The 288,358-nt window shown below is 41.3% G+C and overlaps 11 protein-coding genes and 2 long non-coding RNA genes across 17 annotated transcripts; 7 read left to right on the top strand and 6 right to left on the bottom strand.

Annotated features, from left to right (window-relative positions):
* Positions 1–1,002: 1,002 nt before the first annotated feature.
* LOC138964606 (cyclic GMP-AMP synthase-like) lies at positions 1,003–20,421 on the top strand. 2 transcript variants are annotated; one of them, XR_011455154.1, is made up of 6 exons: positions 1,003–1,264; positions 10,284–11,706; positions 12,627–12,773; positions 13,108–13,442; positions 15,181–19,808; positions 19,850–20,421. XR_011455154.1 is itself a non-coding variant. In XM_070336607.1 (5 exons), the coding sequence occupies exons 2-5, from the start codon at positions 11,473–11,475 to the stop codon at positions 15,671–15,673; spliced, it is 1,209 nt and encodes a 402-aa protein (XP_070192708.1). In that variant the 5' UTR covers positions 1,003–1,264; positions 10,284–11,472; the 3' UTR covers positions 15,674–20,421. The 2 variants fall into 2 exon arrangements, 1 of the variants encoding a protein (XP_070192708.1); XM_070336607.1 differs by having other exon boundaries at positions 15,181–20,421.
* Positions 20,422–21,014: 593 nt separating this feature from the next.
* Positions 21,015–28,254, bottom strand: LOC138964608 (mesencephalic astrocyte-derived neurotrophic factor homolog). Its single transcript, XM_070336610.1, has 4 exons — positions 27,939–28,254; positions 25,768–25,892; positions 24,791–24,932; positions 21,015–22,576 (listed from the first exon to the last, which is right to left on the bottom strand). Exons 1-4 carry the CDS (start codon positions 28,036–28,038, stop codon positions 22,377–22,379), a joined length of 567 nt encoding a protein of 188 aa, XP_070192711.1. The 5' UTR covers positions 28,039–28,254; the 3' UTR covers positions 21,015–22,376.
* Positions 28,255–28,329: 75 nt separating this feature from the next.
* LOC138964605 (heat shock 70 kDa protein 14-like) lies at positions 28,330–49,011 on the top strand. The gene is made up of 14 exons (XM_070336605.1): positions 28,330–28,426; positions 29,781–29,861; positions 31,181–31,312; positions 32,796–32,901; positions 34,116–34,206; positions 34,729–34,833; positions 35,381–35,542; positions 38,832–38,987; positions 39,442–39,544; positions 39,792–39,920; positions 40,424–40,516; positions 41,086–41,235; positions 47,381–47,439; positions 48,391–49,011. Exons 1-14 carry the CDS (start codon positions 28,370–28,372, stop codon positions 48,482–48,484), a joined length of 1,518 nt encoding a protein of 505 aa, XP_070192706.1. The 5' UTR covers positions 28,330–28,369; the 3' UTR covers positions 48,485–49,011.
* Positions 49,012–49,429: 418 nt separating this feature from the next.
* Positions 49,430–51,935, bottom strand: LOC138964607 (uncharacterized). 2 transcript variants are annotated; one of them, XM_070336608.1, is made up of 4 exons: positions 51,770–51,935; positions 51,249–51,457; positions 50,616–50,850; positions 49,430–50,315 (listed from the first exon to the last, which is right to left on the bottom strand). In XM_070336608.1, the coding sequence occupies exons 1-4, from the start codon at positions 51,849–51,851 to the stop codon at positions 50,188–50,190; spliced, it is 654 nt and encodes a 217-aa protein (XP_070192709.1). In that variant the 5' UTR covers positions 51,852–51,935; the 3' UTR covers positions 49,430–50,187. The 2 variants fall into 2 exon arrangements, with proteins under 2 accessions (XP_070192709.1, XP_070192710.1); XM_070336609.1 differs by having other exon boundaries at positions 51,779–51,935.
* Positions 51,936–54,948: 3,013 nt separating this feature from the next.
* Positions 54,949–76,131, top strand: LOC138964604 (histone-lysine N-methyltransferase Su(var)3-9-like). Its single transcript, XM_070336604.1, has 7 exons — positions 54,949–55,449; positions 63,772–63,851; positions 64,912–65,790; positions 67,946–68,098; positions 68,830–68,959; positions 69,815–69,922; positions 70,575–76,131. The coding sequence occupies exons 1-7, from the start codon at positions 55,269–55,271 to the stop codon at positions 71,267–71,269; spliced, it is 2,226 nt and encodes a 741-aa protein (XP_070192705.1). The 5' UTR covers positions 54,949–55,268; the 3' UTR covers positions 71,270–76,131.
* Positions 76,132–77,606: 1,475 nt separating this feature from the next.
* On the top strand, positions 77,607–135,248 carry LOC138964601 (uncharacterized). Of its 2 annotated transcripts, none has more exons than XM_070336602.1 (14): positions 77,607–77,784; positions 91,542–91,730; positions 103,845–104,017; positions 107,372–107,473; positions 108,993–109,094; positions 109,541–109,693; positions 110,427–110,633; positions 110,933–111,080; positions 112,559–112,739; positions 113,691–113,997; positions 125,007–125,294; positions 128,265–128,473; positions 130,020–130,165; positions 132,514–135,248. In XM_070336602.1, the coding sequence occupies exons 1-14, from the start codon at positions 77,694–77,696 to the stop codon at positions 132,639–132,641; spliced, it is 2,424 nt and encodes an 807-aa protein (XP_070192703.1). In that variant the 5' UTR covers positions 77,607–77,693; the 3' UTR covers positions 132,642–135,248. The 2 variants fall into 2 exon arrangements, with proteins under 2 accessions (XP_070192703.1, XP_070192702.1); XM_070336601.1 differs by lacking the exon at positions 77,607–77,784 and adding an exon at positions 85,854–86,887.
* Positions 134,104–182,887, bottom strand: LOC138964603 (HMG box-containing protein 1-like). Its single transcript, XM_070336603.1, has 13 exons — positions 182,731–182,887; positions 163,815–164,071; positions 162,094–162,218; positions 161,382–161,709; positions 160,056–160,157; positions 157,788–157,912; positions 155,370–155,472; positions 147,441–147,589; positions 142,924–143,053; positions 141,822–141,879; positions 141,022–141,173; positions 140,163–140,336; positions 134,104–139,700 (listed from the first exon to the last, which is right to left on the bottom strand). Exons 1-12 carry the CDS (start codon positions 182,755–182,757, stop codon positions 140,192–140,194), a joined length of 1,701 nt encoding a protein of 566 aa, XP_070192704.1. The 5' UTR covers positions 182,758–182,887; the 3' UTR covers positions 134,104–139,700; positions 140,163–140,191.
* Positions 182,888–192,519: 9,632 nt separating this feature from the next.
* LOC138964600 (putative helicase mov-10-B.1) lies at positions 192,520–226,596 on the bottom strand. Of its 2 annotated transcripts, XM_070336599.1 has the most exons (19): positions 226,497–226,596; positions 222,305–222,410; positions 218,477–218,780; positions 216,895–217,148; positions 216,485–216,743; positions 215,799–215,942; positions 213,423–213,585; positions 212,549–212,703; positions 210,287–210,478; positions 209,623–209,770; positions 208,614–208,775; positions 205,982–206,088; positions 204,714–204,925; positions 203,243–203,421; positions 202,429–202,677; positions 201,134–201,310; positions 200,479–200,567; positions 199,709–199,830; positions 192,520–198,606 (listed from the first exon to the last, which is right to left on the bottom strand). In XM_070336599.1, exons 2-19 carry the CDS (start codon positions 222,330–222,332, stop codon positions 198,530–198,532), a joined length of 3,021 nt encoding a protein of 1,006 aa, XP_070192700.1. In that variant the 5' UTR covers positions 222,333–222,410; positions 226,497–226,596; the 3' UTR covers positions 192,520–198,529. The 2 variants fall into 2 exon arrangements, with proteins under 2 accessions (XP_070192700.1, XP_070192701.1); XM_070336600.1 differs by lacking the exon at positions 222,305–222,410 and having other exon boundaries at positions 226,497–226,589.
* Positions 226,597–228,378: 1,782 nt separating this feature from the next.
* On the bottom strand, positions 228,379–231,480 carry LOC138964599 (uncharacterized). Its single transcript, XM_070336598.1, has 2 exons — positions 230,735–231,480; positions 228,379–230,073 (listed from the first exon to the last, which is right to left on the bottom strand). The coding sequence occupies exons 1-2, from the start codon at positions 231,311–231,313 to the stop codon at positions 229,012–229,014; spliced, it is 1,641 nt and encodes a 546-aa protein (XP_070192699.1). The 5' UTR covers positions 231,314–231,480; the 3' UTR covers positions 228,379–229,011.
* A 14,484-nt stretch (positions 231,481–245,964) lies between these two features.
* On the top strand, positions 245,965–270,421 carry LOC138964591 (very low-density lipoprotein receptor-like). The gene is made up of 7 exons (XM_070336590.1): positions 245,965–246,213; positions 251,318–251,431; positions 253,411–253,527; positions 267,746–267,862; positions 268,667–268,783; positions 269,490–269,606; positions 270,150–270,421. The coding sequence occupies exons 1-7, from the start codon at positions 246,108–246,110 to the stop codon at positions 270,293–270,295; spliced, it is 834 nt and encodes a 277-aa protein (XP_070192691.1). The 5' UTR covers positions 245,965–246,107; the 3' UTR covers positions 270,296–270,421.
* LOC138964597 (uncharacterized) lies at positions 259,498–260,408 on the top strand. Its single transcript, XR_011455151.1, has 2 exons — positions 259,498–260,034; positions 260,165–260,408. It is a non-coding gene; the product is annotated as an uncharacterized lncRNA (long non-coding RNA).
* A 5,366-nt stretch (positions 270,422–275,787) lies between the features above and the next one.
* LOC138964595 (very low-density lipoprotein receptor-like) lies at positions 275,788–282,933 on the top strand. The gene is made up of 4 exons (XM_070336597.1): positions 275,788–275,998; positions 280,017–280,142; positions 280,829–280,945; positions 281,424–282,933. Exons 1-4 carry the CDS (start codon positions 275,896–275,898, stop codon positions 281,555–281,557), a joined length of 480 nt encoding a protein of 159 aa, XP_070192698.1. The 5' UTR covers positions 275,788–275,895; the 3' UTR covers positions 281,558–282,933.
* A 2,555-nt stretch (positions 282,934–285,488) lies between these two features.
* LOC138964596 (uncharacterized) lies at positions 285,489–286,524 on the bottom strand. Its single transcript, XR_011455150.1, has 2 exons — positions 286,472–286,524; positions 285,489–285,900 (listed from the first exon to the last, which is right to left on the bottom strand). It is a non-coding gene; the product is annotated as an uncharacterized lncRNA (long non-coding RNA).
* Positions 286,525–288,358: the final 1,834 nt, after the last annotated feature.

The raw sequence follows: 288,358 nt of genomic DNA, 5'->3' as shown, positions 1-288,358 counted from the left end.
TTTCATTCTGAAAAATAAAAATATAAAAATTATGATTAAAACTAAATTTCCGAAATCGATTTAAAAACAATTTCATCTTATTCCTTGTCCGTTCCTGATTCCAAAAACATATAGATATGATATGTTTGGATTAAAAACACATTCAGAGAGTTAAAAAGAATAGAGATACAGAAAAGCGTGCTATCCTCCTCAGCGCAACCGCTACCGCGCTTTTCTGGATTGTTAATTTCACTGCCTATGCCACGAGCGGAGGACAGACGATGCTACGAGTGTACGGTCTTGCGGAAAAAATGCAATGCATTCAGTTTCATTCTGTGAGTTCGACTGAGCTCTAAATATAGGTCCCTGGCTTGACTAAATGTTGTATTTTCGCCTTACGCGACTTGTTTCACAATGTAGGCTTCAGTTTGTGATTTCCAATGCGACTCGCTGTAAGCTTATCTACAATAGCACGTTATTATATACCTCTGAATCTAAACGCACCAAACGGCTGTGATTCACACGAACTCTAGCGATGGCTTTTGACTGTTCGGAGGAACTGGCGATAGGCATTACCGTCGGCTGCTACGAGAACAACGACCTTGCGTGACCCTGCTTCCGGGCTTTTCTTTTTTCAAACTTTCAAAACTTCGAATTGTACCGATCTTGTCTTGATAAAAAAAGAATTCTTTTATGATTTAATAATGTTTGTGTAACAGGCTGTCAATTTATTATTTAGATTTTAAAAGTTAGGTCTAGCGCCAAAACAGACAATCCGCAACATTAATTCTTTGAAAATTGCTCGCTCTTTACGTAGGGCACCCAGGATGTTCAAAAGCGGTGAGTGTGTAAATGAAAGGGTGTTTGTACTGTGTGTAAAAGCCTGACAGTATCTGTGATGGTTTACGGGAGGCGTACTGTGCCTTTAACAGCATATGTTCGCGGCTCGGGCTTAGCATTGAAAGGACTTCGCTTCGAACGTGACTTGTGGTGGACTATCACTGTGAATTGCAGAAGCGTTAAATTCTTGGCAGGGGGTAGGTGCCTCTGCTGGTGGGTTATGGTAAAGCGGTGTTGACTTTGTGTATTGATCAAATAATCTGCCCGGTGATTGTGTTGCTGAGTGTTTCGAGTCTGTGATTTTCTGTACAAGGCGCGAAGAAATAGGAGACTGGCATGGCTTTGTTTTGTTTTCGTGGGAGATGTTTCTTATGCTGACCAATTGTGGTTGTTTGAGACTTTGGATACTTCAGGTGTGTGCGTAGAGATATTTTCTCATGTGACGGTAAGACGATCTGTTTTTTACAAGTGGTTAGGGCAACAGGTGGTCTCTCTCTCTCTCTCTCTCTCTCTCTCTCTCTCTCTCTCTCTCTCTCTCTCTCTCTCTCTCTCTCCCCCTGTCTCTCTCTCTCTCCCTGTTTCTCTCCCCCTGTCTCTCTTTCTTTCTTTCTTTCTCTCTCTCTCTCTCTCTCTCTCTCTCTCTCTCTCTCTCTCTCCCTCTCTCTCTTTCTTTCTTTATTTCTCTCTTTTCCCCCCTCTCTCTCTCTCTCTATGTTTCTCTCTCTCTCTTTTGCACACACGCACATACACACGCACACGCACACACACACACTCACGCACACACACACACACACACACACACACACACACACACACACACACACACACATGTACGCACGCTTGGAAGCTTTTCTCTTTTTCAAAGTCCTTGATAAAAAAAAAACTCAGGAAAAGGTTGGTTTTTTTCCTATAAAGGGATATTGCATGATTTATGGGTTAGAATTGGCTTTTTTTGGGGGGGAAGGGGGGGGGATAAAACATATAGTTTTGGGGAAACATTCAACTTTAAGAACAATAAATAAGTATGCTTTTTCCCTTCTAAACAGGTCCCGCCATGCAACAACATATAATGAACAAATTTTGTTACTGGGCACATTCACGGGCAAAAGTAAATAGTGCGGAGTGATCTCGACATTGTATTTGTCTACATAATTATCTATCTGTCTGCCCCGCGTTGTGATCGGGTCTGTCTGACGCTGGGATTCCAGGCATTCCTCGGTCTACATGTGGTTGGTACCCAGTAAGGCAATTACCGCAGTGAAATCATTAACATTCACTATCGAGATTGATGATCTAGTTGTTTTTTGTGGGTTTTGTTTTTGCCAAGTCTTTCGCGAGACTTTTTAGGTTTATTGAAAGTTGCTACCGCTCTTTTCTTCTTCTTTCTCTTGTTTTCTCCCTTGCGGTGATATAACGATTCGCTCACTCAGACTTGAAGAGTTAATTTGCTTTTTGAGGGAAAGTGTCAGCACAATCAACGTATCGAATCCACTGCTTTGTGTGCATGGGATTTTTGTAAAACTGTGTTTGCTCGCTTAGGCTATACCTCTGTGTCTGCCGCCCGTGTTTGTCTGCCGTGTTTTGCCTGCCTGTCCTTTCATTGTGTCTTTATGTTCGGGTGTCAGAGTCTGTGTGCTTTTGTGTATGTGCATGCCTGTCTGTTTCTCTGCATGCCTGTCTGTCTGGCAGTCTCGATCTCTGCCTGTATGCTCGTCTGTCTGGCAGTCTCGATCTCTGCCTGTATGCTCGTCTGTCTGGCAGTCTCGATCTCTGCCTGTATGCTCGTCTGTCTGGCAGTCTCGATCTCTGCCTGTATGCTCGTCTGTCTGGCAGTCTCGATCTCTGCCTGTATGCTCGTCTGTCTGGCAGTCTCGATCTCTGCCTGTATGCTCGTCTGTCTGGCAGTCTCGATCTCTGCCTGTATGCTCGTCTGTCTGGCAGTCTCGATCTCTGCCTGTAGGGCCTATGCTCGTCTGTCTGGCAGTCTCGATCTCTGCCTGTATGCTCGTCAATCACATAACTCCAAAAATAAAAGCTGTAATGCAGACCATCAAAATATTTGTTCTTGATAATTCACTTGCAAGTACTCTTCATTCTGAGTGCCATAAATGTAACAACAATCCTAAGTCCACTTCAATGCGCCCATGTCCTATTTATTGTGCACGTGGGTGGTCTGGTTTAGTGTCTAGGACTATCTGGTTTGAGAGGGAAGAATGGAGGGGGGAGGAAGGAAGGAAGGACGGAGGACGGAAGGAAGGAAGGAAGGAAGGACGGAGGATGGAAGGAATCTTCTTCTTCTTTATTTGGTGTTTAACGTCGTTTTTAACCACGAAGGGTTATATCGCGACGGGGAAAGGGGGAAGATGGGATAGAGCCACTTGTCAATTGTTTCTTGTTCACAAAAGCACTAATCAAAAATTTGCTCCAGGGGCTTGCAACGTAGTACAATGTATTACCTTACTGGGAGAATGCAAGTTTCCAGTACAAAGGACTTAACATTTCTTACATACTGCTTGACTAAAATCTTTACAAAAATTGACTATATTCTATAGGCTACAAGAAACACTTAACAAGGGTAAAAGGAGAAACAGATTCCGTTAATCGCCTCTTACGACATGCTGGGGAGCATCGGGTAAATTCTTCCCCCTAACCCGCAGGGGGAGATGGAAGGAAGGAAGGAAGGACGGAAGGAAGGAGGGAAGGAAGAAATTAACAAACAAAAAAGAAGAAAGAAGAACAATGAGAAAGAAGAGACACCAAACCAAAACGAACGAAGCCGACAAAAAGCTGTCATTAGAGAAAAAGAAATAGAAAGCAGGGATATATACAAATAAAAAAAAAGTGAACATGAGATGGAAAACGTAGGCCTACAATACATATAAGTATCAAAGAAAATACGCAAAAAGGGCGCACAAATTACGACAGAAATCTGAAGATCAGAAAGTTCTTAATGGCGCAGAAAACCAAGATAAGCAGTCGAGAGCAACACACAAACACAAACAACCCGTTTTCAAGGAGAGAGAAAATAAAAAACATTACCATGACCTTTCCCCCTCTTGCCACAATACATTCCCCAAAGGTTTCTGCCCTCAGCCTACATTATACATTTCCCACAGATAGAGACTTGTCTACCGTGTCTCAAAGCCGTGGTGAAGAGACTGAAAAAAGATCCGAATGTGTTTCACAATGCAAATAGGTTTGAATAGTTAAAGGCGCATACCTTCTTGTGTAAGCGAATATGTAATGTACACCACCACAGATTTGTCCAGGCTAAGAATAAGAATATGCTTTCACTTGGACCCACACCAAAAATATACAGCCTAAATGCTGGGATTTGATTAAAAAAAAGTATTTATCCTACATACGTGAGTGACTGAGACCACTCATGAGATAACAATATCGTTCAAACCACAAGTGTGTATATCATGTAAATGAGGTCATGTCAAACTAGTTTGGCAGGAACCTGCTTTTCGACTGCTTATGATGCCAAAGTCACCGAGACAAACGTCATTATGCAAAACCCTTTTACGCTATGCTGTTTCTCCTGGTAGAAGTTTTAGAACTTTCACGTCACGCTACACTTTCTAGAGTGACGTGTCTTTGCTTTGACGTCACAGATTGCACGAGGCTTTGGAATAGATGAGGTTGCAAACGAAGCGTCTTCAATTTGGACGCCTCCACTGCGGGACGTTTTCAGTAAAATACACGTAAGTACAGTATGTAGGATAAACAGAATACTCCATGGCAGTCAATTCACATGTATCCCAAGAATTCGATAAGAAGTCTGGGACAGTGGGGGTGTTTTTCGGACATGGTCAGAGACAGAGTGTTACCTATGTCATTTTATCTGGGGAAGCGGATTTCTCTTCTGGTGTGTGCCAGAAGATTAATTGCGATCTGAATGTACCAGTGCGGTAAATTCATGTCTTTTGATTAGAAGAATGGGACAGTAGGGGGTATTCTTTGCACGTGCATGGTCATTTTATCAAGGGAAGCGGCTTTTTTACATTTAGTCAAGTTTTGACTAAATGTTTTAACATAGAGGGGGAATCGAGACGAGGGTCGTGGTGTATGTGTGTGTGTGTGTGTGTGTGTGTGTGTGTGTGTGTGTGTGTGTGTGTGTGTGTGTGTGTGTGTGTGTGTGTGTAGAGCGATTCAGAGTAAACTACTGGACCGATCTTTATGAAATTTTACATGAGAGTTCCTGGGTATGATATCCCCAGACGTTTTTCATTTTTGGGATAAACGTCTTTGATGACGTCATATCCGGCTTTTTGCAAAAATTGAGGCGGCACTGTCAAACCCTCATTTTTCAATAAAATTGATTGAAATTTTGGCCAAGCAATCTTCGACGAAGGCCGGACTTTGGTATTGCATTTCAGCTTGGAGGCTTAATTAAAATTATTTTTTTTATAAAACAATCCAAAATTACGTTCATCTTATTCTTCATCATTTTCTGATTCCAAAAACATATAAATATGTTATATTCGGATTAAAAACAAGCTCTGAAAATTAAAAATATAAAAATTACGATTAAAATCAAATTTCCGAAATCGATTTAAAAACAATTTCATCTTATTCCTGATTCCCAAAACATATGGATATGATATGTTTGGATTAAAAACACGATCAGAAAGTTAAAGCGAAGAGAGGTACAGAAAAGCGTGCTATGCAGCACAGCGCAACAACTACCGCGCTAAACAGGCTCGTCAATTTCACTGCCTTTTGTACGAGCGGCGGACTTCGGTCATTGTGAAAAAATGCTGTGCGTTCAGTTTCATTCTGTGAGTTCCACAGCTCGACTAAATGTAGTAATTTCGCCTTACGCGACTTGTCTTCTGTTGTGTGCAAGACGATTAATTGCTATTGGAATGTGTTCGCGCTGTCAATTCACATGTCGCGATCTTTTAATTAGAAGAATGGGACAGTAGGGGGTATTCTGTGCGCGTGGTCACCGTGTCTTCAAGTGTATCTTTGCGATTGTGTGTCAGACGATTATTTACGATGTAGGATCAGGGAGGTATGTGACAGATATATGTATACACCGTCCAGACAGCTTCGCTCCTCTGCTGATTCCCCAATTTTTCGCATCCCCCAAGTTAGAACTAAAACTTTTGGTCACAGGTCCTTCTCCTATGCTGCCCCTAAACAATGGAACTCCCTCCCCCATAACATTTGCCTCATGGACTCAACCCCCGCCGTTAAAACCGCTTCAAGAACCCACCTGTTAAAACTCTTTGTGGAATTGTAGACAACTCTCTACCTTTCCTGTTCAAAGATATGGCTGTACATGATGTGTGTTGTGTCACAGTGACACAGTGTGTGTGTGAGTGTGTGTGTGTGTGTGTATGTGTGTGTGTGTGTGTGTGTGTGTGTGTGTGTGTGTGTACGTATGGTGTGTGTGTCTGTCTGTCTGAGTGTCTGTCTGTCTTGTCTGTCTGTGTCTCGCTCTGTCTCCCTCTCTCTGTCTCTCTCGCGGTCTCTCAGTCTCTCTCTCGGTCTCTCTCTCTGTCTCTCTCTCTGTCTCTCTCTCTCTGTCTCTCTCTCTCTGTCTCTCTCTCTCTCTCTCTCTCTCTCTCTCTCTCTCTCTCTCTCTCTCTCTCTCTCTCTCTCTCTCTCTCTCTCTCTCTCTCTGGTTGTTTTTCTTCTCTTCTTTTAGAACTCTCTTTCTCTCTGCTTGTCTGCCTGTCTGTCCGGCCTACCGTCTGTCTATCCATTTATCTGTCTGTCTGTTTCTGAGTCTCTCTTTGTATCTGTATAATTGTGTCCATGTGCGTTTGCATGTGTCTAAAACTACAACGGCAAGAACAACAGTTTATCGCTTCTTCTTGTCTCTTTTTTGCACGTGTTTTGAAAGTAGCCTACGTCGCACCTGCAAAGACAAACAAGTCGCGTAAGGCGAAAATACAACATTTAGTCAAGTAGCTGTCGAACTCACAGAATGAAACGGAACGCAATGCAACGCAGCAAGACCGAATACTCGTAGCATCGTCAGTCCACCGCTCATGGCAAAGGCAGTGAAATTGACAAGAAGAGCGGGGTAGTAGTTGCGCTAAGAAGGATAGCACGCTTTTCTGTACCTCTCTTTGTTTTAACTTTCTGAGCGTGTTTTTAATCCAAACATATCATATCTATATGTTTTTGGAATCAGGAACCAACAAGGAATAAGATGAAAGTGTTTTTAAATTGATTTCGACAATTTAATTTTGAAAATAATTTTTATATATTTAATTTTCAGAGCTTGTTTTTAATCCAAATATAACATATTTATATGTTTTTGGAATCAGCAAATGATGGAGAATAAGATGAACGTAAATTTGGATCGTTTTATAAAAGAAATATTTTTTTTACAATTTTCAGATTTTTAATGACCAAAGTCATTAATTAATTTTTAAGCCACCACGCTGAAATGCAATACCGAAGTCCGGGCTTCGTCGAACAATACTTGACCAAAATTTCAACCAATTTGGTTGAAAAATGAGGGCGTGACAGTGCCGCCTCAACTTTCACGAAAAGCCGGATATGACGTCATCAAAGACATTTATCAAAAAAATGAAAAAAACGTATGGGGATATCATACCCAGGAACTTTCATGTCAAATTTCATAAAGATCGGTCCAGTAGTTTGGTCTGAATCGCTCTACACGCACGCACACACACACACACACACACACACACACATACACACACACATACACCACGACCCTCGTCTCGATTCCCCCCTCGATGTTAAAACATTTAGTCATAACTTGACTAAATGTAAAAAGAATACCTCACAAGCAATGAAAACTAAATCGAAGAGTCCTGCTGAATTCGCGAGCGTCATTGGATAGTCGATAGAAGGAAAGCTTCCGACGTTGAAGATATCTTCCGATCTTCACGCAGATTTTGTTTTCCCCGCTCCCGACAAAACACAACCCTGGTCGTCACAAAACACCCCAGCATGCAAATCACCTCATCAAAATGCGACCACCCACGTGCTATGCATAGTAATGAGCATATACATGTCAGCAATCATTGTATGTATACAATGCAACGCTTTTTTCACTCTCTGTAGTCGCGTAGAAGATTGAATGGTCTGAAAATGCATATATATAGGTACACAGTCACTATCAACACTGATCGCTGGTGTGTTTTTTTTGTCTGTACGGGATTTAGTTCGTCAGTTGGTCTGTAGTGTCAGCATTTCGGCGTTCTAATAAATGTCAAAAGTGTTTTCTTTATTTTCTTCGTACGTTTAGCAATGTCTGGTTGAAGAAGAAATTGAGCGTCTGTATACACACACGAACATACACGCGCCGCGTGCGCACGTATGCATGCACACACACACACACATATATACACACAGACACTCACACACACACACACACACATACTCACACCCACACACACACACACACAGACACACACACACACACTGGGACACACCACACGCACGCGCGCACACAAATATACACACACGTGCGCAAACACTCTCTCTCTCTCTCTCTCTCTCTCTCTCTCTCTCTCTCTCTCTCTCTCTCTCTCTCTCTCTCTCTCTCTCTCTCTCTCTCTCTCTCTCTAACCACAGAAATCAAAATCAAAGAATGCATACAGAAGCAAAACTCATTCTTCTCCACTCACAGCATTATCACACAATTCCGTACAACACTTATTTTTCAGCAAGCTCAAAAAGAAAACAATCTCTATGCCTCTAAATCAGGGCTAATTTAGCTGTCGATGAAAACTGGTTGAACAAGTCAGTTGGGCCATTTCTGTGGTAACCTGTGTTTCCTGAAACGACTTGCATCAACCCCGGTCAGACTCAAGCGGGATAAAGGAAAACCAATCAATAACCCTTGTATCGATTGTATTCCCAATAGGATAGGGAATTACGCAAATGACGTGTTAATGCAAAAGGTGACACTAGAGCGACTTCTGGTGACAGGCGACATGTAGGATGGGGAAAACCAATCAATAACTCGTGTACCGATTGTCTTCCCAACTGACAGGATAGAGAAACAAATGGCTACTTCGTGAGGTACGCGACACCAACTCGACATCTGTCTTTCGGTCACTTTGTCCGCAAACGGTCGCTGGCTGTTCCCGGTCTCTGAAAGCTATACTTTTGGTACTAAACTGCTGTGTGTACTAATTCAAAATCGTTCCTTGCAACTATCATTACTCTATGTTATGCATTACCGTATTGCTGTACTAATCACAGTGACATTTGTGATTAATATTAATTCCTCTTTTTCCTGGCAGCATAGAAAAGATTGAAGTGTTATTATAGAGAGATATCAATAAATCTGAATGGTCTTTATACTTCTCCTTCATAATCATAATTATCATTGACATAATTATTGCTTTTAAGACTAAAATGCAACTAGAAGTTGGCCTTGCAAGCTTACAACTTAACTTCGATGGGTACTGAGCACGTTGCGTTATGGTCATGGACAGGGAGAAGAATTCATTCATATCACATTCTTGTCAACGAAGGAACGCAGCATCATCCATTATTATGTCAAGCATGTGCTAGGATTTACCTTTGTTTTCTTCACGAAGAGAAACCGACATTTCCGTTCCGTTTCCGTCTTTCAAAAGATGTGTCGTGTATTTCATATGATGCCGGATTTTAGTTCCGTATTGTCTGAAGAAGGGGTTCTGATTTGGCATATATGGTCCGCTGGACCCAAAAAGCAACAACTAACTAACTAACTTGTCTGAAGAAAATGTGCATTGATTGGAAGTTATGATCAGGTTAGAATGCAGCGATAGCTTAGGCTACTGTTATTTTTTTTTTTGGAAAATTGATTTACGCTCAGCTGCTTTCAGAAAATGTTTTATTTTTAAAACATTGTATCACATTTTAGATATATATTGCTGCATGCCGACCGTTTTTTAAAGGCACGCTCCTCGTGAAAACAGCTCGGCTCATCGTCTCAGATCTGGCCAGGGCTTTTACATGGGATAAAACCATCCCTCCACTTGGACGCATACCAACAATCAACAGCCTTTGTGTTCTTAGTGCACAGAGGGATTTTGTTGTTGAATTAATTCATAAAAAAATTCGAACTCAACTTAGCAAGCATGCAGCCAGGCAGTTCATTTTTGGTATTTCTCCGAATGTTGGTATGTGTTCAAATAGAGGGATGGTCTTATCCCGTATAAAAGCATGTCCACATCTGAGATGAAGAGCCCAACTGTTTACACGGGAAAGGCAGAGCCTGTAAGTGTTGATAAAGTTACTGCGTTAGCTATTTTTCCAAAATAACTGCAATATAGCAAATTTGTTATTGTAAACATATTTATTGTATATTTATCCTTGTACAACAACAAACTAACCTGGTCGTGTCCAGCAGTCTCTTACCAGTATTCTGTTTAAGATTTTATTTGAGCCCAGAAAGAATCAGCAATGAGGTGCGGTTCACAAGCTAAAGTGTCAACTTTATTGCTGACTTTCATCTTCTTTTTTTTATCGCACAGATGTACTGAAGCTATACGTCATCTGCTACGTTTAGGGACAAGTCTTCAGCTTCACTTCTGTCACAGAATCAACTGACCATCTTCACACTGGCAGATTCAGTCTTGGGAAAAGGTGTGCAGTATGCAGTGGTGGACCTTACGGAACTGGACATCATGTTGACCCTATGGTGGACGTTCTTCTGATCACAAGCCCGCCTCTGGACATTCAGAAGAGAGGAGAAAAACTGGCACAGAACTTGAGTTGCGGTGAAAGTGTGTGCCTGCTGTGTTGAAGCCTTTCAGTCTCCAGGTGTTTCTTCTCATATTCTTGGAAGCCAAGCAAGACAGTGTGTGGGCTTTAAGTAGAGTTTCCTACCTACCCCACACTGTAAATTGAAGGGTTCCACTTTTGAACACACACTTTTTTGCGACAAGTTGTAATTCCACAATCAAAGGTAGCACATATGTGACCCTCCACCATGAAATGAGTCGCATGTCACCTCGCGCGGTTCTGCGCTAGGCTTGATATAAGTCCGGGGAGTATCTGGTAACAGTGTGAGGGTCACCTTAGTCACAGGCTTATAACTCAAACAGTTTTCGCTCTTTTCTAAAACGGTTTTCACCACTGGATAGAGCATAAAAAAATCTTTAGGAAAATGTAAAAATATGAAAATCATGCAAAGGTGACATGCGACTCATTCCGTGGTGGAGGGTCACATATGGTAAGGTTTAATTAGTGTTCACCAGAAGAAGCAGAAGTTGGGACAAAAAGACCTGGTAATGTTCTGCCCCCTTTGTCATTATTTAATGCGTTCTTGCTGACCATGACATTTGGATGCCACGAACTAGAAGAAAATGCTCTGTAGGATTATGGCAGATCCTCACACGTCTGGTCGATACTTTTTCGTCAAGCTCTGGCGAAGTTGATAAAAAGTTGGATCTGTTAAGGGAATAAAATTATCTTCCCAGCCAGAGGGAACACCTTGGTCTACTCGAGTATCAGTGATCTTAGAACTACTCATTTATGTTCAGAATTCTGTCTTCCTGGTCATCTTTAACGCTAGAAACAGAAGAGTCGCCAAATTTGTTTGCCAAACACTGTTCATCCAACTAATTCCTTCATACTTTTCCAAACCAAACCTCCATTTCCATACACGTCTGCGTCATACATCGAGGAATTCCCTGCTCATCGGCCATTTCATTCTCCATCATGTCGAGAGTCAGGAAAGAGAACTCCTCCGTCCGCTTCGCGCAAGGAACAACAACTCTGCCCAGACTCAAGCACGGGTACCGTCCGGAGCTTCATCGCCAGGTGACGGAGCGCGTGCCTGTCTCGCGCCTTGGTCACGTGCTGACCCAGTGCTGTCAGACGGGTCTCGGGGAGGCACTGGACTCTGTCGCCATTGCTCAGGCCAAGCTGGAACTGTCGGAGCTGATGGAGAAGGTGAGCAAAGACGTTTGCATAGAATTAAATCATTCTTGAACATTCACACTTCCCCGAAAGCGGCGTATGGCGGGGTAAAAACGGTCAATACACGCGAAAACCCACTCGCGCAAAAACCAAAAACAAAACATGAGTGAACGCGGGAGTTTCAACCCATGAACGAAGAAGAAGAAGAAGAAGAAGAAGAAGAAGAATATTCACACAATGTAGTACTACTACCCATGTTCCGCTATTTTGAAGCAGGTCGACTGTCAAGTTACCATAGCAGAGTTCTTTGAGCTGCCCCTTAGGTGCCCTGAGGTGGGGTGCGCGAGAAAGTGTCCACCGGGGTAGGGTCCAAGCGTTGTGTCGGATTTGATAGAAACGGAGATGTGTTTGAATTTCAACCAATCCGAACAAGTGCTTGGGTCCCAACGAGTTGGGCACTGTCTCGTGCCCGGGCCACCGAGTCTACACTGGGCAGCGTCAGCGACACCGGGTGCATTGGAGCCCGAATACCAGTGGATGTTGGCCTCTAAGCTCTCTGAGCTCCACAAGAAGAGCCACATCGGACAGTTCGACAGATATGTGCCAGTCCGTGACTAGGTCAGCAGTGGAATGCATGAATAGACACTACCGTAGTTAGCAACCAAACGTAGTTTCGAACTTTGGATTTAGTTAGGAACTATACCGTGATATTCTCTATTCATGCATTCCACTGCAGGAGACTGACGAAACTGAACAAGGGGCGCTGGTCGGGATATGGGAGAGAGGTGGGAGCATACAAGGAGATGCTAATGTAGACAACTTGATATAACGACGACAGTGACGATGACGATATGGTGACTATCACTGCATTCACTTATGATAAATATCTTAACTGACAACGATGAGGGCCATGTCGCAGACACACTATTTTTCCTCCTTTTTTTATCGTGCAGATCGTGTTGTCACTGAAGCGGAACCGTGTGGGACTGGAGATGCAGGACCCCGTTCTGCTTCACTGCTTTCCTCACTGGCACGTGACGCCTGAGAAGAGAGTCGTCTGCTTGCTGCCCGTTCACTTCAGCAAAGTGAAGGTCATTCAGGTAGGTCGTATGAAGATGAACAAGGACCGACGAGAGACCGTGTCAGTTTTCATCACCAGACATTTTCGAAACCTCATGCCAGCCACCTTGGGAGCCACTACTGTCGGTGTATTGGTGTATGTGTAGAGAGTGGAGGGGGGGGGGGGGGCGGGATTGCTGGGGAAAAGGTTAATTATTGAGACTTCGAACAGCTTCCAATTGACACACCATCTGTAACCACTCAATGTTATCCTCAGAATCGTTTCATCGATCCATTTCCTTAAAACTCGTTAACTGACCGTACATCTTTCTCTCCTGTTTTATACTTACTCATTTCATTTTCGGTGATTTCCAGAAAGGCACAGGTCACGTGTTACTCAAAATTCCGCCGATTCCAACCCTCGACTCCCAGCTCAGTCGAAGTACACAGAGACAAAACGGAGAGGTCCTGGCAGACGTTCGCACGAAAGATGGCGCTCACGTGTCGCCAAGAAAACTGCACGCCGTCTGCTCCAAGCTGGTGAGCAGCGCCCTCTCCAAGCGAGGGGTGGGGGAGGAGAGGGTGGTGGTGAGCGTGGATCCTCAAGAGCTCACCTTGTCAGTGAAGCTTGGGTGCGACTGGACTGCTGAGCTGGTGCCGTGCGTGGCTGCTCCCGCTGCTGTGGATTCTGACCTCTTCTACGTCACCAGGTGGGTCAGTGTGACGTCAGCGAGAGCTGTGACGTCACGACTCATGCGTCATTCTTCCTGTTCACATGCATATTCTTATGCCACAACCCTCTTTAATAACATTTATTTCATATCAACTCACCTCATCTCATCTTATCCCCTGGCAGGCAAAACCCGCCTTTGCGGTGCACGATGCGTAGTCGGGAGTAGACGTCATGGTTCTCACTTCTCGCACTATTGTTTAGGCGTGCAAGGCTCAATTCCAATTCTTGGCATACACGAATTCTCTTTCTTGATGGATTGTTTAGGGTTGAAGGAGCCCTCACTATAATTTAGTCAGACACGAGGAGTTTAGGAGCCTGCATAACATTTCGCTCCGCAATGATGACCAAAAGCGTTTTAGAATGGCTTCTATCACGTGAGTGAGTGCAGCTTTTCGGGGTTTTCTTGCATTTTGCACCATTTGGAATTGATGTAATCTGTAAGAAAAGAACTGATCAGTTCCACGATTACTGTTGCCTCCGTGATCTAAACTTGTATCCGTGTGTGTTACTTGACTGAGTGACAGAAAAAAGATAGAGAGGGGGGAACGAGGGGGTGCGAGAGCGAGGGAGGGAGATAGAGTGTGCGAGAGCGAGGGAGGGAGAGAGAAAGTGTGAGAGAAAGAGAGGAGAGAGGGAGGTTTAAGCTGGTTAATACGCCGTCTAATGCACAAGGACCATCTGAGACCTATCGCAAAACGTGACTAAAGGACCAAAGCTAAATATTTACAGAGATTTGACCGGTTAAAAAGAAATCTGCTAGTCAACATTTTCAAGGATAAATACTTTATTGGTGAAATTATCATTGTATTTTTTGTTTGGGGGGGGGGGGGGGGGGGGGGGGGGTAATAACATATATAACAGGAATCTTGAACTGAAATGTTGCATCTTTGTTGAATGCATGTGTTCCCTAAATTAAGATTTTTTTTTTTTATATCCAACTGACCTCAACCAGTTATATTTGTTATAGGATATAGCATCACACCAGATGACGCAAGTACTGACTAGGCGCCGTTCAGCAGACTTTGTGGGGATTACTGAGGAAAGGCTCAATCGATGGATCAGGAATAAATTACCTATAACAACCATTTAGAAAAGCAAAAAGGGAGACAGGTGCAACGCCACAGCTTGTGAGAGATGAGTTTAGTGACCGTGAGCTTAGGAAGGGAGATAATTCAAATCTATCGTGAGTTCAAAATTATATTCACATCCAGCCATCCACATGTTACAGAAATTATCTCTGTTCTGTCCGTTCGCTTTTAGTCTCCGAGTACAAGGAAAATGATGTTATTATTATTATCATTGCATGGTTTCTGTTCTTCGCCCGGAAGTCCGGCCCATTTCTTCTGATAATCCCGGGGCTAAAAGAGGTTTTTTCGTCACACTTCTTATACTGATGCATCATCATAATAGGTAGACTTTGCCAAGACTGAATCCTTCTCGTCATTCTCGTAGCCTGTCATTAATTCTGGATTTGACTTGAATGCGTTCTAAGATGTATCTTCAAGAAGACTCTTAAAGACGAACATAAGGAGAGAAAGGGCTCAAAGTAGAGAATGTGGACGGAGAATCTTTTCAATATTTTAAGTGCTTTGCTATTTCATTCGTCATTTTATATGCCCACACGGTTACATCTGGCATGGACCATAATTACTCAGTAGTTTCCATATAGGTCACATCAACTTCATACAGCTAAATCTCCACTCTGTACATTACAGGCGGTTCACCAACGAGGTGTACGAAAAAGGCGACATCAAATGGAGACCTTGCACGGTCGTCAAAGAACACGAACTACTCCATTCCATCTCCTCCACAGACGGCGGACTGCGCATGCGTGCCATGCACGTGGTCTGCAGGCTCATGTCACGTGACTGGCGTCTCGCGCACATCTCGTGTTACCACGTGCAGACAGCGTTGCTCCACGATATGGACTTTCAGGTGGACTATTCTCCAAGATGGCAGCGGTGTGCTTTGGAGACGGGTGTGAAATCTTTGCTGAAAACTATTCTGTATTTCGTGGACCGAGAGAGCTTGCCACACTTCGATTTCAACCCGCTGAACTTGTGGGAGGGTATGACGTCACGCCAAATGACGCAAGCACGCGGCGCGCTCAACAGACTCCTGTCCAATGAGAACGCTTTGATTAGCTTGTTGCGCCGTGCCTCCAACGATGGTGTTAGCGTGGACTTTGGGTTCTTGAATTTTAACTGAACGGCACAGCCAGGGGTTCAACGTATTGCAAACCGGCACGGTTGGCCTTGTGGTAAGGCGTCCGCCCCGTGATCGGGAGGTCGTGGGTTCGAACCCCGGCCGGGTCATACCTAAGACTTTAAAATTGGCAATCTAGTGTCTGCTCCGCCTGCGTCTGGCATTATGGGGTTAGTGCTAGGACTGGTTGGTCCGGTGTCAGAATAATGTGACTGGGTGAGACATGAAGCCTGTGCTGCGACTTCTGTCTTGTGTGTGGCGCACGTTATATGTCAAAGCAGCACCGCCCTGATATGGCCCTTCGTGGTCGGCTGGGCGTTAAGCAAACAAACAAACAAACAAACAAACGTATTGCAAACCGCTTGTCCCCCTAAGGCCGCATTGCATATTCCACAATAACTCTTGGCATTTTGTGACCGTGATGTGTTTGGGAACACATTTTCAAACATTTTATTTTAACCTAAAATGAATTTCCAGTGTAGGAATTGTTACCAGCTCTGACAGAGTTTCTGCAGCAGTGTGTGATTTGTGTGTGTGTAACATGAATTGAAAAACAAAATGTAGATTGAACCCGTGACTACAGCAAGGTATATTTGAGCCGCTGGATCGGTCGATCTAAATAATGCAAACTTTTGACTGTGTGTGTGTGTGTGTGTGTGTGTGTGTGTGTGTGTGTGTGTGTGTGTGTGTGTGTGTGTGTGTTTATTTATTTTTTTGGGACTGTTTTGTTTGTTTGTAGTCTTATTAAAATAACACACACACACACACACACACACACACACACACACACACACACACACACACACACACACACACACACACACACACACAATCTCTCAATCCCAAACACATACTGACATACACACATAGAGAGGTACAAAAATGTAGAAGATTAGATATAACGAACGTGTTTGGCAAAGACGGTGAGCCGGCCAGTCTATGTTTTCAGTGTATGAAAGAGATCACATGATAAATGTTGAATTGTATACCTTTTCCCGAATCTGTTCTTTTTGCCCGACGCAGTGCATTTACTTAACTGGACAGTTAATGTTTGGATTTACAAAAAAACTAAAGTTTCTTTTTACCACTGTGACTGTGAGCAAATTTTATGTTCAGGAAATCTGGTACTAGCTGTGTCATCAAAACATTACTCGTTTTAGCTCGGCATATGTTTTCCGTTGCATTTCCGACCCAAGAATAATAACTTGTTATTGACACAAACAGAGCCTCAATGACGCACTGATTTCATGACGTAGTAAGTACACTATAAACTGGAGTGTTCTGCTTTTGAACACCTTTTCTTTCTGTAGCCAGTATTGAACACAGTGAGACATAGTATATAATTCTTCAAGAAAAGTTAGCACACATGGTAGACACTAGTTCAAATGAACACTAGTATTTACCATGTGTGCTATTTGTGCTAGTACTATATGTAGAGGTTACATGCCGAGTCTCAGTCTCAGTGATTATCAAAAATAATGGTCGAAGTTTGCGGATCATGAAAAATGCGAGCTTCAGCGAGCTTTTTCATGACCGCGAACTGAGACCATTATTTTTGATAATCACTGAGACGAGGTATGTAACCTCTTTATTCCTCCTTTCTTCAGTTATTCAAAGAAAAGAGGAGTTTTTGTGCGAAAATTTGATCGAATCATATTCACCCAACCAGTCTACCTGCGCAGGCGATCGATTAATGCGCGGTTGTATAGTTCCGTGCAAATCATTCAATTCTGTTAACACTTCTTGTCAGTTTCCATGTTTTGAACTAAAATCAAGTAGGCCTACACAGTTATGTTGTCATTCTGCTGCGGCGGTAAAGGCAGATAGTGTGTGTTCTGTTCATGTTTTGGTATCGCTCAGGAAATGTTCTTTCCTCGAATGTGACTAGCAGACGAAGTTTTACACCCGTGTTCCAACGTTAAAAACTGTATGAAGTTCAGTTTTCTGGGGCAAAATAGTGTATGAAACCGCTGCATGTTCTTTAAGTTGATTAAATGTTTGCAATTGATTGCGTGTGATCTGTTTATAAAATGAAATATTGTTGAAAACTGACCGTCGGATTGCAGTCTTGTCGATGCAGCCAAAATCTGGAAGGGCAACTACTCGTGTCGCTAGACAAAATATGAGAGTTACTTTTCCTTGGAATCTTGCTAGCGATAAACGATTGTGCACGGCAGATCTGAATTCAGAAAACAACCAAACTCATAGATTTTATATTGAGATTCATGTGTTCAAGCCTGTAGTTGCTGGTTTAAATGCGGTATGGTTGTATTGTTTGCTCCAGAAATGTATATTTTGTACATTAGAGTGTTCTGAACTTTTGAGTCGCAAAAAGTAGATCCACAATGTGTACAGTCTCTACCCATGAGCTATCGAGGATTCAGGCCCGTTGTTGGGTAAGTGATTTTGGTTGTTGGGTAAGTTACCGAAAAATAACTAGCCCTACAAGTTTACAGAGAGAAAGAAGCAGAGGGGGGAATAAGTAGAGGTTACATGCCGAGTCTCAGTGATTATTAAAAATAATGGTCGAAGTTGGCGGATCATGAAAAACTGTGCGAGCTTTAGCGAGCTTTTTCATGACCGCGAACTGAGACCATTATTTTTAATAATCACTGAGACGAGGTGTGTAACCTCTTTATTCCTCCTTTCTTCAGTTATTCAAAGAAAACAAGAGTTTTTGTGCGAAAGTTTGATCGAATCCGAATCACTCAACCAGTCAACCTGCGCAGGCGATCGATTAATGCGCGGTTGTATAGTTCCGTGCAAATCATTCCATTCTGTTAACACTTCTTGTCAGTTTCCCTGTTTTGGACTAAAATCAAGTACACAGATATGCTGTTATTCTGCTGTGGCGGTAAAGGCAGATATTGCGTGTTCTGTTTATGTTTTAGTATCGCTTAGGATAATGTTCTTTCGCCGTCAAATGGGACTAGCAGACGAACTTTTGCACCCGTGTTCCAACGTTAATTACTGTATGAAGTTCAGTTTTCTGGGGAAAATAGTGTATGAAACCGCTTTATGTTGTTTAAATTGATGAGATGTGTGCATTTGGTTGCGTGTGGTCTGTTTATAAAATGAAATATTGTTGAAAACTGACCGTCGGATTGCAGTCAGTGTTGTCGAAGAAACTGAGTGAAAAGAAGGGGAACTACTCTTGTCGCTAGACAAAGTATGAGTTACTTGCCTTGGGAATTTGCTTGTGATGAACGTTTGTGCACGGCAGATCTAGTGATTCAGAAAAAAACCGAACTCATGGATTTTATATGGAGATTCATGTGTTCAGGCCTGTATAGTTGTTAATTTAAATGCGGTATGTTTGTATTGTTTGCTCCAGAGATGTATACTTCGTACATTAGAGCGTTCGGAACTTTTCAGTCGCAAAACAGTACCGAAACAGAACAACTTCTCAACCCATAGCACTATCGAGGATTCAGGCTGTTGCTGGCTCGTTATTTGTTTGGTTGCTGGGTCATTATCGAAAAATAACTAGCTCTACAAGTTTACAGAGGTAAAGAAGCAGAGGGGGGAATAAAACTTTGTTCTTTGTCACATTGTGTTCGAAACCATGGTTACAGAAAGGGTGATCAAAAGTGGAACCTTCATTTCGGATGATATTTGACGTCATTGGGAAAGTATGAACATGTTTTGTGTCGGAAAAGTGGGATTTTATACCAACTTTACGGGTTGATGGTTGGTTGGTTGTTAGTTTTTCATATTCCATCAACCTATTTGGCTATTCGGGACCGATTCTATTTTGTTATCTTCCCCTGTTTACACGGTGGTCTCCGTATTTGAAAGTCATTACATTTACGCCCATGACAGCCAAGCCAAAGGGAAGAAGGCTGAAAACAAAATCTTACCTTTTCAGTCACAATTGTTTCTTCAAATCTTGATCTTCTTTTTACGGATCGAACTACAACGAACACAATAATCCCTTTTTCACAAAAAGTTATTGGGCCTACTCCGTTTCCTGTGAAAGTGATAACATAACATCAAGAAGAGTAGTTTGAACGTAAATCAAGAATGTCACTGTCTACTGCTTGAGAAACGCACAATGCTGAACATTATGGTCAATTTAATACAAATAAAATTTTCAACCGTTAGCATTGTAAACATGGGCTTTACAACTGGTGACTAGGTAGAGGGAGAGAGAGAGAGAGCTTTACAACTGGTGACTAGGTAGAGAGAGAGAGAGAGAGAGAGAGAGAGAGAGAGAGAGAGAGAGAGAGAGAGAGAGAGAGAGAGAGAGAGAGAGGGAGAGTGTTTGAGTGAAGTCTTTTAGATCGTTTTTGTAGGTGTGTCTTTGAGCAGCCGAGGTAATGTCTAATCTCAGAGTATATGATTATGAGTGCATGTTTATTTGTATTAACTTAATTTTGTTTATTTGTCTAATCTCAGATGACACCACTGCATGGTTTTTTCCCCCTGTTTTTTTCTGTAACACCAAGTTTTTGTTTGTTTTAGAACAATATTGTCTTTCAATTCAAATGGTGAAAATAAACAACAGCTTTGACACAAATAAAATGATGGGGGACCACCTCATCAGAAATGCACTACACCAGGTATGAATTTTCATGACACGGTTCTTGTAACAAGAAGAGCAAACGCTCGATCGAGTCACTTTCGCAGTTCTGAATATTATATGAGGCATCAGATGAACAGGAAGAAATTGCTATTCACAACACAATGAGTCACGTTCACATAAAATTTGAGCCCGGTCACTTTTATAGTTTCCGAGAAAAGCCCAACGTTAAGTTGTGTGTTGCCGAACAGAAAAGGCTAGTTATCTCCCTTGTTTTTCTGATAACGTTCGTAAAAGGCTACAGATGTAAATACTTTGATGTAAAGAATAATCCTACAAAGTTTCAATCACATCCGATGAACTTTGTCAAAGATATAAAATGTCTAATTTTTCCTTTGACGCTGACCTGTGACCTTGAAAAAGGTCAAAGGTCAACGAAACCATCGTTAAAGTGTAGAGGTCATTGGAGGTCACGACTAAACAAAATATGAGCCCGATCGCTTTGATAGTTTCCGAGAAAAGTCCAACGTTAAGGTGGTGTCTACGGACGGCCGGCCGGACGGCCGGACGGACAGACTAACACTGACCGATTACATAGAGTCACTTTTTCTCAAGTGACTCAAAAAATGAGGGGAAAAAAGAAAACATTTAACAATTAGGCTTGTATGCAAAAGAAACTGATTATTCATTTACGCTTACAGTGAAGACATATTTGTTTGTTTTTACCTTACACATCCTGTAATTAGTGACTAACTCTATGTTACAGCATCATCCAGTCATCACCACAACAAATCACTAACACAGTGTACTCAACTTGTGAAGTGTTTTTTTCTTGCTTTATTCATCAACATTTTGTTCTGAACAGTACAGACACACAAGTCAAAATAACTCTTGTACTCCAGGCAGTGTAACAAGCACATCATGATCAAGTGTGCGTGTGTGTGCGTGTGTGTTTATGTGTAAGTATGTGTCACAAAGGAATAGCAGTGTATGCAAGCATGTTTACTTTTGAGAGTATGTTTTGACAGGAATTCTCATCTTAACAGTTTTAGCCAAACATCAGCACACACATCAAAATCTTCAAATAAACGCATCATACTTTTAGATTCACATTCGTAACACTCAACCATTCCAACATTCATGCCATACATCAAAGACTTACCACATCTAGTTGCCCAGAAATCTTGCACACAATATCACAAGATCTACAGATGAGTCAGCATACACACACACAAAACTTATATATTTTTTATACCATTCACTTGCAGACAAAATTACCTACAGATTTCCCAAAGTCACATTTCTAATTCTAGAGGACCGCCACAATCACCACTCTCGATCTATCCCCCACCGCCCTAAAACAATATACACTGACAACATAGCAACTGGCTTCAAAAGTTAGCCGCCAACTAACACTCTCAACCATCTCAATATTTCCCAAAAAATCATCACTTACAGTTTCTGTTCTAACTCTAAGGAACTTGCACTCTCACCAAAACCCCTGACACCCTATAACTCTAAGGAACTTGCACTCTTTCCAAAAGCCATGACACCCTAACACAGCAAGCTTGGTTGGTTCTATGTGAGTCTAAATTCACTGCAAACACAAACAGTGACAAGTGAAAGGCTGTGGACCCTGATATCTCAATAAACAGTGCCTGAGATGCTATTTGAGTAAAATACAGAATTTTGAAAATGATCAGCTACCGGGCTAGCAATCCTCAAACAGGTAGGCAAACTATCAAGTCAGTTCCAGCAAGAATATGTAGCTCTACAGAAAATCAAAGGAATATTGCCAACACTAGTCAAATAGGAGTAGGAGACCAGAATTGGACAATTCTTCACAAGAATAAAATCTTCAGTTTGAAGCTAGCATACACTTTTTGCTTGAGTATCCACTACCCAGCACAGGAAAACTAACCAACTTCACATCTCATAACAAGAATTGCACACCAATCATTGTGGCCAAGAGTGTACCGGTAATAAAATAACTTACTTTTTTGTCCTCAAAGAACCCTATCAATGTCTAAATGTAAGTATGTTGAAGCTGCAGATGATCCCAAATGAAGTTTGCGCTCAGTTCTCATGCATTGTCAACAGTCACTGAGAAACACGATGACACCCAAAGAACAAAAACAAAATTACAACATGAAATGTGAAAAACAAAACTAGAGGTCTAGATCATCAAAGCTCTGCCTTCTCACTGCGCTTTTTGTGTGCTGCTGGGTCGTACTTGGGCATGAGTTTCTCAATTTCCTTGATGAAGTCGGCCTTTTCTGCGCATCCTTTGCAGGCGTTGTCCTCACCCCAGTTGGACAGGATCTTCTTCAGTTCGCTGACTCGCAGTTTCTTCAGGTTGGTGTTGGCCAGGTCAATCTGCTTGTCTGAAACGATAGAGCAAAGTAATGATCAATAAGTATGAATGAAAAGGACAGCTGCTGAGTTGTGAATACTAGAATTCAATTCCTCTTCAATGAAACTTGAACAACCTGACTTTACCAGTGACAACTAACACCCACCCATTCCCACCACCCCCTCCCCATCAAGAATTACAGATGAACAGAAGCAGGCATGAAAACTGAAGAAAAAAAAATACTGAAAACAAAATTCGAAGGCGCGTAGCGCCAAGTTTCGCAGGCGCGTAGCGCCAAGTTTTGCAGGCGTGAAGCGCCAAGACTTCTAGGGGGGGCCGGGGGCATGCCCCCCCCGGAATTTTTTTTTTCAAGGGTGCAATTTGGTGCAATCTGGGGCTATCTGAGCCTTAAAATTGGATTCAAACATGGCCCCAAAACTATTTTACTATAACTATGACTAGGAAAAAAAAAAAAAAAAAAAAAAAAAAAAAAAAGGAAAAATACGGAAAATAAAAATAAATACGGTTTATTTTTTTTCAAAAATACGGAAAATTTTCATGCCTGAGAAGATTTGCCAGTAGCTTTCAGTGTCACTGTGTGTTTGTTTGTTTGTTTGTTCGTTCATGGGCTGAAACTCCCACGGCTTTTACGTGTATGACCGTTTTTACCCCGCCATTTAGGCAGCCATACGCCGCTTTCGGAGGAAGCATGCTGGGTATTTTCGTGTTTCTATTACCCACCGAACTCTGACATGGATTACAGGATCTTTTTCGTGCGCACTTGGTCTTGTGCTTGCGAGTACACGCGGGGGTGTTTGGACACCGAGGAGAGTCTGCACACAAAGTTGACTCTGAGAAATAAATCTCTCGCCGAACGTGGGGACGAACTCACGCTGACAGCGGCCAACTGGATACAAATCCAGCGCGCTACCGACTGAGCTACATCCCCGCCCGTCACTGTGTGTAAAAGTAAAACCCTAGACACATCATGTTAACCCTTCAGGTCAGCTCAAGTTAAACAAGTTTCTTCACTGCCACTCTGTAGATAAGAAAATTATCAACTACATACATAAAAGGTTAAGAAATCCCTTTCTCGTTTTAGCCTTGTGCTCACAGAAACTAATCAGCAGGATAGAAAGCGCCCAAGTTAAACTTGCAGGTTCATCATGTAACAACAATTGTTCATGGTTCATCCCACATTTCACTAAAAAGTTCATTTCATTTTCTTGTCTTACTTTATAGTTCCATTGCTGGGAAATTTGAGTTGCTTCTTCCCAGTTGAAAGATAGCAGCAACAAGCGTCGTGCTACCCAAGTATGTGCATGTTTCAGTGTAGTCATCCGCCTGAACTTCTGACAGAATTATCAAGGTCTTTTAGTTTTACGGCCCACAGCAGTGACAAGGGGTGGGACATGGATAACTTCTCTGAATCATTTCCGTGTCCATCCCGATGTGGATTTGAACCTGTGACTGAGGATCACAAGTCAAGAGCTCTACTAACTTATCTGTATATATATATATCCCCTTTTCCCCGAGTACGCTAGTACTTGGGCTCAGCAGACTTTAATTGTGTGTCTGTCTGTCTCGACTTAACAGCTTATTGCTGGGAAACTACTGGGCGCAGTTCGTTCAAAAGTTGATACACTAACTTGATAATAGGTCCGATTGATCGTATTAAAACTTCATAATGTTACCTGGGACCTAAATGCGAAATAATCCACAAAAACGACTCTTGGCGGTGGGCGCAATTCGCGGTGGGATAGAACTGCTGTTTGGCTAATAGAACAGCCAGCCAGCCAGCAACACCAGGCTTTGCGTGCGTGTGCCACTTCGCGTGCTACGCGACCTGAACGAGCAAAGTTAGCACTCTAGGCATTTGAGTTCACTGGCAAAATTGTCAGAGTTGGTGGCTTGGTGGAAAGCACGTCCGCCTATGGCCAAAGTGATCCGGGTTCGATTCCCGGCATGGGCGGTCTATTTTTTTTATTTTTTTTTACTATTGTTTATTATGAACGTTTTAATGTTTTATTTTACTCTAATAATTTTTTTAATTGTGTAAAATAAATAAATAATTGGGTTTTTTAAAAAAAAAAAATTTTTAATCCACGTGCACAAGACAAAAACTTTCATACTGGGGGAGCGAGCCAGTCTGAAGAGTACTCGGGTCCAGCGCGAGCGTTTTTTATTTTTTTAAATCATATTGCAACATTTTTTTTATAATTCTCCATAAGAGCCCAGATCTTACCATATCTCATATCGCAGATCTGTGCATCAGCTTTCTTGAGTTTCTGGCAGACTTTGGTGGTGGGCATGTGCCAGCTGAGAGGCTGCGTCATCTTGTCCAGGATTCTTGTCGGGGAGTTCTCCACGGCACCCAGGTTCACGCACTGCAAGGAGACAACAAAGAGTATTACAATCAGGTGATAAGGGTTTGTCATTTTACTTCTTTGACTTTTGAATATCTGGAACTCTGGATAAGCGTTTACCAAAATACACCAATTACTTTCAAAAAGAGATTGTTAACAAAGAAATTTTGTTGAAATCTTAGTAAACACTAACACAACAGAACAACTCTGGTATTATAACCCTTTCGCTGCCTGCAGGATGTCAGCTGACTTCCTGGGTAACTTGATTAAACGGGCAACAAACTGTTCAATAAACAAATAATGTGTGTGTGTGTGTGGTGTATTCATGATTTATACACCAAAGACTATAAAATGTATTTAACTTATTGTAAGTTGTCAATTCACGTAAATAAAAGGAATGATTCTTTTACAGATATATCCTGGCAGCAAACAGGTTAATTACTTTGTGATGATTCCAATCAATATAAAAAGAATAGTTCTTGCTAAATATTTCCCATGATTCCAAGTCCAATCTCAATTAACAGATAATAGTAAATAACACCAATCCAAAAGCAATACATGTTGAATTATTTCTAATAGTTACAACTTACAATCAATCAAAAAAAGCTTTCGATCAAATAAACAGCGATTTACTGATTTACTTATGCACTTTTATCAACTGCCCATAATTCAGGTATTGAGGTAAGTAGAGCACACCATGATTTGACTTCGCAGGAATGTGTATTACTCACTAATTACTGTATACATGTACGTACTTGGTACATGTATATACACATGAAATATTGTACCTGTACAGTCAATGCAAAGTCACCCAAACAGGACATAAATCAGTGGAAACAAAATGAAAATTACTTACAATTTTGTGATCCTTTCCTTTCAGTCCTTTGCAGAACTTTTCAAATTTCTTTTCCAGCTTCTTTTGGTCTGTCCTCTCATCCTCTGGCATCGTTTCAAGGAATCTGTCCAATACGCTGATGCACACTGAAACAGAAACATATTGGTAAGTATATTAGTTATTACTTATTCCTCCGAAAACGGCGTATGACTGCCTAAATGGCGGGGTAAAAAACGGTCATACACGTAAAATTCCACTCGTGCAAAAATCACGAGTGTACGTGGGAGTTTCAGCCCACAAACGCAGAAGAAGAAGTTATTACTTAGAAGTTAGAATCTATTAATTTATTTTCATTCCGGAGGAATAAGTCTTGGTAGGGAGAAAGTTGAATGATCAAACTTGATTTTCATCATGCCTGCAGTGACTCAAAGTTGGCACAGTCCTGAATTAACCCTGAGGCTGAGGAAGTGATGTTACATACTGAAATAAAAGTGACACTGACAGTTTGAGATTAACTCAATAGTCAGAGGTACAGTGAACCTCATAGGGGGCTAAATAGATGGGTAGCTGCCTCAAAGTCAAAGTTCTGCGCATTTCAAAGGGAATCAGTCACCCTTTCTAAAGATATAAAGGAGAACAATCACCTGTAGGCGTGCCAGTCTCACAAAAGAATAAATAAGTACAGTATTTTTACATCCTTCAAGAGCTCCAAGTCCAAGACAGTTTGCTGCTTGTAATGTGGACACACCAGTGTCACGATAAGTTCATAACAAGTCGCGTAAGGCGAAAATACAATATTTAGTCAAGTAACTGTCGAACTCACAGAATGAAACTGAACGCAATGCCATTTTTCAGCAAGACCGTATACTCGTAGCATCGTCAGTCCACCGCTCATGGCAAAGGCAGTGAAATTGACAAGAAGAGCGGGGTAGTAGTAGTAGTAGTTGCGCTAAGAAGGATAGCACGCTTTTCTGTACCTCTCTTTGTTTTAACTTTCTGAGCGTGTTTTTAATCCAAACATATCATATCTATATGTTTTTGGAATCAGGAACCGACAAGGAATAAGATGAAAGTGTTTTTAAATTGATTTGGACAATTTAATTTTGATAATAATTTTTATATATTTAATTTTCAGAGCTTGTTTTTAATCCAAATATAACATATTTATATGTTTTTGGAATCAGCAAATGATGGAGAATAAGATAAACGTAAATTTGGATCGTTTTATAAATTTTTATTTTTTTTTACAATTTTCAGATTTTTAATGACCAAAGTCATTAAGTAATTTTTAAGCCACCAAGCTGAAATGCAATACCGAAGTCCGGGCTTCGTCGAAGATTACTTGACCAAAATTTCAACCAATTTGGTTGAAAAATGAGGGCGTGACAGTGCCGCCTCAACTTTCACGAAAAGCCGGATATGACGTCATCAAAGACATTTATCAAAAAAATGAAAATAACGTTCGGGGATTTCATACCCAGGAACTCTCATGTCAAATTTCATAAAGATCGGTCCAGTAGTTTAGTCTGAATCGCTCTACACACACACACAGACACACACACACACGCACATACACCACGACCCTCGTTTCGATTCCCCCTCGATGTTAAAATATTTAGTCAAAACTTGACTAAATATAACAAAAAAGCATTAGCATGAGAGCGTTGTTCCCAGTCCTCGGTCTTCAGTCCTTTACAATTATATTATAAGTACTTTTTTGATCCGACGCATTTGTTCTGACCTGGCTTAGGCCAATCGAATGTCCGAAGTTTTTAAACATGGAATGATGGATTGTCTTTTAACACAACAATGATTTTGCAGCTGGGAACTTTTGATAGATCTATAGTATAGACTATAAAAAAATGTATACACATTATATATTTGGAAAAACAATTTAAACAATTAAATTAGGTTAACCAACCGAATTGAGGATAGTTGCCCTGCAGTCTGTACTCTGTACAGGGATTTCCTCACTAACTTGAAGAAGAAGAAGAAGACTGGCATGATGTAAACATCTTAAACAGCTGAATGAATCAGTGACTGAGTGACTGAAACTTTTCTTTCCCAAGACAAACCTGGAATGCTCAGGAAACAAGGAATGCGCACTAAAGTACACACCCACTTTCTTTTTCGGTTTCACTTTCACTTGGACAAACACCGACACGTGTACAATAAATCAAAACTTATCATACCTTCACAGTCTCTTGGATCCTTTGCTGTAACTGTGTCGATCATCTGTAGCAGAACCAGGACAAGAGTAGCAGCGCCTAACAAAAGTATTTTACGATCCATGCTGTTGTTTGACGATTCCTGTTAGACTGTGTTGACTTTGATCAGCTGGGCTGGCTTTCTCACAAAAATCAAGACACAGAAGAACGCAAAGCTGACGTGTCTCTGGTTTGAGTTCACTCCTGAATTGAAAAGACAAGAGATACCAACAGTTTTAAGTCAAGAACAGAATGGAACTTTCGAAAAAAAAACGTTGACTTCTTTCGTCAGTAGACTTCGTTGTGCAAAACGTGTTTCCCTTTTCGCCGGTACAGTTGGCGCCCTCTGATTGGTCAATTTACTGTGAAAATACGAAAGCGGAAGTAACGACCTACGGCAACGGAAGTGTGTAAAAATGGCCGCTTTCGGTGTTCATTTAGGCACGTGTTCTGCTTGTTTAGCAGTATACAGGGTAAGAATTCAGACATGAAAAACAAATCAAATTAGTTGGTTTTGTATCTGTTTTATTCGCCATCATTCTGCGAGTTTGATCGCCTGTATTTTACGACTATGTAGATTTTTCTGACATAAACTTGATTTCTTGTAACTTCGTGTCATTGACTCAGTGTTATCATTATGCGAGAAGAAAATAAACAATTAACGATCTAGTGTCTTTAAAGATGCTGAATGGAAAGCTTTAATGACTAGCTCAGCGGAATAACAAGGAGTGAGCCGCTGTTTTGGAGCATCTCGTGATCTGTTAGTGTTACTAAATGTTCTCAGATCGGCCATCTTCAAACTCGGTGTTTCATTCAAAAACCAAATGCAGTCGGGGAGTGCCATTCGGTCTTCCCACCCACGCCTCTCTCTCTTACTCGCTCTACTTTGAGACAGAGTACCTAGCTTGGTCCTAGATTTTAACTGATTATTGTTTCTGTTCTTGTTCACTGTCAAAGACTCATACACCACTTCACGGAATGTGACAAAGAAGTTGTCTCGGTGTGCTTATGCTGCTATTCTCTGGTGAAGTTGGAACAGATCTGTATAAACAAATTTACAGTGAAACCTGTCTATAACTTTAATCATTAATGACCACTCAAGGTACTGACCAAAAGTGGTCCCTATAAACAGGTGGTCAGTATGGAAAGACAGGGTTTAGCCTGGAAGAAAAAGACAATGGGACATTTGTCCCCCTCAACCAAATTTTGATTGGACATTACATAGTCCAAGGCAAAACGCACAAATTAGGTTAGGCGGTGCCAAAATATTTTTGTCAAAAGATGCAAAATAGTGCTCTTTGGTGCCATATGATGATATGAGAATTTGCCAGTGTATCAGGTTAGTGTGTGTGTGTGTGTGTGTTTCGATCAATATCGCTTCTGTTGACACTGACAGTTTCCACAGAGGTAAACGCGCAAGTGCAGATAGTTTGCAGGATTGCTTGAATACTAATGAATTACATTTAAAAGCCAATCACAGCGCATTTCACAAACTCGCAAGTTCCTCGGCTTGGCGCACGTTTTTGCTTAGGTCATTCCAAACACTGTACTCCCATGAAAAGTGTGCATGGGTCGGCGCAGTGGTACGTAATCTCAGTGCGCCCTTTGACGCACTGAAGGGAATTCCAATGGGACATTTTGAGATGTTATGCGCCAATGGCACAAGGCGCACAAGTAAATAAAATCCTGGAAAGGTGAATTGTATTTGGGGGGAAAGAAATTGTCAACAGTTCTTTTAGGTAGTCGTTGTGGGTGGGTGTTATCAATAGGATGTTACCAGGGATGTTTTTACTGTACATTTATTTCTTATTCTCTCTTCTTTTTCAGGATGGCAAGACAGATGTCGTTGCTAATGACTTGGGAGACAGAGTGACCCCCTGTGTTGTTGCCTTTACTGATCATGATTCGGTAAGGATTGCTTTTGGATTAATTACGACACTGGTGTTGCGTCTGTGTAATTGTATCTGTGTTTTTCATATTTGTCTGTCTTCACGTTAATGTGTGGTTCTTTCAGTCGGCAGGACTGGTTTTTGGCTCACGTAAGTGTAGCCTATGCGATGATAAACTTTGTCTGTCTGTGCGTGCGTGCGTGCGTGCGTGCGTGCGTGCGTGTGTGTGTGATAGAAACTTTAACATTTCCGAGTCTATGGATAAAGCTCGCATAAGAAGATTACGTCTCGGTCAAAAGTGTTTGACGTGTGTGATAGAAACTATTTGAAGACGTCACATTATGACGTAAGAGGGTTAGACGTCACGCAAAGGAATTACTGAAAGTCTCGGTCATTGTTATTGTGAGCGGGCCGAGACTAGTTGGCAGATCCAGGGTCTCGCTTTCTTGCACAGTTTCACCTATGCTTACTGTGTGTGTGTGTGTGTATGTGTGACGGAGTGATTGAGTTTGTGTTACTGTTTGTCGATTTCTTACGTGAGCCTTGAAGGCTTCGCCTCTTGTTAATTCAGTTATGCCACTTGGACTATTTTTTGCGAGTTGTCGTTTTGTTCTTCGCAGTTTTAATGTTGAAGAACATGTATTATATATTGTATGTTGTAATTTGTTTGTAATACACACACATGTTTCAAACTCGATATGTTTTTGTACATCCCATTCAGTGTTCGCGAAGATGTGTGTACTTGGGCAACTAGGCATATTCAATGTTCACTGTCGCACCCGGGAACAAATGCCCGCAAGCGTAACAAATAGTGACATTTAACAAGTTAGGCTTTGGGTTAAGAGCCCATTAAACAGTCGTCCCCAACCTGTTACAAATAATAATTAATTAGTTATTACCTCCCCCCCCGCGGGTTAGGGGGAAGAATTTACCAGATGCTCCCCAGCATGTCGTAAGAGGCGACTAACGGATTCTGTTTCTCCTTTTACCCTTGTTAAGTGTTTCTTGTATAGAATATAGTCAATGTTTGTAAAGATTTTAGTCAAGCAGTATGTAAGAAATGTTAAGTCCTTTGTACTGGAAACTTGCATTCTCCCAGTAAGGTCATATATTGTACTACGTTGCAAGCCCCTGGAGCAATTTTTTGATTAGTGCTTTTGTGAACAAGAAACAATTAACAAGTGGCTCTATCCCATCTCCCCCCCTTTCCTCGTCGCGATATAACCTTCGTGGTTGAAAACGACGTTAAACACCAAATAAAGAAAGAAAGAAAGAAAGTTATTACCTGTGCTGAGAGATTTCTTATTCAATTTGCTATCCTTCCTTTTTGTTTTCCAGACTGTTGGTGCAGCTGCTAAGCAGAGTGTTGTTCGCAATGCGCAGAACACAGTGGTTCATGTCAAACGCATTCTGGGACGTACGTTTGACGACACTGTCACACAAGAGTATGTCGCGTTATCTCAAGTTAAGGTGAGTTGACAACATCAATAACAATACTGTGTGTTCTTGACAGGACAGTTACATGAGACGAGCGATTGAGCTTCATGTCGCCACAGGAGCAGCACCACGTATCCCCTTTTTAAGTGAGAGTGTTGTGGCGAGCCTAGGAGAGAGGTTTTGAGAATATATGTGTGCATTCAAATGTTTTGAGTGAATTTTCTTGATGAATTACAATGGAACCCCCCTTTTAAGACCCCCCAATTTAAGAGTATAGAGATTTTCTGTTCACAACCTCTATAAATTTACCCCCAATTCAAGACTCCCTCCTTTTTAAGACCTGATTTTCTCAGATTTTTTGAGGTCATAAAAGGGGGGTTCCACTGTATCTCAGTGATGTTCCGAGGCGTCGGTCATCGGTCATAGACCGATTTAGGTTGTAAAATGACCGATTGCAAACACCTCTGTCCCGTCAAATGTCCGATCCGATCGCGAAGTCAGCGGTCATTGTCCGATAGTATTACGTCTAGAGCGGTCACTGCAAGAAGAATCTGTACAAACTGAAGTATCAAACCCCGTTAAAACGAGTTCGAATCGGGGCCTACTTGAACCACAGGCGGAAGGTATCGTCCACTGGACGACTACTATCACAGAAAGAGTCTTTCTGTGATAGTAGTAGTCCAGTGGACGATACCTTCGACTACTATCACAGAAAGAGTCTTTCTGTGATAGTAGTAGTCCAGTGGACGATACCTTCCGCCTGTGCTTGAACTTCAATTTTCACTCTCGGTCGAACAATATTACAAGAGCCACAACTCTCGCTACTTTTGACAGCGACACTTTACTTCCGCCGCCACATTTCTGCAAAGATGCCGCCGAAGAAAAAGGTTTGCGTGGGAAAAGGGCAGACACTTTTGAGTGGCTTTGTTAAAAAAAAAAGGACGACACGGACAGTCAAGTTGCAGGGCCTTCGGCCCCGTCGGAGACTGAAGCCTCAGAAGGTGAGCCAATAGATCTACAACCTCAGGAAGAGACGCAGGAAGAGACGCAAGAAACGAAAGTAGGGGCGACCAGAAAGTTTGTGCAGTTCTTTTTCTTTGCTGTAGCTGACCCAAGGGAACATAGAAAACCAGCTACAGCAAAGAAAAAGAACTGATGTTCTGCACCATTTGTCAGGAGGATGGCGTTGCCTCAAACTCGTTCACTGTTGGTTGCAGCAACTTTCGCAAATCCGCACTGGCATCTAAAAAGGTTAGGTGCCATGATTGGTTCGCTTGATCTGAATGTCCTATTGTTTTTTTGTAGTCAGGACATGATGTCCTATTAGTTTTTTGATTCAGGACATTTTGTCCTGTTGCACTCCAGTCCTAGGAACATCACTGGTATCTTGGTTCAAAACACCCATGAAGGGAGGTTTTCTTTTTTATGTGCCTTCCTCTGTGATATTAATATTAGCTGTCTGCAGTCAAATTTATTGTGGAAACATCATTTGTATTGGTTTGGTTTTTGTATTCAGGTGTTGAACCAGAATGGCAAGCCAGTGTTTGAGGTGCTGTTCAAAGAGAAGAAGCAGAAGTTTAGCCCGGACCAGATCACTGAAACCATCTACAAGAAAATGCTGGGTATGTGGTGTATGTCAACACTCTTAGTAATCTTACACTGTATTCAGAATTTACATGAATTCTTCTTTTTCTTTTTCTTTTCAAGTTTGTTGTTAGAATGTTTTTTTGTTATGCTTTAAACTTGATAATGACATGTAGATTATTATAAATCTTTACACTGTTACGAATAGGTGTTTTTTGTTATAAATTTAAAAGTTGGAGAAACATAGGGATTCAACATCATTGCTTGCAGGAATAGAAGCAGCTGTTTAAAAAAAAATCTGACAACACATTTTTTAACATTCATTCATCAGCTTGGGTGAATTTTTTTCTTTCAAACTTAGCACTACAGTAAAACCTGAGTCTAGCGGACCCTTGTTGTAACGGCCACCTGCTACATACGGACAGTTTATCATGGCACGAACACGATTTCAACAATAACTAACCTTTAACGGGCGGACACCTGCCACTTACGGACGCGGACACGATTTTTCGGACCGTAGGAAGTGTAAACACTGTCACAAACGGACACAACGTACATAAAAACGCAACTTCGAAAACTCGACTGTTATGCAGACAGTGCTCGGCAGCTGTAGCCGTAGCACAAATGGTTGTTGATTGGTTGTCCTGTCCCTTTTCTGACCAATCAGTGGCTTGTTTAGATGGAGACCCACTTTCGCTCACTCACTTTCGCTTTTCCGCATTGTGGATACAGTCACAATCAAAAGCAACAGGTAGACTACTGTGTTTGAAAATGGAATCTCCAGCAGGAAAAAGAAAAGCGTTGACTTTAGAGCAGCGTGTCGCTGCCTTGAAAAAACTAGATAGCGGCCAATCATGCCAAGATGTGGCGAAGGAGATGGGATGTGGTAAAACACAGATCGCGAGGATCAAATCGGAAAAAGAAGACGTGATGATCTCTCTCTCTTTGTAAGCAATCGTTCGAAGGAAACAATAGTTAACACAGCTAAATGGGATGTTGTTGTTGTTGTTGTTTGCTACATGTATCATTTGTTTACTCACATTTTCAGTGAGTCTCATGTTCAATCCAATAAATACATACTACAGGACTGACAAAAAGTGTCTTGTTCATTTTACGTGCTCTTTGTAAAATATTGCCCCGGCCCCTCCACCTGTGAAGAAGGGACACCTGTCTAATAGGGACACTATTACCATTCCCCAAGGGTGTCCGTTAGAGACAGGTTTTACTGTACCTTGTGTTCTTTCTGTAACAGAGACGGCACAAAGTCATGGAGGTAGTGGAATCCAGGATGCAGTGCTTGCTGTTCCCAATGATTTTACACCCGAGCAACGAAATGCTGCCAGGTAAGATTCATGGTGTCAGACTTATGTGTTGGAAGTGTGTTATGCTGTTTTTCATGCCAAAACAGATTTGCACCTTTGTTGATTAAAGATGCATGAGAGAGGGAAAAAAAACATTTTATCAAAGGTAGGTCTTGGGATATTGATCCATGCTAAGGTGAGGCTAATGCTCGGTCTGCTTGAAGAATAATTCTCAATTAAAACTTTTTTTAATCGAAGACATTTGTTTGTCTGCACCATTTGCGTGAATAAAATACTTTTTTTCTAGAAACATGCGCTGTATCGTGTTATACTTATGGGCCCTAAAATACGGCATTGTTTAAAGATCACAGCCCAAGAGACCCATTAGACCCAGAAATAAATTATGGCTATGTTATATTGCTGGCTTGATGAAAGTGAATGTATAAGTACTGGAAAAACAGGCATTTTATCTGGTGGCATTTAGAGATGTTGAAGTGTTAGTGTTACTGAAGCTGACAATTGTTACCATTACTGTAATGATATAAAAATTATATGTGTTGACAGTGCTGCAGCGGGAAAAGCTGGCTTCAACGTCCTGAGACTGATCAACGAAGGGTCTGCAGCAGCTCTGGCCTACGACCTGGGTCAGCTGGACAACACAGAGAAATTGTATGTCATTCTTGTTTACCACAACATGGTACATGCACTTCACTTAGACTTAGACAAACTTTGATGGCAAAAGGGGAATAAGATTTTTTTTTTCCCCAAGGCATCTGGGGTTATTCATGAAGTGCCCAGATTTCACAATTTTGCACTACTTTTTTCACAATTTCATGATCTCATGCATGCAAAATCAGTCGTAGAATAGATGTTTTTTGCGAATCATAAGTTTTGTTGTTGTTGTTGACAATACAAATATTTTATCCATTTCTTCATGTGCATTTTGTATTAGGATATGGCTGTTGGACTCTCTTATCACCTCACACCATAAGCGTTGCATGTGTGTTTAAGTACGACATGTGTTTTTGCCTTGCATGTAACTTATCCCAGCAAACAGCAGTTTTAGTTTTTCACTTGGGTTGACTTGACTGAACTGACAGTTCAGTGTATGATAAAAGTAGTTAGTGATTCTGTCATGCAGTAGAAGAGGAGCGGTGCAGCTGCTGCAGTGTTTACTGCCACAAACTCAAACACTCCATTGATATGACTGTTTCAGCAAAGTGCTGGTGTATCGACTTGGCGGTACTTCCCATGATGCCACAGTGCTGCAGGTTCAGAACGGCATGTACCGCGTGCTCGGCTCCTGCTTCGATCACTCCTTTGGGGCTGACAACTTTACAAAGCTGTTGCAGCAACACTTAGCGACTGAATTCTATAGGTGAGACCTTGATTTTCACAGTGTATGTTTAGTGAAAACATATTTATTCCATGACATCAACCAGAGAATTTGTCTGAGGTAGACAATTATAATAGTTTCCATGTGTTACAGCGCCGTACCGAAGCTAACGTTACCATAAGATGCAGTGAGATACATTTCCTATAGAACTAGTTTCGATTTTTGAAGCAGGATGCTGTCTGTGTCAAGAGATAGTTACAAGTCATTCCGTTTTGAACTTTATTTATCCTTTCACTTGTGCATAAAGCTAGTGTTAATCTCAGTGTGCGTGTGTGTGCGTTGGATTCCCTTTTCTTTCACTTTTTCATCACTTGCTTTCTTAGTTTATTCTCTAGTGCAATATGTGGCATTAACCCTTAGGCTGGTTGTCGCGGGGAAAGGGGTGTATACAAAGAGAGACTCCAGAAGGTGGTTCGTTCACACGAAAAAAACAATCAACACCGATTTTCCAGTTCTGCATAATTTATATAGATATTAATTCTTTCGTCCATCACATTTACATTCACTCATGCGTATGGGCTGAAGAGCCATCTCATGTAGTCGTCCTTGCGCCTTGACTCAAGTTTGCGTCGGCCAGCTATAAGTGTCAATCATGGGGTGATGGAGAAAGAGGGATCAGGGGAGGAATAGTTGATACGGGTTACCGGTTTAGAGAAGGGCCGTTGCCAATCTGGTTGGAGGGTTCTCTCTCCAGATTCCTCTGTCTCGTCACAGCAAGTTTCAGCCAGCTCGGGTTTCGCACTCGCAGTCAACGGGTATGGAGACTCGACTGGGAACTCGCACGGGAACCCTGATAATTAAGAGAACCATCAGTGAGTCACACTTGAATGGACGTAGAGGAGAAGTCTGTTTTTAGTTCATTCACCCACACAGAGACACGGACATATGACACAACAACATTACAAAGCATATATTATATTAACAGCTATTGTGTTTTCAGCGTAGCAATAGGGTCCGATATTTAGACGAGACAAGTATAATGCCGTTGTACAATAGCGATTATATAGCTGTTCTGACCTTTATTTGTTGTTCCAAACTTACAAAATGACAGTTTTTGCGTCGATGCGTTGATCTCAGGTTTTGATAGCAGACGCCGTTTCTTATGCGCATTAGTTTTGCGCAGGCGCCACACTGACTTTGGAAAAAAACACTCGATTTGAGAACACAGCTGTTAAACAGCTTTTTATTAGTTCATTCGTATACAACAAAAAGAAGTTTGAGTTTTTTTAAATTTTGAACAAGACTACTTATGAAGAAGACCAAAACACAACATCAACGGAAAACTAGAAACAACTGAAGAACTAGGATGCAACAAGGGGAGGAAAAGAGAACAGCTAATCAATACAAAGCGAGCAGACGGCAGCGACGTTTCCAGTTTGGGTGAATGGCATTTATACTTGTCTCGTCATGAAGCGAATTTTTCAACCTCAGTTATAAACGACTACATGAATGTTAGTGCCATGGGTTGTACATCAATAGGGGCCTACTTCAGAGGGGAAGTGGGGTATTTAGTGTGGAGTTACGAGATAAGAAAAGCCGAATGCGAAAATTTGTGTCAGTCGGCAACTGTGAACTAAGCTCACAGACACACAAAAACGGCTGTTCCGTTGTACTCCCCTGTTTGTACTACATCTTTCGACTTTGGGCATTTTGTGGTGTGAGAAAATAATAGGTTTAGTCCTGTTTCATCGGGAAGTTAGCAGAAAAGGGTATGCTATCGACATTTGTAAAGCTGAAAAACATTCCCGAGAAGAATTTCAAGTTGTCAGTGTATGCTGTTGTCGATCAGTGAAACATCGTGTGGTGCAGGTGGGTAAACCGGAACCATGCGTCTTTGTTATTGACAATATGCTTTTGGATATTGAGAAAAATGGCCGACTTCTGCAGCATTATGATTTGATGATCGGAAGAGACCATCCAATCACAGCCCCCAAATTCCCCCACGTGTTCATCAGAATAGCTATATAACACATTTATATAATCTATTCTCTCTTTGCAACTGTCATCCATAATATCTCTGTACAGGCTTCTCACAATCCTGATGAAGCTACTTCCATTCTCATGTTCACAACTCACTTCACTTCACACACATTCATTCTTTTCACCGGTTGCACGCACTACCTCAGTCTCACGGGTTTTTTGTCTCCCTTCATCTCTATAACTCGACTGAACGCTGACACAACCTGTGGAAATAATTCTGGCCATGTAATCCCCTCTCTCTCAACGCTATGCCTAACATATCTCACATACCACCTACTTGTGGTTATTGTCTTTACACCCCCGGTATAGCTGTGTGTATAGGTTTCGCTCGATGTGTTTGTTTGGGTGTTTGTGTGTTTGTTTGGGTGTTTGTGTTCGCATATAGATCTCAAGAATGAACGGACCGATCGTCACCAAACTTGGTGAACAGGTTCTATACATTCCTGAGACGGTCCTTACAAAAATTGGGACCAGTCAAACACACGGTTAGGGAGTTATTGGTGGATTAAAATTATACAAGGACTTATACAGGGACATCTTCATGGTCAAAGGGAAATAACCATTCTCACTCAGTCACTGCCACCAACTGAGAAGGTTATTTCCCTTGTGTAATAACCATTCTCACTCAGTCACTGCCACCAACTGAGAAGGTTATTTCCCTTTGACGGGGGTGTTTTTCCTACCTCGTAGGAATTTCTTGTTTATATCTGTCCTGTCACTGCTCAATACTCAGTTTACATCATTTATGCAACCAACGTATACATACCTTTTTCTGTGCTCTACAGAGAAAAGGGTACTTTCTCAGCTCGGTGAATATACAGGCTACCATTACGCCTTCACTATTGCTCGTCTGTCTTTAGACCAAGCTTAGTCATATCCGTCTGACTAACAACGGCTCTGAATACTCCCAACGTCTTGGCTAGTACTCGCCGCACAACCGTCTTCGTTGCCGGCTATTTGAGAAATCCTACCTGACTACGCCTCGATCACGTGACCTGACTTTCTCGCCAGTCGTGAACAGACCGTTCCATTCGCGCAGTGACACGCGACAATATAGTCCGTACTTCATTTACAGATTCCTGACATCGCGCTTCTTTACCTATACTGTCACCTGGTTGTCGCGCTACTGGCTCAGTCTGTTTGGTCGGTTCCGATTACCTCCAATGGATGCGAAAACCTATATGACCGTTTTTCTTTATTTGTCTCTTTGTTAAATCACCAGTGGCTATGTAACATGTGTTACAAAATTGCACCAGTGTAAGGGTTAAAATGACAACCTCTGTGTCTGCAGAATGTACAAAGCCGACCCTAATGAGAACAGACGCTCCATGGCTAAACTGCTGCTGAACGCAGAGAGATGTAAGCACACCCTGACCACCCTACCCCAGGCCCAGTGCGCTGTCGACTCTCTTCTGGACGGCATTGACTTTCACACTAACGTTTCCAGGTATGTTCCTCAAATTACTCTCCTTAGGAGCGAATTACGCAGTCAGAGCTTTTGGATGGATGTTTTTTTCTGATTTTGTGGAGTGATTTTACAGTAAGGCTTTTTTTTACTTTATTCAAACATTGAGAATGTATGGAGGCAGGTCAGTAATAAGGCTTTTGAATAACCTGTGAGTCATGATAATCAGCAGTGCTAGCCTTTATGGAAATGTATCGCCTTTACAACCTCACAACACGGTGTAATGTAGGGATGGTTCTTGTGTGTGTATAATGTAACCGCAGATAATATGTTTCTGGGCATCGGTCTTGAACAGCATTAACTGTTGAAGAGACAATAAACAACAATGACCACCCAACCACATGTTTCTGATTTATGTTACGTATGACAATGCTTGTTGCTTTTGCGTAGCTTATCTGTGTCAGACTAACACAAAGTTGTTTGATGTATGCAACAGGGCGAGGTTTGACAGCCAGTGCAACACTGTGGTGGGACAGTGCACACAGCTGATACAACGAGCCCTGGCTGAAGCCTGCTGTTCCAAAGAGGACATCACCAAGGTGGGTTGCTTTCGCATGCATCTGTAGGAAGTACGTCAGCCCGCCTTGTTTATCTCGCCAAAACTCCACTCTATGATACCCTTCTCCCATTCCTTATGTGAGCATGTAAGGCATTGCTCTTCCTAATGTTACTTCAGTGTTCAAGAAAGAAGGCACTGAGTTTTGAATTGCTGTGTTGTATATGGAGAGAATGGAGTGTTATAATGACCTGATAGATAATTAACTCTTCACTGGATATGTTGAACAGGTGGTAGTGTGTGGCGGAGGGACCAAAATGCCGCTAGTCCAACGCATCATTTCTGAATTTCTTCCATCCTCTGAGGTGCTCACCTCCATACCTGGGGACGAGGTCATCGCCATCGGTGCTGCCAAAGAGGTGTGGTACTTTTTTCATGCATACACGAGACAATTTTCCACCCGAAATGTTAAATGTGTTCTGCGATTTGTTGATATGTGAATGACAGCAGTTTCTGATCAACAATGATGCTAATAATGAAGACTTAGTAATCATATCTTCTCATAAGAGCTCACAGTGATATTCAAAAACCAATACACGCACACACAACACAACACAAAAATACAGTTAATAGGTAAAAAGATAAAAATACAATCAGGACTATCCAGTGACATGTTTGTGACTCATGACAGTGTAAACTTATCTTGTTTTGGTATTGTCTGCTGGGTAAGTAAAAAAAAATTTAGTGTTTGGAACTGATCTTTCTCTTCATCTTTTTGCACTTAATTGCAAATTGAATATGCTTGCCAAAACACGGCAGTTAAGTCTGGGCAGATGAGTTATGGATTTACTCGAAAATGGTCAATTTAAAGTGTCTAGAATAGGGTTAGCATGGTGCTTTATCTCTTGTTTCTTTCCCTCAGGCTGCAATTCTTGCGGACAGAGAAGGCGCTGAGCTGGAGATAGCAGAAAAGGAGAACACCTTCCGCTGTTTGAGCAGAGACATTGGAATAGAGGTAGGGTTTACAGTGTTTGCCTTGGCGAAAATGCAGATGTGATATTTTTCCTGGGAATTGTTGGATTTCCAACAATTTTGGAGTTATAGGAAGCTTTCTTGAGATCCCCACATTGCATGATGTTGCATTATTTGTTTAACACTTTTCAGGGGTGGGGAATGCTTATATGCCTTTCCACAATTTCATGATCTCATTACTGTAATTCTGGTTCAGTGTGCACAAACATATGTTTATATGAAGAAGGGAACATTTTAAAATGAAAATGCGCAGATGTTACACTTGATTTCATTCCCAAAACGAATGCTGGTATTTCAGACATGAAGTTTTTGTGATGTCAGGTCTGAATATGACAAGAAAATGCAGAGTAAGAAGGAGTACATTTTGTACTGTAGTGCACTGGAAAAGGTTGTTTAATCCAAGGTCTGCTTTGTATAAAAGTGAGAGATTTTTTTTTTTTTTTTTTTTTTTTTTTTACACTAAATTCTATCTAAGATCTGCTTTGTAAAAAAAATGAGTAAATCATTTCCTGGCAAAATGTTGTGATACATTCAATTCCTTGATCTTTGCAGACAACAGAGGGTCTTGAAGTCGTGCTGGCAGCAGGAACTCTCATTCCCTTCCGTACGCATCACATCGCCACGCTAGGTCCGGAGCAGACGTCTTTCAGAATGGTCATCTCAGAAGCTGGGGAGGGGGACTCCACCAACAAACTGGCAAAGGTAGGGCTTGACTTTAATATTAACTGAAAAAGATTTTGCTTGTTTTAGTGTTGTTCTGAGGCTTTGGTCTTTAGTCACTGACGCATACTTTTTTAATCCGACTCATTGTTTTGACCCCTGGTTGGTCGACTGTCTAATAGTTTTGACATGTAGGAGGTCTTCTTCTTCTTCTTGTCGATCACTCAGATGGAAACGCCGGTTCCCCGCGCAAATGTTGCCGTGCGCTGTAGGTCGTCCAGACTGCCATAGAGCTTCCCTTGCACCGTGGTCGCCTCCGCCCAGATCTGGCTCCTGAGGCCATCGTGTAGTGGGCAGGTCTGCAGCAGGTGTTCCGTTGTCATGCTGCCTGTTTGACAAGGGCACTGGTCTGACTGGCCAATTCTGAACTTGGTGAAAAGGTGGTGGTTCATTCGGTTGTGGCCTGTCCGCAGCCTGAATATGAGGACCTACTCAGACCTTGTGAGCAGGTGAAAGGCGTCGTTTTTGTTGTAGTGTGGGTGCTGCTGCAACCACTTTTTGTGTTGCTTGGCCTTGATGATGGTCTTGGCTTTGAAGGTGGTTGATCTGTCATTCTGGTCCTTCGTAGTGCCCTCCTTTGCCAGAGTATCTGCTGCTTCGTTGCCTAGTATGTTGCAGTGAGAGGGGACCCATTGCAGCACGACTGTGTGGGCTCTGCACAGGGAGGTCAAGGCGGATGACAGGTCATTCAGTTCTTTGTCTCTGGCAGTGTCTAAGGCCTGCAGGACTGACTTTGCGTCGCTGAAGAACACAACGTTGTTGGAGGAGAGTGGACTGTGCTCAATGTGGGCTGCACCTGTCTGGAGCGCTACTGCTTCAGCCTTGAAGTTGGTGGAGTAGAGGCCGGTAGCGAGGGAGATGTGTTCTTCTTCTCGACCTCCTGGGTACTTTATGTAGATTCCGGCACCACCACTTCTGACAGCCTGGTCGGCAGATCCGTCAGTGTATACATGAGTCCATTGGCGTTGGGGGTAGGAGTTGTGGATGTGTTCAGTGGTGAGAGACTTCAGTTCAGCACAGCTGTGGGAGTCTTTCTTGCCAACGCCAGGAATACTGCAGCGTATCTGGGGTCTTCCTTCGTCACTCCAGCTTGGGTTTTCAAGGTATTGGGGGATATCTTTGGGTTGTTGGTCCAGGATATCTTGGTGTCTCCTTTCCAACACCCTCGTCTGGTGGATGAAGCTTCCTTTCTTCAGTCTTCCTTTTGTTGGTTGGCACAGTCTGTCTTTCATGGGGTGAGTTGGCAGTCGTTTGAATTTAGCTGCCTGGGTGAGGAGTTTGGTGTCCCTTCTGTCTTCCATGGGCTCAAGGCCCATGATGTTTTCCAGCTCTTGGATAGGGGTTGACCGCATGGCGCCAGTGATGATTCTGGCCGCCTGGTTCTGCACCTTGCTGACTCTGTCAAAATTTGACTTGGCTGCTGTGCCCCATGCCGTCACTCCGTACTCAAGTACTGGTCTGACGCTGCCCACGTACATCTTCTTGAGGATTGCTGCATCTGCGCCCCACGTTGTGCCAGTTAGCTTTTTCATTAGTGCTAACCTTAGCTTGGCTCTGGCTTCGACTTTCTCTGTCTGCTGTTTCCAGGTGAGTCGCCTGTCAAAGGTCACGCCAAGGTACGTGGGGGTGTTGTCAGCCTGCAGCGTCTGTCCGCAGAGCTTGAGGTTGGCCTTCAGTTCTTTCGGGGACAGACTAAAGATCGTGTAAGTGGTCTTCCTGGTGTTGATGTTGACGAGCCACTTCTTTGTCCAGTTTTCAAGCACTTTCAGCGCCTCTTGCATCCTGTAGTTTGCTGTTGTGATGTGCTCTTCCGAGCACCAGAGTGCAAGATCGTCCGCGTAGATGGCTCCATGGACATTTCGAGGGAGGTCCTTGACGATGTCGTTGATGAAGACTAGGAACAAGGTGGGGCTGAGGACTCCACCCTGTGGGACTCCGTCTTTCAGCGTCTTCTTCCGGCTGTACTGCCCGCTTACATGGACTTTTGCTTTCCTGTTGTTCAAGTACTGGCAAATCCACTGGAACATACATCCGGCCACGCCACTCTTCTGGAGCTTCAGCTTTAGCCCTTCCTTCCAGACCTTGTCAAAGGCCTTCTCCCCGCAGTGGGGCACTGCGGTTATGAAATTAAAGGCCCCTCCTGTTTTTGGAACCGCAGGAGCTTTCTAGTTTGCTGTTAGGTAGATTTTTGGTTCCTCTTTCCTGTCATGCTCTCTTTTTCTTCATGAATTCTTTTCTTTTTTCTGCCTTCTTGCTCATTCACCTGTATTTTTTCCAAAAATCTCTTCTCTTGCCGCTTGTCTCGCGATTCATGTATAGTTTAATCTGTTAGTGTTCTGATGTAAGTCCAGCAGTAGATAGGTTAAGCCTATTTTAACATACTGAAAACTGGTAATCTTCCAGTAGGTATTAATTTAGTTTTACTAAAGCCTGCTGGGACACAAGTAATGGGTTAGTGCATTTGTAAACAGGAATCGCTTGACAAGTGGCCCCCTTCATCCCCCCCCTTCCTCGTCCTGATATGGCTCTGCGTAGTCGGCTGGACGTTAAGCAACAAATAAACAAACAAAAGGCCTTCTCCATGTCAATCCAGATCGTCAGGGTGTGTTTCTTGTCCTGGTAGCCATCTTCGATCTTCTGGGCGATGTATGCCACCTGGTCCTTGGTCGAGCGATGTTGCCTGAAGCCGGCCTGTTCTGGAGAAAAGGTGTTGTTCTTCTCCAGATGCCAAGTGAGCCTGGTGTTGATCAGCCGTTCCATGAGTTTGCCCACGCAGCTGGTGAGGCTGATGGGTCTGTATGAGTCCACCTTCGCTCGGTCTTTGCCCTTCTTGTGGATCGGGACCATATCAGCTTCTCGCCAGACTTGCGGGACATGGCCAGTCTTCCAGCTGTTGTTGTAGAGCTTCAGTAGCTGTGTTTTTGCCCTTGTGCCTAAATGTAGAAGCATCTCGTTGGTGATCTTGTCTGGCCCTGGCGACTTTCTTTCATGCAAGGCTTTCATGGCATCTGCCAGCTCCTGATGGTTGAACGGCTTGTTCATGTGTTCCTCTGGCTGATGCTCATTGGAGGTTCTTCTCTCCTCCTGTATCTCTGCTCTTCTTTCTTCTGGTACAGTGATGTTGCTGACTTTCTCGTAGTTGTCAATGAAAAGGTTGGCAGCCTTTCTTCCTGTCAGCAACTCTTGGCCCTGCGAGATGGTGATTGTCGCTGCTCTTGTGTCTTCGCCGTTCATGGCTTTCATCAGCTTCCACAGCTTGTTGCCGTCCCTTTCTAGGTTCAGCTTCTCCATCTTCTCCCTCCAGCTTGATCTTGCTGCTTGGAGGTAGGCTCTCCTGTACTTGGCAGTGGCTGCTTTCAGGGTGATGTTGTTGTCAACAGAGGGGTTCTCCTCCACTTCTTCTCTGATACTGCTGACTTCATCCTCAAGCTCCTGAAGCTCTTCCGTCCGGTAGGGCCTGTAGTTCTTGCGTGCGCCCCGTGGGATTGTTTCTGAAGCTGCTTTCAGGATGGCCTGGTTGAAGTTCCTGGTGACCCGGTTGATGTTCAGGTCGTCTGTCTTCAGGCCCCTGGTGTAGAGGTTTGTGAGGCTCGCAAATATGTTCCAGTCTGCCTTCTTGTAGTTCCATCTTGGAAACGTTGGACTGTTCTGTGGCCTGTACTGCAAGTTGATGGCCAGCTTCACTGGCCGGTGGTCGCTGCCTCCTAACTGGCTCAGTATCCCTCTTGTGGTTTTCTTGGAGAGGTCATCAGTTGCAAAGGCAAGGTCTGGGGTGGAAGTCGACAGCCACCTGCGTGAGAAGAAGGTAGGTGGGTCTTCTGGATCGTTCAGCAGTATCATTTGAGCGTCGATCTGCCAGTCCTCCACTTCCTCTCCTCTTCTGTCCGTCTCCTCGTAGCCCCAACAAGTTGAGTGGCTGTTGAAATCGCCAACAACCAAACAGCTCTCGGCTGGTAGATTTTCCAGATACTGCAAGGAAAGTTCTTTGTCTGGGGGGCAGTACAGGTTGTAGATGGTAATGACAGAGCTGTCCACTGTGATTTTGACTCCTTGGACTTCAGCTTGCTGATTTGTGTCCACTTTGATTTCTTGTGCTGGTATACTGTTGTTGATGAGCATCAGCACTCCTCCTTTGTGTCTTCCTTCTCTGTCCTGTCTGCAGGTTTGGTATCCTCTGATGGTGAACCGGTGGTTCGGATTCAGGTGCGTTTCTTGGATACAGGCTACGTCAATATTGTCGGCAAACAGTCTTTCAGTGAGAGGAAGCTTTTTGTTGTACACTCCTTCCGCATTCCATTGAAGAATGTTCAGCGGTCGAGGAGTCTCCTGCGCGCTTGTTGTTCTTCTTTGGCCAGTAGCATTTACCCTCCGCCTCCGTAGCCTGGCTCCTCGCGGCTGGACGGGGTGACCTCCGGTAGCTTGGGTTGGGCCCCTTTGAGGCATAGGGCCCGGCACTCTACCAGCCCGGGGGGACTCCACAGGCAGAGCACCATCACGTGTTGAATCGTCGTTGTCCATCATGGGAGTGAAATGCGTTGCACTGTCGTTACGCGCACTTTGGCCCAGCGCATCAGCAGTGGTTTCTTCTCCGACTTTTCCTTGTCGTAGGAGACTTGCCGTCCATGGCTGCAGAACGTCCCCCGTCCTTGGTTTTTTGTCTGAGTGATCCTTCTCATGCCCCATTAGCCTCGGGGAGATGTGGCTGAATTAGTCTGACCTCTACCCTTTGACCTGTCCAGCGTGGGTGGCCCTACCAGGAGTTTACACTCCCGCTGGCATAGCTCTCCGGGTCATCGAGGCACTCAAACCACCACACCGCGCTAAGGAATCAGCCTTGTGGTGGATGTAGGAGGTCTGACAAAAGCACTTTTTCTTTTTTGTATACAGGACGTTTGGACCTGTACATATTTTCAATCCAGGTCCATCTGACTTATTTTCCTTTGCGTCTGGGAACAACAGTGTTGTATGGGTGGACTGGGTGGCCGAGTGGTAACGCACTTGCGCTCGGAAGCGAGAGGTTGCGTGTTCAGGCCTGGGTCAGGCCGCAATTTTCTCCCCCCTTTCCTAACCTAGGTGGTGGGTTCAAGTGCTAGTCTTTCGGATAAGACGAAAAACCGAGGTCCCTTCGTGTACACTACATTGGGGTGTACACGTTAAAGATCCCACGATTGACAAAAGGGTCTTTCCTGGCAAAATTGTATAGGCATAGATAAAAATGTCCACCAAATACCCGTGTGACTTGGAATAAAGTGTAAAAAAATTCCATCTCACACGGCATTAAGTCTCAGGGCTTGGAAACATGAATACACGCATGCAGGAAAAAAAAAAAGAAAAAAAATGGGTAGCGCCGTATACTGTATGGCAGCTTGCTTTCCCCAGGGAGAAAGCAGCCCGAATTTCTGTGAGGTTACCCTCATGGACTATATAAAATCTTATCCTTATCCTTATCCTTATCTGTGTGAAATGTATTGTGTTTTTGAATATTAGGTCTTGTTGCTAAAGAGGTTGTTTTACTGTTGATAAGTGGCGGAGTGGTTCTAGAATTACTTCTTGCTTTTGTTTTGTAAGAGTTTGAGTTTCTGAAGTTTGTACATATGCTATAGGGAAAATGTTAGTTAAGCCTGAGAAGCTCAGGGCCATATGACACCGAAAGCAAGTTTTGAAAATTCTGAAAATAAGCTTTGATTCCTGCCTTGTAGCAACATTAAAAGCATTTATTAAATGTTTCATTCTCTGACCTTTTCCCTGATTTGAAGAAATATGTTATGAATGGTTTTACATTGCCATAAACATTTCTGCACCTGGAAACTGCAAAAGCCTGATGCTCTTGAGGATTGTCTCCCTTTAACTAGCAGAGTCTGCTTTTTCGTCCATCTTTGGTTTCACAACTGCAAGTCTTTCAGCAGAGCTGGGCAATAAAACTCTGGCTGTTGGTCACCCCAGTGACTGTCCATCACTGAAGTTTCATTCACATCTTTTATAATAAAAAAAAAATATTAAAAAAGATTTAAAAACAAACGAAAATAAAAGTAACCAAAGGGGTGCACCTGTACGTATGTACAGAACTGATTAGAAATTAAATGGAACGTTGCAACAAATACATTAACATTTGTATGTGTTGTTTCAGCTGGTGATGAAGGGTTTGCCTGCAGGAGCTTCCATCAAGACCAGCTTTCACTTGAAAAGGTCAGTGAGAATACAAGTAGGCTTTGTTTGACAGTAACAGTGCCCAGCAAACTGGTATGATTTTTAGATATTGTTGTAATTTCAGCTTCAAATTTGAATTTTGTTGGGGTAAACTTATGATAGATTTGGGATTTATTTTGAGTGAGCTTGTGAGTATAGTTCATGAAGATGTTTCTATTCTACACTGTAGGTTTTGGTTGTTTTTTCCCCCGGTAACAGAGCTTTGATATCACAGGGAACGACTTCACAAATAATCAGTAGAAGTGAACAGCAGCTGTATGTAGTGAGCTATGTCCTTCTGTCTTGGAAAACTGAGGTAGATACACTGAGAATGTTCTTTGAAGCCTGTGTTCTACACAAATAAAATGTATACCACGTGAATACATGATGATGTAGCGAATTTGGAACAATGTTGACTCTAGACTCAAAATTTTACTGTCCTTATTAAAAAAAACAAGGAAAATTGCCATGCAGTGTAGCCAATTCACCGAAATCGTCTTGTATCTTGCTTTCACTCATGAGTTACTGGAGTTTCGGGGCGGGGATATAGCTCAGTTGGTAGCGCGCTGGATTTGTATTCAGTTGGCCGCTGTCAGCGCGAGTTCGATCCCAGGTTTGGCGGAAATTTATTTCACAGAGTCAACTTTGTGTGCAGACTCTCTTCGGTGTCCGAACCACCCCCCGTGTATACTACATTGGGTGTGCACGTTAAAGATCCCACGATTGACAAAAGGGTCTTTCCTGGCAAAATTGCTTAGGCACAGTTAATAATTGTATACCATACCCGTGTGACTTGGAATAAGGCCGTGAAAGGTAAATATGCGCCGACATGGCTGCAATCTACTGGCCGTATAAAATTTCATCTCACACGGCATCACTGCAGAGCGCCTAGAACTGTACCCACGGAATATGCGTGATATAAGCTTCATTGATTGATTGATTGATTTGCAGGGAAGGGGGTCTGCATGTTACCAGCCACGAAGTTTCTTCAGGCCAGCAAGAGAGTGTTCACATCCCTGCTGCAGAACTAACTAACCACAGCTGATGTTAAGTCATTGTGTAGCCATGTGTGTGTTTGCGAACATGTAAGCTGTTTGTTTCAAGAGCAGTAACAGTGTCCAGCAAATGTGACGGTTTTGAACAAAGAAAAAAATAGGCTCTGTGTACATGTGTGTGTGTGTTACACTTTTAGTTGTGAATGTGTTGCATTTTCATTTGTGAATGAGTGCTTGCAGAAAGTATGATCGCTGCTTAAAGAGTTTGTGTTGAGTGCCATTTTTGTTTTGAAGGATGATTGAGGAAAGAAAGTTTCAGCGTTATTCCCACCCTGCCTCTTGAAGACATGCATACCCAACCACCAAAACGAACGAAAACATGTTTGTCAATTCCTTCTTCCAAACAAATTATGATTTATAGACAAGGTTTGCAGAATGAAAAGATTTTCACACTGCATATATAGTTATATTCTGATGTCTTGCTTCCAGAAAGACTCTATGACAGTACTGTTTCACAAATGACTAATTTCAAAAGATCTGAGTGTGTTTGGATGCCTATTCTACATTGTTCTAAAAAGTGTCTATGCTCCTCACATTAACTCCTAAGATGCAGTAGATAGACTTAAAAAAAAAGACTGCCTTAATGACTTGATTCTGCAACCATCTGTGAAGAAAATTGTGTTGCATTGTGTATTGATGCCTTTTGACACTGACATTTTTTGATTTGTGAAAGTTTGTTTCTTTTCCATCTGATATTGACTTGTTTTTGTCCTTTTTATGCTGTGAACATGTTCATTGCTGTACACTTTTGTACTGATTCCTAGAATATGAAATGGGCATTGAAACTGAATTGTATTGTCTTTTGTGTGCATTGAGAGAAGAAAGAGAGAATGGTAAATCTTGAAATTTACACCCAAAAAGTTGTTCAGTGATCCGATCTATCACAGAACATGTGCACTTGTAATGAGTTAGTTTGATGAAAATCTGAAACAGAAATAAACTTTGTTTTATAACAATGCTACTGACAATGACTTTTTATTGTGAGACACTTTTCTGCTTAACCTTCGCCCTGCTTCGTGGGTCGTGGACGACCCAGAGCCTCACATAATTGTCTATCTATTTGGAGTTTTTAATTGAGACTTCTTGCAATCTCCAATCACCATACAACCTTCCCATTGCCCGACTTTGGAAAGATTATCTTTGTAAACAAACAAATAAGCGATGACGTCATTTGAACTACACAGTCCGGATGTGGGTCGTGGATGACCCATATGGAATTATGTAAGAAATTTTATGCTGTTTATCCTTATTCAGACGGCATGGGTCGTGTACGACCCATACTCTGCAAAGAGGCGTCAAAACGTTTATTCCTATTCGGATGGCGGGGGTCGTGTACAACCCATACTTTTTACGTTGAATTCTTCTTTGGAAAGTATGGGTCGTACACGACCCACATCATCCGGACTGTGTAGTCCAAAGCGTGATCCGGTGAAGGTTAATGAAAACCGATTGCATGTCCATAGCCATCTCAGCATCTGTCTATGTCTCCAGTCCGTCTCAGTGGTTGTAGATGAAGTGCTTCCTCGGTTTCTCTGAAACCAGTACAGTATTGTATCTCTATGTATCATCACATACATGTTTAACCATGTGGGCAGATCAGTCGTTCCCAGTGGTTGTAGACAACATCCTTTATATGATGGTACCCTCAGTTTCTCAGAAACCAGTTTTCTCCAGTGGTTGTAAGTAAAGTGTGTCAAAAAATCAGGGCGCTCGTGGGATCAAATCCGGTGTCCGGTGTGTATCTCTCCTTGATCATCTCGTAGGTAGTGAAGCTGATCTCTATACCCATCAACTCTCCCATCTCCTTCACTCGCTCGTACACTGCACATGAACAGATGACATTGTAAGAGTAAAGTACAGGCAGAGGGGAATGTGCATTTTGAGGGAGAGTGTGCATGCGTGTGTGTGTGTGTCAACTCAGATTTATAGTGATCATGTCATAAATAATGTTCTGTTTACACACAACAGAGCATGCATGCACACCAAGTAGCAGTGGCAATTAAACAAAACAAAAAAAACCAGTGCCAGCTGAATACTCACTAGGGTCCATATAACAACTCTGACACATGGCCAAAAAAAGCAAACACTAAAAAAAAAAAACAGTGCCAGCTGAATACTCACTAGGGTCCGTATAGCAACTCTGACACATGGCCTTCACCCCGGGCATAAAGCAGCAGGCTGATGTCTCGCTCATAGAATTGCACCAGTAGCGACAGGCCAGGCGCGCACAGCCGCAGAAGATGATAATGACAAGCAGAACGAAGGCTCCAAAACACACCATGCGTGGCCCAGCTGTTCGCCAGTGTGTGGCAACTTTAAGGAAGAAGCCGGGTTCTTCCTCTTCATCGTAATAGTCCTGGAGAAGACACAGTCCTAGTAAAGATAACGAGATTTAATCCGGCTTGGTCATTATTACAATTACTGGGAGATCATTGGCAGAACTGACTTTTGCTGCGTCACGTCAAGGCGAGCAAAATGTGGTTATAAACGGAAGTCTGATATGGTGACGTTTTGATTGTCGTGAACAAACGGCAAGCATCCGTGAATTTGTTTCTCATAACTCTAGATCGTTGGCAATTTTTTTAAATTTAATTTGAGAGGTTGAGCTCTTCATATGAAATAGGCTCACATTGGAATCATTGTTGTGGACTCCGCCATATAGTGTAAGACAGGTTATACAAGTTGGACACATTATAATTGCCTAGCAATCAGAAATGTGTCTGGGTCACTGTACTCACTGAACGTTTGACTTACTTCATACGTTAGATCTTCCTCGTCTTCCCACTCGTAGTTGTCCTCGTAGTCAAACCTCTTTCTGCGTCTTCTTCCAAGTCTGGTTCGTTTGTTATCTTTTCCCGCTTCTGTCTCCGATGCGTTCGTTTTCAATGTTACTAGCGTTGCTGTTAAATTTGTTAGCTGTTCAGACCCTCTTGATTCCCTTGGGCTGAGTCGTTGATACAAGACTGCGTATAAGAAACAAAGCCACACTTATAATGCTAGTCCCTAAATAGGTACAAACCAGGCTGTGGGACAGGAAACATCATCATCCTCCTAACGCCGGATCCAACGATCACAACTGGAAGGGTGACACTGATGCACGATAAGAAAATACACACGACACAATGACAAGAAAAGAAACAAACCACACATTAACAAACAAACACTAAAACAAAGAAACGACCGATTAGATTTAGAAATTAGAGCAAGCAAATATAAACAAACAAATAACTTATGGTAAATAGTTTTGTTGATGGGAACGCTGCTGAGCTACTTACTTTTCTCACCTGCTTGGGTTGTTACTACTGTCGTCAGCAAACAGATTACGGAGCAAAGCCGGTTGAGCATCGGAACAGTCATCAACAAAAATGCGTCCTTTCAGTTTCATCAAGTTTTGCCATCTCAATGGAACTTACCCTCGCAATAGGTTTTCTAGAAGTGACGTATTCTACCGGTGACGTCAGTGTGCACTGAGGTCACTGACCAGGACATGTCCAGGATGACGTCGACCCATTTCATCAAGTTTTGCCATCTCAATGGAACTTACCCTCGCAATAGGTTTTCTAGAAGTGACGTATTCTACCGGTGACGTCAGTGTGCACTGAGGTCACTGACCAGGACATGTCCAGGATGACGTCGACCCATGTACGCCGGCCCATGCATGGGGTTTCTTGAAATAAATTTGACTTGACTTTTGACTCTTGGCTAGTAAAGCGAATTGTTGACTCAGATACGATGGCTAATTATTATACGTTATTTGCGTGTTTGACCAAAATATGACATTTTACGCAGATCGAGACAGTCATTGTTCTCCGAGACCGCGCTAGCGGTCGAGGTGAACAATGACTGTCGAGATCTGTGTAAAATGTCATATTTTGGTCAAACACGCAAATAACATTTATGTATCGATCGAATTCCTTTCAGGTACTATGACTTTGTTGTTGTTTTGACGATTGAACGAGCACACACACATGCATGCAATCCACATGCAATCAAACACATAAGCTTCATATTTGGGCGTTTCAGGTTGACCGAAACTTCAAAGGAACTACAAAACACACGTCATGTACTCACTTTGTTGTTGTTTTGACATTGAACAGCACACACACATGCAATCAAACACATGACGTTTTTTGTTTTTTAGTTCCTTTGAAGTTTCGGTCAACCTGAAAAGCCAAATTATAAAGTTTTGTCGGCCTCTGACGTCACATGACTCAAAGAAGGGAAATCCAATCTCCAATCGATACATTGGTTTATCCTACATACGTGTGAGAGACACCCGTGAGATAATAATCGTTCAAATCACACGTGTGTATATCATGTAAATGAGGTCATGTCAAGCAAGTCTGGCAGGGACCTGTTTTTCCACTGCTTATGATGCCAAATTCACCGAGACAAACGTCATTATAGAAACACAAATTGCGCTCGCTAATTACCCTCGATGAATCTTTAGAACTAACACGTCACACCACACTTTCAGAGTGACGTTTCTTTGCTTTGACGTAATAAATTGCACGAGGCTTTTCCTATAATGACGTTTGTCTCGGTGACTTTGGCATCATAAGCAGTGGAAACACAGGTCCCTGCCAGACTTGCCTTGACATGACCTCATTTACATATACACACGTGTGATTTGAACGATTATTATCTCACGAGTGTCTCTCTCACGTATGTAGGATAAACAGAGTGTACAGACAGACTACTGACAGAGACACTCGCAAAGTCGTAAAGACCGTGAGCCACAAGTTTCAGTTCAATTATTGGACCCTTGATTTTTAGCTCTTTTTACATTTAGTCAAGTTTTTACTAAATGTTTTAACATAGAGGGGGAATCGAGACGAGGGTCGTGGTGTGTGTGTGTGTGTGTGTGTGTGTGTGTGTGTGTGTGTGTGTGTGTGTGTGTGTGTGTGTGTGTGTCTGTGTCTGTGTCTGTGCGTGTGTGTGTGTGTAGAGCGATTCAGACTAGGCTACTGGACCGATCTTCATGAAATTTGACATGAGAGTTCCTGGGAATGATATCCCCGGATATTTTTTTTCCTTTTTTCGATAAATACCTTTGATGACGTCGTATCCGGCTTTTTGTAAAAGTTGAGGCGGCACTGTCACACCCTCATTTTTCAATCAAATTGATTGAAATTTTGGCCAAGCAATCTTCGACGAAGGCCGGACTTCGGTATTGCATTTCAGCTTGGTGACTTAAAAATCTGAAAATTGTAAAAAATAAAATTGTTTTTTATAAAACGATCCAAATTTACGTTCATCTTATTCTTTATCATGTTCTGATTCCAAAAACATATAAATATGTTATATTTGGATTTAAAAACAAGCTCTGAAAATTAAAAATATAAAAATTATGATCAAAATTAAATTTCCGAAATCGATTTAAAAACAATTTCATCTTATTAAGTTGTTGGTTCCTGATTCCAAAAACATATAGATAATATGTTTAAATTAAAACACGCTCAGAAACTTAAAACGAAGAGAGGTACAGTAAAGCGTGCTATGAAGCACAGCGGCGCAACCGCTACCGCGCCAAACAGGCTCGTCACTTTCACTGCCTTTTGCACTAGCGGCGGACTACGTTCAGTTTCATTCTGTGAGTTCCACAGCTTGACTAAATGTAGTAATTTCGCCTTAAGCGACTTGTTTTTCTTACTCTATAAACTTTAAAAATAAAATTGCATACGGAGAAAAGACAATTTATTCCTGAAGTCGCTTTTCTCCACAGAAATAAAATCACCCAAAAAACACTGACAAATCCGTCTGACTCTGAGAGATGAAAAGTGGAAGAAGAGGAGGAGCCTAGTCTGTGCTTGCAAAAAATTGGCTGTTCGAATTAAGGATAAGGATAAGGATAAGATTTTATATAGTCCATGAGGGTAACCTCACAGAAATTCGGGCTGCTTTCTCCCTGGGGAAAGCGAGCTGCCATACAGTATACGGCGCTACCCATTTTTTTTTTCTTTCCTGCATGCGTGTATTCATGTTTCCAAGCCCTGAGACTTAATGCCGTGTGAGATGGAATTTTTTTACACATTGGGTCAGTATATATATATAAATATATAAACACGGTAAACATGATGAGACCGTGGCCGCCCGACCTGACCTCGTCATTTCCTGTGTATGTTATGTTTCGCATGCACTGTTTTTAGACTATCAAATCGTGTATGCCCCCGTGGTACTGTAGCAACAAATTTGGGACAGTCCCTTTCTCCCCTCCCCTTCCTCCCTTCTCCTCCCTCCACCCAAGATCTTTGCTCCACCCTCGCAAGGAGGGTAAGTGCGTCTGGAAGGCAAAACTCATTATGTAGTTTTGGTATCTGCAGGACAAGGCTGACCCAGGCTACGACCCTAGTGTTCTCTTCATCCAATATCCTCCATCACTCTCCCCTCCCCTCTCCCTCTTATCCCGGCCCAGCTTAGCCTGAAATGAAAGATAACCCAGGCAAAACACAATAAGCTAAGTCCAGGCTGAGTCTGTACACTTGTGTGATCTTTGTAGTGCAGGCGACGAGATGGCGGGAAAGTGCGCAAGCGCAAAGCGCAGTTAGATTTACTTCCCCTGCGACGAGCTTTGGTCCAATCATATTCGTTCCTTCTTGAACCGCTCAAAATGAAAGACCACGGCAAGACCTAAACGCTAAAAAATCTGGCACGGTGTAATTAATCCCCGTACGCTGTAATCGTGGGTTGAGGCAGGTGCTGAAAGCATGCACTGTTAATTGGTAACGCGCACCAGTTGTGGATTGTATTTTTTGTCTCGATTTTTTTCTAAACATGGATGAAGACGAGGGATCGATGGAGAGAGCCAGGGTGCGGTGTCTTTCGGATGTGGTTGGTTTGCAGCGTGCTTGCCAGTCTGCTAGCTTGCGATTCTCTGCGGAGACCAACAAATTTCTCGTCTACGACACCTTGCAGAAGCTGGGGCTGTCTGCTGCACAGAAGCTAGTCAGCAAGTGTAAGTACGCAGCTTGTGTACACAACACAAACGTGAAAGTGAAACAAGTGTGTGTGTGTGTCATTGTGCCAATGTGTGTGTATTTTGACTTGCCTTACCAGAGAACACAGATTTAATATCATTTATAGATGCGAAAAATACTCTCTTAATGTTAAGCATGGTTGTATCAGGCAAGATCCTGCACAAATTCATTACAACATATAAATGTTTACCAATCTTTTTGTGTACAAAATTTGCTAACCACTTCCTTGTACAAGTTGTAGTTGTATTGTAAACATTCAGTTTAGCAAAAGGCGTCGTTTCACCTTTGATTTCTTAGGACTACACATTTATTTTTTTAGAATTCAGTGTTTGCAGTTCCCGGATTGACCCAATTTTTTTTCTCTCGACACCATAGAAAATAGGAATTGTAAACAGAAGTAGAACTTAATTTTGACCCTTTAAGTTCAAAAGAAAAAGGATTAAATTGAAAGTCACAAAACTCGATTGTGCAGACTTCACAAGGAAAGCTGCTCTTAGTTCTATATGACATCCATTGAACACACTTTGTATGAGTTAGGGCCCGGATCTTAATACTCTTATATACTGTTCAAAAAAAGAAACGCATAGCTTGTAATATTTGGTTAATTTAGTTATATGGCTACAACTACAAGGATATCCACCAAACTGCAGAAAATGTTTATCTGGTCGTCGACCTTTCGTCCATTGCCACAAGTGAGCTCTGCACGTGACGCATGCGTTATCAGTGGCTACAATGTCAAAATTGCTCATTTGGCATGACCACTCGTCATGCTTCAGTGTAATCTCGTGAAACTCGGGGAATATTGAGCTCTCACCATGTCTTCCAAAACCCATAAAAGCGGATTGTTCGCCACAAAGAAATCAGACGACAATTCAGCGACGAAAGATGGCCCGATTGAGCAGAGAAGACCGCCAAATTGCATTGGGTCGTTTACAAGCAGGCCAAAGTCAAAGTGCAATCGCCAGTCACTTCCACGTGTCCCAGAGCACCATCAGTAGACTGTGGGTCAGGTTTCAAGCCACTGGCTCCGTTGCTGACTTGCCACGAGCGGGAAGACCAAGGGCGACAACTGCTGCTCACGACCGCTTCATACGGCTCCGCCACCTCCGGAATCGTTTCCTGTCGGCCTCATCTTCTGTCCAGGCTCTCCCCGGGCCACACCGATTATCGGACCAGACCGTGCGGAACCGCCTGCATGAAGCTGGTTTGAGAGCTCGCAGACCTCACAGAGGAGCTGTCCTCACCCGCCGCCATCGCCAGAATCGAGTGCAGTGGGGCAACCAGCACCTTCGCTGGACCGTCCGGAATCACTGGAGACACGTGTGGTTCAGCGACGAGTCCTACTTCCTGCTTCAGCGACATGATGGTCGGAGGAGGGTCTACCGGAGAGTAAACGAACGTTACGCGCCCAACTGTGTGGATGAGGCACCCGTTCATGGTGGTGGAGGCGTCATGGTGTGGGGGGCGATCAATACCACTGGAAGGAGCACCCTGGTGCACGTCCAAGGGCGCATAACTGCCCAGCGATACGTGGAGGAAATTCTGCGCCCACACGCCCTTCCTCTTCTGGCTGACCAGGATGCCATATTCCAGCAGGACAACGCTCGCCCGCACACAGCACGACTCACCACCCAGTTCCTCACCGACCACCATGTCCAGGTGCTTCCCTGGCCATCCATGTCGCCAGACATGAACCCGATAGAACACCTCTGGAATGAATTGGACAGACGTGTGCGCAGGCGAGAAGAAGCGCCGGCAAATCACCGCGATCTATTGCAGGCACTTCAGGAGGAGTGGGACACCATCCCACAGCAAGATATCCGGCATCTGATTCAGTCCATGCCCAGAAGGTGCCGGGCAGTTGTTGCTGCTCAAGGCAGTCACACCCCCTACTGACTTGACAGCCTCGGCACCCAATCGTATTGATTGACTGATTGATTTGAAGATGCAAATGAACTGTGTGTGCATTCAACTGTGTCCATACCAAATTTCAAACAAATAATCTAAATATTGGATTTTCTGTTAATTTTTTCGAAAAATAAAACAAATTTGGCAAGTAGCAACTATGCGTTTCTTTTTTTGAACAGTATATAATAGGACCACTCTTAATATAATAGGACCACAATCAAGGGCCTGGGTAAACAAATAAAGAAGACTTTAAATGAAGAAAAATACAACTACTGACCTTAATTTTTGTTGGCCTTGTCATCGGAAAGAAACATTTTATTATTTGTTTTGGCCATGTACAAAATTTACGATCTGCCACTGCATGTGCCAAATACTGAGATAGTCAAGGGGAGCGTTACCTGATCTTGTTGATTAAAAACGACTTTAAAGTTCAGTCTTGCAAAAGTGAGACTGAACTCACAGTTTATAAGGCATAAGCTTGAGTGTGATCTCTTTTACCGGGAAACGTTTCTGGTGCTAGCTAGGAAAAACGCCTTCAGGAAATAAACTGCTTTGTGTTATATATGGCCAAGAATCTGTCAAGGAGTCCAAAAAGTGTTACAATTTTTAGACTTTTTTTTAAACCTCCTTCCTGTCCTTCAATTGAAGCATTTTATTTTCCAGTCAAGTGTTCGGTTTATCAAATATTTGCAGATAAAGCACAAATGACTGTATGTTACATTTACACCATAACATAATTTCAAGGTGCTGTCATTTTCTTAGCTGGTTCAGCTTTAGGCAACTGTTTCACTATCCAATGGCTTGATGACTGAATGTAAAGTTGATCTGTACTAAAGCAACACTTGAAAAAAGTTTCTCCTGTCTCAATATAAGCAAAATCATTTATCCGTTAGTTACTTTACACCAAAGCCCAGAATCAAAGATACAATTCAACATTTACCTATTTACATTGTTTTTAAAACAATGAAATTCTCTATGGAAGTGCAGAAAAGGTTCCAGTAAATTTTCATGTCATTTGTTTTGCAAACCTTAACCTCAATCATCAGGTTATTACTTAATTTGAAAAAAGCACAGTCAGCGGTGTAGAAATTATTATCAAATCACCCTCTTTAAATATTTTTACACTATTTTGGTCTGCATTTTTTTGAGTTACAAACAAGAAATCATAACAAATCCTTTTCACGATAGAATAGTCAGGTTGGTACTCCACTACGGTACCAAATGTTAATTTTACCCATGATCTGTACGTTACTTTACACCAAACAGCAAGTACAAGGTACTGAATTTACATTTAATGGGCTATGCTCACATCAGTTAAACAGTATTTCTAACTTGTTTGTTCTAAGCGACCTGTCTCAAGTCAAAATAAAGGGTTAAATTAATGGTTGTGCCTTTTTATATTTAGTCAAGTTTTGACTAAATATTTTAACGTAGAGGGGGGAATCGAGACGAGGGTCGTGGTGTATGTGCGTGTGTGTGTCTGTCTGTGTGTGTGTGTAGAGCGATTCAGACTAAACTACTGGACCGATCTTTATGAAATTTGACATGAGAGTTCCTGGGTATGAAATCCCCAAACGTTTTTTTCATTTTTTTGATAAATGTCTTTGATGACGTCATATCCGGCTTTTCGTGAAAGTTGAGGCGGCACTGTCACGCCCTCATTTTTCAACCAAATTGGTTGAAATTTTGGTCAGGTAATGTTCGACGAAGCCCGGACTTCGGTATTGCATTTCAGCGTGGTGGCTTAAAAATTAATTAATGACTTTGGTCATTAAAAATCTGAAAATTGTAAAAAAAAATAAAAATTTATAAAACGATCCAAATTTACGTTTATCTTATTCTCCATCATTTGCTGATTCCAAAAACATATAAATATGTTATATTCGGATTAAAAACAAGCTCTGAAAATTAAATATATAAAAATTATTATCAAAATTAAATTGTCCAAATCAATTTAAAAACACTTTCATCTTATTCCTTGTCGGTTCCTGATTCCAAAAACATATACATATGATATGTTTGGATTAAAAACACGCTCAGAAAGTTAAAACGAAGAGAGGTACAGAAAAGTGTGCTATCCTTCTCAGCGCAAGTACTACCCCGCTCTTCTTGTCAATTTCACTGCCTTTGCTGTGCGCGGTGGACTGACGATGCTATGAGTATACGGTCTTGCTGCGTTGCATTGCGTTCAGTTTCATTCTGTGAGTTCGACAGCTACTTGACTAAATATTGTATTTTCGCCTTACGCGACTTGTTGGTTGTGTGTACATCTTTACACTAAAGGATGGTGTAAAGTAACATACAGAAGGCTCCGAAGATCTGCAGGTCCATTTGAAGGGTAATTTATCTTTTATTTAGCTCATAAACCCTCAACCGACAGTTATGTGCTGTTTTTAGCATTATTATGTGCTGCATATGGTCTCAGTAAAAAAACAAGGTGATGTATGTTACATTTACACCAAAATGTCCCAACAGTGGTCCTTCTAATGTAAATTTTGTCATTCAGTGTGCTTGATTTCATGTTGAAACAAAGGTTGGTCTTGCTGGTTGTTCTTAAGCACTGATAAGTTATCTTCTGTCTCTAAAACAAATTCATTGTCATTTTCAAGTATTCTCAGTATGTACGTTACATTTACACCCTTGTCAGATGGCCTCACTTAAGTCTCTCTACAAGCCAACAGGTGCAAGCACTAGGAATCCTGTGACCATAGTTTAACTACCAGGTGTCTGAGGTATAAGAAAACACACACTTTTGTGTATTATGGCATTATTTAAAGACTGTGATAAAACTTGTTTGGGCAAGTAGATACAATTTCATTTACACCTAACGCATATTTTTAACTTAGAAGTACAATTAAATTACATCAAACACAACTTTTTCACTCAATTTAAAAAAAAATTACAATCATCCTACCTAATGACTTTCCTCTGCAATGATTTTTAAGTAAGTTTGACCAGAAACATTTTTTTAAGATAGTTTCCCTTTTTTCATGATTATTTACACCAAATGTAACATACAGACCAGCTAAAAAAGAACGTTCAAAATCCAAAACCTATGTTCAGATCAAACTTTCATTAATCTAACATATGTTTCTCCATCCATTTCTGGACCTATTAAAAATTAGATTGAGATGATACCCTTATCAGTAACTTGGTTATTCAATGTACCATGCGTTTTGCGTAACGCCTTGTGTGCCCAAAAAGGTGCTTTTTTTCTTGAACAAAGTCAATTTTCTCAGCATCCAGACGACTGACAGACATAAATTTGGTATGGATAGAATCTGCATGAGGAATACTTCATAACTGTATTGTTTATATTGTAGTCATTTAAAAACAGAATAAAATGCAAAGTAATAAAAGTATCCAGAACAGGATTTTTGCATTTGGACACCTTGACATATTCCTGACCATATATGATAAGACCTCTTCCGCGCAACTGACATTATGTCATTAATGGTATTCATTACCCGCCAGGTCTCTCCCAAACTGTGCATCCCTGCATCCTATACGCATCAGAAGCCGAAAACATGTACTACAAATTCATGGAGAGGGTCCCATGACGCACTAAAACTGAAAAGAGCGGGTCCTTGGATGCACTTCATATACATGTAATATATATATCCGTTATTGTGGGTACCATCAGTGCTGTTTTCTGAAAATGTTCTGCCAGATCTGTACAGACCAAAATGTATGGAGTTAATATTATAATAATAATTATATAACCCATATGTGCACATCCTAGATACTGGGTCACAACTATGGGACATGGACACCAGGAAAAAAAGTAGGACTGAATTGAGTGAAATACTCTTTTTTAAGTGCAAAAGACATGCCTGTATCTTTTTCTGTCAAACTCAAAGAGAGGACCTTTCATATCGGGGTTTCTTTAGAAATGACAATTAGACACATGCAGTACGCTCTATGTCGTGGGTTACATGGTTTCCACTTTAGGCTTCAATATCCCACAGGAAAGAACTTTAGCTCAGTTATTGCATGTGGCATGTGGACAACATTGATAAATAAATATGCAAACATGAAAGTTTGAAATTACAAGTTTCCATAAGTTAACTAGATCGAAGTAGAAAGTGGAAACCGTAACCCACGCAATTTCCAGGTGCAAAAGTTTTTCTTGTAGGTCAAATGTAGCAACTAGCCTTTTGGGCACCCTTTTGGGTTTTAATACATGATAGAAAGATTTAAGTGAGCAAAAAGTTTTCGATCTGTGCTCACTGGGTTTATGTGTATAGAGATAATACTGTCGTGAGTTACATGGAAACCATAGTTTGTAATGTCTTTTATTTCCAAAGAAAAGAACTAAAACTTGATTATTGCAATTTGCATGTGGACAACATTGATAAATAAATATGCAAACATGAAAGTTTGAAATTACAAGTTTCCATAAGTTAACTAGATCGAAGTAGAAAGTGGAAACCGTAACCCACGCAATTTCCAGGCGCAAAAGTTTTTTTTGTAGGTCAAATGTAGCAACTAGCCTTTTGGGCACCCTTTTGGGTTTTAATACATGATAGAAAGATTTAAGTGAGCAAAAAGTTTTCGATCTGTGCTCACTGGGTTTATGTGTATAGAGATAATACTGTCGTGAGTTTCATGGAAACCATAGTTCGTAATGTCTTTTATTTCCAAAGAAAAGAACTAAAACTTGATTATTGCATGTGGACTACATAGATAAATAACTATGCATACATGAAAGTTTGAAATTTTCAAGTTTCCATAAGCGACAATCCTAAATGAGAGAATTAATCGATTGTCGATCGTGCGTTGCAGAAGAATCGAAAATTTCATAATGGCGCCGATCATGAGAACACATGTGCTGCTCAAACTTTGCACCAGATCAAGCTTTAATCAGCAAAATATCGCAAAATTCGTCGATGAATATATGCTACAATTGTCAAAAAAGATTTTACAGGTCTCAAACAGTGAAGATACAGCGTGGTCTGTCGTGAGTTACGTCTCAAAAACCGGAAACGAATACGATTGGGTGGATAAATTCTCATTGTCTATTCACATGACCGGGTCAAACGTCATGAATGGAACTTTCCACGGTGTTCCCGCGATCTCACAACGCGTGTGTGATAGGCAATGCGGGATTTGTCGTCTGCTGTGGCCATGCTTTCGTGCATTACAGATGGAAACGAAACAAGGGTGGGGTACATTCAAGCGCGATTATAAGCTGAAATAAATTTGTTTCCTACCGTAGTGCTGTGTTTTGAAAACCTAAATGTTGTTGAAATAAATAAATAATGACTTTGAATAACTTTGAGGTTTCCTTTGTTCAGCAGATCGCATTTTTTGATGAAGTTGAAACCGGAAACGACGGTAACCCACGATTACGTGTTTTCTTTGCCGATCAAACTCCCAGAAGAAGAAAAATAGATGTAATTCTTGAGTGTGTATGTCGAGAATAATCCTTCAGCTGACCCATAAACATCACAATAAAATTCACAGAGCTTTATTCTCCATTATGTACAGCTGCAACACAGACTGGTGTATTTTTGTCCCAGTTTTAGGTGCTGTTTTGGGGGCATTTTGGCTAAAAATTAAATCGTTTAAAACCCACAGCAATGTTTGGAAACCCAAACTTGGTTGTTACAGTAAGTCAAATCCATCCCCTTTGACATCAAAGCATCCCCTTTGTCATCCATTGCTCAGAGATATTGTGACAGTCATTCAAAGTTGACAACCCATAGTATTTCCCAGTATCTAGGACGTGCACATATGATCGTAATGTTTTTGTAAAGCGTAAAGGGCTCAGAGTCATAGTAACTTTGACATGAGCGCTCCAGGGGTTATGTATCAGCAAGGAATGTGCCTTCTAAAAGCAGGAATATGAACATCCTTGTCTTCGGGGTCCAGGGACCCTCTACAAATCAAAATTTGGGGTCCAGGGACCCTCTAGGTTGAGAGTGTGGGGAGCCCTACCCACTGAGACATTTATTGTCTGGATTTTGTTATGCACCAATATTTTTTATCCTTTCGTTTGTAGTATTCTTTTAGTTTTAGGCCAAAAATAAAAAATAAAATTGTCTAATTACAAGGCTAAATAAGTTAGGATTAAACAAAATGTTAAGGGTGAAAGACTTCTCTTTTTTCTACCCATATACATGTGCCAGTTTAGTTGTTATTGGTCATAATTCATGTGAGCTATGTCCCCTGGATGTCACAGTTAAACCTTTCCTCGTAAAGTAGGCATACCAAATCAAGTTTGTTTTAATGGGTTTTTTTTAAGGGTCAAACAAAAAGTTCTAGGGTCTGGAGAAAAAAAAATGGGTTGGTCGGGGAACCGAAAACACTGCCTAAATTTGTTTTTAGGGATTTTTAATTTAGGGATTGTTATGATAATTATTATCATGTATGACATCAATATTTTTCAGTGGTGGATGACGGCTTTATCAAGTGGGAGGACGATGAAGAATATGAGGTTGAAGATATTCTGGACCATGCTGATGAAGATGTGAGTACATAAATTGCTAGGTCATGAATGAGTTAGATTATGCAGTGAAACTGAAACCACCTTTCCTAACCTCCTCAAATCAAAGATCAGGTCTTAACAATGAGAACATTTTTCATTGAAGACAAATGTACAGCTGAGTTTGTGTAAAGAACATCCAAGTTATTAATTCTAAGGCAGCAAAGTCTAAAAGGGGAGAACTTGTAGGGTTCCACTGTATCATAATGCAGTTAACTGTACAGTTGTGTGAACCTTTGTCCTTTAATATCATTTATGAATTATTATGAACAGATAAAATTAGTTCGTTGCTAAAGCCAGAAAATATAAATGTTTTTTCTCTCAAAAATTTGATTCACACCTTTGTAGTGTTTTTATGACGACTTTAATATTTAAGTTAAAAGGTGGTCATCTACATTTTTGCTTTTATTCAATAATCTTATGGTTAGATTTCGCTAAAAAGTTATGTCAGATGATGAATGAACCATGGAGAAAAAAGTTATAGAAAAAAAATATATGTAAAAATTTTTTTTATTTTTGGGTAGCGTGACTCACGCTTCCATCATTTTGTTTTCTGTTTGCTAAGAACATGTGCTTTGCCTAAAAATACTGACCAATCAAATTCATGTCACTATGCTTATAGCCACGCCCAAACAAGTGCAGCAACAGTTTGACACTGGAGCGCTGTCCACGCTTTTTTTTAAACGCACAAAATGCACGGGATTTGAGAGGAGTTGCGCTTGGCATTTTCCAAATAAGGATATCCTACTATGAGTACATGTACTACGCTGGAATACTATAATGAATTTTCAAACGGCTACACTGGCTTCGTCTTTCCTGATCGAAAGGGGGTGTATTGTTGATAATTGTAGATAATAGACTCTGCATTTTAATGGTCAAATGGCGATTTCGGTATAAAAATGTAGACAAGGACCTTTAAACCTGTTTCCAGAATTTCATTGTCAGTAAGTTTTACTTTTACTTTCAGCTTTGAAGTTTGATGTACCTTCCTTCCTGTTGCAAACCATACATTTGCTTCATTTGATCTTTGTGAAAACATTTTCAGGGCAAGAGGTACTACCTGATCAAGTGGATAGGATGGAGCCAGTTCCACAACAGCTGGGAGCCTGCGGAAAACCTTGAGTGTCCTGGCGTCATCAGCGACTACTTGGCTTCCATTGAGAAAAGCAAAACCCACCTGTCCATCAAACGCTCCCTGCCCAAGATGTCAGAGAGCGCTCAGATCAGCAAGCGACGGAAAGTCGACGAGATTTTTCACAAGCTGTGGTGCTCGCCCATGTCGGAGGATATGACTCCCTTGCAGTTGCTGACGATGCATCGTAACCAGGTGAAACCCAACGCCAAACAGGTGGTGCACAAAGGCCTGGTGTCTAGCCACGATCGCACCATGCGACCTAAGTTTTCCACCACTGCCCCAGACTACTCCAACAAGAAGAAGAAAGTCTATAAGCAGAAGAAGGCTGAGATTCAACTGGCGCTGAAAGACTGGGAGAAAAGGCTGAACACCGTCAACTCAGACCCGGCTCCCATCGCTGTTCAGAACGACATCGATTTGGAGGGACCCCCGGAAAATTTTGTCTACATCAACGACTATCGCGCTGGAGAGGGTATCGAAATTCCTCAAGACCCCATCATCGGGTGTGAATGTGAGTGCTGCTTTGATGAGAAGAAAACATGCTGCGGTGCAGCGTGTGGATCGGAATTTGCTTACTACCGGGGGAAACGACTGAGGGTACCACGAGGTACGCCAATCTATGAGTGCAACAAACGATGCAAATGCGGTCCTGAATGTCCTAACCGAGTGGTGCAGGAAGGTCGCAAGTTCAAGGTCTGCATATTTCGCACGTCCAACAGCCGAGGCTGGGGGATCAAAACCTTGCAGAAGATCAAGAGAGGATCCTTTGTCATGGAGTATGTTGGTGAGGTAAGGCATTGGAGAAGTTTGTTTCGCTCCTTGTTGAATAAATAAGAGCTGCTGTCAGGAAGATGGGAAATAAAGATTTGAATAAAAATGATTCTGACAGTTCTTAATTTTAAATGTATGTATTCAAGAACAGACCATTTTTCATGAGAAAATCTTTACTCTCTGTCCAGTTTGGCTGGGTTTGGAAATTCCTAGCATTTATCTTTAAAGATGTTGTGATTACTTTGAACTGATTTAGTTGTGTTTTTTTAAAGCTAATTTAGTAAATAGTTTTTGACATCAAGATAATTGTACATTGTTTTGATCTGTTCCATCTAGGCTCTGGTTTTACATGAGCTTAGGTCATTTTTGGCTCACGTAAGTGTAGCCTATGCGATGGTAAACTCTGTCTGTCTGTGCGCGTGTGTGTGTGATAGAAACTTTAACATTTGAAGACGTCACATTATGGCGTAAGAGGGTTAGACATCACGCGAAGGAATTACTGAAAGTCTCGGTCATTGTTATTTTGAGCGGGCCGAGACTAGTTGGCAGTCGTGTCCCTGTAAGTAGGCTACACATGCAGACAGACAGACAGATCTAGATCTAGTGTCTCGCTTTCTTGCACAGTGTCACCTATGCTTACTGTGTGTGTGTGTGTGTGTGTGTGTGACGGAGTGATTGAGTTTGTGTTACTGTTTGTCGATTTCTTACGTGAGCCTTGAAGGCTTCGCCTCTTGTTCTATTTGGACACACACAAAAAGCAAACATTGAACTACCTGGCTGTTTCCTGACTCTCGGTCTCAACAGAGCAGCTGTAAATTGTAATTGTAAAAACCAGTCCCTGAAAACTCAGTATGACCTGCCTAAATGGCTGGGAAAAGAGGCCATACTCATAAAAGCTGCCTCGTGCAAAAACATGAGTGTACATGGGGAATGCAGCGCACGATACACAAGAAGTAAAGCCCAGTCAGGGCTGTGGTGCCTGGTGGTTTATATGATAAGTATGGCACAGTGGAACCCCCCTTGTCAAACCTCCAAATAGGGCGGGGATGTAGCTCAGTCGGTAGCGCGCTGGATTTGTATCCAGTTGGCCGCTGTCAGCGTGAGTTCGTCCCCACGTTCGGCGAGAGATTTATTTCTCAGAGTCAACTTTGTGTGCAGACTCTCCTCGGTGTCCGAACACCCCCGTGTGTACACGCAAGCACAAGACCAAATGCGCACGAAAAAGATCCTGTAATCCATGTCAGAGTTCGGTGGGTTATAGAAACACGAAAATACCCAGCATGCTTCCTCCGAAAACGGCGTATGGCTGCCTAAATGGCGGGGTAAAAAACGGTCATACACGTAAAATTCCACTCGTCCAAAAAACACGAGTGTACGTGGGAGTTTCAGCCCACGAACGCAGAAGAAGAAGAAACAGAAACCTCCAAATATCTGAGAAAATCAGGTCTTAAAACGGAGGTAATCATAGACATAGAACACTTTATTATCTCAACGAGGAGAAACTCAGGTGTGGTGTATACAGCATTACAATAATTTGAATAAACAACATAACACGTAAGAACAGAAATAAAATATCGAGGTACAAATAGTCCACTCATAATAGTCAAGATTAGGACGACAATATCAGTGATGGCGCTAATATTCTTTTTCAAACAGATACACAAACTTTTATGATGAAAACTATCCAGAAATAAAAAGGTAGACTGGCCTTTGGAACCAATAAGAGTCCAACTCAGAGTACTGGTTTTGTTGTTTACCAGCGAAAAAAACGATAGTTCTGAAAATCAACCGGTAGGTTATACCGGCAGCCAATTATTTTCCGGTATTTTCTCATTTCAACTGGTAAAATACCGGTAATTACCGGTTAACGCCAATACTGAATATCAAAACAAATCTCTCTCTCTCTCTCTCCCCCTCTCTCTCTCTCTCTCTCTCTCTCTCTCTCTCTCTCTCTCTCTCTCTCTCTCTCTCTCTCTCTCTCTCTCTCTCTCTCTCTCATTCAAATCCTAAAACAGGGATAAATTTACACACCTATAAACAGAACATCTGAGAAAGGAGGGTCTTAAACAGGAACAAGTCTTAAAAGAGGGGTTCCACTGTACTTCTAACACAACAAGGCAGATGACGGATGTGCATCAGGTTCAGAATATATTGAGACAGCTGTATTTTGCAGGTGATCACAAACGAGGAGGCCGAGAGGAGGGGAAAGGTCTACGATGCAGAGTGCCGCACCTATCTGTTTGACCTTGACTACAACGACGGTGACTGTCCTTTCACTGTTGACGCAGGATACTATGGCAATGTCTCCCACTTTGTCAACCACTCGGTAAAGCTTCTTCGTCTTTCTGTGTGTCACTATCAGGGTTCAGTCAGTTGACTTAATGAGAGTGAGAGACAGTGTATGTGTGTGTGTACATTCATTATAATGATTATTGATGCATGTGACTGTGACTGAAGCTTTTTTTCCCACAAGTTGAAAGCAGTCAGGCAGGAGTGTACAGGAAAAAAGACCTGGACTGGATTGCTGAAACAAGTAATCATCATCCCATAGCAGTGGCAGTTCAGAAAGACTTTAAGACAGTACAAAGAGAACTCAGAATTTTTCTTTACGCCTATTCATTTTTGGCTCACGTACGTGAAGCCTATGCGATGCTAACTTTTGTCTGTCTGTGCGTGCGTGCGTGCGTATGTATGTCTGTGGTAGAAACTTTAACATTTGAAGACGTCACAACATTTGAAGACGTCACATTATGACGTAAGAGGGTTAGACGTCACGCGAAGGAATTACTGAAAGTCTCGGTCATTGATATTTTGAGCGGGCCGAGACTAGTTTTTTCTTCGAAATCGGCCATTCAGATCTAGATCTAGTGTCTCGCTTTCTTGCACAGTGTCACCTATTCCGCTTACTGTGTGTGTGTGTGTGTGTATGTGTGACGAAGTGATTGAGTTTGTGTTACTGTTTGTCGATTTCTTACGTGAGCCTTGAAGGCTTCGCCTCTTGTTGTATTTAGTCATTTTGTTTATTCATTTGATTTGAAAATGTTTTTCCTTTGGCAGTGTGAACCTAACCTAGTGGTGTATGGGGTGTGGATTAATACGCTGGACCCTCGACTGCCCCGCATCTGCCTTTTCGCTGACCGTGACATTGAGAAGGGGGAGGAGCTGACTTTTGACTACATGATGACAGGTTGGTTACACACAGGCAATCAGTGTTGTTCCCACTCCCAAACTCAGAGGATAATTGGTCAGTTGGACCTAGATTGAAAATATGTTAAAGTCCAATGTCCTGGCTACAGAAAAATTGTTCTGTCAGAAGACCTCCTGCATGTCAATACTAACGGACAGTCGATGGGCCGGGGGTCAGAACAATGCGTCAGATGAAAAAGGTATGCGTCAAAGACAGGCCTGAGAACAATATTGAGGCAAATTTGAAATGCTTTGTTTTGGTTAAAGGTGCAGGTGACTATTCTGGCCCACAACACCTAAACCATTCTTTTCGTCAAGATTAAGGTACTCTGTCTGCCAACAGAAGTTTTTTTCCATTCATCAACACCCTCCTTATTCTACTATTTAGCTGATTAGGTTGGCTGATTATGATGTCGAGTAAGAAAACTCACGATTTTTAACTCGTCTGATTTTGAGCAATCAGGAGAGTTGTAGGATTCATTGTATGCGGTTGGGTTTTGCACCTTTTTCGGTGCTACGGGGGATGGACCCTGAAATTGTAATACTGGCGTGGATTTTGAACCATCGTTTCTACCGGTTAAAATAATACAAGTTGAAAAGTTGGCACGGTTTGGCATCTACTTATTTTAAATGTCCAAAATCTTTGCTGTCATTTTGGCAGAAAGGCCAAACAATTGTAAAAATTCTGAATATTGGTAAAACTTTTATGGCTTTTATGGTAGATTTGCTGAAGAAAATAAATCTAAGCACCTTGCGTGCTCTTTGAAAGAAATGTTGACTTAAAAACAGAATTATCCAAGCCAAAAATTCATATCATTATCACAGTACACTTACAATTACATCATCTTGTGTGCAGGTGATACAACACAACCGCAGCAGAACTTGGGTTTTGCCGCTCAACTGTCACCAGGCAGGGAGTTGACGGACACTGGGATCAGAACTCTTTCTTCTGCTGACTCTGAAGGTAAGTTGAGGTTGCTTGCTATTAAGATGAGATTTTTTATGTTTGCTTTGTTCTGGCCGTGATTTGACTGACGACCACGGAAAAAATATATTTCCTGACTGCCTACAATTTTGTCTTTGAAAATATGCATTTTTTGTTGCAGTACGAAAAATTGAAACTCAAAATTTAGAATATTAAAGTAGTTGTGATAGTTGTCATGAATATCTGTTACCCCCGGGGCGGGGAGATAGGTAGGTCGGTAGTGCGCTGGCTTAGAAACTAGATCATTGCTATCTGCGTTGGTTTGAACTCAGAGTTTGTTGAGGGATTTATTTTCCAGTCAACTTTGTGCAGTCCCTCCGTGCCGGAACGCACACATGTACACACTAACGACACCAAAGTGAACAGCTAAAGTCTCACTCTGAGCTTAGAAATCAGAAGCACACACAGAAACATTGTATTAAGTTAAGTAGCACCCACATTTCCATGTGGTTAACTTAACTAGACTACATGACATGTAGAGATATTCAAAGATAAATTTATCAATTTTGGGCAGAAGACAAAAAATATTCATCAGGGGAGCCAGATGGCCAGACCATTGAGAAAGAAGAAACTGCACTCCCAATTTAATTTGAATTATTTGCATTTAAATTATTGTTCTGTTTTTGAACAGGCACTCTGTCGCAAGGCACCAGCCAGACAGACTTGAGCGAGTCACCGGAAATCCCTTCATCATCAGAAACATATGACACCCCTCCATCTTCACCTTCCAAAGGCAGATGGGATGCATCATCCTCCCCTTCCAAAGGTCAGGAACATATTCCATCTTCACCCTCTAAAAATCTGAGAGCATCTCAGGTTTCACCCTCAAAAGGACACAAAACTGTCCCTGATTCGCCTTCAAAGGGACATAAAACTGCTCTTTCGAAAGAAACTGAAATGGTCCTTAAGAGTCCATTGAAAGAAAGTGAAACTGCCCCTACTTCTTCTTCGAAAGGGCAGAAAACGATTCCTGCTTCACCCTCAAAAAGAGATAAGATTGTTCCTGCTTCACCTTTAAAAGGAGATACGTCTGTCCCAACATCCCCCTCCAAAGGTGACAAAAAAGGCTCATCATCACCTTCCAAAACGCAGAAAGAACCTCCGTCTTTCTCGCCTGAGAAACTACAATCACCCCCGGTGCTTCCCCCGAAATTTTCCCTCCCGTCACCTGATGAAGACATGTCTTCTGACAAGAGCTTGCCTGTCTCGGCCAAATCTCCAGGTGCTGTGTCATCTGACGAGAAGAAAACTCCAGGACAGGCTAAGAAGAAGTATCGCATGATCTGTCAGTGTGGCTCTGCTAAGTGTAGAAAATATCTGTTTTAGTATGGTACTGTGGGGCTTTTCATTTGTTGGCCATATGCGCTTTTGATTGATTGTCTTTGTTGATGATGAGGGAAACGATAGAAATACTAGTTGAAAAGTGTAGAAAAGGTACATGTGTATATGAAAAGACAGTATGACTGTCGTTTTAAATGTACAGACCCAAAGTTAACAGCTAAAGTCGCACTCTTACGCAAATTGTTCTGGTTTTATTGTTTGTCTTGAATATGACCGTTTTTTAATACCAGAAAATGTCTTTCATTTTGGAGTTTGCAATATTTTTTATGACCAATCAACTTGCACAATCCATGAAAATTAACTGATTATGCAAGATGGTTAATTGTTTTGTCCTCCAGTATGTGTGCAGAAGGATTTTATCACGCTAGAGAAGCAATTATGATCTTGTTCCGTTTGTAACATGGTGAATATATCATATGGACAAGAGCTTATTTTGTTAAAGTTGTGTGGTGGAAAATGTCAAGAAATTTCTTTTGAGCAGCACTTGCATTTTGGAATTCACTATGAACTTTGTATACTGTTAAATGAACCAGAAATGTTCTTCTCAATTTTACTATCCTTTTTAACGTTTTTAGCTATGGATCTCTAAGCTGTGTTTAGAGAATTAGGGGTCAAGAGATCTCAATAATTGTATGTGTTGTCTCTGTACTTCAGCATTCATTTCTGTTGTTGCTATCTGTACAATTTTCAGTGATTGCAATTACTTTTGTTGTTTTGAGTTTGCATTGTACTTGATCATGGGAGAATTGTAATTTGCCATGTCATTACTGGCTTACTGATGAGAAAATATGTTTTCTTTTTAGTTTTACGGTTTCTAAAACAAATAATGGATGAACATTGTCAAATTATTTGCAATCGTTTTATGCACTCCGTGATACATCATACAGTAAAACTCCTCAGTTAGCACTTGTTTTTGTCAAATGACATCTGTTTTATTTTTATTACTTTGCCATTCAAATTGTTTGACACTGCAATCAGAATGCATCCCTCTTGCTTGCTCTTTCTTAATACCACAATGAAACATTACATGAAATCTTGAGCTTTATTTTTTTATTTTTTTATAAATTTGATGTTCTATTGGGGTTAATTGTTAATAATTATATGCAATCAAGATCATGTCAAAGTTTTGGAAGTAGACCCCAACTGCATCCTCCTCTGCAATCACCATCACCATATATTGATTGGACTGCATTAATGTCATTTCATTCAAATCATCAAACCAGCAGTCTCTGTATGAGGATCACTTTTATAATGTTAACAATGATGATGTTTATCGATATAACCTGCTCTGGAAACATGGTGCATGTTACAAATTCCGGCATTTTGATCAGCATTCTGACATGTGTACCGGATAAGAGAAAGCTCTGAACCAAGTTAACTCATTCGCTGCGCGTCTAAATTTCCCCTGTGTTCCCTGCCAACGCGCGATTTAGAGCCATTTTGAAAAAATTATTAAAAATCAACAACACAAGATAACCTTACATACCTTATGTTTTTGCAAAGTTTGGAACTTACTCTTTTAGAAAATATATGAAACATTTGAAAGTACATACCTTTTGTTGTCTTCATATCCAGGCAAAATATCCAATTTGAAGCAAAACAAAAAAACTTTCTACGTCATGGGTTCATCATACACAATGTCATGATCGACACTTGCATTGCCCGAATCATCACCCAAATGATCGTCCATTGGCACAAAATCGTCACCAGAATCTAAAATATCATCTCCACTATCATCATCACTGAGGTCAAGATCAGAACCGTACTGAATAACACGTTCTAGCACTCTTTTCAAGTTACTACGTCTCAGCAGAACGATCCGCCATCTTGGAAAAGTCAAAACACGTGGGTCGCACACCGTCAACAAAATTTTTATTAATCCCAACAATTTAAGGGAAGGAACTGTTTACAGTGAATGGTACCACTGTAGACAGATAGAAGTTCATTGCAGGGGTTGTTTCCCTTGGTCAGCAGGACCGTTTACACCGTTAAAAATTCGTGATATCCGTCGGAACTCAAGTACCGGCACGCAGCCAACGCTAAACACAGGTGTCGGAATTCCAGTTCCGACACGCAGCGAATGAGTTAAAGTAACTTTCACCTCATTGTGTTGATAAATCTAAAAACAGTTTAGTCAGTTTTCATGCAATGTTTTCCCCTGGAATATCAGAACAGATGCAATGTTTTCTTTTAATACTCTGCTGTTTGCAACGCTATGCACTCAGTCAGTGTAGTCACTCTGAATTTCTGCTTGCTTCTGTCATTTTTGCTTTTTCTCAGGGAATATTGCGCTCTTTTCATCTTGCCTTGAATGTTAATGCTTTGATAATGATATCAAAGTATGATATGTGAATGTTTTGCAGATTATACAAATTGGTGGTAAATATTATTCTGTAAGTTCACACAAGGTGCCTGTGTAAACTGTAACATGTTCTTTTATTGAAAACTAATTCTACCAAACTTTTAATGTGACTGGTTTTGTTTGGAAGTAACAGGTCACTTCTTTCTTTTGTTGTTTCAGACATTGGTTTGTTTTTGTTGGTGAAGTATGAAAGAAGAAACATGTTTCTTTCTGAAAAAATGAAATAAGAACAAGAGTTTGCGAGTGAAAAGTTAAAGGTATTGGCTTTTGTCTGTGAGTTTTGTTTATTCATCAAGTTAGCATTAACTACGCAACAACTGATGCAAATGCAGTCAAAGCTTTTGTTTGTTTAATTTATTATTTTTTCTTAAGTACGTTCACATCTGTGTGCTTTGCCGTTGTTGCCGTTGATCTTCCTGTTTTATCTTTTAGAACAAACGATAATGACGTAAAGAGGTTTGCGTTCAAACTTTTGAATGTTGGCCTTTTGATTTGATTGGCGTTTCTGTAGCATTGAAATTAAATGTTTTTGTCATCAGTATCATGCAATGGATTGTGATGGAGGTTCATTCGCCAATCTTTTCTTTCTTTTCTTTTCTGAAAGCTTGTACAAAGTTAACTGTGTTCACTGTCAAAAGATTTGGCAATTCTTCCAATGAAAAAATTATATTTTTTGTATTATGTGTTTGTTTGTTCACAGGCAGCAGAGACCGTGCTATGGACATTTACTTGTCTACCACACTTTCTAACTACCTAAGATTTTAATCCTTGTAACTTTTTGCTTGCAAATTTTGTGGACCTGGCAGCATTTGAAGCTTTCATGAATGGCAGACTGTTGTGTATAGCTCCGTATGTCATAAAACTCTTTATGTGGCTTTTATGAACTGATGTTTCTTTCATTATTTTCTCTGCAAAATAGGAGAGCAAAATATTTTTGCTTATGCGCAATTTTCAGTCTAAAGCTATACACTGTAAATAAAAAAAATATTCAAGCGCAGTTTGAAATATAGATCAGATCTGCTGCTGTTCTTTGTGTGACAGAAACAGATTATAATATTGATAGTGTTGTTATCAGCGTTTTTCATTATGAATTTATCATTGATATTAACATAGCAGAATCATTGTTCTTTTTTTTTTTTTAAAGTCTGGTATGTTTAGAATTAAAAGTATTTTATATTTTTGTTTGTTACCTTTTCTGTATAATCTGGATATCGAATGCCCTTTTTACAGACATCGGAGTGATATGGAACAACCATATTTTGTACATTTCCATTTCTATTAAAACATTTAAAAACAAAAAAATCAGATCACATTTTTTTCTCTTCATCATGTGTTTGACTATGTCTAAGTGGGTTTACACTTGATGACTAAATTAAAATGATTGCCTTGGTGCCTCTTTCTGCCCCTTCTCCACACAGTTTTAGCATGACAAATTAAGTTAATCTTTGCATTTTGATCCAAGGAAAAGTAATGACATCATACATTTTTCAGCAGAAGTGATATTTTTTATGAGGGGTTGTTGTCGTCAAAGGGACGAATTAATGTTCTGTTCTGTATGCTTCCTTTGCAGAGTCTGAGTGGCGAATTAAGTTGCAGAATGACATTGGTATCGGTAACAAAATTAATTGTTTCAGCCTCACTGTCGTGCAAAGCAAGCTGTTAGCTAACTCTTGCCTCTGCGAAATGGGTGTCTGAACACCACCAAAAGACTTTATTCTTATCCCTTGATATAAAGAATTAGTCTCCGTTTCAGATTCTGGAGGACTCTACCAATATTGTCAGTAATACTGGGCGGGGATGTAGCTCAGTCGGTAGCGCGCTGGATTTGTATCCAGTTGGCCGCTGTCAGCGTGAGTTCGTCCCCACGTTCGGCGAGAGATTTATTTCTCAGAGTCAACTTTGTGTGCAGACTCTCCTCGGTGTCCGAACACCCCCGTGTGTACACGCAAGCACAAGACCAAGTGCGCACGAAAAAGATCCTGTAATCCATTTCAGAGATCGGTGGGTTATAGAAACACGAAAATACCCAGCATGCTTCCTCCGAAAACGGCGTATGGCTGCCTAAATGGCGGGGTAAAAAACGGTCATACACGTAAAATTCCACTCGTCCAAAAAACACGAGTGTACGTGGGAGTTTCAGCCCACGAACGCAGAAGAAGAAGTCAGTAATACACTGATGGAATAAGTCTTTGGTGATTGGGGACAAAAATAAAGATCTGACAGTACACTGTTCTTCGTGTGTAGTATACTTGTGAACAAGACTGTTATCTATAGAAGAATATGATCAAATTCACCCATGCATTCATTCATGAAGCTTATTTTCACATTGAACAAAGACATTTGAAAGGTATTTTACTACCATTTTCTAGTTATGTCTGTATCCATCTTTGTTTTTATTTTTTTTGTTTTTTATCATGACTTGTTTCTGTGTAATGTATGACACAGATTGTTTGGGACTTGATGACTAATAAAGGTGTAGAACGTTTGCCTTTGTGAAAGGTATTTATGTTGTAAGTGTGTGTGTGCCTTTAAATCCTCGGTTAAAACAGATTTGATATAGATTATTACTGATGATGAAAATTCAAAACTGTAGATCTATCTTCACAGATTACCTCTTTTGCTGCAGTGTTTAAGCTTCCTGATCCAACATTTTCTGTTTAATCAATGGTGCCTGCAATGACTGTAAGCCCCCTGTGATGAGAGGATACCTCCCAATAAAGAACACTATCTGTTCTCCCTTTCCCTGGTGCGATTCCTATTACATGTTTCAGTGCAACTTATGAATGAACAGAAAGAAAAATAAAGAAAACGGTCATAGTTCCCCAAAACAATGTTTCCGATTCCCTCACCGATGCTATTTTTGCCTCCAGACCCTAGAACTTTCTTTTTGACCAAAGAAAATAAATATTAAAAATGACAAAGCTAATTATGCAGGCTCTACGTACAAGGAAACTAAGTTACTCTTCTCCGACATCCAGGAGACAGGTCTCAGGCCAATAAAAAGCCACATGTGCCTGCCTGTGTCAATAAAAAAGAAACTTCAATCATGTGGGGTCAAAAAACTGTAACCAACCAAACAGGCTTACAGTACACTGTACTGTATACATGTAACATGTCGTGACAACCAGCTGATACAACAACAACCAGTGTAAGTGTTAAAATGACGAAAATAGTAAAATATACCTATCACGAAAGAACATGTGTATTGTAAGGCTACCCAGGGGCGGACGAGGGGGGGGTTTCTGGGGTTTCCGGAAACCCCAGCCAATGTGCACGTTAAAGATCCCACGATTGACAAAAGGGTCTTTCCTGGCAAAATTGTATAGGCATAGATAAAAATGTCCACCAAAATACCCGTGTGACTTGGAATAATAGGCCGTAAAAAGTAGGATATGCGCCAAAATGGCTGCGATCTGCTGGCCGGTGTGAATGCGTGATGTATTGTGTAAAAAAATTCCATCTCACACGGCATAAATAAATCTCTGCGCCTTGAATATGTGCGCGATATAAATTGCATAAAATATAAATTAAAAAAAAATTTTAAAAAAAATCCCTGCGCTTAGAACTGTACCCACGGAATACGAGCGATATAAGCCTCATATTGATTGATTGATTGAAGAGGAAACATGAACTAATAAGTCAACCTAGTGGTCTTAAGTGGACAGGCATAAAAATCATGAGATAATCAACAGAAAAATAACTTGGTTTTAAACCTTTCTCTTTTTCTTTTTTGTTTGTTTGTTACAAAAAATATAAGACAGCCTGTGGTATCAAACGAAAATCACTCACTTATCTGTGTGTGCAACATATTCGCATACCATATATAACAGAAAACCCCTACAAAACAAACAGAAAGTGATTTAAAAACAAACTGCAAGAAAATGCAGTAAGAGAGGGGAGACAACGATCTCTTTAGGAAGAAGGAAAGAATGGTTCTTGTTTGTGGCACGTGACCTGTCAATCAGAATCATGGCGCTTCCTCCAAGAAGCGAAAGCACTATGCCTCAACAATAATAATGTGGATTTGTGGTGCGTCTCTCGTTTCCAATGGATGACTCCAAGCACAAGATTGTGTCCCTAAAAAATCTCACGGACGGGCAGTGCTTGACATTGAAAGGACCGGCAGAATTCCGCATTGGTAAGTGATTTAAATGCGTGGTGATGCTCGATCGTTCGTAACCTAACTCGTGGGTGGGTGGCTGGGCAGAAAGCAGTCGATCAATTATCGATTTCTCCTTTCCACTGCCAGACCTTGTTTTTGTGGCCGTTTTTGTCTACTCAGGCAAAAGGATTGTTACAGGGGCTTGACGAGAATCAGCTTTGGACTGCCAGAGAAGAATGGGAGATGCAGATCTGTCTTCTTTCATCACATCTGCCCCCCCTCCCCCCCCCCCCCCTTTTTTATCTCTAGACTAAATTGAAAGAAATCACTTTTCTAGACTACAACCATTAATTGCATGAGAGGGATTGGAATTAAAGAATCAATTTTCTTTCACATACCTTGTGTCAGCATTGCTGTCTTTACCAATACCAGTTACCAACTATTTTATTAGTAAAAATAATTATTATGTTGAGGATCAGAAACATGTTATATTCATTCTTTGATTCAGGCTCAGCTTTTAGAGTTTCCCTTTACATTAGTCCTGGAAGTTGCACAGTATTAGGATGGGCCCACCAAGATTGGGTCAATATTTGTCATGCATATTGATAATGATGCAAGGTACACTTCCTCGCTAATGACATAGCACTAGCAGAAAGTGAGAAACAGGTCTCTGTGAAAACATGAACTTGAAGACAGTAGCTAGTTCACCTGTTTGTTGTTTTCTGGTTTAATTACCTTGACTTTAAGTTTAATCAACTGGAATGTCTTGCAGCTACACTGCACAGTTTAGTTATAAGTAATGTCAATTTCATTAGATAGTACAAATGTACATATATGTATTTGGCTTTGAGTCTCACTCTCAGGCTGGAAGCTTTCTGATCTCAGTCAAAGCCATCTACTAATCTAGGTGTTTTTTCCCCACTAATTTCAGACTCTCTAATTCACTTGAGTCACAAAACAAACTTTACTTTTAATGAGTACCAGTGTGTGTGTGTGTTAATTTGACACATGATGAGATGATGGTTAATTTGGTATAGTCTAAAATGGTCCATAACAATTAACATTGTTAAATGGGTAAACAAAAAAACCAAAAAAAGTATGCAGCACAGAACAAATTGAATTATTAGTTTTATACATGTATGTGGGATCGAATTTAGAAATCTGTTTATCAATCATCCCCTCTCTCATTGCCCTCCAAATCTGATGATTGTTTGTTTCCTGAGTCAAGCAATGTAGTTAAAAATGTAAAGTTTGACCAATCTCTTGAATAAGGCATGATTGCCTATTAATTAACATGTAGTTTCAAAAATGAGATCTTTAACATTTTCAAGCATGCTGTCTATTAATCAATGCATTGTAAACGAGAAGTATGTAGATCAATGTATGTAATTTTCTATTTGTGTGTGTGTGTGTGTGTGTGTGTGTGTGTGTGTGTGTGTGTGTGTGTGTGTGTGTGTGTGTGTGTGTGTGATCTAAGATGTCACATTGATCATGGTTACAGTGAAGTAATTTTAAACTCTGATTAACACACTTAATCAGTGGGAGTTCATCCTGAGATAGATATTTCTTCTATAAATCATACTTTGGACTACATTTTAAGATAATGGCAATCATTGCTATAATTGGCAATTGTTACTAACTGTATACATGTATACATGTACTTGTACATTTTTTTTAGTCATCTTTTTTTTTTTTTTACAGTAAAACTAAAAAAAACACTTAAGTCTCACCAATTTAAGACTTCCTCCCTTGCTTTTTCAGATGTTCTGTTCATAACCTCTGTAAATTTACCTCCATTTTAACTAAAGACACTCCTTTTTAAAGGTCCTTGTCTACATTTTTATTCCGAAATCGCCATTTGACCATTAAAATGCAGAGTCTATTATCTACAAATATCAACAATACACCCCCTTTCGATCAAGAAAGACGAAGCCAGTGTAGCCGTTTGAAAATTCATTGTAGTATTCCAGCGTAGTACTCATAGTAGGATATCCTTAATTGAAAAATGCCAAGCGCAAAACTCCTCTCAAATCCCGTGCGTTTATAAAAAAGCGTGGACAGCGCTCCAGTGTCAAACTGTTGCAGCACTTGTTTGGGCGTGGCTATAAGCATAGTGACATGAATTTGATTGGTCAGTATTTTTAGGCAAAGCACATGTTCTCAGCAAACAAAATATTGGAATCGTTAGTCACGCTACCCAAAAATAAAATCTTTTTTTACATATATTTTGTTTTCTATAATTTTTTTCCCCATGGTTCATTCATCATTTGACATGATTTTGTATCGAAATCTAACCATAAGATTATTGAAAAAAAGCAAAAATGTAGACGACCACCTTTAAGACCTGATTTCTGAGATTTTTGAAGGTCTTAAAAGGGGGGTTCCATTGTGATTTGTCATTGTACCCAGGCGTGTGTGACTTTTTATGGAACTCTGGTAGATGTTGGAGAAGAGTAGTTTTTCTTGTGAAGTCTGCACTTTGCACTTGGTTTGGTCGGGGAATAAGAAACGGATTTTATTTTCTACGTCTTTATGCTGGTGGGGACACAAAATGTTCAACCACTGAGTTGCTGATCACTATGAGTATACATGTATGATTTTATTTTGATGCAAGAATGATCCAGATGGGATAACACCTAATTTCTACATCATTATGGAAAACATTCTGAACTCAGGTCAAAATGAGTTACTTCCCTTCTGGTCTCATTTATCCCTGACAGGATGCCTTGGTTTTCTTTCTGTGGGTAAGAAATCGATTTTGTACATATTTAGAGCTTTTCGTGATGTGTTATTGATATAAGCAGATTCGCGATAGTCAATAATGATTTTTCATGGTGTTATGTAATTTTTTAATTACAAAGGCATGATATGTAAGACAGTTTCAAGCGAGCTATCTTCCGCGGGTGTATTTTACTGTGCAAACAACTCTAAATATGGCAAAAGTGTCATGTGATAATCAACTTTGGCTATGAAGCAGACGATACTTTTTTCCTTAACCAGTTGGGAGTGATGCAACAATATCACGGTCTCCTTCCCACAGCAGTCTCAACATTTCGACTTGTTTTAACCTTAGAACGATGTCTTTATCATAACTGTGAAGAACAGAACGGAGATCACTGTCGATGTCGGCCAATCTGCAATCACTTTCGTCTCAGTTGGGAGATAACTCTGTATTCTTGTTTTGATAGATTCCGCGCAGTAATTATGCACCCTGTCAGAGAGACCAGCGATAGCGTGGACCGATGATTATCAGAATGTATGGAAGAATGATCCAGACCACAAGCCTATCAACTTTGCAAGTACAGTCTTCTCTCTTCAATGTCTCTGTAAATGCCAGTTTGCAACCGGTTGCCTCCCTGAACATAGCAAACTGAACATAGGGCGTCATTACACCAAAAACATGAAGAGGGAATTCTTGGTAGGGAAATCCTTCTGTGAAGGGACGTCATTGTGCTGTGGTGATTGGTCAATGCGTTTGGCTGTTATTTAATAGTGTCAACATTAAATGTATTATGTCGGTCGTGCTGGATGTCAGTGCTATTTGATTTTGCTTTCAAAATACAAAATGAACAGAAAAAGTCATCAAGGCAACTGGAACAGTGAGATTGAAAGAGCGTAGAGAATTTAAAAAAACTACGAGCAGTGAGCAGCTCAATAATTAAAACATGTCAATAACGGACCCCCATGATACTTGATAGAGAACGTGAAACTCTGAAAGTTTTACAAATGTCTCTTCTTTTTACATTTAGTCAAGTTTTGACTAAATGTTTTAACATAGAGGGAGAATCGAGACGAGGGTCGTGGTGTATGTGTGTGTGTCTGTGCGTGTGTGTGTGTAGAGCGATTCAGAGTAAACTACTGGACCGATCTTTATGAAATTTTACATGAGAGTTCCTGGGTATGATATCCCCGGACGTTTTTTTCTTTTTTTCGATAAATGTCTTTTATGACGTCATATCCGGCTTTTTGTAAAAGTTGCACTGTCACACCTTCATTTTTCAATCAAATTGATTGAAATTTTGGCCAAGCAATCTTCAACGAAGGCCGGACTTTGGTATTGCATTTCAACATGGAGGCTTAATTAATTAATGACTTTGGTCATTAAAAATCTGAAAATTGTAATTGAAATTATTTTTTTATAAAATGATCCAAAATTACTTTTATCTTAATCTTTATCATGTTCTGATTCCAAAAACATATAAATATGTTATATTCGGATTAAAAGCAAGCTCTGAAAATTAAAAATATAAAAATTATGATTAAAAATAAAATTAAATTTCCGAAATCGTTTTAAAACCAATTTCATCTTATTCCTTGTCGGTTCCTGATTCCAAAAAACATATATATGATATGTTTGGACTAAAAACACGCTCAGAAAGTTAAAACGAAGAGAGGTACAGTAAAGCGTGCTATATATAATACAGCGCAACCACTACCGCGCTAAACAGGCTCGTCACTTTCACTGCCTTTTGCACTAGCGGCGGACTACGGTCATTGTGAAAAAATGCAGTGCGTTCAGTTTCATTCTGTGAGTTCCACAGCTTGACTAAATGTAGTAATTTCGCCTTACGCGACTTGTTTTTTTTATCCAATTGACAGTACAGTAAGTCAGGTAACCGCAGATAGTAGAGCGCCTGACCTCAAATTCTGTAGGTCGGGTTCGATTGGCATAACATAAGCAAAGCTTATTTTACAACTTTTTTACACTTTTATTTCCTTCTGTTTTCTTCATTCCAAAACTTTTGAGTGATGGATGAAAGATTAAGAAATAATAAAAGGGTTAATGCACAATTAGGCCAAACAAAAAAAAATTGTCTGTTTAGGGTAACCCGACCGACCCTATCGATTTGGCGCCGACCCAAAAACTTTTTTTTGATTTCAAAAAAAAAAAAGAAAAAAAAAGAGGTAAAAATGCTAAAAAGAGACATTTGGCGTTTCTTTCTCTTCCTTTCTCTCTGTTTTATTTATACGTTAGTTTTGAAACATGTATTCATCAAATATAAGAAGTGAATGTTCAGCCAACATAGCATTTACACACACACACACACACACAAAAAAACTAAAAAAACTTTACCTACCTACCGACCCTACTTTTTTTGGTCATGTTACCCTAAACAGACAATTTTTTTTGGGGGCCTTATAGAGTACTTCCCTTGGGTTACCTAGAATTACATAATATATTCTATTTTTTAGTATCAGCTTTTGGGGAAAGCCCAAAGGACGCTCAATGCACGTCGACTGCACATAATGGTTGATTATTATACTTCTATTTCATGAACTTCTGTCTAAACCGAATAACACCTCATTTTTACATCCTAGTTGTTGGTTCAACAGCACAGCACAAAAGGATATGATGTGATTCTCAGTCAAACTGGGTCATACAATACATACAATTAGATTTTGATTTGATTGCATGTAACAGTTACTCAGGGGTTTGTCATTACTTTAAGTGGATGAGTGTGTACTCTTAATAAAGTTAACTTGCTGTATTGAACGGCCGGTCTACTGGCCTGAACTGTTTTGCTGGATTTTGTATGCATGTCATGTGTTTTGTTTGGACACTGTCACTGATGAAGTTTTGATTTTGCTGTTGTAGACAGTAGTCGGATAAGCCTGTATGTTAATTTACAAATACAAGGGCAGGGTTTAACCTGGGAGAAAAAGGCAATGGGACATTTGTCCCCCTCAACCAAATTCTGATGTGACATAGTCGAAGGCAAGAAGCGCCAAAGAGGCCTGTACGCGTTTTGACCAAAGATGCAAAATGGTGCGATCTGAGAATTAGCCGCTATATCGTGTTATCTTTGTATGTATGTGTGTGTGTGTGTGTGTGTGTGTGTGTGTGTGTGTGTGTGTGTGTGTGTGTGTGTGTGTGATCCGATGTAAAGTGTACATTTGTTGGCGCAGTGGTACGTAATCTCAATGCGCCCTTTGACGCACTGACAGAAATTGTGGGACATTTTCTGATTTAATGCGCCAATGGCGCAGGGTGCACTGGTAAAATTGAAACCCTGCAAGGGTATGGTATTGGTACTATTACAATACTAATAATTGCATGGATGTATACGTGTACATCTGATCTACATTAACAACACATTTGGAATAACAAAAGTATAAGATTACATCAAATAAGCAAAGTAGATTATGCCTCATAAACAAACAACTAAGAGTAAGAATGATGGAAAAGCATTATGAAGCAAATGAAATGAAACATTTTCATAAACATAAACAAACGTGGGCATTTTTAGAATATGAGCATATTGATTATGTATGATGATTCTTGTAGCAAACAGACAACAGACTGTATTGACCAAAACAGGTGTATCACAGACGGTATTCTTTAAACTAATCTTAGAATTGCATGGTTGGACCATATTTTTATTAAGTAGTTTCTGTCTAACTGCCTGTTGCTTTTAAATATTTAACTGTCAAAAAAACAAGAATAGGAGGTTATTGGAATGCTTTATTTATAACAAAACAAAATAATACAATAATAATAAATAATAAATAATATTTCTAAAGCGCATGTATCCAGGATTTAACCCGGCTCAAAGCGCTAATCACATGCAGGTACTTCGACTCAATGGTCTTCAAATGTCGACAGATACGTCAAACACTTATGATACAGTTGATTAAATTAGTGTTGAAAGTGTTGCTGTTTCTCCTCTCTGCGGCAGGAACGATAGCCAGTCTCAGTTAAGTTTCGAATGACGGAATGAATGACGTAGACAGGAAATGAATTCAGCATCGGAAGCGTGTTCCAACTTCCATGGGCATAGGTGAAATAGAACACAGCGAGAGAATCTGAAAGAAAGAGACACACAGAGAGAAAGAGACAGAGAGAGAGAGTGCTATGGTTGAATGTAGTAAGTATACACCTATATTGTGTATGTGAATGGATAAATAATAATAATATGCACATATGATGTCTATAACCCTGAAATTTGAATCATCAATTTATCATACTTTTTAGTTACTAGTTTTAGAAAAGGAAAGATGGGTAAAGAAGAAAAATATAAGGCTTCAAAACAAATATCATACTCATAGTTCAGTGTTTCCTTTCCTATTAAAAAAAAAAAGAAGCAAAACTCAATTGGTCCTATAAAGAACGTAGAAAGGGGGTTGGGGTGGGGGTACCCGGGGAGGGGGGGGGGGAGGGAGGTTGTTGGCTGGGGCAAATACATTAACTTTCAACTTCACTGGGAGTGCTACAGCAGAAGACTTTAGAGAGCAACAGAAAAAAGTGATACTGGAGTACTAGTTGAAGTAGTGTGTATGATTTATCATCATGCCACTATTGCTTGTTCAAAATGTAAAGCCATATACCTATATTAGAATTATATAGGTCCCTGGTAAAGCTGAAGGATAGCTGCATATTTACTTATAGCATTTTTTTTCAAAACAGCTGGGGTCTATGTCCACCAAAAGAGTGGGATTCCCTGTAGGTGGAGTTCCTGGAGGGGGATTCCCTGTATACAGGGAATACCACAGGATTTAGTTCCTGTAGCGTGTTGCTGATATCGCTGAAAGTCACGTGATGCTTGGCGACATCAGTAGAATTTGATGTTTTTCAATCTTTTTTGATATTTCTTAGAAATTCGAGTATGGTTTGCAAGTTTTATTGCCGGAAAAACTCCACCCTGTGAGATTCCCTGTATACAGGGAATCCCCCTCCAGGAACTCCACCTACAGGGAATCCCACTCTTTTGGTCGACATAGACCCCATCAGCCTTAATTGCAGTCAGGTTGTTCTAAAGACTAAAGGCTTGTAAAGCCTTATAATTCTAGAAAAAAAAATATTTTAGTCATCATCAATAAAGTTCTGTGATTGTAAACAACATGACGTCAAACGCCACCAGTTAATATTACTCATGGACAGACATACAGTGTATACACATTAGCACGTGGAGGCCGGGCCCTATACCTGACACTCCATGTATCAATGATAAGAGTTGTGTTAACTCCAGCTATTTTAAGTGCACAGGAAATTCCCTTCTGACAGCCCTTCTGGCCTAGGATATCCTGTGCTAAATAAAAATTCTACTGCATAGTGTGGTGTTTATGGGATTATGGACTGCCTGGCTTTCTCGTTATCTCAAGTCACTCCTCCACAGGAGAGTACTATGTCCGTACTGGGAGCTAGCGTAGCCTGGAAGATCTTTGGAGCTAGCTAGTCAGTGCTGGGAGCCTAACTTTATCCATTCTTTTGTGGCAGTGTCTGTGTGTGCATTTTGTTGTGTCGACCGGCCTAAATGTTCTCAGTGTATGTCATGTGGTAGCTCCTGCTGGGAAGAGTACAGTAGCTGTGAAAACTTGGAGTGTAAACATGTGATTTCTTTCCCGGCAGTGTAGTGTGTGTATTTGTGGTAGCTAGCTAACGTTTTCTCAGGGTTTCAAACTTGAAGCATGAACTGGATTGGCTTTAGGGCTGTGGAACAGACAGACAAGAATTACTTGTGTTACTGTTAGCTTTACCTCATGTTATAAGAGTGTTCAGGGTTTTAATATAATTTAACCCTGACACATGAACTGGTGTGGCTTCAGACAGGCAGACAAGGATTATTTGTGGTAGCTACCTCATGTTATAATTCGAGTGTTCAGGGTTTTAATATTTAACCTTCAAACATGAACTGGTTTGGCTTTAGCGTTGTCAAACAGGCCGACGTGGAATCTGAACATGACGGGACAAACATGAGACCCAGGAAAGGCAGTAAGGGTTCAAGAAAAGGTAGCGACGCCAGTGAAGATGTTTCAAGTGAAGGTGCAGGATCCAGAAGAGCTAGCAAGAGTTCTAGAAAAGGAAGTGATGCTTCTGACGTCTTAACGAAGAGTGAAAGTGAAAGAAGAGGAAGTAAAAGTTCACGAAAAGGCAGTGACGCTAGTGGATGGTTTCAAAGTAAGAATAAAAGTGAAAAAGCCAGGAGAAACTCGAGGAAAGGTGGCGATCCATACGAGGACTTTTCAATTTCACTTAGTTCTGGGAGTGAAAAATCTAGAAAAGACAGCAAGGCATCGAGGAAAGGTAGCAGTGCTCATGAGGAGTTTTTGGCACTGAATGAAAAATCTGAAAATTCCCCAAAAGACAGTACAGCCTCAAGCAGTCTTGAGGAGGAGGTTTTTGAAATTCTGAAAAATAAAGGTGAGAACTGAGGTGAAACACAGCTGTCATACACTTACTGCTTAGTTTTCAGTGGAACCCCCCTTGTAAGACCCCCCCCCCCCCTCCCCCACTCATTTGAGACCCTGTTTCCTCAAATTCTCTGTTCATGTCCTCTGTAAAAGACTACCTCCATTTTAATTTTATGACTCCCTCTTGGTAAGATCTACTTTAGGACATTTGATTATGTCCCTGCGCCTTGAATATGTGCGCGATATAAATTGCATAAAATAAAAAAATAAAATAAAAATAAATCCCTGCGCTTAGAACTGTACCCACGGAATACGCGCGATATAAGCCTCATATTGATTGATTGATTGATTTGATTAAGGGCTAAGAAGGGGGGTTCAGCTGTATTCTTATATCCTGGATCAGTGAGTGTAAGTGTAACCCATCAAAATATAAATCTGTCCTGTATTGTGATCCTAATGTAACTTTGTGTAAGGGGTACCCTTTTTTTCCCATTCTGTGTCGTGTCTGTCCCAAAACAGCTGTCTCTGACACTGACAGCAGCAGTGTTTTTACAACTAAGGTCTTTTTCGACTGTTGAAATGGTATAAGAGTACAGTGATACCTGCAATGTGAGGACCCTCTGATGAGAGGACACCTCCCTATAAAGAACACTGTCTGTACATGTAGTCCCTGTGTCTATTGACCCGGGAAGTATTCCTGCCATGACAGGATGCATGCAGTGTTGGGTTATCCTTTCATTGCAGGTATCACTGCATACATCATATACTAAATCAAATCTATAATAAACACTTAATTGCACTAACTGTGTTCAGTTATATTGTACATGTATAGAATTTACATAATTTTCCCCAGTACAGAAAGATAAATACAGGTAGCGACTACATGTACTATTATGTGCTCTATCTTGTTGTGCATAGATCTATGTAGACTGTTACTGTGGGTTTTTGTAAGCCTGCATAAACATAGTGGTTTAAGGTTGCCTTTATTCTTTTCACTGTGTGTTTGCCTGTGTGACCTAAAATTGTGATTTTGACCTTGTGTGCGAGATAGCAGTGACACCAAAACAGCTGTATCTGATAATGGTTTTTTGACAGAGGGAACAGTCAAGCAGAGAATGCGATTGCTGTGATAATGTGGTGTAAAATCCGGGGTTTTGTTCAGAGGGAAAAGGGGGGGGGGGGGGGGGGCAGATCCATTCAGGCAGAGAGAGACTTAGAGACAGGGGGGGGGGGGGGGGGGTCTCAGAGTGTATCATGTTGCAGTGGTTGCAGTGTGTGTGCGCGTGTGTATACTGGTCTGTAGGTGTATGCATAAATTGGTATCGAATAATATTCTCTAGTCCCTAATAGGCAAAGTACCTGTGGGACATGATTGCATCATTTTTGACTCACATGCGAAGCAAAAGTGAGTCTATGTACTCACCCGAGTCGTCCGTCCGTCCGTCCGTCCGGCCGGCCGTCCGGAAAACTTTAACGTTGGATATTTCTTGGACACTATTCAGTCTATCAGTACCAAATTTGGCAAGATGGTGTATGATGACAAGGCCCCAAAAAACATACATAGCATCTTGAACTTGCTTCAAGGTCAAGGTCGCAGGGGCCATAAATGTTGTCTAAAAAACAGCTATTTTTCACATTTTTCCCATTTTCTCTGAAGTTTTTGAGATTGAATACCTCACCTATATATGATATATAGGGCAAAGTAAGCCCCATCTTTTGATACCAGTTTGGTTTATCTTGCTTCAAGGTCAAGGTCACAGGAGCTCTTCAAAGTTGGATTGTATACATATTTTGAAGTGACCTTGACCCTGAACTATGGAAGATAACTGTTTCAAACTTAAAAATTATGTGGGGCACATGTTATGCTTTCATCATGAGACACATTTGGTCACATATGATCAAGGTCAAGGTCACTTTGACCCTTATGAAATGTGACCAAAATAAGGTAGTGAACCACTAAAAGTGACCATATCTCATGGTAGAAAGGGCCAATAAGCACCATTGTACTTCCTATGTCTTGAATTAACAGCTTTGTGTTGCATGACCTTGGATGACCTTGACCTTGGGTCAAGGTCACATGTATTTTGGTAGGAAAAATGTGTAAAGCAGTTCTTAGTGTATGATGTCATTGCTAGGTTTAGTTATTTGAGGTCAAGGTCAAGCATGTGAGTCGTATGGGCTTTGCCCTTCTTGTTTGATATGCATAAATGTGCTGTGTGTACAAATGTGTGTGTCTGCATGAGTGTGTGTGTATGCAGACGGACTGTGAAGTGTGATTGTGTTGTTGTTGGTATGCATAAATGTGCTGTGGGGTTTTGTTCAGAGGGAAAAGGGGGGGGGGGGGGGGGCAGATCCATTCAGGCAGAGAGAGACTTAGAGACAGGGGGGGGGGGGGGGGTCTCAGAGTGTATCATGTTGCAGTGTGTGTGCGCGTGTGTATACTGGTCTGTAGGTGTATGCATAAATTGGTATCGAATAATATTCTCTAGTCCCTAATAGGCAAAGTACCTGTGGGACATGATTGCATCATTTTTTGATATGCATAAATGTGCTGTGTGTACAAATGTGTGTGTGCATGAGTGTGTGTATGCAGACAGACTGTGAAGTGTGATTGTGTTGTTGTTGGTATGCATAAATGTGCTGTGTGTACAAATGTGTGTGTGCATGAGTGTGTGTGTATGCAGACGGACTGTGAAGTGTGATTGTGTTGTTGTTTTTATCCAAGTATGTGTTTTATGTGCGTGCATGGCTGTAAGAGAGAGAGAGAGAGGGGGGGGGGGGGGGGGGGAGAGAGAGATCAACATTAACCTGATTCAATAAACATTATGAATAGATTGCATAAAATGCGGAGGTTTGAGATAAAACACTGAGAATAGAATAGCTCACACAGCATACCATCTGCTTCAGTGCTTGTCGCTGTGTATTAGAGCGCACACATTAGGCCAAAAACAAAAAGTTGTATGTTTCTGGTCACCCGACCCTACCTAGTTTTTTCCCGCCGACCCCAGACTTTTTTTTTATTGCATTTGTAAAACAAAGAAGAAGAAAAAAGCGTCAAAACGAAAGTAACAGACGGCAGACGACACAAGGGGGATAACCCCGCATCCCTTTTGTCTCATTTGTTTTGTAATGTGTTGTCTTTCTCTTTGTAACAATAGTAAGTCCAGTCTCTTTGCGTCACTGTATAGTTATTTTCTACCCTGACCAAAGAAAGAAAAAAGAAAAAAAAATCCCTACCTACCTACCCTATTTTTTGTAGCCATGTTACCAGAAACATACAACTTTTTTTTTTTTGCCTTAGAGAGAAAAAGAGAGGTAGCGTACCTATGTCACAGTTATGTTGTCCATGAAATTTAGTGATGTAATTTTGCATTAGATGTTTGTGTATTGTTGGACTGTTTTGTGTTGTGTTGCATACGTGAATGTCACTGTCATAATCTGTGACTACTTGTTCTTCTTATCTGTTTTGGCCATAAACAACATTGTCTGCTTTGTCTGACGTCACTGTCACCAACTGCCTGTGGCTAAAATGACAAAGCAATTTACTCTTTTACCTTGTAACAAACTGGTACTTAAGCCAGTTAAGGCAGAGTTACTGTAATATGATGCCCGACCGTTATGATGTGAAGATCAATACACCCTAATAACCTAGCTTATAAAGGGCATTTGTTTATTAGCTTTACCAAAATAAACCTGTCATCACAGGTCACCTGCAATGTAAAGAAAGGATGGACATGTTTGGCTGGTCGCAAGGGTATACACTGGAAACCCCCTTATTAGACCTCCAAAAATCTGATAAAATCAGGTCTGATGATTTAAAGGAGGGAGTTTTAAAATGGAGGTAAATTTACAGAGGTTATAAACAGAAAAGTTAAAAAGCAAGGTCTTAAAAAGGAGGAAGTCTTAAATCAAGGGGTCTTAAAAGGGGGGTTCCACTGTGCCAGACAGTCTCATCACAGGTATTGTACTGTGCCTGTACTTGTTTTTGCCTCTGTGATGAGAAAAATTGTAATAAAGGACATCTTCTGGTGTCCACTACAAACTGTCCAATGTCATAAAAGAGCATCTGCAAATTCCAGATAACTTTACCTGATCTCTCTTGTCATCACAACTACAGCGGTACCTATAATATCAGGCCCCAATCGATGAGACTGGATGCCTCAAGGAGGCTTAAATCGGAAGGTTGTGAAAGGGGGGTTCCACTGTACTAGAATGATGACAAGTATTGTAGTTTTGTACCACAGGTCTCGCTGTATATATATTTCTTTTTTTTTCCTCGCAGGTTTGACGGTCGATGGTAGATCAGGTAGATGTCCTTTCACCACAGGTCTTACTGTATTTTCCTTTCCTTCCCTCACAGGTTTGACAGTCGATGGTAGATCAGGTAGATGTCCTTTCACCACAGGTCTTACTGTATTTTCCTTTCCTTCCCTCACAGGTTTGACGGTCGATGGTAGATCAGGTAGATGTCCTTTCACCACAGGTCTTACTGTATTTTCCTTTCCTTCCCTCACAGGTTTGACGGTCGATGGTAGATCAGGTAGATGTCCTTTCACCACAGGTCTTACTGTATTTTCCTTTCCTTCCCTCACAGGTTTGATGGTAGATCAGGTAGATGTTCTTTCACCACAGGTCTCACTGTATTTTCTTTTTGTCCTGAACAGGTCTAACCGCGGATGACAGAGTGGCATGTGCAACATCAGAGGCAGGGAATGACGCAGATGAAATAATCGTCCCGCTGGTCAATTTAACAGTATGGAGCACGTCCGGAACCACCGTCTCCCCTGGCAACAAGGATCTGCCTATCCAGGTCAACGGACAGACCTTGGAGTCGGAGGCCAATCTTTTACCTGGTAAACACAACTTGGTTTTTGGTACTGCCTCTTTCATTCTTTAACGTTGCATTTTTTGAGTCACTTGAGAAAAAGTGACTCTATGTAATCGGTCAGTGTTAGTCTGTCCGGCCGGCCGTCCGGCCGGCCGTCCGGCCGGCCGGCCGGCCGTCCGTAGACACCACCTTAACGTTGGACTTTTCTCGGAAACTATCAAAGCGATCGGGCTCATATTTTGTTTAGTCGTGACCTCCAATGACCTCTACACTTTAACGATGGTTTCGTTGACCTTTGACCTTTTTCAAGGTCACAGGTCAGCGTCAAAGGAAAAATTAGACATTTTATATCTTTTCTCGGAAACTATCAAAGCGATCGGGCTCATATTTTGTTTAGTCGTGACCTCCAATGACCTCTACACTTTAACGATGGTTTCGTTGACCTTTGACCTTTTTCAAGGTCACAGGTCAGCGTCAAAGGAAAAATTAGACATTTTATATCTTTGACAAAGTTCATCGGATGTGATTGAAACTTTGTAGGATTATTCTTTACATCAAAGTATTTACATCTGTAGCCTTTTACGAACGTTATCAGAAAAACAAGGGAGATAACTAGCCTTTTCTGTTCGGCAACACACAACTTAACGTTGGGCTTTTCTCGGAAACTATAAAAGTGACCGGGCTCAAATTTTATGTGAACGTGACTCATTGTGTTGTGAATAGCAATTTCTTCCTGTCCATCTGATGCCTCATATAATATTCAGAACTGCGAAAGTGACTCGATCGAGCGTTTGCTCTTCTTGTTATTCTCTGATTCTGAATCTTTCATTGTTTGATGTTGCATCTTTTATTATGCTGGATTCAGAGCAGAATCTTTTACCTGGTAAACAGAAGTTTGTTCATGATACTGTGTGTTTCGTTCAGGATTTTACTGCATCTTTTATTCTTTGAGGCTACATCTTTTTAATTGCATCTTTTATTTATTCTTTAATGCAATTATTTATTTTTAACTATATCTTGTGTTCTTTGATGCTGCATCTTTTATTTTTATTTTTTTCCCTGTGCTTCTTTGTCTTACCCATCAGAAGTGTTTCTAAACAAAACTGTCCTTTAATAAGGACAGTCTTGCTTGAGAAATTCATCGATTTGGATGATAGTTTGTGTCAGTTCTGGTACACAGATGTTAATCTGTTTTTGATACTGCATCTGTTATTCTTATTTTTCTGTACATCGATCTTCGTCTTGCCTACAATAGGTGTTTAAAAATTAAAGTCCTTTTACTAGGACAATTTCACTTGACTAATGCATCGATCTGGATGATAGTTTGTGCCAGTTCTGTTAATGTTATGCAGAAGTCAGAACAGACTCTCTCTCTCTCTGTATTGTATCTCTGTATTGTATACATGTACATGCAGGTATTCTCTCTTTCTCTCTCTCTCTCTTTCTCTCTCTCTCTCTCTCTCTCTCTCTCTCTCTCTCTCTTTCTCTCTCTCTCTCTCTCTCTCTCTCTCTCTCTCTCTCTCTGTCTGTATTGTATACATGCGTATGCAGGTATTCTCTCTCTCTCTCTTTCTATCTCTCTCTCTCTCTCTCTCTCTCTCTCTCTCTCTCTCTCTCTCTCTCTCTCTCTCTCTCTCTCTCTCTCTCTCTCTCTGTATTCTGTATTCTGTTATGCAGAAGTCTATTTTTGATACTGCACCTTAGTCTATTTTTTCTATGCATCTGCCCTGTTGAAGCACTGTTCTAGATTAACAGTTTGCACTAGTGGAAGTCTGTTCAGCTCTTTTTTGTGTGTGTATAATTTGAAATGAAGCTGTTTCGATGTGCTTGTGAGTTGAGTGAATTTTTCTTGTATTGCTTTGGGTGTGGCTCACAGTCAGTGTATGGAATATTCATGATTTTCCTGCAAACCTGAACACCTATTGATACATCAGCTTTTTGAAGTGCATTCAGTCCTGCTTTTTCCTCTTGGTGTGTTGCATGCACTTTAGAACCGCATGAAACACATATAAAAGATACAGATACATGTATGCGTATGCATCATGATGTATGCTCTCTTTCTCTCTCTCTCTCTGAGTATTGCTCTCAGATCTCTCTCTCTCTCTCTCTCTCTCTCTCTCTCTCTCTCTCTCTCTCTCTCTCTCTCTCTCTCTCCCTCCCTCCCTCTCTCTCTCTCTCTCTCTCTCTCTCTCTCTCTCTCTCTCTCTCTATCTCTCCCCCTTGATCCCCACCCTCACTCTCTTTCTTCTCTTCTGAGTTAAGGACTGTGGCCAGTGTGCATAATTAATGTTGCTTTGTATAATATATATAGGTTACACACTCCGAGTTCTGAATATCGTGCATATTTTCCCTAGGGTCGATTTTCAGGTATTACCTGTAAATCGACCCGAGGGAAAATATGCACGATATTCAGGACGAGGTGTGTAAGCTTTTTATCCCATTACTCCAACATTTTCATTAAAAAAAATCAACTTTTTGACACAAACTCTGCGAGTGCCTGTTTTCTGCTCATCAAACCTTCCGCGACCACAAATCGTGTCATCAAATTCATGTGCGAAAAGTTAACGAGTCCCCTTTTGTCTTTTTGGTAAACGCGCCATAAAACGTCTGCTTTTGTATTCAGTCATCAATACTGCTTAAGAAAATGAATAACAGTTATTTTTAGCGTGTTGAAATGAAATTTGATACTGTGCAGTTACCGACCGGTTTCAGTCGGTGACCCTCAAGTGACAAGTCGGTTGTCAGGGGTCCGCCTAAACTACGCGCCAGCACGCGCTAGCACGCGCCAGCACGCGCCAGCTGGAACCATAGCACTTATATACTTTATTTTTATATTTCTAGTTAGTTCATCGTCCATTCTCACATAATACAAAATTTCAAACTTCAATGATAAAAAATACGGAAGTTATGACGAGTTTAAGGAGAGCTAATGCACTACTCTCAAATCCGACGATTGTCGGACATGGAGCCACGGCCTTTGGATAGCTCTCCTATAACGCGTCTTAGCTATCGTAAATTTTATCACTGAAGTTTGAAATTTTGTATAATGTAAGAACTGACGATGAACTAACTAGAAATATAAAAATCAAGTATATAAGTGCTAAGACGCGTTATAGGAGAGCTATCCTAAGGCCGTGGCTCCATGTCCGACAAAAAGACTCGTGCTAATCCCATCTTTCCCGGGGGTGGTAACTATTACAATACGTACTGCCACCCCGTACTGCTGCTCGGCAACCTCAAACACTTGCCGCGCCGAAACAACGCCAGTAGCTGTCGAAAAAAAAATCGACTGATACTTATCCCAGCTTCAGGGGCTGTAACTACACGGGGACACTGCTGCTCAACACCTTCAAAGGCTTGCCGAAAGAACGCCCCTTAACTTCTTGGCAGAAGAACACCCCTTTCTTGTTCATACCGACAGAAAGAAGAAAGAAAGCCTGCCATCCGCGGATCCTTCCGTTGAATTTATGCATATCTCTGCTCAAAAACTTCAAACCCTTTCCGACGAAAAAAAACCCCAACAACGCCCTTCTTTGACATAATGGCAAATACATGACTGACGTATCTTTCCATTGTTGCTGCTCAAATACTTCACTGAAAATAGTTGCCGACAGATCGCCACCGGCTTCGTGTTGTATAATTATAACTAATGCTGGTCCTAAGTTCTTTGAAGTTGAGACTATCCTAGCAGTTCTGCTATCATCCAACACAACCATCACCATTTTGATTTATGGAGCTGAAATTGTGTATAATTAAAGAATAAAGTAACATAAATGATACAGGTCAAGGCAGTGCCTGCTTCAAAGTGGTTGTGCAGTTGGTATGCATTATGTCTGTATTCAGTCAATAGTCGAAGTTTTGTCATAACTTCCGTAATTTTCATTATTGAAAATTGACATTTTGTATTATGTGAGAATGGACGATGATCTAACAAAAAATATAAAAATAAAGTATGTAAGTGCTATGGATCACACACACACACAGAGGAATGAGTGGCTCTGCATCCGACTGACTGTGTTCGAACGAATGACTCCGTATCCGACATTGTTTTTAATCACTGAAGTTTGAAATTTTGTATAATGTAAGAACTGACGATGGAATGACTAGAAACATACAGATAAATCATATAACAGCTATGAATCTCAGTAGCGTCCACTTAAAATTGGTAGTGCGCAGTTTTAGTCACTGCCCGGCGGCGGGATTTTGTCGGATTTGAGAGAAGCGCATTAGCCGGCTCGACTAAAACACGTCATAACTACTGAAATGTTCAACACTCAAGCTTGAAATTTTGTATTATGTAAGAATGGACAATGAACTATATAGACTATAAAAATAAATTATGTAAGTGTTATGGATCACTGGGTAGCGTCTACTTCAAACTAGGCGCCAGCACGCGCCAGCTTGAACCATAGCACTTATATACTTTATTTTTATATTTCTAGTTAGTTCATCGTCCTTTCTCACATAATACAACATTTCAAACTTCAATGATGAAAAATACGGAAGTTATGACGAGTTTAAGGAGAGCTAATGCACTACTCTCAAATCCGACGATTTCCGCCATTGACTAAAGTAACAGCCTGCAAGCTACCACTTTGAAGTAGACGCTACCCGGTGATCCATAACACTTACATAATTTATTTTTATATTCTATATAGTTAATTGTCCATTCTTACAAAAAACAAAATTTCAAGCTTGAGTGTTGAACATTTCAGTAGTTATGACGGGTTTTAGGCGAGCTAATGCGCTACTCTCAAATCCGACAAAATCCGGACTACTGCACGCTACCAAATTTAAGTGGACGCTACTGAGATTCATAGCTGTTATATAATTTATCTGTATGTTTCTAGTCATTCCATCGTCAGTTCTTACATTATACAAAATTTCAAACTTCAGTGATAAAATTTACGATAGCTAAGACGCGTTATAGGAGAGCTATCCTAGCTAAGGCCGTGGCTCCATGTCCGACAATCGTCGGATTTGAGAGTAGTGCATTAGCTCTCCTTAAACTCGTCATAACTTCCGTATTTTTTATCATTGAAGTTTGAAATTTTGTATTATGTGAGAATGGACGATGAACTAACTAGAAATATAAAAATAAAGTATATAAGTGCTATGGTTCAAGCTGGCGCGTGCTAGCGCGTGCTGGCGCGTGCTAGCGCGTGCTGGCGCGTAGTTTAGTCGGACCGGTTGTCAGAGGCATTCGCCAAAAAGACTGCGTGTGTGATTTTACAAGCGATGATGATGATTGCTGAATTTGTGCTTATTCGAGCTGTTGTGCTTCAGGGTTCAAATTTGGATTACTTACTTCTTGAATCGTCATTAATTTTAGGTGAGCCTTACTTTGATGTCTGTCGTTCAGTCTTAGGCCCGCAGTTATCGCTGCAGTATAGTTTTGTTCTGCTGTTTTTTTCAGTGTTGGTCAAAACTTGTAAATCTATTTGCATGCATGACCTGAACCTTAAGACACCGTTGTTAACTTTAAAATTGAAAATAACACGCGAAAGATCTGACCTCCTTCGCCACCTTTTATTTTAACCGTATCTCTAACTTTGTAAGTGGCAATTTCCATGTTGTTGGTAAACTTTTTCAGTTGCCGAAGATTCTGTAAGCAGACGATAGATCTGCACCAGACGACAGATGGGACAGGACAGCCTTGTTCTGTTGAACCAGATTTAGCAATCAATGCTCTAAAAGCGATAGCAAATGAACAAAACTGTAAGCATACTGTTTTAGTTTAATTCTTATTTCGTCGCTCAGGATTTTGAATCAGGATTTTGTTGTCGGGATTGATCTAAGCGCCTATGAAGAGTACTAGTGTTATGCGCCTTGAATCACTGTGTGTCTCTGTCGCTCTCTCTCTGTCGCTCTCTCTCTCTCACCGCTTCAGCCAACTCTTTTCACCCCAGCAGATTATGTGTATTCTTTGTTGTTTTCTTTATTTCTTCAATGTTAAAATGTATGGAGAGCGTTAGCTAAACGTGAGTTCGACTTTTATACCGCAGAATATCTCAATCATTTTGCTGAAGAAAATAGTCCCCGAGTTAATGATAAATATGACGATGACCTCTATAAACTATTCAGCTGTACTCTGAGATCAAAGACGATGACCAATGACAGGTAAGTTCAAGACTCGGTTGTGATGGATTATCCAAATGGTTGGGATGGATTATCCAGAATAATCACCTCCTCAGCTAACAGAGACAAAGAGGCAGGTCATGGGATAAAATAAGATGTCTTGAGAGGGACGTATTGTACTACATGGAAAACTACTGCTTCTTGGCCTAAGCATTCATTCTTTTATTGGCTGATCGTTTTTAGCTCTCTCTCTCTCTCTCTCTCTCTCTCTCTCTCTCTCTCTCTCTCTCTCTCTCTCTCTCTCTCTCTCTTTCTCTTTCTTAAGGATATGATTTTGTTGTTGTTGGTTTTTGTTGTTGTTGAGAAAGGCAAGAGTACTTTCCTGGCAATGTGTATGTGAGAGTGTTCATTTAAGTTTCATTTTCAGTGAGTCATGATAGGACAAGAAGTTCAGAGGATTAGTGAAACTACTGCTGTTTTTTTTAATATATTTTTTTTTTATAAAGCTGTACGGAAGTCATTGCTGAAGAAGGTGTGCTTGAAGTGCCTGTATCCCTTTGTGTGTGTGTGTGTGTGTGTGTGTGTGTGTGTGTGTGTGTGTGTGTGTGTGTGTGTTGGGTGAGATTGTGTGTGTGTGTGTGTGTGTGTGTGTGTGTGTGTGTGTGTGTGTGTGTGTGTGTGTGTGTGAGAGAGAGGGTTTCATGCACACATTGATAAATGAAGGCATACATGACAGAAATCAAGGTTGTGTCAGATAGAGAAGTGACTAATGTTCAAGATTTGATTCGCATGTGTAATGTAATAGCCACATTTACCTAGTCACAACTGAAATTGAAAGTGCGTTATATGAACAGGTTGGCCTGAGTTGGATTCATCTAAAGTATGACTACTTGCTTGAGTGTTCCTGTAATCTACAGAAACCAACATTTAACTGTTGTGTTTCCTCTGCTGTGAGGGTTATTCAGTACAACTTTTCCAGTTTATAGTTCTTTACGCAGACTCTAGTCTAAAGAATCATCAAGTTATGCATTGTAAAGAACCGTGAGATGCATCTGCCTGCCTGATAACTTGCACAACAAGGCTTGTTTTGAAAGATACACTGTATTTGAGGAAGGATGGGAGCCATGTTTCTACCAGTTTGCAAATCTCCTGCAGCAGAAGTACAGGTGCCTTACATAATCCAGCTTAGCCTCTAAGTTTTGCTATTTCCTTACTTGCTTCTTGCAGGTTGCAGAAAAATAACTAAATTTAGCAGAGTTTGAAAAGTATGCTGCCGCGCAGTAACGCAGCGATGAAACCTACAATTTGGTTTTAATTTGGGAATGAGTAACAGGTGGAATAACAGTCTAGGAATATTATAAGATGTTTGGTGGCTTGTTGACAGACCAGCTTTTTTGTTGGTCCAAGGGGACCATATCGTCTTTTGTTTCATCTTTATCGACCAAGGCCGAAGGCCGCGGTTGATAAATATGAGACAAAAGGCGATATGCTCCCCGAGGACCAACAACAAAATGCTGGTCTGACGACAAGCCACCAAACATCGTTTTTGTCATCATTTTGGTTGTGCAACAAAATGCACAATAACCCACAGGGAGACGAATTTTTAGAATCCAACTCCGGACCACAAAGCATCGTCACAGTAGCTCGAGATAACACGTCAACCTTGTATGTGACGTCAAACGTAGCTTGTTGACGCTTTTCTTCCAGTCTGAAAATGTACAGAGCTGCGATCATACGTGTGAGTTCAGTAAGTGTTGAACATATTTCTTTTCTTTTTCGTTGTGGACTTTGCGATTACAGAGATAAGTTGCAAATTGACCATGAGTCGCCGCGGTAATTATCAACATTGATTGGGTTTTTGAGAGTGAATGCTTACAATCGTTGTCCTCGGAAACATAAATACAAAGCCGCGATGGTTCCACACATCAAACAATCAGCCTGATTGGCTTTTACTTTGACAATCCACGTTTCACCTGAAAGCTCAAACCCATTCACCACCTCGATTTATTGCCTGGGGAACATGACATTTATTTCCCAGGTGCTTGTGAATGAAAACTCGTGAAAATGATGACAAATATATATATGTGATTGATGTTTACGCATTGAATAATAGAAACCTCTCTCAGGCCCCTAGTATTGACTGGGTGTATTCCACACGGTTAGAAATAACATGTGGTATCTTTATCAGCATATGCTTTTATGTGTGATAGACTTTGTTTAACATTATATGTGGATGTGAAAATGCGACAGATGGGCAGTAATGAATGTACTACTACTGCAACACACTTTCTCTTGTACACATTAGCCTTAAGTTAATGGAGACTTTCACTGTTAATGTCTTGCCGGCTTGTTATACCCGAAAATACGGGATTACATGATTGTACTGATGATGACAGTGACAGAGTTTTGTGTGGACAGAAGTAGAGTGATTAGATCATGTTTTCTTTGTAGCAGACAGATAAGAAACTCTGTGTACTGTATGTGATTTGTGAATACCTCGAACATGGCACAATTCAATTGAACGATTGAACGATTTTCTGTGTGTCTCTCTGTCTTGCCTGGCAGGATCCCACCCCTTGCTCTTTGTCTGTCACTGACCTTTCTCTCTGTCTCTCTCTCTGTGTCTGACTGTTGGCCTCTGTCTCTCTCTGATTGTCTCGCTCTCTCTAAGTGAGTCTAACACACACACACACACACATGCACACACACACACACACACATGCACACACACACACATGCACACACATAGTGACACATACATTTCCATATGTGAGGATACATGTACATACTACCAAACTGACAACATCTTCAGACTCATCTTGAACTCTCTTTTCAGGCCTCATTGTTAGAGTTAAACTTTGTGAGGAAAATCTCCTTGGCTTTTCCTCGTATCAGTTACTTCCACACCCAAAACAAAGATTTTATCATTGTGCAGGCCGTATAGTTTTCAGAAATCAATAAAATTGTGCATGCACTTTTCCACGGGAAGAAATATATTGTGTGCCAAGAGATGGATTTGATTCATGTTGGGGTACGGTTATGAACTACCATGCAAATAACATCAATTTGGCCTGGATTTAATTTGCAGAGACATTTATTAGACTCGCCACTTGTAATGTTGGATTGGATTGATTGTTGGAAAAAAAGGAGTGTCTGAACCAAGTGTGTGTCACAATGTCTGTGTGTGTGAACAGGGTGTTACAGTTTGCAGATACCCCCCGCGGGTTAGGGGGAAGAATTTACCCGATGCTCCCCAGCATGTCGTAAGAGGCGACTAACGGATTCTGTTTCTCCTTTTACCCTTGTTAAATGTTTCTTGTATAGAATATAGTCAATTTTTGTAAAGATTTTAGTCAAGCAGTATGTAAGAAATGTTAAGTCCTTTGTACTGGAAACTTGCATTCTCCCAGTAAGGCAATATATTGTACTTCGTTGCAAGCCCCTGGAGCAAATTTTTGATTAGTGCTTTTGTGAATAAGAAACAATTGACAAGTGGCTCTATCCCATCTTCCCCTTTTCCCTGTCGCGATATAACCCTTCGTGGTTGAAAACGACGTTAAACACCAAATAAAGAAAGAAAGTTTGCAGATTAATTCTATTCGAGGTGTTGATTGTGATGACTCTTTGAATATCACGCTTAAGTCATTTATATTTCTGCTTTTATTACATTTAGTCAAGTTTTGACTAAATGTTTTAACGTAGAGGGGGGAATCGATACGAGGGTCGTGGTGTATGTGTGTGTGTGTGTGTGTCTGTCTGTGTGTGTGTGTGTGTAGAGCGATTCAGACTAAACTACTGGACCGATCTTTATGAAATTTGACATGAGAGTTCCTGGGTATGAAATCCCCGAACGTTTTTTTCATTTTTTTGATAAATGTCTTTGATGACGTCATATCCGGCTTTTCGTGAAAGTTGAGGCGGCACTGTCACGCCCTCATTTTTCAACCAAATTGGTTGAAATTTTGGTCAGGTAATGTTCGACGAAGCCCGGACTTCGGTATTGCATTTCAGCTTGGTGGCTTAAAAATTAATTAATGACTTTGGTCATTAACAAGAAGAGCAAACGCTCGATCGAGTCACTTTCGCAGTTCTGAATATTATATGAGGCATCAGATGGACAGGAAGAAATTGCTATTCACAACACAATGCATACCTGAAGAATTCAAGACATACCTGTGACCTTGAAAAAGGTCAAAGGTCACCAAAGCAGACGTCAAAGTGTAGAGGTCACTGGGAGTCACGTTCACATAAAATTTGAGCCCGGTCACTTTTATAGTTTCCGAGAAAAGCCCAACGTTAAGTTGTGTGTTGCCGAACAGAAAAGGCTAGTTATCTCCCTTGTTTTTCTGATAACGTTCGTAAAAGGCTACAGATGTAAATACTTTGATGTAAAGAATAATCCTACAAAGTTTCAATCACATCCGATGAACTTTGTCAAAGATATAAAATGTCTAATTTTTCCTTTGACGCTGACCTGTGACCTTGAAAAAGGTCAAAGGTCAACGAAACCATCGTTAAAGTGTAGAGGTCATTGGAGGTCACGACTAAACAAAATATGAGCCCGATCGCTTTGATAGTTTCCGAGAAAAGTCCAACGTTAAGGTGGTGTCTACGGACGGCCGGCCGGCCGGCCGGACAGACTAACACTGACCGATTACATAGAGTCACTTTTTCTCAAGTGACTCAAAAATCTGAAAATTGTAAAAAAAAAAAATTTTTTATAAAACGATCCAAATTTACGTTCATCTTATTCTCCATCATTTGCTGATTCCAAAAACATATAAATATGTTATATTCGGATTAAAAACAAGCTCTGAAAATTAAATATATAAAAATTATTATCAAAATTAAATTTTCCAAATCAATTTAAAAACACTTTCATCTTATTCCTTGTCGGTTCCTGATTCCAAAAACATATAGATATGATATGTTTGGATTAAAAACACGCTCAGAAAGTTAAAACGAAGAGAGGTACAGAAAAGCGTGCTATCCTTCCCAGCGCAACTACTACCCCGCTCTTCTTGTCAATTTCACTGCCTATGCTGTGAGCGGTGGACTGACGATGCTACGAGTATACGCGTTCTTGCTGCGTTGCATTGCGTTCAGTTACATTCTGTGAGTTCGACAGCTACTTGACTAAATGTTGTATTTTCGCCTTACGCGACTTGTTCTATTTTCAAAAGCCTGAATCATCAGTGACACTGACACATGTTCTAAAAATAGAGGTTAATCAGTAACTGGTGTTTTTTGTAACCAATAGTGAGTGTGACATCACTTAATTGGGTGTCCATGCATGAAAGTAAATGTATAGGAATGATATGTATCCCATTTTATGTAGTCTGATCAGTGTGAATCATCAATCTGTACTGGACTACTGACACATAATTAAGATACTACTTACTACTATGGCTGCATATGATGTTGATTAGATTATTAATACATGTATTTGTTGCTGTCTTTTATGTTATTTAAGGACAGCTTTTTGAGAAAGAATATATATATAACCTGGGACTTTTAGGATGAGGGTTGTCAGCCTGTTTACAAAATAGTTTGAACTGTCTCTGATTTCTGACAATAACCTGACTTGCAGAAGAAAAAGGTTGAATCATATGAGTTGTGTATTATGCACAGATATGCTGGTGGCTTCATTGGTTTCATTCACATTCTGAGTCTGTGTGGCATGTGTGTATGTTTCTGTCTGTCACTCTGTCTGCGTGCATATGCATATATTAGCCTGTGTAATTTGTTTGTGTGTGTGCAGACATGCACATTTGTCTACGTCTTCATCCTTTTAAGCAGCCTCAATCGTCCTATCGATTATTCTGCTGCGTTCTAAATGTGTTAATCCACTTACTCTCACATATGTTTCATGTTCCCTGTTTAATCACAATGCAATTGCTTTCAGATTTGTGTGTTTCAGTTGTATTTCTTCTTGTTGTATTATGTGTCACAGTGTACCTCATATTAGCCATATTCCGAAGCACTCAACGCTTTGTATTCATTAGTAGTGACTACACCATTCCAAGCAATCACATTATACACTCGCTCTTTTACTCCACAGGCAGCCTAATAGAAATTGGCGACAAACAACTGGAATTTTCCGACGGACCTCTGGCCAGACCACGACGTCGCTGTTTGCCGCCTACGCCAGGTTTACCCATCAGCCCCACGCCCCCACCAAAACCCACGCGCCACAGTGGAGAGGATGGACCAGGGCTGATCAAAGCTAAACCTGTGAGTATATTTTAAACAAAAACTTCTTCATCTTCTGCGTTCATGGGGATATAGCTCAGTTGGTAGCGCGCTGGATTTGTATTCAGTTGGCCGCTGTCAGCGCGAGTTCGATCCCAGGTTCGGCGGAAATTTATTTCACAGAGTCAACTTTGTGTGCAGACTCTCTTCGGTGTCCGAACCACCCCCCGTGTATACTACATTGGGTGTGCACGTTAAAGATCCCACGATTGACAAAAGGGTCTTTCCTGGCAAAATTGCTTAGGCACAGTTAATAATTGTCTACCATACCCGTGTGACTTGGAATAAGGCCGTGAAAGGTAAATATGCGCCGACATGGCTGCATCTACTGGCCGTATAGAATTTCATCTCACACGGCATCACTGCAGCGCCTAGAACTGTACCCACAGAATATGCGCGATATAAGCTTCATTGATTGATTGATTGAATTCCCTTGTACATTCTGTTTTTTTCTATGAGCGTGTCTTTAAGTGTAGGACCGTTTTTAACCCCGCCATTTAGGTAGCCATACTCCATTTTGGGGGGATGTGTCTTGGTTGTTTTAGTTTTTCTATAACCCACCCAACTCAGCATCTTTATCGTGCCAACTTGGTCTTGTGCCTGCACACGAAGGGGGATAAGACTCGAGCAGGTCTGCACATAAGTGTGAGGACTGGGTGGCCGAGTGGTAACGCACTTGCGCTCTGAAGCGAGAGGTTGTGAGTTCGACCCTGGGTCAGGGCGTTAGTAATTTTCTCCCCCCTTTCCTAACCCAGGTGGTGGGTTTAAGTGCTAGTCTTTCGGATGAGACGAAAAACCGAGGTCCCTTCGTGTACACTACATTGGGGTGTGCACGTTAAAGATCCCACGATTGACAAAAAGGTCTTTCCTGGCAAAATTGTATAGGCAGGTTTCACAGTATTGTGTTCAGCAATTTACTATTTACACACTCAAATTCTACAAAATAAATGTTGGCACACAATTCAAAGGACATGTTTTTCCAACAAAGTGAGTTTGTTACAACTAAAAACAGTAATTTTTTTTATAGTCCTGGTCCTTATTTATATCTAAAAACCAGGCGCAAAGCGGCATACCCTGAAAACGCAAAAAAAGCAATACGGTCATCCTATGCATGCATATAGCTCATATAGCCAAAACCGTTGAAGATAGAAAGACATTTATTGAACAAAAAATATGCCCCACATCATTCTTAACAAGTTTTGTTCTTGTATGTATATCAAAATATTGATTCTCAAATGAATGGTTTGAAAAAATACGACTTCCGGCAGACCTAGACCGTTTTGAAGGGAAAAACCGTCTTTTTTTTCAAACCATTCCTTGGCCATCAATATTTTCATATACATGTAAGACCAAAACGTGTTAAGACTGGTGTTGTGCATCTAGTTTGTTCAATAAATGTCTTTCTATCTTCAATGGTTTTGGCTAGATGAGGTAACAAGAGAAGGATATGGGCATTGGAATTACGTCAACATTTCGAGCATTGTCACAGATGAAACATTTACTGCAGGGTGCTCCTGATTAACAAACCGAGCAAAACTGAAAATTATTGAAGAGAAGACATGTCTGAACAGTTTATAAAGAGACAAGTTTGCAATCATTTGTAAACACCATTATTGTATGGAGGAGTAACTGTTCCCCTACCCCCTAAGAAGGTATTTCTGTCCGTCAACCACGTGAGCGATCGCCACAAATCGAGGCATCACTCGCATTTCAGTTTGGACACACCGGCTGATTGCAAATGCACAGTACGTGTTTCGACACTGAAACGTGACGATTGAGCGTCAAAATAGTTTCTTAAAACAGTCGAAAATGGAGTTAAATGTGACTTCAACACTCAGTGGCGATCGTTAGAGTGGCGATTGTTACTAGACGGACACTAGAAAACCTCAGAAAATGTAATTACTTTGCGATTTTTTTAACTGAAAAACTGTTGCGGTCTTTTTCTGTCGAGCGCGAGCGTCAACGTAAAACAACGTGAGGTCACTTCCTCCCCAAACGGTTAGTTTTTGAATGAAAAGAAAAATGTGGCGATCGTTACATTGTTTAGACGGACTGGATCGCAACTTTGAAACTCGGGTCACCGTGCGTCGATCAAGGGCAAATTGACCTCGGCAACATTATAACTCACTTCAAGGGTGCACAAACTTGTATTTACAGTATACAAAATTAGGTAAACTTGTGTTTTTGTCCTGTGAAATCACAATTAGTTTCGATGCTCTTGATATCGCTATGCGGACGGACAGATCCGAATCCCCATACATTTTTTTTGCGGAGCTAGTATAAGTTAGAATTTGTGTTATGGATATCGATTGTTGTTGAAAAACAATCATTTCAATGTGTTCTGGCACTCTCAACCACCACAGCATTGATACTTGTGCATGTGTGTGTTGGAATTTAGTTCTTTGTTTAGTGATGCTGTGGCAAAAGTAAATTCATCCGTCCGTATTTTGACGATCGCCACCATTCACACGCACATAAATAAACACATTATCAAAAATTTCAACTTTTATTTTCAAAAAAGTATTTAAACAACAACTAGTTTGCATGTTAATACAACAAATACAGCAGATTCTCACAGATATGGATTTAAAAGACTAAGCAAATCTGAGACTATCAAAATGGCCTAATACCATGAAACCTGCCTATAGGCATAGAGAAAAATGTCCACCAAAATACCCGTGTGACTTGGAATAATAAGCCATGAAAAGTAGGATATGCGCCGAAATGGCTGCGATCTGCTGGCCAATGTGAATGCGTGATGCATTGTGTAAAAAAAATTTCATCTCACACGGCATAAATAAATCAGTGTGCCTTGAATATGTGCGCGATATAAATTGCATAAAAAAATTAAAAATTTTTTTTTAAAATCCCTGCGCTTAGAACTGTACCCACGGAATACGCGCGATATAAGCCTCATATTGATTGATTGATTGATAAGTTGACCTTGGAGATTGGAAAAAATCTCCACCCTTAACCCAGCAGGAGTACCTCGGATTCGAACTCTGAACCTTCCACATGGAAGGCTGACATCTTAACTACTAGCATATTGCACCCATCTAACAATAACAAGAACATGAATTTAAGAGGCCTGATGTAGCTAAAATGCTATTAGTATTTGATTTAATGTGAAGGGTGTAATAGCCTTGTGATTAGGATGTTGGCCTCAGATGTGGAAGATTCCGGGTTCGATTCCTGTCTGCCTCTGGTTGGTTGAGGGTGGAGATTTTCTTTTCTTTTCTTTTCTATAAGATATGAACCTGTTTTGGAATTGAACAGGCAGTATCAGTTTAACAGATAAAATTGTCACATCTGAATACTATATTGACATATTTTCAGTTGTCAGTGAGAAAGCAGCCACCCCTTCCGAACGACTGGGCAGTGATTGAACTGCCAAGCACGGATGCTGAGCTGTTGAAAAAGACGCGCAAACCTGAACAAGTATGTATACCCTCTCTCTTTTCTGCTCTTTCTCTGTCTCACCCCCCCCCCCCCCCCCCTTTCCCCTAGCCAACTATTTTCACTCCAACACTTCAACACTATGCTTCCTTGAGCACCCAATAAAGATTGCCTGCTACATTTTGTCAAAAGTGCCCTTGTGACCACTGCTAAACAAAACACCTGCCTACAGTGACCACCTTAAAGGATCCAAGACCTTTTGTTTTTGTGTGATTCACCTTTAGATGGTGACCACCTGTCTGTAACCAACATTTTTGATGGGTCTCTTTGTGTGGTCGTTATAGACCGGTTTGGCTGTAATCCATGCGCAGATCCCGTAATGGACACATCAATCATCTGCAAAATTGGAAGACAGTGTGGCTTGAGCAGATTACAGCAAGCCTTGCTTCATAACTTCCTTCAGTTAAGTCTCATGGGAACTGGAAAGGAGACAGCATGATTCTGTTTGGGAAGCAAAGGGTTAATCCCCCTCTCTTTTCCTTCAGCCCTCTGTTGTTGGTTTTCCTTCTTTAATGCAGCATCAGTCTGCCTTCTGCTTTTTATTGAGTCACTTGAGAAAAAGTGACTCTATGTAATCGGTCAGTGTTAGTCTGTCCGGCCGGCCGGCCGTCCGGCCGGCCGTCCGGCCGGCCGTCCGGCCGGCCGTCCGTAGACACCACCTTAACGTTGGACTTTTCTCGGAAACTATCAAAGCGATCCGGCTCATATTTTGTTTAGTCGTGACCTCCAATGACCTCTACACTTTAACGATGGTTTCGTTGACCTTTGACCTTTTTCAAGGTCACAGGTCAGCGTCAAAGGAAAAATTAGACATTTTATATCTTTGACAAAGTTCATCGGATGTGATTGAAACTTTGTAGGATTATTCTTTACATCAAAGTATTTACATCTGTAGCCTTTTACGAACGTTATCAGAAAAACAAGGGAGATAACTAGCCTTTTCTGTTCGGCAACACACAACTTAACGTTGGGCTTTTCTCGGAAACTATAAAAGTGACCGGGCTCAAATTTTATGTGAACGTGACTCCCAGTGACCTCTACACTTTGACGTCTGCTTTGGTGACCTTTGACCTTTTTCAAGGTCACAGGTATGTCTTGAAGGAAAAAAATTGAAATATCATATCTCTGAAACTATTCATCGGATTTGATTCAAACTTTATAGGATTATTCTTTACATCAAATTATTTACATCTGTATTGTGTTGTGAATAGCAATTTCTTCCTGTCCATCTGATGCCTCATATAATATTCAGAACTGCGAAAGTGACTCGATCGAGCGTTTGCTCTTCTTGTTTAATTTTTCTTTTAACCTACCCATGTCATATATATATATACAGGGTATGCATTATTTGTACATTTCTAGGTGACCAGTTATGATGGCCTGTATTCTGTTTGTCTTTTAGGCAGTATGGGTTACCAAACAAAACACACACAAAACTGTGTGTGTTCCCTTAACACACTGATCTAATTGGTGTTGGCTTTGGTTTTGTTTTGCTTTGCAGTTGGCCAGCCTGGCTTCAAGCTATGTGGCTAAACACATTGAACTTCACACAGACGCTCGCATCACATCCGACCTGCACAATCAGATCTTCTCTGCTATGCTGGTGAGTCTCGGTAACAACTTGTGTGTGTATGTGTGTGGCTGGGTGCTTGCCAGGAGGGAAGTGTTCTTTCACTGCATTTGTGGATGGGAAAAAACAACAACAAAACAACATTGCCTTACGGGACTTGTTAGATTGTGCAGACCTCTTACATAAACCCATTTGGGTTTGCATCACCTCTGGTTTCAACAGTGTACACAGCATTGTTATTTGAGTATTGATTATTTTTAACTTAATTATTTCCCTAATTATTATCATTAGATAATTAGTAATCAGTAGTTATTAGTAGAAGCTAATTGAACAAATGTGAACATTTACCAGACTGAAGTAGAAAGTTATTGCTGATTGATTTGTGGAACTGTGTTACGAGAAGCTTACAGAATGAGATAGGTTTTGTGTTTGTTCATGCAAATCACAATCTCTTCACCTTTTTGTTGTTGCACAAACAGGAAGTGGCACACCATGGACGCAGCATTTTACAGCATTTCCTGACTGGGCTGATCGAGGAACAAAGTATCACCGGCCACGAGGATGACCAGCCTCCTGAACCCTCCCACGGTGCCGTCATCATACTTCTCAGGGAAATCCTCAGGCAGTTTCTGGTCAGTAGTAGATGTATTGAGATTAACTTGCTGCACTGTAGATGGTTGATCAGTCTTGTGCAATGGCCTGACTTTATGGAAAATTTGTTGTAAGGACAACAAAAAAAAGTGGAAAAAAGTCCAGCTCCTTCCTTTATCTTCCATGCACTTACAGGATTCAAACACAAAACCTCCCGTTTGAAAGTTAGAAGCACTATCAATGAGATAATTTTTCCTTTGATAATATAGTTTACAGTTATTAGCTTACACTGTCTCTGTACCGTTTCAGGTCCCAGAAAGCCTGATGACAGTCAGTCTCATCATGCTGTGAGCGTTGAGTCACACACCCTACGTCATACAGTTATTTATTTGTCAGGTGATAATTAATTTACCTGTACTTTTTCAGGACCCAGAAAGCCTGGTGACAGTGAGTCTCATCATGCTGCGGGCGTTGATCCACATACCTGGCACCACACAGTTGCTAGTGGACTGTCAGGTGATAATTAATTTTACCTGTACCTTTTCAGGACCCAGAGAGCCTGGTGGCAGTGAGTCTCATCATCCTGCAAGTGTTAAGCCGCACAGTTGTTAGTTAACTGTCAGGTGATAATTAATTTACCTGTACTTTTTCAGGACCCAGAAAGCCTGGTGACAGTGAGTCTCATCATGCTGCGGGCGTTGATCCACATACCTGGCACCACACAGTTGCTAGTGGACTGTCAGGTGATAATTAATTTTACCTGTACCTTTTCAGGACCCAGAAAGCTTGGTGACAGTGAGTCTCATCATGCTGAGAGCATTGAGCCACATACCTGGCGCCACACAGTTGCTAGTGGACTGTCAGGTGACCAGTGCCGTGCTGGGGACAATGGCCGCACTCAAATCGGCCACCACTGTCCAGCAGTACTGTCTGGACGTTCTGGCCAAGATCGCCCTGTACCAGCCCTCCATCACAGAGAAGGTGTGTTAAAGGCCGGCCTTTTTATCTTTGGGATGTTGCCTTATTTTGTTTGTCAAGCTTTGAAAATATGATTCTACATCACTCTAATGAATGCGTCCCAAACTATCTGGAATATGCAAATTTTGTGTTGTGATCATGACATGTCCGTCTGTCTGTCTCTCTATTTCTCTCTCTCTTTCTCTCTCCATTTTCTAATGCACGTGAATGCATGCCTTTTCTTCATTCAGATCTCTGTATCTGCCTCTTCCAATGTTTCCTTGATGACTGTACTTGTATTTAACCTTGTGTCCATGTTTCAGGCCCCACTGCGAGAGTCGGCCATAGATCTGATCTCGCTGGCCATGGAGGCACATCCAAAGAGCACGGTGGTTGCACAGGCTGCCTGTCGCGTTCTCGCCAACCTGGCCACCACTCTCTACACCGTCATCAGCCACAAACTTGACAGCTGTGAGTGTTGGAGATCTGTAGCAATAAGTTTGAATCTCGTTATGTTGATCTGGAGTTTTCTGACTACTAGTTTGTATTTTGGGGGGAGGGGTCAAAATCCAGTTTAGGCACACACAAAAAAATAATCTATTTACGGTAACATAGGCAAAATAAATAGGGTCGGTAGGTCCGGATTTTTTTTTTTTCCAAGAAAACATTTTTAAGTTATTTTGCCAAAAAACAAAGACTTTTTTTTTTTTTTTTTCCAAATGCCAAAAAAAAGTCTAGGGTCGCGCGAAAAAAATAGGGTCGGTCGGGATACCGTAAACAGACTATTTTTTTGGGGGGGGCCTTAGAGATCAGACAGAATTAACGTTTTGAGTCAAATTTGCAACAATAAGGAATGAATCTCATCTTTGTGTTTTTATGATGTAAGTTTTTTGTGTGTGTGTGGGTTTTTTCATTGGCATTTTCATCTTGCTCACATAGCTTTTTCACATTTTATCTTTTAACTCCACATATCCTATTTTTCAGATTGTACAGCATCAAACACATTTAGGATGTTTGTTTGCTTGCTGGTTCCCATCATTTCCATTTGTATGCTTCTTTAGTCAATATTATATGTTTTGGTATTTGTTTAAGGACAGGTTGTTAGACATTGTCAAGGCAATACCCCCCGCGGGTTAGGGGGAGTCCCATATTGGTTGGGACTAGAAAGAATTTACCCGATGCTACCCAGCATGTCGTAAGAGGCGACTAACGGTTCTGTTTCTTCTCTTCTTTTGTCTTATTTCTGCCTTACCAGTCCTTTCACCTATATTTCCTTCCAAGAAAACTCTCCCTACTATTCCCTGCAGTTTTCCAATTCTTTTCTTGTTGTCTTATTTCTACCTGACTGGATCCATCACCTTTATTTCACTTACCAAAAGTCTTCTTTTCCACATCCTTATTTCTCTGCACCCCGCATGTCGTATGAGGCGACTAACGGATTCTGTTTCTCCTTTAACCCTTGTTAAGTGGTTCTTGTATAGAATATAGTCAATGTTTGTAAAGATTTTAGTCAAGCAGTATGTAAGAAATGTTTAGTCCTTTGTACTGGAAACTTGCATTCTCCCAGTAAGGTCATATATTGTACTACGTTGCAAGCCCCTGGAGCAATTTTTTGATTAGTGCTTTTGTGAACAAGAAACACTTAACAAGTGGCTCTATCCCATCTCCCCCCTTTCCCCTATCCCATCTCCCCCTTTCCCTCGTCGCGATATAACCTTCGTGGTTGAAAACGACGTTAAACACCAAATAAAGAAAGAAAGAAAGACAAGGCAATGTGCCTTAAACCTTGTAAAATAAAGTTTGTCCATTCGTTCGTTCGTTAGTTCATCATTAGATTTAACTTCTATCTTGAGTAACTTGTAATTTTCGCCATTTGCTGAACTCTCCTTTACACTTCAAAATGACATATTCAGTGAAAGAAGACATCGCCTTTCTGTGTGTTGTTTCAGATCATGCAGTGTCAGAAGAACTCCAGATGTTTGTAACAGGGTTGATCGCTGTAGTGGATTACATGTTCACCAAGAGTATGCCCTCCGTTCAAAGTGCCCTCAAACGTCACGACCATGACCTTACGATCAAAACAGACGGCCGGAGATATCTCTTCATTTACGCCAAGCTGGAGCAGTTGAAGTAAGACACCTAATTTTTTTCCGTATGTAGGTGGGTTTGGATGCTGAAAAAAGTTGCTGTGTCCCCAGAAAGCATATTTTTTATTTAATGAATGAATAGAAGTATTTCCAGTGTCATCAGTTTGCTGCACTGAATACCTTCCTGGGATTAATATCACCTCCAAAGTAGGTCCTGTGGTTGTAACTGATCGGGCAGAAACTCCATTCCACTACCCGACCCTCGTTTATCTCAATCTTGGCATGTCATATTCAACATTCTGTAACAGAAAGTTGGATTGATTTCTCTAATTTTTTTCACACTTATTTCAGCACATTCTGAAATTATTGCAGACAAAATGTTAGCAAAATATCAGCGAAGTCGATTTTCGGGGTCAATCGCTGTCGGATGTTTTTAAGTGTGATTTACACCAGGAAAACTTGTCCTTTGTGTGCTTTTCATGTAGAAAAAAAGGGAAAGATTTAAAGCCTATCCTACCTTCCATTAGTTATGAAACCTCACTTCTCAGTGTTACATTTTGTGTGTGTGCGTGCATGCGTTTTATGTAGTTTTTGTTTTTTTCCAAAACATGAAGGAACAGAAAATGTAGACTGGCCTGATCTCTTGCCAGGTTTCGAACTCTGTTCTACAGCTAAATCTTTCCCTCTGGGTTAGCCTTTCTGTTTCTGACTGAATTACTGGGTGTGTCATTTTTGTGTGCAGTCGAACCTGTCTATAACGACAACACAAGATACCAACCAAAACTGGTCTTTATACATTATAGACACTATGGATATAGCGCATTATAGGTGAATTATACAGACAAAAACCACATCTGGGATTCTTCAGAGTTGTAGTTGTAGGCAGGTAGTCGCTTTCGAGAGTTGGTTTTTGCAAGGGCAGGTTTGACTTTATTGTATTGCATTGTAATTATATTAACCCTGAATATCATGAACATTTCTTTTTTACCCACAGACAAAGGAAGGACCTATGGCTTACCACCCCACCTCCAGAAGAGGAGCCCCCTCCCCCACTCCCTGCTCGCACACCCCATTCTCATCCTCACCAGCAGCACTACAATTCCGACGATGACGAAGATCCCAACAATTCCGGCAAGGGCATCATGAAAAGGTCAAGGTCGTTTGAGAATCTGCGCTCACCAGACAGGAAGGTGACCTTCGGCGAAGATTCTGCTCCGGGGTCGTGCACCTCGTCGTCGTCTTCTTCTCCGTCTCCGCCAGCAAGAGAGGGAATGACGGAGGGCGAGGAAAACCCTGTTGAGGTGAGAGGGTTGGTTGTGCAGAAACAAGGGCAGAGGTGCACGTATCAAAAATGAGTGCCACCCAAATCAGAGAGAACAAACCGCGGGGTCTGATTCTTTCAAATCACAACAAATCTCAATTTCAACCAATCTAACACTGCGGCTGGCTCTCTTTTGGGTGGTAACTTTGTCGTGCACCTCAGTTTCAACCAATCCAACACTGCGGGTGACTCCTGTTTGGGTGGTAACTTTGTCGTGCACCTCAGTTTTAACCAATCCAACACTGCGGGTGGCTCCCGTTTGGGTGGTTACTTTGTCGTGCACCTCAGTTTCAACCAATCCAACACTGTGGGTGGCTCCTGTTTGGGTGGTAACTTTGTCGTGACAGTTTCAACCAATCCAATACTGCGGGTGGCTCCTGTTTGGGTGGCAACTTTGTCGTGCACCTCAGTTTCAACCAATCCAACACTGTGGGTGGCTCCTGTTTGGGTGGTTACTTTGTCGTGCACCTCAGTTTCAACCAATCCAACACTGCGGGGGGCTCCTGTTTGGGTGGTTACTTTGTCGTGCACCTCAGTTTCAACCAATCCAACACTGCGGGTGGCTCCCGTTTGGGTGGTAACTTTGTCGTGCACCTCAGTTTCAACCAATCCAACACTGCGGGTGGCTCCCGTTTGGGTGGTAACTTTGTCGTGCACCTCAGTTTCAACCAATCCAACACTGCGGGTGGCTCCCGTTTGGGTGGTAACTTTGTCGTGCACCTCAGTTTCAACCAATCCAACACTGCGGGTGGCTCCCGTTTGGGTGGTAACTTTGTCGTGCACCTCAGTTTCAACCAATCCAACACTGCGGGTGACTTTCTTTTGGGTGGTAACTTTGTCGTTCACCTCAGTTTCAACCAATCCAACACTGCGGGTGACTTTCTTTTGGGTGGTAACTTTGTCGTTCACCTCAGTTTCAACCAATCCAACACTGCGGGTGGCTCCCGTTTGGGTGGTAACTTTGTCGTGCACCTCGGCCCTCGGTCCCTAAAGACTTTCTACCTTGACAGTTCCAGGACCCCAATTATTATACGTTATTTGTATTGTTGACCAAACTATGACATTTTACACCGATGGAGACAGTCAATGTTCCCTCCGAGCGGTCGAGGTGAGCAAATACTGTCAAGATCAGTGTAAAATGTCATATTTTGGTCAACAATACAAATAGAGAATATTATTCCCCCCTCTGCTTCTTTTCTTTCTCTCTGTAAAGGTGTAGGGCTAGTTATTTTTCGGTAACTTACCCAACAACCAAAATCACTTGCCCAACAACGGGCCTGAATCCTCGATAGCTCACATGTTGATGAGTTAGACTTTGAGGGAACTACTTTAGCGATTGAAAAGTTCCGAACGCTCCAATGTACGAAATATACATCTCTAGACCAAACAATACAAACATACTGCATTTAAACTGGCAACTACAGGCTTGAACACATTAATCTCCATATAAAATCTGTGATTTAATATCATATTCTTACTCCGAATCACATTAGCATTGAGTCACCTGAGATGCTTATCACTGAAAAACGCTTACCCGGCTAAAGAATTTAAAGGGAAGCAACCCCATCACCAAAACGAAAGTGAAAGTAGCTTTGGTAATGGGCCAGTACACCGGGAGTTACCTCCCATACGGGTGTATGCCACGTCACTTCCTCTAGGAACACGTGCCTATTATCATACGTCTTTTTCACCTCGGAGAGGACGGTTCACTTTTTGACGCTCTGTGGCTGACCTTGTGTGTTTGAGTGACACCCGCCGGCCACGTTACCCAGCTTGTCTGCTCGCCTTGCCTACAGTTTGGTGAGCTCGTTCCCGTTTGTTGTTGGTTGTTTGCGCTGTTTCGTTACTGTACGTTGTCCGTTTTTTACGGACTTGTGTGTCAGTGACTTGCGTGTTTCGCCATTTTGTTGTGTGAGTTAGTTAGCTAACTCGTGTGACTTTGCTAGTAGCTCTGCGTGCCCTCTTTCTGTTTGGGCAAGTGTAGCTTTAGTATTTTGTTGACGCGTAAGCGTGTGTGTTTACTGTGTTTTCAGTCGTTTTGACTTACGTTTCAGTAAATCTTTTTACTTTGCCACGTGTTGTTGACGTTTGTGTCAGTGTCTTGCGTGTCGTCATTTTGTTGTGTGAGTTAGTTTTCTAGCTCGTGTGACTTTGTTTGTAGCTCTCCGTGCCTCTGCTTGTGGGGCAAGTTTAGCTATAGTATTTTGTTAACGCATTAGTGCGTGTGTTTACTGAATTTTCCAGTCGTTTAGACTTATGTTTCAGTAAATTTTTTTCGCGTTGCCACGTGTTGTTGTCAACATGTCTGATTCAGACAAGCGCCGTGGCAAGTCGGACCCCAAGGGGAAAATTAAGGCTAAGTCTTCCTCTTCCAAAGCAACGTTACTTGTTACAGACCAAGAGCGTAACACTTTGTTGGCTGTACCAATTTCGGCGCCTAGCGCTGTTACTACTTCTGCTTCTTTTACGGCGCCTAGCGCTACTGTTACTTCTGCACCTGTCTCTACATCGGAGACTTCGTCTTCTTTGTTAGCACCTGGACAAGGTGCGTTGGTTTCCTCTCTGTTAAAGTCACTGGTTCCAGAAATCCGCAGCTTGGTGCAGGCAGAATTTCAGCGTTCCGTCGCCAGCAGTTCGGCGTTTCCGGCATCTGGCAGTGACGTCCGGGCATTGGCTTCCGTGTCTTTGTCCTCCACTTCCGGCTTGGAGCAGCGTCCTCCCTCTTCAGCGTCGGTTGGTAAGCAGAGCTGGTCCGATAGCCCTCGTGAGGCGCCTGGACGTTCTCCTTCGGGGGACAGCTCTTTCGCATCGGGTCACGACCGATACCTTGCTGATCTTTCATTTCCGGCGATAACCTACGAGGCCCCGGACTTGTTCGAACAGCGGCGGCAGTCGGTTTCGACTGCCGCATTTCCGGCACTTGCCGGAAGTGATGATCCGTCCGCTCCGGCACGCTACGGCGGTCGCGGCAGGATGGAGTATTCACTGACTTCCGGTCCTTCCGGATCGCGAAGTCAACCAGTGCAGTCTTCACTTCCGCATTTTGCGGTTCCGTTGACTACACTTCCGGTTTCGGCCGGAAACGCTTCTTCCTCTTCTGGTGGTTCCTTCCGGATACCAGATAGTGGATTACAGCGTGCGCCTTCCGGCTTTCAAGCGCCTAGGCTTGAGCAGGCATCACTCCACTCAGTCGGGGGAGTGACGTCAGCTCATCCAGCTCCGGTTTTTGCGGATGGTCGTCCTGCTTACCCTTTACCTTCACAGGGTTTTGGGCGGCAGGATGACGTTAGTGCTCAGGCTTTTCCGGTTTCCGGTTTGCCAGGGCATGCTTCTGCTTCCGGAACTGGTGACTTCGGTCATGGTTCCACGTGTGACTATTCTGATGCTCCATCAGTGGTCAGCGAGGAGTCGCGGGGCGTGTTTCCGTCGAAGCTCAAGTCTGTTCTTGACGTCGCGGCGGAAGTAACGTCTCGTTATTTTCCTGAAGGGGTGGTGGCTGCGGACTCTTCCGCATCATTCGTTCCTTCTGCCATGGCGGACTTCCGGCCGGCACAGGAGGATGTTTCATCCTTCCGGTTCGCCGAGTCTCCGTCAGTGGCTTACCAACTTTCGCATTCACTGGTTCGTCCAGCACATGCGGGGAGTGGTATTCGGCCAGTGCCTGTTCCGTTACTGCTTCCTTTTGGTCCAGTTCCGGAATCAGCTCAGCAGTGGGTGGCTTCAGCTGCCCAAGCCTCTTCCTTCGTGCCTACGGCCAATAGGAAGCTTGGCATGCCCAATCAGAGCCAGAATTGGCTGGCGTCTTTTGCACTCCCTAGGGCTACCCTTCCGGTTTCCCGGGAATTGCTGCCTCTTCTGACTAAACCGATCAAGCGTGATTCGGTTTTGCCGGTTTCCGAGGCTTCCCTCCTCTCTGCTGAGGAGGTTGGACGTCGGCAGATCGAACTGTCCTCCATTGCGGAGACTCTCGTTCGGGCTCTGTCTCGGGCATTGACCGATTCGCTAGTTCCTTTCACTCTCAGTGAAGAACAGAATGCGGACGATGTCTCTGCGCTTTTGACCGCATTGGCCAAGGTCAATGAGGAACAATTGCGTCTTTCCTCCCTGCAGTACACCCAAGCGGTACTCTGCAGGAGGGATCTCTTCCTCTCGCAGTCCCAATTCACGGAGCTGGCTACTAGGGAGACCTTGAGAGTCTCCCCGGTCTCAGAGGAGTCTCTCTTCTGTCCGCTGGCACTGGATGCCAGACAGAAGGAGATTCAGTCAAACAAGGACAGTCAGTTCCTTGACTACACTCTGAAGGGGGTGAAACAGTCTCAGCCTTCTAAACAGAAGCAGGCTCAGACATCGTCTAACCCCAAGCCAGCTCAGAAGCGGCAGGCTTCGCCGGCCGCTCGTGGTGGGAAGAAGAGGACGGCATCGGGGAGGGGGCGTGGCGGCTCTGGAAGTAAGCCACACCCCCAATGAAGCGCTCCCGATCTCACCTCCCTCCCGCCCTCCACCTTGGTGATGGCGGGAGGCCCCTCCCGGGCACTTTCTCGTTGGATGTCGGTAGTAGACAGCCAATGGATTGTGGGAGTGGTGAGTTCGGGCTTCCGTCTACTCTGGCGGGAGGAAAAGGCGCCTCTTACCCGAGTGCCTCCGCGGTTCAAGCCCCCCTTCTCGCAGGAAGCACGTTCCGTCTTGCAGTCGGAAATTGCCTCCCTGGAGCAGAAGGGCGCGGTGGAGAGAGTTCGGGTCCACAGCTCCCTGGGATTTTACGGGCGTCTGGTCGCTGTTCCCAAAGCATCAGGAGGATGGCGTCCCGTGTTGGATTTATCTCTCCTCAATACTTTCTTGAGGGAGATAAAATTCAAGATGGAGACGCCAGCCTCTGTCCGAGACTCTCTCCGCCCAGGAGACTGGGTGACCTCGATCGATCTCACGGACGCATACTTTCACATTCTTATGCATCCGACCGACCGGAAATGGCTTCGTTTCCGGTGGGGAGATCAGATCTACCAGTTTCGCGCACTCCCTTTCGGGCTGTCTCTCGCACCGTGGATTTTCACCATGGTGGTGAGACAGGTCTGTGCACTGGTGAGGTCCCAGGGTATCCGTCTGCGGGCTTATCTGGACGACTGGCTCATCATGAACCAGTCCCAGTGCGGCTGTTCGCAGGATACCCTGACGGTTCTTCGAGAATCCAACTGGTTGGGGTTCTCGATCAACCGGGTAAAGTCGGAGCTGACCCCGTCACAGACATTCACTTATCTGGGGATGTCTTTCGACACGGTCGCTTGGACTGTCCAGCCTTCTCAGAGAAGGGTGGACAAGCTCCAAGCTCAGATTCGCTCCACTTTACCTCTCCTGATGGCTTCCATCCGCTCGCTCGCCTCCATCTTGGGGCAGATGGAGTCTATGGCTCTTCTGGTTTCACTGGGCCGGGTCCACAAATGTCCGCTTCAGTTCGCGCTGAAGCCGTTTGTGGACTCTCCTCTGGTGGACTGGGACGCCCTCATCCCTTTGCAGGGATGGTTCCAGTCTGCGACCCTTCCGTGGTTGCACACGGAGTGGGTCTGCAGAGGTGTTCCGATCGTCGTGCCCCTCCCCGACCTGGACCTCTTTACAGATGCGTCCAGGGAGGGTTGGGGGGCACATACAGATCTTCAGACTCCTCCCTTTCCGTTACTCAGCCGAGTAATCCGGAAAGCGGAGATGGAGGAGCCGGCCCTTCTTCTTCTGGTCGCTCCTCTGTGGCCGTCGCAGGTCTGGTTTCCAGATCTTCTTCGGCTTGCCCAAGGGCCCCCCATTCCTCTCGCACTCGTGCGAGGGGAACTAGTGCAGCCCCGAACAGGCATTCCACACGAGGAGCCCAGTCTTCTGAAGCTTCACGTGTGGAAGTTGTTCGGGACTCGCTGAAGCGCTCTGGGGCGTCGTCTTTGACTCTGGACTTGGTGGCTCGCTCGCATAGAGCGTCCACCTCTTCAGTTTATGCTTCCCACTGGAAGGCATGGACTGCCTGGTGTTCAGCTAGAGGGGTGAGTTCGGTGGCTCCGCGCTCTATTCAGGTCGCTAACCACCTCTCTTTCATGTCTTCACAGGGCGCCTCAGTCTCCTCGTTGAGGGTCCGGCGCTCCGCTATCTCGGCGACTCTTCAGCAGATTGGTCGTTCTGTTCGAGTCGGGGGCGTTATAGCTGCAGTCATTAAAGGGGCTGCTCTTAAGGAAGCTAAAGCTCGTTTGCCCGCTCCCAAGTGGGACTTGTTTTTAATCCTGGAATTCCTTCGTTCTGCGGATTTTGAGCCTTTAAGCGAGGCCAGTCTGTTCAATGTCACTCGCAAAGCGCTGTTTCTCCTTTTGTTGGCTACGGCCCGACGGGGTAGCGAGGTCCACGCCCTGTCGGGTCAGCCTGGAGATATTTCCTTTGAGCCGGACGGTTCCGCATCTTTGCGTTTCCGGCCTGATTTCCTGGCCAAGAATCAGTCTCCGGGGCAGGCCTCTCCGCTGGTTAGAGTTAAGGCTCTGACCAGCGCGTTGGCCCCGGGTGACCCCGATTCGGTCAATTGCCCTGTGAGGGCACTTCGTCTGTACTTAGCCCGGACTCAGCCGATTCGGTCTAGTTCTCAGAAGTTGTTGTTTATCTCTCTCCTTACTAGGCGCGAGAAAGATTTGTCGAAGGTAACGTTGGCCCGGTGGGTGTCCTCGCTCATCAAGCAGGCTTATGAGTGGAGGCGCACAAGGAGGGGGGGGGTTATGCCCTCCTTGCCACTTGACTCGGCCCGAGCCCATGAGACGAGGGCGTGGGCATCCTCTCTGGCAGTTCTGCGCTCCAGACGTCTAGAGGAGGTGCTGACAACTGCGTATTGGCGTTCCGAAGATGTTTTCATAAACTTTTATCTTCGGGACGTCACAGCTCTTCGACAGGATGGCTCCAGAGGCCTTCCAGCGCTCATAGCAGCAGGCCAGTTCCTGTCCAGAACTTGATGGTGAGTTTTGATTCATTTCTAGCCCACCGCCTTGTTGATGTTATCTGCTAATGTGATTCGGAGTAAGAATATGATATTAAATGGAAAATTTCCTAAATAAATTATCATTTAATTAATATACTTACCCGAATCACATACTGTATTCCCTCCCACCTGCCCCGCTTATGGTTTTAAGATTTTTTAAAGCCGTATGATAATAGGCACGTGTTCCTAGAGGAAGTGACGTGGCATACACCCGTATGGGAGGTAACTCCCGGTGTACTGGCCCATTACCAAAGCTACTTTCACTTTCGTTTTGGTGATGGGGTTGCTTCCCTTTAAATTCTTTAGCCGGGTAAGCGTTTTTCAGTGATAAGCATCTCAGGTGACTCAATGCTAATGTGATTCGGGTAAGTATATTAATTAAATGATAATTTATTTAGGAAATTTTCCAGTTTGGTTCTTTTCTAAATCCAAATCTAACGATCAGTGCAGAGAAACTCGCTTTAGATCTCTTATGAGTGCACGCAAACTCCCAAGGCAAGTAACTCGCGTACGACAAGAGTAGTTCCCCTTCCAAATTTTCTGAACTGAGTTGCTTGGACAAGAGACTGCAATCCGACGGTTAGTTTTCGACAATATTTCATTTTATAAACAGATCACACCCAACCAAATGCACACATCGCATCAATTTAAAGAACATACAGCGGTTTCATACACTATTTTGCCCCAGAAAACGGAACTTCATACAGTTTTTAACGTTGGAACACGGGTGCAAAAGTTCGTCTGCTTGTCCCATTCGAAGAAAGAACATTTCCTAAGCGATACCAAAACATGACCAGAACACACACTATCTGCCTTTACCGCCACAGCAGAATAACAACATAACTGTATACTTAATGTTAGTCCAAAACAGGGAAACTGACAAGAAGTGTTAACAGAATTGATTGATTTTCCCTGAACTATACAACCGCGCATTATTCAATCGCCAGCGCAGGTAGACTGGTTGAGTGATTTGGATTCGATCAAACTTTCGCACAAAAATTCCTCTTTTCTTTGAATAACTGAAGAAAGGAGGAATAAAGAGGTTACATACCTCGTCTCAGTGATTATTAAAAATAATGGTCTCAGTTCGCGGTCATGAAAAAGCTCGCTGAAGCTCGCATTTTTCATGATCCGCTAACTTCGACCATTATTTTTGATAATCACTGAGACTCGGCATGTAACCTCTACCTACATGGCTTGCTGTGTTGTACCAGATTTACACGAGTTGTTTTTTTAAATATTGAACTGCGAGCGAAAGCGAGCTGTTCACTATTTGAAAAAGCAACGAGTGTAAATCTGGTACGACACAGCAAGCCATGTAGTATTCTGTTTATCCTACATACTGTACTTACGTGTATTTTACTGAAAATGTCCTGCATTCGAGGCAGCTAAATTGAAGACGTTTGTTTTGGACCCTCGATCTCTTCTAAAGCCTCGTGCAATCTATTACGTCAAAGCAAAGAAACGTCACTCTGAAAGTGTGGCGTGACGTTTTAGTTCCAAAGATTCATCGAGGGTAATTAGCGAGCGCAATTTGTGTTTCTATAATATGACGTTTGTCTCGGTGAATTTGGCATCATAAGCAGTGGAAAAACAGGTCCCTGCCAGACTTGCTTGACATGACCTCATTTACATGATATACACACGTGTGATTTGAACGATTATTATCTCACGGGTGTCTCTCACACGTATGTAGGATAAATAACATTTATATATCGATCGATTTTAGTTAGAATTCTTTTCATTTTTTACGATTGAACACACACAAACATGCACTCTATTTTAGTCTCGGCTAGCCACCTAGATATGAGGTTTTGTTAGACTCTAACGTCACATGGCTCAAAGAAAGGAAATCCAATGTTCAATTGATACATTAATTTTTAACTGAGGAGGTCATTTTAACTGAGGAGGTCCAGGGCGGGGATGTAGCTCAGTCGGTAGCGCGCTGGATTTGTATCCAGTTGGCCGCTGTCAGCGTGAGTTCGTCCCCACGTTCGGCGAGAGATTTATTTCTCAGAGTCAACTTTGTGTGCAAACTCTCCTGTCCGAACACCCCCGCGTGTACACGCAAGCACAAGACCAAGTGCGCACGAAAAAATCCTGTAATCCATGTCAGAGTTCGGTGGGTTATAGAAACACGAAAATACCCAGCATGCTTCCTCCGAAAGCGGCGTATGGCTGCCTAAATGGCGGGGTAAAAACAGTCATACACGTAAAAGCCGTGGGAGTTTCAGCCCATGAATGAACAAACAAACTGAGGAGGTCCAAGGATGCCCTCAGGGGAACTTTGAGGGTCCCAAGACCAGAAGAGCTTTTCGAAGTTCTGTGAGACCTTCACAAAAGCGTTATTTGTAATATCGGGTAGATGCACTCAGTAAATTCGCATCAGAACAGAAGTAATAGAAAGTTTTCTCGTCTTCTTCTTCAGCGTTCCAGAATTTTTCTGGTTACGTGTGAGCTCGTTTGCCCATTTGGGTTTCCCAAACTATACTCTGAGAGCATAGCCAGCTTCACTCCGCTTTCGTTGAGTAGGCATGCAGGGTATTTTCGTGTTTCCATAACCCACCGAACTCCGACATGGATTACAGGATCTTTTCCGTGCGCACTTGGTCTTGTGCTTGCGTGAACACACGAAGGGGGTTAAGTCACTAGCAGGTCTCCACATAAGTTGACCTGGGAGATCGGAAAAATCTCCACTCCCCACCAGGCAGCAGCGACCGGGATTCGAACTCACGACCTCCCGATTAGAAGGCCGACGTCTTACCACCACGCCACTGCGCACGTCGTCTTCAAAACCCAGCCAAGTGTACGTTACTGTCCATTCTGTATTGAAAAGCTCCTATTGGTACTAGGCTGTCGATTTACTGTTCGTTTCTTTCTTAAATTTAAGATTTCTTTGTTCAGTGGAGTCCGGGTACAACGAATCTCAAGGGAGATACATTTTAGTTCGTTATATCAGTAATTCGCTGTAGAGTTTTCATCCCTAAATGGCCTAAAGACAAGTTTTCCCACTCACCTTCAAATGATCGTCCCATCGATCTTTCCTTGGAGAGTACCATCTCTGCATGTTTTCAACAGCTTCATAATATAATCCATAGAGGCATAGTTCAAATGTTCACTTTACTGTCACAATTTTAGAAGTAAAATTTAAAAAGTCGTGTAAAAGCATGTACATGTACATTCTGATCAATCTCCGATTTCATGGTGTCCACCAGTTCTGGTGCATGCACTACCTGGCCAAGTTTCCTCTCAAGACATCAAAGAGACCGCCCCATAGGTTAAACTCCCCATAGGTTAAACTCGGTCACTGACCCGGGGTTGGTCATACACAAGCCGTGGGAGTTTCACCCCATGAACGAACAAACAAACAAACTGACCCGGGTGCAGGAAGTGTTTCCTCTCTCATATGAAAGGGGAACCACCTCTCATAGCTAAAACTGGGTCAATGACCCCTGGGAAGAAGGTCAGTGTCTATAAAGAAGGCCACCCAGCTATCACAATGGACCTGCCTTTGATCTCGCCTCGCACGCAGATCGTTGTAGCCTTGTGACTTTTTAAAGCACAGTCATAGCTTAGCAGCTGATTGGAATAGTGAAAACACAGCGGCGGTGGCTGTTCCGTGCACCTCCCGCTGTTTGTTCAGAGTTCGCTCATCACGCGATGTGCACTTGCGTTAGTGTATTTTTGTGTATTTTTGTCTTTGGAGACAATTATTGACATCAGTTCGTTGTAGCCTTGTGACTTTTAGAGACAAAACGGCTCTGGGGCGATGAAAACGTGTTTGTTATAAGAGGGGTTCGTTATGCAAATAAGTTCAAAAGGTTCGTTGTAGCCGGAAAGTAACAAGTAAGAAATAGAAGGCTGTCTGCTGGGAAATCAATGGCAGTTCGTTAAAAGCGGGATTTCGTTATACCCAGGTTCGTTATAGCTGGACTCCACTGTATGTCTTGTTTTATCACCATGTCTTATTCCTCATTTTCACGTGTTTTCTGCCCCAGATCCTGGCCCAGAGGGTTATAACCGTGCCCCAGTTCACTGACTCCTCCCCTGACTCGCCCACCGTTCCTCCCAGGACTCTGATTGGTCAGCACACATCTGACTCCACCCACACAAAAAACATCGGCACACGGCCGGACGCTGAGGGGAGTGATTCGCCTTTCAACCACCAGACGGAGTACGAAAACTGGGACCTTCTTCGGGGAGTGCTGAGAAGAAAGTCGGCGCTGAAGGGACACAAGTATTTGGCCGGCGATATCAAGTTTATGAATCTGTTGACGAAAACACAGGTGAGTAGGTTGTTGAGCGTGGAAGAAAGTTCATGGAACTTGCTGAGACTTGTCAGTGAAAAAGGAAAAACTTTGAATTGGTTTTCCTCAATGCAAATTTAAAAGCATCCCTGACTTGAAAATATGACATTTATTTTGCCAGAGCATGCTTATAAGATATGTCACATTTGATTTAAACGTTCTTTGGCCTTGATGTTTCCTTTGAGAAAGTTTGCAGCCTTATCTTGACAAATGACATGAAACATATCTAAGTAACTATCTCCCCTCGAGTAGCTTCCCTTGCTTCTCTGTCATTGTCATTTGTTGGTTTGTGCAGTGCAGTTGTTTTGTCAGTTATTCTCCTCTTTATCTGTTCTATCGTCTTTCTTCTTCTTTTTTGTGTGTGTACTTTTGTGTTTTTGTGCCTGAAGAAGACCCTTAGGTCGAAACGTCGCTGTTATTCGTTCCGTGTTTGTCATTTTAACGTGAGTACATTGCTTTTTGGTCTCTTTATTGTTCCCTCTCACGTGCAGTCGCAATTGTTTAATACTTAAATTTGGGGGGTTAGAGGGGAGTTCCACTGTACCTGTGATGACAGGACACCCCAGGAACCAGCCAAGTGTCCCTCCATTGCAGGCAGCGTGTCATGACGGCTACATTTTGGTCAAGAGTATACGGGCGGGGATGTAGCTCAGTCGGTAGCGCGCTGGATTTGTATCCAGTTGGCCGCTCACGGCTCACGAATTCTGCCCAAAACCACCGCTTAAGTTTGTCCAGCTGCATGCTGTAATTTGACCCGCCAGGCTTGTGATAAGAGCTGAGGCTGGCAGCGAGTGTTTCTAGGTCACTCCTTGGCTCTGGAATTTGTTCTGTTTTCTGTATTGAGGAGTACACTGGTCTGCTGCTGTCTCCTGTGTTTTCAAAGTGGATTATCTTCTACATCACAGTTGTTGTGCCGATATCAATTGCTGATTCCAATTGCTATGTGTGTGTGTTTTATAATGTGACTGACAGATTTCCGACAACACCCTTTAGAGTAATGTAATTTAGACAGAAGTATAACCTGTGTATAGTCTATTTTCTGTGTTGTGGAGTATACTGGTCTGCTGCTGTCTCTTGTGTTTTCAAAGTGGATTATCTTCTACATCACGATTTTTGTGCCGATATCAATTGCTGATTCCAATTGCTATGTGTGTGTGTTTTATAATGTGACTGACAGATTTCCGACAACACCCTTTAGAGTAATGTAATTTAGACAGAAGTATAACCTGTGTATAGTCTATTTTCTGTGTTGTGGAGTATACTGGTCTGCTGCTGTCTCTTGTGTTTTCAAAGTGGATTATCTTCTACATCACGATTTTTGTGCCGATATCAATTGCTGATTCCAATTGCTATGTGTGTGTGTTTTATAATGTGACTGACAGATTTCCGACAACACCCTTTAGAGTAATGTAATTTAGACAGAAGTATAACCTGTGTATAGTCTATTTTCTGTGTTGTGGAGTATACTGGTCTGCGGCTGTCTCTTGTGTTCTCAAAATGGATTATCTTGTGCATCACGATTTGTGTGCCGATATCATTTGTGATTCCAGTTGCTTGATGTGTGCTCTTTGTATGTGACTGAGAGATTTCCGAGGACACTCTTTATTATTATGTTATTGAGACAGAAATAAAACTAGCATATAGAGAAGCTTCTGTACAAACATGGATACCACAGTGCACTCGGAATCAAGTCATTTAGAAAAACTAAATGCTCTTTGTAGAATCTGTGGTGAAAGATCTCGGAGAAACCAAAATCGGACAGTAACATTTCTGGTAGCTAATAGTAATACTGGGCGAATAAGGGGTGGATAAACCAGTGGCACAAAGAACTGACAAACGGCCTTTGGCTCGCTAACTGTCTGTGTGAACCAACACGAAACTGGAGTACGCGCCGCAGACAGTGTGGAACCAGTCTGTTTATTGACCCCGACCTCCACAGCGCTAATGACGTGTTTTCCAAAATTCAGTGAGTGATTCGTAGAGAGACTAAACTGTAGTCACGCTAGTACCTAATTTCTTCTATCAAAAATCTTACATGCACCACACAGCATGGGTGGAAGTTAGTGCTTGTTTGTGTTGTGTGCATGTGACTGTGCTGTAAGACAGGTAGAATGCATGCATTATAACGGGCTTAGTGCAAATCACGCTCACATTTCTCCAGGAGTGTTTGGTGTCTATGTAAACTGTGTTCACTGGACTATGCGATGAGATCAAGAGCATTGCAACTGCATGAATGGGAAGATTATTTTGTCTATTGAAACAAAGGCAGTGTGTTTCCCCGCGCAGACTGAAAGAGCAGTATCAGCCCGCTGACGGCTGGGGTATCGCGTAACAGCGTGCTCGCCGCTGGCAGCTCTCGGTGGCTCGCAGGCCGCTCAGGAGATTAGATCCACGGTAGCGCAGCTGGTGTTGCTAAAAGTAAAGAGGCAAGCTATGCGCGGCCGTGCGCTGTCAGCGTGAGTTCGTCCCCACGTTCGGCGAGAGATTTATTTCTCAGAGTCAACTTTGTGTGCAGACTCTCCTCGGTGTCCGAACACCCCCGTGTGTACACGCAAGCACAAGACCAAGTGCGCACGAAAAAGATCCTGTAATCCATGTCAGAGTTCGGTGGGTTATAGAAACACGAAAATACCCAGCATGCTTCCTCCGAAAACGGCGTATGGCTGCCTAAATGGCGGGGTAAAAAACGGTCATACACGTAAAATTCCACTCGTGCAAAAAACATGAGTGTACGGGGGAGTTTCAGCCCACGAACGCAGAAGAAGAAGAAGAAGAAGAAGGTCAAGAGTATACCATCTAGAGACATAGTGCTTGCTGCCGCGCGAGCCGAGAAAGTTTTCCCTCTTTATCTTTGCTGCGCTGGCCACAAAACCCCTCCGCGCGGAGTTTTTTTTCCAGACACATCGTACGTAGGGTGTATAGGCATTTCTCATTTCTCCCTCTCAACAGGTGGTCGCACTAGTGTGTGCGCTGGCTGTGGACGGCAACGTGCGAGAGGCGCTGAGTCTGGTGGACCGGCCGGTCAGCAAGATGGTTCTGACCACAGATGTGCCGCCGGGCATCAGGGACTTTGTGGAGCGTCAGTATTCCACCACCGACACTCTGATGGACATCGACCCCGGCCTGATGGTCAGCATCATTGATGCTGTCAGATACTCGTGAGTCTGGCTTGTTTTTTGTGTGGGCGAGATGAACTTTGTTGTCAATACTGTTTGTGTTTTCAAGAATGTTTTCTGTGGAATTTAAAAAAAAAAAAAAAATCGTTGCTTCTGACTTTGTGTGTGCGTACTTAATTCACACACATTGTGGACACACACACACTTGTTTCAATATTTGCAGAAAATTTAAAGTGAAGGTCACTGATTATGTGATGGTTCAAGCTAATTTTCTAGAGCAAATACATGTATGTACATAACATCAACTTATTTAAAAAAAAAACAAGCTCGCGTAAGGAGAAATTACTACATTTAGTCAAGCTGTGGAACTCACAGAATGAAACTGAATGCACTGCATTTTTTTTTACAATGACCGTAGTCCGCCGCTTGTGCAAAACGGAGTGAAACTGACGAGCCTGTTTAGCGCGGTAGTGGTTTCGCTGTGCTGCATAGCACGCTTTTCTGTGCCTCTCTTCGTTTTAACTTTCTGAGCGTGTTTTTAATCCAAACATATCATATCTATATGTTTTTGGAATCAGGAACCAACAAGGAATAAGATGAAATTGTTTTTAAATCGATTTCGGAAATTTAATTTTGATCATAATTTTTATATTTTTAATTTTCAGAGCTTGTTTTTAATCCAAATATAACATATGTATATGTTTTTGGAATCAGAAAATGACGAAGAATAAGATGAAATTGTTTTTGGATCGTTTAATAAAAAAATTATTTTAATTACAAGTTTCCGATTTTTAATGACCAAACTCACTCATTAGTTTTTAAGCCACCAAGCTGAAATGCAATACCAAACCCCGGCCTTTGTCGAAGATTGCTTTGCCAAAACTTCAATCAATTTAATTGAAAAATGAGGGTGTGACAGTGCCGCCTCAACTTTTACAAAAAGCCGGATATGACGTCATCAAAAGTATTTATCAAAAAAAAGAAAAAAACGTCCGGAGATATCATTCCCAGGAACTCTCATGTCAAATTGCATAAAGATCGGTCCAGTAGTTTGGTCTTAATCGCTCTACACACACACACGCACAGACAGACAGACAGACAGACAGACACACACACACACACACACACACACACACACACACACATACACACATACACCACGACCCTCGTCTCGATTCCCCCTCTATGTTAAAACATTTAGTCAAAACTTGACTAAATGTAACAAAAGTTTTTTTACTTGATTGAAAATTGTCAGCTTGTTGGGTTTGGACTTATGTTATGGCGGTGATAATTATATTCTGCTAAATCTTAATTTTAAAAATGGTTTATTTGTTTGTTTGTGTTACGTGTAGAACATGTACCGCCCTTAAACTTCCAATAGTTGCCAGATTTTTAATAGTATTTTGCCATATCAGAAAATGTGTCCAAGGAAATAAACCCCGGCAACATCCTTGAATGGTTATATCACATGTTGATGCAATGAGGCTGCAATTAATTCAGGAGCCTGTTGTTTGAGATGGCACAGAAGTGTGTGCAGGGGGTGGTCCGTGCTTGACTCGTTCATGACATATGTTTACTACTTTTCCAGGAGCCTGTCGTTTGAGATGGCCCAGAAGTGTGTGCTGGGTGTGGTGCGAGCGCTGGACGCGGAACAGAGTGGGGCTGTGGTGGCTGTCACTGTGGAGTTCCTGGCCGCCACCATCACCAACCGACCGCTGCAGCCGTCAATGACAGGTAGATATGCTAACAGGAGTTGGGGGGAGGTGGAGAGACCGTGTATGTGGGGTGGGAAGGAAATTTGTGTTTGGGCGCAAGTGGTTGGAGGTTGATGTGTGTTTGTATGTGTGACTGGAGATCTCTTGCTAGTTTATGTGTGGGGGACTGAAATTATGCTTGTTGTCGTTTCTTTCTTTGTGTATGTGCTATAATGTTGTTGTTTACTTGTTTCTTTCTTTGTGTATGTGCTATAATGTTGTTGTTTACTTGTTTCTTTCTTTGTGTATGTGCTATAATGTTGTTGTTTACTTGTTTCTTTCTTTGTGTATGTGCTATAATGTTGTTGTTTACTTGTTTCTTTCTTTGTGTATGTGCTATAATGTTGTTGTTTACTTGTTTCTTTCTTTGTGTATGTGCTATAATGTTGTTTACTTGTTTCTTTCTTTGTGTATGTGCTATAATGTTGTTTACTTGTTTCTTTCTTTGTGTATGTGCTATAATGTTGTTGTTTACTTGTTTCTTTCTTTGTGTATGTGCTATAATGTTGTTGTTGTTTACTTGTTTCTTTCTTTGTGTATGTGCTATAATGTTGTTGTTGTTTCTTTCTTTGTGTATGTGCTATAAAGTTGTTGTTTACTTGTTTCTTTCTTTGTGTATGTGCTATAATGTTGTTGTTTACTTGTTTCTTTCTTTGTGTATGTGCTATAATGTTGTTTACTTGTTTCTTTCTTTGTGTATGTGCTATAATGTTGTTGTTGTTTACTTGTTTCTTTCTTTGTGTATGTGCTATAATGTTGTTGTTTACTTGTTTCTTTCTTTGTGTATGTGCTATAATGTTGTTTACTTGTTTCTTTCTTTGTGTATGTGCTATAATGTTGTTGTTTACTTGTTTCTTTCTTTGTGTATGTGCTATAATGTTGTTTACTTGTTTCTTTCTTTGTGTATGTGCTATAATGTTGTTGTTGTTTACTTGTTTCTTTCTTTGTGTATGTGCTATAATGTTGTTGTTTTGTTGTTTGTTTTGTGTGCGTGTTTTTGTTGTTGTTGAGAGAACTTACAAGGGAAGAGGGAGGGCAAGCTCTGGGGCAAGAATTGATGTGGAGACTGGACTTCTTGTTGACAAACTTAAGTAGTTTACATAACCATCTTGCCATGCAAGGTAAACAGTGTGGGATAGTGTATGGGTATTTATCGCTTGACCCCCCCCCCCCCCCCCCCCAAAACAAAAAAACAAAAAATTGTTTGTATGCTGTATGCCTGAGAGTGCACTTTTTTTCAGAGAGTTTTTCTATGCATGAGTGTATGTATGTCTGTCTAGTTGAGTTTATCTCTGGTTGTGTGAGTGTGTGTGTGTGTGTGTGTGTGTGTGTGTGTGTGTGTGTGTGTCTGTTCGGAAGGAGGGGATATATCTGTCTGCCCATGTGTGTCCTCAAAGAATGAGAGAATGCTTCTTTTGTTGTTCTCGTTTGTTTTGTTTATATTAGTTCCCTCAAAGAAAGGATGAGAGAAAAAAAGTGAGGGGTATGTGTGTGTCTCATAGAGAAGAGTATCACAAGCAAGAAATTATCTTTAGGGTCAAGAGATGGACACATTGCGTTTATTTCAGGTACACGTATCCATCATTTCATGCTACTGTTATGCCAGCAGGTTTGAAAGGATTTGATTCTTAATAAAAAAAAATGTGTGGTACTAACAAACACACCATGCCTGCACTAACCAGATATGGATAGTAGACTGATTTGAATTGGTGTATGCTCAAATTTATTTATTAGTGAGTATTTCTACGCACATACCCTCCCAGAGGGAGGCTCATGGCGTTTACAATATGCCGTGTGAGATGGAATTTTTTACACAATATATCACGCATTCACATCGGCCAGTAAATCTCAAGCGTGTTAGGCGAGTATATACTTTTCACGGCCTATTATTCCAAGTCACACGGGTATTTGGTGGACATTTTTATATTTGTCTATATAATTTTGCCAGGAAAGACCCTTTTGTCAATCGTGGGATCATTAACGTGCACACCCCAATGTAGTGTACACGGGACCTCGGTTTTTCGTCTCATCCGAAAGAATGCTGCACACATAATCTGTTCTAAATTCTCAGAACAATGGTTTAATCCAAGTGTTCAGTAGTTGCTTACCATTAAACCTCAAAACACTGACATTTCTTTCTTTTTGCTGACATCATCAGTGTTTTTGTTCTGCATTCTGAGTTATCTTTTCAAATTAGTCTACGAAATGATATTTAATTTATTTATAGTATCCAGTTTGCTGAGACAACAGGTAATTATTGGCGCTGTTGTATTGTGTTTTAAGAATAAAACTTGTGCATTGATGTCTGTGTGAATGATGTGTGTGCAGTGCCATCATTTGTGGAAGAGGTGTGTCAAGAATTGGAGCGTGCTCGCAAGATCTCCCAGAATGCACCAGCTCTCAACTCTCTCCTCTCGGAAATCAAACTCTGCGCGAAGAAAACATCAGATAGATAGTAACCCTCAATAGCCACCAAAACTGTACTGGACGAACAGTGTTATGTTTGAGAAAAAACCCTTGGTATTGTACAAAAAAATAAAAGATTAAAAGGTTTATTTTCGTCAGCACAAGTGAGGTGGAAGAAGGGACCAACATTTAGTGTACATTGCGTGTATATAGTGCTGGTATAAGACATGTATTTTCAGTTGATTTATGTTTTAATTAACAGTTGTTGATTTAAAAGGGTAATAAAAAGGGTTAAAAGGTCTAGAAACCACAACTGCAAGAAAGGCAAGTCAAAGGAAACCGAAACTTTTAGCAGCTACAAAATAGAAAGCTGATAGTCAAGGATCTTATCACTTTAAATTCTTACTGTTTTTGTAGATTTATTTTTATTTATTATTTTTATTTATTTATTGCCGAGTGGTCCCAGATATTTATTGTGATTACAAACTGATCTCCAGGTTTAACAGTGTTCCTTTGATTCATTGGTTGGTCTCTTGCTTGACTGTTGTGAAAAATCACCAACTGCATGTATATAGTCGTCACACACTGGTATGTAAAATTGCCCCATGATGATGAGCCTTCCTGGTTATCAGAATGGGTCTATCAAGATCACTGCGTTTAAAGATCACTGTGTTTTGGTGGTGTGTGTCATTCATTCTTTCTTTCACTGCACACTGTCTTTTTTTCATTCTTTATTTTTTTCATCCTCTCATTCTTTATTCATTTCTTTTATTCGTTCCTTCTTTTATTCATACTCTCTTTCTTTCATCCTTTTATTCATTTATCCATTTATTCATAGATTTCATTTATTGATGCCAAAGCATGAAAATAATCTAGTCTGGTCCACTGTGTGTTTTTTCATTGTCATTTTGGTCAAATTGTAAATAAATATAGAGACCATGTGATCTTGAAATGATAATATGGTGTGTTGATCAACGCGTGTGTCTTTGGTGTAATGCACTTAATGGTTCTACTGTATTTCCTGTACCAGTAATTTATGTGTAATTGCAGTTTTTTTTGGTTGTAAAGTAAAGAGCTTTCATTGTTCAGGCATGGGAATTGAAAAAAGTAAAAAAAGGCTGAAAATTTGTAAGTAATGGCAGGGGGGTTCGGGGGCATGCCCCCCCCCGGAGTTTGTTTTCTCGAAAAAACCTAAATGGTGCAATTTGGTGTCATCTAAGCTCCAAGTTTGCCATTAAATTCAGTTTTTAGAACCATTTTTGCCTCCCCCATTTATTTTTTCGGCAGACACTTTGGCTTTTTCGGCGGAACAAAAAAAAAAAATCGGCGGAAATTTGCCTTTTGGCGGACAATTCCCATGCCCGATTGTTGTTTGCGTACATTCTTAGAAGAAATCATGTGAACAAACAAAAAGAAAGCTTTTGTGTTGCCAGAATTGCCTGAGAAAAGGAGATTTTCATTGTGTTCAGTGCTATTGTGTGATGCCATAATACCCTTTATATTGGGATTCTATTTTTGGTTTCATTTCTCACAGAGCATTATAATACATGTATGTAAATGATATACTTTATGTGCACAATGTACATGTATCTTTTGACATATATATTGTTTATATTGTTAACTTAAAGTAAATCACAGTTACACCAAATCCTGTTTTGTTTACAGGCACAGATGCACAAACATGTATTGCTTTAGAGAACGTCTGTGTACAGTTCATAATTTTATTGTACAGTTGTGTTTGTAATGAAGTTCTTTTAGCTTCTTGTTAAATACCTGTAAAGTATGGTCTCATCTTTTTGTGGTTTTACCTTTAGCATCTCTGCATGATCAAACAAAGATAACTTGTGATGTTTTGAACAAGTGACCCCCCTTGTTCATGCATTGAATGCTCCCTTGTTCAAGTTAATGATGTCATCATACATTTTACATTTGTGACAAGAATTTTAATAATTAAGATATGTGCCTCTTTTACTCAGCATATAAACAGCCATTGTATTAAGGGGTAATATACCTTAAGACTTTCACTGTTTCTTTAAACTTTCACTTTACAAGTTGGTTGTGAAAAAAGTACAATTTTTTGTTGCTTTAATGTATATGTGTAGGTTTCGAGTTTTCCTAAGAAATCCTTACACAGATAGTTTTGTGAAACATTCCATTTCTTTATGACACTCTTATAATGTACATATTCTTTCCTGGAAGTTTGGAATTTATGATTTCTGTTAGAATTCTGATTCCTCATCTAAATATTTTATGAACAATTTTTAACGTTAACATTCGTTTACTCCTGTATTACCAAAGTTGACTCTTATGGGTACTTGAGTCTTAAATTTTGAGAAAAAGTGAATGGTTTTGTTATTGTAACCACAGGCTTTATAAATTCACTTCTTAATCTGTCCCTGTCACAAGAAAAGTGCAATGTTCTTCTCATTAGTGAAACTTGATCTTTAGCTAGCTGTCCTGAGGTTATGTGTTCAAGTGACCTGGTTAACAGATTAAATAATCACTGAAGGAACACACACACCATCTCTCTCTTTTTATATACACAGAAAAACCCCGAAATACATTTTGAGAAAACAATCTTGCAACTTTTTATTGTGAATACTGTGTGCAACTGTGTATAACAAATTAAAAACAGAAATAAAACCTTTCAAAAACAAGATTTTCTCTTCATTGCAAACTTTGCTGAGTTTCTTTCTACACAATTTCTGTCTTTAACAATGCAAACTTTCCTTTGTTTAGTTTCTCTGTCGGTCTTTTACAATGAAAACTATCTTTAGTTTCTCCGTCCGTCTTTAACAAAGATAACAAACTTTCTTCTTTAACAAGGTTTGTGCAAACTTTCTTCCTACAATGCAAACTTTCTCAAGTAATGCAATGTAAACTTTCTTTCTTTGTCTGTCTTTAACTTTGTTGTCACAACTTTTTTTGTAAACATACAAATTAAAGAACGCACACACATGCTGTTCTACAGCACGAGATTATCATTTTACAAAAGTAGACACTTACTTCCTTTCACATGTGTGCAAGCAGCATCGATTTGAAAATAAAATTGTTGAAACAGGTGTTGTGTGTAAAAGCTTATAGTGTCAATCACATGCTATTGATGTTTGTCTCACTTTAAACCCAGCACCTTGATACCTCAGATTTTACGAGACAGGTCTGGGTTAAAAAAAAAATCTGACAACAGACACCCTTCATTCACAAAGAAGGTAAACAAATACAAGTTGTACAGTGGAATCTCCCTTTAGATTACTAAAACTGCAGAAATCAGGTTTTCAAAAGAATGAAGGTTTAAACTGGAGATAATTGAAAATATCTGACAAAATCAGGTCATACAAAATATGAAGTCTTAAAATGAAGATTAATATGCAAATCTCATGAACAGAAAACTCCTCAAAGCCCAAGTCCTAAAAAAGGAGGATGGTGGTGGCTAGTCTTCAAAGGGAGGTTCCACTGTATAAGCTCAACACTTGTTGTTTGTTTGTTTTTTGTCTGAAGAACCAAATTGTGAATGTTTTCCCTATCAGAAACAAAACGGCTGCATCACACTGCATAAATCACAAGAATCCTACTGTAAAACATTTCCCTCCCTCGGACACAAATCACACAATCATCAAGATTAAAAAATGTCTATGGTACAAAAATGCTCTTTTTCTACTCAAAACTAGTACATAACTTTGAACACAATCTGGTGATAGGCACATGTGATTCAGAAAACAATGGAGGAAAAAATGACTGTAAAATGTAGCTTAGTTTCCACACAAAGAAGACCAGGCTTTTTTATCTTACGGTTTAAAACATGCAAGACTGCACACATTATTTCAAATGTAATTTCAATTTAACAGTTTGACGAGATACAAAACAATGCCTTCTTAGTTGTGTAGCTTATTCTTTCAAACATGCAAGACATAGGAATGCACTTATCATTTCAAATGATTTTTTGGCGTACAGTGTAGTTCCAATTTAAGAAATGTTATGCAAGACGGAATACACGTACAGTACATAGCAACTGACCGTTCATATTAAGAGTCTGAAAATTCATTCATTCATGACACGTTTATCCTAAGTGAAAAAGAGAAGAAAAAAACCCACAACAAACAAGTTTTACCAAATAATTATCATATCAACACTTTGATCTTGTCTCTGTAACACAAAGAATGCGTGAATATTAGCATCTCAAAATTACGCTTTAATAGAAAAATACATGCAGCACAAATGTATTTAAAAAAACGAGGCATTACTTCAAAACATCTTTAACAAGGGTGATAATAAAGCTGGAAGTTTCTTTAAAAAAACACACACAAAAACAACAGTAAAAACTCTGTGGTTTGCCCTATTATGTTGAGACAAATACTGCCAATTTGTAAGTCTTGTGAAACTGCCATATGAACAGACGGGGAATATATTTGATAACTACTAATGCATTCATTTCAAGCTAGTATCGCATGTTTCCTGTTAATTTCAAGTGCACTGGAAGACTATTGCTTTTTGGGAAGAAAAAAAGTGAAAACTGCTAAACAGATTTGCCTGTATTTTGTTCTGAACACAAAAGCAAGCTGTACAGGGTATACAGAATTTACTTCGTAAAAGTAATCCTGGAAGAATTTGGAAGAAACAAAAAGTGAAAAATTGGTACATGCTGGCAAAAGAAAGACAAGGTGTATTTATGATTTACTTTCTGCAAGTGCTTTCAAAGTGTGCCTGTATTTTTCTTTGGTGCTGTTTATTAGTTAATACAAAACAAGCAGGCTTTATTTTAGAAGATAGACGCCAAGTGCCTTTGTATTTTCAAAAACAAAATAGGACAATGCAATTTTAAATGTTCTTTTTAGCTGTGCTGCTAACCTTTTTCCTTGCATAACCTTACTATAAACTATCATCTTTGCTCGGAAAGGCATATGAAGTGGAGAGAAAAAAGGATAATTATGGTGACATGATCACAACAATTCCCATCACACGGTTGTACTTCTGAATAATACTCAGAGAAACAGAGCACACAAATCTACCTTATTCATCTTTGCAGAATGTCCAGTGGTTATTTACAGAATGATCACAGGGAGGGGGTATATGCTTTTCAATAAATCTTCTGGCTCAATATTATCCTGCAGTTAAAATTGCTACCTGTATAAACTGAAGATTTGCTGTCGTTGTCAGTTAAATTACAAAATGATCTCTCAAATGTCAAACTTCTGTTATCATTCAGACTATTTTTGCAGTGAACACAAATTATTGTATGCGGAAGGGGGTGGGGTGGCATTAATATCACGAATGATGTTATTTTTTGTTGCTTTTGCTTTTGCTCAGAGAAAAGTGGAGGCACCCAACAAAGCAAAATCTCTAACGAAACGATTAAAACGCTTTGCAGATAACTTAACGATACCGCTCTTCTTGCGTACACGATCAAGTTTATTGCCACAGATGTGTCCAGGCTTTCACGAAAAATAAAAGCTTTCACTTGGACACATACAAGAAATCAATAGCGTGCCTGTATTCTGTGCAGTGGGTTTTGTTCTTGAATTAATGTTGGAAGTAGCATCTATGCTAAATCAATGCAGCAAAACAATTCCCACACTGTACACAATGCAGTCACGCTGTAGATTTTTGGTATTTGTCCAAATAAAAGATGCTGTTATTCCATATGAAAGCCTGAAAACATCTGTGGCAATGAATGTGGTCTCTTAGAATGTGCCTTTAAGCAAAACTCACAACAGATGTGTAAATTCAGTCATTCTATCACCTTGTTCAATGTACCCTTGTTTAAAGTCCTCGAAAAATCTATGAAAAAAAGGTCTTCAAAGGGAGCAAGTCTCAAACTGGGGGTAAATTTACAGATGTCAGGAGCAAACAAATTTTAAAAGTCTTACATTTGGAGGTCTCAAAAAGGGGGGTTCTACTGTATTTACATCAACGTTTTCTTCTTACAAACACTGTAAGTCATAAAACTTTCTTTCGTATCACAATGCCACATAATCTGTGCACGTTTTAAAAAAGAAAACACCAAAACAAAACTAGTCTATTGACAGAACAAAAATGCAGGTTAAACATTTATTTTTTTACAATGTACATAGAAGATCCGAGAAAACTGTTTCTAATATTGTAGAAACTAACTTTTTCCAGAAAGAAAAGGTATGTCGAAGTCAAAAAGGTTATTTCTGAAGTAACAAAGTTGAGCAACTGCTTTCCTCTGCAAGTTTTAATTTCACAAATTCAAGCTTTCTAGTATGATGAAAAAATGCTTAACAAAAACACAACCTACAATAGCACAACACACACATATTAGCATTTCTTAATGTACATATCTTTTTACTATACACAGTTTTAAAGCTAGAAACATTCATAAGGAGTACCAAAGAGTGTGTGTTTGTTTCTACTGATGAATAAAAGACTAAAATAAACCAAATTTACTCCTTCATAGAAATGAGAAAAAGGGCTTCGATCTTGGTCCACAATGTCTGCATTACTGAAAGAACAGCAAGACACACGTGTAATTAATTATTTTGCCAAATTCAGCACCCAAATAACTATTTCTAACTCAATAACAATAATTTATCGTTTTGGCTGTTGTCTCTTTCAAGATAAAAAGTTCTAAGAATTATGAAAGCAGTTAAAAGAGAGAGAGAGAGAGACAGAGTGTGTGTGTGTGTGTGTGTGTATGTGTATGTATGTATGTATGTATGTGTGTGTGTGTATGTGTGTGTATGTGAGTGTATGTATGTATGTCTGTGTGTGCGAGTGTGTGTATATGGGTGGTTTACAGGCATGTGCAACATGTCTTAAAAATCCACTCTAATGCCATATATATCATATTTTGTAAAACAACCTGGAGGGCTCAAACCTGTAATGCCACATGTAATTGCCTCAAATACAGATAAGTCTACTTCACCTCAAAACACACCAACAAAAGTTAAGAGAAGATGACGAAATTTTGCAGACACTTGACTGGAAGTATCCTTCAGAGTAGGTGACAGGAGAGATGTTGTTGAGAAGATGGCGCCTTGCAGCTAGTGAGTCGCTGACAAATAAGTTAACGGCAATACAGGCTGCGGTGACGCAGTGAAGCATGTACTGACAATGACTTGAGATCAGTTTTCCACACCGCCTGATGTAGTCTGTAACAAATCAAAGCAGTCACATAGAAACACAAGTTCAAGCTTGCTTTTTGTCGCAATCCTGCTTCCTTTCACTGTACTCCACTGTCATTTATTCAGCTACTTGCACCAAATAAAAATAAATCTTTTTAGTTCCGATAGATAAAATCCTATCATAAAACATCCGATCTTGAGCTTTAAGTTTGCTTTAGACTTTAGTTAATGATGAATAAAAAAATAAATAAACAAATAAACGTTAAAGGAACTTGACAAAACACAACGATACAGTCATTAATCTTGGACCCAGCAGTCTTTTAAGTGGACAGATGAACACTTATAATACAGAAAAAAACCACATATCTGACAAATTGTTCAGAAGCTCGTTCGAAAGACACAAGCGAGACTGAGACAATGATAAATGATGAAATTAATTACGTAGAAAGTTTTAGTTCAAGAGGACTTTTTTAAAGCCTTTTCTCTCACCTTGGCAGGTGGACTCCAATATCAATAAATTAATGATCATGGTTTTTCCTCTTCCAACAGTCGGGGTACTGCTGCTTCTGGAGTTCAGCCTTCACCTTGGCCTTGCTCTGAAACTCTTGTTTCTCCTGGTTGCTCAACTTGTGCCACTCTTTGCTCAGCATGCCGCTGATCTCTCTGCACACCACATCAACATGCAATCATCACACTTAAGTGTTGTGTGAGAGAGAGGGAGAGAGAGAGTGTGTGTGAGAGAAAGGGTGTGTGTGTGAGAGAGAGGGTGTGTGTGTGTGTGTGTGTGGAAGAGAGAGTGATAGGGAGAGAGAGAGAGTGTGTGTTTCTCAGTCCAAGTGTGTGTGTGTGTGTGTGTGTGTGTGTGTGTGTGTGTGTGTGTGTGTGTGTGTGTGTGTTTCTAGGTTCAAATTCAAAAGCTGTAAACTGTGCACATGTTGGCATACGGGTAAGTAATCTCCATGCGCCCCCTTGACTCACTGAATAGAATTGTTATGGGTCATTTTCAAATGTTATGCATCAGTGGCGCATGGAACACAAGCAAACTAAACCCTGCTGAAGTAATACCAGTTTATAAAATGTTCTATGATACTTTAGACTACCATCAAGTGCCCAACATCTCTACAGGGGTACCTGTGATAAGTGGCCCCTCTGATGAGAGGACAACTTCCTTAAAAGGACACCTTCTGTTGTCCCTTTTTCTATTATTTCTACCAAAAAAATAGACCTGTCCCGACAGACCACCCTGCAATGCAAGGACATTTTTGGCTGGTCCCATCCCAAGGGTGTCCTTTCATCGCAGGTACCACTGTATAAAAAAGTAAATGGAAATAATCCCCTAGTTCTCTACCTGTTACTCCTGGTGTACTTGTGAATGTACTCTGGGCGCTTGGTCTGTGACCAGAGGAAGAAGGCGTTCATTGGCCGCTTGGCTTTGGGGACGTCTTGACCGTTGGGGGAGGAGTGCGGCTGTCGGCCCGTCGACCGCTCCTGACTCCGCTTCTGTTACACAAACACACACACACAACACAAAGTTCATCACATTGGCCTTGCTTTTCTGTCCAAAGTTTTGAGCAAAAGAGTCTCTCCTTTTTCCATTTTGGCAGACAAAATGTATCACAAGATAGCATTCCGACAAAACTTTGTCATCATTTGGCATGTGAGACCTTGTATCTAACGTATGAAAGATTAACCCTTTTCACCCCAGAGCGCCAATTATGGCCTGCTTAAACTGTCAAATACAGGTCACTGAAACACTTGGCTGCTTAAACTGTCATACACAGATCACTGAAACACTTGGCTGCTTAAACTGTCATATATACAGATCACCGAAACACTTGGCTGCTTAAACTGTCATATACAGGTCACTGAAACACTTGGCTGCTTAAACTGTCATATACAGATCACTGAAACACTTGGCTGCTTAAACTGTCAAATACAGGTCACTGAAACACTTGGCTGCACGTACACAATGATACCTATGACGTTTATCTGGGGGAGAGGGGTGGGGGGACAATACAACATACAATAATCTCATTGAGGCTTTCATAAGAATAGTGTTATTGTGTTGATGAATAATCAATTAACAAACAAAGCCAGAACACAAAAAAGATAAATTGACACATAAAAAACATCAGCAGAAACACCCACCTGTGCCATTTTACTCAGAGCGACTACAGATGAATACTCTAAAGAGTTTACCTCAGACCTGAAAATTAAAACAGGAAGGTTAGCACAAATAAGCAAAAACTTGAAACACGATCAAACTTTTTATTCGTATATAATTTTTTTTAACCTCATCTTCCCCTCCCTTACCAATCAATCAATCAATATGAGGCTTATATCGCGCGTATTCCGTGGGTACAGTTCTAAGCGCAGGGATTTTTTTAAATTTTTTTTTTAATTGTTATGCAATTTATATCGCGCACATATTCAAGGCGCAGGGATTTGTTTATGCCGTGTGAGATGGAATTTTTTTACGCAATACATCACGCATTCACATCGACCAGCAGATCGCAGCCATTTCGGCGCATATCCTACTTTTCACGGCCTATTATTCCAAGTCACACGGGTTATTTGGTGGACATTTTTATCTGTGCCTATACAATTTTGCCAGGAAAGACCCTTTTGTCAACCGTGGGATCTTTAACGTGCACACCCCAATGTAGTGTACACGAAGGGACCTCGGTTTTTCGTCTCATCCGAAAGACTAGCACTTGAACCCACCACCTAGGTTAGGAAAGGGGGGAGAAAATTGCTAACGCCCTGACCCAGGGTCGAACTCGCAACCTCTCGCTTCCGAGCGCAAGTGCGTTACCACTCGGCCACCCAGTGTTTTCTTTCTCTTCACCTACTTTCAACATATCCCAGTACTCTAACATATATAGTCACATCATTATCATTTTCATAACTAGTCTTCAGGCAACTAAAATACACGAGTTTGGTTTTTCTTTCTTTTTTCTGTGGGCAGCAGGAATTAACACTGCAAGACAAAAGCTGCTGATTCTTTTCCTTTAAAACATAAGCAGTTCAGAATTCTTCAGTTCTGTTGATTAGACAAGGATAAATCAATTCAACAGCATTTAAATTCATATCTAACTTCAAATTCTGATGCACCTGTAATGAGGTGGACATTTCTTCACAACTGTGGATCATTATGTGACACTGAGAAAAAACAATGCGTGTTGAACTTACTCAATTGCATTAACGACACCCCATCCCCACCAAAGTGAAAATGCAATGTATGACATACCCCTCAGAGTCCTTGGCAGTGGCAGGTTGCCTGGAATGGGTGGGCGGAAGACAGACGTCGTGTATCTCCAGGGGGCTGCTGGTCAGGCCGTACACTTCCCGCGTTCTCTTCGTGCTGCACGATGCCCAGCCTGAAAAGAGCGCACAGAAAGTAGAGGTCATTAATGGGAACACGAACAATTAGGGACCTATCCACTCAAATGATTATATCGCTTCAATCAAGCAGCTTTCTATACCTGGCTACAGCATAATATTAACAGCTAGAGTAAGGGTATCTAATTCCGACCGATTGAGATCATTGTTTTATTCTCAAGGCTCTAAATCGTAAAGTTTAGCAAATATGTCTTGTCTGGTAAGACCGGCGTTTTCCGTACGCAATTCTTGTTTTAGATAGGTGCCTGTGTCGTTACTTTCCGTTATTAAAGAAGCGTTTGTCGGTAAACATTGGAGGTAGGTGTGGGAACCTAAATTCGACCGGGGGGTATCTAAATCCGACCGAAATCTACTCGGAACTAAATTTGTTTGTTTGTTCGTTCATGGGCTGAAACTCCCACGGCTTTTACGTGTATGACCGTGATGAGGTGTTTGTGCAGGGTTCGTACAGTTTTTTTGTTATAAAATTCAAGGACTTTTCAAGGACTTTCAAGACCTTCTGAAGAGAAAATCAAGCACCCTCTTACCTTCTAAGCTCGCAACGAAACCCTCGTTGGTTATTATGCCCCCGTCCCGCACGCCGATTTAAATCATTGGATGTTCAAAAACGAATGATTAAATTTTTGTCAAAGGCGACAGATTCGTAGCAGACGATCGTTTTGAAGCAGACAGACTCAAAAGCCTAGGACTGTAGGTTACTGTTCAACTTTTTCTTTGAGGTTATCAAATACAAAATCATAGCAATTGTTTATTGTGGGTGGTTGTTGTGTAATCAGTTTACAGCATCAGAGTTTTTAAGGACTTTCAAGGATCTTGTCAATTTTGTAAGCACTTTCAAGGCCTTGAAACTGACCCCTCCAAATTCAATCATTTTCAAGGATTTCAAGCACCTGTACGAACCCTATTTGTGAATATCAAATCTCTTCTGTCCTTTTTCTGTCATCCCAACAAAAATTGCTTGTTCCTAGATCTATCTATCCAATGAATCAAGGTCATGTGATAAAGGCTAAATACGATTCTGTCAATTTTCTCTTACACCCAGCGTTGGCACACACACACACACACACACGCAAACACTACACACACAACTTCGTGACTTTCGTTGAGCGAAACACTATATTACTATTAAGCTTACTGAGGCTTACATGCACGCAAACACTGACAAGCACCCATCCACGCACTTGCGATGTTGGTGTCGATTCATCAGTTTAGCAAGACAAGAGCGCGCGCACCTGTCATGAAGTGGATGGAGTGGTTGCGGCTTTTACTTTATCAAAACAAGATTCAATGGACATTATAAATACACCTCATACCTTCCCGTGTTCATACCATTTTTCAAGTCATAAACGTAAACAATCAATGATTTTAATGGGATTTTATACAGCGTTGTGCATTTTCTGCGAGATGGTCGGATTTAGATACCCACTCAAAAACTGGGTATCTAAATCTGACCGATAAGATTTTCTCCTTTTCGATTGTATCAAAATACACTTCCAAAAACACTTAGTAACATCTATTTGAATCAAACAGAACTCTGTTCATCAAGTTTTGTTCCTTTTTGTAAGAAACGTACGACGTACGTTTTCGCTACAAAGTTGCAGTTTCGCTCTGCGGGGAATCTGGCGAAGCAGACAACACAAGGCACATTTTCGCACCGCGGTGCCGATGACACAAATCAACTCTCGTGACAAAACGATTGGTCCGTAAAGTCGCGTCATCAACCGGTTCATGACTGGCCCGAGTATGAATGGCATTCCTTCTGTTGTGGTGACGTGCGCACATCGCCATTGATGTGACTGGGAAAATCGGTCGGATTTAGGTACCCCATAAATTGGTCGGAATTAGATACCTTTACCCTATTGTGTTTTCAGCGTAGCAATAGGGTCCGATATTTAGACGAGACAAGTATAATGCCGACGAGTCGAAGCGTTTATATAGCTATTCTGACATTATATTCTGTGTTAAAATCATGTTTTTGTCAGCAACAACTACCAGAATGGTCCATGTCGTTGATTGCAGACGACGGTTATAGTGCGCATATCCCTTTGCGCATGAAGCCACGGAAATCACCAAACATTGAAAAACCCACGGACATGTATTACGGAGAAGACTCGAGATAACCGGATGTTTAGCATTACGTCAATGTGCTAGGAATCATATGACGTCATGACGTATTATGCTTGCTTACGTATATTTTATGTTCAAAAGTCTGACTTCTGTTGGGGATTTGCGTGATGAAGACTGCGGTAAATCTGTAGATGATAAGAGAACAAGGATTGTCTCAGAAGAAACGACTAAATGTTTCAGACCGGTAACTTCATTTCAACATTGCACTATACAATGGACGTTCTATGCGACAGGAGAGTTTGCTGATTTTGTGTTAAACATAGAAAAGATCGTCTGCTAGAATCAGAGATAGGTTGCTTCAGATTGCAGCTTCTTGAAATTTGCAAGGTTTGTTGCCCTTTAAAGAACTGGATTTTACACATAATGTATGTCATGTACAGTAAGCAACAAAAAACACACACAAAGCAAATGGCATCGTCTGTTGACTAGTCACAGAAACAAACCTGGCGAGGTATGCGTGTACTTTATACACGTGGAAGAAACCAGAACCATGCGTCTTTGTTATTGCCGATATCGTTTGGATATTGGCAAAAAATTACCAACTTCCATAGCGTTATCCTTTGATGATCGCAATAGGGATGTGTGAGACCATCCAATCACAGCCCCCGAATTCCCCCACGTGTCTATCAGAATAGCTATATTGATTGTTTTCATGTCTAAACAGCTGGCTTGCTTTACTTTTAATTTATGATATTCCTTTTTCAGATCTGTTTACCAAATTTGAACAGTTGGTGTATTTTCCACAGAGACTTAGTGTATTTTCAAAATATTGAGTGTATTTTCTTACCAGGTAGAGGTGCTTGTTAATCATGTGACCGACGTAAAACTGTTAGCAGTGAAATTCCAATACAACGTCTGTCGCACTAATGATAAAACTGTAAGAATATGACACTGGATTTTCATATTTTCTTATCAACCAGCGGATTTATCGTATTCTTGGAAACTTGCCGTACAAAATACGGCGAAATCGAGTAAACAAGTCTGCTTTTTTTTTTAACAGTTTAGATACATTTCTTCTGTGAAATGGAAGGGGAGACTTGAGTCAATCGGTTTATTATAAAGAAACTTTTCAAAGTCCATTGTTTCTTGAGCTAAACCAACTGCGAAAAGTATGCATGAAGGCAGTCTGCTGGTTGCTTTCCCTGTCCTCATCACTCTCTTTATGCAATGAAACAATGCAGATAAAAACAAGGACACAAAAACACTACCTTCTCCTTTGCAGCATTTCAAAACAGTTTGTCAGCTAAATAAATCCTTTAACAAGAAGGGCAAAGCCCATACGACTCACATGCTTTACACATTTTTCACAAAACACATGTGACCTTGACCCAAGGTCAAGGTCATCCAAGGTCATGCAACACAAAGCTGTTAATTCAAGACATAGGAAGTACAATGGTGCTTATTGGCTCTTTCTACCATGAGATATGGTCACTTTTAGTGGTTCACTACCTTATTTTGGTCACATTTCATAAGGGTCAAAGTGACCTTGACCTTGATCATATGTGACCAAATGTGTCTCATGATGAAAGCATAACATGTGCCCTACATAATTTTTAAGTTTGAAACAGTTATCTTCCATAGTTCAGGGTCAAGGTCACTTCAAAATATGTATACAATCCAACTTTGAAGAGCTCATGTGACCTTGACCTTGAAGCAAGGTAAACCAAACTGGTATCAAAAGATGGGGCTTACTTTGCCCTATATATCATATATAGGTGAGGTATTGAATCTCAAAAACTTCAGAGAAAATGTGAAAAATAGCTGTTTTTTAGGCAACATTTATGGCCCCTGCGACCTTGACCTTGAAGCAAGGTCAAGATGCTATGTATGTTTTTTGGGGCCTTGTCATCATACACCATCTTGCCAAATTTGGTACTGATAGACTGAATAGTGTCCAAGAAATATCCAACGTTAAAGTTTTCCGGACGTCCGGACGGACGGACGGACGACTCGGGTGAGTACATAGACTCACTTTTGCTTCGCATGTGAGTCAAAAACCACATACACACACACACACACACACACACACACACAAACTCGCCATCACCGAGTCACTAACCTTACTGCAGACCAAACTCGACAGCTGCAGACAAAATCTGGAAAAGACGGCATCTTTTGTCTCAGAGGCAGTGACAGTGTAAGTACCGTGAAGAAGAAAAAGACGAAGAAGAATAAGATACTTTCAAAAGAAAACAAATTCTATGCTACACTTTTGTTCAAGTTCCAGCTTTCCCATACCTTTCTTGTGCACATCGAAGGGGTGATGCAAGACACAGGATGCGGTAAGGCGCGATGGCAGGCTGTCTTGGGATTCGAACCCCAGTTGCACTTCACCTTCAGACTCCTTTGACCCCTTGGACACAAGACGCAGCGGCACCGGCTGTTCGCTGTGACAACAAGACTACACGTGACAGAATATCAATCACAAGTGCACAACAGCTGGAAAGATAACAGAACTGAACAGTAGAAATGACATTTCTGGCTTTAAAGTACAGTCAAGTCCGTCTTTAACAACCACTCAAGGGATGCACCAAAAGTGCCCTCTGTAGACAGGTGGTCGCTATGGAAAGGTGAATTATTTAGAAAAAAATAACCCATTGGGAATTCTTTGGGGTGGTAGTAATGGGAAGTTGGTCATTTTCGAGAGATGGTTGCCAGGGCTGCAGTTTGACTATGCAAAGAAACAAAACATAATGCCACTTAATGAGCATAAACTGTGATTCATTTGTAAAAAAAATGGGAGGACATCAATTTCAACTGCAAACAAATGAAGTCAAACCCCCTGCAGACAAGAGCTACAAGATTGAGCTGTGGGGAGCGTTTAAGTGACAGGTTGCTATCAAAGTACAGTGGAACCCCCCTTTTACGACCTAACAAAATCTGACAAAATCAGGACTTAAAAAGGAGGGGTCTTAAAATCATAAAAATGGGGGTAGATTTACAGAGGTTATGAACATAAAGTCTTAGAAAACAGGTCTTAAAAGGGAGGAAGTCTTAACTTGGGGGGTCTTAAAAGGGGGGTTCTACTGTACACACAAAAACTGGTCAAAACATATATGGTGAAGCTATCTTTTAGTGTCAGGCAAAATGATAAACATAATCAGGCATGGGAATTGAAAATTGTAAAAAAGGCTGAAAATTTATAACTGAAGACGCAAAGCGTCAAGTCGACGGCGCGAAGCGCCTAGCCTTACTAGGGGGGTCCGGGGGCATGCTCCCCCGGAAAAAAAAAAATTCTCCAAAGAACCCAGATGGTGCAATCTGGTGTCATCTGAGCTCCAAGTTTGCCATTGAATTCTGTTTTTAGAATCAGAGTTTTTAGTACAAAAATGTACCAATTTTTGCTTTTTTGAAGAAAAAAAATATATACATCAGACATGGGATTCAGAAAAAGTGATAATTAAGGAAAAAGAAGGTGGGGGTCTGGGGGCCTTCTGCGGCCCCCAGTAGGGTCCAGGGGCGATGCCCCTGGTCGGGGTCTGGGGGCGAAGCCCCCAGAAGCTGAAGGTTTTTAGTGATTTAGACACACAAAAATGGCCCTGAAATGCATATTTCAGCTTAATCATAGAGCCCCCCCCCCCCCCTTTCTCTAATCCTTCCCATGTTTCTCAAGTTAATTTTACGCTAAGACTCAAAATAAGGAGGAGAAAGAGAGAAAGAGAGAGAGAGAGAGAGAGAGAGAGAGAGAGAGAGAGAGAGAGAGAGAGAGAGAGAGAGGCGGGGGGTGGGGGGTGGTGGCGTGTGACGGTGTGGTTTCAATGTTCTTACCTTGTCGGTGCCAAACGACCCCAGTGACTGATTACCCGACTGGGTTTTCAGGATAGTCAAGTGCTTGTTGGTTTTCAAGTGGCTTTTGAGGGCAGTCTTTCCATTGGAGCCGTAGTTGATAACATTAACATCGTTGCACAAAGTGCACTGAGCTTTTCCCGGCAAGTTGATTTTAGCAAAAGCATCGCCAACTTTCAGTTTCACGTCTTGTGTCTTCTGGCCTTTCTCGTATTTCCAGCTCAATGATACAACTTCATCGAGCCAGTCGAATCTCCAGAGATTTTTCTTGTACTTCTGCTGGTCAATTTCCCGGGCTAGAACGGTTTCGTCTCGCTTTAGCTTCCTCATCATTTTGGCAGGTGGCTCGAAGCGATGTAAAAATGGCGCCGAATCATTCTCATACGGTATGCTTATACTGAATCCCCGATAGCTACGTTGAAACGGTGACTGTAGGAGACAAAGAGCGCGTTCCCATACGGATCGACCAGCAACAGTCTGACCGTTTTAGGAACCAACCGTTCAAGAATAGTATGGAATGGAGCGTCGCGATCAGCGGACCGGCCGAAAAACTTGGGTCTATACCTACATATACCCCAAAATTTTCTCAGCGGATTTGCACGAATCTCAAGAATGATCCCTGGAGCCTAAAAATTTACGGAATTCCGTAAATTTACGGAAGAATCCCATGTCTGATACATGTATTATATGGTTTAAATTTGTTAAAAAATTGATCTGTTGAGACAAACAGGAAAATGTAACTTGTAACACAATCTGTGCAATCTGATTAACTTTCAAACATAAAAGTTCAAGGAACTGAGGCGGGCGGTAGCAGTGCGTGAACAAAGTACGGAAAGTTTTCCCGGGCATTTGCGCAAAGGCCAAAGTAACCGGTGCTTTTTTTGTGTGCCTCCCCCTTTATTTTTTCGGCGGACACTTTTGCATTTTCGGCGGAACAAAAAAAAAATTCGGCGGACAATTCCCATGCCTGCATAATGCAACTGAGAAGCAACAGTGAGCGCTCAACACACGGACAGAAGGAAACAAAAATTGTTCAGATTGGGTAGGAGTGATCTGGGCATCGAACGACAGTGATGATTATTGTACAGAGTGATCAAACTATGCCGTGGCACTGTAAAAATTGGTTGGCCCAAGTCAGCGAGTTCTCTATCAGTCTTTCTTTTTATTGTCATGAAAATAGGCCTTTGTCACAGCAAGAAATCCAAGAGAAGAGAGAGAGAAGAGAGAAGAGAGAAGAGAGACAATGACAATGACAATGACAATGACAAATCTTTATTTTTCGAAGGTGACAAGAATAAGCATAGATATAATGCTTTTTTGCATCTGGCCCTCGCCCTAAAGAGGGACTAAACTATTTTACTATAACTATGACTAGGAGAAACAAGAAGGGCAAAGCCCATACGACTCACATGCTTTACACATTTTTCCTACCAAAATACATGTGACCTTGACCCAAGGTCAAGGTCATCCAAGGTCATGCAACACAAAGCTGTTAATTCAAGACATAGGAAGTACAATGGTGCTTATTGGCTCTTTCTACCATGAGATATGGTCACTTTTAGTGGTTCACTACCTTATTTTGGTCACATTTCATAAGGGTCAAAGTGACCTTGACCTTGATCATATGTGACCAAATGTGTCTCATGATGAAAGCATAACATGTGCCCCACATAATTTTTAAGTTTGAAACAGTTATCTTCCATAGTTCAGGGTCAAGGTCACTTCAAAATATGTATACAATCCAACTTTGAAGAGCTCCTGTGACCTTGACCTTGAAGCAAGGTAAACCAAACTGGTATCAAAAGATGGGGCTTACTTTGCCCAATATATCATATATAGGTGAGGTATTCAATCTCAAAAACTTCAGAGAAAATGGGAAAAATGTGAAAAATAGCTGTTTTTTAGGCAACATTTATGGCCCCTGCGAACTTGACCTTGAAGCAAGGTCAAGATGCTATGTATGTTTTTTGGGGCCTTGTCATCATACACCATCTTGCCAAATTTGGTACTGATAGACTGAATAGTGTCCAAGAAATATGCAACGTTAAAGTTTTCCGGACGGACGGACGTCCGGATGTCCGGACAGACGGACGACTCGGGTGAGTACATAGACTCACTTTTGCTTCGCATGTGAGTCAAAAAGGTTACATAAAAACATTAATGGTAGAACATATAAGTTTATGTACATGAAGCGCATTATGTAGAAGCATTGTAGATCATAAGGTAGTGTTCAAAATTGGGTGTAAAGCAATGAAGATAAACGGAAAGTAACCCAACAATACATTAGCTCAGCAAAACAATGTATTACAGAGCCAAATCTTCGTGATTTTGTCACAATAAACCATAATTCCGATAATGAACAACTGTATACAAAGAAAACATACCAATCAAGTTTATTTGTTCATAGAGTTCATTAAATGGAAAGAATATTTGGTTCTAAAAGAATCTGTGTTGGTGGATTGCCGCAGGGCGTCCGGAAGAGCGTTCCAGAGGCTGCTTCCTGAATAAACAAGACTTGATTTAAATAGGTCTATCCTAGGAAGAGGAGTGTTTAGTTTTATAAAGTGGTGCGAATTCTTCAAAGAGAACTTTGAGCAAATGGTTTCGGGTGCATTTTCTGTCATAATTTTATGCATCATTATTCCTTTGTTGTAATTCATTCTTGACTTCAGAGGTAGGACCCCTATGTTGATGTAGTCTGAGTCGGTGAGAGTAGTCTGTTTGAGTAATACTACTTTTAGCGCTCTTTTGTGTAATCTGCTGAGTAGCTTTAGGGAATTATCACTTGCAGAGTCCCATAGAGTGGATGCGTAATCAATAAGAGACTGAATATGAGCAGTGAAAAATAACTTCCTGGCTTGACAATTAAGGAAGTGTTTAATTCTAGATAAGAGGTACACTTTCTTTGACACTAATTTACTAAGTTGTTCAATGTGAGTTGACCAAGACAGGTTGTTATCGATGTGGACACCTAGAACTTTGTGATGGTCGACTTTTTCCACTATATTGCCGTCAATCATTAAATCGGGACCAGTTGAGGTAAAATTCTGTCGTTTTTGTCTAGTTGTAATTATCATATATTTGGTTTTCTTTGGGTTAAGAGACATGTGATTTAGGTCAGTCCATTCTGTCAGCTGGTTTAGACTTCCTTGGAGGGATTCTGATAAGCGAGTTAAATTTTTGTTACTGGAGTGAATTGTGGTATCATCTGCAAAAAGTTCACATAAATGTTGAATATAAAGGGGGAGGTCATTAACATATATTGAGAAGAGCAGAGGTCCTAATACCGATCCTTGTGGTACACCGTAATCTACAGCTTGCATGCTCGATGCTCTAGTGTTTGTAAGAACTGTCTGTTGTCTGTCAGAGAGGAATGAACTAACAAGATTGATAGTATCATATCCGACGCCATACAAACCGAATTTTCTAAGCAATAATGTGTGATCAATTACGTCAAAGGCTTTTGCAAAGTCTACGAAAATGGCACCACAGAATTCATTATCGTTTATTTTGTCCAACCACTGATCAACAAGAGAGATTAAGGCAGTGTGGCAGGAATGCTTAGCTCTAAATCCTGATTGTTTAGGATGGAATAAGTTGTTTTGGTTGAAATGTGTTAGGATGTGTTTGTTGATATGCTTTTCCAGTGGTTTTGATAACACAGACAAAATGGAAATTGGCCTATAATTTGAGGGGTCTCTTTTGTCACCTGATTTAAACAGAGGAATGACTTTAGCCTGTTTCAGGGCGACTGGAAAATATTTTTTGTCTAAACAGAGATTGTAAATGTAGGTAAGTGTTTCAGAAATTACGGGGGCTGACAATTTAAGAATCCTACCATCAAGCCCATCGAGCCCCCGGGTGCCTGTTTGCTTGAGGTGTGTAAGTGCGTGAAAAACTTCAGGTACTGTAAGAAGGGGAATTTTTGCTGGACATGAAATTTGTTTTGATTTGCAAAATTCTTCTAAAACTTTCAAATCATTTAATTTGGACTTGTCATTTTTAATCACAGTTTCAGCAATTTTGGAAAAATGTGTGTTTAAAGCATCGGGAGATATGTCCTTGATACAACTCGGATGACTGGCAGCCTTTTTATTCGTAAGTTCATTTATTGCCTTCCATATATTCTTTGAGTTTTGCTTTGAACTTGATGCTAGGTCACGAAAATATTTTATCTTTTTTGTTCGTTTAAGTGAATTTACCTTATTTCTCTGTTCTCTGTATTCCTCTTCCTTGCCAACCGACTTTAAAAAATCGCGATGGTCAATGGCATGTTGTAAATCATTATCAAACCATTTAGGTTTTACAATGTGCCTAACTCTCTTTATTCTCCACGGAGCATGTTTATCGTATATGTCATTGAAGGCACTAAGCCAATGTGTTAGGGCTTCGTCCGGATCCGTAAAATTGTAAGTATCAGATAGTGGGGAATTCCAAAGTTCATGTAGAAAGGTGTCTTCGTTAAATTGAGAAAAAGAGCGGTATTTTATTGTCTTGTGACCAACTTTAGGAATTTTGACACCCTTTCTTGACCATGTTAAACAGACAGGAAAATGATCGCTGCAACCATTGGCTGGAACACAACATTCGACAATATTATGGTGATCAGTAACATAGATATGATCTATCAGAGTACTGCTGGATGATGTGACTCTAGTGGGAGTGTTGACTATTTGTTTAAGATTATAGAGGTTAATCATATCAACCCACTGCTTGTTTTGTTTAAGCAAATCAACATTAAAGTCTCCCAACAGAATTGTTTCCTTTGACTCGAGCAGAACTGCATCTAACATCTGTGTAAAGTTATCTGACCAGTTTGCTCGCTCTGCGGGATTTCTATAACAAAATCCTATGAGGAGTGGAGGTGCTCCTCTCAACTTAACTTCAATCCACACAGATTCCACGAAGTTCTCAAGGTGTATTATTCGTGTATAACTAATTGATTCACTTATGTACAAAAGTATACCAGTTTCTCTACTTTGCTGAGGGTCTCTGCGTAACGTACTGTAACCTGGAATAACAACGTCAGAATCCGAAATCTGAGGTGTTAATCTTGATTCTGTGATCCCAAAAATGTGAAAACTTGTTCCAGTATTTAACAGCATTGTAGAAATATCATTGATTTTATTTATAGCATGGTTAATGTTCAGGTGCCCAACACGGAGACCCTGTTTTGTTGGCCATGTAGTAGGAGAGCTACTCATATTTAAGCTCAAGTAGCGTTTTGGGGCGTTTTTTGTTTGTTTGTTTGTTTAATTAAACAATATACTTATTGATACTGAATCAGCTAATTATCCAGTAAGCAAGACAACAAAATAATGAAGAGATACAAAACAGTGATGGAACCAAAATGATATATGACACTTTACGAAACACAACGTCAAGCGTAAATTAACTAGTAAAGAGACAAGGAACTGTTTCCGACGACAAACTAGGTAAACAGCGAAAACAAACAATAAGCAAGTAGAAAATCGAAAAGCAGACAAGCACAATTAGGAAACAGGAAAATAAAAATAAAACGGTACTGTTACCGTTTATAATGATAAAGAACCAAACTAAAACTACAGAACTAGTGTAATAGACTCTTAACAAGTCTGACACAAAGCAGTTGACACAAGAGTCAATGTTGACACACTTGTCGCTTAGAAACAGAAGTCACTTTCAATCCGATAGAAAAGGGCGAATCGCTTGACCGTCCGAACACACTGCTGTCACTAAAGCTTGTCCGATTAAAGGCGCACAATAAAGGAGCACGCACACATCGAGTCTCTGTCTCACGCAAGACAAAGAATGTGATTCTCGTCTCTTTGTGAAAGAGTTGCTGTGACAGCCTGAACCACAGCACAGTAAAAACGAAGGTAATATGAAGTTCAATCAGGAGGATAAAGGCCACGAAATCATGCTCACACCCTCACAAGGGTAAATTACTAAATGTTCGTGCAGTAGCACAGTCGTACATAAAAGTATGCAAAGTGTTACCATCATGGCAGATGACACCAATAATGCTGTATTGTCTCGCATTCTCTTACCGCACGCACACACAAACACACACACACACACGCAAACACACACACACACACACACACGCTCATACACACATGCGCTCACACACACACATACACACACACACACACACACACACACACACACACACTCATGTAAGAGTAATCCAAAAAATAAGTCGTCACACGCTCATACACACAAGTCGTAAGAGAGAGAGAGAGAGAGAGAGAGAGAGAGAGAGAGAGAGAGAGAGAGAGAGAGAGAGAGAGAGAGAGAGAAGAGAGAGAGAGAGAGAGAGAGAGGGAGAGAGAGGGAGGGGGGTCAGGCATAAAAAGAGAGAACAGAAAACTGTGGAAAGCAGTCTCAATTAAAACCTACAGGTCTTTAGGTACGAGGTCTCGTCCTTGCAGCCGAGACATTGCCAATGTTTCCACTGGGTACCAGGTTGAACTGACTCCATCATCAAAACAAACTTTGGTCCCTGAAAACAACAAACAACAATTAAGAACAACTGCTGCCTTAAAATCAATGACTAAAGAAAGGATTAAAGTGACAAAGGAAAACAAGAAAGATAATTTCTACAATATCAGTTATGAAACACTGAAAGGTCAGATGCCAAAAGGTTGTTTTAAAGCTTAATTAGCCTGAAGCTGTCTCACAGGTTTACAGAGCAATTCAAGCTTTCACAAGAAAGCCATACTGAGGCAAACAAAAAAAAAAGTCTGTTTACGGTATCCCGACCGACCCTATTTTTTCGCGTGACCCTAGACTTTTTTTTGGCATTTGGGGAAAAAATAAATAAAAAATATTAAAAAATAATAAAAATAAATAAAAAATAAATAAAAAGTCTTTGTTTTTTTGCAAAATAACTTAAAAATATGTTTTTTTGGGGGAAAAAAAAAATCCCGACCTACCGACCCTATTTTTTTTGGCCTATGTTACCGTAAACAGACTTTTTTTTTTTTGCCTAACCAGATCAAACACACCAGTTATGGCGTTCAACAACAATCAAGAATAACTACAAGTACCGACTTATAATGAATTATAAAAGAACAAATGAAAACAACAACAATAAAATAAGCAAAATTAAGAATTTCTATAACTTCAACTTTAAAAGGTTCAATTCAAGAACATTGTTTCAAGCTTAGATATAGCCGACTTCTTGAGAATTTCTATAACTTCAACTTTAAAAGGTTCAATTCAAGAACATTGTTTCAAGCTTAGATATAGCCGACTTCTTAAGAATTTTTATAACTTCAACTTCAAAAGGTTCAATTCAAGAACATTGTTTCAAGCTTAGATATAGCTGACTTTTTAAGAATTTCTATAACTTCAACAGACCTGGGAACCCCTGTTTTGCACTTGGAGTATTCTCAAACTTGGTATATTTTCAGAAAAAATGAGCGTACTCCACACAGCATTTGAACATCTATGATTTAAGCATACTTCACAAGCGTTGGTCGCACCGTTAATTAAGATTTCCAATGCATTTAAAACAAAATGCTTCTTTCAATGTTTACTGACAAAAATTGGAATCATGTGTCAAAATACTTGATTGGCTTCGGGATGCGTTTGTAAAAAAGAGTAGTCTAGGAATTGTTCTCATCGTTTTTTTTCCACTGACCGTACTGATTGTATTCTAGACAATCATGCGTACAAAATACGGCGAAATCGTATGGGTTCCCAGGTCTGCTTCAACTTTAAAAGGTTCAATTCAAGAACATTGTTTCAAGCTTAGATATAGCCGACTTCTTCCTTTCATCCTTCTTGTTCTTTTGATACTGTTTTAGTTTAGATAAACACAATAGTTGGTACCAACGCAATATGAGGGAGTTTTGTACATTTCAAATTAAAGTACATCCTTAACACTTTCTACCCCAGCTATGTTGACTAAGTTGGTTTTTTTAGCCGAGACCAGCTGTGCTGCAGCAGGTCACCCAGAATTGTAGTAACGGTGTAGTAACTGTGTATCAACACGATGGAATGCAGGCGTTAGATCAACGTTACAGGAAGCGACTGAATGTACGGATTTATGCGTACCAGGTCAGATAGAGCCATATGAGTGGGTACGGATATATCCGTAACTGGGAGACAATGCGTTAAACTGTCCACAAGTCCAGAGGATCTAAACTCACTTTGTTGTTGTTGTCATTCTCTCATTTATCATCTTTTTCTTTTATCTATCTTCTCGTGAAGTAGAAGGAGTAGGGTAGAGATCTTTTTTTCTTTTCTTTTTTTTTCGTCTTTACACCTGTTCCTTGTCCGGTTGTGCTCTCACACCGCCTCGTCCCTGCACTCACTGCTCCAACCACCTCTGAATTTCGTTCCGCTGCCAGACTTGTCGATTTTACAGACGCTCCAGGGGGGGATGTCGGGTCGCTGCGGTAGGCTACCCTCTGAAGATGACACTGCACTTCTGCTGAGTCACTTCGACGGTGTTCAGTAGTGGGTCTGTCCCGAGCTAACGGACGCAGCCCACTACCTACTATGCCCCCTACTAACGACATTGACTTTTAAGTCGCGGAGCCAGACAGAGTGAGCGTCCCCTCCAGAGAGCAGACCGCCACCACGTCCCTCCGTCGACCCCCCAGAACGTCACACGTTGAAGACTGACAGCAGAACTACTATTCAGGGAAGGAAGGAACAGGAACACTGAGACAAAGGTCACCATGAGAGCTCCGGGCATGAAGGGCCACAAGAGCAAGGACAATTTATATTTTGGATGATTAATGAGATGAGGATGATTAGAGAGGGTAGAGATCTTGTTGCTACTTTATATGTCAGTAAGCATCTCACCTTTGCTGAAGCACTGCCAGACTGGAGTATGGGACCAAACACCTTGTGGGCAGTCCCACTCTTTGGGGGAGGAGGGGAGAGGAGAGGCTGACCGCAGCGACTTGCTGTCACTTTCCACTTGTAAACTGACAACAGAAACCAACACTGCATGCAAAAAAAAGAAAGAAATTCACTGAAGGTACACACATATATTAGGCCAAACAAAAAAAGTATGTTGGTTTAGGGTAACATGACCAACAAAGATAGGGTCGGTAGGTCGTCTTTTTTATTTTATTTTTTAATATTTATTTTTTAGATTTTAAAGGAGGTTACTACCCTTAGTCTCGGTATGGTTCGCAACAAGTTTTTGGTCTTTTGAGAAATGAAAATAAAAAGGTGTTAGGGTCGGCAGGAAACAATAGGGTCGGTCGGGTTACCCTAAACCAACATATATTTTTATTTGGCCTTAGGGGGAACAAATTTTGAGAAGACATGTATTAGCAAAAGCCAACTGGTTTCAAAGATTATTACAGAACATGAGTAAGTGAAAACCCCTTGACCAGACCTGCGTCACACTTCCCTCCTTTTGAAAAAAAATGTTTGCAATTTTTCAGCCGAAGGTTATTGTCCACTCTTAGAAGTGCTGTTAATAAGGCAAATATTTGTTTCCTTCCTTGATAAATAACACTGATGCTTGACTGGCCTATTTGATAGCTCTCACTCAGTCTTAGACATACCTGGCTTGATTAACTTCAAATGACAGAAACATTTTACAAACTAAACTTGGCCAAACAAATATTGCAACAAATTTTGAACCCAAATGAAAGCCCTTCCATTTTTGTCTGGTCGAGTTTGAGCCAGGTTACCCTTATTTGAGCGGCGGTCATGTGATCTCTGTAAAAGAAATATTTAATCCAAAAGGTGATCCTGATAGTTAAGTGAACGGCCTTAAAGGCACAGTAAGCCTCTCGTAAACCATCACAGATACGGTCAGGCTTTTACACACAGTACAAACACCCTTTCATTTAAACACTCACCGATTGAGAACATCCTAGGTGCCCTCCGTAAAGAGCGAACAATTTTCAAAGAATTTATTTTTGCGTAGTTTATCTTACCCCTGAGCCATCGTGAACCCGTGTGATCCAGTTTCCCTTTTTCACAATGTAGTCGTCAGTTAGTCATTTGAGTGCGACTCGATGTGAGCTTATTTACAATAGCACGTTTTTATGCACAAAACAAACGGCTGTGGTTCACAAGAACTCTAGCGTTGGCTTTTGACTGTTGAGTGGAACGGCGATATGCATAAACCGTCGTCTGCTACGACCCTTGCGTGACCCTGCTTCCGGGCTTTTCTTTTTTCAAACTTTCACAACTTCGAATTGTACTGATCTTGTCTTGATGAAAAAAGAATTCTTTTATGATTAAAGAATGTTTGTGTAACAAGCTGTCAATTTATTATTTAGATTTTAAAAGTTAGGTCTAGCGCAAAAACGCACCACGGTCCAAAAACATTTTGATAATCATCAATTCACGGCTATCGCCAGTTTACATCGATAGAATGAGACCCGAAGGGAAGTAACTCATGTTTGACCTGAGTTCAGGATGGGTCCAAAAAGTGTTCGAGACAATCTGCAAAATTAATTCTTTAAAAATTGCTAGATCTTTACGTAGGGCACCTAGGATGTTCCCGTTTGGTGAGCGTTCAAATGGAAGGGTGTTTGTACTGTGTGTAAAAGCCTGACAGTATCTGTGATGGTTTACGGGAGGCTTACTGTCCGGGCGTGATTTCCGGTATTGAATATTCATAACAGCCGTCCAGCACCAAAACGAGGCGCCATTGTTGTAGAGGACCAAGTCCACGAAAATAAATTCTTTGAAAATTTCTCACGCTCGACAGAAAGCAGCCAGGATGTTCCCGTTCGGTGAGCGTTCAAATGGAAGTATGCTTGTACTGTATTTAGACGCTCGGGGAGCTCTGTGATGGTTTACGGGAGGCTTACTGTGCCTTTAACTGGCATATAAAGTTTTAATGAAATGACACGGGAATTAATGCTTTCCTTTGGGTTCGAAATTTGTTGCAATAATCTTTTGGCCAAGTTTAGTATCGAGTATCAATCCTAAATCATGGCTACAGATCATCTTGTTCCTCCAGCAGGTCAAACAAGAGTCAAAACTGGAAGATAATGTTGACAAAAAAGTCTCTGAACACACATTTCTGTAGCTGACCAGTCGACAATGACATGTACACACACATGAGCACACTGACAAACAGTGACTACACACACACACCTGGTTGCCGTGATGCTGGTGACAGTGGCGGTGGAAGAGGGGTGTGTACGGACTCCCACATCTCCCGCTGAGCTGTTCGACCTCTCCCTGCTTGCTAACGTACTGGAAGGAAGCGATACACACAGTCACCACTGTCACAATTATTTCTTATCATCACACAACCACATCTCAGACTTTTCAGTCTTATGCTTCTTGGATGCTAGCAGGGCTTCCCACAGATGCTTTACCTGGAGAGTCCCGGGACACCAAATTCTTATTTTTAGGGTCTCCAAGGACCTCATGAGCAGAACTTTAGAGTGTTCGAAAACCACGAGAAATTTTAGAAGTTCGGTGAGACCTTCACAAAAGTGTCATTTTTCATATTGGTTAGATGTTTTCTGTAAATTCACAGATCCAGCAGAAAAAACGTTCACAGACAAAATACAGGCAAGTGTGTGTTATTGTTCAATTTGTATGGAAACCAGTTGACCATTACATCAGTATCAATGCTATGCATGATGTTGATAATGCAAATTTAGCGTGTCCCGGGACACACTCTTTCTAAGTTTAATGCGTCTTGGGACCCCCTCAAAGAATTCCTAGTACATTTTTTCCCACTTCTAGTGTGTATAGGATGCAGGGATGCACAGTATGGGGAGCCCTGGCTAGACTCCTTAACAGTAGTAAGCTCAAAGCTAATAGCATTGACAAACACAGCACACTGCTAAGTCATTTTGACTTGATGCCAGGGTCAATGACCAGCCTTCAAAGGAGAACAGTTTTTGTGTTCAAAAATGTGTTTTTACACACTGGCTTGCCTGACACCAGTATGTACTCTGAAAGCAGTTCCTCATACTTGTAAGCTCTCACCACTACCTAAGCCATCTTCTCTTGCCTCTTTCATGAGCAAAATAACAATTTAACCATCCTCAACCACTACGTAACAAACTCAACCAATACAACACCTCCCTCAAATAAAAAGAACACCACACATTCAGAGAGTCCTGAATTTGAAGGTGGTCCTGAATTGAGCCCAAAGTCGACTTCGAGAAGATTGCGCAAAGTATTTTAACTGAAAACTTAGTTCTAAAGCTCTGTGCGGCCAGCTTCGCGAAGTATACTTCGTGCAGTCGACTGCGCCCAGTTAAGGACAGGCTTTATGGAACCCCATCTCTGTACCTGGCTCTATGGAACCCCATCTCTGTACCTGGCTCTATGGAACCCCATCTCTGTACCTGGCTCTATGGAACCCCATCTCTGTACCTGGCTCTATGGAACCCCATCTCTGTACCTGGCTCTATGGAACCCCATCTCTGTACCTGGCTCTATGGAACCCCATCTCTGTACCTGGCTCTATCCCAATCCATGTTCTTGTTCAGTAGAGGACTCTGGGGACCAGTGGCGATGGTTGCAAACTGCAGAAGACGTTCCGCTTCACCGGACCCCACAGGTTCAAGCTGGGGCGGCAACCGTGCCGTCTGCTGACCTTGCCCTGCGACCTTGGACAACTCTGCTTGGCGTTCCAGCTGTTTCCTTTTGGACTCCATTTTTCTATGGCGTGGTTCAGGCCAGTCTTGAGACGGTGGACCAGGGGTAGGATCACGCATGGAATCTGTTTCGTCCAGCCATGTTCTCTCTTTGGTGCTGACTGGCGTGCTTTCAACTCGGCTGTTCACTGTCAATGTTGAAAAACATTAATATGTGAATGCATAGTGTAAGAAAATGCAAGGGGAAAATCATACAGAATAAATACAGATCTGCAAACATCCTTTTAGGATTCCTAAGCATCACTGTGGTTTTTTTTACAATTTCTTTGATCTTAATGCATGCATTTGAGAACCTGCGTGCGTTTCAAATTGTGTCAGAAAACTGAGTTTAATTGCCTACAGACATCTGCCAGATGATCGAATTGGCTCTTTCCAGAAAACTTTATCAAATCTTCAAAATTCAGGAAAGAATGCAAAAGACACCCTCAAACTTTCACTGGAAGTACAGAAAAGCCCCTGTCTTTTGGAAATGAGCAACTCTGAAAGAGGAACAAAGTCTCACCAAAACTTACCGGGAGGAAATGAGGGAGGGAGGGTGTTTGGCAGTGAGGGAGAATGAGGTGATGAGGGGGCGGGGGGATCCACACGTGTGTCCAGACACTTGGTCTTTTCCTGGTGGTACTTCAACCCATTGAAGCTGCAGACAAATGACAAACATACATGGCGGGTAAATGGGAGTGCAATACAATATGACATGCAATTCTCCCCAGATTTATAGGGGACATGCAAAAGTTAATAACTACGCAACTGTTAATACAGTGATGGCGCTAGTATTTTTTCTAACCGGTACGCAAACTTTTATGATGCAAACAGTCCAGAAAAAAATGGTAGGCTTATCATAGGAACCTGTAAGAGTCCAACTCAGAGTACTGGTTTTGGTGTTTTACCAGCGATAAAAAACAGTAGTTCTAACTTCTACAAATCAATCGGTAGGTCATACTGGCAGCCAATTTTGTTCCGGTATTTTCTCATTTCAACCGGTAATCATCGGTTAACGCCAATACTGGTAATATCATGAACAACTGTGAGTCACATAACACTGAGAGCCAGTGAATGTCATTATCAAATGGACTTTTCTCCGAACACTTTGAACAATGAATAAATTACACATGTTGAATTTGACAAAGTCTTCTACAGGTGAGAACAGATTTTTTTCACTAGTTCAAACATGAACATGATGAAGCATGCTGAATTGAAATAGGTACATTTTTTTTTTAAACGCTCTCCCCACCCCAGACTATGACCAAAAGATAGCAACAATTTCAATCTCTATCCAACTTTTAAAAGACTACAGAGTACAAAAGAATGAAAAGATTGAATTCAAAAAGTGTTACTGTTAGTGTTACTCCATGACTTTGACGAAAATCAAACCACTCTAAATCTCTCCAGCTCTATCTCATAATGGTCATCATATTGCTAAGTTCGAGAGGTGCTGAAAGCCAATATTTGCAACTTGCCTATAAACTAGACTGATAACCCAGTAAACTTTAGCAGCACATACAAAATTGTTACTCAGACCTGGGAACCCCTGTTTTGCACTTAGAGTATTCTCAAACAAACTTGGTGTATTTTCAGGAAAATGAGCGTACTCCACACAGCATTTGAACATCCATGATTCAAACATGCTTCACACGCGTCTGCCACATCGTTAATTAAGTTTACCTAGATACATGTACATTTAAAACAAATCCTTTTTTCAATTTTTACTGACAAAAACTGTAATCATGTGTCAAAATACTGGATCGGCTTCAAGATGGGCTTGTGAATAAAAGTAGTCTAGAAACTAGGAATTTTTCTCGTCGTATTTTTTTCCCCACTGACCGTACTGATCGTATTCTCGACAATCATGCGTACAGAATACGGCGAAATCGTATGGCAGAAGAATACAGTCACAAAACAATTGAATTAGTTAAACTTTTAACAAAAAGGACAAAATTATACTCATTTTTATAGAGTATTCACCAATAATTCAGAAAGTGTCAAAATCCTTCCTATAGTAATAATGAAATAGTATATGATATATATATATATATATATGCAGGCAGGTTTCAGGTCATTTGTGAGATTTTTCAGTCTCTGTTGTAAAGAAGAAATAGAAAGAAAAATGTACAACATACCCACAGTTGTGCATTTATTAAGCTCCTACCAGTCAAAAGTTAACACAATTCCCAAAACTAGAAGTCTGCTGGTGTTACTGTTACACTAATAATACAATTATATATATATGCCTCACCTTTTAAACTCTTTACTACAGTGATCACAAACAAAGAAGCGTGCGGTGGGCGAGTGTGTGCGTAGATGATAGCGCAGACCGGGGCCGCTGGAGAAGAGTTTTTCACAGCCAGGGTGCGTGCATTTCCGCTGTTTGATCGGCACAGTCTTGTCCTGCTGCTGTATGTACTCCTGCATGCGCCTGGAGCGAACAGGTCTCCGCTTGCCTTCCTCGCTGGTAGTGGATTTCTCCTCAGCTGGGCCTTCATCCTCATCATCCTGATCAAACAGACAGACATGAGATTCTTCGTTTCAAAGGTTTTCTGCTTTGACATAAACGTATAGATGTACAAGCCCGATTCTGTTTCTTACATCCCTGTAAAATGTGTTGCCAGAAAACCTATTTGACTTTGAAGTTTGAGGAATAGCAGATCTATGTGAATTGTTGGTGTTTATGATATATATATCCATGCCACTGCCTTGCTTGTGGTCTCACCCAGTAAGCAGAGATGCTGCTCGAAATTCATTTCCTTCAGCAAATCTGCCACAATGATTCGACCCCCATGTCGGCAAGGGATGTGTTTGTGATAATGAAAAATATGGCACTTGGACAAGACTAGCATACATCATGATTACATGCACTGACAGACCCACACACACATTGACATAGAGACAACTGAGAGTGAGAGAGAGAGAGAGAGAGAGAGAGAGAGAGAGAGAGAGAGAGAGAGAGAGAGAGAGAGAGAGAGAGAGAGAGAGAGAGAGAGAGTGAGGCAACAAAGAGTGAAAGAGAGAAGCAACAATTAGAGCAGGGACCTATATTTAGATTAGATTAGGCCCAAAAAAAAAGAGGTCTGTTTACGGTAACATAGGCCAAAAAAATAGGGTCAGTAGGTCGGGATTTTTTTTTTTTTCCCCCAAAAACCATATTTTTACGTTAGGCCTAAAAAAAAAATAGGTGTGGTTACGGTAACCCGACCTACCCTATTTTTAGGGGCCGATCCTATAACTTTTTATAACATTTGTCAAAACAAAAAAAAACAAAAAAAACGAGTGCAAAAAACGCAATGAAAGCGAAAGCGCCCGTGTCGCACACTTATTTCCCTGTCAAGTAGGTTTAATTTGTACACATTAGAAAAAAAAAGTTTAAAAAAAAAAGTGATTGCCTACCTACCTACCCTATTTTTTTTGGCTATGTTACCGTAACCACACCTATTTTTTTGGGGGGGCCTTATTTTGCAAAAAAAACCAAAAGATTTTTTTTTTTTCTTTTTTTTTTCCCCCCAAATGCCAAAAAAAAGTCTAGGGTCGCGCGAAAAAAATAGGGTCGGTCGGGTTACCGTAAACAGACCTATTTTTTTTTTTTGGCCTTAGAGTGAAAGAGAGAGACGGAGAGATCTATAAGTATAAAAAGAACAGAAACTTAAAAAGATAGAGATGAAAACAGAAAAGATACACAGTGAGTCCGTGACATTGAGTCTAGGTAGACAGAAAAACAGACTGAAAGACAGACAGTGAGACACACAGACTGAAAGACAGAGTGAGAAAGAGAGAGTGAGAAAGAGAGAGAGAGAGACACTCAGAGAGAGTTAGAATGTCCAATTCCAGACCCCCACCACAGAATGTGTAGTACAAAGGGCTGAGCACAGACTTGAAGCTTCAACGTCAGATGACAGCTGGCAGCAAGAATCTGATCCTGGTACTGCAGTGCACAGTGGTAATGTCCACAAGAAATCATCCATGTTTGTACTTCCCGCAAACAGCTGATGGCAGCCATGTTGGCATCCGCAACCACACAAACGCTGATAGCTTCAATTTGATTTGAGAGCGATAATGCATTCAGCCAATGAACGATCTTCATGCAAAAGACTGGCAGGGTCTTTGGGGATGGGAGAATGGGGTCTTGACTCGTAACTCGTCGTGTTCTGTTTGACTTTTCATTTCAAGTCTTGCTGCTTTTGTTCGCTGTCTGTTTCAAATATATTGTGATAGTTTAAATCTGATGACAAAAACCGAAAAGCAAGAGTGCGTTTTTTGTTTGATTGTTCAGTTTTTCTTTTCTTCTTCTTCGTGTTTTTGTGTGTGTTTTTGCTGTTGTTGGGGAGAGGGGAGAGGGGAGAGGGGGGGGGGGGGGTGGGGTGGCGGACGACTATAAGCAGATTAAGAAACGTTAAGCTAATGGTACGGTCGATTTCCGAGTGAACATAATGTCCGTGTCAAATAAGACACTGACTAGAAGGATCTTCACGGAAACTCAACTGAGTTTTTCTTACAGCCCGGGTTACACCCAGAAAAGAAGACTAAGAAAAGCAACATCTGAAAGAACCAACCAACCCCAACAAAAAATAATTATTAAGCTAGTGACATAAAATCGGAAATCTAAAAAAATGAGTGTCTTTGTGTGTGATTTAATCTGGCACTGACATTGACGTGTGTGTGTGTCATTTTCGAAAATACATTTAATTCGGACGGCAAAAACGAAAATGCCAGTCTGTACAGAAGCAGTCAGACTGTTGATTTTTGCTGAGAGGGTCCTAACTATAGTAGAAGGATGCTCTTATCACATGTAAACCATGGCCGCCATGACTGATTGGGCCACGTACACGCGCACATCCATCCGACATCATACAACTTTTTGAGAGACGTACGTACGACTTAGAATTCTTAGCATATAACCACTTTATGTCCCAAATAGAAACTAGTTCTGGGGACAGAAAAATTAAGTTAGCACATCATAGACTTAGAATTACAATTTTAAAGGCACAGTCCTTCCCGCGAAAGTCAGTTCTGCTCAACATCTTAGATCCGCCCAGTATTTGGGGGGATAAGAACATCCTTCACTCAGACACTTATGCCAAACAAAAATATATGTTGGTTTATTGTAACATGACCCCCCAAAATAGGGTCGGTAGGTCGGCGCTTTTTTAATTTTTTTAATTTTTAATTTTTAGTCTCAGTATGGTTCGCAAAATGTGCCAGAGGTTGGTTTTTTTATTGATTTTTTTTTTTAAATGAAAAAAAAAGTGTTAGGGTCGGCGGAAAAAAATAGGGTCGGTCGGGTTACCCTAAACCAACATATATTTTTGTTTGGCCTTACCAACAATCAACAGTCTGAGTGCTTGCTTCCCGTGCAGAGTGGGAATTGTTTGATGAAATAATCCCACTCTGAAATGAAAACAGTCAGCATGTTGACTGTTGGTATGTGTCCAAGCGCAGAGGGGTGTCCTTGCACCATGTTACTAGTCAACACCTGGGCATATATCCAAATTAGAGAGCAGAATTGTTTTCACAGAAAGGACTGCCCCTTTAAGCACTTCAAGTTGTTGTTACTGCCCGGCATCGCTTCACGTCTATATGGATGCATAGGGTCGTGAGTCACCGATGACAGGAAATATCTGACAAGATATTACATCCTCTATCGCAAGATGAACTTAATGCTTCGCTTGTTTTCGTTCTGTCTGTCTGTCTCTGTCTCTGACAAAAGCACGCACGCACCCACCACCACCGTCAACACCACCACCAGCACCAACAACACGAACACCAGACAACACCACCCACACAAACATGAAATACTACAGGGCTCCCCAAACTGCGCGTCCCTGCGTCCTGTAGTATACGCACTGGAAGCCGAAAACACGTACTAGAAATTAATGGAGGGGGTCCCCATGGTGCACTAAAACAGAAAAGAGCGGGTCCCGGGACGAACTACATAATTATCCGTTATAAATATCATGCGTACCGACAGTACTGTTTTCAGAAAACGCTCTGTCAGATGCAAGTTTAAGAAGGTAATCTTATCCACATGACCATAATGGGTTTTTTAATTAATGGCTCCGAGTTTCAAAATGTCGGTATTACTTTGACATGAGCGGTTTAGGGGGGTTTGTTTCGGCGAGGAATTGGCCAACCAAAAGCAAGTATATGGTGTCTCCAAAAAAAGTACCCAAAGAGACATTAAAACATCAGTACCGAAAAATGGAAAAACTAATATGTAAGCTAATACGCTAATATGTACCCCAGACCCAGAAACCTACAACTGAAGGCAAACATTCTTAGAGAAATCCAGAACATCCCACAGGAAACATTCTCCAATGTAATGAACAATATGGCAATCGAGGATGCAGCCTGTCATTGGAAAACGGGGAGGCAACATTGATCACGTGGTGTGAAGAAACAGACGACCTCAACTGAAAGCTGTGAACTGGGGACAAAACTTCTATGAACTGACTACAATATCACGCAAAAATGATTTCAATAAAGTTTGTCTGTAGTATTGAAAGAAAATCGGGTACTTTTTTTGGAGACACCCTGTAAGCTATATGCATGAACCTCTTTGTCCCCCCTACAAATAGGAAGTTGGAGGTCCATGGACCCTCTAGGTTGAGCATCCGTGGGGAGCCCTGAATATGCAAGCAAGGTATTTTCAATGCAAGGACAATGCATATATTCAATGCAAAAATTAAAACACGGTGTTAACAGGCATGAGTAAAGTAAAGTTAACTACGCAAGATCAGAATAAAATAGTAATCGAAAACGTCATTGTCTCACTGTCGTAAACATTATAAGCAACTCATCAATGTAGGTCTCATCAATTAACTCGTTCACGGGATAACAAACACCACCGTGGACTGGTTTAAAATAAATCACGAATAGGCTACCTCATTTGAAAGACATTTCCCGTTGGTTTTGTTAGGCCGTTGTATTGACCTTGAAGGAGATCAAGGTCATACGAAAGACAAACTCACATCACAAAAATGAAATCACATTGTAAGTTAACCCAAATCTTTCAAATATGAATGATACATGTATACTTCCGACTAAAACCTTGCGATTTATAGCTTCAACATGTTAAAAGTAGGAGGGGAAAGGGGGTAGGGGGAGGGGGCGTTCGTATGTGTGCTTTTTGCCGCAGTTCTCGATTTTGTTACCATCGCGTTTCTTCGGAAAGAAAAATGATTAATTTCTCATAATAACATGGCCGTTCGTCGTTGTGAATCAATCTAGAAATAGAATGAAAACAACTTATGACGGGTTTAATGACTTAAAACGTATTAAATGCAGAGTACAAGTAATCTGCTGCTAAGAATTCGCTACACACTTATATATTATAATTACCATGTGTGATAATGTTAACAAAAAGACATATGCTTGGTTTTAAAATTTCGCTTGAAGATGGTGATAATTTGGTAAAAGAGACGATGCAAATGGCTACCACAATAAAATGTTTTCACTTGAAATGATAACAAAAAAAGGCACAAAATTTCAGTTTTCAAGGGCCAATCGGCACCCCCCCCCCCCCCCCCTCCCAAAAAAACAACAAGAACAAAACCCAACAACATTGAACAGTGTGTCACTGTGGATGGTTTTATACAGGTAAATCTTGTTCCCTGAGTACGCACGAGTTTAAAAAAAATTATGCCCTTGGCGAGCGCGCATTAAACTCACATAAACTATCTTGTAGCAGTTGCTACAATTTATTACTTCTTTTCATTACACTTAGGTGTATTGAGCCCATTTAATCATGGAGTAATAAAACGAGTAATGGTTGACCCAATAATAAAATGCAGATGGAATGAATGATAATAATGATATTTGACGCATGTTGTTTGGCGAAAAGGGGTCAAATGGGCCATGCTAATTGTTTCCAAAAGGAGATCTGGGAAGGATAAGGAAACACATGAATTACTTACAACAAATGTTCCCATAACTTAAAAATATAAATAACAAGTCACGTAAGGCGAAAATACAATATTTAGTCAAGTAGCTGTCGAACTCACAGAATGAAACTGAATGCAACGCAACGCAGCAAGACCGTATACTCGTAGCATCGTCAATCAACCGCCCGTGGCAAAGGCAGTGCCCGTGGAATTGACAAGAAGAGCGGGGTATTCGTTGCGCTGAGAAGGATAGCACGCTTTTCTGTACCTCTCTTCGTTTTAACTTTCTGAGCGTGTTTTTAATCCAAACATATCATATCTATATGTTTTTGGAATCAGGAACCAACAAGGAATAAGATGAAAGTGTTTTTAAATTGATTTCGAAAAAAAAAAATTGATAATAATTTTTATATATTTAATTTTCAGAGCTTGTTTTTAATCCGAATATAACATATTTATATGTTTTTGGAATCAGCAAATAATGGAGAATAAGATAAACGTAAATTTGGATCGTTTTATAAATTTTTATTTTTTTTTACAATTTTCAGATTTTTAATGACCAAAGTCATTAATTAATTTTTAAGCCACCAAGCTGAAATGCAATACCGAAGTCCGGGCTTCGTCGAAGATTACTTGACCAAAATTTCAACCAATTTGGTTGAAAAATGAGGGCGTGACAGTGCCGCCTCAACTTTCACGAAAAACCGGATATGACGTCATCAAAGACATTTATCAAAAAAATGAAAAAAAACGTTCGGGGATTTCATACCCAGGAACTCTCATGTCAAATTTCATAAAGATCGGTCCAGTAGTTTAGTCTGAATCGCTCTACACACACACACAGACACACAGACACACGCACATACACCACGACCCTCGTTTCGATTCCCCCTCGATGTTAAAATATTTAGTCAAAACTTGACTAAATATAAAAAGACACATGTGTTTCGTGTAGCTTTAACATTTATTTACTATTTCCTCTTTTTATTAAGATTATTCAACAACAAAAACCACTATAAAACCAATACACGGATAACACTGATGTTAGACAAGAAAGAAAGAAAGTAAAGAAAAAAGAAAAGAAAGAAAGAAAGAAAGAAAAGAAGAAAAGAAAGAAAACAGAACAGAAAAGAAGAATGTACGGGGGGGGGGGGGGGGGAAGATATGAAGAAAACGAAAATAACAAGTATTATAGTATAAGACGTGGCAAGCAGAAAACAATTAGGACACAAACACAAAGACGGACAAAGAAGTAAAGAGACAGGATGCACAAACAAACAAGGACCATCGCCCAGGTGACAAGACCCCCCCTCCCCCATTGTCAAGGGTGCCACACTGCCCCCCCCCCCCCCCCCCCCCCCCCCCCCCCCCCTTTCTGCGCTAAAAATCTGTCTGTCACGAGGCGTCTTCAGTTTCTGTGCTTGACGCAAACGACGCTACGAACACCTGTTTCTTCGCAAGTCTATCAAAGCATTGTATATCATAATTACAGTCACATTCAACAAGCATAAGAGATAATTCTCAACAAAACTAAAGAAAGCTTTTAATTGAAAATTAAAATCACTGACATACCCAACACTAAATACGGAAAAACATGCAATGACACCTTGTGTCATTATATTGAAGCTACGAGTATTATACACCAGTTTTGTGTTACAAAACCGGCCCTCATAGCTGATAGGGACAAAGCTAAACATAACCTCGACATTACGGGACAAACAAACGAATAACATGATTATCAAACAAACATTACGTTTATACGATTATTACGTTTATACGATTATTACGTTTATACGATTATGACGTTTATACGATTATGACGTTTATACGATTAACACTTGTTATGACCGGCAAACAACACAACAAAGATACACAAACAAACACACCAATTACAATCGGAAAAAAAGTCTGTTCATTTATCAGATTGGCAATCATTTGGGTGTCGCTTTGCAAATTAATTCCACAACAAAATTCGCACTATGTTGGTTTTGTGTCCAACTGAAAGGATGTTTTTATCACACGCGAAAGCCTTGACAGATCTGTGGTGGCGAACATGAGTGTTTACACGCGGAATGATGCACAGTGGAACCCCCTTTTAAGACCCCCCCCCCCCCCCCCCCCCCCGCCCATTTTAAGAACTTACTTTTTCAGACTCTCTGTTCATCACCTCTGTAAATTTATTCCCGTTCTAAGACGTTCTCCTTTTTAAGACCAGATTTTAAAACTATTTTTGGAGGTCTAAATAGGGGGGTTCCACTATACCTTTAAAGCTCTAACGGAAGATGAAAGGGAAGACACCTGCACACAAAACAAACCCGAGGAACACAGAAAAATAGGATGGGCACCCCGCTGTGAACACCGCGTATACCACACATCATGCATGGTCTACATAAATGCTGAAATCCCTCACCTCCGTTTCCGCTGAACAATTCAGAAAAGCGTGGCACACGAGTTGTCACTCCCTCAAAAAGAAGTCAAGTTCACGACGGTGTAAAACACACCCTCATAATACCGCAAAAACCGCAAGCCTTCGGGTGAGGCGGTGCAAGAAGTAGGCCTACGGGCAAACTGTTTTGCTGTCGGGAATTGACGATGTTCGGAAATAACTTAGTCAGAATTTGCAAGCGTTGTGCCCCACTTTAGTGAGTCAAACAATAACACGTGGTCGACCAGTTAAACTAGTAAATCGTAGCGAATAACTGACGCCGATGTGTATGTTATGCAGTGTCCGCTCCATATGATGCCGTTTTCTTTCGAAAAATCTGCACATCGGAGACACACTCAACTGGCGATTGCCTGTGGTGATCGTGTTCCCCAAACCTGACCTCAAGCGTAACTCATGTAACCTCAGCCGCAAAACACGATGTCGGCGATCAACCGTGGCAAGCGATCATTGCCGCAACTTCTTCTTCTTCGGCGTTCCAGATTGCCGCAACAAATCGTAAACTCCGATGTGCAGATTATTTTTTAAAGAAATTGGGTTATATTGAGCGGAATATTGAGCGGACACTACATCAACATACATATCGGAGTCAGTTATTCGATGCGATTGCAGGTTTTAACTGGTCGACCATGTGTAATCGTTTGACCCTCGTCCCACAACGCTTGAAAATCCTGACAGAGTTATTTCCCAAAAACATCCATTTGCACAGTCGAGCACATAAATTAAGCTCATTCGCAGAATACCGGACCCTAAATGGAAAATTCCACCAAGATACCAAGAAAGTGCAGAAGCAGCAGCAACAAACAATAAAGAACGCGAGAATTGAAATTACTGACAAGAATCAGGACCATATAATGTGCAGCTAAACACAAAAACAAACAAAAGACGAAAAAAATACAAATTAAATAAAGAAGAAAGGAAAAAAACAATAGAAAGAACAAGTTTGGATGTAATGAATGTAGCAACTGACGAGGAAAAAAAGCAATTACTTATTGCATAGGACAAAATTAGCATTAAAAACCGAAAAAATAAGTGTATCTAAAAAAATATTTCGACGATTAAACAAAAGATAGCAAAAACACGCAAGCAGAACATACAGATCATAACAAAAAACCGATAACGAACAAGCAGCCAGACATTCGAGATCTGCATGTTTATAACGCGAAGTTTACACACACTCAACATTTCTTGACCTGACTTCAAGTTCGGTCAAGACGTTCTGGTTATTATCTCGGTTAATAGCCTAGATAATACAAACATAGTTGAACCTGCCTAACGGCCACCAAAGGACCGACCAAAATTGGTCGTTATACACAGGTGGTCGTTGCGAAAAGGTGAATCATAGAAGAAGAAAAAACCCTCGGCGTTGGGTTCTACATGTAATGATTGTTATTGACAGGCGTCGTTTTCGTAAGGTGGTCGACAGGGCAGGTTCAACTGTATTCATATCTTACTGGCTGTTTATGTCAAGATATAAGTTGTTGAACTTTCATGGCAGAAACCCGAATCACATCTCAAACACGCTTCTTCCGATAGCGAAACATTGCACCAACCTCAATTCGATGGAGAAAAAATACTGATGATGCAATACGAACAAGTACACACTGTGGTATGTACAACACACACACACACACACATAAACACACAGACACACACACAATCCCTCTGTGCACAGAAAGAAGTCAGACTGCTGATTTTTGGTATTTGTTCAAGTGCAAGGATGCTCTTAGGCCAAAAAAAGGGTGTGGTTAAGGTAACATAGCCCAAAAAAATAGGGTAGGAAGGTAGGCAATCACTTTTTTTTTTTTAACTTTTTTTTCTAATGTGTACAAATTAAGCCTACTTGACAGAGAAATAAGTGTGCGACTCGAGCGCTATCGCTTTCATTGTGTTTTCTGCACTCGGTATTTTTTGTTTGTTTTTGTTTTTGTTTTTGACAAATGTAATAAAAAGTTATAGGGTCGGCCCTTAAAATTAGGGTAGGTCGGGTTACCGTAACCACACCTATTGTTACGGTAACCCGACCTACCCTATTTTTAGGGGCCGACCCTATAACTTTTTATTACATTTGTCAAAAACAAAAACAAAAACCCAAGAAAACGAGTGCAGAAAACGCAATGAAAGCGAAAGCGCTCGAGTCGCACACTTATTTCCCTGTCAAGTAGGTTTAATTTGTACACATTAGAAAAAAAAGTTTAAAAAAAAAAGTGATTGGCTACCCTACCCTATTTTTTGGGCTATGTTACCGTAACCACACCTATTTTATTTTTTTGTGTGCCTTATCACATGAAGCCGCCTGGACAGATTCACGGCAGTTGTGAACATGATCGCTTAGAAGGAACGAACCTCTAAAAGCCCAATAAGTGAATAACGTCAGTTTGCACACAAATGCCTTCTCTACCAACTCCTTCCAATCTGTACACATTTGCATGTATTCACTAATTACAAGGAATATTACATTTTTGCCAAACAATATTCTTCCTGTTACCCATCAGAAACGAAAAACCAGACACACTTTCAACTTCTGTTCTGCTCAGCGACATCTTGTTGCTAAATTATGTATTTCCAAGCAAACATTCATGCATTTCAAGTCCATTTTGTGTGCTTACAGTCATAACGCTGCTTTGAAGTAATTATACAATGTTGATCAAGTTTAAGCTATCTACAGTTATGGACTGAACTGTCTTTAGCTTAAAATCATTTAAAAAAAAATTTATTCAGTTAATTTGAATTCGAGGTAATTCTCCAATTCTTGTACTTCCTCCCAGCATTTTCTTTCACACCAAAACTGCCCAAGAGGTCATTGATATCTTTTAGCATAAATATAGAAAAGAAGAATACCTTCGTACTGGCGCTTTTTGCAGATTCAGCTGTTTCCATGACAGCTTTACCTGTGCTAGCTGAGAAAATAAAATCTACCCAGTAAGTATTTTCATACGGGACACCTCCCCACCGCTCAGCACCCCCCCCCCCCCCCCCCCCACTCCAATCTTCCAAAACAACCCCCTCCCTTCTTCAAATGTATTCCCGGGGATTGGTCGAGGGGATGGTTAACACGCAGCAAAACAGGTTCATAGTGCACGCGGATGTCCATGGCCACGAATTACACAAAGTACGCATAAGGTCAGACTAAGAACTGGAGGAAATCCCATCCGGGATGGGTTACAAAAAACAACAAAAACAAGCGAAAAAAAAGGCAAAGCACTCTAACGGTGATAACAAATGACGAAAAAGACCCAAGATTTCTACCCTATATCATGAGGTATTACTTGAAGGCAACAGAGAACAACATGTGTGTGCGTTTGTTAAACAAAACGATCACAGAAACCTTGGAGACACACACAATACCATGTGTATACATTAATCGTCAAAATGACTAAATCAAATTAAAAAGTGTGAAAGTACAGACGGTTTTATTTTCAAATGCAGCGACTGATCACGAAAAACGAAAACTTTCAACAGTTTACAGGACTCACTTTCTATAAAGATTATTTTTGTCCGACGTAAACCATCTGTCCAGGCTTTCGCATGGCATAAGAGCATTCGTCTACAGTACACTTTTAGTGAAGACTTTAGTACACGATGCCATTTAACTCATTGTCATGTTCTACCCTTAGTGCTGCTTTCGTTCGTACTCTCAAAACAGAAGTGAAAACTTTGTGAACACATTTCTGTAACAAGTTTTTAACACTTTGTGCCGTGTACATGTTACAGTTAATCTGTGAAACCAGGGAATACGTGCATTAACAAAACTATTTTAGGTAATACATGAATTAACTGTTTTTTTCCGTCAGTTAATTCATGTATTACCTAGTTAATACACGCATTCCCTGGTTTCACAGATTAACTGTAACATACATACTTTTCCCAGCAAAAGTAGAACACATAGTGCTCACTAGTGTTCAAGTTAACACAGCGTTCACTTGTGAAAACAATGCGTTTGTTTAAATGTGTGCCTCTTTCGCTAGTAGAACTATGCACAATGTCAAAAAAGTGTTCAACACAGAAATGTGTTCAAAAGGTGTTTACTTCTGTTTTGAGTGTACGAACTAAAGCAGCATTAACAGTAGAACATGACAATGAGTTAAATGGCATCGTGAACTGAAATCTTCACTTCTCGTAAAACACTTGACTGTTATTTGTCTGTGATACAAACTGAGGCAACTATGCACACAAACAATTCTGAACTTTGTCCTTATTTTATGAAAATGTCCTTTTGGAGGCATGATGGAGAAAATGGTTTCTTTAAAAAATATAATTAAAAATGGGGTGAATGTCGTAGTAGCCATAACAAACAAGTACAGACAGACGAACAGAAAAAAGAACCAAATTCATCAAACTTTTCCCCTTGCCCTGTTACTGGCTCAAGAGGAGAAAGTGAGGGGGTCGGTGGGTAATTGGGTACATGACTTTAATTACAACAAAATCAGCAAATAAACTGACACTCGAGACAACAAACAAACAAAATAAGAAAAAAAGAAAAAAAATGATGCAATAATCGACCTTTTCGACCTTCAACCACAGGCGGAAGGTATCGTCCACTGGACACAGTACTACTATCACAGAAAGTAGTCTTTCTGTGATAGTAGTAGTCCAGTGGACGATACCTTCCGCCTGTGCTTCAACCAAGATAATCCAATTCCATTTTTACCTTTTCGTTTGCGCTTATCTAAGGCGAGAAAAATTGAGTAAATACCGTTTTGGTGCTGACTTCATGGTCTGAAAACAGACCGTTGTGCTATCAATTGTTTCAACAGATGACACACAAATATAAGTCTTGGTGTACAGAGCTCGCCCATATCAACCGAATTATGAATACTACACGTGGTTTTGACACACACATCAACAATTCAATACAGATAGTACGTTCCCTTGCAAATCAGGAATAGAAAAGTTAGTTTATGTACGTTTAAAACAAGATACAACGAAACATTCACGAATACGTCGACCTAATGCCAGTAATGGTCTTTTTAGTGGGCATACATGTATACAAACAATTGTGATACACAAAAAGAACTACCTTGCATGAGTAGACGTTGAATTTGATCTCTACAATACGTCAAGATGGCGAGTGTCATCGCTTTCGACTCGCACCATCTTGATGCAGAGATAGAATTCAACGTCCACAAAGTTAAAATTTTATCTCTACATCAAGATGGCGAGTGTCATCGCTTTCGACTCACACCATCTTGATGCAGAGATATAGAATTCTACGTCCACAAAGTTAAGTTCTTTTATTTGTCTCATAATTATTTGTATGTCTGTCCACAACAACATTAATGCCGACGTGCTCGTGAATGTTTCGGGTTTTTTTCCAATAATAAAACGTTCCACGTAAATATATAATCTTTTTTTTGTTGTGTGTTTGACATACACCGTCATGAAATGCTCTGTCTTTATTTTTTTTAGAAGTTTTCTTAAATTAAGAAATAAAGACGATTGTGTTATCAATTGCTATCACAGTTCATCGAGCAATCTACTGTATAACGCGCCGTGACAGGAACATGGCAACTGGATACCGTACTTGGCTTTCAAATACTTCGTTAGTTTGTACTGGAATGCTTCATGTTTCTTAACATCTAATGTGAACCAGTTCTTTTGCCGTCATCAAATTCCCGAAGAAGATTTAGTTTTTTGTTTTTGTTTTTATTCCATGCACAGTTTGTCTCATATTGGGGAGAAAAAACAACTGTCTGCTTATGAAGATGATGAAGATAATTATCTGACGATGAAGGTGAAGTCCAATTATTATGATAGTTATTGTGATTGATAAGGAACTGAAACGTGGTATTTTCTAATTGCAATAGTTGCGTTTTCGTGCTGAAGCCGGTGTAACACGAGAAAATTACTCCCACGAGATTTTTACTCCTGAGTAAACATTTCGTACGAAAATATTACTCCCTTTACGAAAAAAGTACTCCCCCATAACACGAGAAAATTACTCCCCACGACAGGTGAGTTCCGAGTAAACATTTTGTATAAAAATGTTACTCCCCTGGCGAATAAATAACGAATAAATTACTCCATCCTAACACGAGCAATTTAACTTCCCATGCCAGGTGTACGAAACTTTTACTCCCTTGTCCCCTGTTAGTCTTGGTGGTGGAAGGGGTGGAGGGAGGGTAGCGCGACATTCGTTTGTGCGAGATCACATATTGGCATTATCCCTTCGCCCGCATCCCATTTTCGCGTACGAGATTTTTACTGGAAGTAAAAATAATGGGGAGTAAAAATTTCGTGGAGGGAGTAATTTGTTCGTGCCTTGGAGAGTTCTTTTCTCGTTCGAAAGGTGTACTCGGAGTAAGAATTTCGTAAGAAATTTTTACTCCGGAGTAAATTTTTCGTGGAGTAAAAATGTCGTGTTACACCGGTATACGTGTCTATCGATATCGTTTCATTCATGTGTACCAGAACGTCAATATTTATGGGGGGAAATGAACCCAAATACAGTATTGGCCACGAGTTGTTTATTGGCCATATCAAACCTTTATAACAATAAACGCCCATTAATAATTTGTTAAGCAACTATCGGCAAGTCAAACAATTTTGTGGAGGGGCACGCGAGACGAGACAAATACAAATTTGGCAGGCCTTTGATGGTTTAAACAAACAATATATTCACGTATCGTTTATATCAACCTTCACCTTGAATAGCATTGGAGATATTTGATAATTTAAAAGAAAAAGAAGAAGCTGAAACCATTGGCCAGTTGATCATAATTTACATAACTGATAAGAAAAGGAAAATCCCGAGTTAAGTTTTTGTGTGGGTGTTTTTACACGAATGACTTACGGTAAAATAACGATCATTATAAAATGTTAACCAAACAGAAAGAAGGAAAGATGAATAAAAGAAGGGTGGGGGAGATGATACAGGAAGGAAGGAAGAAAGGAAGGAAGGAAGGAAGGAAGGAAGAAAAGGACGGAAGTCATAAGAATGAAAGAAGGGACAAGAATCGAAAGAAAGTATAAAGACGGAAAGCAAAAAGCCAGAAGAAACAAGATTGCAGTTGTCAACGTTGCTTTATTAATGCTCTTCACTAACACCGCCCCGCCCCTTCTTTTATTTCTGTATGGTGTTTTTGTGTTTTTGATTCTTTGCCTTGCTTTTATCTGTTTTTGTTGTTGTTGTCGTTGCTGTTTCTTATTTAAGATAACAACGAACAACAATATATCTGACAACACGATTTGGCATGATAAACCTAGATCGCAACTGCTAACGTTCTTCGGCATGTCAGTGTCATTGTATAACTTTCAAAGTATTTATTTTTATAGTGCTGTATTTTTATCTTCGATCAGGTAATGGCAATGGTTAATTTCTGTGAAACTATAAACGGAGAAAAACACCCCTGCACCCCTCCCCCCTTTTCTGTTCTCCCTGTCACTGAGCTATGCCGTGACCTCTCTTTACGTAAGATTATATATTTTACATGTAAATATAAATATACATTCTAGAATAATTATTATTAATATACATTGATTAGTACTAGATGAGTGTATAGTATAAAATCATAATCGGATGAACTGATCTGTTTACTGATGATCAATAAATATATTCATTAATTCAGAATGGAAGGTCAAACATTAAAAACACAAAAATGCATTGCCTGCATCAGTATAATTAAATATTCTGAAAGCACAAAAACAAAACAAAACCAATCTTTCATAGTACTTGATAAGATGCAGCAACTTTATAATACAGAGCTCCGATGTATTTTGTGAGTTCCTTCCGAAAACAACAGAAAGACGAGAAAAGAAGCACAGAAATTTTTATGTAAGACGCTTCGCTTACTATTTTTCATAGCTGGCAAACACAGCTGTTAACAGACCTGTTTACCCCCAACACTTGACAAGAGTAATGGTCAAGTAAAAAAAATAGTACTCTGATGACCAAAATAGTAACCCAGTGGTTACAAACGCCAACATTAGCAACACAAACCTAATTTGAAGCACATTTGAAAATCGTAGTCTGGACTCAAAAGGAGTATTTTTAATAAATTACTCCAAAATAGTAAGGGTAAACAGGTCTGTCAGTTTACCGCACACTCGTTCAGCATTAAATCAAACGAGTTGGGCTTTTTTACTTACAGACCTACCATTTCTTTATTAAAAAAAATATCTATGTACGCTTACGTGCCGATAAATATGTACTGCGCAGTAACCGACACAAAATGCTCCCATCGAGTGGGAACGGTCACATTTTCCATTCGATGTACTGAGAACCAACCATCTACAATTTTGATATATACTTTTATCTTTCGCCATTTTTTAAACGTTTTTTTTTTTTTTGCGCGGAAGAAGGGTTAATTAATAATGTTTTGCTTACTTTGCGCATTTTGGTCGTCACACCGGTATCAGTATAATAGCGTCGTCCTGCTCTGCCGAGTAGACCTAGCAAAGATTTGTTGCTGTGTCGGAAAAAGTTCCAAGGGTTGCGTAGAAGCATAACGGATGTCTGTACAAAGGCTAGTCTATAATGGGGTGGGGGGTGGGGGGGAGACAAAAAAATGAAATCCAGTCTCAAAACAGAACTACTAAAGAAGCGCAATTTAAACGTGACTGAGAAAAAAAAGATGATCCTGTCAAACAAGTTTACTGCGGGGATGTTTTCGAACCATCACTTAGCTGGTGGTACAAGCTCGCATGCCATATAAAAGTCAATCTGATTGGGGGGGGGGGGGGGGGGGGCGGAGGGGTTGTACTGTAATTTGTATGCCTCGATTGAAGAAAGTAGCAATTGACAATAATGCCGAACGTAGAAAAATACTAGGATAAAACAACGACCTGAAAAGCGATGCTATAACAATTCAACTTAATTCGTTTGAAAACCTTACATAACTAGAAGACGCAATACTTCGGGAAGAGGGGGAAGATGGAGGATTTGTTAGCACACAAAAAGAGAGACTGAGAACAACCGACAACACAATAATACCAACTGGGCGAATGATCCCTGTCTGCGGTTCAACCACAGAGATATAGACCCAGGTCCGACAAAATAATTATTGTATCAAAGAGACGGACGGAGGTGGGACTGCGAAGAACAAAACCCGCGCAACAGTTTCAAGGTCACACGTGTACGCTCTCGTTCTCTTGGCTGGCCGCAGTCTCTAACCTCGTTCGTCACAAACCAAAGAATGGGACAATGAACACAGTTTTACAACACAAACACTACTTTTTTTTTCTTTTTTTCTTTCTGTTATTTAGTTGTCATTGTTTTTCTGCAAAACTAATTTTCGCTTAGGTTAAAATTGGATTGGAGAGAACGAAAATTGTAGGCGGAAAGGTTTAAGATTTATGTTTGCGCTGCCTCACTCTGAGTCTCTGCCATGGCTTGCTCGATCGAAAGATCTCTTCTCGATTCCGTAAGTGTAGATCGTACTCTGAATTTTTGCTTGCTTTTTCTAACATATGTCTACAGTTTCAAATAAAATAAAAATCCACGCAAAAAAACACAAAAAACACAAAAAAACAAACGACACGAAATGAATGACATAACTTAATAAAAAGCCATTTTAGCAACATTTTCTCGCAGAAAAATGTCACCATTTTAAAAATAAATAACATAACAAACGCATAACTGAAAAAACCCTACATGTACCAGTTATACTTTTAACTAAACATCCGGAAAGCTGATTTAGTGACACAAATTAATAAGAGGAAACACAAACAATTAACGCTCGATCTTCATGAATATTATCTCAGGCACTCAGGCTGTTTGTTTCCTTGTTTGTTGTTTTAGGGAGAGTTCATTTAGCATAACATATTCCCTTTTTCTGTCACAAATGCAGCGCAACGCAGTGTTATTACGAACTGACACTGACTGACGGAGACCAAAATAGAACACATCGAAACTCGACACCCAAACTTGACCTCAATGCAGCACAAAACAAAACAAGCAACAACAACAAAACACTGTATATAAACATAATGATAATATTATAAACTAGCATCTCAACGCAATTCATTCTTACAAGGAACCGACACTAACCTCCAGAGAGGAGAGAAAATATAATAGAATACATCGAAACTTTAGACACCCAAACTTGACCTCAATGTATGAAAAATTAAAAAAAGTGTGGGGTTTTTTGTGTTTTTTTAAGAATAAAACTTTTTTTTTAAAAGTCAGACACTAAGTCGTGACTTTGTTATGTGACCGTGTACCAAATTCGTACAACATTTCATCATCCCTAAATGAAGCCATGCCCATTTTTTTCCCGTCCGCCGCCTCCTGATGACATCATCGGGCCGATACACAACCGGCCGGACAGTCGGTACCTCGTAGCATCCATCAAGCTTTTTCTACACTTTGGTTCACTTTTTCCGTAGCAAAACTACACTCCTACCTCCAAATAATTTGTTCTCGAGTAAAACTGGAAGAGAAGAACTTGTAAACTCTTATTTCGAATAAAATCGCTCCAGATCGAAACACCAACCATAAATGTAGGCGGTCCGACGTCGAACACAACTGCTGGCAGTTTTTTTTCTCCCTCTGCCAGTGCAACAAGTGGGCAATACACATACACACACAGCTCCAAGTTTCGTCATTGCGGTTTGGCTACAAACAAACAAAAGTTGTTGTTGTGAAGTTGATCCATCATTTGGTGTTTATTTCTCGCTTTAGGAGTAGTTTGAAGCGATCACAGAACTAGGATCGTTGGAAGTGAAGAAGAAACTCGGTGTTTTCGGCACAAATGTCAGCTTGGCCCTATGAGGTCAGGCCGCAACGCCGTGAACCGCTATACACACACACTGTGCGATACTGTTGGCGGCCTGTTGCATTCGCTACAACCGTTCAAAACAAACCTCGTATTTTACAACCGCTTGGAAACGCAACTTACCGGCTGTTTTCTACCGCCCTCGTTCATTCCTCCACAATGCCTGAAACTCCCAACTCCATGTCACATTTCGCTCGATCGTCCTGGAAGAATCTCTTGCAGTCGTCTCACACACTAGTGTGCAGGCACTCGCCGTAAAACCGTTATAGTAAAATGTGTAAGTAGGTTACACACGCTCAAACCGACGCCGACGAAGAAGGGAGGCCAAAACAAGCTTTTTCGAAGCTGATTGGTCTGATAGTATCGCCAGGTTTTTCTACGAATTTTTTCATTGGGTGACCCCTGGGTCGAAAACATGAATATTCACAAATCCCTTTCGCGCCTTTCCCTCGCACCGGCTAACCGCAAAGTCTGTCAACAGCGCCGATCAAAACGTGAGCGAGCGCGTGTACACGGGGTGGGATAAAGGGGGGTAGGGATGGGCTGAGAGGGGGAGATGGAGAGAGAAGAAAAAACACACAGTGTAAGTTTTGTGTCGTTGGTCTTTTCGCGAACACACGACGCAGAAAAAAAGCGCAACACACACGCGCGCGCGCCGGCTCGGGGCAGTGACCTTGTACGTGGCCTTAGCTCAAAACATCGCCTGTGTCCTGTTATCCCATCTTCGAAACCGCGTGGTCGGTACTGCGCTGTGTGTGTGTGTGTGTGTGTGTGTGTGTAAGTGTGTGTCGTCAGCTCAGCGTTTCTGGCGACGAGGGCAATTTCAAATTTGAAAAGTGTCCGCGCCTGACGTAGTCTATGTAGGTAAATGTAGGCTAGCCCATCATTTGTCAACGTCATAAGCGGTCACTTTGACACCGTGGGGGCACGCGCGCCTGATGTAGCGGGTTGTAGGCCTATCTCTCTCCCCCCCCCCCTCTCTCTCTCTCTCTCTCTCTCTCTTTCTCCACTCTCTCTATCTCCGCTCCCTCTCTTTCTGTTTATGATGTGGCTCGCTCGCGGGGCTGTGTTGTCAGCGAATATGGTGGTTGTTATTGTGTTCAACCACCTGTTGCACTATATGATCATTGGTATTACTGGCTGATGCAACTGTCGTGACGTACACGAATAAGTCAGTAAATAAATACATAAAAAGCTGACGCAGCAATGATTGATCTCCTTGATTACTCAGTGATTTTTGGCTCACGTAAGTGTAGCCTATGCGATCGTAACTTTGTCTGTCTGTGCGTGCGTTTGTGCGTGCGTGTGTGCGTGTGTGCGTGTGTGCGTGTGTGTGTATGTCTGTGGTAGAAACTTTAACATTTCCGAGTCTATGGATTACGTCAGTCTCGGTCAAAAGTGTTCGACGTGTGTGATAGAAACTATTTGAAGACGTCACATTATGACGTAAGAGGGTTAGACGTCACGCAAAGGAATTACTGAAAGTCTCGGTCATTGTTATTGTGAGCGGGCCGAGACTTCTTGGCAGATCCAGGGTCTCGCTTTCTTGCATAGTTTCACCTATGCTTACTGTGTGTGTGTGTGTGTGTGTGTGTGTGTGTGTGTGTGTGTGTGTGTGTGTGTGTGTGTGTGTGTGTATGTGTGACGGAGTGATTGAGTTTGTGTTACTGTTTGTCGATTTCTTACGTGAGCCTTGAAGGCTTCGCCTCTTGTTTGATAAGCCAGCCTGGACGTGAAAAAAAAAGACTCAGTTAAAAACATACTACAGCGATTGACACCAAAAATCGACTTCACTAATATTTTGTCTGTCATATTTTCAAAGTGTGTTGAAAAAAGTGTGCATTCTAGGCTTAATTGTAATTGATCGGTCAGATACCCCGGCCATTCCGACAATTACTAGTACCTAACCCTCGTTTATCAGTATGATTCTTGGGATGTCGTCATATTCAAAATTTTGTTTCATAAAGTTAGTCCTGTACATGTCTCTAACTGTTTCACACTTGTTTCAACACACTTTGAAAATATCGCAGGCAAAATATTAGCGAAATCTATTTTTTGGGTCAATCGGTGTCCGATGTCTTTAAAATCTATTTTCACATTGGACAAACTGCATGTTGAGGACCTTCAATGCTTGAACACAATCTGCAGGTTCATATCAAGTTTTGTCATTGAATTGAAACTGAGAAAATAATAAATAAATAAATAAATAACACTGAACTGTTAGACTGAATGGAGTAACTTTGAAGAGTTTATAACCTTTGACGAAGCTGGCCTGTTCAGTTCATCATGTACAGTTTATTGGGTTCAGCGTTTGGAATGTAGTGCATCATGTATGTTGAGAATGTTACTGAGAAAAAACTTATGCGTGTACATGACAGGGAGAGTTATATTTTCTTTCTTTTTTTCTTTCTGACTATATAATAATATTTTGATATGTATACGAGTCTGTCTTTTCTTTACAAAAAATCTGAAACATGACAATTATTCTAGCAGAGTTTTGCAATAATATTATGTTTCTTTTTATCGACGCTCTTCCGGCAGGGTTGATTGACTTAATCTTTCTTCGTTTCCTTTCTTTCTCTTTTTTCTCCCTTCCTTCTTTTTTTCCCCTTCTTCGTTTTTTTTGTAGTATCTTTATGCTTAGCCCACCACACAATGTGTGCAGCTGTGTTTTTTTAATTTTATTATTAAACATCCCTTCAACCAATATATGGCTACGTGCACCTGTTTGCGGGACAGAATGAATACTGGCAAAACTGTTCAAGTTAAAGCTGGGCAAAATTGTAATTAATTTCAAAAGGGGATATACAATTAGCAATTGTTATCGGCTGCTTGCGAATCGTCAGTGAAGGCTCATCTCCCCCTTTCAACTCCCGGCTTTCTTTCATGAGCGTTGATAGACTGTGTGTATGCAGGTGTGCACGTGTTTGTCTGTCTGTCTATCTGTCTGTCTGTCTGAGGGTGAGTTTTTTTTAAAAGTGTTATTGTCCTCACAAATACACCTCGCTGGGAAAAAAAAGATTGCTTGCCTGCTCGTTTAGGTTTTCAACAATACAAGGTGCAAATCGTCAGACACAGGCAATTACCAGACTTACAATGTTAGGCAGTCTTTTCAACGTATATACCTTCAGCAGTAAAAGTTGCTCCACTCACCCCAGCATACATATATATATGGACTCAGACGCGTGCATATGATATAGGCAGACGGAGAGACAGACATCTCCCCCCCCCCCTCGCACATACACACTCTGAAACCTCCTCCCCGTCCCCACCCGCCCCCACGGTCACCGCATCGTTTCCCTCTTGTTCAGTGGAAGCAAAACTTGGTGGCACCTGTTCAAACTATAGTAAAAGAATGACGACAATTCATACCAACAGCAATACAAAAAGCCGACCATTGCAGAATGCATTTTAAGTCACCGAATCATCGACATCACATCATGAAAATTAACAACAGCTCCCTAAATACCTGAGTCACGTCATAATTTCATGATCAGCTGGGAAAGAAAGAGAGAGAAACAAGTGTTGACTCAAAATTCAGAACTGCTGGGTGAATTGTTCACCTGCTGATTACCTCGCCGGGTAGGTATTTCCTGTGGTGACTCAGCGGATACATTTATCGAGTGTTTGTGATACTGAAACAACCCGTTTCGGCTTACCGGGAGGAGTAAAAATTATAACTTGAAGCTGATCCTGACTGTGCACAAAAACGCAAACACAGACAGACGCGGGCGGACATAAAATACGAATACGCACACCAACTTGAAGTGACTGAGATAAAGACAAACACACTCAGTGACACACAAGAAAATTGGTTGATTAAAATCAACAGGGGTCGAAGCTGTGTTACAATAAAAGAAACGGTTATGTACGCCGGACACAATCATGTTGTATTCGTTGGGTTACAAAACTGACATGTGTTGCAGAGTATTTGAAACGGCGGTATCACTGTATATACAGTGATACCTGTGGTTAAAGGATACGATTGGGACCAGCCATTGGCTCAGTGTAAGATTGTGATGCGCTTGACTAATAAGATACAATTCTATTCTGGACATTGTGATTGGTTGTATTGACGCTATTACTATGTGCTGTTTGGTACGGTACGGTTTGAGATTGTTGGCAGAGCTGCAGCTAGCTAGGTAAGCAGAACTGTGACTGACTCAGCGCAGATAGACTTTGAGAAAGTGATCGAAGAATGTGCTTCGATCGTACTGTTGGTTTAAAACAATGTTTTATTTATGTATTACATTATGTTCATGAAGCTTACATTGACATGAAGTGAAAACAACAACAATCCTTCGGCTTATGGTGTTGCCTTCAACTATGGGTAGTGCGTGTTCTTGTTATGAAAAAGTGTATCAATGTCGAATAACTTTATTCTGTATGGTGTCTGATTACACATTCTAAAACAAACGCAAAATAGTTAAGTTCCGATATTTGTAGATTCCAGAAACGGTCAAACAATATGGCTGTGAGTCTTGATAAATCCATCCAGTGTCGCCTGTAAACACTTTGCCCGCTTTAGCACTGTGACATAGACTGATTCGTCTGTTTCACTGAGGCACTGAAAAGGTTTCCCCGCTAAACTTCTCTCGAAGAACGAAAGGATTGGGTCGATTTGTCAGTCTGTCACATGTTGGAATGTGATTAACATTATGTGGGGCCCCATACGGGTTGAAAGGGTATTGTTTTTTTGTTTTTGTTTTTCAAGTGAAAACCTTCTCGAGTGCACTTTTTTCCAATTGACACCATGTATGACAGATGAAACAGAAAAGTTGTGAAGATGCACAAATTAGGAGGAAAAACAAAACAAAACAAACGGTAACTGATCTCGTGAGCCAACAACGACGATCCATATCACCTCTCCCAACCATTTACAGAAGAGGGATCGTCCCGCGCGACCCCTCAAAAAGCACACACACCCAGTACTTTGAGAGAGAGAGAAAAACTGCATTGGAGGGACAGACTGAGTGGGTTTTTGTAATCGAGGGCTATGGTTTATCCGACTGGAGTATACCCTTGCAGTAAAACTGAAATAGGTAACTCACCCAAAAAACAAACAAAACAAAAAGACAGCGGTTATAAAAAAAAAGATTTAAATCATGTATTAATCAATTTCCGATGTAAAATCGATTTTTTTTCTTTATACAAGTAGTTTTGCTGGTTTTTTCAGAAGTGATTTTTTTTGCACATGTCTGATACCACATATTTTAGCTTTCATGGGGGGGGGGGGGGGGGAGGGAGGGAGGGGGGGGGGGAGGGGTTGTAACAGCATGATTTGTTCCGAGAATTTAGCGCGTAATGGGGTATTCATAACTGGAAAAGGAATACCTGATTTTGGCGGGAACAAAGTTTTAGACATTTAATGTCACTTTTACACATTCGACTGATTTCATGTTTGTTTGTGCTTCATGCTTGAAATTTAGTGCAAAGTGCGTAAAAAGTTATGTTTTTCCCCCTCAATTTTCTGATAAAGTAACGATGGTTTTGTGTTATCTTTGGTTGCACTATTATCTTCAGATGTGATCATTTGATTGTTGATTTGTTTGTGTAATCATCCACAGTAGTCATTTATGCAGTAATGATTTGTGTGAAAAAATTTGATACCCCATATTGAAGTTTCAGTAGTTATCTTAAAAACTAGCGGATAATGCCCTATTTGGATTTTCATTTCTTACGGCGTAGCACTCCTTGAATACAGAAAAAGGTCACATGTAATCATTTGTTTTCACTTTCATTATGTTGTTTCTCAATGGTAGGCTCCACCTAAAGCAATTGTTGCTTATTAACACGCACGTACTCACTGAGTTCAACTCCGACCGGAGAAGATTACAAAAAGGAAACAAAGAAATGGAGACGACCCACTGAAGATGAGGATGACACAGAACGGGATTTGGGGCAGCGCGGTCGTAGACATCGAGTGCTTAGACTTGGCCGAAAGAAGGTGAGTCAAATGAGCATTTGCTCCTGGTTTAATTTATTTTTTATTTTTAGGGCTTTGCTTTCTGTCATTAACTGCAACTTTAGAATTTTACAAAGGCGGCGTTCACGTTCAAACACGCATGCATTTAAAACCTAAAGATTTCAATTTCTGATTAACATTAGCATTTATTAACATTAACACATTGCACAATGTGTTGTTTTTTTTACTTGAATTTTGTAGTAAGCTTCATTAGCAGCCCCCGCTCGGAATGGTCTCATGCATACACCTGCACACACACCCACGCCATATCAAGCCACCCCACCCCCAGGTAGAGAAGAAAAGACAAACTGACTTACCCTCTTTTTTTTTTTTTTGGGGGGGGGGGGGGGCTCCTCAAGCAACATTGTTTCTCTTTCAGTTTTGAAATAAATAAATAAATAAATATATTGATAAATACACATATAAATAAAATAACAAATATCTTTTGATACACATACAGCTGGGTTTTTTGTGGGAATCAATCCGCACCACACATTTTTATCTTTGGTCCCACAAAACAATTCACACGTTGTACTAAGTTTATTAATAAAATCAACCCCGTGCACCCCGGCCCAGTGGACAGCGCTTGCTGAATTTCAGGATATATATATGTACGTCCGAAATTAAACTTTTGCAATTTTTAAATGCCTTGTGTTTGAATGAAAACGCTGCCTTTGTAGAATTCAGAAGTTGAAGTTTAATGAAAACAAAGTCGTACAAAATCAAGGTGAGCGAATGCTCATACGACTCACCTTCGTCATAAGTTTGCCAGACTAATTATGAATCACAACTTATCTGCTGCTCTAGAGAAAGGCTTTAAAAACATTGAAGAAAGTGATAATGTTCTACTGACTGGCCCAAACTTGACCCAACAATAACCTTAAACCTTGACCGGGATCAACTTGCCCCGGCCAGACTTACGTCATGTCCAGAAGTAATAAAACCCTGGAAGCGTGTCAAGTTTCGAAGATCTAGCTTCAAAAATATTTTTATAAAAGTACACTTTTTCAGTTGTTACCCAACTGTGACTTTTAACTTGTTTAAATTTGAAAAGGGCCAACCAGGCTTGGATCAAGAAAACTTAAAACGGCATAAAACATGAAGAAATAAAGAAACAAACAAACACAAAAATAAACTTGCAAACAAGGGAACAAACAACAACAACAACAACAACAACAACAACAACAACAACAACAACAACAACAACAACAACAACAAAGGAGCGGGGCAAAAACGGCAACTCCAATACGCCCGTAAAGCGACTGAATAACTTTCAAAATCCACACTTTAATAACAACATGGAATGAAAACGGACACTTTCTAACTCAGAATTCATGTCAAAATAGCTCAGAATGTTAGTACCACGCATGGAATTCAACACGAGTGGCTGAATTTGACCGGCAATTGATCAGAAGAAAGAAAAAAACGACTGTCTCAATCTGCGTATAAGGTCATACATGCGATCGCCGAAATGCAATTTTCTTAGTCAGAGCAAATAAAGTGATCAGATTTCTGACCAATTTTTTTACCGTCGACACAAGTTTTGACATGGAAAGTTAGTTTTAAAAACAAAAAACGAACACGTGATCTTCGTCTGAAATTAAAAAATGACATACCATGTTTTTTTACCACTGAAAGCGTACGAAACAATCTGTTCCTGAAAAATAAAATGCGACTTTCTGTCACGATGAAAGCACACATGTGTAACTCAAATGTTATTCAATATTAATTACAACAATGATACTGTATTCTTTTCACGCATTTGACTACGACAGGTCCGAATCGGTGGTTGAAAACAACTTATACGTCATAATCCACCACAGCCAATCAAAGCGCCGCTCTCTAAATCCCAACCAGTCCGGAAGAGCTAAATACGCTGCTGAGGTCACAGGGCTATTTTTAGCTGTTGGCCCTCGCAACGGGGCCACGGGGAATCCCCTTTCTGTCGTGACCCCAAAATTTGGGGGTGAGGTGGGAATTGTCATGTGAGGTAAGCTATAAACTGAGAGGAGCTTTGCTGATGCTGTAAGTTGTGCCTACCTGTGTGTAACTTGAGTAGGCTTACTCAAGTTGCTGTTAACAGTCACGTAGATAAACTAGACAATCAGTGGCTTCAACTCGCCGGACTGAGTCAGTGAAACATAGTATTGATATATCATATAATGATATTGAACGGTTTTATAAATCAGAGTGCTGAACTGATAGTGTGTACAAACTAGACAGGGGAGGGGGGGGGGGGGAGAAAGAGAGAGAGAGGAAACAATTAAGCGAAGCTATAACTTCATATATGTTGAGAGAGAGAGAATGAGAGAGCTGAGAGAGGGGGATCGAGAGAGAGATAGATAGAGGGGGGAACAAGCGAAGCATTAACTTCATATTGAGAGAGAGAGAGAGAGAGAGAGAGAGAGAGAGAGAGAGAGAGAGAGAGAGAGAGAGAGAGAGAGAGAGAGAGAGAGAGAGAGACTGAGAGGGCCAGGGAGAGACTGAGAGAGAGAGAGAGAGAGAGAGAGAGAGAGAGGGAGAGGGATCGAGAGACAGAGAGAGAGACAGATACAGAGCTCAGCGTCCGTGACTTCACGCATCCCTGCCACACCCCACTGTCACACACAGAAATACTCCAACACACACACTCACATACAGCAAAATGCAAAGCTAATATGATTTATTCTTAAACCTGTTGCATGTACGTTAAACTGCTGACACTGCACCACACAAGGCCAAATGTCCGCTTTAATTGTCAGCTCTCGGCGGTGGTTCACAAATGCAATGATAATGTTGTCACTCATGTGGAACGCTGGCATGGTTAATTAAAACCCCGAGCAACAATGGAACAATGGAACTGACACGCTATACGTTCATATATAACATACATGCACACAAATATTGTGACACAGGAAACAGGGGCGGAAGGACAGAGACAAAGCCTGAACGAGAGAGAGAGAGAGAGAGAGAGAGAGAGAGAGAGAGAGAGAGAGAGAGAGAGAGAGAGAGAGAGAGAGAGAGAGAGAGAGAGAGAGAGAGAGAGAGAGAGAATTCTTTATTTTTCGAGGGTTACAAGAATAAGCATTGATATGCTGTTTTGCATCTGGCACTCGCCCTAAAGAGGGACTAATCTACTACTAGGAGAGAGAGAGAGAGTAAGAGATAGAGAGAAAGAGAGAGAGAGAGGCTAGACACCCTGACAGACTCACAGAAAGAGAGAGAGAGAGAGGGAGACTGAGAGAGAGAGAGAGAGAGAAAGGCTAGACACCATGACGGACTCACAGAAACAAATATGCAAGACAGATGCCCGGACAGACAAGTTAAACCCTAAGCTTAGAAACACGCAAAACAAAACAAAACCGAAAACTACCACAAAAACTTCCTTACAATACTTGCAGAGTAAGCAATAACTGAACACGTAAAGTAAGAGAACATGATTCAGATGGGAAAGCCAAAGACCCCCCCCCCATAATGAAGAATCTGAACTACAGGCACATGCATGTGTGTGTATTGGGGGCGGAGAGCTCCTCCCCTGTCTTCTAAGTAGAAAGCAGGAGGAGAGCTATCCTCCACCCCACCCCTCCAACCATCTTTGTCATTTGACATGTGCCTGTGTCTGAGACCAAGGGGTCAATAACCTATCACTCAACTTCTGACTTCGATAACACAGAACACTAGACAATGACACTGAACAGACACTTCACTATGATCACATTTAAAGGTACCCTACCGTCTGACCCCCGAGAACCATCTTCTACATTAAACAAACAGGCAACAAAATAAATCAAACTAAATTGAAATCAAAATACATATGCTTCACTATCAATTCTACTCCAGCTCACAGACAGACAGACAATATCAAGCAGGCCACAAGACAGAAAGACAGATCCACAGACAGATACACTTACACGCATACGCACACACACATGCACGTGCACACACACATGCACACACACACACACACAGATGATAAAAACGTTTAATCAGAAATTCATTTTTAACAAACTTTCAAAATTCCGTACACCTGTTACACATGTTGGGTACAATGATAACTCCTTTTTGGAAAACTCCCCAGCCCAAAGAAACATTGAAAAAATCGTAAATGTAAAAAACAAAAATAATTTCATTGTACGTTAGTAATTTCATGCACACAGCCCAATATGTTTGTATTACAGGTGTATCTAGGTAAAAATGAATGTTACCTAAAGGCTGGCTTCTATTTTATCTTTGTTTCTGGTCACTCGGCATTTCATCATCCAATATTCACAACAAATCAATGAATATTCACATTTTTACGTAAAGCAAGTGATTAGCTGAGACAAGGTCAAAAGAATTGTTTGACATGAGCAGATTGATTTGCAAATGTTAGGCCAACAAAAAAAAATGTTGGGTCAAGGCAACATGATATAAAAAGTGTCTTTTTTCCCTTCTGTTTTCTTTTTTCCCTTCTGTTTTCTGTTTTTTACATAAAGCCAGCCCTGAAAGTCAAACAAATGGTGTTCCCACCTTTGGCTAGTGATTCTGAAAATTTACTAGCCAGAGAGCAAACTTTACTAGCCAAACCAACAATTTGTTTTAGCAACTTTACTCGCATTTGGCGAGTAGATGAAAATTTCTACTTGCCAGTTAAATGGCGAGTAAAATACTCGCCACTTTCAGGCCTAAAAGCTGAACATCTTCAGTTTAGTTTTGCAAACTGACAGGATAATGGATCTCACACGGTTCATTTTCCATTCAATGCCAAATGTTCCTTTACCTATGGACCTCAGTTGTTGTTTTTTCTCTTCAGAGTCGTGCAGGAAATGTGTAGGGTTGGCAGAAAATAAAAGAATTGGTCAGGTTACCCTAATCCAACATAATCATTACTTTTTTGTGGCCTTACAATATCTCCAACACTGTATTAACCAGTCTTGCCATACAGAAAATTGCTTTCTTTAGTTCGAATTTAAAATGTACATGTACAACAATTTCAACCATGATATGTTCAATATTCACAAACATATACTCCTGACAAAAGGAGACAATGTATGTAGACATGACATAAGACTCCAAATTTAAAAGTTGCTGCATTTAAAACCTTCAAAAATAACATTAGAAAAATTATACTCTTTCATTGGGAATTTGTTCATGCAAAATCAAATAGAAAACAATGCATTGTCAACAAGATTAATATTCATTAGACGACCTACAGCGCACGGCAACATTTGCGCGGAGAACCCGCGTTTCCATCTGAGTGATCGACAAGAAGAAGAAGATATTCATTAGGGATGTGTTGGACTATTCAGTATAAACTTCAATCATAAAACATCCACCCAAGGAATGTGGCTGCTCAAGTAGCAAAGAAGAGTAAAACAAGCACATATTATTTTGTAACAATTATCATTTCTAGCACAGGAAGAACGAAGAACAAGCCACTAAACCACTTTGACACATGACATTTTTTTTTCAAGAAATAAAGGAAAGACGAGCAGACAAGACAGACAAGACAAGACAGACAGACAGACAATCACAAACAGTACTAATTCCTTGTAAACCACTGTTGTAGGTTTGTTTGTTTGTTTGTTTATTTGTTGCTTAACGTCCAGCCGACTACGCAGAGCCATATCAGGACGAGGAAGGGGGGGATGAAGGGGGCCACTTGTCAAGCGATTCCTGTTTACAAATGCACTAACCCATTACTTGTGTCCCAGCAGGCTTTAGTAAAACTAAATTAATACCTACTGGAAGATTACCAGTTTCCAGTATGTTAAAATAGGCTTAACCTATCTACTGCTGGACTTACATCAGAACACTAACAGATTAAACTATACATGAATCGCGAGACAAGCGGCAAGAGAAGAGATTTTTGGAAAAAATACAGGTGAATGAGCAAGAAGGCAGAAAAAAGAAAAGAATTCATGAAGAAAAAGAGAGCATGACAGGAAAGAGGAACCAAAAATCTACCTAACAGCAAACTAGAAAGCTCCTGCGGTTCCAAAAACAGGAGGGGCCTTTAATTTCATAACCGCAGTGCCCCACTGCGGGAACTGTTGTTGGTATGTACAGGTTTTGCATGAGTGAAAAACACCAAAGCTGCCTTCCATGGGTGTAAGATTATGACATGAAAAACAAATATAGGAAAGTACTGATTCTACAAGAAAAATCTGGATTTGCTGAATAATCAAAATAAACACTAATAAACATTCAATTTTTATGTCTTTAAGAAAAAAGAAAAAACTTGCATGAATTATCAATCTGTATGACTGATGTTCATTTCAGATATGTCAAACCTGTTTGGAATGGTAAGAAGTGCAAGTCTCTGGAGAAAATAAATCTGAAATGCAAATTACTAAAAGAAAAGGAAACAGGCAGATTTATTTTTGTACAGATTTTGATCCACATCAAGATTTACACATGTTTATTTTCAACCGACATGGCCTTGGAAATCGTGAAAGGAAAAAATACCCAAAATATCTGTGGTCTTACTGTCAGTGGTGTTACCTACCTGGCGTCACTTTGAGTACTTTATAATACTGAACTGCTTTATGTACAAAAAGAACTGTTTTCTCTTGTGCTATTTTTTTTATTTCAATGTTTTAAAACCTTTTGTTCCTGTTTTGTTGATTTTGTTGTAATCTTCTTTCCCTCCTTTTTCTTTCTCTTCCTTCAAAATTGACAAAAGTAACTGTGAACATCATGTTCACAAACTGAAACTCCATTTAATACATGATATTAGACATGAAATCTCCATTTTAACTGAAATTTTACTGGTTTGACTATAAATGTAAAAATGCACATTGTGCCAGCATTTTTTTTAACACCAATTACAAATGTGGGCTTAACTGATTTAAATGGCATCAAGGTACCATGACAAAGCTGTATAAAAGACATCCTACGAGAGACTAAGTTGTATTCTTCAGCTGCATGTGCACAAGCATGTCAAGAAATATAAATCATGAAACATAACATTTGATGTCAGGAATGGACAGATTATCACTTTCTAATGATATATGGTAAAACAGTAACAGTATGTACATGTGTATGTACATATTCTTTTTGCATATTATTGGCAAAACTATGGTAAAAAGGTTAAACAATTTGACTGATAAAATTCACTCCAAAAACACTTCTAGAAATTGTAGATCATATAAAATGCTTTAAAACTACTACCTCAACACAAACAGAGACAATACAATCACACACTCGTTACTTTGAAGACTATTCACCTTTCCAGCACAGAGACAGAATGATGAAAATAAGCTTAAAGTGTAATCCTTATACCTTGCTAAAATAAAAATAAAAATGAAAATAATTAAAAAATGCATGATCTAAGCGGTACAGTGTTGTGTGGAATACTGTCCAACTGGCCAACTCAGATAGAACGCTATGATGATAAACTCTTATTCTCAATATTTAAAATAACGTTGCACAAGAACTTTGAGGCCTGTTGAAGTGGTTTACATTTCTGTATAATTGTTAAGTTTACTTTCACAAAACACCTGACCACAAAAACAGTTTTTGCATAATAGAATTAAGTGTTTCTTAAACACATACGTGTATAACATACACACACACACACACAAACACACTTAAGTATAATCAACAGATTACCATGGATACTGTAGATGTTAAAAAAACTGCTATGTACATATAAAAGCCAATACTGATGCTTTGCTCAGACCTGTTTACCCTAAACCCGAGGCAAGAGTACTTTCCCAAAAAGTTGAGTGTATTTTTCAAAAAGTTGGTGTACTTTGCAAGCAAAGCCATATGGGCTAGGGAAAATGTACGCGTGAGTGCAAACGTGTTTGTGTAAGAATAGCATGTCTTGTGAACACCTTCAGAATTTAACCCCTTCCAATACAACAGGGATAAAACAATTTTATTTACCTGTCAGTTTATAGCATTATAACCAGTGTCTTCCAAACAGATTGATAATGAAAAGATGAAGTTCGTGAAATAACATCTGCGGTTGACAGTGGCAAGTTCATTTTTACAATAATCTCAGAAAACATTGCTTCAGCACGGACTACAGCCTTTTCTTCTGGCAGGATTTGCTTTGCGGGAATGAACTTCATAATTCCTTGGCAGCTTTCAGCGGATTTCTTTGCAGCAACCTTGTCCAGGTGAGTTTTGGAACTGCAGTGTCGTTCGATGTCATATTTCCCAGCATGGGCAACGGAGAAATCTGATTTACAATACTTGCAGTGTGCATGACTTTTTCGCATAGTAGACTCCACAATTCCTGGCTCTTTCTTATATTTCTCCAAGAAAATCTGCTGCTTCTGCTGTTTAGATTTGGTACAGTCATCCGAAACTGGCACATTTTTCCGCTTCATTTTGCCACGATTGTCCAGACGATCGCACGTGCCAACAACTGAACAAGGTTTCCACAGCTGAAGACTCGCTGTCATGGTTATTTCCCTTCGACCGAAACCGGTATCGGTTGTACCATCCCGTAATCAGCACACCAACACCGGAAAACGTATTCTAGACTTTTTCTTTGGCGTATTTTGTGCGTGTGTCGCGTATTTGCGTACCGATAATAATTTGGCGTACAAAATACGCCCAAATCGTACTGGTAAACAGGTCTGTTTGCTATATGTCTGAGACCAGATTTAAGATCATAATAACTACTCCACCATCAAAACACACTTTTCAACTAGCTGTGGTTAAAGTAACAATCCTTTCTTGTACACACTCATGTGCAGTACCACATACCTTCTCAGGATTTGTACATGCAATGAGAACATCCATTCATTTGGACACAATAAAAAAGCAAAGGCCTGGCTGTTTCTTGTGCAGAGCTAGAATGTTTTGCTGAAATAATTTCATTGATTAACATGGGTGACATTGAGGAAATTAATTCAGCAACAAATTCTCACTCCGAACATGCAGACAGACGGCTGATTTTTGACACGTATTTAAGTAGATGGATAGGTGTCATTTAGAAAATTAATTCAGCAACAAATTCTCACTCTGAACATGCAGACAGACGGCTGATCTTTGACACGTATCTATGTAGAAGGATGTTCTTATCACTTGCAGACCTGGGAACCCCTGTTTCGCACTATTCTCAAACAAACTTGGTGTATTTTCAGACAAATGAGCGTACTCCACACAGCATTTGAACATCCATGATTAAAACATGTTTCACATGCGTCCATAGCACTGTTTATTAAGTTTACCTATACATTTAAAACAAAAAGCTTTTTTCAATGTTTACTGACAAAAACTGTAATATTGTGTCAAAATACTGGATCGGCTTCGGGATGGGCTTGTGAAAAAAAGTAGTATAGGAATTTTTCTCGTCATATTTTTTTTCCCACTGACCGTACTGTTCGTATTCTCGACAAAAATACGGAAAAATCGTATGGGTTCCAAGGTCTGCACATGTAAAAGCCTGGACATATCTGTGGCAGTGAAAGTGACAAGTTTTCAACAAGCCATGCACCATCATCAGTAACTGGAAAACGAACAAGTAAAAGAAATAAAAATAGTAAGAACAAAAAGAACAGTAAAATCTCTTAACTGTGTACTGTTTCAACATCTCCCATCAGTTTCTCAAACGAAAATGTAATAATAGGAGACATGAATATCACAAACTTTTACCAAATCAAAACTTCCCAGTTCTCACCCCCCACCACCATATTTCCAAATCTCTCACAATAAAAGAATTCCAAAAACAGTAAAGCTTAAAACTAAAGGCACTTGCTTTTTATTTTTTTAAATTTTTTTAGGGGGGGGGGGGGGATGTTATTTTCACGTTATGTTTTTATATTATCTAAAGTCATGATATGCACCACACATGAATTTCTCATTTAAGATAATAAAGTCGTCTACAACTATGTCTTGACAGGTTGCACATTCTTTCCGCTGTGATCACTTGCCAATCCCATCACAACCATATCTAGAAGAAATTTGCCAACTTGTTGTCACATCTGGCTTCATAGCTTGTCATGAATCAGCGACTGGGGCTGACCGATTGTTGGTAGCTCACTGGAAGAGGTCACGGTTGACCGCTTCATCGTTGTTGAGAACGCTGACCATGGCATGATCGACCACTCCAAGCTCTGCCGAGATAAACATGAAAATTAGAGAAAGAGAATTACGCGAAGAATGGAATCTACAACAAGTAGGTTCAGATTCTACCTTCGAACAAATTTGAATGTGCAGCCAGTGACGATTTAACTTTGAGACAATGCTACTTTTGGAATACTTATTTCTTTACCGTCTTAAACTTGTTTCCAAACACTATGGCATGACAGTTTAAACATTCATGTTGTACGTGAACTTGTGCAAGATAAGTATGGCATTCCTGGTCTGCACTTATCCTGTGGGCACACTGTCAATTACTTTTTGTTATTTTCTGCTGCCTTTAGTCTCTCAAAGATCTACGGAGCAAAAACAACTTGTAAACAGAGACTGTGCACTGGAATAAGTGTGTGAACTCTGTTTTAAAAGCTTTGCTCACAGAGATAGACAGACAGACAGACAGACAGAAATACTCTGAGCAAAGCAAGCTACCTAACCTCAAAGACTACATGAGCTCATCTGTATTCTTTCACCTTCAGCTCTCTCCCCCCCCCCCCCTTTACATTGTAAAATACAGGCACAAATACACACACTCAAACTCCACACATCAACTGAAAACAACACAAAAAAATTCGTGTATGCAGCAGAGAAAACGTTCTCTCACCCTCGTCTTCCTCAAAGGTGAGGAGTTCGAGTTGTTCCATCAGCTTGCTTGCTCTCTCCGTCTCTGTCTCTCTCAAGACACACGTACATACACTGGATCACCCTGTATTCACTCACCATCATCTTCCTCAAAGGTGAGGAGTTCGAGTTGTTCCATCAGCTTGTTTGCTCTCTCCGTCTCTGTCTCTCTCTTTCAAGACACACGTACATACACTGGATCACCCTGTATTCACTCACCATCGTCTTCCTCAAAGCTGAGGAGTTTGAGTTGTTCCATCAGCTTGTTTGCTCTCTCCGTCTCTGTCTCTCTCTTTCAAGACACACGTACATACACTGGATCACCCTGTATTCACTCACCATCGTCTTCCTCAAAGCTGAGGAGTTTGAGTTGTTCCATCAGCTTGTTTGCTCTCTCCGTCTCTGTCTCTCTCTTTCAAGACACACGTACATACACTGGATCACCCTGTATTCACTCACCATCATCTTCCTCAAAGCTGAGGAGTTTGAGTTGCTCCATCAGCTTGCTGTAGCTGTCATCCTTGTCACGGTCCAGGTGGGGGTCCACCATGCACTGGTTGTCTTTGCAGAACTGAACAAACCTGGACAGGGAACACACACATAGTGATTGTGATGACCATCATCTTACTGTGGGGGTGGGGGTGGTATGATGATGACAATAATGTTAAGGGCTGTGTTGGTGAAGATGGTGGTGGAAATGATGATGATGATGTGGATGACGATAATGGTGAGGGCTGTGGTTGTGAAGATGGTGGTGAAAATGATGATGATGATGATGTTGATGATGATGATGCTGAGGGCTGTGGTTGTGAAGATGGTGGTGGAATTGATGATGATGATCATGTGGATGATGATGATGATGACGACGTTCATGGCTGTGGTGGAGAAGATGTGGTGGTAATGATGGTGATGGTGACGTTGAGGGCTGTGGTGGTGATGGTGGGCTGCTAAATGGCTGTGATGATGGGTTATGAAAGATTGAATACTCTTGCTTTCATTGAAGCAAAATGCCAGTCACTAGCGAGGGGTGTGTCCGAAACACGTGGACAAGGTGCATGTGTGGACAGTTTGCCTCAATAAAGCAAGGGTATTCACTCTTTCACAGCCCATACAAACCCGAGTTATTTCCAGAGTTCATCTAAAAACTGACAACTGATTCAACTTTATTCAATGCCATGTCATGATAACTACATTATAGTACTGACATAAACAATGACAATTTAACTCACGCGTTCCAGCTGGCATTGTGACGCAGGATGTTGGGGTTGCCTATGACGACCAGCAGTGCCTTCGGCCTTGTCACCGCAACGTTGAAACGCTAAAACAAAACACGAGAGGTTCAAAATAGGACAGGGTCCAGGGGCTACCAAGGTCTTAGTTGGGTGCAGGGGCAACGCCCTGGCCGAAAGTTTAGGCATTACTGGAGGGTATCAGGAGGCCTCTCCTGGCAGGAAATGCCATTATTTCTGGACAGTGTACCATAGCACATTGATTAGGACTTGTGTACTAAGTCTATGCAAACAGTGATCTTTGCATCCAGATTGGAATTTTGTCCTCAGATTATTTTTCTTCCTCAAAAACACAATCCGGTTTCCTCTGAAATTTGCGGATCCGAGAAGAATTCCCTAGCCTGAGAGTATTTTCAGTCCTGGTTCAACTGTCCTCTTGGTGTGGGAACAACACAGGTGTCCACCACCTGATAGTATTTTCAGTCCTGGTTCAACTGTCCTCTTGGTGTGGGAACAACACAGGTGTCCACCACCTGATAGTATTTTCAGTCCTGGTTCAACTGTCCTCTTGGTGTGGGAACAACACAGGTGTCCACCACCTGATAGAACAGAAAACAATGAAACCACAACTATTGGTATATCTGAGAAAGCCAACCTTGTCGTTCTGCAGAAAGCCGATGCCGAACTTGTTGTCTGTGGTGAGGTAGCGCGGGTTGCTCCTGACGGTGGACACGACGATCACCTGGCGCTCCTGGCCCTGGAACTCCTCAACACTCCCCACCTTGATGCCTGGCAGGGAGCGCTTCCTCAGCTCAGTCTGGATCTTCTGAACCTAGATGCACAGAGATCAGAACAGTGACATTAATACAGTTTGGAATCTGTTATACATGTGCAGGGGTGGGCACAATATCTTTTCTTGTAGCAAAAGTAATATTGTTTGTAGCAGAACTTGGCGCGAAGCGCCAAGTCGACGGCGCGAAGCGCCTAGTTTGCTAGGGGGGTCCGGGGGCATGCCCCCCCGGAAATTTTTTGAAAAAAAGGAAGCAAATGGTACAATCTGGTGCATTCTGAGGGTGATAATTGCCAGTTTCTGGCAGCAGATTTTGTCACTGATTTTTGTGGAAAATCGCCTGTTTGCCCCCTTAACATACCAGTCAATACACTTGGGCATACACCTGTTGGTACTCACTGTTGTAGCCTTGGAATCAGCTAAAATAGATCTGGGGAAAAAAACACATAGCAAATTTAAAAAGAGCACTCTGTCGCAACTTGTCGCAATTTCGCCTATCGCAAAATCGGCTTCCCTTGTCGCAAAAAAATGCGACAATGCGACAGGTGCCCACCCCTGATGTGCTACAGTGGAACCCCCCTTTTAAGACCTCCAACATTCTGAAAAAATCAGGTCTTAAATAGGAGGGAGTCTTAAAATAGAGGTAAATTTACAGAGGTTATGAACAGAAAATCTGAGAAAACAGGGTCTTAAAAGGGAGTGAGTCTTAAATCGGGGGTCTTAAAATGGAGGTTCTACTGTATAAAAATGCTGTGATTAAGCTATGCGTGCATGCGAACATTTTCAGACCGCTGTAGTAGAAATGAAGGGTACATGACTCCAGTAACATACATGTTGTCCTGTTTGATTGGATCAACAGGGGTGACATTCTGACATTGACCTAAAGTTCACCATCAAGAGGTACTGAAAATCCTGTCTGCAGAGTAAAAATGCAAAATAATCTATCCACTGCATCATAAAAGATAAATGTAGATTTCACAAAACAAAAAACTTGAATCACGCGGAACATTCTTTGCACAAATTGTCAATAAAAAAATGTGGATCTGAGAATTATACAAACATACTAAGTACTAAAACAATTCCCCCAAAGAAAAGTGGAGTAGCACAGCAAAAAATAAATTTCTTTTGTAAAACAACAAGGCCAGCAAAGCATAACATACCTGTCTGCGATATGGGGCAATGATGCCGACATGCTCCTCCTTGATCTTGGTACCTGCAGGGCTTTTCTCGTTGACCAGCCAGCCAACGTATTTCATGACGATGCCGACTTCGTGGGCGTTGAAGAAGGACGGGGAGTTCTTTTCCTGCTGGTCTTCGCCGATGACGGAGTGGAAAACCACGGGGATCTTTTTGTTGACTAGATGATCCCAGCCGCACATCATGTGAGTCAGCTCTGGCAGTCCACACGCCTAGAGCAAAACGTAGAAAAAGAAATTGGAATTGGATGAATTTTGCTTTTAAACTCACATGACCTCAAGCCCAACTCATGTGACCTCAGGCAAACATATTGTCAGCGGGCCGGCGAGTACTACCACAACGAATCATGAACTCTGATGAGTATACTTTGAAAGAAAAGGGTTTAATTTTGAACGCACACTGGATAACATACACATCAGAGTACGTCGATCGTCACGATGTCAGGTCTCAGCCAATCAGCGGTGTGTTGTCGCTTTGCCTCGGATTGACTAGCTCGCCTCAGCGTGTGGGGCACTAGTCTGCCACCTTCGCTTGAAAATACTGACAGAGTTCTTTCTGGAAAACGTCTATTGTACAGGGTCACCCCCCAAAAAAATGCTAATAACTTCTACATCTATTGACCAAATTACTTCATATTTGGTGTATATTAACTTCAGCTTATGCTGCGCCATTACATGTACACAAATCGGCGAGTTTGTGGGTTAAATAGTGTTTTTCTTTTCAAGAAAAAAAATCTGAATTCGGATATATTACCCTGCATGCGGCTAACACGCATACCTTGAGTTCATTGTTGTAGAAGAGGTGGTTGGGGACGCGCAGGATGGTTTCATGGGAGCGGTAGTTCCTGATGAGTTTGGTGATGAGCAGCGGGTCGTAGTACAGGCCGTCCTGAGGGCCCGGAGCAGAGCGACGACGATACAGCGGGTTGTTCATCAGGCGCTCCATCATAGACATGTCTGTACACAGGTCACAAGGAATATTGATATATTTTCATACTTTATGCAAGAATCTGAAATAATGTCAATCTCCTCATTTCTTAAAGTACCAACATTAACTCGTCAGGCTGAAAAACCATCAAGAACAAAGCCACGCAGGTTACACAACCACATTGTATGCGATCAGTATTTTAAAAAATTCTACATTTACATACACACCTATATATGTCTTTAATGTGTCACTTTCATGTGTCCCACATAACGTCAGAACACAGTTCTTTTATTAACTTTTCCTTGCCCGTTTTTACATTTAGTGAAGTTTTGACTAAATGTTTTAACATAGAGGGGGAATCGAGACGAGGGTCGTGGTGTATGTGTGTGTATGTGTGTGTGTGTGTGTGTGTGTGTGTGTGTGTGTGTGTTTGTGTAGAGCGATTCCGACTAAACTACTGGACGGATCTTTATGAAACTTTACATGAGAGTTTCTGGGAATGATATCCCCGGATACTTTTTTCATTTTTTCGATAAATGTGTTTGATGATGTCATATCCGGCTTTCTGTAAAAGTTGAGGCGGCACTGTCACACCCTCATTTTTTAATGAAATTGATTGAAATTTTGGCCAAGCAATATTCGATGAAGGCCGGACTTTGGTACTGCATTTCAGCTTGGAGGCTTATAAATTAATTGATGAGTTTGGTCATTAAAACTCTGAAAATTGTAATTAAAACTTTTCTTTTTTTAAACGATCCAAAAACAATTTCATATTATTCTTTATATTCTTTATGATTTTCTGATTCCAAATTCATATAGATATGCTATATTCGGATTGAAAACAAGCTCTGAAAATTAAAAATATGAAAATTATGATTAAAATCAAAATACCGAAATCGATTTAAAAACAATTTCACATAATTCCTTGTTGGTTCCTGATTCCAAAAACATATAGATATGATATGTTTGGATTAAAAACAAGCTCAGAAAGTTAAAAAGAATTGAGATACAGAAAAGCGTGCTATCCTGCTTAGCGCAACCACTACCGCGCTATTCTGGCTCGTCAATTTCACTGCCTTTGCCACGAGCGGGGGACTGACGATGCTACGAGTATACGGTCTTGGTGAAAAAAAATGCAGTGCGTTCTGTTTCATTCTGTGAGTTCGACAGCTTGACTAAATGTTGTATTTTTGCCTTACGCGACTTGTTCTTTCTTGAGCCAGGATGATGGGTTCTACAATACTCTCACTTAGTGTTATCCTGTCTTCTCCAAACACCTTTGCTTTCCTCCTTTCATATATATATACGAAAACTGTCTTACCCAGTTTGAACTTCTTGGCGTAGGGTGATCGTAGTATAGGCCCCAGCTGCTGTGGGTCTCCGGCCAGTACCACCTGTTTGCCGGTGTTGGCTGTGTCGCTGTTGTACAGTAGGCCTGCGAAGGCCACCAAGCTCTCAGGCTCTGTCGCGTGGCTTGCTTCGTCAATGACCACGTGTGTGAAGTGGTCTCGGTCAAATTCTGCTGACACCAGCCTAGGGGGCAAAATTAGAGCAACTTTTGTTTTGTTCTTGGGTTGATGTTGATGTTTGTGTTAGAAAAAAAACTAAAAATTCATTTTGTTTAAAAGTGCAGAACAAAGCACATAAACACATACCTGTAACACACTGGGGCAAAAAAAGCTAAAGAGAAAGACTGGTCAGACCGTGCGAACTGTCTCATCACCAACCTAACCTCTCTAATTGGTTGAGGCAGGGAGAAAGAGGGAGGCAAAAATAAAATCACTCTTGTTTTGATTGCTGTCATTCTTTGTTTGTTTCACAATTTTTTTTCATGTTGAGAAGCATGGTTCACTAGCTGCTACCCCTTGACTTCTTCAACAGCAATAAAAGCACACCCACCATCACCAATAACATGACAGCATACCTTCCAACAGTGATGAAAGTGGTGACATAGACCCTGATCCCTTTGTCAGCCAGCTCTTTCTTTGTTGAGAAACACACTTCTTCAACAGCAACAACACACAACACCAGCACAAACAATAACAACAACAACAATAAAAATACCTCCCAGCCGTGATAAGACTGGTGACATAGACCCTGATCCCTTTGTCAGCCAGCTTTTTCTTCGTCGGGAAGCACATGTCTTCAACAGCAAAAACAACACACAACAGCAACAACAACACCACCAGCAACAACAACAACAGCAACAACAACAACAGAAACAACACCAGTACCAGCACCACCACAAAAAACAACAATCAGAATACCTTCCAGCAGTGATGAGAGTGGTGACGTAAACCCTGATCCCTTTATCAGCCAGCTCTTTCTTCGTTGAGAAACACACTTCTTCACAGCAAAAACAACACACAACAGCAACAACAACACCACCAGCAACAACAACAGAAACAGAAACAACACCAGCACCACCACCACCACAAAAAAAACCCAACAATAAGAATACCCTGATCCCTTTGTCAGCCAGCTCTTTCTTCGTTGAGAAACACACTTCTTCAACAGCAACAACAACACACAACAGCAGAAACAACACACATCATCACCACCACACCAAACAACAACATGACAGCATACCTCCCAGCCGTGATAAGAGTGGTGACATAGACCCTGATCCCTTTGTCGGCCAGCTCTTTCTTGGTCGGAAAACACATCTCGTTGTGTTCTCCCAGGTTGCTGATTGTCTGGTAGAAATAAAAAGTCTGAGTAAGTTTGACAAGTACCATGCCACTAGTGGTACATAACTAATATTTAAGGAACGAAAGAGTAGTGCCTTTAGGTCCTTTTAAAGGACTGGGTGGCCGAGTAGTAACGCACCTCTCACTTCCGAGCGCATGCGAGTTCGACCCTGGGTCAGGGCGTTAGCAATTTTCTGCCCCCTTTCCTAACCTAGGTGGTGGGTTCAAGTGCTAGTCTTTCGGATGAGACGAAAAACCGAGGTCCCTTCGTGTACACTACATTGGGGTGTGCACGTTAAATATCCAACGATTGACAAAAGGGTCTTTCCTGGCAAAATTGTATAGGCATAGATAAAAATGTCCACCAAAATACCCATGTGACTTGGAATAATAGGCCGTGAAAAGTAGGATATGCGCCGAAATGGCTGCGATCTGCTGGCCAATGTGAATGCGTGATGAATTGTGTAAAAAAAATCCATCTCACACGGCATAAATAAATCCCTGCGCCTTGAATATGACTGTGCGGGATATAAATTGCATAAAATAAAAATAAAAAAATAAAAAAATAAATCCCTGCGCTTAGAACTGCACCCACGGAATATGCGCGATATAAGCCTCATATTGATTAATTGATTGATTGATAAAGGGATGAACCCAAAAACAATTAGACCCTGATAAGCAGACAAAACAAGAAGAGCAAACGCTCGATCGAGTCACTTTCGCAGTTCTGAATATTATATGAGGCATCAGATGGACAGGAAGAAATTGCTATTCACAACACAATGAGTCACGTTCACATAAAATTTGAGCCCGGTCACTTTTATAGTTTCCGAGAAAAGCCCAACGTTAAGTTGTGTGTTGCCGAACAGAAAAGGCTAGTTATCTCCCTTGTTTTTCTGATAACGTTCGTAAAAGGCTACAGATGTAAATACTTTGATGTAAAGAATAATCCTACAAAGTTTCAATCACATCCGATGAACTTTGTCAAAGATATAAAATGTCTAATTTTTCCTTTGACGCTGACCTGTGACCTTGAAAAAGGTCAAAGGTCAACGAAACCATCGTTAAAGTGTCGAGGTCATTGGAGGTCACGACTAAACAAAATATGAGCCCGATCGCTTTGATAGTTTCCGAGAAAGATATAAAATGTCTAATTTTTCCTTTGACGCTGACCTGTGACCTTGAAAAAGGTCAAAGGTCAACGAAACCATCGTTAAAGTGTAGAGGTCATTGGAGGTCACGACTAAACAAAATATGAGCCCGATCGCTTTGATAGTTTCCGAGAAAAGTCCAACGTTAAGGTGGTGTCTACGGACGGCCGGCCGGACGGCCGGCCGGCCGGCCGGCCGGACGGCCGGCCGGCCGGACAGACTAACACTGACCGATTACATAGAGTCACTTTTTCTCAAGTGACTCAAAAATGGTGACTGTTTTGGTTCCAAATGCGAAGGAACAAAAAAGAAGCAACCTTCATTTAATGACAACAACATACATCCAACCAAACCACCCTGTTTTTGTACACACACACACACACGCATGCACACACACACGCACACACACTTTACAAACATGAGCCGTGAGGGCTTTGCCCGGCATTTGTCGGATGGCATGTTACCATAAACACAAAAGAAGGAGAGTGAAAGAGTGGGTCACAGAGAACAAGGGGAATAATGGATGGATTGGCTCCAAGATAACGCTGCGTTTTACCCTATTTTCGATTCAGCTTTACTCCTTAAGGGAGACAATCAACATTGTAATTTTTATCTTCACTCACGTATATATGCAAATAATTGGTAACATTAATGAAAAATATACCGTATTTTCCCGGTCATAAGGCGCGAATTTTTTCCTCAAGTTTGACCCCTCCGCCTTGTTTAACGAAGCGCCTAATCCATGTATGAAATACGAAAAAAAAAAGAAAAAAAAATTGGGAAAAAATCATGGGGAACAAAACGTGACAAGAACTCACCTCCATCTCGAATACCAGTATTGGTTTTTTTAAATTCCGTGAGCACTTGTTTACACAACTCAAACTGATCGTCACATTTCTCGGCAGTTTGATTTCATGACACACCCTCACACAGTCACACAGCAACCATGCCGAAGACGAAGCGACTTGCTGACGATGCAGAATACAAGTTGAAAGCGATCGAACTTGCTGAGGGAAAAGGACAAAGGACTTTGCCTAAGTTGAGGTGACTGAAATTTCTAGCAACAGGTGCTAGGATCCCGGACGAGCCCCCAACTTTTTCAATTTTGGTGCGCCCTATCGGCCCCCTGCGCCCAATGGGTGACTGGATTACAATTTTTTTTTTAAAGAAGGGGGTGCGCCTTATGTGCTGTAGCGCCTTGTAACTCGGAAAATACGGTAGGTAGATTAGAACATAAATGTCATTAAAGTGACCAAGAGCAGCAACCTTAAATTTACTTGTTTGTATGTTTCTCTCTCCTCTGCATCTACACTCTTACCATTACCCTGACATTTCACAGTTGTTTTTTAAGCTTAATGTACCCCAAACCACAAAACCCACCTTGACTTTGTCAGAAATGGTGGCCACTGAGCGGCTGAAGGCGTTGAGTCTGTAGACCTCGCGACTCTGGAGGTGAACCAGCAGCTTCTCCGCAATCAGATCTGCAGCGCTGTTGGACGGTGCACACGCCAGGACACGTGACGCTGGCAGCTGTACCAAGACCTGACAACAGAAAATGATTTGACCAGATTGTTACATCATCCAGTAATCATAAAATGACTATGAATTTTTATAAGCACTCTCCACAGACTTCACAAATGCTGTTTGGCCTTGGCTGTTGGCAAAATGCCCAAACTTAATTATTCCATATTGCAGCAACCTTTTTTTTAATGGTGGTCTAAAGGTGACGATGGAGGATTGCTCTAAACTTCTGAAAATTGTCCAAATGTGCATGGCCATTTTTCCTGAATTTGCTGAAGGAAATAAATGCCAGCAATAACTCTGCTCTTTGTGGTCTCAGTATTGTTGTAAAATTATAAGAGCTTCAGCTTCCACAAACCGATGTCCGTTATTGAGACAGTTGATAAATGTTCTAACACAGACACGCACATATGAATGCAAGTGTCTAACAGGGCATAGCGACACAAGACAAAAGTTGATGGTGAAACTCCTTTCAGAGTGCCTGATGTCTGCTTGGCCCTTGTCACCGGAGACCTCCAGCGGATTATTCCCCTTAGCCCAGTCGGAGCACAGCCCAGTCGGAGCACTCATTCTGTAAGTGGTCAAAACTGACATGAAGAAACCCTTTGTTTTTCCCCCTGTGGTGGTAGTAGCACTTGCAATGAGAGGTCCCTCTGATCAGAGGAAACCTCCCAACGAAGGACACCTTCTCTTGTCCCTTTGTCTACATGTATGATCCTGACCAAAATGTACCTGTTATGACAGGCCACCTGCAATGTAGGGACACTTTTCCTTGGTCCTGCGGGTGTCCTTTCATGGCAGGCACCACTGTGCTGGCTCTGAGTGTTTGTGCCTATACAAGAAATGCAGGGCGTTTTCAGTACTGTACCTGCTTGATAGCCTCAACGATGGTGAAGGTTTTCCCTGTGCCAGGAGGACCAAAGATGATGTAGGGGGCAGGCCTGGAGGTACCCAGCACAATGTGTCGTATTGCTCGCTCCTGCTCGGGGTTGGGCGGTGGGCTACGTGAATAGAACCTGCAGTGCCAAGGTAAACATAAGTGATAAGCCAGAAATGTGATCATTTGCAGGAGAGCAAGAACAAAAAACCATTCTCAAAGATATCCAAAGGCTTATACGTTTAGATACTGCCTCCGCTTTCACCGACCTGACCTGACCCCCCCCCCCAATGAAGAAAAATGTAAAATGAGTATCTTTAACACATATTCAACAGTAACCTTAACTGTTCTTGCAGAAAACAGACAGCATTTTAATATGGATTTTTCATGTATCTTGTCAGATAAATAGAAAGCAAAAGTAAATTCATAACAATTGACTGAATCGAAACCCAAAAGAGTTATGGCCTTCATTTGTGGGAAGAAAGTTTGTTTTCTGAACTTTACTGAGCTAGGGTAAGATACATAACATTTTGCTCTGGAAAACAGTAGCCAGAGTACAAAAAACTAAGCAGAAAATAACAACATGCATCATCCTATTTGTTCTCATCCCTCGAGCAAAAGAAAACTTGTTTCATCAGCGTGTCCCCAAACTAACCTCAGCACCGTGTCCTGTGGAAGTAGCAAGCCATGTGTCCTTGCTGTGTCCTCTGTCGGGAAGAGGATATTCTCAAGGTCACTTTCTTCCGGCTCTTTCAAGGACAGGGCGCGATGTTGAAGCCTCATGGGAAGGCGGTTGACTGTGAAGCGTACGCAGAACTCAAGCCCCTCATAAAAACTGTCAACAAAGCTGAAAAGAGACAGACGTAGATAAGTAGATTAAACTTCAGGGTGTCCTTTTGCATTGACAAAACGCTGAAAGGACTTTCCCATGGATGAAACCTTTGGCAGATATCTGACAAACTTTTTAACAGTAGAGAAAAGGTGACGCCAAGCACTACCATTAACAGTTACTGTTGAAAATTACCAGAATTTTCATGGCCACTCTTAAATACTAGAAACACCCCTGCAAAGTCTAGGTGGTATTTTAAATTTACAAAAAAAGAACTTAACACAAAAAGTCCGAAATATAATCATGGACAAATCAATCTAATCAATGTTTTAAGGCAATGAGCGGCAGTAAAATTAAACTTGGAGAATAACCTAGTTTTCTGGGTAGTTATTGAAGAGACTTATACAAATAAATGGAAAACAATTAAATACTAAAGGACACAGACTGCCGTTGTCATGGAAACAGTCGCCATATTGGATTTCTAGGAACAGCAACATATCATACATCAGACATGCATAATATTTGGCACAAAGATACACATGACTTGTATCTGCAATCATATAGAATGATATTTTGACTACAGACTACAGTTGAATTTAAATTAATTTTTGTAATAAGGATTAATGAATTTCTAACTGCATATTCATCAATCTTTATTTCAAATATTAATTTAAATTCAACTGTAGTTTTGTGTCCAATCAACGTTCTATATGATTGTAGATAAAAGTGTTGTGTGTCTTTGTGCCAAATATTAAGCATTTTTGATGTATGATGTTGCTGTAAAACCGTCTCCTAGAAATCCAATATGGTGCTGTGTATGCCAGTTTCCATAGCGACGGCAATCTATGTCCTTTAGTTTTCGCAATTTTTTTCATTTCTGTATATAAGTCACTTCAATAACTACCCAGAAAAGTAAGTTACTCCATGTATTTTCCATGTTTCATTTTGGTCATTCTAGTGCCGCTCATTGCCTTAATGAAAGCAGAAATCTCCTTGTAATTTCACAGTAGCCTCACACAGGCGATCATTTTGGGAAACAGGCAACGGATCAAGTCCACAGCCTGTGGGAAATTAGACACAGCTGAGAAGATGAGTACATGTATGACTAAGTTTGTCCATGAGTATTCAAAGTTTCAAAACCTTAAGGGGAGAGGTGGCACGAAAAATGAAATATGAATATTTTAAAGTTTTCTTTGAAGTTTTGGGGTACTTTATAGAAAGAAAGCATGAACAAGCACCTGCATGCCCAGTTTTTGACCAAGCAAGTAATATTTTCATAAAAAAAGACCAATTTCTTCCAAAAAGTACAAAAATTACACCCCATGCTCCATGAAATTAGAAAGACATTTTTGAAGCCACAGGCTTAAAAGTTTTTGCAAATTACTCCCAGATATCAGTATCAGACTTATACAGAGCCGTTTTGACCAAATTACCCCAGTTCAAATTCAGCAGCAAAAATTGAGAAATATAAATTTTTAGCCCCAAAAATACCCATTCAGGCCTATATTATATTCTGTAAAAAAAAGAATTTGATGGATTTTTACAAAAACGCCTTGTAAAAGTCTAGAAAAATCAAATCTAACTCCTGCAAAATATAAATAATAACTCTACCACAAGTAGTTCTAAAGAAATATCATTGCCCGCGTTGTTACTGTCCTTGAAAACCCAACTTCAGAGAAAATTGCATTTGAAAGTTTGTGAAGTGTTTCTCTACACATTATGCAGACAAATTGTTGAAAAATAAGTCTGGGTGTGTTCCTGTATTGTTCACAGTCTTCTTAAAATGATTTTGGTAGTTATTACTCTCCATCCCCCATCAGTCCAGCACCGTACATCTCCCCCTCCTGGTCTTCTTGCTGCTCCAACTGACGTTTATTTAGATACATGTTTTAAACAGCCATGGAATTTAGATAACAAAGGAGCACAACAAGATAAACTTATAAATGTGCTCTTATTAGTTGTTGCCCTTGATCCAAATATACCTGGCATGACAGGCCCTTATTTGGAGGTGTCCTCCCCTAATTGGAGGTGCCTCACATCACAGCTGATACTGTACATACATACACACAGACATACACACAAACTCACTTGCGACTGAAGCCCAGGAAGACGCGAGTTTGCTGCACCTCATGTACAATTCCCTGGTACTCCTTACGGCTGTATTCCCCCGGCCCCACATATTTACGCACATACAGGTGATCCCCTTTCAACACTGACGGACGATTTTCTGCCAGTCCAGGCACCTGTCAAAAATGTAAAGCATCATGTTTCTGTCATTGGAGTCAAATTTGTCCTGTCCAAAATATGTATGTGCAATGTACATATACATTGTCCCATTTTAGTACTAAATTTGCGCTACTCTGGGAACATGACAGTAAACGTACAAAATGAATCTGATGAGTCATGTCCATACAGCTTCTGTTTTAAAGCAGCATGAATACCTGTACGGTTTCACAAAACAAGCACATTTCTCAGAATGTAAATCATAATTACTTACAAAATGCTATGCAAGTCTGTACTTCTGATACACATTTTTATACACGCTCTCTTTATAAATATTTTAGCCCCTCACTATATCGTGTTGTGGAGGCAAACAGATGCGACAAAAAAAATCTTGAGCACATTAACAATACCGAGATGTTGAAAACAGTAATCTAACCTAAGTCAAATAAACTTTTTACGTTTCTGCTCTGGCCTGCTTGTGCGTGCACGCATTCGATCAGCCCCTGACTGTATCTTGTGTGGAGGCAAACGGATGCAACAATACAATCTTGAGCACGTTCAAGTCAAATAAAATGTTTATGTTTCAGCTCTGACCTCTTCCTCCGAAAACGGCGTATGGCTGCCTAAATGGCGGGGTAAAAAACGGTCATACACGTAAAATTCCACTCGTGCAAAAAAAAACACACGAGTGTACGTGGGAGTTTCAGCCCACGAACGCAGAAGAAGAATAAGCTCTGACCTCTAGTGAGAGAAGGTTGCCGCGGCCGTGTTTTTGTAGCCGCACTTTCTCCATGAAATACATCTCCATGTCGACGGTGGTCTGATGCTCCTCGAGGTACAGGAGAGCCTCAAAGCGCTTCTGGTAGTTGTTGACCGTCAGCTGGTCAGTATCCAGTACCGACCTGTCATAACAACACAAGGTCAATAGCTGAACAGTCCATTCGCACACAAAAAAACCCACACATATCAAAGCCCCCCCCAAAAAAAAGAAAAAGAAAGGTAGGTTGTTGGAACGTTTGTTATTGACAAAACAATACATTCACAGATATTTCGACCCAACAGTCTTTTAAGTGAACAGACAAACAAATATTCACACAAAACTTATCTTGATAGTTCTATCAGTTTACGTCCACTCGTCAAGAAGCCGAGCGAATATCAAAGCCAAGTTGAAAAGTAGATCTGATATTTGCACGCACCATTCCAAACACACACCTCTCTGTGTACGTGCGTGCATACATCAGCAGAGCACACAGACAAAAGGTGAAAAAAAGAATCAAATCAGAATGAAATAGCCATATAACACACACAGACACCCATGTAAAATCAAGTGCACAAAACACCTGAATCACCTTCGGAGGCAAAGTCAGTCACACAGGAGTGAGAGTGAGTTTGGGCTAAATTAATAGCCCAAAACAAATTTGCCTTACAAACTCAAAGGTTTGCAAGAGCATATCATCAGACGACAGCAGTCAGACCCTATCACAAACAGTTCTATACAATTCAGCGGTGTCCCATCTAACCAACGCACATGCAATTTAGAGCTTTAAATAACTCATGCGCGAGGCTGGTAGACATTCCTGTGAAAAGCAGCTGCTGTCAAAGGGGGACTACTGCGTCACCCTGTCACGCATGCTTGCATTGACACACACATACGCACACACCGAAAGGGGGACTACTGGGTCACCCTGTCACACATGCATGCATAGACACACACACACCAAAAGGGGGACTACTGCGTCACCCTGTCACGCATGCATGCATAGACACACACACACACCAAAAGGGGGACTACTGCGTCACCCTGTCACGCATGCATGCATAGACACACACACACACACCAAAAGGGGGACTACTCTGTCACACATGCATGCATAGACACACACACACACCAAAAGGGGGACTACTGCGTCACCCTGTCACGCATGCATGCATAGACACACACACACACAAAGCCAAGCAGCATGTGAGCTCTTTTCCCTCATAAAAAAACATTAACAAACAAACAAACAAACATACAATCTACAAAGAAAGACAATTGCTTGCAACAGTAGAGCACAGTCATTCAAATGAGTTAAACAGTTTTTCCACAAGGTGGACACTTTAAATCCAAAGTGTACCACATATACCTCACAAAATAACGTTACCTTATCCTACAAATAGTTGCAAACAGAAATACAAACAAGTCGCGTAAGGCGAAATTACTACATTTAGTCAAGTTGTGGAACTCACAGAATGAAACTGAACGCACTGCATTTTTTCACAATGATCGTAGTCCGCCGCTTGTGCAAAACGGAGTGAAACTGACGAGCCTGTTTAGCGCGGTAGTGGTTTCGCTGTGCTGCATAGCACGCTTTTCTGTGCCTCTCTTCGTTTTTAACTTTCTGAGCGTGTTTTTAATCCAAACATATCATATCTATATATTTTTTGAATCAGGAACCGACAAGGAATAAGATGAAATTATTTTTAAATCGATTTTGGAAATTTAATTTTGAACATAATTTTTATATTTCTAATTTTCAGAGATTGTTTTTAATCCAAATATAACATAGTTATATGTTTTTGGAATCAGGAAATGATGTAGAATAAGATGAACGTAAATTTGGATCGTTTTATATAAAAAAAAGATATTACAATTTTCAGATTTTTAATGACCAAAGTCATAAATTAATTTTTAAGCCACCAAGCTGAAATGCAATACCGAAGTCCGGCCTTCGTCGAAGATTGCTTTACAAAAATTTCAATCAATTTGATTGAAAAATGAGGGTGTGACAGTGCCGTCTCAATTTTTACAAAAGGCCGGATAAAGACATTTATCGAAAAAATGAAAAAAACGTCTGGGGATATCATACCCAGGAACTCTCATGTAAAATTTCATAAAGATCGGTCTAGTAGTTTACTCTGAATCGCTCTACACACACAGACAGACAGACACACACACACACAGACAGACACACATACACCACGACCCTCGTCTCGATTCCCCCTCTATGTTAAAACATTTAGTCAAAACTTGACTAAATGTAAAAAAAAGAAAAAAGGTTCAGAATAAATCCAAGAAACAGAACATCTTTTCGAAACGTTGACACAAAACTAAAAGAGAAGAGGAAGTTCTTACTTGTACTGTTGCAACTGATCCGCTTCAGAAGGGCTGGCGTCATCATTGATGGTCAGACCGTTGTTGATAAACTGGTGAAAACAACGTGGCATGTCAAACCACGGTAACGGCCTTGTCTTTTCTAGACCGTCCCTTTCTCCCAACCTGCACAAAAGCAACAATTTGAAAGCAATATCAATATAAGAACTATATGTGATGTAAAATAAAAGAATGCATCTTATTAAATGGTAGTTCAATCTCTTGAAGTGTGTAGAAGTATCAAAACATAAGACATTATGAAATATGTATGTTAATAAGCACTATATTTAAACACCCATCATCACCACCAACACATTCAAACCATTGAATCACAATTGTGTCTATATGTATAAGAAAACTGGAGGGGGGGGGGGGGGGGGGATATGCTTGTTACATATATGAAATCCAATTGTGTCTATATGGGAAAACAGGGAGGGGGGGGGGATATGCTTGTTACATAATTATGGAATCAAGAAATAAAAGTATTTGCAAACCTTAATGTATGCGAATAACACACACACCTTTGACATCACTGAAATATACACCCCCACTCCCCACACCCAATATCACCCTAACCTCCATCCATATACACTCGCCATCACCACACAAAACCCACCACCACCGCAACCAACCAAAACAACTACCCCCTAGAACACAACAAAACATACCCAGGAAGAGGTTGCCCTGGTTCGGCATGTCCTCTCTGGTAGTACTGACGTGAGGGTCCTTTGGGGCGTTTATTGTACACATACTGCCCCCCTGTGTTTGCTAAATCTGCCACCAGGTCGTCGGCAAAGGTAATTTTCACACTGCAGACTTCCACCCTCGGCTGCGACCTGTTCAGGTCGTCAAAGTGGAAGAAGATTTTAAAGGCGTGGACAGCTTCTTTACTGGGTGTCAACTGCAGTTTCAGTTTCAACTGTTCACCTGAAAAGATGAAATGAAGTATACATGAAGTTCATTTCCTTTCTTTTAGGATAAGCTTCAACCACTTAAAACTTTTAGGCTTAATTTAGAGCAAAAATACAGACAGAGACAGCAGGAGAAAAACAGATTAATTCAAATAAGTCATCCTTACATGGTCTCAGTTGAATGCCAGGCTCTGGGTTCTCAAAACGGAATTCTGACACAGGCACGTCGCCATGCCAGCTAAGGAACTTGAATATGGAATTGGCGCTGATGTTTGTTAGGGTGAAGGTCACAGTTCCCTTCACTTCATTTCCGTTGCCCACCTTGACGGACAGGAAGTATTCTCCCTTCTTGTCGTCAAACTGAGCATCACTTTCGATTTGTATCCTTGGTACAAACTTCTTTTCCGCTCTAAACAGTCTCCTGGAACAAAATAGAAGACATACACATTAAAATATCACTTCTTTAAAATGAAGCAAAAATCAGCTAAGATAAACACAGCAATATTCACACCCATACACAGAAAGTCTTCCACACAAAAAAGAATCGTAAGTTGGAATTTTATTTATTTATTTATTTATTAAGGAGATTTCTATAGCGCATAACTAAAAGCACTATGCGCTTTACAATATCACTATGCGCTTTACAATATTATGAGATATAAAAACTGCTCATTCTGCACCTGACGACAAACACTGACTGTATAAGTCAATCCAATGACGGGCGCAGTGGCGTGGTGGTAAGACGTCGGCCTCTTAATCGGAAGGTCGAGGGTTCGAATCCCGGCCGGGGCCGCCTGGTGGGTTAAGTGTGGAGATTTTTCCGATCTCCCAGGTCAACTTATGTGCATACCTGCTAGTGCCTAATCCCCCTTCATGTGTACACGCAAGCACAAGACCAAGTGCGCACGGAAAAGATCCTGTAATCCATGTCAGAGTTCAGTGGGTTATAGAAACACGAAAATACCCAGCATGCTTCCTCCGAAAGCGGCATATATGGCTGCCTTAATGGCGGGGTAAAAACGGTCATACACGTAAAATTCCACTCGTGCAAATCCACGAGTGTACGAGGGAGTTTCAACCCACGAACGCAGAAGAAGAAGAAGTCAATCCAATAAAGTCTTTTCGGAAACACATAAATGAAAGCAACATACTTTACAGCTGCTAAAATACTCTGCATAAAGAGTGCATACTACAGTGAAACCCCCCTTTTAAGTCCTCAAAAAAAAATCTGAGGAAATCAGGTCTTAAAACAGAGTGAGTTTTACAATGCAGGTAAAGTTACAGAAGTTATGAACAAAAAAATCTGAAAAAGCAAGGTCTTAAAATGGAGGAAGTCTTAAAAGTCTTCTGTTGGATAGGTCGAAGTACGCCCACTTTGGCCTACCATGCAGACGACGCAAGGGAAAGAACTCCCGCTTTGTAACTGGGAACTTCGGGTAATAAAGATGGCTACACCAGGTTCCTCAACTGTCTTGTCTACTTTGTAACCACGCAATACTACATCTTCCACCGTTCAAGCTTCAAAATAAACTAAAAAAATGTTTTTTGTGTGAAAACAGAACATCTTTTCCTCTTGATATCATTATTTTTTGTATTTCTTTTAAATTTTAGCCCTCAACATCATTCTGATAAATTAACCTTGCAGCAGACCAATTAAGTTTTAATTAAATAGTTTTAAATAAATAAACAATACCCCCCCCCCCCCCCCCCAGAAAAAAACATCATAATTTAGAGAGAAAAAAAACCTACTCTCTTTCCAGAAGGACAGCAGCTATATGCCTGTTACAGTCACAGTGGTCTTTCACAGCTGTCATGGACTGAAAGCCAAAGTGTTTGCATGCTCTGCAGTCGTATGATCCATCCTTGTTTTTCCAAATGCCGTCTGGGAGGTCGTTGCTATCCCCGGCTCCTGCCGTATCCAAGGTAACAGTCATCTGAGAACGCTTGAGAACACGATGCTGGTCGACCGAGCGCTGTCTTCCGTACAGACCGGGTTTCCTGCCACCTCCGCCTCCCATTCCATCACCTGAGTCCTTCGGCTGCGGCATCTTGTCTGCAATGATATAAGAAAACTCAGACAAATCAAAACTGTCTGTTGAGCATAAAGGATTGTGTTAACAAGTCACTTCTGGTACAGTGGAACTTCCTTTTAAAGACCACCCCAAATCACACAAATAAAATAAAATTCAGGTCTTACAAAGGAGGGATATCGTGTCTTCTTCTTCTTCTGCGTTCGTGGGCTGAAACTCCCACGTACACTCGTGTTTTTTGCACGAGTGGAATTTTACGTGTATGACCGTTTTTTTACCCCGCCATTTAGGCAGCCATACGCCGTTTTCAGAGGAAGCATGCTGGGTATTTTCGTGTTTCTATAACCCACCGAACTCTGACACGGATTACAGGATCTTTTTCGTGCGTACTTGGTCTTGTGCTTGCGTGTACACACGGGGTTTTTTCGGACACCGAGGAGAGTCTGCACACAAAGTTGACTCTGAGAAATAAATCTCTTGCCGAACGTGGGGACGAACTCACGCTGACAGCGGCCAACTGGATACAAATCCAGTGCGCTACCGACTGAGCTACATCCCCGCCCTGATATCGTGTCTTAAAGTGGGAGTAAGTTTACACAGACCATCTAAAAACAAGTCGCGTAAGGCAAAATTACTACATTTAGTCAAGCTGTGAAACTCACAGAATGAAAGTGAACGCACTGCATTTTTTCACAATGACCGTAGTCCGCCGCTCGTGCAAAACGCAGTAAAACTGATGAGACTGTTTAGCGCGGTAGTGGTTTCGCTGTGCTGCACAGCAGGCTTTTCTGTACCTCTCTTTGTTTTAACTTTCTGAGCGTGTTTTTAATCCAAACATATCATACCTATATGTTTTTGGAATCAGGAACCGACAAGGAATAAGATGAAATTATTTTTAAATCGATTACGAAACTCTGATTTTGATTATAATTTTTATATTTTTAATTTTCAGAGCTTGTTTTTAATCCAAATATAACATATTTATATGTTTTTGGAATTAAAACATGATGAAGAATAAGATAAACGTAAATTTGAATTGTTTCATAATGTTTTTTATTTTAATTACAATTTTCAGATTTTTAATGACCAAAGTCATTAATTAATTTTTAAGCCACCAAGCTGAAATGCAATACCGAAGCCCGGCCTTCGTCGAAGATTGCTTGGCCAAAATTTCAATCAATTTGATTGAAAAATGAGGGTGTGACAATGCCGACTCAACTTTTACAAAAAGCCGGATACGATGTGACGTCATCAAAGACATATTTATCGAAAAAAAGAAAAAAACGTCCGGGGATATCATACCCAGGAACTCTCATGTCAAATTTCATAAAGATCGGTCCAGTAGTTTACTCTGAATCGCTCTACACACACACACAGACACCACGACCCTCGTCTCGATTCCCCCCTCTATGTTAAAACATTCAGCCAAAACTTGACTAAATGTAAACAAGTCGCGTAAGGCGAAAATACAACATTTAGTCAAGTAGCTGTCGAACTCACAGAATGAAACGGAACGCAATGCAACGCAGCAAGACCGTATACTCGTAGCATCGTCAGTCCACCGCTCATGGCAAAGGCAGTGAAATTGACAAGAAGAGCGGGGTAGTAGTTGCGCTAAGAAGGATAGCACGCTTTTCTGTACCTCTCTTCGTTTTAACTTTCTGAGCGTGTTTTTAATCCAAACATATCATATCTATATGTTTTTGGAATCAGGAACCAACAAGGAATAAGATGAAAGTGTTTTTAAATTGATTTCGACAATTTAATTTTGAAAATAATTTTTATATATTTAATTTTCAGAGCTTGTTTTTAATCCAAATATAACATATTTATATGTTTTTGGAATCAGCAAATGATGGAGAATAAGATGAACGTAAATTTGGATCGTTTTATAAAAGAAATATTTTTTTTTACAATTTTCAGATTTTTAATGACCAAAGTCATTAATTAATTTTTAAGCCACCACGCTGAAATGCAATACCGAAGTCCGGGCTTCGTCGAACAATACTTGACCAAAATTTCAACCAATTTGGTTGAAAAATGAGGGCGTGACAGTGCCGCCTCAACTTTCACGAAAAGCCGGATATGACGTCATCAAAGACATTTATCAAAAAAATGAAAAAAACGTATGGGGATATCATACCCAGGAACTTTCATGTCAAATTTCATAAAGATCGGTCCAGTAGTTTGGTCTGAATCGCTCTACACACACACACAGACACCACGACCCTCGTCTCGATTCCCCCCTCTATGTTAAAACATTCAGTCAAAACTTGACTAAATGTAAAAAAAAGGGTCATAAATTGATACGTGTTTTGTGGTAGCCTGAATTTGCACTTGAAAAATACTGTACATGTATGTATACCCATTTGAAAATACCGTGGTTAAATCAGCATTGTTAATAACAATACAACACCTTCTATATATACGACTAGTGTCTGTCTGTCTGTTCGCGATGCACGGCCAAAGTTCTCGGTGGATCTTTTTCAAATTTGGACAGCGTATTCAGCTACACCCCGGACACTTCTTCTTCTTCTGCGTTCGTGGGCTGAAACTCCCATGTACACTCGTGTTTTTACACGAGTGGAATTTTACGTGTATGACCGTTTTTACCCCGCCATTTAGGCAGCCACACGCCGCTTTCGGAGGAAGCATGCTGGGTATTTTCGTGTTTCCATAACCCACCGAACTCTGACATGGATTACAGGATCTTTTTCCGTGCGCACTTGGTCTTGTGGTTGCGTGTACACACAAAGGGGGATAAGTCACTAGCAGGTCTGCACACAAGTTGACCTGGGAGATCGGAAAAATCTCCACTCTTAACCCACCAGGCGGCCGCGGCCGGGATTCGAACCCTCGACCTTCCGATTACGAGGCCGACGTCTTACCACCCCGCCACAGCGCCCGTCGACCCCGGACACAACCTGGTCAATGAGAATTTTCAACTCATGCTCTCAGCGCGCAGCACTGAACCGATTTTGGTTTTTCTGTTCATCTTCCCAGATCCATTCCCAGTAACTCTTCCTTATCTTCTCCAGTGTTTTGCGTTTATCTCCCTTCCTTCATGTGGCGTCAATCCATATTCCCGTTACTATTTTTAGAAGGTCACTGTCAACAATGCTCAATCCATATTCCCGTTACTAATTTTAGAAGGTCACTGTCCCGGCGAAGCCGGGTATTACTCTTCCTTATCTTCTCCAGTGTTTTGCGCGTTTATCTCCCTTCCTTCGTACGGTGCGCCGGCTTTGCCGGCATACACCCGGCAAAGCTGGGTTTTCGGCTTTACCTCTTCCCGGCGAAGCCGTACCCGGCGAAGCGGGTATTCATCTAGTATTTCATATATATATATAAAGGCTTCTGATTTAAGATGTACAATGTATTTAAAAGAAAGCAAATGACCTTACACCAAAACTCTGTGCTTAAAAACTTCTGATGTCGCCTTTGAGACCCGGTTTGTTAATAACTCCTCTTCTCAAAACCTATAAACTGCAAGCGCAAAACTGACAAGATCTGTTTAATAAACACGTTTACTGTTTAATATACACACCAAGTTTGTTCTTCAGCTTGTTGATCATTGTTCTGCGAACAAGTAAACTGTTCCACACACAAACACAACTGCGTTAACTGAAGTATACCTTGCTAGACACCAGGCTCTGCACAGAAAAATAGCTGAGTGTAATACTGTACTGTCTGTATGAACTCACACTTGTCATTTCTGACAAACTCATTCATTTGCAAGAGAAAACAGGCATGAGTTCTTTGTTATCAACTCTTCAAACAAACTATTTTCAGAGGTAACTGACAGCTCTAGCACTACACACCAACAGAAAATTCACCAAGGTAAATAAACATGGATCAATGTGACTGTACATGCACACAAGGGCACCTTTGTTTAAACAAAGCCTTCAGCTGAGCTTTGGTTTGTGCTCAGAAAACTTTTCCACTTTGCATTGAGCGTGATTCATTCTGTGAATATAATAAGAGCTAAAGCACACCAAGGATAATTTTAGCACTACCGTTCTCACTTTTATCAGATCATAATTAACTTGTAACTTTTAATAAAACGTTAAACATGTACTGCTTATCAGCCAAAACAACCTCATGTAAATGTCATCAAAAAAGCTGTCCTACATTGCAGGAAGTCCATTATTAATATTATCTAAACCCGTAACTTCCTGCAAAAACTTTTATCAGAAAATTTACACCATGAAATCTCTCCCGAAATAACTTATCAGCAAATGAGTGTTAAACGAATCCCTGATATTGTGTATACATACTGCTTGTACTTGGTGACATATACACATCCCTGAGGTCTTGATCTACAACTGAGTGTTAACCCTGAAGGTCCATTCCTTCTAGTGTAATAATTTAATTAGCAATCATGCATTACATATACACCACCACAAAACTGGGCAGACTTTCACATGTGACAGGGAGTAGGGTTTCTTGGGGAACTCTCATTGTGAGGAAGGCTAGGATTTGGCATGTGAAACTAGGAAGTTAGGTTTCTTGGGAAACTCTCGCCGTCGGGAAGGCTAGGATTTGGTGAGTGAAACTAGGAAGTAGGGTTTCTTGGGGAACTCTCGCCGTGGGGAAGGCTAGGACTTGGCGAGAGTAGGCGAGTGTCCCTGTGGAGGTGCTCACTACGTTAAAATACATAGCGGCTGCTCTGAGCTGCCAATCTCATTTGCTATTCACAGACGAGTGCGGATGATTCTTTCTGTATCAACCAATTAATTGTGTTTAGATTGTGGACTTCGTGGCAGCCGACCGACCTGAGGATATGACAGCCATCAATATCAAACGCAGAAGAAGAAGAACCAATCGTGTTTAAATTCTTGCATGGCTAGCACAAATTCGTTTCATAAACACCCTCGCTGTCTTGAAAAGCAAGGGGCTATAGCCTCGAACAATGCTTGCCTCTGCGAAACGGGCGTCTGGTGTCAGTTTGTAAACTACTTCCACAAGACATCCCTATACTCTGCACAGAAAGCAGCCAAGCTGTTGATTCTTGAAATGTTTCTTTGTGGTTGGACGGAAGGTCATATGATCTTATCTCATGCAAAGGACTGTGGGGTTCCACTGTCGAACACCACAAACTGCCTATGGGACAGATTTTATTCAAAGTTTACACATGAAGTCTCTGTCATGACTGGATCTAGCTACAAAGCAGTGGAACTGGAACTGTAGAATCAGGGGTTCCCTTCATCTGAACAGTCATATTTAGCCAAAGTAACTGTTTTTAAGATACCTGTAACCAGCCTTTGCAGATTCTCCAGTCAGTAGCAACACTAATTTCCGCGGGCTGAGAAGAATCCCCACAGGAAAGCCAGGAGCTCGGCTGTCAGAGGCTATTTGAGATCCATTATCCTGTGAGCAATTTATAGGTAGGCTAGATGGAGCGTGTCCGCTCTACCACCCCCTGCCATGGCCATGTCAGCCTGGAAAGTGGAACCAAATATCGTCTCCTCTGTAGAGCGCCCCATTTCAGTAAAACAGGACACAATTCAAAGATTTCAGTGTTGATGTTAGGCGCGTTTGGTGGATCGATCAAACGCGCACACATCGATGTGTGCGCGTTTGATCGATACAAAGAATACAAGAATCGTTAAAACGCGCAGCTCTTATATATTGTACTTGCGCATTTGGACGATCCGTCTCACAAATCACCATACTACCCACACACACGTCTGCTGGCAATGACCGGAAGTTATGACCGGAAGTAGGTCTAGCTATAAGTTTCTAAACAACAATCTGTAGGACATTTAAAAAAAGAAGAAAAAATGGGATTATAATTATTGTACCAAACACTTAGACTACCTCAAAGACATCACATCACAGGTATATATGCGTCGAGGTTGCACATGATCATCCATTTCACATGTAATAGCTCATTGAGTGTTTAATTGTCCTTTAATAGCAAATGATTTAAAAGTTCAGCTATTTTCATGAGATGTCAGAGGGATGGACAGAGATGAGGAAGGATGGATTGGGGGGAGAGACAGAGAGACTAAGAGAGAGAGAGAGAGAGAGAGAAAGTGTGTGTGAGAGAGAGAGAGAGAGAAAGTGTGTGTGTGTGAGAGAGAAAGTGTGTGTGAGAGAGAGAGAGAGAGAGAGAGAGAGAGAGAGAGAGAGAGAGAGAGAGAGAGAGAGAGAGAGAGAGAGAAGAGAGACTAAGAGAACTCGAACTCGAAAACTTTATTACAGAGAGAGATAGAGAGAGATAGAGCCTGAGCGACTAAGAGAGAGAGAGACTGAGAGACTAAGAGAGAGCGATAGAGAGAGAGAGAGCCTGAGAGACTAAGAGAGAGAGAGAGAGAGCCTGAGAGACTAAGAGAGAGAGAGAGAGAGAGAGAGAGAGAGAGAGAGAGAGAGAGAGAGAGAGAGAGAGAGAGAGAGAGAGAGAGAGAGAGACTGTTTGAAAGATTGAGAGGCCTGACAACAAACAAGTACAACAAACAATCTTGAATAGGCATGAGCAGTAGCACCAACACAGTGGAGACAATGATTAATCACGCGCAGGCAAATTCTAACTGCTGTACCGTCATTTTGGGAGAACAAAGATTTATTAGCCGCATCCCCTACATTTAAATTAAACAAATCCCGCTGTGGAAAAAATCCTTATATTACTTATTAGCCGCTCCTAATTGATTAGCCGCAGCCAAATCATTACGAAGAGGTACTAAAAATTTGAAAGATCGCTAGAAATTGAAACAAGTCAATCGAGAACAAAAATCTTTGCCCAAACATAATCTATATGTAGTTCTTCGTACCTGGCTTTGATGTTTTGGATTGGGGACAACTAACACATCGTTTAATCCCAATCCGGGCATGTTCATCAAGGAAAATTTCCTCTTCTTCACCCAATGTCGAAAATGGGGTTCCACCTTAGTATCCATGGGCAGAGACATACATTCTATCTATGTCTCTGGTATGGGGTTCTCTGAGGTGGTTCACAACCGTATTGAACTTTTTGCTTGACATCAAGCTTCTTCTTCTTCTTCAGCGTTCGACGACATCAAGCTTGATTTGGGACACATGGCTGATGTATAGATCTGCCTCCACTTGCAGTGTGTGCCTAAACCTCTCCATCATGTATCAGTTAAACGAATGAAGAGAGAATGAAGCAATCAAGAGAGAATGAAGCAATAAAACTAACTTGAGCCTATGTGATTAGAGCTCAGCAGTAATCAAAAACAACAAAAAAGGAGCTGAATTGTAATCAAAAACGTTGTGTGTGTGTGGTAGGGACTTACTTTGTGACAGCTCGTCCAAATGCGCAAGTATAAGAGCTGCGCGTTTTAACGATTCTTGTATTCTTTCGATCAAATGCGCACACATCGATCGATGTGTGTGCGTTTGATTGATCCACCAAACGCGCAGCGCGATCGCGCAGATCGATCAAACGTACGCGCCTAACATTGATTTATGGACCAGCAGGGACCACGTGTGATTGGGCGTGTCGACCAAAGAAGAATGGCAAGTTCTTGTGGTGATGTATGCTATATCATAAACAACAAAATACTATCCCTATACATTTCACGTGCGCACATTCTGAGTAAGATGATCGCAGTTACTACAAGAATAGACGGCAATCAGCAGCCGGTAACAACATCCTGAACAGGGAACCGAAAGTAGACATCCAAGTCATCCGTTTCGACACTCGTCCAACTCGTTAAGTATGATAGGCGATGTGATGGCTGAAACGAGAAACATTAATGCGAAAGAATTCTTCTTACCACAATTCACGTACAGATAATCCTTTCCTTGCACCTCTTCTTGAAATCAGATGCTTGCGTCTGCGCGACTCGTTTCTAGGAATCCGGGAACTAAAGGGAGCTAACTCTCGAGATCACGTGTTGACTTTCTTCCGCCCCAATAATCTTTTTACACAAATGCACACAAGAAAGGGTAATTCGGGACGAGCAAAACAACAGCGGGTAGATGGCGGGGGCTGGTGGGTGTTGATAATATTAAATTTATTTCATCACAAAAGGGTCTTTCCTGGCAAAATTGTATAGGCATAGATAAAAAATGTCCACCAAAATACCCGTGTGACTTGGAATAATAGGCCGTGAAAAGTAGGATATGCGCCGAAATGGCTGCGATCTGCTGGTCGATGTGAATGCGTGATGTATTTTGTAAAAAATTCCATCTCACACGGCATGAATAGATCCCTGCGCCTTGAGTCCGAGTCTGGAGATACGCGCGCGATATAAGACTTCATATATGATAATTATCATGTTCATGTCATATTTTGGTTGCGTGTCCGGGGGAGGGGGGGGGGGGGGGGGGGGGTGTGCGGGGGTGGAGTATTGCGTGGAAACCATGATTATCAAAGCCGTATCTCTGGCATTTATCAACTCATCTTCATAAAACTTTGCACAGTTATGTAAATGACTATAGACAAGCTTTATACATATTTACGGCAAAGTAAATACATTTCAAAATGTTCAGTATTATTTATTTATTTCAGTCAGTAAAGCCCCACTGACTCTGCTCATGAGGTTTACGGCAGAACTTGACGATGGCATCTTTCACAAAAACAGCAATACTAACTTTATGGAACACACTCGCAATAGCATTTAACATCATTAAATGACACAGTTCTCGTGAATGCCTATTTAACATTCGTGTAAACTACACAGATGTTCATTAAACATTATACTAATAGTGTGCAACATTTTATGAAGATGCATTGGCTATCACCAGAGATACGACTTTGACAAATGTTCACCAATCAGTTTCCACGCCATGTGCAACCGTAATTTCTTCTTATTATCATTCTTTGTTCATGGGCTTAGACTCCCACGCGGTTAACTCATGTTTTTAGCACGAGTGGATTGTTACGTGTATGACCGTTTTTATCCCGCCATTCAGGCAGCATACGCCGATTTCGGGGGAGGCATGCTGGGTATTTTCGTGTCACTATAACCCACTGAACTCTGACTCCATGCCGGGATTCACAGGATCTTTTCCGTGCGCACTTGGTCTTGTGCTTGCGTGTACACACGGAGCCTGGGGGTTCAGTCACTAGCAGGTCCGAGTCTGCACATAAGTTGATATGGAAGATCGGAAAAATCTCCGCTCTTAACCCACCAGGCGGCAGCGACTGGGATTCGAACCGGCACGACCTCCCGATTAGGAGGCCGACGTCTTACCACCACGCCACTGCGCCCGTCCGTAATTTCAATCGATGACATTCAGAGTTTAACATTGCACTTCGCCTCCCGAGGTGATCGTAGTGTTTCGGCACTCGGTTACATCAGTATCATCAATATCACACATAGACTCAAGACACTTGGCAGACGCTGACAAACTGCAGTATCACTGAAAGACGGACAAACAGACCAACAGAGAAACAAAACAGAACTCTGATTCACTTTCCGCTACTCAGTGAGGATCTCCCTTTGGCCGGCCAACCCCATCACACTGACACTTACAAACACATACATTAACTTGACAACACATACACGTCATTCTTTCAAACTCACTCTCTTCAAGTGCCCCCCACCCCTTCCAGTTTTGACGGACAAACACTGACATTCCGAAAGACAGGCTGAGAGGCAGACACACCAATGGGCACACACTCACAACTGGCATGCACGCACACACGCCAGATTCTGGTAAATCAAATCATTTTATCCGTACTCAAGTCACAGTTGTATTGCAGCTGATACAAAAATACAACTTTATAAACACTATCAAATGATTAAAAGTAACAAAATACCTCCTGGAGGTTATACTTAAGAAGTCAACGTTGTCGTCTAAAGGTGCATTTACATTGTAATAGCTTATAAACAAAAACTTAATATGCCATCCAATATTGTTAAGTAGACCACGCAAAAATATATACTACCCCGTCCCTAAGTGAATATCTGGTACGATAATACAAGCCCCCCCCCCAAAAAAAAGTCCCCAAAAATAAACAGATGATAAATCCCCTAATCACTGGAAGTGGAACCAAGAAAGTTACCTTAAAATCTTGATGTACACAAAAATAAATATAATTCAAAGAAAAAAGTGTTAACAATGTGAGGCGTTTATAAGTCGACAGTCATTAACTGATTAAGTAGTTGACAGTCATCTAGTATAGAAAACACGACCTAATTGTCATTCAAATTACAACATTGTCCAATAAAATATCACAAAACCAGACACTGATATCAAAATAAATAGATTCGTTCTCATCTGCCTGGCATTCCTCCAGTCATAAACTGCAAAGAAGCCTGACAATTCTCGTCTTTCTAGCATTCATCCGTATCCGTAAATCTTGCCACTCCTGGTCGTTTTAGGCATGGAAGGCAGACGAAGTCGTCGTCTCCTCACATGAACGGTGCTACGTTGCTGCGGCAGGAAAATGGAGGCCGATACACTCTGGCTGCAACCCGCCTGTGGTGTGTGGCTACCGCTGTGAACAACACACATGCCACTGTGAACGCCAGCCACGATGTGGTGGCTACTGCCTTGATAGCCAGGGTGGCTACACGCGCTGTGACTCCGCTGAACGCTCCCTCGGTCGCTGTTGATGCAGCTTCGAACGCTTGCTTGGCCACAAGGGGCGGTGTTCTGAAAACACGGGGCGGTGTTCTGAAAACACGGGGCGGTGTTCTGAAAACACGGGGTGGTGTTCTGAAAACACGGGGCAGTGTTCTGAAAACACGGAGCGGTTTTCTGAAAACACGGGGTGGTGTTCTGAAAACACGGGGCGGTGTTTTGGAAACACGTTTGACTTCCGGCGCTCTGAACAAACGTTTGGGTTCCGGCAGTCTGACCAAACGTTTGACTTCCGGCAGTCTGACCAAACGTTTGAGTTCCGGCGGTCTGACCCAACGTTTGGTTTCCGTAGCTCGAGTTGAGAACGCCACCTTGGCAGGAGGAGGTCTGACCGCTGGCCAAAGCGCTGTTACTGTGACTTTTAACAGTGGCCAGGCTCAGCTGGCAGTTACTGCGAACGCTGACCAGTCCAACCCCCCCGCTCTGGGTGCCTTGAGCGACTGAGCGATGGTAGCTGTTGTCTTCGGAAGCGCTACCGCTGCGGTAGGCGCCTTGAAGACCCGCGTTGAAGCCCATGGAGGCACCTTGGCGGAGACCAGCAGACAGGGTGGAAGTGTTGAAGGATGAGGAGTAGTGAGGGGAAGGGGCAGGGACAGGGGCAGGGGGAAGAGAAGAGTAGGTCCCTGGTCCGTCGGTCATGATGCTACTGCAGAACTGGAGGTTGCAGAGGTTGTTCTGGTACTCGGGGAACCTTACCATGGTGCCCACGTCGCGGAAGAGGCGCTGGCCATGGTGCGCCATTGGAGAGTCGTCGTGTTCCTGAGCAGCAGAATAAGGCGGGATGGTTATCGTCTACACTTACATTATCATAGACAATGACTAACGCCAGCACCAAATTCAAGAACACGTGACCTTTTTCGCCTCTCCCTAGCTGATACCATCACTTTTAAAACTGTACAACGGAAACGCCATCGGTTTGTAAGACGTTTAAAATGCAAGCCGTGGAACCTATCAAAAGAACTTACATCCAAACTAATTAACAAACGCACTCGTTTTTTAAAAACCTCATCAGAGAGGCACAAAGAAACATTCGAACTCACCATCCATACGCAAGATGTATGATTACGAAAGTAAATCCAGGAGCTAACTCTCTACTTTTCGACACAAAAAACCCCTAAATGAAACAATAACTAACTTACATTTGCGTCTTCCTCCCTTACCATAATCTGGTCTCTCTCTCTCACATACACTCTCTCTCTCTCTCTCTCTCTCTCTCTCTCTCTCTCTCTCTCTCTCTCACATACTCTCTCTCTCTCTCTCTCTCTCTCTCTCTCTCTCTCTCTCTCTCTCTCTCTCTCTCTCTCTGTACATACAACAAATAGCTTTACGCTGTAAGTGTAAGTGTAACTGTAAGCCAACGAGAAAAAGACAAAGTCAAATAACAACCTTGCTAACTTCTTCATCATCATCAAACCCTCACCTGGAACGAGTCGGAGCGGATAGCAGGAAAGGACATGGAGGGCAGAATGTCAGAGTGCGTCAAGGTGTGCGTCACGGGGGTCTGGCTGTTGGTGTTGCTGTTGTTGGTCAGAACCTCACGGTCAGAAATCGCCCGCACGCGGCGGTACCTCGCCGTGTTCACAAAACGAACTCGGTTGGCTCCTGGCTGTAACCAATCGAAGAAGACCGTCACAAATCGCTGCAAACTACTCGCGCAGAAGTAGTTGAAGACCAGGAGGGCGCAGACGAGAATCTTCAAGTAGATTCCGGCGTAGGCTTGGTCCTCGGCTTTGTCCCCCACGTAAGGTCGAATGAAGGAGCAGTAGGTCACCCGCATCTGCTGCGCGATGAGCAGCATGAGAACGAAGCTAAGCGCGGCAATGGCGAAGAGCACCTCCACGATGTGGAAGAACTGGGAGAAGAAATTTCGGTCGACGCGATCGATGGTGCGGCGCAAGAACGGGTAGATCATCACCAAGATGGCGCCGGCGAAGAGCAGATCGCCCAGAACCGAGAGGAGCCCCCCGTCTGGCTGGATTGGGGAGCCCTCCCCATCCATTTCAGCCGCTAGCTGTATGCCAGAACCTTGTCCTACACCATTCGTGGGAATGGAGCGGTTTCCAACCCATCAAAAAAGAATTCGGAAAAAGCTTTGTGTTCCACTCCCAGGCGACTACTTTTCAGGAAGTGGTGAACACTGTTAGTCGCCTTGACGTCATCTTCGAAGACAGTGATGACGTAAGAGTCGACTGCGTCATGCAAATGACGTCATATACGCTCGTGCCCATTGCCGCCGTCCATAGTCCACGAAAGCAAAACAAGGAAGCAGGCGCTCCCGGCAGAGTCTGGTTTATCTAACGTGAAATCGAAACTTGTGAGACCAAATCAGTAACGCTGAACTAAGCTAATTAATTCCTCTTCTGACCATTTTCTCGTCATTATCTCTGTTTGTCAACTTCAAAGACGACCTTGTCAAAGCTCTCTTGAATTTTAGTTTTGCCAATGAACCCTAACATGTTCCATACATTAACCAGTCTTGCAATTTGAAACTTTAGCAGGCGGTTGCGTGTAAGTGTGTGTATGAGTATTTACAGTGTAAGTGAGGGCGGTCGAGTGAGCCTACGTGCGTACGCGCGCGTGTGTGCATGGGTGTGTGAGAGAGGGAGAGAGAGAGAGAGAAGAATTCTCTCAAATGATTACAGAAACAGACAGCTTCGTCTCCACCCCCATGGCTCATTATCCCATCCTACAAGACAAACTCAGTCAACGTTTAATAGATTTAAAGAACATTTTCTTCAGACACCCCCTGCTCATCCGTCCTCCTTCACCTAGCCTCAACTGACCATGACCATGTACCAGTCAAACTTTTGGCACGAGTGTTTCGTTCACTCCAGTAGGATTTTGTTGCATGAACTTATCTGCGGATGAAACCGCCACTATACGACTGAAGATAATAATAAAGACTCTTGAACAAGAAGAAAGAAGAAATTGTGTAGACAGCTCATTCTAAAAGTTAAAATTTGAAAGGCATGTCCGTAAGGGGGAATGGGGTGTGGGTGTGTGTGGTGTTGTGGTGGTGTAAGTTCATTTAGTACAAAATGGCAGCTTGCATTTCTCATACATTTTAGAATTTTGTTCACAATGATTATTGCTCATTGTCCTTTTCGTCCGGTTTTGGTTGTTTGTTTATTTGTTCTTTTACGACACATTTCAACTGGTACTCACGCTGTCCATGTGTGTTTGTGTTTGTATGTTTGTGAGTGTGACATATGTGATATATATATATTGTGGACTCCTGTATCATGCAGTGAAGTTGTCCCAAACGTTGCGATTCTTCAGTTCTCGTAGTGTTTTCAGTTCACTGTCTTCAGCTGTAGGCTGTAGGCTACGTGCGATATTGAGATGGCGATATATACCAAGACATACTCCTAGTAAAAGTACGCAAAACAAAAATTCTGGTAGAAGGACACGTCACGACGTTCGTGTCTTATCAAAGGAAGTGCGAGGCCGAAGAGCAACAATTGGTGAGGGAAAGTAGTACTGACTGGAGACAAAGGACCGTTCTCTAACAAACAGACTGATAAGGAATGGGACTTACTTGTGTGTGTATGAGTGTGTAAGTGTGTAAGTGTGTGTGTGTGTGTGTGTGAGTGTGTGTGTGTGTGTGTGTGCGTGCGCGTGTGTGTGTGTTTGTGCGCGTGCGTGTGTGTGTGCGCGTGTGTGTGTATGTGTGCGTGCGTGTGTGCGTGTGTGTGTGTGCGCGTGTGTGTATATGTGCGCGTGCGTGCGTGTGTGTGTGTGTGTGTGTGCGCGTGTGTGTGTATGTGCGCGTGCATGTGTGTGTGCGCGTGTGTGTGCGCGTGTGTGTGTGTACGCGTGTGTGTGTGTGCGCGTGCGTGCCAGTGTGTGTGTGTGTGTGTGTGTGTGTGTAAGCGAGAGAGAGAGAGAGAGAGAGAGAGAGAGAGAGAGAGAGAGAGAGAGAGAGAGGAGGAAGAGAGAGGGGGTGGGAAAGATAGATAGAAGAGAGACAGACAGTCGACCAAGACAGATATAGATCTTTGACGAAAAAAAAAGGATCTTGAGGTTGGGAAGAGATAAGTGCAATTGAACTAGAACTTCTGATAGAAAACCCGTTCCCCAGTATGTATGTCCGTTTTATCAGCTGATCGCTCTGATGCGTGAGCAAGTTACTTAATCATTGTCCTAATCGTGGAAACCTGCCGATAAATTATATGTACATACATGTAAAGTTTAAGAGCGTAATTCGACATTGAAAAATCATGCGGAAAGAGAGGTAACTGAGGCTAGGAGGGGTGAGTGTGGGTGGGAAGAAGGGGGGGGGGGGGGGGGGGCGGGGGGGCTGGGGGTGGGGGTGGGGGGTGGGGTTGGTTCTAGTGTGGTAGAGGTCTGTATGTTCTTTACAGGAGGCATCTGAACATTAGACACAGAAAAACATAGACTTAGAAAACCGTTATTATCTCAGATGGGACATTGATAAATATTGGTGCATACCTTTAACTTGCATGTCTAAATTGTATGTTTGTATTAAAGTTCATGTATGCATTAAACTTTAAAGGAGAGTCACACATTGAGTTCACACACTGCGTTTTTTTTGTCCACGACAAACGTGATCCTCTTACTGTCTACAATAATTGGTATATGGTCTTCCCCCACCCCACCCCTCCACTTACACACACCGTGGAGTGGAAATAAGGGGTACTTGATAATTATGTCGTCGTGACGGTGGTCTTAAAGACATAAGACAGAAGATTTTATTTCAACCACGTGCATTACACAGGAATATATTTTGGTTTGAGTTCATTCAATACATAGTGCATTCAAACACAACAACCAAACAGTGCTAACAGAACTGCACACACACACACACACACACACACACACACACACACACACACACACACACACACACACACACACACACACACACACACACACACACACACACACACACACACTCTACATTATACCGCGTTCACATCTTGTCAACTTCACATAAAATACTTTGTTGGCAAAGAAGAATAAAACTCCAAATAAAATCTAGATATTGATACAATAAGAATTGGGATCACATCCTATTAGCACTGAAAAACCAGCAAAGTTTTCGTAAGAGTAGGTGTCCCTGGCTTCCATATATATATACGACTTGTGTCTGTGTGTCTGTGTGTCTGTGTGTCTGTGCGCGATGCGCGGCCAAGGTTCTCGATGGATCTGTTTCAAATTTGGTGATCATATTCAGGTACACCCTGGACACAACCTGGTCGATGAGATATTTCAACACGTGTTCTCAGCGCGCAGCGCGGAACCGATTTTGGTTCCACCTCAGCTATTTTGGTTCCACCTCAGCTTACCCGGGCCCCCATACCGACACACCATAGCCGCTACACCACATCACAACGCCAAAGTTCTCGGTGGTTCTTTTTCAAATTTGGACACCGTATTCAGCTACACCCCGGACACAATATCATCGATGAGATATTTCAACACGTGCTATCAGCGCGCAGCGCTAAACTCATGTTCGTTTTTGTGTTTATTTCACCATTATAAGTAACTCTTCCTTATCTTCTCCAGTGTTTGGCGTTTATCTCCCTTCCTTCGTGTGGCTTTCCCGTTCAGTTGTAAGTTACTATTTATTTTTAGAATGTCACTGCGCTGTCCAGAACGCTTCCCTTGCACCCGTAAGTTGTTCTTACTGTCAAAGTGAAAAGGTCGAATCAATTTATAGCCACGCGAAAAATACACTCTCACCTATCTCTATATATTTATAGATACAGATATGCATATATATATACGGCTTCTCTGTGTGTGTGTGTGTTTGTGTGTGTGTGTAGGCAAAAACCTATGTATTATAGAGTTCTGTTTGTGATGGGGTCTAGCGGCTTTTGTCTGTCTGCATGTTCTGGCATGTGAGAAGCCACAGCAGATAATATAGGGCTAAGAAATAAGCTCTAAAATTCTCAATCCCGTTTGACAGGACTTCGCCTTTCAAAGGTGATTGTGGTGAACCGCCACGCTGTCTGTCTCTGTCGCGCCGTTCACCCCAAATTCCCGTTTCTGAGAGTGACTATTTTTAGAATGTCACTGCGCTGTCCAGAACGCTTCCCTTGCACCCGTAAGTTGTTCTTACTGTCAAAGTGAAAAGGTCGAATCAATTTATAGCCACGCGAAAAATACACTCTCACCTATCTCTATATATTTATAGATACAGATATGCATATATATATACGGCTTCTCTGTGTGTGTGTGTGTTTGTGTGTGTGTGTAGGCAAAAACCTATGTATTATAGAGTTCTGTTTGTGATGGGGTCTAGCGGCTTTTGTCTGTCTGTATGTTCTGGCATTTGAGAAGCCACAGCAGATAATATAGGGCTAAGAAATAAGCTCTAAAATTCTCAATCCCGTTTGACAGGACTTCGCCTGCAGAGGTGATTGTGATGAACCGCCACGCTGTCTGTCTCTGTCTCGCGATTCACCCCGGCGAAGCCGGGTATTCCTCTAGTCTATATATATATACGACTTGTGTCTGTGTGTGTGTCTGTGTCTTCGCGATGCACGGCCAAAGTTCTCGATGGATCTGCTTCAAATTTGGTGGGCTTATTCACAGAGACCCCGGACACAACCTGATCGATGAGATATTTCAACACGTGCTCTCAGCGCGCAGCGCTGAACCGATTTTGGTTCCACCTCAGCTACCCGGGCCCCCATACCGACACAAAGCCAAAGTTCTCGGTGGATCTTTTTCAAATTTGGACACCGTATTCAGCTACACCCCGGACACAATATCATCGATGAGATATTTCAACACGTGCTCTCAGCGCGCAGCGCTGAACCGATTTTGGTTTTTGTGTTCATTTCACCATTCCCAGTAACTCTTCCTTATCTTCTCCATGTTTTCAGCGTTTACCTCCCTTCCTTCGTATGGTGCACTATAGTATGAGGGGGCATCTTCGGATATTCCCGGCGTTCTGTTACTATTTTTAGAAGGTCACCGCAGTGTCCAGAACGTAAATTGGACCCGTAAATTATCCTCACTGTAAAAGTGCAAAGGTCGAATCAATTTATAGCCACGCGAAAAATACACTGTCACCTATCTCTCTATAGATACGGCTTCTCTGTGTTTGTGTGTGTGTGTGTGTGTGTGTGTGTGTGTGTGTGTGTGTGTGTGTGTGTGTGTGTCTCTCTCTATGTGAGCAACACCTGGGGATTGTTCAGTTCTGTTTGTGATGTGGTCTGGCGGCTTTTGTGTATTTGTATGTACTGGCCTTCCTTTGAAAAGCCATAACAGTTCAAAAGGGCTTAGAGATAAGCTCTAAATTGCTTTGGAGTTCGCCTCCAAAGGTGATTAACACGGTTACATTCGTCGACAAGGATGGGACTCGATATGGTCAGGAATGGCATTATGGCCACTGAATCATTTTCGTGCTGTTCCCATTCCACGAATCTGGGAGGGACCTAAGCTTGGCGGGTCCATTGTTCGGACCCGGCAAAGCCGGCGTACGGCTCTAAGTACTTCTTCCCGGCGAAGCCGGCTACCCGGCGAAGCGGGTATTCCTCTAGTACCTTATGTATACAGATTTCAACTGTGAATAAACGCTTTATATTTAACAATAACCAAGGAACTTAGTCGATAAATATCGACAGGGGGCCGACTAATGGTTTAAATGTGAAATGTGTGTATAATAATGGGTGTGGGTCTGAAATGAAGTTAGGTAGTAGTTAACATTTGTTTTGAATAATTATTGGTATTTTGACAATGTGGGTAGCATGGAAATGTAAGCATTTGAATGTAAGTCTTAGGTACCATTGTACCCAGGAAGAGAGACGAGAGATAGGAGTAGGTTGCAATAGCTTTTGTGGTCTTTGAGTTTTGTTTTTGGAAAGACATTGTTAAAGAAAAAGAAGACAATTACAGTAATGCAATATTTATTGTGAAAACCAACGATTGTACAAAGAACATATGAGGCAACATTATGTCTATGATGGTGTGAAGAAAATTAGTTATGATTTATACTATTATTATTTAGACTTGAGACTGAATAGCAAAAGGCGAAGTGTATGTTTTGTGGTGTGAATTGAAACAAGTCGCGTAAGGCGAAAATACAATATTTAGTCAAGTAGCTGTCGAACTCACAGAATGAAACTGAACGCAATGCCATTTTTCAGCAAGACCGTATACTCGTAGCATCGTCAGTCCACCGCTCATGGCAAAGGCAGTGAAATTGACAAGTAGTTGCGCTAAGAAGGATAGCACGCTTTTCTGTACCTCTCTTTGTTTTAACTTTCTGAGCGTGTTTTTAATCCAAACATATCATATCTATATGTTTTTGGAATCAGGAACCGACAAGGAATAAGATGAAAGTGTTTTTAAATTGATTTGGACAATTTAATTTTGATAATAATTTTTATATATTTAATTTTCAGAGCTTGTTTTTAATCCGAATATAACATATTTATATGTTTTTGGAATCAGCAAATGATGAAGAATAAGATAAACGTAAATTTGGATCGTTTTATAATTTTTTATTTTTTTATTTACAATTTTCAGATTTTTAATGACCAAAGTCATTAATTAATTTTTAAGCCACCAAGCTGAAATGCAATACCGAAGTCCGGGCTTCGTCGAAGATTACTTGACCAAAATTTCAACCAATTTGGTTGAAAAATGAGGGCGTGACAGTGCCGCCTCAACTTTCACGAAAAGCCGGATATGACGTCATCAAAGACATTTATCAAAAAAATGAAAAAACTTTCGGGGATTTCATACCCAGGAACTCTCATGTCAAATTTCATAAAGATCGGTCCAGTAGTTTAGTCTGAATCGCTCTACACACACACACAGACACACACACACACACACACGCACGCACATACACCACGACCCTCGTTTCGATTCCCCCTCGATGTTAAAATATTTAGTCAAAACTTGACTAAATATAACAAAATGAAAAGTGTAAATATCTGGGAAATTGTGGTTTAAAGACTTCGTTATTTCTTGATTGTTATTTACTATTATATTGAAGTGAATAGCAAAACGCTGTATTTGAAATTAGCATGGGATTTATATAATTGTTTTTTTTAACTCTATAAGGACGGATAACTCCTATATGGTTTAGGCAAATGAGGCTAATTAGTATGGAAGAAACACTCATTTTTGCCCCTTGGGGCATTCAAGGCAACAAACAACCACAGTACATCTGATTTATAATTTAGTGAGACATAAAAAGCTGTATGATCATTTTGTAGTGATTGAAAATAAGGATACGTTTCAGATTGTTGGCAGGGGTGAGCAAAAGTCTGACCGACTCAGCGCAGAGATGACCGAAGAGATTGCTTCGTAGTCTATCAGTGTTGTGACGAGCGTTGGCTAATGGTAACGAGTACATATGTGTGTAGTTGTGGTGTGTGTGTGTTTGCGCGTTGGTTTGGATTATGGGTGTAATTTGTAAAACAGATGTGACAGTAATACTGGAGTTCACATCAGTGAGGTTAGTTTGAAATGGAACACACGCACGTTTTTGAAAAAACAATATGAAATTTTGAACCATGAGATCTTCATTAAATAATAAACTGAACATCAGCAAAACATCAAAGCAATTATTAATAAGGTTTGAAAAGCTTGGCTTACTATGTTAAATAGTGGATTGAAGGCTGAAAACGTCATTTACAAATTACATCTGAGATGGGGAGGGCGGGTGGTGGGAGTGCTGAAAGTGTGGATGAGAATTTAAAAACAAAATGCTGAGTGACAACAGCGAGGTTAAAGGCTGCCCTTTTCGTAGCGTTCATTAATTAATTCCTATTGTTTACATGTGCCAATAATGTTATAAAACTGTACCTAAGGGGATATAATAACGATTGGCTGTAGCTTTCGAACACAGAAAAAATTATTTCAGTATTGCAATGCAAAGTGGTTTTGATAGTGTCGAATGTAAACAGAACAGTCTCAAAGTGAAAGTGGATGTTTTCCGGAAATTGCGAAGTTAACAAGAATACAGAAAAGCGCGCTTACCTGCTTAGCACAATACGCTACCGCACTAATCTGGCGTGTCAATAATATCACTACGTTTTGGACGTGGAAGGTGAGCGATTTCCTTCACGCGGGGATTGACGACGCTGTACTGTCTGTGTTGACGGTCTAAAATCTACCGGCCTCTACTCCACCAACTTCAAGGCTGAAGCAGTAGCGCTCCAGACAGGTGCAGCCCATATTGAGCACAGTCCACTCTCCTCTAACAACGTTGTGTTCTTCAGCGACGCAAAGTCAGTCCTGCAGGCCTTAGACACTGCCAGAGACAAAGAACTGAATGACCTGTCATCCGCCTTGACCTCCCTGTGCAGAGCCCACACAGTCGTGCTGCAACATACTAGGCAACGAAACCGCAGATACTCTGGCAAAGGAGGGCACTACGAAGGACCAGAATGACAGATCAACCACCTTCAAAGAAGCCAAGACCATCATCAAGGCCAAGCAACACAAAAAGTGGTTGCAGCAGCACCCACACTACAACAAAAACGACGCCTTTCACCTGCTCACAAGGTCTGAGCAGGTCCTCATATTCAGGCTGCGGACAGGCCACAACCGAATGAACCACCACCTTTTCACCAAGTTCAGAATTGGCCAGTCAGACCAGTGCCCTTGTCAAACAGGCAGCATGACAACGGAACACCTGCTGCAGACTTGCCCACTACACGATGGCCTCAGGAGCCAGATCTGGGCGGAGGCGACCACGGTGCAAGGGAAGCTCTATGGCAGTCTGGACGACCTACAGCGCACGGCAACATTTGCGCGGAGAACCGGCGTTTCCATCTGAGTGATCGACAAGAAGAAGAAGAAAATAGCCCAACCTCTGCTTTGAGACCCATGTTCACCACCGCCCTCAGCTAATTCAAGAAATCACCCCCCTCCTGCTAGGTACACGTGCACTCAAGTTAACCTCTGCTTTGACCTGTGTGCCAAGAGTCAGATGAGAGAGAGAGAAAGCGAGAGCGAGAGAGAGAGAGAGAGAGACACACACACACACACATAGACAGAGACAGACATATAAAGACAGAAACGGAGAGACTCAGAGGGAGAGACAGACAAAGACATACATACAGAGAGAGAGAGAAAAAAAATGTAACTGATCTCGTGAGAACGGTTGAGGCCTTGCAAGGTTTTGACGGCAACAATAATTATTGTAGTTCTCTAAGACTTTATTTCTGTTTGATTTGTAATATGTTGGGAAGACATATTTATCAATTGATCAACAAAATAAAACACAATACAAAACGACACAACATTGTTAAAATCATTATTGGCCAACGCTGAACGGCGAAGGCCTCAATCTTTCCGCGCCGTAGACCAGATTAATAGGTGCTTGATTTTGGTATTTTGATTTTACATAACATTAAACCTTTCTTGGGGTTCATGGTCATGGCAACAGCCATAATAATATTATATCATGTATAATATTACATTTCAGCATAATGTGAATTACATGTCATCATACCAAACTGTCATACATGTTTATTCCCACATCATTCTGATTGATCACAACCAAACCTACTATCAGTGGACACATCCAAATGCAAGCGCAAGCACCCTAAATCCAGTAAAGACGTCGTCCAAAATGTAGGTAAGTTTTGATTAAAAAATAAATTCACACAAGACTGGTATTGTTGTTTGGCTTTAATATTTTACAGATTTTATGTAAAGACATCATACTTGACGAAAATGTATCCATTAAAGCCAAACAACAATATCAGTCTTGTGGGAATTTATTTTTATTCAAAACTTACCTACATTTTGGACGAAGTCTTCACTGGATTTAGGGTAGGGTTCATAATAATGATACTGTCACCAGCATCCTCGGCCAAAGCAGTCGCAAATTGTTTTGTGATAATCAAAAGATACCAACTAACACATTTATATGTAAAAAGTACCAGTTTGAGTTCGTAATTTGGCTGAGAACTTCTTTTTTCAGAGGCAAGCGTCTGAAATGCTCGTGCATCAATCTTCAGGGTATAGTTGAATTTTGACTGAGAAGAGAAAGTGCGCCCTTGAATATTTCTTGTTAACATCGATTTTTATGTTTGGCAGGCCCAAAGCTTTCAAAAATTACCCATCTGGTAGAGTCCGCTTTTGGGTGCACGGTCAGCCCTCCGCCGTGACGGAGTAGCTTTTATCCCATGTAACAGCCTGAACAGATCTGTGTCTTTTGTATCTTTTTTTTTAATCACCGTCTGTATTATCACCCCCATCTCTTTTCTGTTGGTTTGTGTTTCAGGCTTCTTATATTTAGTCAAGTTTTGACTAAATATTTTAACATCGAGGAAGAATCGAAACGAGGGTCGTGGTGTATGTGCGTGCGTGTGTGTGTGTGTGTGTGTGTGCGTGTGTGTGTGTGTGTGTCTGTGTGTGTGTGTGTAGAGCGATTCAGACTAAACTACTGGACCGATCTTTATGAAATTTGACATGAGAGTTCCTGGGTATGAAATCCCCGAAAGTTTTTTTCATTTTTTTGATAAATGTCTTTGATGACGTCATATCCGGCTTTTCGTGAAAGTTGAGGCGGCACTGTCACGCCCTCATTTTTCAACCAAATTGGTTGAAATTTTGGTCAAGTAATCTTCGACGAAGCCCGGACTTCGGTATTGCATTTCAGCTTGGTGGCTTAAAAATTAATTAATGACTTTGGTCATTAAAAATCTGAAAATTGTAAAAAAAAATAAAAATTTATAAAACGATCCAAATTTACGTTTATCTTATTCTCCATCATTTGCTGATTCCAAAAACATATAAATATGTTATATTCGGATTAAAACAAGCTCTGAAAATTAAATATATAAAAATTATTATCAAAATTAAATTGTCCAAATCAATTTAAAAACACTTTCATCTTATTCCTTGTCGGTTCCTGATTCCAAAAACATATAGATATGATATGTTTGGATTAAAAACACGCTCAGAAAGTTAAAACAAACAGAGGTACAGAAAAGCGTGCTATCCTTCTTAGCGCAACTACTACCCCGCTCTTCTTGTCAATTTCACTGCCTTTGCCATGAGCGGTGGACTGACGATGCTACGAGTATACGGTCTTGCTGAAAAATGGCATTGCGTTCAGTTTCATTCTGTGAGTTCGACAGCTACTTGACTAAATATTGTATTTTCGCCTTACGCGACTTGTTTTGTTTGTTATAGTTTTCTGAAATGAGTAAATCTATTTAGTCCGCCATCATGCTTTATACCACTGTCATGTATTTACTTGGATTGCTTATAATAAGCATTATGCTTGAGTTAGAAATCCTAAGAGCCAATATTAATTGTTAAGGTCATGATAAAAATCGAATAAGGTCTTGTTAAACCAACAGATCTGTGATGGCGGACATGATCCTCTTTGCGAGAAGGCACAGTAAGCCTCCCGTAAACCATCACAGATACGGTCAGGCTTTTACACACAGTACAAACACCCTTTTATTTAAACACTCACCGATTGAGAACATCCTAGGTGCTCTCCGTAAAGAGCGAAAAATTTTCAAAGAATTTATTTTTGCGTGGTTTATCTTACCCCTGAGCCATCGTGAACCCGTGTGATCCAGTTTCCCTTTTTCACAATGTAGTCGTCAGTTAGTCATTTGAATGCGACTCGATGTGAGCTTATCTACAATAGCACGTTTTTATGCACGAAACAAACGGCTGTGGTTCACAAGAACTCTAGCGATGGCTTTTGTCTGAGTTTTGACTGTTGAGAGGAACGGCGATATGCATAAACCGTCGTCTGCTACGACCCTTGCGTGACCCTGCTTCCGGGCTTTTCTTTTTTCAAACTTTCACAACTTCGAATTGTACTAATCTTGTCTTGATGAAAAAAGAATTCTTTTATGATTAAAGAATGTTTGTGTAACAAGCTGTCAATTTATTATTTAGATTTTAAAAGTTAGGTCTAGCGCAAAAACGCACCACGGTCCAAAAACATTCTGATAATCATCGATCCACGGCTATCGCCAGTTTACATCGATAGAATGAGACCCGAAGGGAAGTAACTCATTTTTGACCTGAGTTCAGGATGGGTCCAAAAAGTGTTCGAGACAATCTGCAAAATTAATTCTTTAAAAATTGCTCGCTCTTTACGTAGGGCACCTAGGATGTTCCCGTTTGGTGAGCGTTCAAATGGAAGGGTGTTTGTACTGTGTGTAAAAGCCTGACAGTATCTGTGATGGTTTACGAGAGGCTTACTGTCCGGGCGTGATTTCCGGTATTGAATATTCATAACAGCCGTCCAGCACCAAAACGAGGCGCCATTGTTGTAGAGGACCAAGTCCACGAAAATAAATTCTTTGAAAATTTCTCACGCTCGACAGAAAGCAGCCAGGATGTTCCCGTTCGGTGAGCGTTCAAATGGAAGTATGCTTGTACTGTATGTAGACGCTCGGGGAGCTCTGTGATGGTTTACGGGAGGCTTACTGTGCCTTTAATAGGTATAAACAAGATTTTATTCCGAAAATAGAGGGTGGCATGTATAATACGATATGGTCATTTGGGACCACACAACAAGCTAAGCTTATATTAAAGTGTGTTTATTCGTATGTACATCTAGATAGGAATAGTTTTTTCATGTTATGTCAAAGTCAGAAAATTGCTTATACCCTTATTAGGAATTTGAATCAAAGTAAAGAATACAACAACAGAATCATAGGAGGTAAATGAGGACGAAAAGGGATTTGACTTTTTACCTTAATTCAAGCTCAGAAAACGGTCAGCAAATGTGTGGCTTACATTTATTTATACGCTTTGTCGGATGAACGCGAGTTCGCAACATGCAACTTGCTACGTCCTCAAAATGTCAGGTTGACAACCTGTCTAGTCAGCGCGATCCCACGTTTGGTCGTTTGGTATCAAAACAAGATAAGGCGAATGCCAGACTTACAGTTCAACCTTCAGCTGCTGGTTTTCCCACAAGAAAGGACTGACGACTTTTCCTTCCTGGTTGACCTTTTCAATAATTTCTTGTTGTTGTGCAAACTTGACAGATTTTCAACTAAAGAACTAGTTGGTTGTCTTTCAATGAGACTGTTAGGAAACGCTACCGTTGCTGAGCTTTGGTTCAGTTTTGTGTGTTGCATGTAGTTGACTTATTTGTACTTTGTGGGAAAGTACCGATATTATATTTTGTAAACACAATATTTATGCTTGGACGAGAATGCAGGTGAACTTTCTAGTCCTGTCAAAACAAGTTGTTTACCATGCTGTTTTAGTCGTGAGTTCGTGGCGTTCGTTCGGATTAAGTGCGTCGGCGCTTTTGATGTACGTCATAGAGAATGTCGCTAGTTTAGTCCATGCACGGCTCGTATAATGTAGTTGTATCATGTTCGGTCTGGAATATTCTCGAGATTGAGTATTTACTATATATGCCAGCGCGATTTGAATGTTAAAGAGCTTCTATTTGAGTTCTGCTACGATGTGCAGTTGTATGTATGGAATGCTAAATAAATCCTCGAACTCAATTTGACGAGTTGTTTTCTGTTGCTGCGAAGACGGGCGACGTAGAATAAAAGAACACAACTATACGACATTTGAGAACTTGTGGCAATCTCAAGTGTCGTGTAACAGAGACCTTTACCAATGTGTTTTATTTTTACATTGATATTTCAAAGGTCTTAAAATCTCACCTGTATTGTAGGGCAATGCCACACGGTTCATTTGTTTGTTTGTTTGTTTGCTTAACGCCCAGTCCACCACGAAGGGTGATATCAGGGCGGTGCTGCTTTGACATTTAACGTGCGCCACACACAAGACAGATGTCGCAGCACAGGCTTCATGTCTCACCCAGTCACATTATTCTGACACCGGACCAACCAGTCCTAGCACTAACCCCATAATGCCAGACGCCAGGCGGAGCAGCCACTAGATTGCCAATTTTAAAGTCTTAGGTATGACCCGGCCGGGGTTCGAACCCACGACCTCCCGCTCACTGGGCGGACGCCTTACCACTAGGCCACCGTGTTGCGGTCACACACACGGTTCATAAAGATATATATGCAAAAGTAAGAATTGAAACAAAAGTTCAGATAAACTCAAGGTGTAGATTCCTTTTCGTGTGACGAATAAACTGAACACATGAGTACATTTCAAATTGAAATTAAAAAACAACAACATTAGAATCAAAAATCAAAAACAAAAAACAAACACACACAAAAGCTGAACAAAGACAGAAACAAAACTGCGAACTATGCAATTTACGGAATAATGTCTACCTTTCTTTTTGGCGTTTTAAACTGCATATCAAAATCTGGGCCTATTTAACCTCTTTCTGAAGCAAAGACAAACAAAACAAAAGAAAACAAAGAAATAAACAGCACACCAGAATATTCCCTGGTCGTTTGCAGAAAACGTCACACGCAAAAGCTAGAATATTCTGCACCCAAAGAACACTCAGAAATAAAAAGAAAGAAAGAAAAGAAAGAAGAAGAAAAAACGTCTGGGGATACCATACCCAGGAACTCCCATGTAAAATTTCATGAAGATCGGTCTAGTAGTTTTCTCTAAATCGCTCTACACACACACCACACCCTCGTCTCGATTCCCCCCTCTACGTTAAAACATTTAGTCAAAACTTGACGAAATGTAAAAAACCGAAAAATAGCAAGACTGCACCCAACGTGAATTAAGTCACGTGCCCCATAACGTTCAGAATAAAAGAGAAGGTTCCGCCTTCAAGATAAAAGCACAGACTGAAAGCACCTATATAGATATATATAGATATAGATCTACAAAACCGAGGAACATACCTGTTTGTGCTTTATTAGAAAGCGATATCTTCCAGGGAAAGAAGTAGCTGCTATCTGACTGCAACAACTATGAAGGTGGTATTTGTGTTGGCCGTGGTACTTGTCGCTGTCCATGCTGTCAAGGACAAGAAGGAGAAACATCTCAGAAAGGAAGGCCACATTGAAAAGAGACAAAGTAAGATTTGATTAGCTACCGTTGGAAAGAACTTTTAATAGTCAGTTACACATTAGAAGCATGCTTGTGTATATGTTGGTTAAATTTGGTAGAATGTTGAAAGAAGGAAAAAAGCCTGGACATAAAAGAAAACAAGTCGCGTAAGGCGAAATTACAACATTTAGTCAAGCTGTCGAACTAACAGAATGAAACTGAACTCACTGCATTTTTACAGCAAGAGCGTATACTCGTAGCATCGTCAGTCCACCGCTCGATGCAATGGCAGTGAAATTGACAAGAAGAGCGGGGTAGTAGTTGCGCTGAGAAGGATAGCACGCTTTTCTTTATCTCTATTCTTTTTAACTTTCTGAGCGTGTTTTTAATCCAAACATATCACATCTATATGTTTTTGGAATCAGGAACCCACAAGGAATAAGATGAAATTGTTTTTAAATCGATTTCGGAAATTTTAATTTTTATATTTTTAATTTTCAGAGCTTGTTTTTAATCCAAATATAACATATTTATATGTTTTTGGAATCAGAAAATGATGAAGAATAAGACAAACGTAAATTTGGATCGTTTTAAAAAAAATTTTTTTTTTACAATTTTCAGATTTTTAATGACCAAAGTCATTAATTAATTTTTAAGCCACCAAGCTGAAATGCAATACCGAAGTCCGGCCTTTGTCGAAGATTGCTGGGCCAAAATTTCAATCAATTTGATTGAAAAATGAGGGTGTGACAGTGCCGCCTCAACTTTTACAAAAAGCCGGATATGACGTCATCAAAGATATTTATCGAGAAAAAAAAACATGTCAGGGGATATCATTCCCAGGAACTCTCACGTCAAATTTCATAAAGATCGGTCCAGTAGTTTGGTCTGAATCGCTCTACACACACACACACACATACACAGACAGACACACACACGTACACACACACACACACACACAGACAGACACACATACACACACACACACACACACACATACACCACGACCCTCGTCTCGATTCCCCCCTCTACGTTAAAACATTTAGTCAAAACTTGACTAAATGTAAAAAGATGTGATTAGCACATTGTTTTGAAAGTCGACTATTTATTTCAATTCTTTTTTCTTTCTCATGTTTATCGATTAGCCCATGTCTCTGCTTGCAGTGGCGGATTGCATCATTTTAATGGGGGGGGGGGGGGGGGTCCACATTTCTTTTAGGGACATATCGACAACGCGGAGCGTCCGAACCTCCTACTGGGGTCTGGGGGCATGCGCCCCGAAAAATGTTAATTAAAACAAGGAAAATGGAGCAACCTGGTGCAATCTGAGCCAAGAAACTACCCCTAATATACCTTCGAATAAGTTAAATTAAGAAATAAATTTGGATCATAAACAAGGAAAATTTACCAATCTAATGCAACCTGAGCCAACAAATTACCCAACTAGCTTCCAAAACCGTCACTTAGAAGAAAAAAGCCGGCGCCTAGGAGGTTCTGGGGGCATGCCTCCCCTCCCCCTGAACATTTTGATAAAAACAATTAAGAAAGACGTCGGCCTCCTAATCGGGAGGTCGTGAGTTCGAATCCTGGTCGCGGCCGCCTGGTGGGTTAAGAGTGGAGATTTTTCCGATCTCCCAGGTCAACTTATGTTGAGGGCCCCAAAGGGGGGGTATCATCACGATCACGGGAAGGGAAATTTTAGCTTTCACGATCACAGTTACCTTGATTTTTGTTTTCACGATCACGAACACCAGTGGCAAATCACGGTCACAGTAAAAGTTGCATGTAGGCTACAGAAAGCACGTGTCAAAGTAAACACAACCACACAGTAATTCGTTCCTCTGGATCTATTGTTTATTCAACACAAAGTGAGAACTGTTGCACTTTCTTCTTATTAGGAACACACATAGAAATACATATCATGATTTGTAATCAGTAACAAGAATGTTGTTTTCATTGTTTTCTCTCTCTCTCTCTCTCTCTCTCTCTCTCTCTCTCTCTCTCTCTCTCTCTCTCTCTCTCCACTCATACACATTCAACTCCCCGGCACACCCTCACTCACACACATGAATATATACTTGCACAATTTCACATTTCCAGAGCTAAATCTTGTAAACCCATTTTCTCAAAAACGATTGGGTGGATTGAAATTAAAGTACATGTGATGGGTTCTTTATTTTCAACTTTGCCATACAATTTGAGGTACACCATCGCCTGATTTCACGGCCTAGAAAAACAAAGAGGAATGCTACAGGCCAGAAATGTCAAATGGTTTTACCTGAAAGAAGCGCGCAGTGCCAGTGGCGAAGCCACAAGCCTGAGCCTGCGAAGCAGGCGAGCCAACCAGGGGGGTCCGGGGTCATGCCCCCCCGGACATTTTTTCAAAAAAACGGTTAAAATCTGTGCAATCTGGTGCATTCTGGGCATCATTTTCAGGGCTGTAATAGTGTTGTGATCTTGTTAAAAATCCCATTTTAGCCTCCCCCCACCACCATTCAACACACCTCCAAACTGGTGAAAACAACACTACTGTGCGCTGGATTTATTCAGACCGGCGCCCGGTCGCGTTGCGCGATATTCACACGGATCGTTTTTGCGGAAATGTTTCAACTTCACCGGAATAAATTTGACTTTACCGGATTTTGAAAACGGCTTTATCGGATTTCCGGCAATTACCGGAAAAGTAGCATGCCTGACAAAATCTCCAACGAACATGACTTTGATCGTCTTTGACATGAGGATCAAGTGACCCAAACTGGAACGTCTCTTCGTCATTGTTTCTGAATTTAACCCATTGTTGATATTAAAGTTTACAGGCACTAAAATAAATCCAAGCTTAAGGGGAGGTTCTAGTATAAAATATCACCAAAATCGCTTCAGTTGTGATTTTGGGGTTCTTGCAATAATGGGTAGATAAAACATTGTATAGTATTGTGGTGGAAGAAATTTCACCAAATCATTAAACCGTTAAAATGACAGTTTAACCGCCAAAAAACACTCTGCTCCTTGTTTCTTGGTCCCTAATCGTCGGATTTACACCAAAATTGGACCATTGTCCCTAACTGATCTCCAATACAAACTTTTCAAGAAGAAAAAGTTAATTATTGGCAGTTAAAAACCCGTTATAAACCGTTATTTTCTAATTTTTCACCGATCTTTATGAAATGTTGTGGTTAGGTTGGTTGTCCCTAACTGAATTTCAACAAGAATAAAAAGTTGATTTTTGGCAGTTAAAAAACCGTTAAATCCCGTTTTTTCACCAATCTTTATGAAATTTTGTGAGTAGGTCCGTTGTCCATAACTGAGTTTCAATACGTACTTTTCAGAAGAAAACCAAGCTTTTGTCAGTTATAAACCGTTATTTTCTAATTTTTCACCGATCTTTATGAAATGTTGTGAATTTCAACAAGAATAAAAAGTATCTAAACTTTGAAGCCTTTTTTTCTCAGAATGATGTTTTCGGCACCTTGCTTCGCCGTTTCCTTGATAACTCAAAATGTTCTCAACCGACTGGAACAAAACGTAGCATGGCTTTTTAGTATTCATAGGACTACACTTTGTGGAAGGCGTTTGTGGGTCGGGATAAAATCAAAGAAAATATAGCTTGTCAGTTAAAACCGTTATATGTAAATATGATGAAATCAACGTTTTAATTAAAATAACGTAATTTTGATTCCACAAAATGTAGTCCAATTACATGTTATTGTATGTTTTGAATTTCTTTAAAAAATGTGCGCTCCTTGAAGAATTATCAAGGAAACGCCAAAATCACTATTTTCGGTTTCTAGATAATGTATGTTTTTCCGTTGAATTGTTTCTCAACGGCAGTTGTCGTGACATTTTAACTAACACAATATATGGGTCAGCAATGCATTTGACTTTATTTGAGCCGAAATCCATTAATATTTCCCATTCTAAATAGGAACACAACTGAAGCGATTTTGGTGATATTTTATACTAGAACCTCCCCTTAATGCAAAGAAGCGACAATTAGAATCTATGCCAAGCGTGTCCACGTTGCTGGGAAGAAAAAACACATTTCTAGTTTCGGTTTTGGCTACACGCAGACTCGATCTCGAGCCAGTCGAGGTCACACTGAGCGAGTGACAGCCGGACGTGGCAATGTCGACAATGTCAATGATCTCACTCAAACTCAAAGATCTTGAACAAATTTCAAGACCTTTGCCTACATTCAGAACAGTCATAGAGCAACATAAATCAACATACCTTGATATTTCGTCTTCGGAAAGACCGACCCGTAGAAGGCATTCTCGCCGCCTGCTTTGGTCTGGCTTGAATCCACAAAATATAACAGAAGTTCGATGACAGTACCGCTGCACGCCATTTTTGATCTTCGAATTCGAATTTGACTGAATGCACTCAAAACTTTTGCACGAAGCCCTTCCATTGGATGAAGTTTGGCAGACTTTTGCAATTTGCCTTCTGATTGGATCTCTGTCAAAATCATATTTCTGAATGTGTTGTTGCTTCCCTTCAATCGGGATTGGCTCCTTGACGAATATAGGATCATAGAGTGATACAGCTGTGAAAAATGTACGTTGAAAATAAAATGCTTTGCAATAATGCCCATCACGATCACGAAAACAAATGACGATCACGATCACGAGACTTGATTTTTTTGTCATCACGGATCACGGGCAAAGTCCCATCACGATCACAGAAATGGAAATTTCGGCAATCACGGTCACAGAAAGGTCAAAAACGCCAATCACGATCACGATTTTAAACCCTTTGGGGCCCTCTATGTTGAGACCTGCTAGTGACTTAACCCCCTTCGTGTGTACACGCAAGCACAAGACCAAGTGCGCACGGAAAAGATCCTGTAATCCATGTCAGAGTTCGGTGGGTTATAGAAACACGAAAATACCCAGCATGCCTCCCCCGAAATCGGCGTATGCTGCCTGAATGGCGGGGTAAAAACGGTCATACACGTAAAAACCCACTCATGCAAAAACATGAATGAACGTGGGAGTCTAAGCCCATGAACGAAGAGAGAAAGGCCTTGTGCTCCAAAATGAACCCCCAAAAAGGATTAAAAAAGTAAGAAAGTAAATAAGTGAGAGATGCATCACAATAATCATAATGATCTTTTGTGTGTCTGTGTCCACAGGTGGTACGTGTGGGTCGAATGAGTTCCAGTGTAAGAACGGCCAGTGCGTCCAACAGGAGTGGGTTTGCGACACCGGAGTCGACTGCAGAGACGGGTCTGACGAGGTCAACTGCCGTGAGTATAATCAATATGGAACACCCCAGACATGTCCTTCAGGGAATAGTTGCGAAACGACGCTGTTTCGTGCGCTGACTTACTGTTATATTGTTTCCCTTGGTTACCAGAAGCCTTATATTCTCACAGTGATGGTCTTTAGTCCCCCCCCCCCCCTCCCCTCCTTTTCTTCGTTTTGTTTGTTTTGTTTTTCTGTTTGTTTATTGTTGTTCTGTCTTTAATTACAACAACTTTTACTCTTGCCCTTTTTGTTTACTTTATTTCGGGATATTAATTACAGTGGAGAATACCAGCTAAAGTGCATATGATACGATTTGCTATATGATATATGATATGATATGATGTGATATGGTATGATATGCTATGCTATGATATGATGTGTTATGATATGATATATTTAATTATGATATGATATATGAGAGGTTACAACACGAGTGGTTTTTGGCTCACGTAAGTGTAGCCTATGCGATGATAAACTTTGTCTGTCTGTGCGTGCGTATGTATGTATGTGTGTATGTCTGTGGTAGAAACTTTAACATTTCCGAGTCTATGGATTACGTCAGTCTCGGTCAAAAGTGTTCGACGTGTGTGATAGAAACTATTTGAAGACGTCACATTATGACGTAAGAGGGTTAGACGTCACGCAAAGGAATTACTGAAAGTCTCGGTCATTGTTATTGTGAGCGGGCCGAGACTTCTTGGCAGATCCAGGGTCTCGCTTTCTTGCATAGTTTCACCTATGCTTACTGTGTGTGTGTGTGTGTGTGTGTGTGTGTGTGTGTGTGTGTGTGTGTGTGTGTGTGTGTGTGTGTGTGTGTGTGTGTGTGTGTGTGTGTGTGTGTGACGGAGTGATTGAGTTTGTGTTACTGTTTGTCGATTTCTTACGTGAGCCTTGATGGCTTCGCCTCTTGTTTTGTATGGCTTGTATTTCAGTCAAGACCCAGCGGATGAATATCAAGGGACTCACGAGCCTCTGGCGAGTGAGTCCCTTTGATATTCCCGCTGGGTCTTGACTGAAATACAAGCCATATAAAAAATCACGAGTGTTGTAACCTCTATATCCCATGAAGATCTAAAAGACAAAGTGTGACGGAAACATCAAGCTTTAGTTGTGTGTTCAGATGAGGCACCTCTGCACATACCTTATTCTAAAGGCACGTCTGTTGATCTATGTCAAGTCGGTGCATAATGGTGGCTTGGTTGTCCCCGTCAGTTGAAAGCCTCTTACACGGATTTGACTGAATACCTAGTGGTTACACACGCATCTCCTGAGATCGTGGACACCTTCATCGTCTATAGGGCCTACTGCACCGCAGAAGAGCTAGAAATACTCGCAAAATGCATTAAACAGCTTGTCCAGAGAACAATCGTAGTCGATGATGTACCGATAAGGGCGTGTGTACCGGGCACGCTGTAACTTCACATGAGCATAGCCTGAACATAGCAGTGCTGGTCGGACTGACTGGGTATTTAACGATTGCTAGTTTGACTTCTGTTTTAGTTGAGAGCACGAGCACACACACTCAAACACATACGGCTTGTCATGTTGATCACAAGAGAGAAATAGAACAGCGAATAACAGATTACGTCCCCATAATATGACGCGATGGACGATCGACAGACGTCATGAAATCTATGACGCTGTGATGATAGTCTCGGCAAGTCGAGACTAAAACTCAGCAATAGCACTGAACGACTCTCGCGAGTTCTCAAAAGCGTGGTAACCCGTTGCACATCCGGTCGACAGGTACATGTGCACTTTGGAATGTCAAGGACGACAGAAAGTAGAGCTAGCTATGATGTATTTCGTGCACCCTTATTTATCCACTATTTTATGTGTTATAAGAGTGCAATAGTTACATCATAGATGTAACAAGAGAACAATGGAAATGCAAGAAATATACCTAGAGTACATTTACAGAGACAAAAAAGGGAGGTCATGGGATATATGATATGACATTTTATATATCATTTTAAAGCCACGGACTGCAGTGGAGTGCACCAGTTGAAGTGCAACAACGGACGCTGCATCCCGTCAGAGTTCAGGTGTGACGGCAACAACGACTGTCACGACCTTACTGATGAACTCGACTGCCGTGAGTAACAGACAAACGAACATTGATAGAGAGAGAGAGAGAGAGAGAGAGAGAGAGAGAGAGAGAGAGAGAGAGAGAGAGAGAGAGACAGAGACAGAGAGAGAGACAGAGAGAGAGATGAAGAGAGAGAGAGAGATAAAAAAGAGAGAGAGAGAGATGAAGAGAGAGAGAGATGAAAAGAGAGAGAGAGAGAGAGAGAGAGAGAGAGAGAGAGAGAGAGAGAGAGAGAGAGAGAGACGCGAAGACGAACACACACACACACACACAAACACACACAAACACAAACACACACACACACACACACACACACACACACAGGTGTTCAAGCTTCCTACATACCTATCAACAATGAACGCAATGACAGACTAAGCCAGTTGTGTTTCATACGCGGAATGAGAGCATCCGGCGACATGAATCCACACCAAAACTCAACAGTCAAACATAGGAAGTTGATTTCTTGTATGTATTCAAGTGGAAGGACACTCTTATCCCATAATGACAAAACAAATGTTAACAGGTCAATGGACAGGTGGTTGACATCATGATAAGAATTAGGTATTTTTGTTAAAGAGTCCATGGGAGATGGATAACATTGATTCCCTCTAATATTATGGTGTGACTGCATGCAGACCTGTAATAATACCCGCTATTACGAGCTAGTCGTGTGACAGAGAGTTTTCTTGCACACGAGACTGTAGATGTTTCACGACGGCTTTAGCCGGAGTGAAACAGCAGCAGTCGAGTGTGCAAGAACACTCTCTGTCACACGACTAGCTCGTAATGGCGATTATGTCTCACAGCTTCAACAGAGGAGAGAACAAACACGTTTTGCGTACTCACGCTTGATAAACCTAAACACAGGAGCAGCCATTGTGGAGAGATCTACTTTTTGACGAAAGTGAACGAACAACTATGAATGACGTCTCGGTATATGTGAATGACGTCACAGTCATCGTCACAGTCTGTATCTTTTGAAGCATTCCATTCTTCATGACGTCTTTCTGTGTCTGCATCCGCGAAATGTTTGTTCTTTCCGGGGTCTTTGTCATCTATGTTCAGAACTCTGTCCTTCTAGTTTCAGACTAACAGGCCTCCTGAGCGAACCACTTTCCAAGGGAAGCTAAACTCGCGTATGGAAACAGTACTGTAGTCTGGGATGCCGTTTTCAGTATTCTCAGCGTTGAAGAATTTGTAAAGAGAAGACACGACAACAGCAGGAGAAATAAAAGTCGTGTGTGCATTTTGGGGCTTTTGGAGGGACGATTTCGAGTTTGAATCCGTTCTTGCACATGCTCCAAAGCGTGTAACATACAATCTTGCACACGTTTGCTTTAGTAGTGGCAAAGAAGGAAAGCGTGTGACATTATCTGCTATTCAGACTTGGTCGTGTAACAGACGTTTTCTTCCACACGAGATTACGTTGATTGTCTAACGAAGCCGTGAGGCTGAGTTAGACATCAGCTAATCGAGTGTGGAAGTAAAGTCTGTCACACGACCAAGTTGGAATAGCATTTATGTCTCACAGCTTCAACAGAGGAGAGAACAAACACGTTTTGCGTACTCAAGCTTGACAAACCTAAACACAGGAGCAGCCATTGTCGAGAGATCTACTTTTTGACGGAAGTGACCGAACAACTATGAATGACGTCTCGGTATATGTGAATGACGTCACAGTCATCGTCACAGTCTGTATCTTTTGAAGCATCGCATTCTTCATGACGTCTTTCTGTGTCTGCATCCGCGAAATGTTTGTTCTTTCCGGGATCTTTGTCATCTATGTTCAGAACTCTGTCCTTCCAGTTTCAGACTAACAGGCCTCCTGAGCGAGCCACTTTCCAAGGGAAGCAAAATTCGCGTATGGAAACAGTACTGTCGTCTGGGATGCCGTTCTCAGTATTCTCAGCGTTGAAGAATTTGTAAAGAGAAGAAACGATAACAGCAGGAGAAATGAAAGTCGTTTCTTCTCTTTACAAATGTCCTGCAGCGTGTCCAGGTAAACTGAAGTGCATTGTCACATGTGTACCAACATTTTTTTTGATGTGTGACCTATGCAAGTAGAAGCGGGTTTTGAGACTGTTTTTTGTCTCCCCGATATACTGTGCATGGTCACACTTGTTGCAGTACAGCATGTAGATAATGTTGGACGATGTGCAAGACATGCGGTGTCTGACCTCAAAGTGTTCTCTTGTAGGCCTACTGGCACTGGTGAAGGTCTTGGTCTCTGTCAAGTGTTCTTTGCATATGATGCATGTTTTATAGAGAATACTACATGGCTTGCTGTGTCGTACCAGATTTACACGAGTTGTTTTTTTAGATATTGAACTGCGAGCGAAAGCGAGCTGTTCACTATTTGAAAAAGCAACTCGTGTAAATCTGGTACGACACAGCAAGCCATGTAGTATTCTGTTTATCCTACATACTGTACTTACGTGTATTTTACTGAAAATGTCTTGCAGTCGAGGCAGCTAAATTGAAGACGCTTGTTTTGGAACCTCGATCTTTTCTAAAGCCTCCTGCAATCTATTACGTCAAAGCAAAGACACGTCACTCTGAAAATGTGGCGTGACGTGTTAGTTCTAAAGATTTATCGAGGGTAATTAGCGAGCGCAATTTTTGTTTCTATAATGACGTTTGTCTCGGTGACTTTGGCATCATAAGCAGTGGAAAAACAGGTCCCTGCCAGACTTGCTTGACATGACCTCATTTACATGATATACACACGTGTGATTTGAACGATTATTATCTCACGGGTGTCTCTCTCACGTATGTAGGATAAACCACATTTTGCAACACCCGAGTCAGAGTCTACGGTGAAGGCTGGGGGAAGGACAGTTACTGTAGGCATAATCATAATTATGTTTGAGGCTTTTGGCGTTTCTTTCCCCAACCACTGGCAGTTCAGGTACCGCTTCCTTCATTCGTGTACTTGAGTGCAGTATTTCCTGATTTTCCTTCAACCATTCCCGCAGAGGAGTATTGGCAGGGTTGTGTGTGATAACAAAGGAAACTCTGTTGTTGGTAGACTTCTCTTTGTACGCCAAGGCCTCTGATCGTGGTGTTGCTCCCGCCCTTTCTTTGGCTTCCTCCAGCGTTTTCTTCTTGTATCCACGCTGTCGGAAGGCTTGCTCCAACTGATGACATTGCTGTGCGAAGTCCTTCTTTTTGGAGCATATACGTCGTGCCCTCAACATCTGGCTGTAGGGGATGTTTTCCTTGCAGTGTCTTGGGTGGCACGACGTATAGTGCAGGTAGTTTCGTTTGTCCGGGGCTTTGTATGGAGATCTGTTTTTATGAACCCCTTCTGCATTTTGAGCGTGATGTCCAAGAAGGGCATTTCAACCGGCGATGAACCCATTGTGAATTTGATGGTAGGATGGAATGTGTTGATATGCTTCTGGAAGATCTCAAGTTCTTCTGGTGTGCCAGTCCACAGAAGGAAGATATCATCTATGAATCGCTTCCACGAGCTGGTATGGAGTGGAACTGGGCTTGTTTCCAGCATGCGTTCTTCCAGCCATCCCATGAAGAGATTAGCAATTGTCGGGGTCATAGGAGTGCCCATTGCAGTCCCGTGTTCTTGTTTGTACAGTTGTTCTTCAAATGTAAACACATTGTTGGAAAGAATGTGCCGAACAACCTGTACAATCGTTGCTGCTGGTGGGGTGTTTGGTAAAGGCTTCAGTGTCAAGAAATGACGAAGTGCTGTCTCCATGTCATCATGCGGTGTGTTAGTATGTCACACGCTTTCCTTCTTTGCCACTACTAAAGCAAACGTGTGCAAGATTGTATGTTACTTGCTTTGGAGCATGTGCAAGAACGGATTCAAACTCAAAATCGTCCCTCCAAAAGCCCCAAAATGCACACACGACTTTTAGGATAAGGAGGGGATAAGATTTTATATAGTCCATGAGGGTAACCTCACAGAAATTCGGGCTGCTTTCTCCCTGGGGAAAGCGAGCTGCCATACAGTATACGGCGCTACCCATTTTTTTTTCCTGCATGCGTGTTTTCATGTTTCCAAGCCCTGAGACTTAATGCCGTGTGAGATGGAATTTTTTTACACTTTATTCCAAGTCACACGGGTATTTGGTGGACATTTTTATCTATGCCTATACAATTTTGCCAGGAAAGACCCTTTTGTCAATCGTGGGATCTTTAACGTGCACACCCCAATGTAGTGTACACGAAGGGACCTCGGTTTTTCGTCTCATCCGAAAGACTAGCACTTGAACCCACCACCTAGGTTAGGAAAGGGGGGAGAAAATTGCGGCCTGACCCAGGCCTGAACACGCAACCTCTCGCTTCCGAGCGCAAGTGCGTTACCACTCGGCCACCCAGTCCTGCTGTTATCGTTTCTTCTCTTTACAAATTCTTCAACGCTGAGAATACTGAAAACGGCATCCCAGACGACAGTACTGTTTCCATACGCGAATTTAGCTGCCCTTGGAAAGTGGCTCGCTCAGGAGGCCTGTTAGTCTGAATCTAGAAGGACAGAGTTGTGAACATAGATGACAAAGATCCCGGAAAGAACAAACATTTCGCGGATGCAGACACAGAAAGACGTCATGAAGAATGCGATGCTTCAAAAGATACAGACTGTGACGATGACTGTGACGTCATTCACATATACCGAGACGTCATTCATAGTTGTTCGGTCACTTCCGTCAAAAAGTAGATCTCTCGACAATGGCTGCTCCTGTGTTTAGGTTTGTCAAGCTTGAGTACGCAAAACGTGTTTGTTCTCTCCTCTGTTGAAGCTGTGAGACATAAATGCTATTCCGACTTGGTCGTGTGACAGAGTTTTCTTCCACACTCGATTAGCTGATGTCTAACTCAGCCTCACGGCTTCGTTAGACAATCAACGTAATCTCGTGTGGAAGAAAACGTCTGTCACACGACCAAGTCTGAATAGCAGGTAATGTCACACGCTTTCCTTCTTTGCCACTACTAAAGCAAACGTGTGCAAGATTGTATGTTACACGCTTTGGAGCATGTGCAAGAACGGATTCAAACTCAAAATCATCCCTCCAAAAGCCCCAAAATGCACACACGACTTTTATTTCTCCTGCTGTTATCGTTTCCTCTCTTTACAAATTCTTCAACGCTGAGAATACTGAAAACGGCATCCCAGACGACAGAACTGTTTCCATACGCGAATTTAGCTGCCCTTGGAAAGTGGCTAGCTCACGAGCCTTGTTAGTCTGAATCTAGAAGGACAGAGTTATGAACATAGATGACAAAGATCCCGGAAAGAATAAACATTTTGCGGATGCAGACACAGAAAGACGTCGTGAAGATTGGGATGCTTCAAAAGATACAGACTGTGACGATGACTGTGTTTGTTCTCTCCTCTGTTGAAGCTGTGAGACATAAATGCTATTCCGACTTGGTCGTGTGACAGAGTTTTCTTCCACGCTCGATTAGCTGATGTCTAACTCAGCCTCACGGCTTCATTAGACAATCAACGTAATCTCGTGTGGAAGAAAACGTCTGTCACACGACCAAGTCTGAATAGCAGGTAATATAACCCTACGACGTCAATGGTGACAAGGAGTGTTCCTGGGTTGAAGGGACCTTCGGTCGTGTTAAGATCTTGCACAGTTTGCAGCATGTGTGTTGTGTCTTTCACGTGGCTTGGGAGTTGCACGACCAGGTCTTGAAGCCAGCTGTCCACTAACTTCGTAAGTTTTACCGTAGGGCCTTCTACCCCTGAGACAATAGGTCGTCCCGGAGGGTTCTCAAGGGTTTTGTGGATCTTAGGTAGGTGGTAGAAACAGTGGGTTCTGACTGTATTCAGTTCTGTTTTAGCCCATCTGTATGTTACATCATCGATAAAACCCCTGTCATGTATATCTTCGACGATTTTGTTGGAGGCTTTAGCAATGGCAACTGTAGGATCTTTGTCTACCTTGCTGTAGTGTAGACTGTTGTTAAGTTGTCGTTCAGCTTCTTTGATGTAGTTGTCAGTACACTCGACTCCACTTAGCTCGACCCCGCTTAGCTCGTCCGCCGTTTAGCTCGTCGCCATATTTTTTCCCCGGGCTGACGTCCTTCTTTGTATAGATCTGTAAAATTAAGCTGGTTAGCTCGTCCGCCGGTTAGCTCGTCCGCCGCTTTGCTCGACCAAACTTTCCAGTCCCAAGGCATGGTGTGACGTCATTTACGCCGGATAGCTCGTCATAACGACATTGTGTCGTCAGCGATGACGTCTTCTGACAGGATGACAGTAACAAAAGAACGTTCCATAAACTGCCAGACTTTTCGAATTGAATGTCAAAGAAGAAAACATGCGCTGTTTATCTGATTTTGCTACTTTGTTTCAATTTTCTCCCACTTATTAGTAGGTACAATGTACACACAAAACTTTCTTTGTATGACTAATTAGAATAATGTTTGGACAATGACACCTGTCAATCATTTCTGGCATCCATCTGTCACTCAGTCCTTAGACAAATGCCAATCGTTGGGTAGTCTCACAACGCAGAAAAGATGCAAACGAAACGAAAGGTGCAGGGTCTTTCCCTGAAAAGGAAAATGGAAGTTATTCAAATAATGGAGGACAATCCAAGCAAACTCCTAAAGACCATAGCAGACGATCTTGATATCCCACGAACGACGTTGTCCTCGATTGTTTTAGTTTTTTGTTTGTTTGTTATGGTTTTGTTGCGCAGATTTTTTGTTGATGTGCATGTTTTTGAAAATGGTGTGTGTGTGTTTTGTGTGTGTGTGTATGTAAGCACGCAAATGAGTTAGTGCTTTTTTTGCGTGTGTGTTTGTGTGTGTTTAACTTTTTTCTGGCGCCGTGTTTACTTGGTTTTTCATTTAAAATTCTTCTCATTGGACTGCTTATTTTTGGATTTAATAAAAAAAATCCCAAGAAATGTGCTTTCTGTTTCATGGTTTACATCTCTCTCTCTCTCTCTCTCTCTCTCTCTCTCTCTCTCTCTCTCTCTCTCTCTCTCTCTCTCTCTCTCTCTTCTGCCTATCTCTCTGTTATTTTCATAGTAACACATGTTACAAACCCAATATGCGAAACGAATATAAACTCTATCAACATCTTACCGAGTCTATGAACAGAAATTCGTCATTTGACCATTGCACATCATAGCTCCTACTCCATGGTGATGAAAGGATTACTTCTGGTTTGTAGACACGGTAAAATGTCATGTTGTGAACAAAGGGCTATTCGAGGATGATCTACTAGATTGATAGTTATCTCAGAACCTGATACACCCGTTTACAAGTGTTTATGTGCTTTTAATATTGGTCTGGACGAATTCGCCGGATAGCTCGTCGCAGCATATCCCCCAGGGAAATTGGACTCCGTTTACCTCGTCCGCTGCTTAGCTCGTCGGCCGGTTAGCTCGTCGCGAATTTTTCGGTCCCGAGAGGGACGAGCTAAGCGGAGACGACTGTATCTTGTACTACCACTGCCCCACCTTTGTCAGCTGTACTGATGCGTACCTCTCTGTTCAATACCATCTGGCGTAGTTGATGGAGGGCAACACGGTGGGGTTTGTCCATGTTGTCTCTGACTCTTGAGTTGTTTGCGAACGTCTCTGCTTGATGTTGTAGATTTGTACAGTATATATCTAGAGCTCTGTCTCTTCCTTTTTGCGATTCGAAGAAAGTTTTCTTGTAGAACTTTGGTGGTTCATTTGCTTGTGTTTCAGGATCGTAGAACAATTCTTTTAGTCTTACCAGACGGCAGCCTTCCTTTATGTCCTCCACGATTTGTTGTTGGTCAACTGAGCGGGGTGTTGGGACAAACTTAGGCCCAAGTTCAAGTACATGTTTTTGCTCTTCGGATAGATCGACCTTCGATAAGTTGATGACCGTGTTGGAGATCACCTTGGGTGTGTTCTTGTCTATTGCCTTTTGGGTCCGTTTGAACCTCCTGCACTTTCTTTTTACCTTCACTGAGAAAGGTTGTCGTAGGTTTTGTTCGTGTTTTGGTTGCAATAATCTGCTGAGCTTTTCAGTTTAGCTTTCCAGTGTTTTTTCTTCAGTTTGGCTGCTTGTTGTTGCTGGTATCCGTATGCTGCTTCAAATTCATGGAATCCAGATGTTTGTTGGATGTTGTACATGACCTGTTGAAGTTCACAATTTACTTTTTCTTTCAGGGAGCGGTATGTGTCTCTGCACGTACCGACAATTTCAAGGCTAGCTGAGTTGATAGCGTCATCAACAGTTTTATGCAAGAAGTCTGATTTTGGCAACGCATCCTTTCCAAATTTCAAAATCATACCTCTGGGAACGATAGAGTTGTTCATGCAGATTGTAAGGAAACGTTCGTGGGTATCGTAGCGAGCTAACTTGTCCGTCAGTTTCCACAGCAGTGCTTTGCTGTAGTGACTGTTAGTATCCATGGTGCCGGATCCAACGAAGGATGCAATGGAGATCAACAATAATGTCAAAAATAACGGCACCAGGCTAATAGACGGAACCATCATAGTGGGGCTCCTATGTTGCAAAATCATTCAAATCATGCAACAAACACCAAATTAAGCAACTATGAAGAGTTTTATGTGCTTAACAAAACCTGATACAGAGCCATCGCGAAAAATAAAAAAATGGGTAGTTTTTAAACAATTTTTCAAAATGGCCGCCAGTGTAAACGGTTGGGTATGTTAGGCATATTTCACTTCATGTGATTAACAGCAAATTTGGCGTAAATGGACATTTGCTTTTGCTTAACAAAACCTGATACAGAGCCACCGTGAAAAAATTAAGAAATCAGTAGTTTTTTTACAATTTTCAAAATGGCCGCCAATAAAAGGGTATTTAGGCATTTTTGATGCTACAAGACATTCTCTTGCAATAGAAACTAACACAAACACATTTTTAAACAAAACAATACATGTATTGTTGGTGCAGAGAATGATTGGACGGTGTGGGTGGCAGGGTTGAAGAATTTGTGGATTACCTAAACTGTGCAAAAATAAATATATTGCACCAATTTTCATACCAAAACGAAAACATTCATTCCTGTGCTGTTATATTCAATGTATGCTATTGAGGGCACTCAACTTGGCTAACTGGAACACTTTTAAGATAAAAGGTGGCCTTTACATGGGTTATTTGACCGCCGCCCAAATTAGGGTACCCCCAAAATAAAACTGATAACAATGTAATGTATCAACTCAAAAGTCGACTAAAATTCATAATCGCTGTATTTCGAAAACGTTGTTTGTTCTCATGTGTTTACATAACTAGCACATTCCGGCAAGTGTCTATACTCAAAAGAAACTTTGGCAGTACTTGAAACAACCATCTGTCATATATACATGCGAAGTCAAAAATATGTGGGATGTAAGTCAACAAACCTGTGGCAGTTTTAAAAATATTATTTCGTGAAGATTTGAAAGTGTACTCAAACGGTTGAACTACGTCTCGTGCGTAGATACAGATTCCTGAAAGTTTCAACGCAACCCACTTGGTCATTGCTAAAATACATGGATTTTAGTTGACTTGGGTATCCCTCAAATTTGACACATAAACATCTCATCCGTGAGATCGACACATACATCAGTAGGTACAATGGCACAACACTAGAAATATGCAAGATGGCGAAATAAAACAACCTGTTCTGGATGGATAATCAAGTTGACTTTCTCTTCGTATACAACAGTGACCCAGTTGTGCCTCAGGAATTGTCGTCGGCTTTTTAAAAGGTACCCGAAGTTTTTGTCACATCTCTTTGTCACGTCAAGGGTATCCTTATTTTGACGGCGTAAATGATGATGTTAAAAAAAAATGTGCCAGATAGCGAAGATGCGAGCCTTTAATGGCATAGACAGTTTGAATAAAATGACACAGGAATAAAAGTTTGAGTTGGGGTATGAAAATGGGTGCAATAATATTTTTGCACAGTTTAGATGCTGACAGTTTTCACAGGCATGCAAGCACATTTGCAGAGAGCTGTGCTCTGCAGTCCTTCTTTGCAGCATTTGCAGCGTTTTGTTGTACAGCTCTTCTTGCAGGCACACCTCATGAGTTCTCGGCACACGCTGGATACCTCTTGAAAGCTCGTCCAGAATGACTCCCACTTTCCAGCCTTGAACTGCCAGCCCACAGAGTTTGGAAGTCTAATAGGTAGATGGCTCTTCTCAATCTCATGTCCTGCAGCAGCACCTCACTTGTAAGGGGATTATGGTCAATTTGGCAGCTCTTTTTACTGAAGAGGTACCGTCTAGAACTGTTTCCACCCAGTACGTTGCTGGTTTTGTCCTACAAATGTACACCAAAAAGCTCTTGTGCTGCCCTATCAGTGGTACTCAGCTTACAAAGAGGAGCAGACAACCTGAAGAAAGTTTGAGTGACGTCTTCAAATGCTTGCCATACTTCCCAAGCCTTCTGATTCCCCAATACCATTGAAGAACGACATAGTGTCACAGCCTGTAAGGCTATGCAAAATGGGCAGACAGGGTGACTTCTCTTGGCCAATGGCTTTGGCAATGTGGCGATACACTTCACGAGCAGAAAAAAACGCAACACAGCTGGAATGAGAAGCAGACTGTCTGGCCTCCTCTACATCCATGGTGCAGGAAATCAGCCTGGGGTACCCTTCACACAAAAGATGAAAAGTGACATTTTTATTTGAATGTATTTGAATAATGTTTATTATCTCAGAGAGTCGGTCAAAGCCGGGTTAGCAAGTCTTCACACAACAGACCAAAATGAAAGAAAATTGTATTTCATGAATTCGTATAATTCTCACTGTTTCAGGTTAAAAAACAAACAAACACAGTTTCCAGTGACCCACCTGATTCTGGAATCTTTCTGACCGCTACATTTATTCGCTTCAAACAGTCGCTAACAGAATGTTGACCATAGTGAGGGTTTGTACGTTAAACCCATCAAATTCACAGAGGTCGCTTACAAATGATGTGCAAACATGTTCCAATTAATACAAATAAAAAAATCTTACTGTTAAGATGTATTTAGGTAACAAACCTTGATACAGTAGTACATGTGAAATCAGCTCCCTTCTGTGGCACCGGAATAAATGCAGAACGCTTGTTCCCAAGAACCGGCATGTGGTGTAACTCTTGTATATATCCTGTAAAAATAAAATTCACACCAATGCACGGTCAACTTAAAATAAGCAAAAGGATGAGAAACAAGCAACAAACCAAAATTGTAAAACTCAAAGAGCGGTACCTCTTCATTTTTCAAAACCACTTATCTCATTTGATTAGCATACACTGTATGCTTTTGTCTGTTACCTACCGTCTTTGAAAGTTTGATCACAACACTGTAAAGACATGGGGAGTGGAGTGTTTTTATCTCCAGCTGGTCATCCTACTATCTGGCCTACCCTCACTCAGTTTTTGACTCTACCCCTCCCCACCTTATGGAAGTCCTTAACGTAGGCAGGACTAATCATTTATCATACCATGAACAATCTCTTTCTCCTCGCCTTTTATTCAAAGTTCGTTTAATCTGTTTAAAATCACCAGCGTGGCGATCATGATTTCCTTACTTGTAATCAACAGATAGATCTAGATCTATCAGCATCACAATCCAGCTGATGAGCTATTGCAAGATTAAACAAAGTCTCTGCATTTCAGCGCTTCACCCGATGAATAACAGACCCCAGGGGAGAATTAAACAGTTATATGATGTGACATTGGTGAATGGAAGCGTATTCTTGAAAACTTACCTTCAGAAACGTTGTTTTCGCTCAAATCAAAACACGCAATGTTGCGGAGGCCGCCATCTTGAATTTTCATGCTGCGGATATATAAAATTCTAAAAACGATCAAATTAAATACCAGAACACAAAAATACCCATAAGAGTATTTATGTCATGCATGTGTTATCAGCAGACAACTTCTGGTGCATGGTAAACCATTGAATTTTACATTTGCTGAGTTGGGAATATTTACTGCTGAGCGCTTTTGGTACGAATTTCGTCTGCTGTAAATGCAGCCTTTTATTCCCTATCAAAAACAAAAAAACCGATTTCTGAAGTGGCTCTGTATCTGAAATCCCTTAAATAATTATAAGGAACAATATCACAAAGTATGATGTTTGTTGCAAGATGTGAATGATTTATGAGTGCGTCTGCAACATACGAGCCCCACTATCAGTGTATATATATATTCGTTTATATATGTTCTGCGCGAAGTTAGAATCCGGTTCCATTCTAGAATGGACCGAGTCCAAGTTGGAATTCTAACCCTGCGCAAGTACATGGGTGCCATTCTAGAATGGTACCCTTGTTGCTGGTCCATTCTAGAATCGGCCGTGCGCAAGGTTGGAATTTGGGTCCAAGTTGGAATAGTCATTTCAGTTAGACTATCACACAGCCAAAGCCACAAATGTGGATTTTCTGTTTGTTTTTGTTTTTTGTGTGTTTGGTTGGGGTTTTTTTCTCGGGTTTTTTACACTTTACTCAAAGACATCGTGAATTGGGATTGTGATGTTCTGAAAGTGATTACGATTTTGAGAGACACTCAGCACTGATCGCTACGAACGGAAATTTCCGGACTGACAGTGTTTTGCCGATCTCGCTTGTAACTTTTAATCTTATTCATATACATGAAGTTGGTCTTCTGAATTGTGAAGATAAAGTCTTTAGCTTTGTATCGATATATAATATATGACTATATAGTTTGAGCGAGGGAAAGGCTTTTTTTTTAAATTTTTTTTTTTTAACTAGCTTTAACTAGCCTCTTAAGAACGGTGCTGCTTTGACCACAAGACTCGCAGCCATAGCAAACCCCTCGTTATGAGCGCCGACCACAACGAAAGCAATTGGCTGCGGTGGGCCCCACGAAAATCGGCAAAGGCGAGGCTAGTTTCTGTAGAAAATCGTCTCTGTTTTCTCCAAAATGACATATCATCCCATAACTGGCGTTTGTATTTCGACATAAGGTCTTGTGGCATCTAATCATCGATTTCATTCTTTCATTTGATTCATTTGTGAACGCTGAGCTTCGAGTATTTATGCTTTTCAGGGAACATTTTTGAAAATTCTGACTTTCCACAGTTATTACGGAAAATCAAGCTTGTCAATCAAGATGCTGTGAATTGGAATGTCATTACTAATCATTAGTTGACCTCTGGCTCAAGTGGTGTCATCTTGCTACACGGTTGAATTGCAATTCGTCAATCTCTGCCGTCACTGGGCACTGAGAACGTCAGGAGCCTGTATTTTTTTCAAGGGCAATTAGAGGTTATTTGAAAGTATGACATGGTATAATGTTGTGATTTTGGAGAGAAAAATTAATTGACTGTCATTGCAATGAGGCTTGGTCAGAAATAAAGGGTATTCACTGATTTTAAGCTACAATTCAGTTGCTTGGAAATGACAGACCTCCAATCCATTTGTAAATCAAGTGAACTCTCTTGAATGATTGGTACTTCCTCTACAAATAAATGTGCACCAGGATATAATTCTTGGAACTTTGTTCTTTTGTGTAGTAGTAATGCAGGGTTGTAGGAGTTTGAAACGTGGGCATATCACAGTTTGGAAGGTAGGAATTCTGATAGATTAAATAAAAACTGTCAAACTTTTAGGCATGGAATTCCCCTTTGAGAGTATTTGTTGTGGTAGTACTACTACTATGAATTGCTTTCAATGTTTTCCCATAATATTATAAAACCAGACAAAAGTTGTTGTTGATTTCTGTTTTTGTTAATGTCAACTTTTTTTTTAAACCTGTGACAACAGCTCTATAACTCACTCTGTCCTTCTGTTGGTCTGTCTGTCGGTTAGTCGGTCTGACCGTCTGTCTGTCTGTCTGTCAAAAAAATTGTCAAAAAATCGGACATTTCCGAGAGGGAGACAGCGCTGACATTGCAAGCGGCCGCAACCGGCTCTCATCACAAAAACAACTGCCCTGCAAACATTACCGCCCTGGTAGTCCCCCTGGCTATGGTCTGCCTTTGTTTATTGCGTACTCAGGAGTGTCAACTTTCTTGACATGACATGACATCGCAAGATCGCCAAAGGATTTTTTCAGGGGTAGACAAATCAGCCCCATTTTATCAAAGGGAAGGTGCAGGTGGAGATAATTCAAGGGAAGACAACTCTGCCGCCATCGTGACTTTCGCCGGCGACTGGTGAAACCGTACCATTCTAGAATGGCACCTCTGTACTTGCGCAGGGTTGGAATTCCAACCTGGACCCGGTCCATTCTAGAATGGTACCGGATTCTAACCTCGCGCAGAACATATATATATATATATATCCCTGGTGTTATTTCAGACAAGAACACGTGCAGCCCGGGAGAGACCCAGTGTGACAACTACCTGTGTATCGAGGACGCCTGGCTGTGTGACGGAGACAACGACTGCAAGGACAACTGGGACGAGACCAACTGTGGTGAGTATGCCGGCGTTGTCACAAGCTTAACACAGTGATATCGCGCCAGGCGTTTCATCAACCAGTATAACCACAAGTGGATCATCTACATGTAAATATTAACCATGGGCTGCAGTCGACGCACGGTGATACATGCGCCCTTTTGGGCTTTTTCACGATCTCATGTTACTAAAGATAGATTAAGGAATTCTGTGAAACTGTTCCCATGCGGGAAGTATCTCACTAGTGCGGCAATCGTACAAACCTTGTTGCATGTTACAATTTAAGATGCATCATTTAGTCACTGCAGTTTGGTGATACATGTTGGTCAAAGCAGGGACCTATATTTAGGTCTATGGTCAAAGTAAGGGTTTTGAAAATGAAAAGAAGAATTGGACGGTACAAAACCACCATTCTTTGCTTGCTGCGGGACGCAAACCCGACCATACCGGATTAGCCGTCCCTAGGGGGGTCCGGGGGCATGCACCCCCTGACATTTGTTTGATCCAAAGAAGCCAAACGGAGCTATCTGAGCTTAGAAATTGCTCAGTCTGTCATGTTTCTCTCCCCCTTTTGGGGGGAATCAGTTTTAACAATAATATGCAACGGCTTTAGAAAAAAAGGGTCTGGACGACGTATCATACGTCTGCTATGATTATGTGTTTTATTTCTTTGCTGAACTTCACTGACGTGAGTTTTCAATTATATGCAAACATTTCTGGTCACGTCTTACAACACGTTAGTGGGGCTCTGTTATGGGTTGAAAAACTGTCCTGCACTGTAACGGTACTCTGTGTTACTCTCTGTTTTGCTTGTGTGTGACAGTGAGCACGTGCAACAGTCACCAGTTCCGCTGTACCGACGGTCAGAAGTGTGTCGACACTCGCTGGGTTTGTGACGGTGACGACGACTGCATGGACAAGAGCGACGAAACCAACTGCAGTAAGTCTCTACATAGAAAGAGAGAAAAAGAAAATAGTTTGGAAAGTACACTGTACAATAGACGACGTTCGGAAAGGCTTGTATGGGTCGTGGAAGAGTGAATACCCTTGCTTTTAGTGAGACAAACAATCCACACCTGGTTCTTGTCCACGTTTTTCAGACATACCCCTCGCTAGGGACTGGCCTATGGATTGTTTGTCCCACTAAAAGCAAGGGTATTCACTCTTTTACAACCCATAAAAACCCGACAGAGTTATTTCCGGACTTCGTCTATTGTTATGAGTAAGCCGCTTCGTTGCGGCAGTCTGCGCCGACGGTTATTTTCGGTGCCCCGGACAACAGTCAATGGAACTCGTTGGCATCTGCTGTAGATTCCGGATTCCATGATTTCCATCGGGTTTTGTCAAACAGATGGCTGTGTAACAGACAGAACGACTGATCTGTGTGTGTGTGTGTGTGTGTGTGTGTGTGTGTGTGTGTGTGTGTGTGTGTGTGTGTGTGTGTGTGTGGGTGTGTGTTTGTTTGTGTGTGTGTTTGTGTGCGCGTGCAGTGCGCGCGTGTGTGCGCAGTCTTTTGCCTACGTTTATAGTTTTTTCTGTAACTGTTAAACGGATAGGTTGGAATATTATGCAAAGCCTGAAACCTTCATCCTTTCGTAATATAGTTCTGAGATCTCTCTCACCTGACGATTATTGTGTGTTTACAGCGTGCTCCGAGCAGCAGTACAAGTGTGACAACGGCAAGTGCATCCCACTCAGATGGAAGTGCGACGGACAGAATGACTGCGGCGACTATAGCGATGAGAATACGCATGCCGCTTGTCGTAAGTGTGTGTGTGTGTGTGTGTGTGTGTGTGTGTGTGTGTGTGTGTGTGTGTGTGTGTGTGTGTGTGTGTGTGTGTGTGTGTGTGTGTGTGTGTGTTCATCCCCCTCCTATCCACTTGGATTTAAAATAATGTTATGCAGAAGATTAAAAGCAACACAGCACAACAGCTTTTTATTTTTATTTTTATATATCCTATTTTGAATTTTAATGGATTGGACTAGCAATAATATTAACCATTAAGTATTTATGATTATAAAGGATAAACGAGAGTATGTGCGAGGATGTATGTGAGGGTGCGGGTATGGATGTGTGTGGTTTAGGTTATATGTGTGTATTGATGTGTACTTTTATGTGTCTATATGTTCTGAGAGCGTATTTATATGTGATGTTATCTCGTACACGAGCCAACAGAATAAAAATCTGTTTGTTGTATTCAGACAATAACGTTTTATTGAATTGAATTGAATCGAATTGAATTGAATTGAATTGAATTGAATAGCTAAAAAGACGTTTAACGTTATCTCTTTTTACTGTATTGCAGCCACAATTCACCCCAGCCTGTGTGGCAACATGATGAACGAAAGAGACTGCGCGCTGATGAACGACACCACCACACCCATCTGTACAAACCACGAGAATGCCTTCAAATTCTGCAGAAAATTCTGCAATCTCTGCATCCACACCTAAAGAGGAGTTACCAGCCTTCACATTTAATCGAATTGTTTTTATGTTTTTGTACGTGATATTTTTTTCTTCTGGCTACCAGACCGAGCATACGGAGTTGTTTCCGAGATTAAAAATGGTTGTTACGTGTTTTACATGTTTGAGCTTTATTTATGTGCTGTTTACTGTTGTGCACAAGTGCTTGTTACGGTGTTATCTTCGACTATTCCCAACAACTTGGACTTTGTTTGTGGAATCAATAACCATCACCTTGTAGATTTGAAACAAATCTACGTCAATCTCATTCTTTTTTGTTTGAAGTTTGAATGGTAGCAGGCTAATTGCCTCCTGGACAATTGCCCTCCGGACAATTGCCCCCTGACAACTGCCCCCCGGCGTGTGTCTATGTGTGTGTCTCATTGAATGTTTATGTGTGTGAGCGTTTGTTTGTCTGTGAGCGTGTTTGCGTAAGTGAGTCTCTGTAAGTGTGTACACGTGTGTCTGTTTGCGTACGTAAATGCGTGCGTGCATGTGTGTGTGTCAGTTGGTAAGTCTTTCAGTTTGTCTATGTCTGTGTGTGTATGCGTCTATGTGTGTGTATGCGTGCGAGCATGTGTGTGAGTATTTGAGCGTTGTGTCTATTTGTGTGAGTGTGTGTACGCGTGTGTGTATGTGTGTTTGCGTTGAAACCAGGAAGCATACAGATATCATAGAGATATTCAATTATAGACTTGAATTACCTCGAAACAACAATTAAACACTTCATAACTCAGTAAACACTCAGAAAAGAATGGGGGGCAATTGTCCTAGGGGGAAATTGTCACGGGGGGCAATTGTCCTAGGGGGGGCAATTGTCCAGGGGCTTGTTGTCGGGGGGCAGTTGTCCGAGGGGCAATTAGCCTAGAACCGTTTGAATACCTACAGCAAATCCCCTTCAGTGATGGTGCCAGTGGGAATTTTGGGAACCGGTGTTAAACTGAGGAAATGCAGTTATTACGACAACCATGACGGGCGAAGTGGCGCAGTGGTAAGACGTCAGCCTCCTAATCGGAAGGTCTTGAATTCAAATCCCGGCCGCGGCCGCCTGGTGGGTTAAAGGTGGAGATTTTTCCGATCTCCCAGGTCAACTTGTGTGCAGACCTGCTAGTGCCTTATCTCCCTTCGTGTGTACACGCAAGCACAAGACCAAGTGCGCACGGAAAAGATCCTGTAATCCATGTCAGAGTTCGGTGGGTTATAGAAACACGAAAATACCCAGCATGCTTTCCCCGAAATCGGCGTATGCTGCCTGAATGGCGGGGTAAAAACGGTCATACACGTAAAAACTCACTCATGCAAAAACATAAGTGAACGTGGGAGTTTCAGTCCATGAACAAAGAAGAAGATTACGGCAACCTGTCAAACTAAGAATGAGAACGCAGCTATAATTTTACTTTGTTTGGCAAGCCATTTATATTCCGCTCAAAGAAATAGTCAGTTCGTGTATCTGACCGGCCAACGATTTCGTTTCCTGTTTTGTCTGGAACTGATCCAGTGAAATACCGAGGAATTCGGTATTTATAAATGAAATTGGCACTGTGTTATTCCGAAAGTTAAATGTGAAAATAGCGCTGGGGCATCTGCTTTCTGTTCTACCTGCGCACAATTAAACAGCAAACATGACGCAAGAATAACTAATATCCGATGTACTAATCCGATCAAACCTGTCCTACACGCCCCTCCTCCCAACAAACACACACACACTCACACACGCACGTAGGCACACATACACTGCACACACACGCACACACACACGACGAACACACACACACACGCACACACACACACACACACATACACACACACACACACACACATGACGAACACACACACACACACACACACACACATACACACACGACGAACAAACCAAATACAAAACAAGACAGACAGATAAACACGCACACACACACACGCCTCCAATAATCAGTCGGAAACAAATGTCCAAGCACAACAAGTAAATTATAGGGTCACATTTTATTCACAAGAACACCCTCAAACAAGGCAACCTGCTACATGTATGCATAGATCCTCCCGAGTTCCCACAATTTCATGTTCCCGGTTTTTGCTAGTACACAAGGTTGTAACGGGTGGTCGGGGAAGACAAGCTGGGATGGAAGGGAAACGTGGGTTTCCAGTTTTCGGTGACACAGAAGTTTGCATGGGTAGATCCAATATCAAAGAGACTGCCAACGTTCCAAAATTCAGAATAAAAAAAAAACCAAGAAAAGTAAGTTGTTGGAACGTTTGTTATTGACAAAACAATACGTTACAGTCACAGATATTTCGACCCATCGGTTTTTTAAGTGCACCGAAAAACAAATATCAATAAAATTAAAAAAAGAAGACTTAGTTCGCAAAAGGTGCAGCCGCGAGGCATGGGTAGGTGTTTCTTGGGGAAATGGTGGTTGGGTGGGTAGGAGATGGTTAAGTGTGGAGGGAGGAAGGGTGAAGAGGGTGGGGGTGGGGGTGGGGCGGGGTAGGAGAGGAAGAGATCTAGACGTCCGTATATATAAAATATATATACAAACAAATAACATATTTTGAACATACGTTTTATAAGGATTTGCATGGGTGGGATTCTTCCGGTATAAGCCGGAAATCCGGATTCGATTATGGCCTTTTGTTTTTTCTCTCTTTTCTTTTCTTTTTTTGTGTGTGTTCGGTTGAGGTTCAGGATTCATGAAATTTTTCAGTCCCACCCATGGATTTTCTCGATGAAGGACTCAAAGATACATTATGTTGATGGGGCCGTTTTCTAGTAGAATTTCCCCAAAGAAGAAGGGATCTTTCGGCGTTGTTTTTCAGTGGTGTTGTTATTGTTGTTGTTGTTATTTATTGTTGTAGATAGTTTGCTAGGGACCGGCACGGTTGGCCTAGTGGTAAGGCGTCCGCCCCGTGATCGGGAGGTCGTGTGTTCGAACCCCGGCCGGGTCATACCTAAGACTTTAAAATTGGCAATCTAGTGGCTGCTCCGCCTGGCGTCTGGCATTATGGGGGTTAGTGCTAGGACTGGTTGGTCCGGTGTCAGAATAATGTGACTGGGTGAGACATGAAGCCTGTGCTGCGACTTCTGTCTTGTGTGTGGCACACGTTATATGTCAAAGCAGCACCGCCTTTATATGGCCCTTCGTGGTCGGCTGGGCGTCAAGCAAACAAACAAACAAACAAACAAATAGCTTGCAGGGTGAACTATGGCAGATTACACTGATGTTTCGTATGTAAAACGTATGATGTGTTGCCTTTTACCTACTTATTCTTCTCTCGGTCGTGCATGCCTTTTTAAAAAAATCTTTATTCTCACATTTTGAACTACACTGTATTATGAGTTTTCAATATACGTATAATGCTCTTATGCTCGACAAAGTTAGGGGTCATAGTGCTGATAAGGCTGCGGCTAGAACAGAATGTTATGTACCAATGGGGGCTTTAAAGAGACTGTCAAATCCTGGCAAAAATTGCCACAGAATACGATCTCTCTCTCTCTCTCTCTCTCTCTCTCTCTCTCTCTCTCTCTCTCTCTCTCTCTCTCTCTCTCTCTCTCTCTCTCTCTCTCTCTAATGGAATAAAGTTCTGAGTTCTCTCTCTCTATCTCTCTCTCTCTCTCTCTCTCTCTCTCTCTCTCTTAAGCTCTCTCTCTCTCTCTCTTAAGCTCTCTCTCTTAAGCTCTTTCTCTCTCTTAAGCTCTCTCACGCTCTCTCTCTTAAAGGCATATGTACGCGCTCCCGTGTTTTCAAAGTGTAGTTTGCCCATAATCGATGTCAAACGCACCATAAGACCATGTAATAATGACGATATGTCGCCATGCGCGGACCATAAACATGCATTACAGCTTGTTTTAGAGTCTCAAAAACTTTGGATGTAAACAAAGACGCGGAGTTATTTCCCTTGCGTCAACGCTACCTCTGTTGGCAAATCTATAAATAGGACGATCCAGATCAAAATGAAAATTAACATATCTCAACATTGAAGGGGTCCTAGACCACAATATTTTGCAGGGAACTTAATTTAGCATGTCTCCAGCTGTTGGTAAAGCAATTAGCGTGTATAGTCATCGAGTACATATGGCTTTAAGCTCTCTCTCTCTCTTAAGCTCTCTCTCTTAAGCTCTCTCTCTCTTAAGCTCTCTCTCTCTCTCTTAAGCTCTCTCTCTCTCTCTTAAGCTCTCTCTCTTAAGCTCTCTCTCTTAAGCTCTCTCTCTCTCTTAAGCTCTCTCTCTCTTAAGCTCTCTCTCTCTCTTAAGCTCTCTCTCTCTTAAGCTCTCTCTTTTAATCTCTCTCTTAAGCTCTCTCTCTTAAGCTCACTCTCTCTCTCTTAAGCTGTCTTTCTCTCTCTTAAGCTCTCTCTCTTAAGCTCTCTCTCTTAAGCTCTCTCTCTTAAGCTCTCTCTCTTAAGCTCTCTCTTAAGCTAGCTCAGCTCTCTCTCTCTTAAGCTCTCTCTCTCTTAAGCTCTCTCTCTCTCTTAAGCTCTCTCTTAAGCTCTCTCTTACGCTTTCTCTCCCTTAAGCTCTCTCCCTTAAGGTCTCTCTTAAGCTCTCTCTCTTAAGCTCTCTCAGGGCTGAACCTAGTGTGTGTGTGTGTGGGGGGGGGGGGGGGGGGGAGGGGGGGGCTTCCAAAATGAGGTAGATATACAGGGGCTGGCATTTGGTATTTGAAAAGGGTATTTAGGTCTCTCGTTGGGAAATTTGTTTTACATTTTCCGAAACCCAGGACCCCTCCCCCCCCCCCCCTACATCTCGCCCTGGTCTCCCCCCCCTCTCTCTCTCTCTCTCTCTCTCTCTCTCCCCCCCCCCCCTCTGTCTTAATCACCTCTAACCCCTATGTGACCAAACTACCGAACTGCCGCCTCTCTTGGTCAGCCCAAACTTAATTTACAGAATATTCGGTGATGTGTCTATTTGGACGAGCTTTTGGGACAGTTGCTTGAGCATTTGTTGCTATGTCTGCTTTTTAAAGGCATATGTACTCGATGACTATACACGCTAATTGCTTTACCAACAGCTGGAGACATGCTAAATTAAGTTCCCTGCAAAATATTGTGGTCTAGGACCCCTTCAATGTTGAGATATGTTAATTTTCATTTTGATCTGGATCGTCCTATTTATAGATTTGGCAACACATGTAACGTTGATGCAAGGGAGCTAACACCGCGGCTTTGTTGACATCCTCACTTTTTCAGAGGCTAGAACAAGCTGTAATGCATGTATTATGGTCCGCGCATGGTGACATATCGTCATTATATGGTCTTATGGTGCGTTTGACATCGATTATGGGCAAACTACACTTTGTAAACACGGGAGCGCGTACATATGCCTTTAAACACCGTGAAATATAGAGGGCAACTAAATAACATTTCTGTATTTATGTGCCTTGTATTGTCACAATCCCTAACAGTCAACATTTCCCACCAACGGCTCCTTTAAACTCTAAGGAAGCATATTTGGTCTTATCGAAATTCTTTGTTCTACTTTTCTTTCCGTGTTCTTACCTTTCGTAACCCGTTTGGCAAGCGAAATTGCTGGTATTTTGTTCTGTCTTTCGACATTCATTTCTCTGAATCCGTCTTCGCGTGTAAATCGGTGGAAGATGTCTCGACTTATGTTTCTTGTGGCTTTGCTTTGCGTGTTTGCTTTCTGTGATGCTGCAACAACGTCCAAGAAGTTGTTGAAGAACCTGAAGCAACAAAGACGTGAGTAGACTCTCTGTCTCTGTCTATCTGTATCTGTCTGTCTGTCTGTCTGTGTCTTTCTGGCTGACTGTCTCCACTCTGTCTTGAAGTTCTGTATCTACTCTGTCTTTCTGTCTACCTGTCTGTTTCTCTCTCTCTCTCTCTCTCTCTCTCTCTCTCTCTCTCTCTCTCTCTCTCTCTCTCTCTCTCTCTCTCTCTCTCAAAACTTCAGGCCCGCCACAATACCAACAACCTCCAGGTCAAGTTCCTCAACCTTTAATGGCATTGTCAACCGCTCCGGGAGTCAGCAATCAACCGGGTGTACATGTATTTGCTGAGCCCCACCCTCGGATCAGTGCAAGAAACCTGGATCAACACCTCGGATGGCACTCACAAGAACAAAAACCTCCTCTCTTCCATTTCCCTAATATGCCACGTCAACAGCTGCCAGAATTGTATAGACCTGAACACATGTCTCTGCATCAACAGAGTATGAAATCAGAGGCTCTGAGTGCCCTCGACAAAAAGTTAATGTTTGATCTACTATCCAGAGCACTATCTTCCATTTAAAACCCAGCGGTGTGCATTTGTGTCGCTTTTTGCAATATCAGTTATTGTGTTAGGATATAAACGGTTTCGTTTTAACCGAAGTCCTGAGTCTGAAACAGCTGCCTCTTTACAAATAACCTTGTAAGTTAATTGTGTTTATTCTGTATAAAATATGCGTTCCAAAAGTGGATTAAACATTGGACACGTGAACGTCTATCACTTGGGGAACAAACTGCATGATGTCAGTTTACTTCTCACTACGCCACCATCGCTTCATCTACTTGGGTTAACAGAGACAAGACTGTCAAACCTAAAGCATAATGATAATTCTGTTGAGATTCAGAATTATTCTTTTATAAGACGTGATGCTGCTCATCCAGATCACACGGGAATCGGTGTTTATGTGCACAACGATATTATACATGTTGTGAAACGCCGGCATGACCTTGAACCACAGAGTGTAGAGTGTATTTGGCTAGAAGTAAGGCCAAACAATTCATCTCCTATTCTAGTTGGATTCTTATACAGAAATCCCGCCTGCACGGATGCATGGTTTGATGACTTTATAGATATGATGGACAACGTCAACGTGTGCAATTGTAATATGCTATTATTGGGAGACTTTAATATTAACATGTTAGTAAACCAGTCTCAATGGCTTGACAAAACTGAATCGCTAGGTATTATTCAACTTATACAAGAGCCCACAAGAGTAACTAGCAGGTCTTCAACTCTTCTGGATCATATATACACGAACAATGATAGCATGGTTCTAAATGCTTCAACATCTAATATTTGCATGAGTGACCACAAACCCATCACGTGCACTTGGTCGTGTAAACGACCAAAGGTAATGTTAAAAGGTCATACCTATATCACGTATAGATGTTTTAAAAAATTTGACAAGTCTGCGTTTTTACTTGACTTAAGTTTGGCAAATTTGCAATTGGTCTCAAATTTTGTTGATCCTGAAGAAGCTGCATTGTTATTTGTCAGAACATTATTATCTGTTGTTGACAGACATGCTCCAATCCGCAGAAAGAGAGTTAAATTTTCGACTGTACCGAACTGGATGACAGGTGAAATTAAAGATGCTATGTTAGTTCGAGATTTTCTAAAAAAAATTAAACAGTTTGAACTCTACAAAAAAAAAGCGAAACAATATTTCTGAATTGGTGAAACTTGCAAAAAAGAAATATTTTCAAAATCTTACAATCGATAAAAATGACATATGTCAAATTTGGCGTGCAATGAATGAACTGACTAGTAAATCACGCAAAGCCCCATCCTGTATTAATCCTAATATAACTGCTGATGATTGTAATAGTTACTTTCTGTCCATGACCGACAATGTTCTTGATTCCTCAGCCAGTTCTGATCAGATTGGCTATAAGGTGCCTGAAGTACTCAGTCAATTTTGTAATGAGAAACTTTTGCCATCTGACTCGTTTGATATACCTGTAATCACGGTCGTTGAAGTTGGTGCACTAATTTCTAAACTAAATAACAAAAAGACAATGGACACAAACAATCTTAATTCACAAATTGTAAAAATGTCTCTTCCTTATATATATTGTAAACAGTTTAACCCATGTATACAATCTCTCTATCAGGAAGAATGTCTTCCCATCAGTGTTTAAAACGGCTAAAGTTATTCCAATACCAAAGTCAAAAGACACCGATAGCCTTGACAACTACAGACCGATATCTATTCTCTCTATACTGTCTAAACCCCTGGAAAAGCAAATACACACCCATCTCCTTAAATATGTTGAAGAAAACAATATTTTTCATCCTTATCAATCAGGTTTTCGTCCTAAACATTCATGTCATACTGCCCTTACCCGGCTCTGTGATACCTGGCTAAAAGCAATAAACAATCGTGATATGGTTGGAGCGGTATTCCTTGATCTCAGAAAAGCATTTGACTTAGTTGATCACGCTATTTTGTTAGACAAATTACTTATTTACCTGCAAAATAGCTCATCTGTGTCCTTTTTTACATCATATCTGTCAGATAGGAAACAAGCAGTCTACCTAAACGGTTCATATTCATCACAAGGCACTGTAAAATGTGGAGTCCCACAAGGTTCTATCCTTGGTCCCTTACTGTTTGGACTATACATTAATGATTTACCATTACACCTCAAACATGAAAATGCTGTACTTGATCTTTTTGCGGATGACTCAACACTTCACAGCAGTAATACAGATATAAATCTCATAAGAAAAGTACTCCAAGAAAGTATAGCAAATATTGATGATTGGTGTAATTGTAACAGAATGGCACTGCATCCTAAGAAAACAAAAAGCATGTTAATAACCACAAGACAAAAACACCAGCGACAGCCTCTGAGCCTTGATCTTATGCATGGTACAGTTAGCATTGCTCAAGTCCATCAACACCGTGTGCTTGGAGTTGTAATTGATGATGAACTTAACTGGCGCTCTCACATTGATACAGTTTATAAACGAGTTTCTAGGAACCTTTTCTTACTTAACAAGCTCTGGTGCGTTGTTTCTGTGGATGCCCTCAAAATGTTTTTCCACGCACACTGTCTCTCTCACATTTGCTATGCATCTACTGTCTGGTGCAATGCCAGTGATGTTCATATTAAGAAAATAAACACACTTCACAAGAGAGGTGTAAAGTTATTAAACCGAGATCCCAATATGACTACTCAAGAAAAATACACTCAACTGAACATTCCTCCGCTACAACAGCAGTTCTTTTTAAATGCTAGTGTTTTCATGTTCAAAATGTACAACCATGAAACACCTTCATACATCCAAGACCTGTTTGAGCGTCCTCCTGGTAGAGCGAGGCTTTTGAATTATACGCTACCGCTCCCACGCATTGATTTGTTTCAATCTAGTTTATCCTACTGGGGATCTCTTGTGTGGAATTTACTTCCAATGTACTGTAAAACATGTCAAACCCTTTCGTCTTTAAAAAAAAATGTTCGAAAATATCTTTGTCAAAAATAATTCTCTCCCTACACTTTAAAATCATAACTGTTACTGCATCACATGCACATCTTAATCATCATTTTATTAATCCATGAACCACGTTATTATAGCTAGTGTTTTTGTTAGTTTTAACCTGATTACAAATTCTTAGTTAATTAGTTATTCGTTTGGCTGTTTAAAACATGTTATATAAATATATAATTGTAATGTATAATGTCATGTATGTCTAAAAGGGACAGGTTGGAAGATTAGGCATCGCCTAAAACCTTTATTCCTTTGTATTAAAGTTTTGAATCTGAATCTGAATCTGAATATCTCTCTGTGGATGGGTGAGTGCGTGTGTATATGCGAGTGTGTACGTGTGTGTATTTAAGTGTGTGTATGTGTGTGTGTGCCTGTGTGTGTGTGCCTGTGTGTGTGTGTGTGTGTGTGTGTGTGTGTGTGTGTGTGTGCCTGTGTGTGTGTGTGTGTGTGTGTGTGTGAACACTCTGCCCGATAAAGCTGATGATGATTGTGACAGAGGCCCCGCTGCCTGGAGAGTGCGGGAACTACGAGTTCCGCTGCAAGAACTCTCGCTGCATCCAGCTGCAGTGGACATGTGACACTGATGACGACTGTGGAGACGGGAGCGACGAACTCAGCTGCCGTGAGTCTCTTGTTGCTGTTGTTTTATAGTGGTGGTGGTGGTGGTGGTGGTGGTGGTGGAGGTTGTGGTGGTACTACTGTCTTTCCTAAACCTCACCACAAAGGATTAGGTTTTTGTAAAGAGCAACATAATTATGCTGCATGTGTCAATCACCATATGCGGGTTTACAACTGCATGACGTTTTGTGACGCATTTTAAGTTTTTAAACAGATTGGCCATATAGCTTGTTTTGTTTTAACAAATTCTTCTGAAGCGCTGTGTTAAAAGTGTGAGTGACAAACCTTGCTCAGTCAGGCTCCGAATTGACGATTAAATGCATTAAATGTGAAAATTGCTGAAATATTCACCTTTTCAAACGTACCTTTTTTTTATATAAATGAATTAAATTAATGATATGATATACATATATATACACATATATAGAAGGTCGTTCAGGGAGAAAAAAATCGGGCAAAGGCATCAGACCTCACAATCATCCGTGAATAAAGGACAAGGGATTGAGACTGACAATTTCATTATACACGTCTAATGATTTAAAAAATTAAATTAAGATAAGCATTGTTAGACTATTTATTGAACTCTGACCAGAATTTAGTCATACTTCCCCCTGTCCACTGTCCGTCCCGATAGTAAATGTCTTGTGCACGTGCTCACTGTCATCCTTTGACCTTGTGTTTGTTTTTCAGCCACGGACTGTTCTGGCAACCACCAGTTCAAGTGTGGCAACAGCACGTGTATTCCCTCCGAGTACCGTTGTGACGGCGATAATGACTGTGGCGACCACACCGATGAAAACAACTGTGGTGAGTTGGCAAGATAACGACGATGACGATGATGAGGACGACGATAATAATGATGATGTCGAAGCATTATTTATGGTGGTGATGCTAATGTTGGTGACGACGATTTTAACGATGACGATTGTGAAGATGATGTCGTGGACGACGGTGATGACGAGTTTGACGGTGATCATTGAGACGATGACGATGATGATATTGATCGAGTTGTGACGACGACGATGAACGAGATAGCAATGTCAACGACACTTAAGATTGAGCGCGCGCACGTGTGTGTGGGTGTGTGTGTGTGTGTGTGTGTGTGTGTGTGTGTGTGTGTGTGTATACGTTGTGTGTGTACGTTGTGTGCATGCGTTCTAGCTCGTGTATGTTTGACAGTATGCGTGAGCGCGTCTGCACACGCACATACTTGTGCGAGTTTGTGTCGATAATTATGGTCTAACTTAGATTCAACTCGATGATTATCATTCTTCACTGCCACCAGATACCTTGGAGTGCCCCATAGCGGAGATCAAGTGCAGCAACAACATCTGCATTGAAAGCGCCTACATGTGCGACGGCGACAACGACTGTGGCAACGGCTGGGACGAGGTTCAGGCCAACTGTAACGGCATCTAGATCTCTTCCTCTCCTACCCCGCCCCACCCCCACCCCCACCCTCTTCACCCTTCCTCCCTCCACACTTAACCATCTCCTACCCACCCAACCACAATTTTCCCAAGAAACACCTACCCATGCCTCGCGGCTGCACCTTTTGCGAACTAAGTCTTCTCAGTTTACATTTAGTCAAGTTTTGACTAAATGTTTTAACATAGAGGGGGGAATCGAGACGAGGGTCGTGGTGTATGTGTGTCTGTCTGTGTGTGTGTGTAGAGCGATTCAGACTAAACTACTGGGCCGATCTTTATGAAATTTGACATGAGAGTTCCTGGGTATGATATCCCCGGAAGTTTTTTTCTTTTTTTCGATAAATACCTTTGATGACGTCATATCCGGCTTTTTGTAAAAGTTGAGGCGGCACTGTCACACCCTCATTTTTCAATCAAATTGATTGAAATTTTGGCAAAGCAATCTTCGACGAAGGCCGGGGTTTGGTATTGCATTTCAGCTTGGTGGCTTAAACACTAATGAGTGAGTTTGGTCATTAAAAATCGGAAACTTGTAATTAAAATTATTTTTTTATTAAACGATCCAAAAACAATTTCATCTTATTCTTCGTCATTTTTTGATTCCAAAAACATATAAATATGTTATATTTGGATTAAAAACAAGCTCTGAAAATTAAAAATATAAAAATTATGATCAAAATTAAATTTCCGAAATCGATTTAAAAACAATTTCATCTTATTCCTTGTCGGTTCCTCATTCCAAAAACATATAGATATGATATGTTTGGATTAAAAACACGCTCAGAAAGTTAAAACGAAGAGAGGTACAGAAAAGCGTGCTATATGCAGCACAGCGAAACCACTACCCCGCTGAACAGGCTCGTCAGTTTCACTCCGTTTTGCACAAGCGGCGGACTACGGTCATTGTGAAAAAATGCAGTGCGTTCAGTTTCATTCTGTGAGTTCCACAGCTTGACTAAATGTAGTAATTTCGCCTTACACGACTTGTTTAATTTTATTGATATTTGTTTTTCGGTGCACTTAAAAGACCAATGGGTCGAAATATCTGTGACTGTAACGTATTGTTTTGTCAATAACAAACGTTCCAACAACTTACTTTTCTTGTTTTGTTTTTTTATTCTGAATTTTGGAACGTTGGCAGTCTCTTTGATTTTGGATCTACCCATGCAAACTTCTGTGTCACCGAAAACTGGAAACCCACGTTTCCCTTCCATCCCAGCTTGTCTTCCCCGACCACCCGTTACAACCTTGTGTACTAGCAAAAACCGGGAACATGAAATTGTGGGAACTCGGGAGGATCAATGCATACATGTAGCAGGTTGCCTTGTTTGAGGGTGTTCTTGTGAATAAAATGTGATCCTATAATTTGTGTTACTTGTTGTGCTTGGACATTTTTTCCCGACTGAATATTGGAGGCGTGTGTGTGTGTGTGTTTCTCTGTCTGTCTTGTTTTGGTTTTGGTTTGTTCGTCGTGTGTGTGTGTGTGTGTGTGTGTGTTTGACAGGTTGCCGTAATAACTGCATTTCCTCAGTTTAACACCGGTTCCCAAAATGCCCACTGGCACCATCACTGAAGGGGATTTGCTGTAGGTGTTCAAACGGTTCTAGGCTAATTGCCCCCGGGATAACTGCCCCCCGACAACTGGTCCCTGGACAATTGCCCCCCGTGACAATTGCCCCCAAGGACAATTGCCCCCCATTCCTTTCTGAGTGTTTACTGAGTTATGAAGTGTTTAATTGTTGTTTCGAGGTATACATAAGTAATTCAAGTCTATAATTGAATATCTCTATGATATCTGTATAATGCTTCCTGGTTTTAACACACACACACACACACACACACACACACATATGCGTACACACACTCACAGAAATAGACACAACGCTCAAATACTCACACACATGCACGCACGCAGACACACACATAGACGCATACACACACAGACATAGACAAACTGAAAGACTTACAAACTGACACAGACACACACACATGCACACACGCATTTACGCCACGCAAACAGACACACGTGTACACACTTACAGAGACTCACTTACGCAAACACGCTCACAAACAAACAAACGCTCACACACATAAACATTCAATGAGACACACACATAGACACACGCCGGGGGGCAGTTGTCAGGGGGCAATTGTCCGGGGGGCAATTGTCCAGGGGGCAATTAGCCTGCTACCATTCAAACTTCAAACAAGTCGCGTAAGGCGAAATTATTACATTTAGTCAAGCTGTGGAACTCACAGAATGAAACTGAACGCACTGCATTTTTTCACAATGACCGTAGTCCGCCGCTTGTGCAAAACGGAGTGAAACTGACGAGCCTGTTCAGCGCGGTAGTGGTTTCGCTGTGCTGCATAGCACGCTTTTCTGTACCTCTCTTCGTTTGAACTTTCTGAGCGTGTTTTTAATCCAAACATATCATGTCTATATGTTTTTGGAATCAGGAACCGACAAGGAATAAGATGAAATTGTTTTTAAATCGATTCGGAAATTTGATTTTGATAATAATTTTTATATTTTTAATTTTCAGACCTTGTTTTTTAATCCGAATATAACATATTTATATGTTTTTGGAATCTGAAAATGATGAAGAATAAGATGAACGTAAATTTGAATCGTTTTATTAAAAAATACTTTTAATTACATTTTTCAGATTTTTAATGACCAAAGTCATTAATTAATTTTTAAGCCACCAAGCTGAAATGCAATACCGAAGTTCGGCCTTTGTCGAAGATTGCTTGGCCAAAATTTCAATCAATTTGATTGAAAAATGAGGGTGTGACAGTGCCGCCTCAATTTTTACAAAAAGCCGGATATGACGTCATGAAAGACATTTATCGAAAAAAAGAGAAAATCTTCCGGGGATATCATTCCCTGGAACTCTCATGTCAAATTTCATAAAGATCGGTCCAGTAGTTTACTCTCAATCGCTCTACACACACACACGCACACACACACACACACACACACACACACAGACACACATACACCACGACCCTCGTCTCGATTCCCCTTCTATGTTAAAACATTTAGTCAAAACTTGACTAAATGTAACAAGTCGCGTAAGGCGAAATTACTACATTTAGTCAAGCTGTGGAACTCACAGAATGAAACTGAACGTAGTCCGCCGCTAGTGCAAAAGGCAGTGAAAGTGACGAGCCTGTTTGGCGCGGCAGCGGTTGCGCTGTGCTTCATAGCACGCTTTACTGTACCTCTCTTCGTTTTAACTTTCTGAGCGTGTTGTTAATCCAAACATATCATATCTATGTTTTTGGAATCAGGAACCGACAAGGAATAAGATGAAATTGGTTTTAAATCGATCTCGGAAATTTAATTTTGATAATAATTTTTATATTTTTAATTTTCAGAGCTTGTTTTTAATCCAAATATAACATATTTATATGTTTTTTGAATCAGAACATGATAAAGAATAAGATGAACGTAAATTTGAATCGTTTTATAAAAAAAACATTTTTATTTACAATTTTCTGATTTTTAATGACCAAAGTCATTAATTAATTTTTAAGCCACCAAGCTGAAATGCAATACCGAAGTCCGGCCTTTGTCGAAGATTGCTTGGCCAAAATTTCAATCAATTTGATTGAAAAATGAGGGTGTGACAGTGCCGCCTCAACTTTTACAAAAAGCCGGATATGACGTCATGAAAGACATTTATCGAAAAAAAGAAAAACTCTTCCGGGGATATCATTCCCAGGAACTCTCATGTCAAATTTCATAAAGATTGGTCCAGTAGTTTAGTCTGAATCGCTCTACACACACACACACACAGACAGACAGACAGACAGACACACACACACACACACATACACCACACCCTCGTCTCGATTCCCCCCTCTACGTTAAAACATTTAGTCAAAACTTGACTAAATGTAACAAAAAAGAATGAGATTGACGTAGATTTGTTTCAAATCTACAAGGTGATGGTTATTGATTCCACAAACAAAGTCCAAGTTGTTGGGAATAGTCGATATACACTCCGAAGATAACACTGTAACAAGCACTTGTGCACAACAGTAAACAGCACATAAATAAAGCTCAAACATGTAAAACACGTAACAACCATTTTTAATCTCGGAAACAACTCGATCCGTATGCTCGATCTGGTAGCCAGAAGATAAAAATATTACGTACAAAAACATAAAAACAATTCGATTAACTTTAGGTGTGGATGCAGAATTTTCTGCAGAATTTGAAGGCATTCTCGTGGTTTGTACAGATGGGTGTGGTGGTGTCGTTCATCAGCGCGCAGTCTCTTTCGTTCATCATGTTGCCACACAGGCTGGGGTGAATTGTGGCTGCAATACAGTAAAAAGAGATAACGTTAAACGTCTTTTTAGCTATTCAATTCAATTCAATTCAATAAAACTTTATTGTCTGAATACAACAGATTTTTTTCTGTTGGCTCGTGTACGAGATAACATCATATAAAACTACGCTCTCAGAACATATAGACACATAAAAATACACATCAATGCACACATATAACCTATACCACACATATCAATCAATCAATATGAGGCTTATATCGCGCGTATTCCGTGGGTACAGTTCTAAGCGCAGGGATTTTTTTAATTTTTATTTTCATTTTTTTTTAATCCATACCCGCACCTTCACATACATCCTCGTACATACTCTCGTTTATCCTTTATAATCATAAATACATTATGGTTAATATCATTGCTAGTCCAATCCATTAAAACTCAAAATAGGATATACATAAAAAAAAAGCTGTTGTGTTGTAAAATGATTTTAAATCCAAGTGGATGGGAGGGGGATGAACACACACACACACACACACACACACACACACACACACACACACACACACACACACACACACACACAGACACACACACACAGACTTACGACAAGCGGCATGCGTATTCTCATCGCTGTAGTCGCCGCAGTCATTCTAAATCTTTTTTTTCTTGACAGCTGGGGGGGGGGGGGGGGGGGGATTACGGAACCCCTGTAACCCCCCCCCCCCCTAATCCGCCCCTGTTTTAGTAGCATGAGAGCCTACTATGCACCAGTGAAGAGGCCATCATGATTCATTGCAAAAACTAGACTTTATCTTTTCCTTTGTTCTAAGACGGCCCTTCTTCTTCTACGTTCATTGACTGAAACTCATGTTTTTACACGAGTGGGTTTTCACGTGTATGACCGTTTTTACCCTGCCATTCAGGCAGCATACGCCGATTTCGGGGGAAGCATGCTGGGTATTTTCGTGTTTCTATAACCTACCGAACTCTGACATGGATTACAGGATCATTTCCGTGCCACTGCGCACTTGGTCAGCTGCTTGCGTGTACACACGAAGGGGGATCTTCTTTTTCTTCTTCGTTCATGGGCTTAGACTCCCACGTTCACTCATGATTTTAGCACGAGTGGAATTGTACGTGTATGGCCGTTTTTACCGGCCCGCCATTCAGGCAGCATACGCCGATTTCGGGGGAACGAATGGGGGAACTAGCAGGTCCGAACATAAGTTGACCTGGGAGATCGGAAAAATCTCCACCCTTAACCTGCCAGGCGGCCGCGGCCGGGATTTGAAATCACGACCTTCCGATTAGGAGGCCGATGTCTTATTCATTACGCCACTGCGCCCGTCGAAGGCGCGGTGAATATTAGGGGACACACATATATTTTGAGATGTTGTTATCATTTTCTATTTGTGTCGAAATGAAAGGGCCAACACTGCTGGAATTTAAACAATTATAGTATTAACTATCTAACACAGTCACTGTTGTAATTTATCAACCGTCAAAACGCTGCCAGGAGGGTAAAATAAGTAACAAGTCGCGTAAGGCGAAATTACTACATTTAGTCAAGCTGTAGAACTCACAGAATGAAATTGAACGTAGTCCGCCGCTAGTGCAAAAGGCAGTGAAAGTGACGAGCCTGTTTGGCGCGGCAGCGGTTGCGCTGTGCTTCATAGCACGCTTTACTGTACCTCCATTCGTTTTAACTTTCTGAGCGTGTTTTTAATCCAAACATATCATATCTATATGTTTTTGGAATCAGGAACCGACAAGGAATAAGATGAAGTGTTTTTAAATTGATTTCGAAAATTTAATTTTGATCATAATTTTAATTTTTTTTAATTTTCAGAGCTTGTTTTTAATCCAAATATAACATATTTATATGTTTTTGGAATCAGAAAATGATGAAGAATAAGATGAACGTAAATTTGGATCGTTTTATAATTTTTTTTATTTTTTTTTACAATTTTCAGATTTTTGATGACCAAAGCCATTAATTAATTTTTAAGCCACCAAGCTGAAATGCAATACCGAAGCCCGGCCTTCGTCGAAGATTGCTTGGCCAAAATTTCAATCAATTTGATTGAAAAATGAGGGTGTGACAGTGCCGCCTCAACTTTTACAAAAAGCCGGATATGACGTCATCAAAGACATTTATCGAAAAAAAGAAAAACATGTCCGGGGATATCATACCCAGGAACTCTCATGCCAAATTTCATAAAGATCGGTCCAGTAGTTTACTCTGAATCGCTCTACACACACACACGCACACACACACACACGCACACACACACAGACACACATACACCACGACCCTCGTCTCATAACTCATAACTCATAACATTTTATTGATCCAACAAAGGAAATTAAATTGGTCATCAGCACATATAGGTCATTAATTAATAATTATAAAAGAATAAGAGAAGAAAAATTCATAAAACCCATGATAAAAAATACCCTTTTTTCTTGCACACCTGACACACCGACACAC

This window comes from Littorina saxatilis, linkage group LG4 (genome assembly GCF_037325665.1).
Source record: "Littorina saxatilis isolate snail1 linkage group LG4, US_GU_Lsax_2.0, whole genome shotgun sequence".
NCBI classification, from domain to species: domain Eukaryota; kingdom Metazoa; phylum Mollusca; class Gastropoda; order Littorinimorpha; family Littorinidae; genus Littorina; species Littorina saxatilis.
The sequence above is the reverse complement of the archived record's forward strand: the minus strand, read 5'-3'. Positions and strand labels throughout refer to the sequence as shown.

What these genes read in the sequence shown, in the direction of transcription:
- LOC138964606 (XM_070336607.1), top strand. Translation starts at nt 11,473, where the DNA reads ATGTCGAGAGTCAGGAAAGAGAACTCCTCCGTCCGCTTCGCGCAAGGA. An exon ending in TGTCGGAGCTGATGGAGAAG is followed by an intron (nt 11,707 to 12,626) that starts GTGAGCAAAGAC and finishes TTTATCGTGCAG; the next exon opens with ATCGTGTTGTCACTGAAGCG. An exon ending in GCAAAGTGAAGGTCATTCAG is followed by an intron (nt 12,774 to 13,107) that starts GTAGGTCGTATG and finishes GGTGATTTCCAG; the next exon opens with AAAGGCACAGGTCACGTGTT.
- LOC138964608 (XM_070336610.1), bottom strand. Translation starts at nt 28,038, where the DNA reads ATGGATCGTAAAATACTTTTGTTAGGCGCTGCTACTCTTGTCCTGGTT. An exon ending in GGATCCAAGAGACTGTGAAG is followed by an intron (nt 25,893 to 27,938) that starts GTATGATAAGTT and finishes TTTCTGTTTCAG; the next exon opens with TGTGCATCAGCGTATTGGAC. An exon ending in GATCTGCGATATGAGATATG is followed by an intron (nt 22,577 to 24,790) that starts GTAAGATCTGGG and finishes CTATCGTTTCAG; the next exon opens with ACAAGCAGATTGACCTGGCC.
- LOC138964605 (XM_070336605.1), top strand. Translation starts at nt 28,370, where the DNA reads ATGGCCGCTTTCGGTGTTCATTTAGGCACGTGTTCTGCTTGTTTAGCA. An exon ending in CTTGTTTAGCAGTATACAGG is followed by an intron (nt 28,427 to 29,780) that starts GTAAGAATTCAG and finishes CTTCTTTTTCAG; the next exon opens with GATGGCAAGACAGATGTCGT. An exon ending in GAGCAACGAAATGCTGCCAG is followed by an intron (nt 34,207 to 34,728) that starts GTAAGATTCATG and finishes ATGTGTTGACAG; the next exon opens with TGCTGCAGCGGGAAAAGCTG.
- LOC138964607 (XM_070336608.1), bottom strand. Translation starts at nt 51,851, where the DNA reads ATGACTGTTCCGATGCTCAACCGGCTTTGCTCCGTAATCTGTTTGCTG. An exon ending in AGGAAGATCTAACGTATGAA is followed by an intron (nt 50,851 to 51,248) that starts GTAAGTCAAACG and finishes TGTCTTCTCCAG; the next exon opens with GACTATTACGATGAAGAGGA. An exon ending in GAGTTGCTATACGGACCCTA is followed by an intron (nt 50,316 to 50,615) that starts GTGAGTATTCAG and finishes GTTCATGTGCAG; the next exon opens with TGTACGAGCGAGTGAAGGAG.
- LOC138964604 (XM_070336604.1), top strand. Translation starts at nt 55,269, where the DNA reads ATGGATGAAGACGAGGGATCGATGGAGAGAGCCAGGGTGCGGTGTCTT. An exon ending in TCATGGAGTATGTTGGTGAG is followed by an intron (nt 65,791 to 67,945) that starts GTAAGGCATTGG and finishes TGTATTTTGCAG; the next exon opens with GTGATCACAAACGAGGAGGC. An exon ending in TTTTGACTACATGATGACAG is followed by an intron (nt 68,960 to 69,814) that starts GTTGGTTACACA and finishes TCTTGTGTGCAG; the next exon opens with GTGATACAACACAACCGCAG.
- LOC138964601 (XM_070336601.1), top strand. Translation starts at nt 86,374, where the DNA reads ATGAACTGGTTTGGCTTTAGCGTTGTCAAACAGGCCGACGTGGAATCT. An exon ending in GGAGGCCAATCTTTTACCTG is followed by an intron (nt 91,731 to 103,844) that starts GTAAACACAACT and finishes TTTACTCCACAG; the next exon opens with GCAGCCTAATAGAAATTGGC. An exon ending in AGACGCGCAAACCTGAACAA is followed by an intron (nt 107,474 to 108,992) that starts GTATGTATACCC and finishes TTTGCTTTGCAG; the next exon opens with TTGGCCAGCCTGGCTTCAAG.
- LOC138964603 (XM_070336603.1), bottom strand. Translation starts at nt 182,757, where the DNA reads ATGAACGAGGGCGGTAGAAAACAGCCG. An exon ending in ATGGATTGGGATAGAGCCAG is followed by an intron (nt 160,158 to 161,381) that starts GTACAGAGATGG and finishes GCTTCCTTCCAG; the next exon opens with TACGTTAGCAAGCAGGGAGA. An exon ending in AAGTACACCAGGAGTAACAG is followed by an intron (nt 140,337 to 141,021) that starts GTAGAGAACTAG and finishes TGTGGTGTGCAG; the next exon opens with AGAGATCAGCGGCATGCTGA.
- LOC138964600 (XM_070336599.1), bottom strand. Translation starts at nt 222,332, where the DNA reads ATGATCAACAAGCTGAAGAACAAACTTG. An exon ending in TCGTTGAGGCTATCAAGCAG is followed by an intron (nt 208,776 to 209,622) that starts GTACAGTACTGA and finishes TTCTGTTGTCAG; the next exon opens with GTCTTGGTACAGCTGCCAGC. An exon ending in GCTTTCTGCAGAACGACAAG is followed by an intron (nt 200,568 to 201,133) that starts GTTGGCTTTCTC and finishes GTTTTGTTTTAG; the next exon opens with CGTTTCAACGTTGCGGTGAC.
- LOC138964599 (XM_070336598.1), bottom strand. Translation starts at nt 231,313, where the DNA reads ATGGATGGGGAGGGCTCCCCAATCCAGCCAGACGGGGGGCTCCTCTCG. An exon ending in TCCGCTCCGACTCGTTCCAG is followed by an intron (nt 230,074 to 230,734) that starts GTGAGGGTTTGA and finishes TCTGCTGCTCAG; the next exon opens with GAACACGACGACTCTCCAAT.
- LOC138964591 (XM_070336590.1), top strand. Translation starts at nt 246,108, where the DNA reads ATGAAGGTGGTATTTGTGTTGGCCGTGGTACTTGTCGCTGTCCATGCT. An exon ending in TACTGATGAACTCGACTGCC is followed by an intron (nt 253,528 to 267,745) that starts GTGAGTAACAGA and finishes GTGTTATTTCAG; the next exon opens with ACAAGAACACGTGCAGCCCG. An exon ending in GAATACGCATGCCGCTTGTC is followed by an intron (nt 269,607 to 270,149) that starts GTAAGTGTGTGT and finishes ACTGTATTGCAG; the next exon opens with CCACAATTCACCCCAGCCTG.
- LOC138964595 (XM_070336597.1), top strand. Translation starts at nt 275,896, where the DNA reads ATGTCTCGACTTATGTTTCTTGTGGCTTTGCTTTGCGTGTTTGCTTTC. An exon ending in GAACCTGAAGCAACAAAGAC is followed by an intron (nt 275,999 to 280,016) that starts GTGAGTAGACTC and finishes TGATTGTGACAG; the next exon opens with AGGCCCCGCTGCCTGGAGAG. An exon ending in CACCGATGAAAACAACTGTG is followed by an intron (nt 280,946 to 281,423) that starts GTGAGTTGGCAA and finishes CACTGCCACCAG; the next exon opens with ATACCTTGGAGTGCCCCATA.